At 40.9% G+C, this 288,358-nt stretch overlaps 9 protein-coding genes across 16 annotated transcripts; 6 read left to right on the top strand and 3 right to left on the bottom strand.

Annotated features, from left to right (window-relative positions):
- Positions 1 to 23,422: 23,422 nt before the first annotated feature.
- LOC144462870 (uncharacterized) lies at positions 23,423 to 27,761 on the bottom strand. The gene is made up of 8 exons (XM_078167522.1): positions 27,722 to 27,761; positions 26,547 to 26,680; positions 25,950 to 26,288; positions 25,496 to 25,754; positions 25,020 to 25,243; positions 24,665 to 24,812; positions 24,455 to 24,564; positions 23,423 to 24,099 (listed from the first exon to the last, which is right to left on the bottom strand). The coding sequence occupies exons 1-8, from the start codon at positions 27,759 to 27,761 to the stop codon at positions 23,791 to 23,793; spliced, it is 1,563 nt and encodes a 520-aa protein (XP_078023648.1). The 3' UTR covers positions 23,423 to 23,790.
- A 58,387-nt stretch (positions 27,762 to 86,148) lies between these two features.
- On the top strand, positions 86,149 to 174,581 carry LOC117259949 (galactosylgalactosylxylosylprotein 3-beta-glucuronosyltransferase 1). 3 transcript variants are annotated; one of them, XM_033631763.2, is made up of 9 exons: positions 86,149 to 86,713; positions 124,189 to 124,416; positions 150,898 to 151,065; positions 156,530 to 156,672; positions 160,277 to 160,348; positions 160,454 to 160,965; positions 167,108 to 167,404; positions 170,906 to 171,004; positions 171,313 to 174,581. In XM_033631763.2, the coding sequence occupies exons 4-8, from the start codon at positions 156,561 to 156,563 to the stop codon at positions 170,990 to 170,992; spliced, it is 1,080 nt and encodes a 359-aa protein (XP_033487654.1). In that variant the 5' UTR covers positions 86,149 to 86,713; positions 124,189 to 124,416; positions 150,898 to 151,065; positions 156,530 to 156,560; the 3' UTR covers positions 170,993 to 171,004; positions 171,313 to 174,581. The 3 variants fall into 3 exon arrangements, with proteins under 3 accessions (XP_033487654.1, XP_033487656.1, XP_033487658.1); XM_033631765.2 differs by having other exon boundaries at positions 86,150 to 86,713; positions 150,898 to 151,061; XM_033631767.2 differs by lacking the exon at positions 160,277 to 160,348 and having other exon boundaries at positions 86,150 to 86,713.
- A 1,782-nt stretch (positions 174,582 to 176,363) lies between these two features.
- On the bottom strand, positions 176,364 to 205,159 carry LOC117260100 (beta-galactosidase-1-like protein 2). The gene is made up of 19 exons (XM_033631982.2): positions 204,688 to 205,159; positions 203,015 to 203,200; positions 202,650 to 202,718; positions 202,083 to 202,178; positions 200,690 to 200,798; positions 198,270 to 198,362; positions 196,486 to 196,567; positions 195,629 to 195,693; positions 195,317 to 195,401; positions 189,719 to 189,862; positions 188,913 to 188,993; positions 186,821 to 186,927; positions 184,242 to 184,388; positions 183,648 to 183,719; positions 183,156 to 183,234; positions 182,925 to 183,012; positions 180,691 to 180,805; positions 178,991 to 179,107; positions 176,364 to 178,405 (listed from the first exon to the last, which is right to left on the bottom strand). The coding sequence occupies exons 1-19, from the start codon at positions 204,786 to 204,788 to the stop codon at positions 178,319 to 178,321; spliced, it is 1,923 nt and encodes a 640-aa protein (XP_033487873.2). The 5' UTR covers positions 204,789 to 205,159; the 3' UTR covers positions 176,364 to 178,318.
- On the top strand, positions 203,183 to 213,225 carry LOC117260101 (beta-galactosidase-1-like protein 2). Of its 3 annotated transcripts, none has more exons than XM_033631983.2 (20): positions 203,183 to 203,313; positions 206,730 to 206,861; positions 207,082 to 207,267; positions 207,502 to 207,570; positions 207,679 to 207,774; positions 207,855 to 207,963; positions 208,036 to 208,128; positions 208,218 to 208,299; positions 208,468 to 208,532; positions 208,725 to 208,809; positions 209,074 to 209,211; positions 209,333 to 209,413; positions 209,590 to 209,696; positions 210,173 to 210,319; positions 210,435 to 210,506; positions 211,207 to 211,285; positions 211,682 to 211,769; positions 212,246 to 212,357; positions 212,682 to 212,798; positions 212,945 to 213,225. In XM_033631983.2, the coding sequence occupies exons 3-20, from the start codon at positions 207,104 to 207,106 to the stop codon at positions 213,053 to 213,055; spliced, it is 1,815 nt and encodes a 604-aa protein (XP_033487874.2). In that variant the 5' UTR covers positions 203,183 to 203,313; positions 206,730 to 206,861; positions 207,082 to 207,103; the 3' UTR covers positions 213,056 to 213,225. The 3 variants fall into 3 exon arrangements, with proteins under 3 accessions (XP_033487874.2, XP_033487875.2, XP_078023369.1); XM_033631984.2 differs by having other exon boundaries at positions 207,067 to 207,267; XM_078167243.1 differs by lacking the exon at positions 203,183 to 203,313 and having other exon boundaries at positions 206,714 to 206,861.
- A 496-nt stretch (positions 213,226 to 213,721) lies between these two features.
- Positions 213,722 to 222,137, top strand: ilvbl (ilvB (bacterial acetolactate synthase)-like). The gene is made up of 14 exons (XM_033630400.2): positions 213,722 to 214,149; positions 214,663 to 214,864; positions 215,199 to 215,326; positions 215,504 to 215,754; positions 216,140 to 216,239; positions 216,362 to 216,459; positions 216,674 to 216,810; positions 217,076 to 217,210; positions 218,498 to 218,612; positions 218,816 to 218,985; positions 219,326 to 219,396; positions 219,489 to 219,560; positions 220,697 to 220,802; positions 220,917 to 222,137. Exons 1-14 carry the CDS (start codon positions 214,036 to 214,038, stop codon positions 221,093 to 221,095), a joined length of 1,878 nt encoding a protein of 625 aa, XP_033486291.1. The 5' UTR covers positions 213,722 to 214,035; the 3' UTR covers positions 221,096 to 222,137.
- A 2,619-nt stretch (positions 222,138 to 224,756) lies between these two features.
- fam118b (family with sequence similarity 118 member B) lies at positions 224,757 to 235,296 on the top strand. Its single transcript, XM_033631329.2, has 8 exons — positions 224,757 to 225,282; positions 225,872 to 225,961; positions 226,187 to 226,439; positions 231,587 to 231,814; positions 232,592 to 232,720; positions 233,140 to 233,437; positions 234,032 to 234,097; positions 234,400 to 235,296. The coding sequence occupies exons 2-8, from the start codon at positions 225,879 to 225,881 to the stop codon at positions 234,411 to 234,413; spliced, it is 1,071 nt and encodes a 356-aa protein (XP_033487220.1). The 5' UTR covers positions 224,757 to 225,282; positions 225,872 to 225,878; the 3' UTR covers positions 234,414 to 235,296.
- A 105-nt stretch (positions 235,297 to 235,401) lies between these two features.
- On the bottom strand, positions 235,402 to 242,649 carry srpra (SRP receptor subunit alpha). The gene is made up of 15 exons (XM_033631328.2): positions 242,525 to 242,649; positions 242,270 to 242,407; positions 241,863 to 241,946; positions 241,578 to 241,741; positions 241,247 to 241,407; positions 241,001 to 241,163; positions 240,479 to 240,629; positions 240,243 to 240,367; positions 239,707 to 239,828; positions 239,518 to 239,604; positions 238,960 to 239,132; positions 237,589 to 237,802; positions 237,282 to 237,445; positions 236,804 to 236,902; positions 235,402 to 236,648 (listed from the first exon to the last, which is right to left on the bottom strand). The coding sequence occupies exons 2-15, from the start codon at positions 242,390 to 242,392 to the stop codon at positions 236,520 to 236,522; spliced, it is 1,959 nt and encodes a 652-aa protein (XP_033487219.1). The 5' UTR covers positions 242,393 to 242,407; positions 242,525 to 242,649; the 3' UTR covers positions 235,402 to 236,519.
- A 1,691-nt stretch (positions 242,650 to 244,340) lies between these two features.
- Positions 244,341 to 248,311, top strand: tirap (toll-interleukin 1 receptor (TIR) domain containing adaptor protein). The gene is made up of 3 exons (XM_033632040.2): positions 244,341 to 244,846; positions 245,070 to 245,696; positions 245,942 to 248,311. The coding sequence occupies exons 1-3, from the start codon at positions 244,840 to 244,842 to the stop codon at positions 246,067 to 246,069; spliced, it is 762 nt and encodes a 253-aa protein (XP_033487931.1). The 5' UTR covers positions 244,341 to 244,839; the 3' UTR covers positions 246,070 to 248,311.
- A 7,583-nt stretch (positions 248,312 to 255,894) lies between these two features.
- On the top strand, positions 255,895 to 287,970 carry st3gal4 (ST3 beta-galactoside alpha-2,3-sialyltransferase 4). Of its 4 annotated transcripts, XM_078167241.1 has the most exons (13): positions 255,900 to 256,387; positions 256,810 to 256,888; positions 265,537 to 265,605; positions 267,266 to 267,337; positions 272,069 to 272,150; positions 272,461 to 272,550; positions 273,918 to 274,015; positions 274,367 to 274,430; positions 275,577 to 275,672; positions 278,585 to 278,774; positions 279,261 to 279,398; positions 286,724 to 286,876; positions 286,976 to 287,970. In XM_078167241.1, the coding sequence occupies exons 4-13, from the start codon at positions 267,316 to 267,318 to the stop codon at positions 287,063 to 287,065; spliced, it is 1,023 nt and encodes a 340-aa protein (XP_078023367.1). In that variant the 5' UTR covers positions 255,900 to 256,387; positions 256,810 to 256,888; positions 265,537 to 265,605; positions 267,266 to 267,315; the 3' UTR covers positions 287,066 to 287,970. The 4 variants fall into 4 exon arrangements, with proteins under 4 accessions (XP_078023368.1, XP_078023367.1, XP_078023366.1 ...); XM_078167240.1 differs by lacking the exon at positions 256,810 to 256,888 and having other exon boundaries at positions 255,901 to 256,387; XM_033631768.2 differs by lacking the exon at positions 256,810 to 256,888 and having other exon boundaries at positions 255,916 to 256,387; positions 286,727 to 286,876.
- The last annotated feature ends 388 nt before the right edge of the window (positions 287,971 to 288,358 follow it).

The raw sequence follows: 288,358 nt of genomic DNA, 5'->3' as shown, positions 1-288,358 counted from the left end.
TTGTTTTTGGGTAGGACAGCTTTTCACTACTACAACCAAGCAACATTCATATCATTCAACCATTTTCCACGGAAAAGTGCAACATGCCTCTTAATTTCTGCTTCAGCTGAATGGATCCTTGAGGCCTCCTCCAGCATACTGAGCGCTGTCCTTGCTGCCTCCTTCTGTAAAAGCCAAATTAAAAATAAACCAAAACAGCTCGTCAGTGGGATGACACTATTATAAATTGCCTAATTTCCTCCCTCCAATCCAATCTCTTTGGGTATTTTGCGGCAATTGCTCAGTGATCCTTCACGCAGAGAGCAATATAATCTGTGCTGTCAGTCAGGCAATGTGACACTCAAGGGAGCTCCACAGTCAGGTGATTGACTCTGAACAAACTACATTACTGGGGAACTAAACAGCGTGTTGTCAAACGGCGCATGCTTTCAGGTGGTGGAGACACAGATATAAACCTAATCTCATCATCAACCAGTCCCTTGGCTTGTCCATGATAAAATTAGTACAGGGACATTGAATGTAATGTGTTGATAGGCTTATTTGTCACTTTAATGAGGTTGGACGCAGGAAAATTGTGAACAGCTTTTGTTGCCCGCGAGCTCTCATGTAGCCGCTTGTGTCCTTTTTTTTCTCTCCTGTGTCTCTTTGTTGAAGATGATGCATGCGACTGACAGGTGTTGCTGTTTTAATCCATATCATTTTTTAAAGAAGTTAAGGTCAGGGATTCAGTCACACCATTGGTCAGCATATCCTCTTCATCCCGAGGGAATTAAATAAGAGACAGATCGGCCATCTTAAACAATAAATGAATAAATCACTCACTAATTTGATTTATATCGGATAAAAGCTATTTAACATGTTAAAGTCCTCTAATTGTCTGCCTCTTAAGCATCTGTGACTGATACCCAGAGGGCTAGCAAACACCTCCTATCTTCTAACAACACCATCTCATAATGGACTTTTAATGGTAGCATAATAGGTTTTATGGAGTAATGAATTTACTGTAATTGTTGCCTTGGGTGGCAAGAGAACAGCAGCACAGTACAGGAAACCATTTCAACTGGTCCCCAATCACGGTCACATTCATATTCCAACTTTTGCACAAGACATGCAGCAGTTTTTACAGAAAAGATTCTGTCTAGATACTGTAGAGTACATGCAGTACATGGACACACCAAAAAGTAAAGCAAGTAATAAGTGTGCTAAAAGTCATCTTTTACTAATATTATCCATGATTAATTTCAAACAACAAACTGGTGAAATGCTGCCTTGGGTACAGTTGGAAGAGAAACCTGAAAGTACACTTAAGTAAATTTTCTAATTTAACAGCACAGTTATGGCCCCACTGAGTTATATTAGTGGTAAATGATGTGTTGATCTTTTTAATTTTTTGTAAATTATAAATGAGTTTATAATTTTGCCCATCATTTTAATCAGGAACACTTAAGATGCTCTTATGAAACTAAATTTGTTTTCACATTCAATATGTAATGTGAACAGCATCAGGCACCCGCTCATGAGCACACACAGACACATGCACACACAGATACACACACAGACACACGCTTGCAAAGCAATAAACGGCAGATCAAGCTGTGAAGCTGTGATCATTTTTCAAATTGTGTTTTGGATCCAAGAGCTATAACAGTTCACAATCCGTGCTGTTAATCAAACTAATTGTAACTTGTCATCGTCAGTTAGCTGTTATATGTTATATATTATATAACTTATGTTGCCATGTTGTCAGATAAATTAGAGAATTCCAGTCAAGCTGAAAATATCAGCCTCTTTGCAGTATTTGCAGAGCACCATGGTGCCATATATTAGTGTCTCCTACCAGGTTGGCTGGTCCTGATTAGAGTGTTACTGCTTTCCACACTGACTCTGTTAATCCATGTGGTGAGACAGATGCTGTGAGAGCTGATTATGTCTCCCCAGTGGCAACATAATACAGTCAGTTGAGCCTAAAGGGGTTGAAGTGGTCACCTGCTTTGGCTTCAGTAGCAGGATTTGGCCACAGATAATTTCGAGAGAGATTAAACCCGTTTTTGGATTAGCTCTCTATAATGGACAAACTGATTTTTTTTTTCATTAAGTACTGCAGATGTATTTCAGTTGGTGTGTTGCATCACTCGAAATAAGTTGGTTAGTTACATTTTTTATGGGTCTGTGCGAATTAAGTGTGAAGTAGAACATGAAACTAAATGTTAAACATGCTGATTTGATTTGATTCAGAAGTTGCAGTTAAACGCATGAAGTTTGGGGTTTTCTAATTTAATCCAGAAGTGTTATTGTTTCCTTTACTGAGAACATATTGCAGTGATCAGAACATAATGCAGCGTGTACAGTGAACAAGAGAATTCCACTGGGGGAGTTATAAGTTTACCGCATGACAAAGCTGCACTGCTGTTTTATAAATTTGGAAAAAAAAATAGATGTGTAGGTAAGGAGGCTGGAGTGGGTGTGCTCTGAAACATAACTGAAAATTTAGGGTTTAATTCAGAGCTTCGACGACTGGCTGTGCACCCATCTGGTTAATAGGGAAAAGGGTTTTATTTTCTAGCTGGCTGCTTCGTTTTCACAAAACACATAAATGGAATCAGAAAACCTTATCGGGGGTGAAGGGCTCTGTTGCATAGGGAGGAGACGCCAATCTGGTCCATACTGTATACAGTACATTCAGGGAATACAATACTGTAAATTAGGGTTAGCGGCAACAACAGCTGGAACTGGCCTGTTGGGTATCCACCAGTCAGTGATGTGATACATATTCAAACACTTTTACTGTATGAATAATAAGGACTATACACAATATTCTCATTTATATATGTGCATATGTCAGAATATTGCTCTAAAACAAATGTGCAAAGCAAAAGATGATATTACACAGTATAGTCTGTAGACCATGGCGGGTGAAATATCTGCCATATTTCTAATTTACCTGATCAACATACTGAACCACCAACAGCAGGGACTTCATATTGTGAGTGGGGTGAATGAGGGGTGAGTTTTGCATCAGTGAATGATCTTGAAAACCCATCTTTAAAGTTAAGTAATAATACATCAGAGAGTCGTTCATACATTTATAGGTAGACTAAATAGCAAAAACAGCTTCTAGGCAGACAGGTTTGGTGATAGACCAAAAATGCAAATCATTTATATGTAGATTTTGAGTGTTAATACAGATTATACACACAAACATATTTATATTGCAGAGTTATACCATTTACAGGCATGTATATTTGGAATTAATTTTACACGAAATACCCTTTTTAATATTTTATGTTGATTTCTCATCACACTGTAGCCGCCTGCATGACCCAAAAAAGCTCATTATTTCACTGACACTTTTCATTTGCAGTCGGAGATTCACACAGATTGTCAGTAATTAATTTTATGTCAGTACCAACGCTGAACCTAAAAAAAAATTCTCAGGGTGAAATGTAACCTAAAAATAGAACCTTTAATGAAGAGCAGGACCATGAATTATTTTATTTGTTAAACGAGTCATTCATATTTTACAATGAGGGCTGGCCTAAAAAAGGAAATGCATGCTTTGAAGTTGTAGAGTGTGGCTTATTTAAATTAATACTCTTGGTAAGACAGAAGCTCCTGCGGCAGAAGAAGAGATTTCTTGTAATATTTGAGTTATGTGGTATTTTGGAAAATACTGAAGAGCATGGATGACTATTTAATTAGTTTACTAATTTACAAATTAGTGTGAGAACAAGGTGTAGCGAGGCAACTATCATTTCATAGAGACTCTAGACATAAGGCTGAATCACTTGTATGTGTAAAATCTCTTTCATTTCCAAAACAATATATCTCAACATTTGAATAGATCTTTTTATAAAAGGCTCATAACAGTCATAATATCCCAGCATCCCAAAGAAATTAGATAGGGGCCGTCTTTTGTGCTGCCTCCAGTGACTCTAGTGACAACATCTCATACTAATCAACCTTTCACCATGTAATTATGAGACAAAGTCAGGATGAAAAATGTGATTATACATGCTCCACTTTACAGGCTTCTGATGTCAGGGAAACAATCTTTCAATGACATGCCGTGTGTACAGTACTTTTACACATGCATGCTCTGTGTGACAAGATATTAGCTCTCAGGGAAAACATTGCAAACAAATTATGTTTAATCGTCATTAGATGTTAAAGGGAGAGTTCACCCCCAAATCAAAAATACATTTTCTTCTTTCCTCTAGAGATATTTATCAATCCAGATTATTTTGGTGAGAGTTGCCGAGCATTATCGAGCAGATATTGGCTGAAGAAATGTCTGCCTTCTTTGAGCACCACAAGCCAAGCTCCATCTAGTTCCATTGTATTGGCGAGAAGGCAGACATCTCTATGGCTGATATCTTCAACATTCGGCAACTCACACCAAACAATTTAGACTGATAAATAGCACTAGCCTGGTGAAACCATGCTAATCTCACAAGCTCATGTTCCATTTCGCTCCGCAGATAAGTCTGGCCATGCAATCATAAAGGCGCATGGCATCATTAAAGCTTACCGGGCCAATCACAACCGTTTATTACTTTGGGACGGGCACGACAAGGAGCGGAGTGAATGCATTTCGTAAACAACCAACATGGCTACTGATTTTGAAACTGTGATGGTAAATGTGTTGAACGAACTGGAATGTACATTTTCTTTAAAAGCAGAGCAAACGGCTGTACTGAAAGCTTTTATTGAAAAAAAGGATGTGTTTGCCGTCCTTCTTACGGGGTTTGGTAACAAAATTTACCAACTGGCTCCGTTGATCGAGAAAAAGATGGGAGTCAGTGAAAACCCAGTGGCTATTGTTGTTTCTCCACTAGTTGCTCCCATGGAGGAGCAGGTCAGGGACCAAGCTGGGAATCACAGCCATGCAACTTGGAGTCCACAGTGAGGAGGAAATCTGCAAAGGCAATACTCTTTCCCAGACATCATCACAGCTCATCTCCGCTGCGCGCTGCACTTGCTTGCTGGTCTGTTTACACTGGCGTTGTGCTAGCCTACGTCACACGTTTCGTTTACTCTAATTGGTTTTCCGTCTTACCAACTGCGTGAAGGGGCACTTTGAGTGACAGCCGTTGATATCACCCATCGGGAATAGAGGAAATGTACACTCCGTGTCAAGACCCATTCGCGTTTTGTCAATTGGGTCTGGCAATGCCAGGCTAAAATAGCACTACAGGTAAGAGGAAAAATACGTGTCTTTGATTTTGGGGTGAACTGTTGCTTTATCTGTTAATATACATGGAAATATGAAAAAAGAAAGTGTAGTAAGCACAGTCAGAGGTGCCAATATCTGTGTGTGTGTGTGTGTGCGTGTGTGTGTGTGTGTGTACATACAGTATACATCTATCTGTGAGTACATGTGCTAATGTGTATATGTAGTTCGCCCTGTATTCTCCCAATGGAAAGCATTAGAACCTGAAGTGGGTGGGACAGCTGGCTTTACAGTATCACACAACTGTACCCTGTGGTTTTACTACCCTTGCAACCGCTAGCGTAGTTTCCCTGACTGTTGCCCTACCTGAGCATCATCTGGGCTTACATTGTACAAACTAATGGAACTTCAGCGTCTGGTGATCATTGGTAATCTCTGTCAAGAGCAAGACAAAGTTTAGATTCTATTGTTTGTATTTTCAAACTGTACGTTTCACTTTTCCCATCACAGGAGAGAAGAGTTTTAGGATGAAAACTTAGCAGTGTGTTTGGCACCGTGACGTCACCCATTGCTTTGTGGATTGCTGTTTTGAAGCCATAAGTTCATCATTTTGCCATCTTGGTTTTTCTGGAGCCAAAAGTAAACATATTTGTACGTTCTCACTGTGGTAGCGACTTGTCAATCACAAGGTAACCACTCCCTGAAGCTTACTCAGCTTTATCATCTATTTTACTCTAAGTGGAACCATAATTTACCAAATGAACATCCTGCTATATCGAAAAAGACTTAAAATTAATGATTGAGACCATAAACTCATTAGGAAAATCTTTACTGAAGTAATAAATCAAGTGAGAAGTAGGGTTATTCTCTCCCAGACTTATACACAGTCAGATTTCTTTTTCATGTGTTCATACCTGTGTGCCAGTTCTAATCAAATCTCTCTCTCTCCACCTTCATATTAGCAGTATAGTCATACAACAAAGTCACAGCACAGCAACTGTCTCTAATTTAAAACTCATGTCACTGATTTCACTAGAGCGTTGCTGTGTGAGCAAAAGGTGAGCAGTGCATATTTTTGAGACTGGAGCTACTTATTTGGTGTATTTCTCCTCTAATATTATTAATAAAAGTTGGCACAAACAGCCAGCAGCTTTTTAAGAAATTGCTGCTCTGGAGTGGAGCTTGTTGATATTGATTGGATTGGATATTGACTGGCTCACCAATTTCTTGCTGTCCTTCATATAAAAACTTGATTACTACACAGGCAATCATCATCTGGTCTGATTGGATCGGCTCTTTCCACCCACCCAGTCTCTCTCCCCCTGTCCCTCCTCTCTGCTCTCTATCAGGCCAATTGATTTCTTTGTCTCTGCATCCTCTTGACCCGTCCGTGTGCCTCAGACCAGAAAGCAATGTATTAAGTGCTTGTTTGGATCAATCTAATGTGCAGTGATAGCACATTCACAAACTGCTGACTGGCCGGTAAAACTCATTAATTTACCATACTCTGTTTTCCAAAGATCCTGGCGCTTCATTATGTTCATGTAACATCCACAAACTGGACACCTGCAAAGTCTACAGATGCAGTTTCAATGCTTGGATAAAATATTAATTTAGAAAGTGTAATTAAGTTCCAGTTATCCAAACACTACATGCATAAAAATAGAATATAGAACAACACAGCGCTCGCACATACACGAGCACTGCTTCTGTAGCTTTTCGAAAGAGATAATCCGACAATGTGAACGTGTGAAAGTAAGGCAGGATTTGAACTTCTCTCAAGCTGTCTTTTTTTCATTCTCCACACATCTCACATGCAAAAAACACTTCCTGGCGAGAGATTGAGAAAGCAGTGAGATGCAGCCAGGGGGAAGCTTTCGAGTGTGGCCATTCAGAACGTGTGAACACTTTTGGATTTAGACGTGTTGGGACAACATACTACAAGCATACTGAATCCTTAACGTGGGAGGTTCACTCTAACATCCACCATCCCATCCAGACTGCCCAATCTGCAAGTCTCTATAGCGCAGTGGCAAGGACAAGAATCTCTGCTAGCTTTCTGCAAACATGGCAAATTGAGTAGACCTTGATTTACAACATATGTGGTACAGTTATGTAAAACTGAGCTGAAAATACATCGCTACTTGGAGGCACAGTCACACAAAAGTAATCCATCTTAATCATCACAGAGATGTCTGTATCTGCAGAGAATCTGCTACCTGTCTGTATGTTTTTACTATCTTCTTATTTTGGTTTGTTCATGATGTTTCTGGGTGTCAACCTGTGGTCAATAGCAGTCAATAGCAGCGCAGGGTCAGGACTCTATAAAAATGTAGCGACCCGCCATCTCTCTCCTTTGCTCTGTGGATGCGAGCTGCAGGTCTGTGTGTCTGTTTGACTGAGGGTGAGGTTGAGCCACACACACAAGCATGCGCTTCAGCTGAATTCACACAAAATCCAGCGATGCAGCACCTTCCTGCAGGGCTGCGGAGGTGTGGGTGTGTTTATTCGTGCTTTGGAATATAACTGCCATGACACAATAAGAAAACAACTTTTTATTTCTTTGATTCAGTGCTTTGATCTCGCTAATGTTGCTCCCTTTCTTCATTTACTCTCTAGCCTGCTTGACAACCGCTGCTCTCTCAGTCTGGTTGAGCCGAGGAGGAAGAGCAAAAGTTTGAGTTTTGTGTTCGCAAACAAGCAATGCGTGACAAATTCTGAATTGCACAGTATGCCTTTAAAATACCACATTATAGTTTGTCATTTGGAATATTGCTTTTAGATATTTATAAAGTAACTTATGATTTTGCTCTGTTGTATTTACAATCTGTGCGTCATGTCCAAAGTCTCTCCAGAAAGCAGAGAAGAGATTTGTCAGTCACAAGTCTGTGGCAGCCAAGCTGAACCGAGTAGGCAGAATATTGCTTACTGCTTGGTGTTACTGGCCTTTACTACCAGTTTAATGCCAAGAAACAAGAGACCATGCAAGGCAATAATCCACTAAGTAATCTGCCAAACGGCAGCAACATCAACACTTCAGTACCATGTCAAGAGCCATAATTAATCAATCTAACATTCTACTCTGAAAAACGAATGAATAACAGATTACAGTAGTGAGAGTAAAACAGTAAAGTTTAACACAAAATCTGACTTAAATTAGCTCATACCATTAGCCCATACATAATGAGCTAACAAGCCATTCATCCTCTGATTTCATCCTCTTAGTCTTTGTGCTGTCATTTGTTTTTTTACAAGATGAAATCAGTGGAGTGATACTGGGTCGGCCTCACTCAATATCCATCCATCAAGCACGATAACACTGACCCACTGATCAGATTGCGATAAGACTTGAGGGAGTTATACAGGTCATTGCTCTGTTGATGTGTTTTGGCCATTACAGTGATTGGACTAAAAGGGCAACTACACAATTGGTTTAATGTTCTGTACTTCACAGATGATATCCCAGACTTCACTGATTGGCTGCTCTCAAAATACCTAATGGATCAATGCATTATCACTCCCTCCCCAGGGATGACATGTTTACTGCTGATCTGTTCTTCAATGAACTGAAGAATTACATGGTCTGTAAAAATAAGCTTGATGACCACCTTCAAATGCTGTAGAGTATTTCCAAAAAAGCATAAATGAGAAACAGACAACAGATATGTTACAGATGGCCTCAGGGCAGCTACAACATAAGTCATGTCACGTTGATCTTTAGAGTTTCCACCAGCTGTGCAAGCATCTGCCACAACCTGACATCATCAATATCACCACTGTTGTGGGGAAAACTTTGTATATCCAAATTCTCAATGATTTTGATCTTTAACCCTGACATACACATTGATTTAAAGGTTAAGAAGTTTTTTTTAACCTTTTGTCCTGAAGCTTATCCAACATAATGCAACTTTTAAAAGCTGAATTGATTGAATAGATTCCACAGTTGTCAAACATGTTTCAATGTTACTTGCAGATGCTCTTCAAAAATAAATTCATTTAAGCTTTTTTTTTTTGGAGTCTGCATTTGAAGATGTGAAGAGTTCTGTTGCAACAGTGACAGCAGTGACCTTTGTGCTCTTCTATCTGCTGAAAGCATGTTGTACTGTATATACAAGCTGACAGATGGGATCCTTAGAGACTGTGCTAAGGGTAAAGGTTTTCTGTGACCCAGTGTTGCTTAAGCTCAATTAAATACTTTGATGAGACATACAAGGGAATGATTTTTCTTTACCATGGAAACCAAAGCAGCACATACAGCATTACCCAAGAGACCTTCCATTAAATAGCTGGCCCTGAATAGAGAACATATGAATATGTGAAAAGAGCACTATACATTTATGCAACTATCATCTTTCCCATGTATTATCTCTCCTGAAACATGGAAACTGTATTTCACTTCAAAATAAGAACATCTGCTAATGTTGAAGTTGAAAAAGTCTGTTGAAACCTTTTCATTCAAAGCTCAGTTACTACGGCTGCTACACCTGTCAAGCTTTCCCACACGGCACATATGCATTTTGAAATAATAACATAACATATCTCCCACTCAAAATTAGTAGTCATTTCTGAAACTGTGGCTCAGAAGCACACAAAAACAGGCTTTTCATTTCTAGTCTGGAACCATCAATTTCACTGGCTAAAATAAGTAAATGTCCCAATTTTATTAGCTGTAGGCATGGGCGCATTTTGAGACAATGGTCCCCTGGGCCCACACATACAAAAGGCCCCACCACCTCTCCTGCAGGGGAGGAGGAACAAGCAGACATTTATAGTTGTTTAGCCTCTTTTTGTTGTTATTTATCATGTCTTTGTAGTTGATACGCACCTCTTTGTGGTCATTTTGAGTCTCTCAGTGGTCTTTTTGTGTATCTTGGTAGTTACTTTGCATCTCTGTAGTCATTTCGCGTCTGTTTGTGGTCACTTTTTGTCTCTTAATGATTGTTTTGCCTCTTTCTGTGGTTACTGTGAGTTTCTTTGCAGCTGTTTTTGCATCTCTTTGCAGTAGTTTTGTGTCTTTTTGTGGTCATTTTGAGCCTCTTCTTTGTTGGTATGTATCTCTTTCAGGAATATTTTGCAGATGAAGGGAAAGGGGGGCCCTAACACTTAAGCCTAGGTTATGCTTGAAGCAGTCGCGAGTTCGCCACAAATGACGTAGCCTACCTGGCCACTGGCGCTTCACAAGGTCGCGCACCTCCAGGATTTTGAAACTTTTCGCAAGCCGCGTGTGTCACTCAAAAGGGATGAATGTGAATGTTCAAAATGGATGAATGTGAGGGAAGACTATCTGAAGTGCATCTCTTCATCTACAGCCTGCGTTGGCTTCACAAGCTGGCTGTGTTCCCCAGTCAGATATCTCGCTACATGTAACAGGCGGACAGACCATCTTTTTTTGCGACGCTTTTGTCTGGTCAAAAGCCATAAACGTAACAATTCCTCCACCTCTGCAATCCATACTTTTCGTGCCGCCATCATTGCTGTTTACATTGTTTTCCACTTGCTTCTACTTCTACTGTTTTTTGCCTGCTTCTACCACTTCCTATAGTATTTTTTCTCTACCGCCCCCTGTCTTTGCGGCAAATACTGCAACGGAGAATGTGCCAAGTATAAAAGCCTTCGAGCTCTGTTGAGGTGCGCCATTTCCAAGTCCATGATCCATGTGCAAAACATGGTTATTGTCCATAATTTCACTACATGAGTGAAAAAGGCTTTAAAGGTGTGGAAAAATGTTATGTTGGGTTCACACAACATCATGACCAGCTACGTTACTGCTGTGTCGCAGTCAAAGTGTTGCTTAAGTGCTTGTTGTAGTTACAGTACATCGTCACAAGCTTGTGTGTGTTTACAACTTGCAACAAAGCACCTCAAATTAATGTCCTCTGGTTTGTATTTGTCAAATCCACTGTTTGTGCCCTATGTTAACATCACATTTTGCCGCCCCATTATATCCCTGTGTGCACCACAATGCTCACAAAGTATATGTAGTAGTATGATGTCTAGGCTAAGTAATACAGCATTAAAGCCAATATGATTGGTGACGCTTCACCGCATCATTGGAGCACTGAAAAAGTTGAGGCCAGCTGAACTTTGATTTGCAGCGCATCACAGCTTTCAGCAGCAACAAGTGTTAGCTGTCAGTTTGTAGCTTCATGTCAGTGGCTTCCATTGAAAATGACCTGTAGCCTGTTGCTATGGTGCTTCTAATGTTAACACAGCATAAGGGTCTGGTAGTAGGAAGCAGGTTCTGTTACGATCGCTAGTTAGACATGCTAACATTTGCTGCTTACAAACCAAGTATCTTCAGCTCTGGGCACAGCGCTTCAGTGAAGAAATCCAAAGCTCAACACACCCATGCCTAGTTATAACTGCTAAACTATTAATAGACAGTGTCTGTTGAGAGGTGGTGAAAGGTCAATTGGCTTTGTTGTTTTAGTGTAGAATATGTTTCAACATAATCAAAGAGTCAGAGTGAGTCATTGAAGTCTAATAGCAGTAATGTGAAAGGCATCAGAGTCACATAAATGAAGATTTTGGATTGTTGTGATTAAATCAGGAAAGTGATGTCAGAATGACATTGTAAGTAGCTGATGAGTAGTTTTGCAGTCCCTCTTCTCAGTGACAGTTGTTCCATTTCCACAGAAATGACCTCCTTCAGTAGCTTTTAAATCATCTGTCCTTTCTGTTTTCTGTCTTTTGCCCTTCAGATGCAGGTAGATTGCCAATCCCCTTTTCACATCCTTTGTTGCTGTGCATTTCTCTGCACAGTACAGTACAGTCTGTCCACAGTATGATAGACTCAAGGCTGGAATCGCCGTGTTGTTTACAAATACTTTGGGTAGAAAACCAGCAGAGTTTAGCTATATCTCACATTTTTCACGTCACTATATATATATATATTGTTAAGTCTATAAACACAATGATTGAGCAAACGTTACTATTTCTGTGTGCACGTTTTGTAATTAATAGCATGGTTATCGTAGATTAGCTGGGCTAACCATTAGCTGTTAACGTTAGCCATTAGCGGTGTCTGTAATAACCACAGACTGTATAAAAATAAGGTAATAACTCAATAAACGGTCCTTGAATAAAATATTTTTGCCAGCGGATATCTTAGTTACAACATGATTGAGCTAGCAAAGCAGTTTTGTGTTGCTATGTGTGGTATTTATTCAGTTATGGGAAATCATGATGTCTAGAAAGCATCAGTGGCTGCAGCTGACAGGGACAGTTAGCAAAGGTAACATCAGGACGTCATCTGTTAAAAGCCTCCTGTTGTCGGATACGACATGAAACTACTCCAGTTAGCTCAATCATGTTGTAACAGACATCCGCTGGAATTTTTTTTTTTTTTCACGTTGACGAGACGGCGTTTTGGGTGGAGCGGTCGCTATGGACGCAGAGCTTGCTGTTTCTGTAGGTACACATTTCCTGGGGACACCTGCACGTCTCTGCCACGCCCCCTCCATTGTGGTTGGCTAAAGTGCAGCATCGTTCAAACTCAAAGCCCCACCCTCCCCCCTCTCTAGTCGTCTTTCACACAGGGCTGCCGACAGATTATACAATGTAAATTGCAGAATCTGTCTTGAGAGATTACTCCTGTAGTGGCTGGCCACAATGGGAGACACTGGTGTGCACTTTCATTAGACTTGAAGTACTGTAGGTGATTTTCACACAAAGGTCAAGTAGGACTGATACCTTATCTGAGCTGAGAGGTTTGTACTGGTGAGAGTTAAGGTCTCATCTGTACAACAGTTTTAGGCAGATGCTAAACAATGGGAATAACAGGATAATGACATTTAAATTTAGTTTAGTTAAGCTGCCTCTTCGTGCAACTTAAAGCCAGTAGTCTGAACATGCATCATATCAACACTGATAGAAATATATCTATTATTTCATGCGTAGATTAAAATCAGGATGGGACAAGAAGTTGAAACAGATCTGCATGATTTCCAAGCCGCAGTATTTTCTAGTATTCAGTGTGTAGTACTCTAACATCTTTATCACCACACACCAGGAGGGATTTCATTCCCTTAGCAGTCTGGTGTGAGATTTCTGTGATACAACATGTATCGCTCTGCCTACTGGATCTGATGTGATGAAAGTGTACTGTATTATATTATATTGCATTTACTGTAAAGCTTACAGTGCTAGGCTTTTGCTAAGATTTTGTAAGATGGGTGTTAATTCAACTCGCGTACCTTTCCAGGTTATACTATTGTGGTATGGGATTGCATTATTTCCCTGTTTCTGTTATTTCATCCTGGTACCCTGGACAGGATAAGCGGTTACAGATAATGAATAAATGAATGAATGCTTTTTTGTCCACAGGTATTTATTACATAGCTGTTGCATTGCATTTCATTTTATTCTACCTGTGTGCACCCTCTGTAGATATGACACACACACACACACACACACACACACACAAAAAAAAAAAACCCTAATAATTGATTTTAAAAAAAGCGATACTGTGGCCCCTTATTCATCATCTAATCCCTCACTGCCTTGCATATCTATAACAGAGACAGACTGTATTAACTCTGTAGTTTTTGGTTTGATAAAAATGAGTGCATGGCTACATTATTATTATGATAATTGTATGAATGGCAAATGCAGAAGATGTGTCTGGACAGAAATCAAAAGCTTTTGTATTGTATAGAAATGTTTTAACAGATGTAGCTCACAGGGAGGCGGTCAAACAAATCATTTAAATGGTTTATTTTACCCCGTCTCATACAGTATTGCGTGGAAACCTCTTTACATTTTAATGCAACACAAAAGCTTAACAGCTTTTATAAATTCTATAATGTTTAGTTGATTTGAATTTGTTAGAATTATAGACTGTGAAGAATAATGGGCATAGCTGCCTCAACATCACCCATTGGTTTGTGGACCCTTTTTTGGAAAAAGAAGTGACCATATTTGGATGACAGCTGTGGAGCTGTGGAGGGAGGAGTGGATCTGACTCATAGACTGTAGAGACATCCTGCAGACAACCTGTTACTCACAGTGTCCCCGCCCCTAATTATGCGTAACTTTAAGCCTTAATAAAATATAAACAGGTTAGTTATATGAAAATTAAGCCCCAGTGGTTGTCACCCAAAGGGAAATTAGCCATAGAGACCAGGGTGTGAAGATATATATTTCTGCTGTTAAGTTGGGCATGGGGAATGACTCACTTCTGGAACCAGCCTCTAGTGGCTATACAAGGAACTACAGTTTTTGACACGTCTGCACTGTCTTTATTTGCCAGGCCCGGATGTTGTCGCTTGGTTGTAATATCTAATATCTAATAATAATAATATCTGTTGTTGTTGTACCCATTGGCTGCTCATATGTGACAGGGTCAAAAATTTGTGTTATGTTTTGCTGTGTTCATTATTCATTTGCATGTTTTTATCACTGTGCTGGGCTTTTATTTGACCTTGTGTGTTTTTATATGAGCTTACCCGGGTTGCTGTGATTGTTTTATTTTTAATTGCTTAGCTTGTTTTAGTCTGTTTTGAGGTGTGGTTTTAAACAGCGGACTGTTGAACTGTCATGACCCTGAAAGACACACCCACACCCACACCCACACCCAAGGCATATGACCTAATTACCTGATGAGCGACAGGTGTAGAGGGACCCGATTGGATGGACATTTATTGAGGTATTCTCCTGCTTGGTTTTTTACTCTGGTCCCCTGATTTTTTTGTAGAACTGGTGAGCCCTTTGTTCAGGGTCCTATGCTTCCTTGGCTCTCAATTTCTAAATTAATTTTAAAGTATGCAGCACATAAGTTTCTGGGTCACACCATGCATACAATGACTTTTTGAGGTGTAAAGATATGCTGCAACTGACTCATCTGATGCTCCTGACAACACTGCACACATATTTTTGCAAAACACAAATCCATCTCAGTCCAACTGGAACTATGGATTTTAGCAGCTGAAAACACCAAAATTGATCAAATGAGGAGGTCTAATGTGTCACGTCATCCTGTGCAGAAAGACTCACACCCGTCAATATAACAGCGCATGTAATTTCTAGCCAGTCACATCTTGTCCAAACATAAAATGACTTTCAGAGATCACTGAAGTAATCTGACTAATCATATTCATGCTGATACAGACTGACCACCACTCCCTGATGAGGAGAAAATAGTCTTCAGCCGCTACCTTTTCCAACCCATGCCAATCAAAAGAAATTACAGGCGAGGTAAGCCTGCAAGACTGGAAATTGAATCGAAGTGTGTTTTGATTGAATATGCCCATCCCAATTACGTTGTACCTCTCAGGCATCCGAGTTCTCATTATTTCACCTTCCCATCAGAGTGTGTTTCTTCATCAAGGGAAGCAAGTCGAGTGCTGCAGTGAACCCTTGAATTTCATTAGGGGGCTTATTTTTTTGCTCATCCAATTTTCAAGCCTGTTGTGTAGTTTCGTAAATGGAAATGTAGTGGTCAGGTAGAGGGAGGTTTAGTTTCCCGGGCTCATTGATCCCTTTCAGTTTGTTCCCAGCTGTGAACCCAGTCACGCAAAATCAGCTTGTTGCTAGAGTTTCTACATGACGTGGGAGGGAAGAACTGAACTGAAAAGTCCGAGGAACTTTGAAAATGTAATAATGTACATATATCGTTTTTTGAAGTATTTATGTGTCTCACAATTTTTTGTTTTAAAAAAAAAAAAGTGAAAAAGTCCTGAACTCCTGCCCACTGTCTGACAAGGACTAAAATGTATAGCCCCAACAGTCTGTATGTACATACTTATCAACGTTTCTAAAGTGACACTGTTCTGATTAAATGTATATGAACTGATATTGTCACTGGAAGTTGGAAGGGATGGTCGATGGCATGTGACCTATGCAACTATGAGTGAGACCGCTGGAATTAAAATCTGCTCTGTGAGAGTCCAATTACCAACAAAACTCTTGCTTCCGTTTTTTGTGAAACATTGCAGCATTTCCAGCAGCAACTGTAGCACCAAACCAAACCTTTTTCTAACCACATTTATGAGCCTAAACATCACCGTACAATAACTGCAGCATTGTTGAAACTAAGAAACGTAAAGTTTCAGTCAGGGACATAAATATAGACATGGCAGGCAGTGCAGTTGCACAGGGGCCAATGGAGTAGGGGGGCCCTTGAAATAATTGAGATTGCCACCAGAGCATGTGAGCGGAGTGGAAGGATTTTGTGTTGAGCGAGGAGCGGCTATTTTTTTTTAAAAGGTGGAGCGGAGCCTTATCTCTTGCTCCAATTTCGCTCTGGTTGCTCACGCCCCACCCAGAATGCACATGCTCACATGCTCTGATTGCCACCAAACTACACCTGTGTTTGAAAAAGGACTCGCATTAAATTTAAAATGTCACAATTTGCTAAGGGCTGTATTCCCTCAAAAATGCAAACTCAACTTTGTCATGATTTTCTTTTCTTTTGTCTCTTTTTTTGTAAAATAGTCAGAAGCAATTTTTAACAAATTATATGCTTATATAAACTGAAAAACTATGAATACAGTTTAAAAAAAAAAAAAAAAAAGCTGTTCAATTAAATAAACAGTTTCTTATTTCTTGATAATTTTTGTCATGCAAGTATGCAATAATGATTGTTGGTCACATGTATGTTACTGTCAAGTCTCTATTTGATCATGTGACAATATGATACAATCTGGCAGCTAGTTTAGGTGCAAAATCTGTCAAGACTGACAAGCTGAGCACATCTACAAGTCCAGCAAGCAGTCATGCCTTATCAACATAAAAGCAGCAGTAAGAGAGGACAAGAGAGAAACGAACAGGATGAAAAAGTAGCAAAGCTTCCTTAATTGGATTCCTTTGGATTTTTTTTTATAAATAGTTGCCAGTGTTGCCCGTCACAATAGCATGCATTGGGGTCCGTGGCAACTACCTTTAGTCACTGGTTTCAACATGTCTGCTACATAATAATGTAAAAAGATTACATATACTTGGTTTGCAGACACATACAGTGCCAGCATTTATTCTGGCGACTGGATTGAAAGGTTCCATTGTTATTGCCCCGGGGTCTCTGCCAGGGCTGGTGTGTGTCGTGTTGTTGCTGTGTGTTGTGTATTAATTTCCAGTGTCCTGGTTCCTGGCCAACTGGAGCTGCAGGTTGTTAGGGAATTGGAGGCAGCTGGCCTCTGTCTCCAAGTTCCTTTAAAACTCGCCCCATCCTGGTCTTCTTTGGTTGACTTATTCTCCCTGGCACCACGCCATGTCACTTAGGAAGGTTTTTGTTTGTTTGTTTTGTTTTGGGTTTTTTTTCAGTCAGTATTCTTTGTTAGTTTCAAATTGTTACAGTAAAAGTTATATTAGAAGTTAAATATGCATGTGTGCTTCCTTAATATGGCACAGTTACATCACATCACGTGAACTAAACATTGACTTTGGTGTCACACATGACACAAATGTGTTTGACCTATCCACCACTGTGATGACCTCACTACATGGACCTCTCAGCATCACTCTTTGTACTACCTATGAGGTTGCAACATTAACCACCCGCCATTGTGTGACGTTGCTGAACCAGAGATAATGTGTGTATACCATGACAAAGATAGACAGGTGAGGCATGGAGAGAGAGAGAGGTGATGATATGCAGCAAAGGCCCCAGGCTGGACTCAAACCCTGCGGTAAGGCCTTAATGGTATGTGCTGTCACATACCATGGGCTCTTGCGTGTGGTGGCCAGTTACAGCTTGATGCACCAAAACAAGGCACTAGAAAACTTACTTGTGTGCAAAGATGAGATTTATCATAGGATTTTTTTTTTGGAAAAGGTTCCAAGGAAGAGAACTAACTGATTGTTTTGGTAAAAACATCTAATTAACCACCCCACCTCCATTTAAAAGCACAGCACAGTCGCTTCCCTGAGCTTTTTGTGTCTTCTTATTATGTAGAGCACCTTGAGTTTCCTCTGTGTATGAAATGTGCTATTTTAATAAACCTGCCTTCCCATGGCTACAAAACCATCCAGGAATGTCTCTCATGCAGTGGATGAGACAGTCCAGAATGGTGTTCACTGAAATGTAGCCTCTTTAAAACACATTTGTGTTCAGCGTCTGCAGATTTACAATTTTTATTAGATTTCAATTTCCCAGTCGTGCATTAATTTGCATTAATTACAACAGAAATAAAGTTATTCAGATTTGAATTGTAATTCAAATGTTTTCCAAAAGAAAGAAGGAAAGAAGGCCCAGACACACCAACCTGACTTATGAGAACTCGTGGCAACAAAGGGCCCTGCTGCCTTGCCCCATGTTGCCTGTGTCTCATCCAAACACTTATTTGACAGTTAAACAGAACATAAATTCTGCACTTGCATGAGAAGAAACAACTCTCCACACTAGCACATGGTGGTAGTCTGTAATCTTCATACAAAAAAGGAAACCAGAACACTGTCTTGATGCTAGTTAGCCACTTAGCACATTAACAACACAATCCAATGTGGAAAGAACTGAGTATATTTTTACCATACACAAGTGAACAATTACACAAACCATCACAAAGTGTTTTCGCTAAGGGGCTAATGGCTAAAGAAAAATAATTTACCTTATGTAACAAGTTTGTTTTGGTCTGGCTCCCTCTTGACTTTAACTGTTTCTTTACTTTCTTTACTTCCATTTCTCTTCTTTTGAGCTTCTGAACTGCCAATCAGAACGATTTCATTTACCGCTCTGCAGTCACTGACGGCGAATCAACATGCTGAATCAGTGGAAAAAAAGCTGACTGGCACCAATGAGGGCCAACGGTGCGGGACACACCGCAGCAACGAGGGCCACGGATGATTACTAGTGGCCCAACATTGACCGACAGCCAGCTGTCGGCTTGGTGTGTCATTGCCTTAAGGATGTGTTTCCTCACATTAAAGGGACACAGCCTCGGTGGAACAGCACCTGTAATGCCTCAGATTGTGAGTCCCTCCGGCACATAATGAGGAGAGCAAAAAGCATCATTTAGACCTCTCTGCCCTCCATTCAGGACATTTTTCACAAATGCTGCATGCGTGAAGTCTCTTGCATTATCAATGACCTTTCTCATTCTTCCCACCGCCTCTTTGTTTCACAGCCATCTGGTCGGAGAATTCACAGCCAGGATGAGCAACAGTTTCTTTTGCCGGCTGTCAACGTCCTAAACTCCCCAAATTTATGCTTCTATTTGTTAGTTTGTTTGTTCACTGTCTGAGTCGATGGATATAAAGATGTCAGCCCTATCTCCCAGAAATGTATTAATACACAGGTAATTTGCAAAAATAAATATGTTTTAATATTGTCAGTCAGTGTACAGTATCTGGGAAGTCACAAAATGTTGTTATTAAAGATTTTGCTAAATGTTCTGTGACAGTAGCTTCTTAACTCTTGCAGTACAATCATTCATTTGTATTCTAGGAATCTCAAAGCACTTCAGTTATGGTCTTGGTTAAAATAAATATCAGAAGTGACTTCAAGCACCAGCTACAACAAATTTACTTTATTAACATTCAACACATTCTCATTATACAACCATAAGTGCTTATGTTGCCAACACCAAACTACACATGGGACTCAGGATGCACAACCCATAATATCCAGAATTGAATTTAAAATTTCTCCTCGCTTATAAAGCTCTAAATGGTCTTGCTTTGTCATATCTTAGAGAGCTCATAGTGCCCTATTATCCCACCAGAACACTGCGCTCTGAGAATGCAGGGTTACTCGTGGTTCTTAAAGTCCACAAAAGTACATCAGGAGCCAGAGCCTTCAGCTATCAGGCTCCTCTCCTCTGGAACCCTCTTCCTGTTTCAGTCCAGGAGGCAGACACCGTCTCCACATTTAAGAGTAGACTTAAGACTTTCCTTTTTGATAAAGCTTATAGTTATGGCTGGCTCTATGATACACTGGGCCCCTTCTCTCGTTGATTATTATTGTCACATGCATATACTATCATATATTAATATAAACCAATACTAACAAAATACTGTTATTATAATATTAAATTAATGTTAGCATTACAACGTTTGTTTGTATTTTGCTGCACTGTTGCTAATGATGGAGGCCACTGGAGAGCCAGCTGCCGTGTGCACTGGCTTAACACGCAAAGCTGATGGCAATGATTCTCTAATTGTCTTTCACATTACATGTACACAAGCGCGTGAAATGACAACAACAGTGATTCAATTATACATAGTGAGCTGATGCAAGAAAGGGTTTCCCAGTATGGGTGATAGAACTAATGGAATGGAACCAGCAAATGAAGTACAGCTTCTACTTAGTGGCCACATTGGTCCGATATAGTTTCACATTTGCACATGTCATGCGACTAAAGCTGACACGCTGCGTGAGGAGTGTACAGTTACATGTACAGTTTTCAGGGTGTGAAGGGCATGTGAATAAGCATCAGACAGACAGTGGAAAGATGTCAGCTCTTCACTTTTTGTTTTCAATTACGCATCCTAACAGCTTTTTTTGTTTTAAAAGATGTGTGCAACCTACATCCTACATTCTCTTGTTTTCTGAAAATTATGTAATGAAGCCAAAAGACAAGAAATTCAAAAATATTGCATACAATATTTACAGCACACTAAAGTACAACTATTTAAAACAAAGTATACATTCACATTTAAGTGGCTAGCCCCTCTACAGTGTGGACTTGTCCATCAGGAGCATAGGGAGGAGGTCGGAGTGAATGAATGGGTCAGCAACAGTTGACGCTGGTTACTTTAAACTATGACCACAATCTCTTCTTGCTTAATGGCATTATTATAACAACCTAGATGACATATGCCACCCTAAACTTACCGAGGCAGCCCAGACCATGATGTTTCCCTAACCTTAACCTAACCAAACCTTAGCCATAGTATTGTTGTATTTTGGAAGCGCTTAATTTTGGAAAGCACAGACTAATGCTGTGTTCCCACCAAACGCGAATTTGCAAATTCGCGCGTCAAGATTACATACAAAGTCAATGCAAAGACGCGATTAGACGCGAAATCGCGCCGGGCGGCGCGATGGACGCGTCTAGCGCGACGCGATGAACGCGATAGAGGCATCTAGCGCGGTGCGATAGACGCGAAATTCGCGTCCAACGCCTCATCGCTCGAGTTGAAAATATTGAACTTTTGAGGCGAATTCGCATGACGCTGTGCCGCGAAAGCCAATCAACGTTGAGATTCTCCCGACGTCACTGGCGTAAACTGCTACTCACCGGAGACAGATGGACAGACGCTCCGCAGCTGAAACGGAGCGCCTGTAGTTGGTGTCCTGCCGGGAGATCCTGGCGCCAACCCTCGCCAACAGGTCCTCAAACTGGGCCCCAGTCAGCCTGAAGTACCGCTGAAAGCGGCTATCATCCAGACGGAGTTCCTGGAGGAGGTGGTGAAACTCGCCGAACTGGATGTGCTGCTGCAGGATAGGGTGAACCCAAAAACGACGGCGTTTGGCCCTCCGACGCATCTGGGACTTCCAGAGCAGGTACAAAGCAGCGATGGTGATTATCTCAGCCATGGTCGTCAGTGGCTACCCGGAGCTATATGATACTACGTGTCTACTCTACAGAGACCGCAACAAAAACGAGCAGGCTTGGGTGAAAGACGCCGAGGAAACTGGTCTACTTGGTAAGTTCTGTAAATATGTGTCTTTAATTAGTTTGCAGAATGGTTGTACTATGAACGTTAGCACTAGCTTAGCTCCAGTTAGCACAGCCAGCTTCCCCGCTACTCGCGCGAATGACGCGATAACGCGAATTAACAAAATGGTCAGGCGTCCAAACTCGGGCGTTACGGGCGGCGTGTTACTCTCGTTACGAGCGATTAAATCGCGTTCATCGCGTTTGGTGGGAACGCAGCATAATGATGGCATCCTGCCAAAAGGAGCATTGCATCAGAAAACACTTCTATGGACAAACCTCGGCTAAAGAAAGGAAAAGCTCCATAAATCCAGGTGAAGTAACCAGAAGTACTCCTTTTTTTAAGATAATTTTTTGGCTTTATTTGACAGGAGTTAAGCATGACGCAGTGTCAACATATAGAGTAGAGGCTCTGTAACTTTAATCACACTATAACTGCAGACTGGTCTCACTCCCAGGGAATTAAAATATGCCGCTTCAACAGTGTCTTCGGCGTCTTAGTGTGATGTTGGGGACACCATTTAGCATCTGTGCAAGACACACCAGTCTTTCCATCAACTGCATTGTAAACCCATCCACATCATTATAGTAACGGATGTATTTCTAAGAGTGTGAAAATTTGCTTAGAGTGGGTGGGATGGCAGGTGGATGGGTCCAACAGACTCTGAACTTTGACCCAGGATACCGGTATTTGAGACCAACATAAACGACACTGGTTGCGGCATTTGTACCACTAAAAGTTAGGTGTTCTGTAGTCCATCCATCCGTTTTCAACCACTTATCCGAAGTCGGGGTGCTGGGGCAGCAGGCTGAGCAAAGTATTCGGGATGTCCCTCTCCCCAGCAATGTTTTCCAGCTCCTCCTGGGGGACCCCGAGGTGTTCCCAGGCCTGACAAGATATGTAATCCCTTCAGTGTGTTCTGGTTCTGCCCCGGGGCCTCCTACCAGCTGGACATGCCAGGAACACCTCTGATGGGAAGCATCCCAATCCTGATCAGATACCCACACCACCTCAATTGACCTCTTTTAAACATGTTTTGTAGTGACATCCGCAGTTTTTTCCTAACAATCACCAAGTAGTTTTGTTACCACGGACCTCCTCTTTGAGATACAATGCAAATAGCTGCCTCCAGTGTCAGTTTAATTATGCCATACACTGCAAAAACTGACCTACTAGAAAGAAGCAAAATATTCTTAAATTCAATCAAATTATCTTGTATCAAGCAAAAAAATCTGCCAATGGGGTAAGATTTTTTTACTTGACAAGAATTCTTAAAATAAGCACAAAGTTCTTGCCTCTGAAAGACTAAAATGGGCCTTAAAACTAGACAGAAAATCTTAAATTTAAGTAAGTTCTTCTATAACAAGCAATGAAAACCCACTTATTTAAGATTAAGTTACTTAAAATTAGAATTTTGGTCTCTTGACTGAGTTAACTTTAAGAAATGACACCTTAATCTGGGATTAATAATAAGTATAAAAGTATTTAAAATAAGACAAAATTTCTTCAAACAGCATTATAAAAATAAGTGACTTTGTCTTAAATCAAGACACCAAAACATTCTCATTTTTAATATTTTTTATTAACTTTGCAATAAAATTGCTCAATTCAACATCCATCAAAGAACCACTTCCAGATTCCAGATCTATCACTGACAGATTGAAAAGCCAGTTTTGATTTGAGTTATAACCTCACTGTCAAAAAAAATCAGCTATTGTAGCAGCATACCATAACAAAGTGTCTAAAGTGTCTAATAAGCCCATGAGGGCTGGGCACCAAACATGGTGTTTGACACTTAAATAAACAAACAAACAATTAAATAACAACAATAACAATTAAAATAACTTTGCAGCAGCTGACACTGCACAATATCCCACAGGAAACGTTTTCAATTTCACCCACAAATGTGGCTAACTGTGATGAACCTTTTCTGAAACAGAACATTGACTTTCTCTGAAAGTCTTACATCAGATAGAGAGTGGGGCAGAGTAAAGAAACAAACACACAGAAGAAACAAAGAGACTCACTCACTCAATGAAGGACTTCCACTTGCCTATGGCTTTTTTGTAGGAAGGGGTCAAATCTTGCTCATGAATGGAGTCTTGGAGAATTTCTGTTTGCAGTACTGACAGAAGTGTGGAAATACACTTTGGGTAAGTGAGGTGCAGGGCATAGTAATATGCCATGAGGTAGAGCAGTCCCTCATTAAACCTCTCAATGTTGAAGGTGGTCACTGGCATGTTTCCAATGGCGATCATGCAGTTGCCCTCAGAAACAATGACAACTGGACAAGACAGTGGTCGTTGGCGCAGGAAACCATCAGGATCCTCTGAAGTCTAGATGACACAAATCAATGTAGAGGATTAGAAAAACATCACAAGTAATACGCAGTTTGACCTGAACTAGGACATTGGTGAAATCATAATTGTACTTAAAAACATATAGTCACAGTAACCCCTGAGAGGGAGAAGATGTCGTACTGTCATTGTTGAGCACTACAAATACTGAAAGCACCACAGCTAGTTCCAATGAAGTTAGTACTACAACAACTACACTATGGAGAACACTTCCCCTTTGGATATTTTGAAATGTTAAATGTTTATTTCAAAGTAACTAAAACGGACATAAAATGTATGTGTGAATAATTGGAACATATAGTATGAAATATTGCAGTAAGTCTGTAAATCTCACCGTAAGGACATGGAAAAGAGCCTCGCTGCTTAAGCCCAGCTTCTTAGGTGGCATGGTGCTGGACGAGAAGAGCAGTGGCAGGGCTCTGAACACAGCTGTGACATGCTCCACTGGTTTAATGAAAAAGGCACAATACAAGGTGGTACCATAAATAACTTATCATGACACATTATTATATAAAATGAACAAGTCAATGTATTGTGACTTCACCTTCATTCAAAGTTTTAGGAGGCTTCATGGCTTTCTTCATCACCCCATAAAACTGGACCTTTGAATAGAAGGTTTCCCATCTGCTCTTCATCTCAGAGATGTACTGGGAGTTGGTCGGTTGGATGACTCGCTGCAGCTCATCCAACACCTGAAAAATAGATTCAGATACAGAAAGAAAATTCCTGAAAAAAAATAATGTTCACTGCTAGTCCTTGTCAAACATTCTGATGACTAATGTTCTTCAAAAAAGATCTATAATGTCTAAGGTATATGAACATTATGCCAATTATGTCATGCTAAAACAAGTCCTTGGAAGAGCTGAAAATGTGGACTAAATAGGACCAACATTACTTACGTGATCCAGTTCTCGGAAACATGGGTAAGCCTCTAGAATCTTTGCTGGTCTGTCTTGCTCCCTTAAGACATCAGAGGTGATGAAGCATCTTCGAGACTCAAATTCTAGGTTCAGCAAATGAGTTATTGCAGCTTTGTTTGGCTTTTTGGACTTGTACATTTCTTGAAGGGTCTTGTAGTGTCTTGCTTGGGTTTTCTGGCTGTCCATGAAGTCAGCTGAACCAGCTGAAAACAGATGGAAGTTATGGTAGAAAGAGGATATGAGATTTCCAAACTAACAAGTTGTCAGTATAATGAAACTCAGGAAGTGGTAGGAATTAATTAATGTTCATGTTACTTGATATAAAAGCAAAACATTGGACAATAGAATACATATGCCTTTGGACAGACACTGAAAGATTCTAAAGCTGCTGAATGTCCAGTGTATGTCATGTGAATTAACTCAGCCAAAATGATGATGTTTAATATAATACATACATGTTTCATCACTGCTGTCCTGGCTCTGCAGTGGGGTGCTAGCTCTAGGTGACGGATCTAGCACTGGGATGCCCATGGGACTAATAGGTGACCGTTCCAGAATAATGGTGGAGGCACTGGAATCTCCATCATAGTCAGTGGTTGAAACGTCTGAACTGACTTCCATATCTTGTCGTGGTTTCTTCGAAGGAGGAACTTTGGCCTTCCATGGACTTCTGACATTTGAGAGTCTCTTCATGAGCTTTTTAGCAACATGCTCCTGCAACGCATACATAGTAAATATTAAAAAATGACAAGAGACCCAAGCTTTCTTATACTGTAATTATAGTTTTCAGCAAAGTCTAGCTTCATTTGAACCTTCTGTTATGGTTTAGCACTGTATGAATAGAATTTAGCAAAATCTTACAGTTAACATCATACCATCAACAAGCAAAAGTGACAAAACTCTACTCACCCAATCACTGTTTGATGACCTGTCTTTTATCATTGGATAGTACTCCACCAATCGCTTTGCCATGGCATTCACCTCATGTTTAGTGGGGTATCTGCAGTCCTCTGTAGCTCTTGCGATAGAAATCATATTAGTCATAGTGTTTCTTATGAGTCGGCAGAAGAGCTCCTTGGATAAGGCCACACTGTGCTCAGTCCCCAGCCGTTTCTGCTCAAAGTAGGAGCGTCGCACCTGCTCAAGCTCACTGTCTGTGAAGACTATGTATTCTGGGTTGGACAGAGTCACAAATTTAGAAGTACTGGCCTTGTCTTTTGAAAGGTCACTGCCTCCAGTGGGGGGTGACTGCTGAATTTCAGGAGCATTATCCACCTGCAATACATTTACACAAACATTTTACAGAATAACATTATCTTTTAGTGGATTAAAAAAACTTGAAAAAAGTACTTCTTTTCATTTTATATCCACTGTTGAAAGGGACTCAAAGCAGAAATGTCTAAAATAATGAAATATTATGTGGACCGGATTTGAAGTTACTTGACATTTCTATACTATTGGAAAATCTGTTGTGCTGTTAAACAGTTCTGTCATACTGTGAAAGACAGCCCTGACCTTTTCATCATTATTCACAACAAGCCATATAGCCCGGCGCCTCAAGAAATTTTCAGGACCAGGAAACAGATCTTTGATGTCATCACGGGAAAACGAAGGTAGTAAGTCCTCTCCAATATTAGCAGCTGCAATATAGACAAGTTACAGTCAGTGCCAAGAAAATTATGTTATCATTGAATTCCTTCAGATTTGAACATAGCAGGTGAGAATATTTTGCCAACTCAATACCCTGACACCTCTTGTACAATTAGCATTGTTTGGACAGTTTCCTCAGTCTTGCTACACACTACCATTCTACTTCAAGAGCAGTGAGTGAATTTGACAGCATTTATAAATGAGATATATCTATATGTGCAATATATCTATATGAGTGCGCTTGCGCCGACCGGCAGCGTGCAGCCTGTTACAGTTACTCCTGATTGTTTTTTGTCTATTTTCCTTACTTTAGCTATCCTCCTTTTTATGATTGTCTGACTTTTTGTAAGCAACTTTGTTAAGCTGTGCCCTCTTTAGACATGCTGGTAGAGAGAGTTTTGGTCTGTTTTTTCGCCGTGGAAGTACTTTTTTTTTTTAACAATTTCCCCCCTGGGGATCAATAAAGTATTTCTGATTCTGATTCTGATTCAAGCCATGCAAACTACAGTAAGAGTGAGAATAAATCCCTGCTAGATAAAATGCATTCACATTTCACATCAGTTAATATATTTTGTAATGCTTGATCGACAATGATTTTTTTTTAAAATTTTACTTTAATACATTACACATACAAGTATTTGCTATAGCACTTTTAAACAAACATGTTACAGATTTAATAAGTAACACTCAGGCCTTGGACTGATGTACTGATGTAACGTTACATATGAGACAAACAGTGATGTGCTTTAGGCCATCTTAACAGCTGACGTTTTACCAACGACCAGGTGTTACTGTAGCCTATTTTCAGCATTTACAGCCCTTAATAATAAGAAAATACAACGAAAGTCCCAAAGCCAAATTAGACTTTTTAGATGGGAATCATCATGCACGAAGCCCTACCAAGTACTTGTTCATTTTATGTCATTTAGCCCATTAGCCTCTCTGACACCGGGAATCCACAATTCGTTAAGCTAGGTTAGCTATGTAAAATATAAAATCAGCACAATATAAAAGTAATCCCTGTAGCATACCTCTGAGTGTGGCAATTGAAACATCGTCCAGTTTATCCATAATTCGACTCCACTGATATCCACATACGACACCGAAGTGTGCGCAGGCGGTTATTTTCAAAATGCAACGGACTTGACTTGGAAAAAAAAGAGCGCAAACTGGTGGATTGTACCATCTGCACAGAGGGAGCGGGGGTGGCCGCTTAGCCTAAATAAGTTTATTTTGCATTTATACAAAGTATATTTTTCTAAATAAGTTTATATTACTTTATAATTATTAAAATCGAGTCACATCTACATGATCATTAATAAATGGCAAGTCGTTCCTGTCCTTATAAGGCATGGAATTATGGTACGTACCCTTGGTATCACATGATGTATCATCAGGTCATCTTGGGTTCAGAGGCAAAAGCGGTACATGGCAGCTAGCTAATGTAGGCTGATACAGGGGGGAAAATGATTTGGCGCTGTGTTATTTGCTTTGTGTTTGTGGGACTCACTCTCAAATCTTTATTGAGTCATATAAATTCTGCTCATAGCCGTAGTCCAGATTTTCGCGTTGTTTGTGGAATCGATGGATGTTCCAAAGACTATCGAGTCTACAACTCACTATGGTATCACATTCGAAGAAACCACCGCGACCACCTGGAAGGTGGCAGCAGCACGTCACGGAGAGAGAGGACAGCAACAGCGACCTCAAACCGGGAAGCCTCATCGGATGTGAACAGAAACGTGTGGGCATACAGGCCAGCGACGGTGGAAAACAGAGAGCATCAAACGGATGAAGCAGTGGTGGAAAACGAAGTGCAAGCTGAAAATGTTTTGATTGAGGAAAACAGAGTGCATTCCTGTCCACACTCGGTGTCTCTACAACATTTTGGAGCATTTGACAGTACTGCATCCTTGTACTCTGGCTTTGATGATGGCACCTGTACCTCTCCAAGTCATCCTGCTTTGTCAAAGACTGTTGATGGTACCTTAAATAAAACTCTGAATATTCCGGATGTTCCATGTCCTGCTGAAGTTGACGCTTCTGCATCATGTCAATCAAAGGTAATCCTATTGTTTCCTTCAGTACACAACTACATTCACCTAAGCCCTATCATCAATCTTTATGATTATGTCTTAGCATATCAAAACAAATCTCAACTTGATTGTTACAAAATGCTGTTTTATTACAGCATATCTGTGTTTGGGACAATGTTTTACACACGGAATTTTCTTTTTTTAAAGGATGACACCGGGCGTGACACTTTGACCAGACAAGCTACTGCTATTATGTTGACTGCAAGAGAAAAACACCATCTTTCACAGGTTTGTCTACATACAACATTATTACAATTATTTCATCAGTGGCTTTGTTGATTATCTGCATGACAAGTCCAATCTTGGAAATTAGGTCAAAGGTAGTAGCCTTGAGTGCTCTTGCTGTGAACTGTACTAGGCATAGGCCTACCTCTCATTCTTAATCTTGTACATCTGTCTTACAATCAAAAACGTTTTTTTAAACATGCAGTTATCTTATTAGTCTCCCTTAGCTGCAACATAATTTGTCTATCCGACAGATGTGATATTTTATAATGCCTTATATTTGCTCTCTGCTATCGATAAATCCATATTTTGAATTTACTTTTAATGCCTTATCAATTAGCTAAAAAAGCATTGTTGTGTTGATGTTACTCTTATTAATCTTTATAAAAGGGGTTGTATGGTAATTTTCCCTACAGGGAGCATTACACAATAATTTTAAAAGGGGGTGAAACGATTCCTCCAGTAACTCGAGTAATTCGATTACTAAATTTCTAAAAATCTGAACAACTGTACAGCGCACTGTGTTTCGCATGTAGGGGTGGCTACTGAAATGCGGTATTAAACGGCTGAATTATTAAAAACCAGAGTACTGATAAGCTCCAACGTTTAGGTTTTGATTTAATTTATTATCACACAGCTGCAGCGACTCTCCTCTGTGTCAACGCAGCTCCTCCATACACACACATACAGTACGCACACAGCGAGGACATTGTGTTTCTCCTACCCCGTCTTTCTGATGTGTTGACTTTCTTCATCAGCAGGATGTTTTATAAAATCATCCTCGTTTAGTTTAACAGAGAGACACAGAGAGGGTCGTGTCTAGAAGGGAACCCTAGATCAACGAAAAATCGCTCGACTTTGATTATTTTAGTAGAAACAACGGACACACACCTCGCGAGGGTTTTGCAAAACAAGAGTTCCCTTCTAGGCACGACCGAGAAAGGTGCGCATCTCCAAAAATAGAAAAGCGTGTCCTGGTGCTGATGTTTTTAGTGTGGCAGGCCGCCGTAACTAAAACATTGTATTAACAGAGCCACAAAAAGTCACTGAAACACTGATCATTGACCTGCTGTGATGGAAAAAAATACTCAGATCCTTTTCAGTAAAAGCATTAATACCAGCATGTAAAAATATTTCTTTGCAAATAAAAATTTTGCATGTAAATATTTCCAATTTTGAAAAATCAAAATCAACTTTTTATTGTTTTTGTTGTACTTTAGTGGTTCTCTTATTGGTATTTTTTGATTACTAAATACAGACCTGCAAACTCATAAGAGGAGAAAAAGGTGGCATGTTGGTGATCTAGTCCCCTGTAGGGGGTCTGGGAGCATCCTGCTCCAGAAGAAACATGTTGTGATTTTAACATGTTAACAAACCATTCTGGTGACTGTTTCAGTTAAAAGAGTGAGTTACATCTTCTGTTTGTGGTTTCTGCAGACATTACTACCTTTACATTCACCTTTGTACTTCAGTAAAAAGTAAAGTAAAAACAGTAAAAGTAAAAGTACAGTAAAAGTAAAATTACTTTACTTAATACTTTTACATTAGCAATTTAAACTTGTTCATTTAAGAGACCTGTCTTATTTTCTCTTGTGTATATTACCATTGCTCTTAACTAAAGCAAAAGTAATGTAATAGAAAGAACGCGCAATATTTCTTATCCGATTACTCGATTAATCGCCAGAATAATCAATACATTACTCAATTACAAAAAGAATCGACAGCTGCAGCCCTAATTTTAAATAATTTTAAAACTGCACTGTTTTGATTTGATTTGCTCTCCTTTCTTGCCTGTTTTTCAGAGAGGTGTGAATGACGTTTTGGCAGCAATGCAGCAATACCAAGCTCTGTTGGTGACTAATCTAAGGAGTCAGCTACAAACTGTATTCCAGCAACATCAAGGAAGTGAACTTGAAAAGGAAGCGATGGCAGTATTTGACCGGATTGAGGATCCATTTGCCTCTGTTGCAACAACATACAGGCAGGACAATGTGATTAAGGAAAATTTCAATTTTGTGGAGTCAGAGGAGGTTTCTGTTGGGTACACTGCCTGTTTGCAGAAAAAAGGGACAAAAAGGGTCCTCTCTACAGTACCCAAATGTTTTCATTACATACCTCTGATCAAAAGTTTAGAACAGTTATTGTCCCATCCAAAAGTTTTGGAAATGATAGATCAGCCGCAGAAATACAGAAGTGGGTATTTGTATGACATCATAGATGGAGAGCTCATGAAATCACACCCTTTATTTTCAGCCCGGCCCTCTGCTTTACAGATAATCATTTACTCTGATGAAATTGAAATTTGCAACCCACTTGGATCTCATGCTTCCAAGAATAAGTTGCTAATGTTTTATTATACATTGGGAAACATTAATCCAAAATATAGATCAAAACTAGCTGCAATCCATCTACTTGCTATTGCAAAGAAGAGCGAGCTGTCTGAATGTGGAGTTGATGGAATTTTGGGCAGGTTGTGTGAGGACTTGGTAATGCTATATGGTGGTGTTAATATTCAAACTGGGAATGGTGAACGTGAAATATTTGGAGCATTGGTTTCGATATGTGGAGACACTTTAGCACAACATGAGCTTTGTGGATTTAAAGAGGGTGTAGGTTTTGCCTATAGTAAGTGCCAGCAGTGTGAATGTTCGTTTGAGGACATGCAAATGTATTTTGACGAGGACAACTTTGAGCTCAGAACACTAGAAAGACATGTTCGGCAGTGTGGTGACATTGAGAAGTCAAATACTGAGTATCTTAGAAACAGTTTAAAAACTACATTTGGCATCAACAGAAGGAGCAAGCTGGTAGAATTTCCGGCCTTTAACTTGATCCAACAAACACCCCAGGATATGATGCATGTAATTCTTGAAGGCATTGCTCCATTAGAAATAAAGTGTGTGATAAAACAGTTAGTTCTTTTAGGTCATCTAGACTTGGATGTCCTCAATACTGCATTAACTGGATTTCCCTACTCTCCACCTGATGTCAGAGACAAACCAAGCCCTATAGCTTACAGCACATTAGCTTCAAGTGATAATAAGTTGAAGCAGTCCTCAGGCCAAATGATTGTTCTACTAAAAATATTGCCATTTCTTATTGATACAGTTAAAGATAGTGAATACTACAAAATAATTCTTGAACTCATAGAGATTGTTCAAATTTTGTTTGCTCCTGTCATTGGTCTACAGACAGTTAGCAAGTTGAAAACACTAATTGAACAGCATTTAAAACATATGAAAAATCTTTTCCCTGACAACAACATTACCCCAAAACAGCATTACTTGATTCATGCTCCATCACAGATAAAATTCCTGGGACCAATGGTCCGTCACATGTGCATGAGATTCGAATCAAAACATTGTTTTTTCAAACAGTGGGCCTCAAAACTAAATTTTAGAAATGTTTGCAAGTCTTTAATAAGGCACAATCAAATGTATGAATGTTGTCAAAATGTAAGTCATTCTGAACACCCAATTTTTTCTAATGAGTGTGCATTGGGACCAACATCAGAAATACGCAACATGTCATATTTAAAAGAAAAAATGAGGGCTTTCCTTGGAAATGATGACATAAACAATGCAGTGTCTGTTAAATTGATTAATCTAAATGGTAATAAATATATACGGGAGAAGACATTACTTGTGACTGCTGTTAATTCCAACGATTTACCTGAATTTGGACTTGTGAGCAATATCTATGTAATTAACTCATCATTATATTGTTTTGAGTTCCAGCAGCATAATACTGTTTGTTACGATAGAAATTACATGGCATATACAATAGAGATTCCAAACATGGCACAAGCAACTGAACTGATAACGGCTGATAGTCTGGTAGATTTCACTCCATATTACAGTTATACTCACAAGGATGTGACATATGTTCCTACGAAATATTATCTGGGAGATGTGCTTGGGCTACACAGAGCCTCATCTGATGAACTGTAAAGGCACACTGTTTAATGTGTTGGCCTCTCATAGACAAACTTTCTGGACTGTTTTTTTTGTTGTTGTTGTTTCATGATTGTTTCTTCTTTTCATGTATCAAAATAACTTTAATCTGAATGATAAAACAGCAGATCAGCAATCAATTAATTAATAGCAGTCTTTATGCTGATGCTTGCAGGATCCTACTGCATAAACCACATTCATTGCTCCATTGTGATTCAAATGCAGTTGAGTCAAGAGTCATTTATTTTTGGTCATTTTGTTTTGTTTGTGAGCCATGCAGTTTTTGTCCAGCATGGTTATTTGTATTATGTTGTATGTTGTATAGACCAGCCTGTGTCATCTTAATTTGTTAGATATGAAGCTGCAGGTTCTGCCAGGTTCAGATGGCCTGAGAAGACATAACAAATGAAAATAAACAACCTTTAATTGTTCTTGTTTCTTGGCTTTCTTAAATTGAGAAGTTGTACAAGTGGTCTTACTCTTAAAATAAGGCAAATAATCTTGTTGCTCCACTGGGTTTTATTGTAAAACATTTTTATACCCTGTTACTGGTTCATTCTAGCTCAAAATTAGCTGGAATATCTTATTAAGAAAAAGTTAGCTGTACTTTGTTAAAATGAGATTATTTTTCTAGTGCAAAACTTGCTTGACAAGATTAATTTTCTTTTTGGACAAAAAATAAGACTTATTTCCTTGATACAAGGCTTTTTTACTTTCTTGAAATTCCTTTTTTGCAGTGCAGCGCTTCTGCCCAAGTGGTGAAAGATGACGTGTAGGGATGAGCTCATGTTGCTAGTTGCAATGTGCAGAAATTGTTGAAAGAAGCACTTGTAAAAAAATATATATATATAACTTTGGTAATGACGATATATAGTGTTTTGCAGAATCATCCTGTATGTAAATTCTTGCCCATCAACAGGATTAAATAACAATGAGCATCTGATTTTTTTTTTTGTCAACGTTATGGTGACCCAAAACACTCCTCAAATGGTTTCTTGTTAGAATGATAAAAGACATACAGAGATATTTTTCCCCCATGACCACTTTTTGATACACCCGAAGAGTATGTCACCTCAATAACAACTGAATCTCTTTTATTCATGCTGTTTCTCAAACACAGCGAGAAACGAGCAGAAATGTGGTAGGTAAAAAGTGGTAGAAACATTTCTATTTGTTTTCATTTTACTTTTATTGTCTTTGTTTAGTGTTTATTGTAACATCCAGGGCCATTCAACCAGCCCAACACCCTTAGACTTTCTGAGCTAAAACACCCCACTGGTTTTGATTGTGGTTCAGCGTGTGCCCAAATTACTGCTTATCTAAATTTAGACTCCTTGCTAAGGAAGACAATATGCTACGGTCGGTACTTGGATCTCTCCTAGCAGTGCCTCTAGCTTACTGAAATTGGACAGTGAATATTTATTTTGTAGTAACGCAGGAAAATTAATTGCAGGCAAATTGCTAATAAAATGATGATGTCTGGAGGGATAGGCAGGCAGACTGATGACCTTGATCCTGAGGATGAGAATCACTGATGCCTCACAGAGATAGTAAACACCATTGTGTTTGCTCTTAAAGCTTTATTTAACTTTTGTCATGCTTGTTCCCAGCTTTTTTTCGCAAAGGAATATATTGTGTTAAATTCACAGGAATATTTCAGGCTCAAAAGCCAATTCATCATAAAATGTCTTAATAAAATCTGCCAAAGAATAAAATGTGGTGCCAATTTCAGTGCTTCAAAGGTTCATTACGTTCTGGCTAAAGACATTCATTTATATAATCTGCTAAGTAACCTTTATTTTGCAGATTAGGGAGGCTCATTATTGATGCCGGGATGATGTTTAGCTGGTCATCAGGTCACACTGTTGTCGTTATAAGAATGAAAACTTTCTAGGTTTCGATTTTTACACTGCCCCATAAAAAAACTGAATATAAAGGAGCTGCTGCCTTCACTTTTTTGTTTATATCAGTGTGGGAATTTGAATATCTTCAATTTACTTCCCATGAAATGGTGAAAAACAAAGCCTGTAGCGCAGCCAAATAGCTTTTTTGAAACATTTTATTCATGACAACCTGCACCACAAGTGAGCTGACATCGCCCTGCAGTCTGTCTATTGCATCTTTTACCCAGTGAGGACAACAATGGAGCCTAATCTCAAATTGCTTATTGACTCATGTTCCATGAATTTAAACCATGATGCATTTCAGCCCACTGTGCTGGTTTGCTGTTGTCAGGAGGGGGTGAGGCTCATCGATTTGCAAGGTTGAAGTCTCATTTAGACGAGGAAAACCAGAGCACCTTCCACTCACCGGAGGAGGGGGACATTAGTATGGATGTTAGTCTCTCATGGCCAAAGCCAAACAAGTGTGGGCCTGTCTGGTTCCTTTAGGTTTGCTCAAAGTTGCAGTTTCATGATACCTAATTAATGGAGTGAGCGAACCACCTTGGTCTCCCATTAATTCCAATAAGACAAAGCAGTCAAGTGAGAAGAGACACACAGCTGGTTTCATAAACATGCTGAGGAAGGTGTTTGAGCGTTCTGCCCTGAGGGCTGTCAGTGTTTACCAAACACAGCAGTGGATTACACATACAGTAATGGATTTGCAATGGACTGATTATGAAAAATATGGTGTGCATAATATGTAAAATCAGACTTAAATTAGATTAAAATGACACTGATTAATTAAAGGGATTATAGAAGGTACATAATATTAAACTGAAAAATAAGTCACAAATATTTGCCACATTGTGCTTGATTATATGAGCAAAGTCACTGTACACCTGCTATTTCTATATCAACCTAATGTGAGATCAGGTTGTTCTATATATGATATGTAGGGCTTTTAGTTGCTGTATACCAGATACATGTTTTTGCAGTGTGAGCACAAATATTTCCCCTGAATCCATCCATCCATTTTCAACTGCTTCTCCGAAGTCAGGTCGTGGGGGTAGCATTCCAGTAATCCCTCCACCGTGTTCTGGGTCTGCTCTGGGGCCTCCTACTAACAGGAGGTGCCCAGGAGGATCCTGATCAGGTGCCCGAACTACCTCACAACTGACCCCTTTTGATGAGAGGGAGCAGCAGCTCTACTCCGAGCTCCCTCTGGATGTCCGATTTCCTCACCCTATCTCTAAGGCTGAGCCCAGCCACCCAACGGAGGAAACTTTGTATCTGCGACCTCATTCTTTCGGTCACTACCCAGAGCTCATGACCATAGGTGAAGGTTGGGACTTAGATGAACCAGTAAATCAAAAGTTTTGCCTTCCAGCTTAGCTCTCTTTTCACCCTGTGAGCCCACCACCTGCAGGGACTGGCATGTTGTGCGCCAGGTGGCAGGTAGGGGTGGGCACCTGGGCGTGCTGACCCTTGGTGTCACAGACCGGCTCTGGGGACATGTCACCTTTCCTCTGAATGAAACCACCAGATTCCATATGTTTTTTTTTTCGATATCGAGAAAGCCACAAAGTTTGTTCACCACATCAACTACATCATCACCACCATCATCATTAACTTTGGATAAAAATAAAAGGAACTGTGGTCATTTTGGAGATTGATAGGTTTAGTCAATGTAAAGGCTATTACTGAGGTAAGTGATGCCAACTGGCACAGGGGTTTACACACTTTTAGAGATATAATTGTGCGATGCACTGCCAGATTCATTCTCCTGCAGCTATGATGAAGAGGAAGCCAAAACCTCTGTGTGCTCCACCGCAGGCAGCCGGTGGTGTTTGGGGAACATGCGGGCTGACAGCTCATGTTTCATAGTAGTCTTTAATGAGGAAAATGTTTCATCCACCGGGAGTTGTCATCACTGTTTTATTTTCCATGCTGAATGAACAGTGCTGTAAAACTCATGATCTATACTACAACCTTCTAATATATTGATTGACACAGACTCTGAGAGGATCAGGAGCACATTTCTGTCAAAAAGCAGTTTCTTAGATGCCCTGCTGACTCATGTGGACCCAAGTCTGTAAATCTCTTTTTCCCTGGGAGCTGTTCAAGAAAACAAATATTGTGAAAATAGGTTTTTAAAAGGGCACATCCATGGAAATGCAACGGGGGTCCGAGCACACACCGACTCTCAGGGAGAAATCTTTAGAAAACGACTTTCACAACCTAATTTCTGGTGAGTTTAGTGCAGCAGGCAGTCAGTAGATTGCCTTTCAAGTGAGAAAATACAGTATCGCTGCATTCCTGATGCGCATTATCTAATATAAGATCTATTCTAAAAAAATAGAGCTATAAGGTAAAATGCTAATTTCTTTGTGTTCATACTTTCACATCAGACGAAAAAGCATTTAAAATAATATTCTCATCAGTAGCTAGACCCAAAAGGATGCACTGACCCACACCAAGATGAACTGTACTGCTGCACAAGCCAAGTATATTATATCATATTGTACTATCCCCTCACCACCTAGTGTGCAGTAACCAGAGCACAAGCCCAGAACTTTTATGTAGGGTACTTTTATGTGATTTATTTAGCTATACATGCTACTTTAATTGTTTGTATCTATTAATGGTTTTAACTGATGTTTATCTGCTGTTTTTTTAATTGTGTAATTGTGCTGTGCACTAGGAGGGTTCTGTAATTTGGTCTATCTATCTATCTATCTATCTATCTATCTAAGTTAACAGTTACAAAGCTCCTTCACAGTCGTAGTTCACTCTGAAGAGATCCATTATGAGTATGAGTAATGTGAATAGTCTTTGATGATGCGGCCCCATCATGATGTCAATTATATAATATTTCATAATATTTCAAGGGCAGTGGTGAAGCCATTGTAGTGGCGAAGCCCCGCTATGGAGTCTAGATGCTGGTGGTGGTGATGAGATGAAGAGGTAGCTGAGGATCTGTATGTGATGAGGAGTGGTATTTTAATGAGCTTGACCCAGGCTCTGGATATGATGGCTGGAGGTGAATGGGATGGAAAAGAGCACAATAACTCTGCTTAAAATTACAGCTGGTAGCAGCAGAGAGGAGGACAGAGTTAGAGTTTGACAACAGCAACATGAACGGCTGATAAAGATCGTGATCATGGCAAAATTTGATAGGTTTAACTGAAAGAGGAAGCATCCATAATCAGCTGATTGGAAGAAGAAGGAGGAGTGAGATTTCAAAGCATAAAGAAAGTCTTCCTGATTGGACTTGGGCTGAGCTTGAGCTTTGTGCTTTTTGATTTGCGTGATTCAGATTGAGATTTTAACATTGGCTTTGGTGAATTGTTTAAATCTACATAAAATGGGGTGGCTTGTACACAGCGCAGGAAATAATTTTCTTCAGAACACAGGTGTGACTTCTCACAACAATAGGTTTGCGACAGCCACACAGCTGAAAGCTGAAAGCTATGGGGGTAAAATCAAAATGGTTCAATGGCTCAGTTTATAGTGGAGCTAAAAGAAACACCTTTTTTCTAAAGTTTTTTTCTCTAATTTATGTTCTTATCATTTCACATCGCCCTTTCAGTCACAGCCACTCAATCACAGCCACAAGGCTTGCCTGAGTGGCTGATGTCCTTGGGAAGGGCAACAATATTTTTTTTTAACTTTCAAATTGACTGCTACAGGCCTGGAATTGATTAGAAGAACTATCTATCTGTCTGCACTCATATACGAGCTCCTTAGTTTGAGTCCGTAGTTAAGTCCTTGTACGTCTGTTGCTGCTCCTATACAGCTATCACATTCACTTCTGCAGATCTGTATCTGCTTTCATTATTTTCTTTTTTATTTTTGTATACTTTATTAATCCCCCTGAGGGGAAATTCAATTTTTTTCACTCTTTTTGTCATTAACACACAGGTCTGAAAGACACACACATGCACAAACATGACCTATACATGCACAAAGTGGAGCGATGTCAGAGTGAGGGGGCTGCCCTTGGTCAGGCGCCCCAAGCAGTTGGGGGGTTCGGTGCCTTGCTCAAGGGCACCTCGGCAGTGCCCAGGAGGTGAACTGGTACCTCTCCAGCCACCAGTCCAAGCTCCATATTTGGTCCGGACGGGGACTCGAACAGGTGACGCTATGTCCCTATGGACTGAGCTACTGCCACCCGACACTTCATAAGAATATGATGTTGTGTATGTAGGCACCATTGCTCCCTTTGCACTGTGCCAGACTGAAACATGCAGTCCTAAAAAATGCATCAAATAACTCACTAATACAACAAAATTAATTTCCACCCACACAGAGAATAATGCAAGAAACTCTGCCAAGATAATATAATAATATCAGCAGTGTGCCTGCATTCACATGACAAGATTATCAAAACATATTCAGTGAGTCTTCCAGGATATTTGTTTGTTTTCTATATTGCATTTTCTGACATTAAAAACAGGGGGTATATTGAAGCCTTAAGCTATCTACAGTGTATTATTTTAGCGCTGGTATTCATTATTTGCACTCTGCCTGGCAACATAACAAAGAAGCTTCTCACAGATGTAATGTGTTTCTTTAAACAGTGTGAGAAGAAATCAAGCACATGATGCTCTTGTACCGAGAGTGCCCCTTCGAACAACAGCAAATTGATTGTTTTATTTGTAGCATAAAAAGCAGTGAAGTGTGTATTGATGGTCTGCCAACACAGAGTTGAGGTCACCGCTGCGTGGCAAGATGCTCAATCAGCAACCAATCTAACCAGTGAGGTGTAAGTGTTCTTGCCTGTTTTTAATGCTTTTATAAAATTTAAGAATATTGTTTCAACTGCAAGGGTGTAGATTTCATCCAACATGAGGGCTGGACACATATTTAACAAGGGGGGCTGTGAAGATTCCCCACCAGGACATATTGAGTGTCAAACGCTTCATTTCCTGCATTGGGTGAAATTTTATGAACCAGTTTTTGGCAGAACTGTCTTGTTTTTTTTTCGAGGAAAACACAAAATTCATTCATTCATTCATAAACGCTTAGCCTGGGGGTTGCGGAGGGCTGAAGCTTATCCCAGGTGACACTGGGCGAGAGGCAGGGTACACCCTGGACAGGTCACCAGACTATCCCAGGGCTGACACATAGAGACAGACAACCATTCACACTCACTTTTATAACATGTGTTCCAAGTTCGAGTTCCCAATTAACCTAGCCTGCATGTCTTTGGACTGCTGGAGGAAGAGGAAGCCGGAGTACCCTGAGTAAACCCAGGCTGATATGGGGAGAACATCCCTTTGCACAGAACCGGGGTTCGAACCAGGAACCCTCTTGCTGTGAGGCAACAATGCTAACCACTGCACCACAATGCTGCCGAAATAGCATGTGACAATGTAAAATATACAAACATAATGGAATATAATACAGTAAGGCTTTCGGGCATCCTGCATTGCTTTCAAATATTTGTTCTCCTGTAGATCAACTTTTCTCATTTAATGTTACACCGGCAGAGTCAACACACATGGAGGCATGATTTACTCTCTGTCTTCTGTTGTTTGAAAGTAACCTCTTAAAATGTGCATGTGGCCCCTATTCATGTTAATGATATATTAATTCAATTTGATTCATTTATGATCCCCGGGACTTTAATAGCTCATATGTGTCTTATCAAGACTTCTACTCAGGTTCAAGACTTTCTGAACGTTCATAACACATGCCAGATATCTGTGTTCTCAGAGAAGTCAGAATATTTTGTTAAAAAATAAAAGTAATCGACTAATATTATGAGAATTAAGTTGTAACTGAATGAGAATTGTCTGTTGAAGCAAAGTCTCAACTTCGCTTCTTCTTCTTTCTGTGTTTTGGCAAATTGCAAATGTGCTTTTGAGGTTGCATACTGCCCCTCTACTGAGGGTGTTGTTCCATCTATGAGTCAGATTCTAGCGGTTTTGGACAATAAAAGTCCTCTGCTAATTTCATGTGGACAAATGCACATGTTCACACATTCTGCACATATGATGAATTGTTGAAAAATGCAGCAGCAGTCGATAACGAAAGAGAGAGCTCTGCAGCACGCCCATGCTTTTCTCCTCTGTTTTAAATGAAGTGAAAACTTTCCTTTTAGCCATGTTCATCGGCGCATAATAAAAACCATCCTCACCACACGGAACAAGAAGTTCAGTGGACTGAATATACAGCTTGTAATGCCAGTGCACAAGTGCAGCATATGAAATATGAATCAAGAAAGGACACATCTACATGTGTTCTGTCTTTTAAAAAAAGTCCACTTTGATAGATTTGAGTCCTCATAAATACAGAGGGAGCATGTACGGGCTTTTTCTCTGCCTCGCCCATTGTTGTGTCTTAATAAATTAAAGTAATCATGTTGAAGCTGAAGAAAGCTTCAGACATTCCAGCACAACACTGAATATTTCATTAAGGTTTCCAGTGTTAGCATGCAGCAGCTAATGATGAACCAAGCCTCCTCTATGCCTCTTCCATCCCCAAAAAGTACTCCCACTTCAGTTTCTCTGGGCGTCCAGGGAATAATGGGAGAGCATCATTATGAGCCAGTAAGCTAATTCACCAACAGCCTTTGCTGCTTGCTTATCAATGCAATGTATGTGAGCATGTTTGGATGTTTGTGCATCATTAGAGGCACCGTTGCATGTTTTTAACATTAAAAAATCCTTTTCACATTAATTCTGAAACACTAGAATAATTACATAAACTCCAATATTAAATATATAAAAATAATATGATCAGTGAAAAGCTCACAGACCAAAAAAAGGACTGACAGTTGGACAGATGGTTAAACATCTAGAGAGATAAAGGCAGGGAACTTAATACTCTTTCTGTGTGATAGTCAGGTTGAAAATACCTTAAAATTCTAAACTGCACAAGACTATACACAGGATTCACTCATTGTGGGTGGATAAAAGCTTGTAGTTTCATATCCTCGTGTTTTCTCAAGGTTGAAAATGCAGACAAAAGAGATAAAGGGGAACAATCTACAAATAACAGCCACCATCTGTCAAGTTTCCCAGCCTTGGGGCTTTCTTTCTACAAGAAGTGATGGGACCATAGTTTGTCCTCAGACACTTGGGTTTTGTCTTGTATGACTGTTTGGTCCCGAGGCTCTTGAGCATTCACATCCTCTCTGAATTTCTACATTCTCATTTGTCCTTTTATTCTTTTTCTCTCTGCAACCCTCAGGACTGTAATAATATTCAGGGCCTCATGGTCCTTGTCGCAAACAATAATCTTTCAGACTCCACTCCACAGTCCTGCAACAGAGTTCCTACTCATACTCCAGCAGTCACATGATAAGAGGCCTGGTGCCACACTGACAGGTCATAACCCCCTGCCTACATACTGTGGTTTGTAGGCGAGGGGATCTGAGCAGCGCAGGCAGTTTAGGGCCACGCACGCCACATTTCCATTCTGTGTCAGAAAGATTACCATCAATGAAGATGGTGTTGGTGCGAACCCCTTTTGTGGCAGACTTAGCATATAAATGGAAAAAAGATTTAATCGCCAACAACTAAATAGTTCATTATAATGGCTTGATAGGCTACGCTCCGCAGCATGCACTAGAGGAAAAATGGCTTTTGTTGGTAAAACTGGAAATATTATTCTGTTAGACAATTAAAACAGAACCCTTCTGAAGTCTGTCAATGGTGAAACAGACATCTGACAGACTGCTGCCAGTGTTTTCTCGGACGACCTTTCTATTTGTTGCGAGTTGCCAATTTGCAGTCTTCAAAAGCAAAGTTACTCTTGAAAGTAAAGTGCCTTACAGTCAAGTGTGAAATTTAAAAAGCGTAAGACCTTAGGAAGCACTCAGAGAGCACATACCTCCAACAAGGCTGCACAATCCTCTGAATAACAGAAAATATTCAAAAGTTTTAGATCTGTATCTGAATGGAGAAGTAGGATCTGCATCAAATGTGCGTAGCAATCAGTAAGTCCTGGGAACATAACAGCTTTGCACAAAGGTGCAAAGTTTCAAGTGAGTCATGACCACTGCATTATGACTCAGCCAAATGTATGAGATGCATCATAGTTTGCAGGATCTGCACCCCACATCTAAATGTACTGTAGATGAAATCACACACTGCATTTAGAGCTTCTTCAGTTTATATATCATGTAACAAATATAGGGAGATTGAAAATTTGAAAAAATCAAAATGGTGGAATCCTTCAGTCATTCTTATCCCTAACCACTTATCCTATTTAGGGGTTCCAGGGAGGCTGGAGCCTATCCCAGCTGACATCCACAGGGCTGACACATAGAGACAGACAACCAGTCACGCTCACATTCACACCTACGGACAATTTAAAGTCACCAACTAATCTAACCTGTGTGTCTTTGGACTGTCGGAGGAAGCCGGAGAACCCAGAGAAAACCTATGTTAAAACAGGGAGAACATGCAAACAGAAGGGCTCCAGCAGGAGGGTTCGAATCTGGAACCCAACTTCTGTGAGACAACAATGAACAAAAGGATTTAGAGCCACATGGATCAGGATTTATGAGCCATCCAATAGAAACTTATATAAGGCAACATCACCTTTCCTATTTTCTGATGTAGATTTGCAAAGATGTACAGAAACATAGACGGTACAAAACTCACAAGACCCTGATGCAAACACATTGATCACCACTCAAAAGCTGCGTACACCTTCTTTGTCACTGTCAAATCTACAAATTTACAGCCCAACATATATCAGAAGATGCACTGCTGGCAAGTGGTTTAATGCTTTTTAGTGTCTAAATGATTTGGGATATGATTACTGTGAGCCCCACGGCTGAGTAAGGGGCTGTTTGTGCTGTGAATTGGTGAAATGAGTTAAAAAATGAATGCTAAATTAGGGGATGTGTGGTGCTGTCCATAGCACTCAGACAGAGGTCAACAAAAGACAGATCTGCGTGATGTAAAAAGCGTTTTCTATGCATGTGATTCTTTGTTTGTACTGTTTTTATTTCACTGGTACAGCTAATGTAATTTTAATAAGCATTCCCCAGTGTTATTCTATTTTTAATATGTTGTTTATTTTTTTCGCAACCATCTGGTGACCTCCTTAGGGGTCAGGACCCCCAGGTTGAGAAACCCTGGTTCAGATAACTGGAAGGGTTAGTGTAATTTTGGGCCGTTTAATGTAAAGCATAACAATGTGGAACAAATGCCGAGCAAAGCCGTCACCTTTAGATGGCATATGATGGCACTTTCCAGGAATGCCATTCCAATCATGCATTGTGTGTTGTTGCTGCCAGAAAATGTCAAATAATGCAGGCCTCAGATTTTTTCACCTTTTGTTGCTTTGAGGAGGCATTTGAAGTCGCTCCCTTTTTCCCCCACCTGTAGACAGAGATCAGTGGGAAATTTATTGGAGCTTTAAAACAGCAGTAGGCAGGTCAGTATGGCTCGCTTTGATGTGCAGATATTTCACCTGCTCGTGCTCCAGCCCTCCCTATCTCTGTGTGTATGGTGTGTGTGTGTGTGTGTGTGTGTGTGTGTGTGTGCACGCCTGCATGTGTGTGCGTGCTTGCGTACATGTGTGCAGGGACTGGCTAGAGGCTGTCACCAGAGGCTGTGCCTGAGACCCTGTTGCTATGGTAACACATTTTCCAATTTGATGACAGGCATGAAAGGCATGTTAAGAGATTGAATGTTTCTGTAAGGGCAGACACACACACAAAACTTTGGCACAAGAGAGAGTCACCAAGAGCAATGTGTGTGTGTGTTTTCAAATGCAGTGTACGGTAGCATTCTTTATTTTTTTTTTTTAAACTTCGTATTTATAAGGTAACCTATACACAATTTTTGTTCAGAGTTATAATATTTAGCCCCCCCTTGAGAGTTTAACAGTCCTCACTAGTAAGTTACATCATAATATCAAATACAATACACCATCTCTTTACAGTGTGCATTGTAGTGCTATCACTTTATAATAATGATAATAACATTGGACATAATGTATGTCCAATGTGCATCACTTCTCAGCCAAAAAATGTGGGCACGTCTACACTGAAATCAGATCAATGAATTGTGACAGCACATGGATAATTATTCGCTTTGATTAAGGCTGAGTCGCTAAGAATTTACATTTCAGAGTGCCTTTGTGCGGCTCACCAAGCTGAACCGATTACATTTTCATAACAATGGAAGAATAAGCACCAGAAAATAGAAAAAAAGACAATAAGATGTATCTTGCACTCCTGTAGAGAGCATGTATGCAATATTTTTTCTTTAACTTTCTCCCATGTCTTAACAACTTCATGTACATTCCTGTTTTCTTGCTGATAGTACAAACAACTTGGCAGAGTTTTTTCTCTTCCAGCACACATATTTTGCTGATGTCTACTTTTGGTTTGGCTCATTCATATCCAATATAAAAACAATTTCAGATATCTGACACCTTGATAATGAAAACCCCCTTTATTTCCTGTGATGTTTACGAAGACTTCATGAGGGCAGGGATAAAGTAAGAAGAATTTAGCCCCTCAGTGCACATCTTAATTCATACTTAAGGAGGTGGAAGTTGCTTTGAAAAAGTAATAAAATATAAAAAGTTCACACCTACAGGAAAAGATATGAAATTGCAAACAGCCTGAGAAGAGGAAGCCAGGAAGAGGGAGCTTATTGCCATCTCAGGTGAGCTGCATGACTGACATGGGAATTTAAATCACTCTGGATATGAACATGAATATGCAAGCAGATATGTAAATTTGGGATGCTAATTTGAGACGTATGAAGCTGCCGTTTGTACTTTGGAGAAAGCCAAGGTTCAACTGGGTTTTAAAAGCTCAGCTTAGGCCCCGGCCTGTTTATTTCCCACTTATTCATGTCATAAAGCTGCATCGCACGTCACTGCTTTTCACAGGGAGCTGCTAAATCACAGGCAATGACACAAACACTGTGAGTGTGTGTGTGTGTGTGTGTGCATACAGTGCACATACGTAGGGCTGGCTGAGCTTGTGAATTCAAATTCTGACAAGAGCACTGCAGAGAATAAGACAGCAGTGGGAATCTGAGACAGCCTTCTTTACGTATCAGGGTTAATTCGAGGCATAATAAGTGCAGTGTTGAATAAAGTTGCACGCAAATCAAACCCAGTGTGTTGAAACGAGTGTTCTTTGAAGGCACGCAGCTACGCCTCGTGTCAAACTTAACTAAAAGGAGGTCATTTTGGAGCTATGATTACTCCACTCTGCTCAGAGCCTCTGCATGACGAATTTTATTTATATTATTTTTATTATTTATTATTTGAAAATCATGCTCGACAGCTCAAGGACATTTATGTCTACATAATGTATATAACAAGGAAAATACCTGGTGTAAAATATTATACAGTGCATTAGAGGATAACATGGTAAGGACAAAATTCAATGAATGGGTTCAGTAAGTGGTTTTATGCAGCTGACAACAGCAGGAGCTGAAGACTTCTGGGAGGAAAAACAAACTTGTTGGATTTAGATTTTTCAAGGGTATTAATGGAGCTAGAGATTATGATCACTGTACATCCTTTAAGGAATGTACTTATAATTAGGTTTGAGTTAAGCTCCTTTATTGATCTGTTCTGTGCCTCAGTAGCAGACACTCGAGAACTGTGTTTGTACCCAACTGCTCTGCAAATATGTCGTGGACAAATACAAATGCCTGGAGACTGTTAGACTATACAACAAGGTAAGTGAATATGACAAGATTGATTATTTATGTTATTTATCAACAGAAAGTGACACAACATTTGCTGGTTCCAGATTCTCAGATGTGAAAATGTTCCGCTTTTCTTATTTTATTCAATTACAAATGATATGTCCTTTGGTTTTCAACCAAACTTGGGATGCATTGTCAGTGATGTATCCAGTGGTCATCAGCTGTTTCCGGTCTTTTCAAACTCTCTGTGGCACTGATGATATTCTCGATGGCCCTCCTCTTAGCCAGCCCCACTATCCCCAGCTTTGTGGGGACCCTGCAGAGTGAACGACCTGCAAAGCCCTGACATCCCACCTCGACAGAGTCACAGCAGGTATTCCAGCCCTGCCTCTTGCGCTGCTCCGTCAGCTCCTGGTACTTGGCACGTTTCCGCTCTTGGGCTTCATCCTTGCGCTCTTCCCAGGGTACAGTGAGTTCTACCATGATCAGAAAAGATGACCATTAATTAATCATTAATAATTAATAATGAAAATAAATCCCTAGAAAATGCCTCCTTCCAATTTTTTATACTTTGACTTGTATATGTATGATCATTCCCTCTGATTACATTCATGAACAGTGTTTTGTTAATCAGACTATCTCCCATAAGCTGTTCTACATGTCACTATTATCATAATCCTGTGCTATGTGGGCCGCTATTTATACTTTTTCAGGAAGATCTGCCATTCATCATGTTCTCAAGGGGCATCACTTCTGGCCAAGAAAAATGACTTTTATGGTATCTTATAGTAATACATTTACATCACCAAACAGCAGTATTACCCAGCGAACACGAACAATACCTTGGTATTATCATATCAAAGTGGGATGTGAGAAGTAGGATGGATCAAGGATGGATGACAGATTTAGCGCTCCATCTATCACACACGACATGCAAGTCTCCTCTTGGGGTTCATTCCCTGAAGGACATCATGGACGGCACACACATTTGATGTGCATGTAGGGCTTCTCCACCACCGGATCCCATTTCTCAAAGTTTTTTTTTTTTTTCTCCAAACATTGAAATTTTTTCAATCATAATTTAAGAATTAGTTCTCAGCTTTTCCTCTAATACTCTTCTGTAAATCTCGAAATCTCTTATTTTTATTGTCCTAACAGTGACATCAACACTCTTTTATAGAGTAGAGAAAAACAATATAGTTTAAAGAAATGAGGTCAAACATAAGGCCCGTGGGCCAGAACTGCCCCACCAAAAAGTCCAGTCCGGCCGACTGGATGGATGACTTAAGAAAGTGTGAAAATTTTAGAGAAGTCATTGTTTCCAGTTTTTCAGTAAAATACACTGCTATTCCTACTTGTCCACCGGGGGTCACGCTGTCCATATAGCAGTAGCGGGCCCTATGTTGTATCAGTATAGATGGCACATGCTAACGTACAGGCTGCGTGACAAAATAGTGTCAGACACAGGCTTTACTGTTCATGCAGGAGCTGCTGGTGGAAAATGTTAAGCCAGTGTGCTTGTTGTATTCAGGGCACCTCTAAGTGCTTATGGAATATAATATCTGACACCACTACCTGACTCATCATTAGCCTGGAAATCCAGACCCAAATCTAGAAAGATTTAGGGTCTGGCCATGAGTAATGAAAATGGCCCAACTCGAGGGGCGGCACCAAGCATGCATTTGTAAATATCACTGCACACAACTAGATAACACTACGACCAATCAGAACACTACACGGGGTGACGTATATGCTTAGCTACCAGCGGAGCTAACTGGTAGATTAGACTCTTGCCGTATCCGGTCGGCAAAACAGCAAAAATGTCCTTCTTGCAAAAGGAAGACTCGAGCACCGTCTTCTGTTCCTCTTTTAGAGAAAAAGCGAAGTCTAACTCATTCATTGTAACGGCCAAAGCCGTTTAAAACAACTGGTGTTCATCCATAGCCATCTTGCAATGTTTACTGACTGATTCCGGACTTTGTCGTCGCAGCGCTGTCGTCATCTGTTTAGCTCGCCTCTGGCCCGCCTATAAGATACACCGATGTGATTGGTGCAGCTCGGTTTCATGGGCATAGGAAATGAGTATCATTGCTGATTGCCAGAGTGACTCGCTGAGCATCAGGATCAAAGTCAGAGTCTGAGGGTTAGTTTGTGAGAACACGTGTGCTGAAGTGCTAAACTGACATATTCACTGCAAGGACCACACCACAACAATATGTCATTTAAAGAGGCAACAGATAGCATCTTTTCCTAAACATATCATTATGAAAATAATGTGGGTTGCACAGGGTAGTGGCCACAGTAAAATCAGACTATCAGCATTTACATAGGTTACTTAGTGGCTGTGCAATACGCTTCTGCCACTGGTGCCGAAATTTCGCGGGAAAAATCTGCTTTACGGAAGGAAACGCTCCATGTATTGCAAAATTGGTTGGTCAGCCAATCAGGGACTGGAGCAGGTCCTTATGAGGAGTTGGGCATGAGATAGTTGAGTCACGAGCACAATGGCAGACGGACAAAGTTTGGAGACAAGTGAAAAACGGCCCAGCAAAAGAAAACAAGCTCCTCTGTCTAAGAGGGAAAGAAGAGCAAAAAGGAGAGTGATAAAAGAAGAGGAAAAACAAGAGTAAACCTCAGTCAGGCATTCAAGAGATGGAGGGAGCTCCGTGACCAAAGAGGCTTCAAAACCATGTCCAGCTAGCTTTCTTTCTAATGTATCAGTAAGTAACACGGCTAAATGTTAGCTAGATGAGAGAGGACTGTACTGTACTGGCTGCTAGTTCATTCCTAGCTGGCCAGCATTGCAAATCGCCGCAACCAGGGACCGGGTAGCGAGTGTTGGTCGGCTGACATCCTCGTTGCTATTCTATGGCAGCCCTCAGACAGTGATACCCCCCTCCCTTCCTTCTGTTCTCTTCTCACGGAGGCAGCTATCGACGGACATCGCCCAGCTAAGTTACGTCCAGCTAAGTGAACACTGAACTTTGTTTCCCATTCAATTTGAGCTCCAACCGTCCGCATCGTTTCCACTGACGCTAAGTGGCGCCAAGCTAAAAAAAAAATAACGAATCCTATCTGTTGCCTCTTTAATTGTTTAATTGTAATTCAGGAGGTGTTGGTTGTTGAGGACTGATGAGTGGATGTAAGTTGGAGGTGAAGGTGTCTTCTGTTGATTTGGGACGATGTTGTGGAGATCGGGCACAGGGAGACTCAGTGTGGGGGGGTTCTCTCTCACCCTAGCTGATAATAGGCCCCCAAGACGGTACCTAGAATGAGACATGGGAAAGGTATGCACCAGACTGAATAAGAAGAGATGAGAGAAAAGGGAAGGTAGGTATGAGGTAGGGAGGGTGATGGATGAAGGGAAGGGAAATGCTGGGTGGGTCAAAAAATCAGAGACAAACAGAGCAGGATGGGTTGGCAGGTTTTTAGACGTGTGGTTGAGGCGTGGCCCTGCTCCTGAACTTAAGTTAACAAACTGACTTAATTTCTTGAATCTGCACTTATTTTTCTTCTGTCATTTCAGGCTGGTTATCATCTGTTTGCAAATGTTTTTATAGTTTAGACAAGTTGTACTCCTTAGTTTATTATGCAATGGTTTTACATGAGACTAAATTGGGTAGTATCTTGCCCATGAACTAAAGTGAGTTTGACACCCCTGATCTGAAGCATCTTATTCCTATTTTTATGTTTAGTAATTGGTTTGTGATGAAACATTTTGGCTCCATAGAATGATGTAATCAACAGATATCATTTTGGCAGTAGAATAAAATACATACCGACAGCATTCACAAATTCATTTTAAGGAACATGGAAAGATTTCAACTGATTAACATTTGTAGTGCAACTTAAATTCAGCACTGCTTCTGGCAAAATATGTTGCCATTCAGTATTGAGTTAAGTTTTAATTATTCAATGCAGTGAGAACTAAAACAAATGCCCATTCATCCCATTACCACATATCCATTTATACTGGAGTGGCGGTAGAAAGAAATCCATACCATCTGTATTCTACTTAGCTCTATCACTAGATGAAGATGTCAATATTAGAGTTAGTCTGGAACCTGTCAGTTCATTTTTAATATCCAACAGCAGTAGATCAAACTGCCTCTGGACACAGTTGGATAGATAGAGCATCGAAACATGTGACATGGTGCTGCACGACTGACAGAGTGCAGAGATGAGCTGTTATGGTGTGGCATTAATATCTCTGTGAACAAGTGTTGCCATTTTTGCCAGCAGAATTTGAAAATAGTATATCAACAGGAGGTTCAACATCAACTCTGCCATCTTGGCTATTTTCGAGGATGCACATACCGAAGGTGACATTATCACATATTTTACACTGAGCACATACAGTAGGCTCTGTGAGTCATCAGTCATTGTATCAAACAATCCCAGTATTAGATATTAATACTGTCTGAACAGGATGGAGAGCAGAGCAAATAAAACACCAGCTTGCAGATTATTCTGGTTCCAGGTCAAAATATGTTTAGTTTTAGTAATTTAGGTGGAATGTCCTTTAATCTTGGCTGCTATAGTGTTGTATGAGTTTTAACTATTACTATTACAGCTTGGTGCATGCACTAATATACTGACCTAAGGCTGTAGGTTTTGAAACAGAGAGTCATTCTTCAGTGTCTGACCTCAGCGGGTTTGGACCCAGTCTGACACAGTGATGTATGGAGCCCATCTGATGTTCCTCCCCTTTCAGATTTAAAAGTTTATAACATTTAGCTGTGTTGTATCTCACTTTTCTCCTTTCATATGCGTCTGTTTTGTTGCCGTCATATAGGTCATGATTGCTGGCTTTTTCTGAAAGGCTTTTTTAGCATTTAATGCCTAATATAGTTCTAGCAAATGTGGCATCTAATTAACTGTCAGGACTTTGCCAGAGAGAAATGATGGATAATGTGGAAGGGTTGCATTAATAAAACCCAGCCAAGCAGAGTAAAGTGTAGACTTGGGAATAGGGACGCGTGGGCTCTGGGGTACTATTGCTTGCAGTGGGGCTTTGCAGATGGAGGCGTGTGTGTTTCAAGTTTAAATCGAGTCAATCGTTGTGTGAAAGGATACTCACTCACTGCTGGGGTGCGGTGATTGGGGAAGAGTTTAACAGCGGTGTGCAGTCACTGTCATGCTGCAGAGTCATCTGTGATTTACAGTGTAATTGGTGCATAATTTGCCAGCTGGTACATGTTTAATTTGATAAATTATGTTTCCAACACAAGAAATGAGAGCTGAATCAAATGTTCCTTTGTCATCAATATATCTGCATCTCTCTGTCGCCATGTATTGTTGGTGTGATAAAAGATCTGATTGGATATTAAAGCAGCCACATCAAGAGGGTGACTGATAAGAATATGCACCTTCGTCATGCACCTTTGAGTTTAATATTGCACCCTTTCTGAGAACACTGCACCTCTTGTTTGAACTCTGAGCTTGTAAGGAGTCTACACAGGCCACTGATAACAGCTAAGTAATAAATCAGTTTTAAATGTGGTGATTTATCTGTATATGACGCTACATAATGCCAAAACAACAATATGAGCATGCCATGCTGCTGCAAGGTTACCTGTGGAGCTGTTTTTGAGCACCGAGCTTGGCTGTAAACACCAGAGTACAAAGTCAAATCACAATACAGTAGCAAAACATTTCACCGCCTGGGCTGGAGACAAAGTTTACAGCCACAAACAGGAAAATAACTCTTTGTCAACAAGCTCACAACTTCTGAAAGCACCAGAGAGGGGGTGCACTGCTCGTTCATACATGGATGTGTGTGTGTGTGTGTGTGTGTGTGTGTTGCCTTTGAGGAGAGATGGGTGCAGCTGGGTTTGATAAGAGTGCAATCCATGCCCCCGGAGCTGTCACAGACCCGGCTTTCATTTAACATGCCCTTTCCCGTGTGAATCAGTCTGTCTCATGTCGCCGCGCTTGACGCCTACATATCTTCTTCTCACCCTTTTCCGTTTCTCATGTTTCTCATCTTTTTCCTCTACTCCACGTCCTCTCTGTGTCCCTCTGTGTGATGGTGCGCCCACCCTCCTCCTCTCCACCGCCATCGTCAGTCCCACCACCAGGTCTGATTCACTGTCAGATCCATCTGTCGCTTCCACACCAGCCTTTCTGAGTATTTCAGCTCACAGAATCCTTTCACTTTCCAACACATGTAGGATGAGGGGCTCAGTTGCTGGGGAGGCTAAAGAGAGGGAGGGTTGACTGCTGGGGTAAATTGCTTGAAAGATCCGCAGCTGACAACTGAACAGCTGTTCACGTTTTAGAGCTGATTTTTGCAGCAGGTCAATGCCGCAGTCTGAAAGTTAAGCTGTCAAACAGCAAATATGTTATTAAACTGTTAATGTATACGCTAAGTATGACAAAGATGCTGTAATGCAGGATGTCTCATTGCTGTACAGTATTGAAAGGAGAGATGGATAGGATAAGTCATGGTACAATGATTCAGCATTAAAAGTCATGTCATCAGTCCTCGGGGTAATGAATAGTGAAATCCATTTCCATGATAGAGCTATAAATGTCTTCTCCTTTCCAGCTATGGAGCCTCCTTCCCATAATTCACCTCTCATCTGGGGATGTTTCCTGGTGAGTTACATGCTTCTATAGGACCGTCACCTCTGACATGTACATGCATGCACTACATCATGGTCAGTTTGGATGAGTGTCATGGACCTCACTATCCGTTGTGACTCCAGATGGTACTCAGTGACCCCTTTCCTCCTGCACTTTATGCTGTCTTTGCAGGAACATGGGCCAAAAACATGAGCACAAACAGAGAACTGTGAACTCTAGAATCCTTTACGTGCAAGCAAAAATGTTGATTTATGGTATTGTTGGCAGAATTATGACATGATTCTGCACAAGGACATAGCTGAGCTGTAAAAGTATTCATACCGATAATGTATAATGTGCAAATCCCCACATCCCCCGTTACATATGCTATTATGGTGTTAAAATCATGGTAAACTCATCATCATTTACTTTATTACAGCACCATTTCCATCAGTAACAAAGGGGTTATACTGTCCTTCAATCATGAGCATGCATTCGCCCAATGTAATCTGCATAAACATAGCCAGCCAATCAGAACATGCCTACCAAAATAAGTCCACAGTATATATAGGAGCCATATGATGACATCAGCATCCTACACCTTCTTCAGTGAGCATCATAGAAGCTACAGGGTCCCTAAGTAGAGGGCTGCGCTTATGCTAACAGAGCTAGAGTTACGATATTGTAACTTTCAATCTATCTCACACAGGCTCCGCCCTCTACCCGATTCTGTGGGTACAGTGAGCCTGATGGATGAATGCTCTGTCACGACATAACATCAGCCCAACTACGCTGATCCTTATTGGCTGAGGGTCGATCACCGCAGCCCGCCTACATCTTTATAACCTAGGCTGCCACAGCAGAGAAGTAGGGGGCAGTAATGTATTACATTTTAGCAGTAACGAAGCAATGTAACATGTTACCAATAGAATTTTTTTCATTTTTCATTCATCCACACTGATCTACAGTGCTCTGCCTCCACCAGTGCACCAACAGAAAAAAATATCCCCTGAAGGTTGCCGTGTGTGTCACATCATTATACGTTACATTATAGAAGGGCACCCGTGATCAGCACATCTGGGTCATGTCACAATGTGTGCTATCATGTTCAGTGTGTTTCCAATAATATACCTATAACATCTGCAACGTATCCCGCTATGTTTTGCGTTCTAAGGCTGCCAGAAATCAGTGGGGATAAGGAGCTGGCCTCCGGTTTGTGTTTTTCCTTGTCCCGATAATCAGCGTATTTGGGTGTTGTTAATATATGTTGGATGTGTTTGATCCTCCTGTGTTGATCCTCTACCTGACCCTCTCTGTGTCCAAGGCTATTCATTTATTTTAAAAGATCTAGGCTATTTAATTGTTCTATATCATCATGCAATTATTAATTAAGCAGGGGGTTTTATTACAAAGTGGTAACCACTGTATGTGAATGTAATATTTCCATTCATTATTTGTTTATATTCATTTCTCTTTTGTGTTTTTTGCGATCACTGTTAAAGGAATACTTCCCCCATGATACCGCCATTTGTATAATTCATTAATGTATCAATTACTCACCGTGTGCTACCTTGAACTCATATATATGGAGGCATGCTACATCCATACTCTAGTAAGTAAAACTTCCTTGTAACTGAGATATTGTTGAACAGGAGACTGTTGGAGCTTGCGTGGGAGCTGTAGCCACAATGCACAGCACAAAGCAATATACGTGGCATGCAAACACAATACCTATTGCTGATTTTAACTGAGTATACTTGACCTGTTTGTAATAGCACAAATAAAGCTATAAGGCTTAAGAAACCCAGAAAGTGTGGTTGTGCACTTTGGTAAACAACACACAAATATTGGTTTTAATATGTTTTATAACTTCTCCTTATAAATAACCTCAAATTATGTGATAAACTTTTAATTTCAGTCAAACTGAGATTTTTTAAAATAGTTTTTTTTCCAGTTGTCCTAATTTGGATTTGTTGAAACCACTGGCAAGAATGTGTGTCATGTAACCCTTATGCATGTACAGGACAAACTGAATAGGGACACACTCCACCACGCTAGATGTGTTGTAGCTGGCACCTATAGCTGGCACTCAAAAAGTTTTACGTCGTACAGAGATGCCACATTGAGACCGTAAGAAGTGTGATTGATTGGTTTGGGCTGCTTGTGTTTGCTCCTGTAAGTTTCTGATGCCAGTGGGGATTGTTGAGAGTAAAAAAAAGACTCAGAAATCAATTTTTCTCTCAGAAAGACGAGTCTAGCAAAGCTATTTCCGCTCTAAACCTTCTGCTCACCATGACCCAAGCAAATGAAACAACATGATTAAAGCAATTGCTCAGATTAGTCTCATTACAAAGGCGGATCTGTCCACGTGTCAGTCTTTATCACACATTGATTGAAACATAAACACACTTACTGTGGGGAATATAATTAAAGCAGAATATGCTGCAGGTACAATACATGCATCTCGTGCTGTTGTGGCGCTATCATTGGATCCAACACTCCAACACTAAGTGATCACTACAGGGTAATGTTGGCGAACTTTGGGGAGGGATGGAGTGGTAATTTAGTTATTCCCCAGTGGAAATAATACTATGTATGTGCAGTCTACTGTAGCTTCAAAGACCAGTTTTGGGCCTTTGATCTCCCATGAGGTAATGCCCATCTTTAAAGTGATACTTATCAACGCATCCACTACAGCAGAATGGCATGAGAATGATTCCTCCTCCTCCTCTTTATTATTATTATTATTATTATTATTATTATTAACTGTAGTTATATTGATGTTACCTAAATTGTCAAATGATGTCTGGCTGGCCGCTGTTCACCCCCTCCCCCCAGATGCGGAGCCATATGTGCGTTATCACCAGAGCAAGGGATAAAACCTCAGGATTTTACAGTATTAAACTTGTTTTATCTCGGCTTTGCTGGGAGATTATGCTTCCCAGAAGAAACCTCACCATCTGCCTGCTGTTGCCAGAAAATAGAGGATGTTCCCCTACCTCTTTATGGACGAAAGGATATGTGTTGCACAACAACTGCAGAGCTGACACTAGCTACGCTTCACGGGTCAGAAGGTGCGGCATGGTCAGAAATAGCTTCTCTAGACTTTTATGTGCATGGGCAATTTAGACATATTGAAGCTATGTAATGCACAATCTGTTTTTCATAACTGGTTTAAAGCATAACACGGGGTGAGACTTGTGGTTTTTTGAACAAATTCACATAAGTTGTTTTTAGATCCGCTGACTTTAAAGCAACACGGAGAAGTTCACTGATCAAACAGAAAAAAATTCAAAGATATATTAGAGATTAGATATTATTTAAATACAAAATTAAATAATTGTTTTCTCTGGAATATTTTAATGCTTTATCTTCTTTCTTTTTGCAGTGATTTCCCGTGTAGCTTCAGTAAGAGATTACAGAAGTCCTGACAGACAAGTGAAAAAAAGGAGTGTTATTTTAACCTTTACAGTTAGTCTTCTGACTCACGTTGTTTCGAGAACAGTGACATTTTAAGATGTGTTCTGCACAACACCCCAAAATGACAAGCAATATTAAATAAAATCCACACAAACGGATCAACTTTCATTCTGCTTTGCAAGTGGAAATAAAATCCCAACTCGCAACTTTGCAAAAAGATGGCATAGCGGTTGCCAACGAGGTAACGCTGATTAAATATTCATCCTGTTCCCTCAGATCCCCTGTCTGGTACTACTCCAGCAGAAACAATGCTTGTGAGCCCGAAAAAAAGGTCCTTGATATGTCCTTCACAGCGCTGAACACAGAGCTGTGACATTTTGATTTCTCAACTTATTTTCAGACAGTGCAAAAGTCAGCATTTAAGTTATTTTTGCATTTACTGATTAAAACTGAATCTTGTCCTTGTATGTGTGGAGCATGTGGCACAGTCCTGTGTGAAACTGTAAAAATAAATAAATAAACTACAATAGAGCATGGCTGCTACGGCCTCACAGAAAGTTCATTCACTGAAGGTTTTTCCATTCATCACACACCAGTGATACGCCTGTAAACAGCAGACACATTTGCAAAGCCTATTCCATCAGTTGCTGAATGACGAGTCTTCTTGTCTCTTTTCTATCTGCTGAACTTTGATGGAAGAGTGCAGCTCCTCCGCATTCAGCCCTCCCTTTTTCAGCGTAGTGGCCCAGAAAACATTCATTCTCCGTGGATACGAGAGTGAAGAGGCGAGTGAGCAGCAAATGAGTTGGATTTTTCTCATTTTTTTGTATCCCTTCAATATACAGGATGAAGTAATCTCACTCATTACCTGGTGAGAGCAAGGAGAGCTGGGAAGTCATGGATGGGGTGAAGTGAAGGGCCAGAGATATTTGTGTCATCCATCTTTGTAGGTGGATCACATGCAACTGATCAGTCACTAATGACTCCATTCAATGATGTGTAGCAGAGGTTGCATTCTTGAATATGATGACTGTCCAAGTGTCCTTGGGCAAGTCGTGTGTGTGTGTGTGTGCCTGAATGGGTGAATGAGAGGCAAATTGCAAAGTGCTTTGTCATTTAAGGTAGGAAAGCACTATATACCACAGGTGGTGCAGTCCATTTAACTGAAGACTTTCATCCTTAAAGATCAATGGTTTCATTGAGGTTGAGGCTTTTTCTTACTCCGTGATACTGATAATGCATATCTGAAAACATTTTTAAAAGACCAATGTCTAAAATGTTAACTCGGTAAAATTCACCTTTCTGTTTTGAATTGAAAACACTATTTAGCCCTTTTACTGGGTGGAACTATCTCACATTTTGAAAACATGATTTTTACTTCCTGTTGCATTGACTGTCATGGTGCAAACTGACATGGTGCCCAGAAGATGAATCCTACTGATTTTGATAGGCCCCTGACTTTTCCTCTAGTGACACCATGAGGATCACGTTTGTGGCTTTCAGTGAAAAATCTCAACAACTATTGCATTGATTATCATGAAACTGCACATTCATGTTCCCTTCAGGATAACCTGTAATACCTGTAGTAGTTCTCCAACTTTCTATCTATCACCATCATCATCAAGTCAACATGTAAATGTGTCAAAACTGCTGCAAAACTAATGTTTACAAGTCATTGGTGGAGGCTAACATGCTAAACTAAGATGGTAAACATTACACCTGCTAAGTCTTAGCATGGTAGCATGCTGATGTTAGCATTGATCTTTGAATTCATGGAAAATCTCTCAACTTCTGAAACACATGTATTTCCACTAACAGTTTTTCACATGGGCGAGCAGTGCACTTGCGAAGGTGTGTGCATTTGAACTCAAGCAGAGCTCATACTCACACTAGTGCCCAGGCACGCTCAGGGCAAGCTACTCGGAGCTGCAAGTGTTTTATATTGTAACATTTTAGCTACAATGTATGTGATTGGGAAGTACTGAGCATACGACTGGGTAAATGAGACTTGGATTATACTGCACGAGTTGTGTGAGAGTTTGTGAATGGATTTTGATATGATTGCTGTTGTTAATCGCAGACCCTGAATACTTCAATTCATGAAGAATGTTCACCTTTTTGGATTCTCCATTCACCTAAGAGACATGAGAGAAAAACAAAGTTTCCTTCAGGATTTCAAGGTAACATGCAGTACTTGTATAAACATCTACTTTGTGGAGGAAGTATTCGCCTTGCGTCATTCATGCGAAGGCAAAAATTTGCATTCCGTCTAAATGCACATTATTTTGCCCGTAATGTTGTCATAATGTCTGTCGTGCTTATTTTAATCATCCCTCTGCAGCTGTGTTGTAACTGAAGGTGTCCAGTCCAGTAACAGCAGCCATCTGGGATCCTCAGAGCGCTCATACAGAAGTGAGTCACTCCATCTTTAAGAGCAGACGGCGACGCGTGAAGCAAAGCTCCCTTAACATCAACTCCCTGTGATAATTTTGTCTTTATAAAATTACATGACCATGGTATACTTGAGTGGAAAATAGGAAACAAACCAAAAAAAAAGAAAAAGAAAAGGAAGATAAACATGACACAAAGGCACCAGAGGGGATGCAACACTTTGCTTTCTACTGATTACATCTCTGTCAGCTCAGTGCTGAGCTGTGGTTCTGGCACATGACCTCTGCTGCAATTAGGAAAAAGCTTGGAGGAGGGAAACAAAGAGATGGTAAAGAAGGAGGTAAGAGGAGCTCAATCCCTTTTGAGTCACACTCACCTTGGTTCAGGGGCATAATGCCGACATCTTTTCACAACAGAAGCTTTCAGTTCCTGCATAATATGGTCCTGTTTTTATTACGGCCACATGCTGTATACCTGAGCAACCGAGTCAGTCAGAAGGACTATTTTTAAATCACTTTTATTATTATAGAGTACTTTTATTATATAACAACCTGTTCTACTAAAGTAGACAAAATGCCCCCAAGCTTGTTTCTACTGTTTTGTTTCACAGAATACTGATGAGCAGTTGGGGAAGAGGAGGGAGCAGCCCTGCGCTCTATTAGTGCTATCTCGATGTCTTTTTGTGGGATGTGTGTAAATCTCATTTGCACTAGGGGCATATCTGATGGGATGCAGAAATTAAACATCTTGAACTCAGGCTCGTCTGAATGGGATGCTCTGAGAGCTCAAAGACAAAATCAAATCTTTGCCTGCTCTTTCCTGCTTTCAAATGCGGGCACTGAAGTCATGACGCTAGCCCCTCAGAAACATGCAAATTAGACTGCACAGGCTCATATAATCTGATAAACATCCTCTATTGAATACCAAGTGCCTAAACGCAATTTCTGCAGGAAATTATAGTGCTGATGAGCAGGAGATACGTCGTTATAAATGGAGGTATAAAAGCCCATCGGGGATCTGCAGTCACAGTCTTATTGTCTTTGAAAAATATGCTCAGTGTGGCACATCCCCTTGTTGAGGAATTACGAAAAACTGTTTTGCCCTCTAATTAGCCAAATATTCTGACCCAGATATGATCGACTGGATTTGGAAATGGAAGACAATACGCTTGAAGGCAGCATGTCTCCGAGGGCTATCTTATCTGTGAAAGCAGAATCCCAATAGAGGCGACCCACAATCAGCTCTCTCCCCTCCCCAGGCGGATCATAACCAAACTGTGCTGTCTGCTGAAATCCAACCACCAAAGTCCTTGAAAGCACAGCGAGGACCAGGAAAAGGAATTAAAGCCTAAAATTAGCTTTAGCTAATCGCGCCACTTGATATAGCAGTAAATTAAAAATGAAGAATGTTGTTTCAAAAGCAGTTTAATAATGCTGCATGTGACTTTTTTTCTCTTTTCATGTAACCTACATTCACCCACACTTTTATCTTTATTTAGAATTTTATACGCGCTACAGCAAGGATCAGCATTTTGCATCTAGAGTAACACACTCTACTTTTAACTCTGTTTTTCACCTTGAAAGTGATGATGAGGATTTGTTCTTGCCGTATTGATCTGGTCAGAGATGCAGATCACATTTCGAAGGAGTGGCTGTTTGGATAAGGGCTGCGGGGCTGATAAGTGTGACTGTCGGCTGACATTGGCTGCGCGGACGGTAGCTGAACTCATTAGACTAATGAATGTGGGGGGGCAGTGAGGGATGCTTTGGGAGGAGAGGAGAGGGCAGGACGGACTGACCTCTTTGAAGATTGGGGAAAGTGAGATATGAGAGGCTGTGTCAGCGCTTTTGCGGCATTATCTGGAAAGCTGGACCGCAGTGTTGGGCCTGAAGGCAGATGTGTGTGAAATTATCAAGCTGTAAGAACACTTTAAAATGCTTTTTAGGACGGAGTTCTGAAACAAGATGTGCATTAATAATGGGCAGCTGTGTGCATATATACATTTTTAAAGATTCCGCATTTACTGAAAGCACCACCATGCAACTTTTTATGGAGACTTTGTGTATACACAACTAAATTCCTTGTTTGTATGAAATTGCCTTTTCAGCAAGATTTGAAATGTTTCAAGACTTATCCCTTATGCTTTGGATGAGTGGAGGACTTTGTTTTGTAGTTATGAAACTGAAGTCACAGTACCAGAAGGTATATGCAGAGATGAAAGAAAAGATATTGTCTGCATGTTTACTGCAGCAGATAAAACCCATTGAAAAAACCCAGACGAACATCTGCACCTCTCTTGATAATGAACAATTCTGTTAGTCAGTGTGCTCCTTATGGTGCTGAAAAGGACTTTACAGATGCTACTTTCTAAAGTTTCAGAAGCTGTTCAGAGCTAATGAAGATGAGTAGCAAGTGCTGTGATGAGAGTTTGACCAACTGAGGTTCAGGAGGGTGAGACTAACACTCTGCCTAAAACATGTTGAAGTCTGAAGTTAAATTAAAAAGTTAATTATTTGGGGAATTATGTGTATTTGCTTTGTGTTGTGTCTTGTCAAGTATGTTAATTTTATTCATGTTCATGTTCAGTGCTTCATGTTTTATGTCATGCCTTAGTTTAGTTTCATGTTTAGTCCTTTGTTGTCATGATGTTTAGTTAAAGTCACTCATGTTTAGTGTCGTCGTGCACTTCCTGTTTTATTTTGTACTCACCTTTTCCCTCTTGTTTCAGACCCTGACTTCCTCCCTTTGTGTGAATTTCCCACCATTGTGATTGTCTACCCCGCCCCTGATTGGTTTCACCTGTTTTCCCCTACCTCATGTATAAACAGTCCTTGTCTCCCTTTGTCTTGTTGCCAGTTCGTCTTGTTCAGTCTGTGTGATAGTCTCGTCAAACGTCCCAGCCAGGTTTTCATGTTATCAGGTTTTATTTAAGTTTGTGATATTTTTGGATCCTCCAAGTGAGCATTTGTCTTTGTTGTACTTTGATCCTCTTTGTGAGTGGTTTTGTTTTGATTGAATTTTTGCCAAGTAAAATACTTTTGTCATACCTACCACTGCTTGAGTCGTGCATTTGAGTCCACCAGTTTCATGTCCGAGGTCATTACACTTTGTTGCAGAGAGTTAGATGACAAGATATGTTAACATTTAATTTTCCTTATTTTCCAAAAATGTTGACTTGTCTCTTTAGACATAAAAAATATATATATATATATCATCATGTATATGTAAGCATGTAAACACCCAAAGTAACAGCAGTATAAAGTCAGGTAATGCCAATTTAAAAAGGTAAGCAGAAAAAAAAACAACTGAGGTGCCAACATCCTTCTCATCCCGACTTCAAATATCACCACTTTGGACCTACACATCAAAATATCATTCAAGTACCATCCTGCACCAGTTCTGGATGTTCAGGGGCACTGTGACAATGTACGCTCGTTACATGCACTATGTCTTTTCACAATACACTCCAGATTTCAGAGGAAATGTACAGTTTCTGCTTGTTGAATGCATACAATCTTTTTCAAAATAAACTTCATAGGTTATTATTGAAACTCAGAGGTCACACGTGACCTCACCGATTCTGTAAGGGTTCACACCCACACAGAGTTTAAAGCCTGTAACTCCACACCAGTTCATTAGAACTGAAGAAGCCTCTTGGATGAGAGGTGAAACATCTTCTAGAAACTCCAACAGTTGCCTATGATGTAGCACTTAAGATAACCATGACCTGGATGACTGAGAATCTTCACCGACATGCTCCTTAGGTTTAGGCAACAAAAGCAAGAGGTTAGCGTAAGAAAAAAAACATCATGGTTTTGCTTAAGATAGGTATGATTGTTCTTAACAATATGTGACATATATCACTAGCATATTGTGCTATACATCTTAGCACACTATGTTCTTATTAGAATAACTCTATTAACTTTTGATTTTACATGAGAAAGGAGCATTGGGCTCCTGGGTGAAAGTCCCACCCCTCCAACCACCCTATACAGACTGTATGGGTCTTTATACTACAGTTGTTGCCAGCTGCATCAGAAACAGCTGCCACAAAGGGTGCCTCTGTGCGTCACTGTTTGACACCAAGGGTCACTGACAAAGCCATGGTATTTGATGAATAGGGAGTGAGAACGGGCTGGAGATGCACAGCAGAATGTACTGTCTGGAAAAGGAACAGGCCTTCTTTTCAGTCAGACACATCCACTGTATGTACAGAATGATATCTGCACATACAAGCTCATAAATGCATAGGCACGTATTGTATACTCACAAATTGTATAAAGGCACTTTGAGGCCTTGAACAGAGGTGGACTAAAGGGGTTCCTGGGGTGTTTAACCGGCTGTCCTTCCAAAGGCCTGCATGGGAAATTGCTTCCATGGGGGGAAAATGACAGTGGAAAGGCATACACTGCTGGGGAGAAATGCAGCAGAGCCCAAAGGAGAAATGAGAGTCAACGGACACATCCCCTGGGCTGATATTTTCTGGTTCAGCAGCAAAACTGCACTTCACCAGTAATTTCACTAAAAGAGCTGATAGCAAAAGTAGTTCTCATCTTTGTTATAGTGTTGGTTTAGTCATCTTTAGAGACGTAATTTTTCACTTTTTGGCTACAATGAAAAACCACTTGGATTTCAAGGCAGATTATGACTACACGGTGTGGACTGCAAAGGGCGCACAGGCAGTCACTCAAACTAATGCCTCAGTGCATTGGTTTGGTATCTTCCACTTATTCCATTAAATACATTTGTTCTCTCTTTGTATGCTAACCAGCACATTTTCAGCGCACAAAGACAATCAGTCGGTAACAGCTGCAGGGAACAAATGTCCATAAACAATTCATAGAGTGGGGCTTAAAGGTAAAGGGTAAAGTAAACAAGAGTGAAGTGCAAAAACAACAGTTGTATTCTCTGTTCAAAAATACATAGAACAAGAAAGGAGAGTTTCATAGGGAGAGACTCTCCTCCTAAAGCAAAATCTATGACCTCTCTGCAGACTGTGACTGAAACATGTGACCGCATGCTGAAATCACTTGATCAACAAATCTTACCCTCCCTTTGTCTCCTCTGCCAATCCAGCAATGCCCCTCAAGCCCTGCAAAAATAAGTATCCTGCAGTGTTCTCTACACAGCATGTCTTTATCCAGTACTTTAGTATCTCCTGAGTGCAGCAGGCCAGTACAGTGTGAGATTACAGAACACGTATGGTACATTTGACTTTATTGCACTATTTCCCCAAATACAATGGAATGCTTTACTTAGTAGTGTGGTAGAGTATACAGTATATGGTGGTAAAAAGAAACCACCAACCATAAAAGGGATGGCAAAGTGAAACACTGGAAAAACAAAAGCCAGTTTCGAACATTGTATTCCAATCAGAAAAGACTAATTAAAATAAGGGCTTAAATAGTTATTGAATTAATTTCTTTGGTGCACAACAGGTAAGTTGAAAAGGTATTGCATGTGAGGAGTCCCATCGCCACGTCTTCATTTTAGGTGGCAGGAGTCTGGCCAACAGATCTGAACATAGCATAACAGAACATATAAGATATGTTTATAAGAAAAAAGTCCATGAAAAATTAAATTATTTGTATCATCTGTCCATGATGATGATAAATTGCTACACAGTGCTACAGCTATGTGAAACATACATGTAAAAATTTTGCATTCCCTTTCTCTTTTAAACTTTGGATGCCCAGTCTCACTCTAAGGTCATCAAATACTGGCTTTGTCACGCCCCCTTCGTGTCTGATACTAATGCACAAGGCTGCCTTTAGCATCACACCTGGCTTTTACCTAACTTCAATGTAAACCCATCCGCAGCAGGAGGTCAGGGTGGATGAATGGGTCAAATAAACACACAGGAGAATTTTGTGTGAAATCAGAAGTTAACGTACTATTACCATTACCATTACTGGACTGTTGCTTCTACCAGGTTCAAGCCTGGAGGGATAATGTGTTTGGTTATGTGTATCTGCCTGACAACAGCTGATCTTGAATACTACTGGACCAATCAGCCTAACATTACGTGTGCACATTTATGATTTTATGCGTAAGGACTTCTCGTGGTTGCAGTGCCGTCATTACCTGCTGACTCCTCACTCCGCTCAAACAGCCACAAGTGGCCACAAGTGATTGACAAATCACGTGTCAAAGCATAAAGCAAAAGACGTCTCCACAAACTGGCTCAGCTAAAAATAAGACGCCTTACGCCAGATTTCCAGTGGATGCGTGTCCGTTGCGGAACAGCAGCGCTGGTTATCCGCTGCGTGCTCCACCGTCCGTCAATACTCACCGGCTGTATTTGCTGTGCCGAGCGGTGCAGCTCTGCCGGAAGACATCTCGGTGCACTGCCATGATTAATATCTCCTCGTCCATGTTGTCAACGGGGTGAAATGACGTCTGAAAACCTCTGACCTGTTGACTTCAGGCCTGCCTCTGCCCATTATGTAGTTTTCAAGGTGTAGTGCAGGGAAATATGATCTGCCGTGAACACTGTGTATTTTATTTTGAAAATTAACCGGATGTTTTATTTTGTTTCTGTGCACAACTTCCTGCCCAGCACGATCTGCTCTGTGCTAAATTGCTGCGTTGTGCTCCAGTGTCCGGCAAAAAAAGAAGTCCTGCGTATCTGTTGCAGAGAGCTCCAGAGTGCCAGAGCTGAGACAGAGCCTAAACGCAGCACAGCCGCAGCCGGTGGAAACACACACATTGACTAGAATTGAATCCTATCGGCTCCGCTGCCGTGCCGGACCGGAGACGCAACCGACATGCATCTGGTGGAAATAGGCCGTTACCTTGTCTGTTGGAGGTCACATTTTGGCCTTCGTCATAGCTCAAAAACTGCTTACTATAGAAAAGTTTGTTTTTATTTTGAAGTGGAGCATCTGCAGAATTCTATACCTGATATGGTATGAAGTTAAAGGCACGATATGAGAGTTGTCTTCAATCACCATGTTGGCTGTCAGGGAACTGGAAGGCGATTTCTAAATGTTCTGTCATATAACTGGCAAAACTGTCTGTTTACAAATGTAGTGATCAGTTGGCGCAGCATCCAAGAGCAGCAAATATTTATCAGCATTTATCTTAAAAGGTGGAAGAGTCCCTGCAATGTAGCTGGTCACTTGAGAAATGAAGCTGCCAGAATAATCTGGATGCTAAATCTGGCGATAAACTAGCTAAGCAGCTAAAAACAGTGTTGCAAAACAATTGGTGGGAAATGCAGCACAACTCAAAGCACATGTTGCTAAGAAAATAAAAAATACGCCTATATTTATCACAATAATTACCACAGTAATTGGTGGCAATTTTTAGTCTAGATGTGTATCTGAGTCACTTGTGCTACAGACCATGCTGCCATCTTGACAGAAACTGTACTTTTACTTTTGTACTTGAACCATCCTAAAACTGTGAAAACTACAACTTCCAACAGGGAGACACCTCGGGGCAAACCCAGAGCACACTGGAGGGATTATCTGTCACATCTGGCCCTGAAGTGCCTCGAGGTCACCCACGAGGAGTTGGAGGAAATGGCTAGGAAGAGGGATGTCTGAGCCACTTACTTATCCTGCTACCACATTGGCCTGAACACAGATAAGGGTCAAAAGATGGATGGACAGATGAGTGGAATTATTTTGTGCTGTGGCTGTGTACTTTCTTGTACCTAACAACAGGTCCTTCAGGTGACTGTAAAAGCTTTGACACTTTCCACCTTCAAGGCAAGGCCCGTGCTTAGGACTTGATCAGTGGAAAACAAAGAAGCAGAGAAATCAATGCAACAACAACACCTGCTTCATTCCTTGACCAAATCAATGTTAGTCTGAGATGGTTTTTCTTTGCACGATTTATTGAAGCAATTCACCCCCTTACGAGCGAGGAAATGTGGTTTGTCCTTAATCTCTGTGGTGTGCCCTTGAAGGCCCTCTTCATTGCTCCATACCTCTCCGTCTGTATGTCAACCCCACTGAATCCCCAATGCACTCATTTATTGTAGGGTTTTTTCCTTTTTTCCTTTATCAAGAATATGATGAGCTTGCCCCACTGGAGCAACTATTACCTTCACAGTAGTTTTGAGGCATGGAGAGCAACACTCATTCTTTTTTTGATGATTTCATAGCTGGTTTGACAATTTAAAGTGGTGATCACTTCATCAAAAGTCAGTTTTTCTAATCTGCAGAGCAAAGCATACGCTGTACCTCATACTGGGAGCATTATTGTGTTTGTCGCATCCTGTTTGCTGTTCTCTCCTCATTTCTCCTGCGTCTGTCACTGAACTCCCGTGTATTATATTGTAAACACAAAGACTGCCGCAAACATCTGTGAAGTATGAATAAATAAAAAGTTGGGCACAGCTGCATGTTGATTTGTTTTCCTGGACAGCGCAGCATTTCAGTGCTGACTTGGCACCGCTGAGGTTTTGGCTATACGCTCTCACAAACACACAAACACATATAAGTATATTTTGCCTCGGTGACAGAATCACATCGGTCACAATAAAAAGGGCACATTCATACACGCTTGAAGTGTATGCCAACAAATATAATGTGGATATAAAACAGCTGAACCTTATTTTTTGCCTAGAGTACCTATTACTGAGTGTGTTGCAGACAGCTACACTTTTCCCAGCCTAAATAAACATGATCATACATGACACTGTGTGATGGCATATTTCTGCGGAGCCCCTTAAGTCCTGAAAGGTGATTTATTTTTTTATCTTGTGCCCACAAGATAAAAAAATAAATCACCTTTCAGGACTTCAGGGGCTCCGTACTTCTCACAGACATCTGTAGCATTTAGAGGTAGAAGAATTACTCTGATATTTTATTTCAAATACATCAATGTAAAAATACTCTCAGTACAGGAGTATCATCATCACTAGCAAAATGTACTTAAAACATGAAAAGCAAAAGTATTCATTCTGCTGATAAAAGTCCCGTGTGACTGATATGTCTGACATTAATCAACTGTTAATACTGATTCATTAGTGTGTAAGCAGCATTTTACTGTTGTAGCTGGTTGAGGTGCAGCTTGTTTTAACTACTTTATATGTAATGTAGTCCTCCCAACCGAGTCAGAAGATATGTGAGATGCGGGTTATGAGATGATTAATAAGGCAGGAAGAAAGAAAACAAAAGAAACAAAGTTCTGATGGATAAAATTGTCATTTTTTTGTACTTGTCACAGATCTTTGCATTTTTGTGGAATATTGGACACTTTTACCATTTTGGGCCTTAAACACTTATTTAAATGATAGTATGTGAAAAGTCTTTTTAGGGGAAATGAAATAGGACAAGAGGTCCCAACTACACACTGCTTCTTTGTAAAGGGTCCCAAGCCAAAAAGGCTTTAGGCTATAATAGCTGCTAACAGCATAACATACCATACCCCTGATTTCAGATCCAACTGCTTGAGTTGCATTGTGGGTAATTTAGACACTAGGTTTTGACAAGGGAGAAGAATACATGGAACAGAAAAGATGATATCTCTGGTTCTGTTTCATCAAATTTGTTTTTTGTTTTTTTTAAGGAAAAATGCAAAAGTGTCAGTGCTGGGATAGGCTCCAGCACACCTGCAACCCCTTACAGGAAAAGCAGTAACGGAATGTCAATGAATGAACGGACATGAGGCAACACGGTGGTGCAGTGGTTAGCATTGTTTCCGTACAGCAAGAGGGTTCCTGGTTTAAACCAAGCATGGGGGAGCCCCTCTGTGCAGAGTTTGCATATTCTCCCTATGTCAGTGTGTGGGCTTTCTCCAGGTGCTCCAGCTTCCTCCCACAGTCCAAAGACATGCAGGTTAATTGGTGACTTTAAATAAGCTCTAGCTGTGCGCATGAATGGTTGTTTGTCTCTTTGAGTCAGCACTGTGATAGTGTGGCAACCTGTCCGGGGTTTGCCTGGCCTCTCACTCAGTGTCAACTGGGATAGGCTCCACCCCACTCACGACGGAAAATGAATGAAAGAATGGACATGGTTCTCAACATGGAGGTGGCTGAGCCAGCTCCTAGCAGCTAACGGTGCTAATTCCATAAACATCACTTAATCAATTTCAGTCAATCAATTTTATTTATAAAGCCCAATATCACAAATCACAATTTGCCTCACAGGGCTTTACAGCATACGACATCCCTCTGTCCTTAGGACCCTCACAGCGGATAAGGAAAAACTCCTCAAAAAAAACCCTTTAATGGGGGAAAAAAATGGCAGAAACCTCAGGAAGAGCAACTGAGGAGGGATCCCTCTTCCAGGACGGACAGACGTGCAATAGATGTCATACAGAACAGATCAGCATAATAAATTAACAGTAATCCGCATGACACAGTGAGACAGAAAGAGAGAGAGAGACAGAGAGAGAGACAGAGAGAGATACAGGACAGACGGTAATGACAGTAGCTTACAGCAACATTAACGAAAGTAATAATATTATAATTATAGTTCTGGCTACTGTGGTACAATATGTTGAAAGTATATATTAATATCTGATAGTATACATATGTGACAATAATCATATGTGTATAATAACAGTAGAAGTATGACTAATGATGGCAGCAGCAGCAGGAGGCATGTGGCAGGACTACGGCAGCAGCACAACCACACACGTCACACTGTCCAGGCACCGCTGCAATATGAGTTAACCTGAGAGACAGTGGAGCACAAAGGCTCAGGCGAACAAGCTGAGTTAGTGACATCCAGAATGGCCGAGTTAGCTAGATGCAGTAATAGGACACGAGAGAGAGAGAGAGCGAGAGAAGGAGAGAAGGTGCCCAGTGTATTATAGGGGGTCTTCCTGCAGACTAACTATTGTAACAGTACCAACTGAGCTAACAGTGTTTACCAGGGTGGAAACGGAGGGTGGGTGTTACACTTGTGCTGCGACCATCCCGATATCAGTGTTAACCACCATATGAGCACAGTGCGAAGTGGTGAGATGAGCTAGTCAATGAGATACGTGCATGCACTGACATGCATGTGAGGCTGGACCGATTTACCACAACAAACCACGGAGAAGCTTGGATTACAACACAAACATACACACTTGTACCTACCATACTCCTGTTGTTATTCCATTAGGCACTGGATTTTGCGTCACCCCCCACTCTCTCCCTTACCCCACTTCACTCTGTCCTGTTCGTTAAAGGCAAAAGCCCCAAAAAATAATCTTTAAAAAGGACACTTAACAATAAATGGTATGATAACTTTCAGTCCAAAAGCACCCCAACCATAAACTTATCGCGCTGTGATTCTTCACAATAAAAACATCTGCCATTGAGAGTTTAATGTGTCAGTGAACATAATGGTATTGCAACAAGTGGCGTTAGCATGTCTCCAAAACACAAGATGTTGTGTAGAAATCATACTCATAGTGGCAGCATTACAAACAGTTTGTGCATCCAGCGCGCATGTTTGCAGCATTCTGGCACAAAAGACACAGTATCCTGTACAGTACAATTACCAATAAGCAGCTTGTTGTTCAACACTATATTAATAAAAGAAAATGTAAGAGGCTTTGTGTACATCGTGGCCTCTCGGGGGATGGTGCAGCTTAAGTGTTTACCCTAAGTGCCATTGACATCAAACTGCAAGTGTAAATGTGGAATTGATTTGTGCCGCAAAACTAACTCATCTAAAAGCAGAGAGAAACAGGCATTACATTACATTATAGTTAGAGGTCATACTGGAAAACTGGGTTTGTTATCAGAGGGTAACAGATTTAAATTCCTGGACTACCTCAGGAAACAAGACTTTAAAAAGATGAATACAGCTTCCCTTAATGTACTGCTGAGGTGCCCTTGATCTAGACAGGAAACAACCCTCCACTCCAGTGGAGCTGCTGAGTGGCCGACTGTGGAGGACAGTGGTTGCACTGGGCATCCCCCCGACATATTGTTACCTTGACTACATGTAACGCTGTGAATATGAAGCAGGAAATTGCAGGGAAGAGCATGCATGATCACATGACTTAGATAGAGGTCAAAATGGAGGTGAACAAAGAATTAATTTATTTATGACTGCTATGTGTGTTAAGTCATGATTTTCAAATTGTCCTTGTACAGCATACTATATATTGTACAGTCTTTTAAGCGCAAGCTGGCTCTGTCTTGAGTGAGACTACTTTATGTGAAACTTGGCTTGATGTCAATAGTGTATCGTATTTAATGTTCAGTCAGACACATCATTTATTTAAGTGCTGAAACATGAATATCTCCCTCTGAACAATTGATCTTCACGTCAATAAAGTGGATTGAATTACCTCTTTAACCTTGTCATCCTTGCCATCAGAATAAGCCTACAGAAAATAGAAGCTCAGCAACACACTTGTACGCATTTGCAGCTAACAAACATTCACATCTGTACATCTGGAAGCTGTATTCACCCAACCACAATCTTACAGTGCTGTCACTCAGCAGACGCTGGGGGTTAAAAGCCTTGAACCAGTGCTTCACAGTGTATGCTGAGGAAGTGTTCCTCACAATTATATCCCCAGTTAGCCCAGGCATTCAACCCAGCAACCCAAAAGATACAGTAGGCTCTCAATTGGCTACTGCCTGCTTCTGTTCATACTGAAAACCCTACAAACACAGTTCCACCCATTTTGAAAGTAGGTCTAACTTCCAATGTCATTATGCAATATTACTGCACAAATCCCAAACTATTCAGGGACAGTGGGGGATTAGTGTTGAGATTTTGGAGGGGAATAACATATGTCAGATAGAGTCCTTTAATCAGACACTGGCACGCACATACTTCCTCATCTGTCCATACATTTATTAAAATGAGTTGAGCTTTGATCTCTGGATGAAACAAAAACGTGCTGGCCACATTCAATACTTCAGATTTTGTTTGTGTGTGTGCATGAGTTGGCGGAAAGTGAGAGTGCTAAATAGAGTGTCTTTGTTTGTTTGAAGCCGGTGCTTCATTGATTACCTCACTGGTTTCAAGGTAGCTGAGGATTTTCCTCTTCCTGCATTTTCTCACAGTGCTTTCTTCAGGTCTCTGAGTGCACTCCAGTAACCTCATCCATAAATTTGAAACAAACCTGCCTTGCAAGCAAATCGTGGGCTCACGAGGCAAAACTGCAAGCTCGATTCAAATGCACAGGCTGAATGTTGTTTCTATGCTGCTGTTGCTCTTAGCAATAATGAATATGATAAACATTCATGCACAGTAATACACATGGTATGGTATATAGGATATGCTGTCTAGTTTAATCTGACATAAAGTTGTGCAACTAAACTAAAGTGTCTTAAATTGAAGATCTTAATTAGGCAATCACACTTTTATCTCTCAAGCAACAACTAAAAGCTATTTACATCATCCAACAATTAAATGAACAGGAAATCTATCTTATACTGACACCGATTCCCTGAAGCATACTGTATACCGCACTGTATAAATTTATAATGGCAAAACAAGAAAACCTTGGTATATCTTAATAGAAAATACCTTCCACAATAATTATGAAAAATGATTAAAATCAAGCTTAAATTATTTCCATAATACTATCAGCTGTCAGAAACAGTAACATAAGGACACAACTCTTCACATGCTGTAACTTCCATCATTTGTTGGACAGATAGGGAGGATTAATTTCAGCCCATCTGTTTTCTCCACACCTACAAAAATCCTACAGCTCTCCAACAGGAGTCGAGCCCATCACACTTATGTAGGAAAAAAAAAAAATCAAAGCATGGCTTTGCTGACAAACTCAGATGGAAATGTGCTGCCTGTGGACTTCATCTATTAGAGAGGGAGGTTTTTATGCTGTGAACGACACTAAAGAGATATTGCTTTCTCAAAACAGAGTGGTGTGTGTTGGATTTTTCAGATATGGAAAGCAGAGCTGGGGTCACTGAATAGATCATCTATATTTATGCAGCAAATGCGTTGTTGGGTTCAGTTTTGAGTCATTTTGCTTGTTTGCAGCTCCACTTCCAAACTACCGGCCAACATGATCCCATTTTTCTTGGACTCTAACTATTTGCCAATGCATACTGATGAAACAGCATCTGCTATTCAGTGGATAGCAAACAATGTGATCATGTCCCATATACCCCCACCTGACACCGCACCTTCTGAGCCCTTATACATAAATTGGTATTTTCTCAGCAAAATGAACACAGACTGCAGCATTAAAATACACGCACAGTTACAGGTAAAGATGTATTTGTGTAGTGACGCAAAGTGCAGTGTGTTCTGTTCCAATCATATCCACGAACATAAATGCATACAGATGTGTAAAATATTTTTTTTTTTTAGCTTTCTATTTATTCAACTCATTGTCCTGTCATGCACACGAAACAAAACCCATAGAAAATATTGTTGCATAAATTAGATGATCTATCTGGGACCTCAAAATGTTTGCAACACAGTCTGTGCTGAAGCAGTATTGACCTACTACCGCTAACACTAGGTAGCTTTTCCAGGGAGACCCTCCCTTACACAGAGTTGGACTAATGCAAGGAGAGTCTGATCAAACGTTTTGTTTAAAGGTCCATAGTGCAGGATTCAGGGGCATCTACTGGCAGACGTGGTGTATAATATTCATAACTATGTTTTCATTAGATTACAATCACCTGAAAATAGGAATCATTGTTTTTCTGTTACCTTCGAATGAGCCATTTATATCTGCAGAGTGTGTCCTCTTCCACAGAGTCAGCGCAACCATTTGGTACCAGCCTATATTTAAAAAAACAATGGGATCTGTTATAAATGAATAATTGAATAAATAAATATATATTTTTGTTGTTTCTTGTGTCTAGTGCAAAGAAAAAATGTCCAATGCTTTTTTTCTTCGTGTGTATATGGTTGAGTTAATATTTTTGTTTAAATAGTGGTAGTTCATTGCTTCACCAATGCAGCAGTGAAGCCAGCGGCGGTCTGTCAATATGACCATTTAATAAGGTTTTCCAGTCAGAACAAAAAGGACATCCTCATTACTAAGTTAGAGTTGTCTGCTCCACCAAATGCATTCTTTAGGAAGGACATGAGGTTACACACAAACAGTGAATGATTCATAGGGTCTGATTTATCAAAGGGGGTATTAAAGCAGTGCAAGCACCTGCACAGAAACCTGTCAGAGAGAGGGGAGGGGTTAAGTCAGCTGTCAATGTAAGATGTCAGCGGGGTTAGAAATGCCGTGTTTGGTTTGTTGTGATTTCAGCTTACAGTATGGAACATCCAGTCACTTAAAAAATCAAAGACTACCCTTGTCTGCTTCTGGACTGAATGCTGGAGATTGAAAACACTTAAAGGGGTACTTTGTTTTTTTGTTTGGTCTTCTTTGCCGACCAGTGCCCAGATCTCTCTGCTCATCATTCAGTTCAAATCTGTCTAACAATATTCTGCATTTTCATATGTCACACAACAGGCTGTTCTCATGCACTGTTCCTACATTTTCCTGCAAAAAGTAATGCAAAAAATTCGTACATCCCACGTAATGATGAGCCAGTAACTTGTGCATAACCCATTTATTTTGGATGGCTGCAACTGTATGACCGATGCAAAAACAGGAGTAAAGAAGGAAGTGGTCCTGAGTGGTATGGTAAGGAGGCATGCTGGGGGGCGGTGGATGGGTCACAAAACACAAAATTTCCCCCTGGGACTTTCCCCCAGGAGACGGGTGTTCAGAACAGTCAAAAGCCTAACCTCTGTAACTTTATATTATTACGTAACTTTACTGTAAGGATGTAACTTGAGACAAGAGAGAGAGACCTGCCCCTTTCTCTTCCAAAAACTCTGTAAAACTATGCTGTGCTGATAAAATAGAAACCAAAATTCTCTTACAGCATTGCTTATTTCCTGCCTAAAATGTCTTCAGCAACATGTGTTAGTGCACTCTTTGGCTTTAAGACAAGACTTTGGTAATAAGAAGTGGCCACTATGACTTCCTGTATTGTAAAAACAGAGGCAGATTCAAAGCCATCTCTTGTATATTTTGAAACAACTGAGATCAAACTGTAAAACTACGCAGTGCTGATTAAATTCTGTTACTGCATTGCTTAGTTCTCATATAAACTGTTTTCAGAAACATATTAAGCTTACGGTTTAAATGTAATTCAAGACTGATTGCTACCAGCTGGCTGCCATGTTGTTTCCTGTGTCGAAATGGACAAGCTTGCTTTACTTCACCCGCCAGCGGGACAATTTATTTGTCCAGTGCAGCGCAATGCATTCTGGTAGTTGTAGGTTTTCTACCCTTTTGAACAAAAGCAAATGTCACAACACATCCTTGGTTTTCTGGTCTTGTAGCACTTATTTCAAAAGAATCTGCATCATTCTACTGCACATTCACTTTTATGAAAAGACCATCTTTACGGCAGTGAAAGAGGCTATTTCTTTAAAGGGCGTAAAATGTGTAAAATGGGTTGAAAACAGTGACATCAGTGGCCAAATTCTAGATTGCAGGGCTCACTCGCTCACCCCTCCCGTCGAGTAAATGACGGTGGCCTTGTAGGGACAAAAAGCCTTGCGCACAAGTTTTTCAGGAGTAGGTCTATCTAGCGACGAGGTGAATGTTTATTTAGAAATCTAAGCCATGTTACGATATTGTAATGAATCCCTCACGAGCAGGAGACCAGAGGAGCGTTCGGGAAAAAGGCCTGTTTATTTGAGCACTCCAGAAACTCCGGTAACACTCCAGGGGGTAAAAGACTCCGTCCCAAACTCTGACTCTTCTAGTGTAACAGACACACTTCATAACTTTACACACATACTCGTTTACAATACCGAGTTGGACCCTCCTCCCCTCTCTGCTCAATCTCCAGCCCGCACACTGACTGACAGCGTAGCCGGTAAACAGAGCTCAGATGATTATTTAGCCTAGCGATATCTCCGGACTATAGTAGCTGCAATGGACGACTTTGAACGCGATTTTGAAGAGTTTCTTGTAGCGGACACAGACCCAGAGCCATACCTGTTTGAGCCGGAGCACACAGATGAGGAACTCCATGTGTTTGATGCTGAGCGGGTGAGAAGAGAGGCTGAATGCACAGAATGGGATTTGGTGCTACTGCTACCATCGTTGGGGAGATATATCATCAGGAGGAAAAGCACCGCAGAGAGTGCATCACAAGGAGTGAAGTTGCGTCTTCTTTTCCTCTCAGATGACGGTTTGGGTTCATTCTCTCCTGTTGCGTGGTAAGTGTAGTCCATTCTCAAACTTTATAACTAAAAAAACTTTTCACTACTCTCTATCAACAAACTACTAACACTCTCTGCTGTTTCCTCCTCCTTCTTCCTTCCTTCCACTGTCTTCGTTGGTTCATTTATACACGCGAAACGCGTTCTCTGGCTGGCTGGATTGTCCGCTCGGTCTGCCGTACATACATGGCGGCGCAAGATGGTGACCTCTCTAAAGCAAGGCCCTTGATATATATATATATATATATATATATATATATATATATATATATATATATATATATAAGCATAATTATAAGGCTACGAAAACCAAACAAATTTTATTTTATAGCGATCATACACTTGTATAAACATATTAATGGGTAGAATATTCAGATTCAGATTCAGATTGACCATGCCAACCAACCATGCCAAATATTACACACTGGCCCTTTAACACAGAGACAAACGCAAGTATATAACAAATGCAGCTCCTAAAAAACCTATTGAGAGGCTGTTGTAGCTAAATATTAAAGTCTAACCTCGAGATTCCATTACTACCAATAACACAATCTTTATGCTAAATGGCAGCTTTCATCCCTAAATCTGAATGCAGTGCACCATTCAACAAGTGTGACTAAACACCCTCAAACTATGGGTCTCATTCACAAACAGTACTTATGCACAAATCTGTGCTTAAACTGTGTGTACGATCGTTTGACGCAGAAATCCGGGATTCATCACTATTTTCTTACCCGAATTTGTTCTTACTCTGCGAACAAATTTAGAACTGCCTCAGACCATGCGTACGCACAAATGAGGAAGGCCGAACTGACTTACAAAATGCAAACATACCTTTTAAGTACATGCAGAGTCTATAAAACCACATTCATGAAAAAGAGATTTAATTAACATTTTTTAAAATAATTAATTTACTAATATATTGGCCAAATGGATTAAATTACCATGAAATTGACACACGTTCACCCTCATCATTGTGACAATTAAAATATTAACAATAACATGAACAGAAAAACTATCACTCCATCAGTGTGCAGATGATCTGTAATGCCGACTGCCATATCCTTAAGGCTGTGGCCCGCTGGCCAGGAGGCACCCACGACTCATTTATTTTGCAAAACAGTACAGTGGGAATGCGTTTGGAGGCACGGGCTGTGAGAAGTGGATGGCTTGTTGGTGAGCATCTTTTGTTCTAGTCTTTTATTTCAATTGTTTTAAGTTAGTATTTTCAGTAAGTCTCTATTCCGTTAATGTTAAAATGTTATACTGTTTGGGTGACCGGGCATATGGCCTTAAAACATGGCTGATGACACCATACACAAACCCTGAAACCTATAATATAATAGCGCTATAATAACATACATGCCCACCCACGCGCCGTAGAGCGCACTTTTGGCGTGCTTAAGGGCCGTTGGATGTGTTTGGATCAGAGACGGCCGGTGGCAAACTACTTTATACCCCTGAGAAGGTGTGCAAGATCATCCTGGCATGCTGTGTCCTCCACAATCTTACAATGACCCATGGCATTCCTGTAAGACCCGGCGCCATCGCTTCTAACAAACTGTGAAATTTACTTCTCTCCTCGCGTAACCGCTTCCTTCATTCATGAATCAACTCTAGGCAAGCGGTTTCCTTATATGGAGAAATGGGGGCGTGGTAGTATGCTGATTGCAGATCGCGGACACGCGCCTGTCAATTTAGAATGGTTCTGATTTACTAACATACACACGGTGGCGAGAACAAAATTGGCCGGTACGCATGTGTCATGAATCCGACGGTGATTTTGCGCAAGTACTTATTTTTTGCCGAGAGTAAGAACATTTCTGCGCAGATATTAGTGAATGAGGCCCAATGTTCCCATGGCCACTAGAAAACATGTAAAGTGGTGACATGTGACATAGGATAAATGCTACTTTACAGGGAAATCCCGTTTTTCCCCAGGTGAGAGAGGAGAAGTGGCATATTTTCTAAAACACATAACAGTGATCTATTTACAGTAATTAACACTGAGCAATTTGAAGCTACGCTGCACCTAATATTACCCCAGTCACTGGCAGTTAGTTTGCTAAACAACGATTTATTTGTTGGTCAAGAAAACGTTTTCACAGCTGAGCTTTTCATCAGTCATTACTTGCTTTCTTTTTCCCTACTGATTCCATTTTGTCCAATTGAAATACTTTCGCTCAAAATATGCTAGTGGTGGCTTTGAATCATTCAAAGGCTTGACTTGTTTAAAGTAAAAAAAGGAAAATAGATAAAATGTAAGTTATAAAGATAGACTTATTTTCCTGATATGCTCAACTGACATTTACAAAGACACAAATCTTTATGTGCTAAAACCTTTGTTTGTTTGCATGGATAGAAGGTTTTGCATTGAGAACAAAAGTAGTATCCACATTACTTAGATGTTGGCGACACTAAAATAAATGTTCTCTTTATTTAAGAAGAGTATCACCCACCCTAAATGATCATTCAGTTCTGCTTTTTCAAAGTTAATATCAAAACCATTGCTGCTGTCAGATTAAGAGGAAAAGTTAAGAGATGTAATTGCAAAATCCAGTCAGTAGAAAAATCTACAATCTATATTTTCTACTACAAAGATTTAAACCACTACTGCTACAACCTACTGTTAACAAAGTCACTGAACATTTGATGGATTCCCACAGAGACAACATAAATACTCACATTTGCTGGTGAGGAAATTGGCGACAGCTTATTAACTTGTCATCAGCCATCATGAGCTGAGATTTTCCAGCTTCTCTGATGTCATTTTGTCCAATAAAAAATAGCTACAACCGCCTAAAACATGATTTTTTGAAGTCTTGGTGCCTGGTAACTTGGCTTGATGATGGCTTGAAATAGTCTTCTGCAGGTATGTAAGGGCATATCTAGTCTACTGTAAGAATAACAGACATACAGTATTTTTATTTGGATAGTGTGTCAGGAATTCAGTCTTCTTAAAGATGCAGGAGTGTCAATCTGTGATTTGTAGGTGTCTAAGGATTTGCCCTTGAATCACGGGCATCAGACAGCTGTTTGCTGATCCGTCTGAGTCCCTTGTATGCTGAGGACCCTGTCCAACTGATGGCCTAATTCAATGTAAATACAGTCCCTCCTCAGCCTCCCTGCTGTTGCCAAAGACAGCTGTTCATCGGGCAGACTTGGCCTCCCGCCACTCCCCTCTGAGCTTTTGAAAACACTGTAAAGTACATTTCTCCCATGAATAAAACCATTAAAGGATGATTCGGGTTATTTTAGTCCTATTTTCTAATTGTCTCCATTCATTTCAGTCTGGTTAAACAATTATGACTTGCTTTAGGGTGGATCTTCATGAACCTCCAGTTTGGCACATCCAGCTTCAGTTGTAAAAACTACTCAGCAAATGGATTGTTTATAAATCTGCTCAAGTCATCATATTTAGTTTAATATGAACTGCAAGGTTTGGAAAGATCATTTATAAATAAGTGTGTTGGAGGATATGTTTTAGTCTTTTTTGGAACCAGATGTTCTTGTTGCTTGTAACCACTGAATTTGACAGAACTAGGCTCATTTCTAACCAGGGACTGCACAGGTACATATTGTTGGCTGAGAAGACAACTGTCACTATCAGGTTTTGTCTGCTAGCTAGGTAGTTAAGCTAGCATTAGCTCCATCAACCTTGGATAACAAGTTTAGCTGGACTTGCTAAAGAGTAAACCACGTCCCCAGGAGCAGAGCTTTGAAGCCAAATTGTTGCCAAACCACGTCTGGGTCCATCACATGATGTCACTAGGCCCAAAAAGACTTGATCCCATGAACTTACATTGTGAAAGAGATGACTGTAAATCAGTGGATGCTATTAGCAAATCTATTAAATCAATTTATCTCCATTCAAGATACAGAGGAGTTAGCCTCTTTTCTGGAAGTCTGGAAGTGGAAGTCTCCGGTACATCTGCTCTATGGACCCAGAAGATTTGGGTAAATTTACATGCAGAAGTTGAACTTATTTGGGTTTATGTGCTACCAAGCAACTTTCAAAGGAATGAACAGGGCCCCGTCTCCGATGCCAAAACCAGGTCTGTTCATGGTGTATACTTCCCCAAATCCAGTCAAGGGCAGAACATAACTGCTAATCATGCCCGTGTCTGTGTGTCCAGAGTAGATATTGGTGTAACAATAAAACAAACATATATTTCAATTCTGTTTTCTTTGTTAGAGCTTATTTTAGGCTTAGCTACGTCACCGTCAGCTACGTGAGCTAAGCTCACGTAGCTCACTTGGGTTAGCGGCGGGGGGGCCTCACGTGTTTCCGTTATGGCACTGCCACTTATGTTAGCATAAATTATGATAAAGGCTCAGTAGTATCCAGGATCTGCTCCTACACAGTAAAGAAACACTATAAAGATATAGATGCCCTAGTCTTGAATGGGGCCTTTTTCAGTGTTACCTGAAATCCCACAAAAATACTGTAATAGTATGAATGGCTCCTGGCCTTCAAAGTAATGCTGGGTAATGCAGCACCCAGTTAGCCTGACAGGCTATCGTTTGCAGCTTACACAACCATTCTGTCCACTTCTGCTCTTGTATCTTTGAATGTAAAAAAGGAAAACACCATCCAAAGAGATAGCCAATACATGATACTCATGCTATGTGGGATGTTCTGTTTGTTGTAATTCTGTTTTAATAGATAATCAATTTAATATAAAAATGAAAACATATTGCTTTCGGCCATGGATATCTCCGGCACGGAGGCATAAAAATGTCTCTACTTTTTGTTTTGTTTGTCTTATTTTCTTGACCTGCAATCTGACTCTTCAGCTGCAGTGCTGATGTTGCATTTGTTTTTCAGTGATGCTGGTAGCCTAATCGCTATCTTGATCTGAAATTAACTTCCATCTTGACTGGAGCATGTAACAAAAGCCTGACATATAAATGTTTATACATGAAGTGTAAAATGTATCCATGTTGCAAAATTTTGTATAAAACGCCTGTTGTTTTCTTGTTTCAGTGACACACTGTGTTTAGGGAATTTGTCAGCACTCAAAGTATAAGGTGTACACCCAAGGCTAATGCTGCCAAGAGCCATTCTCAGAACCACACACCCATTTGACATAATTTCCTGCGTAACGGTGAAGTAAACATGACGAAAATCATCCAGCTGCCCAAAGATGCACTACACCCGTCTGGACAAACACTGTGAGGAAGACTCAGCCCAGGACAAAAGTCTAAAAGTTTAACTTTTAAGACTTTGCTTTCACGCTGATACTTATAACCCTTTTCACAATATAGAGGTCAAAGCAACTATTTTCTTTAATATTTTAGTCAAATGATAAGGTTTACTGTCATATCCACAGCTGCTCTCTACTACTGGCTCCAGGAAGGCCACTCATTTGTTATCAGGAAAACGGGGCCAGTGCACCTTCACTATCTATCAGTCTTGGAGACTGTCTGATGGGGTCACCTGGCAACACACTCACCTCCAAGTAATGATACAGCCCAAGGCCATAGACGCAGGGAAGCTATAACACAGGCTGTTATTGGGCCGGCCACCTGCCCATGTATCAGTTTAATGTTCTTTATAACCATCACATACAAGCGAGTGTCATTCATCCACACCAGGGAGAGTTTATTGTAGAGGTGTCTGGTTCAGAGACACATATGAGTCAGACATTTTGGAAAACAGTGACAAGCTGCCACAGTCTGAGTATACTCACTGTTTTATTGGTCATATTTGCACTCTCTTGTGTGCAGCTCGGAGAAATAGCATAACTGTGTCTGACACAGCCCTGACACTACCCCTTTCCGTTCTCACTCCATCGTTCCTCTTCCCTGGTAAGTGTGTGCCTCTAGGCCATCCTGCAAGACATGAAAAACATAATGGTGCGAAAGTGTTCAGACTGAATTCAGAGAGCTTTTGACAACAAAATTTTTCACCAAAAGGGAACAATGATGGCTGTAATTGTTTAGACACTGCAGGGAGTATTTATTTTCCTCACACCGAGACGTGGGACACTTGAAAGATGGTTCCTTCCAAACCAACATGCATGTTTTCAGTTTCTTTAAAGCAGAAGAAAAAAGCAGGGCATTGTTGTAAACAAAAGCTTGTTTTTGAGCATTTAGTGACTGATTGCTTGTAGAATGTTGCTGCATGTGAATAGATAGCTGTGCTTTACATGCAATGTGAGGACCAACCTTAAAACCTGATGGTGGTTTGGTTTGGTCAGCACAAGAAAATTGATTGAATGAAGACGTTATGTACAAATAACGATACAATAGCAGACCAAAGTAGCCTTTAAATAAATAATTCAGAGCACATTCCTTAAATAAATAGTTTTCGCTAAACTGGTAGGTAAATCCAACCTGTGTCTGGCACGTTGATAACATTTTTTAGTTGTGTATTTCAGAGGGAATCACCAATTAATACTTTTATTTCAAAATTGAATTTTAGTGGTTTGGAAAAGATGATAACTACACTTATCATCCAACAAAGAAATGCATATTTGTAACAATCCCAAAAGTGCGTCTAGTTTGCCAGGAGAAGAAAAATTACATTCTCTGGAAGCAACTTCCCACTTCAAAGTCTGTCAGAACATTAGATATCAATGGACCCCCAGTGAGGCCAGTGGGGCCTGCCCACCGGGCCCCGCTCCAGCACCGGCAGCATATCGGGGCCCCTTCCATCTGTTGCCCTTGTCCTGTGTGTGTGTGTGTGTGTGTGTGTATATGTGTGTTTGCTGGCCTACTCAGTTCCCATCTCTATCATCTGCTGAACTCCAATGCCTTTCTGTTTCCCTCTTATTAGGCCTGAAAAGACGCGCCAGATGGCTTGTGGGGAAAAAAAAAAAATCATACTACCCCAAACGAGAAAGAGGCACCACCCACAGCCATGGTGAAAGATTTAAGGCATGCATGGCATACTTTAAACACACACACACACATATATAAGGACCTCATTGGTTCACGCTTGAGCTGTACAAACAGCATCATGTGCCAAGAAAAGATTGACGGCTGCACGTAAATCAGACGATCAAGAAGGATTCTTGATATACTGACCCAACACATATGACCATGACTCTGGGGCTGCACAGTGGGTCAAAACAGGCACTGTGTGTGTAATCGTGCTCTGTTGCCAAATGAATAGTCATGTCAAGTTTATTTATAGTCCTTTACACAAGCATGTTTCAAAGGATTCATATATCAAACAAACTGGAGCACACTCACTCTGATGGGTCATTCGGAGTCTCCAGCACACCTGACCTGCTTTAAAGAGCATGGAAAATCCACACAGCATGGAGTGAGGCTGAAATTAAATTTCTGCACCTTTTTTTCTGTTATGAGGCAACAGTCTGAAAGGAGATTTTGGGAAATACGCTGTTTACCTTCTGGCACAGATATTTACTTGTAGATGGTCAAAGACTGTGTGAAATAATCAGTTTAGCTACCATAACATCATCCTCGAATTTGGCTTTTCGGCGTGGCCATCTTGGAGCCAGAAGTGTATATATTTGGACAAGAGGGTAGAGCTGTGGAAGAGCAAGGTTGGATCTGACTGAGAAGCTGTTTATGCGTAATTTTAGGCTTTGATAAAATGTAAACGGGTGAGTTATATAAAAATTCGCCCCCCGTACAGTTATCATGAATGTTGAAATTTGCTATGGAGACCAAAATTGTTTTTTGTACCAGGCTGTAAACATGTTTATTTCTGCTGTAGTTGGGCCTTCTGTCATGGGGGTCTATGGAGATTGATTTGCATCTGGATCCTGCCTCTAGTCACTCACTCAAAGAGCTGCAGTTTGTGGCACTTCCATGTTGGCGTAACTTTTCAGTCCTGGAGGTTGCTGCTTGTAGATGACGCAATTAATATGACTCCCATACGTGTTTGTAAGGTATGAATCCCTAGCCAGCTGCTACTTAGCTTAGCTTAGCACAAAGACAGGGGAAAAGAGCTAGCCTGGCTCTAGTCTCGCTCACCAGACCTTTCTCAAGAAAAGAAAGGTCTGGCTGGGCCGACTCTCACTGTAAGATTGGAGAAAAAAACACCCCGGCTGCTTGTATTTCTTTCAACCAATCACAATCGTTCTGGGCAGTGCCACAGCAACGGTGCGCTTGCAAAAATATTGTCAGGGGGAAAAAGGTTTTGGTGTAACACGCCCACAAAAATATCGCCTACAGGACGCGAACCATGGCAGAAAAATGGCTACATCCCCGGAAGATCAAACACCGCAAAAGTTAGTAAAGGACGTGTTGAAAACGGTTGAAAACTGCTACACAACCGGAGGTGGTAGGGCGGGACTTCAGCGGGTGGCTCGTTCCGCCCAATGAGAGGCTGATCTATGCAGCGAACTTCCGCCCACTCAGACTAGCTTGGCTCTGTAGGAAGGTTAAAAAATAAATAAATAAATTCCATCTACCAGCATCTCTAAAGCTCACAAGCTTTTTGGGTGGTTGGTTGCTCTTTGCTGATGAGGCTTTTTACATTTAGAAATAAGAACACAGTGCCGCTTTGATATGCTGAGGCCAAATTTAAAAAGCGTAAAATCAAAACTGAGACCCCTTTAGATGCTTCACTACAGCTTCAAAATAATAACACTAGCAATGCCTTTCCTTTATGCATTGATTTTAGCTTCAAAACAAACATACATAATATTCTCCTTTTCAAATACAACATCCTGAACAGATGGAATTTTAAACACTCCCTGAACCCTCAAACAACCCCTTCTTCCTTTTACTCATCATAAAGAAGCCACCCTGGGACACTCCTCCTTTCCAGTAAATTGTTCTGTCGAACGCCCTTGTCACACTCTCATGATTTTTGATCCAGCAACTCAAGTCATGAGAGTCCAAGAAGCTCAAAATACCACATGGCACTTTGCAGCGAAATGTAGCACGCAATCGCAAGAACATCTGACGGCTTTTCTTCAGGTTATCTGGGCTAACAGGCACACCAGCACATTAGTGGCTGCGCTCTTAACAGCAATTTAGTGATTTCAATTCCCTCTTGGCTGCTGCCTGTTTTTTTTTTTTTCATCCGACTGTAGGGGCAAAATGAAAAATAGCCCGTGAGGTTTCATATATCAGATGTAATTAAAAGCACAAATGTGTAGAGATGTCTGTGGGTGAGTTTGTTCATCTTTATGCATGGGAAACACTCAGGGAAATTATGTCTTTTTCTGTGTCCCTCTCCTCAAGGTCTTTTTTCATGGTGTAACGTCCAGGACTGTGGTCCCCTGGAGCCGGGCCACCTCTGTGTTTCGGCCCTCCTCTCATCTCTGTGGCCTGGCTGAGCTCCTCGGAGAGCTGGGTCTGGTCTCTAGGCTCAGAGGAGGTGAGCTGGCTGAGGTGATGTTTTTTTTTTTTTTTTTGTCCTAACACCAGACGCTGTCTCACCTCCACAGCAGACAGGCTCTTTATTCAGTGACGCCTGAAATTAGATGGTGCACTTTTAAGAGGGATGGAAATGTTGTGGTTGGAATTGGCACTGAGGTAGTCCCTGCCAATCACTGAAACTAGCATCAGGAGATATATATGCTGTGGACTTTTTATCATCCAGAACAAAATGACTGTCTTTATGTGCATGCAACATTTTGCTCATTGCACCCAATTTCCGCAATATGTTTTCTGCATGTGTGCTATTGTGCAGCCAGTCATGCATGAGGGAATGCTTTATCTGTGACACAATTGCAGCTCTTCTAGAAATAATTCACCGCTGCCAAAACCAACATATGCTCTCGTCTTATACAGTGATTCTGCACATGTCCAAGCTGTCGTCTTTAAATGTCTTTATCAGGGATGAAGGATCTATACAGTGAGGTCTGCAAACTGCAAAGGAAACTGACACAGATGGGTAGATCTTGTAGAGTTTGTCATTTACTTATGCATATTAATCATTATTACACAATAAAAAACAAGCATCACAGGACTCTCTCTCTCTGTCTCCCTGTCTTTGGCCACATCTTCTTCTTCAGCACCTCTTCTCCATCTCCCTCCTCTCTTATTTCTCTGCTCCACCACTCCTTCACTCTCTGCCCCCCTCTCTCCTTTCAGTGCTGCAGCCTAGCCCACCCTGCTCTGAGCGTTAATGGTACATGCCATTAGAAAGCCCATCTCTGGAAGGGAGGAGGGGAGGGTGGTCTCAATCTCTGCTAAGAGGCTACTTTAGTCCCCCAACATAAGCACATTCACAGATGTCTCCGCACGCGTAGAGCCGTGTCACCCGTCACGACAGAGCAGCCTGCTTCTGTGTGAACCAACGAGGCGCGGACAGAGAGAAACAGAGAGGGACAGAGAGATACGAGAGGAGGTAGTGAGGATAAGGGAGGGAGGCTGAGCTGAGAGAAAGAAGAGGTGAAGAGCCACGGAGCAAAAAACACATACAATCGCTGCCACTCTGACGTCTCTCCCTTCATGCGCCTGTTTCGGCTTGTGAGAGCGCAAGAAGAGGAGAGAGATAGGGAGACGGGGAAGGGAAGAAAATAAATCCTGGGAGCTTGTGTCCTCTCTTTGCTTTTTTTCCCCCCCATCTCCATCATCCAAGGCATGAAGGCGGGTGTCAGCTGGCACGGCAGAATAAAAGAAAGGGATGCTTTGACTGCTGCCTCTCTTTCGACAAGGGACAAGGAAGAGGAAGGGGGGGACAGCACACAGCAGGGACAAAAACAGGATTTCTAGAATGAATGGGAGTCCTTCTGCCGCATGCGCTGGGAATAGCAGTCTCACACTGAAGTCTCTGAATGAGGTAAAAATGAAACGACTTTACATTCCTCTTTTTTATTCCTATGTGCCTGATTGGTCGGCAGAGTCAGACATGCATCTGACAGGCACTTGTAAGCATGCACATAAGCTTGATAGAGATGAACCAATTTCCATGCTGATCAGGTCTGGAACAGCAGCGGAGAGATTGCCATCTTTGTCCCTGGGTCGCTGTGTGCAGCAGCACGGTGCAAGTGAGGGGGAAAATCTATGCATGTTGCATGCCGCAGAGAGGCAGTGTGAGCTGGGGGGAGAAAGAAGAATCAGTGTCGGCCTGATGAAAAGAATTGCTGATTATCCTCATGATGAGCATTTGGGCGCTGAGATAGCAGAGGAGGATGGAGAGATTTTCTTTAAACTGACCAGCAGAGCTGCTGCCGCACCAGGTCCAATTAGAGTTTGGATTCAGTGAGCTCAGCTGAGAAATGCTAATTAGATTCACTTTTTAAAAAAAACATAAAATATGAATTTCATCCCCTATGGTACATATTAAAAATCATGTGAAGGAAAAAAATATATGAAGAAAAAGGAGGGGTTGAGGGATAGTACAAAATACAGTACGTGTTTTCTAAAGCAAAGTCTGACAGAGCACTTTCACTGGTGACCCTGGGGAGCCATACACTACCTTCCAGTCAGAAAATAACAACTTGTCCACAGAAGCGAACCAAAAAGGGGCATTGGCTTGAGAAAAGGAAAGCTTGAGTCGAAGTTAAGTGGGCTGTACGCTCTCATTTCTGACACCTAGCTAGGAAACCCTGGCTGTTTGTGAAAAGATGCAGTGTAGTGTAGAGGTGGTTATCCTGTAAGGCACAGGTGCGTGAGCAACTCCCTGATCCTGGACAGGGGAAACAACAGTACACTGTGTCAACCCATTTTCCTTTTCTGTCCACTAATAAGACTATGATGCCATACTTTGGCTGTTGTGATCATGAACTAGAAAAAGCAGGATATATTGCTCCAGTGTAGTGATGTGGGCAACAGAGGAAAGCAGGCTAGGGTGCATGTACAATATGCATTGGCGATATAAATATTGCAGGGTTCAGTGCTTAATTACATGTATGTTTGCAGTGATCATTGCTGTTAGTCGTCTTGGTGGAAAATCTTGCATGGTGCGGTTGCAGTGCCAAAGGTCTGGGCTCCTGTCCTAAGTCTTTACTCATGTGTCAGGAAACATCAACCTGACTCTTCCTGGAAGCTTTGACTGGTCCAGTCACACAACGCTGACACCCACCATGACATCAGGCACATTGGGCGAATATGCTGTCTCTCAAGCTCATATTTTCACAAACAAGACACTGTGTCCGAGAGAAGGGATTTCAAAAATTAAAAAAACAGAACAGTGGCAATATTGTTGCTATCATTATGGTGAGAATTGTTAATATTTGATTGGCATTTAATTGCTATTTGATATATCTACGCAGTGAGCCTTAGTGCTTGGAGTGTAGTTGTGACATTGTATAGGGGTTTGAACATGTGTATCAATTAATCCACACTGGGAAATACAATAAAACACACACAAAATCATTAGAATTAACCATTTGTGCTCCCACCTTTCCAAACTTCTCCTCATGGTGAATGCACTTTCACACTACAGAGTCACATTCACCCATTTACTTCATGGTGGCCGAGGCTACTATACAAGGTGCCACCTGCTACTCAGTAACCACTTGCATGCACTCACAACCACAGGGAGAAAGTTCAGTATCTTGCCCATCTTGCACACACTTTGACATGCCTACTGGAGCCGGGGATCGAGCCACCAATCTTCCGATCAGTGAACAACCCGCTCTATCTCCTGAGCCACATCTATTCCACAGTCCACATACACAGCAACACCTGGCGCCCGTTTCTCAACCATGTACAGTACACTCACATGCAGTGAAGCTGTGCATGCTCCCAGCTGTTCCTCGTACGGCTATTAGCATGCTTCTATAGCACTGTGCTCTCTGACTGACTTTGTGTATATTTAGGTTCTGCTCAGTCTGGCAATGTCAGCAAATAGCATCCAGATCTCATTTATGGGAGCAGACGGCTTGTCATTTCATTCTGTGTTCATGGGTGCCCCCTCTCCTTGGCTGTACAATATACAAAGTGCTGAGGGGGCCAGAAATATACACACATGATGTGGCTGCAGTTCTGACACTGCATCTGATGATTTACAGGGTGGACCAGAATAGAGGCATGCTTATAGGATAACATATGCATAAATTATAATTTATTTCTTGTTTGATGGTTAACAAATCTTGTATTAACGCTTTACTCATGAGTTATAACCGTTATAATTCATAAATGGAAATAACGTTTGGTTGGCCTGTCTGTCAATCCACAATTGTGGTTAGTTTATATGCTTTACCAGCATAAATAGAGCTATTAGAGTACTTTACCTCTTTAGTAAATTAGGAGAAGCCCTATCAAACCCTCTACTTACTGGAAGGTCAAAATAATATTTTAACTGGAGAGCTGAATGGTTATTGTCAAGTGGAATAACTCACAACTCTTTATTAATGAAGCTTGTCAGTTTATATTAAGCAATGAAATGTGAAGCAATAAATGTTAGGAACGCATGAACACAAGGGCAGAGCAAGTTACGCGGCCACACATGAACATTTATTGACTAAAATTCAAAAAACGGCATTGTGATTGTACAATGCAGGTATATGTATGCATCATGATGTAGAGACACAGGTGTTGCATGTCCATATGTGGAGGACACGTGTTCATCAGTGATAGCTCAGCAGCATTTCACACATCATTGCACAGTTTAATAATGTGCATGACGCCTGACAAGACGGAGGGATTAGACTTTGCACAAATGTTTTGAAAGCTATTGACAAGGCTGCGCAGGTTTTGAAACAGAGGGCAGCGTGTGGGTGCGTGTAAAGCATGTCTAACTACACTGAGGACCCACAGATACAGGTTTTTGAACCCCACTCCACATGGGCAAAATTCATTAATGTTTGATGTCTGTGCTGTGGGTTTCTCTTTGAAGGTAGCTGAACTTCTCTGCAGATTCAGTCATGGGAACTGTCCAGCCTTAGGCAAAAGAGGGGCGAAGCAGCCAACATGAGAATAAAACATCGCCTCTATCACATACAATAGATACACTATAAGGCTCAACAAGGGCCAGTATTGAGTGTGTACAGCACAATATGTGCTTAGGTTTGTATAGAACTGGAGAGGTTCATGCATATATTCACACAAACGGCTACATGGGCTCTCACAGCGTACTGTGGTAAATATAACGCATTCAAACAAGTGCAATGATTAGGGGGTGAACGTATCTTTATGATCATGCATTTGAACCACGGTGACTGTTTCCAAGGGTGACGATGCCACAGCAGCAGCCGGATCTTTTAGAGGCTACGTCAATAAGTCTGAGTCTTGGGTTGCATGTTATAATCAAGTGTAGGATGCTGCTGTTATATAGTTTGCATGTATTACACACTTCCTGCTGCAAACATAAACAAAATATCTTTTCTTTAATTAGCATTTTTTGGACCTTGAGGCAAACCAGCATTTTGAAGTACGGTTCAGCAAGCAATGATTGTTACTTATGCATGGTCAAGAGCAGATTGGCTGACTCATACCAAAAGTATCAGGATGCATTCAATGTGCTTGATCCAAGTTAATAACAGTAGGAGTAAAGTTTCAGTTTTACCCATTTTATACAGAAAAATAACACCATTTTTGGGGTTAGAATTAAGGGGCTAGACTAGTTAAAATAATTTTCACACAGATTTTATGACCTGCATCCAAACATTGTTGCATTTCCTACAGCATCAATATAAAAATCATAGTTTAAAGCAAAAGGTCCTCTTGTAACAAGACTTAGAGAATTCCTCCTGGTTACAGAAAGAAAAGAGAGACTTTGTTTTGAAAAGGCAAAAGCAAGAATAATTGGCCCTTAAAGTACTAAAAATTTATGAAGTTAATAGTCCTCCACCACTGCTTGCAAATTCCCTTGCAAGGCCCGGCTGTTCGTAATGAACTATTATCTTTTTTCACTTATTTGATTCTATTCAGATGGTAAAAATCCAAATGAGAGGGAAGCGAGATCTACATTATTAAGTAAAGGTTGCTTTCAAAGATGGTGTTTGCTCAGTGATATAAGTCAGTCTAGATAACGGTGTCAAAAACTGAGGTCTAAATTGTATAAAAATATGTGATGGCATGGCTTGACTATGGCCCATGGTTGTCCCAAAGGTAGGGGCTTAAAACACATGCCCTTTTAAATGAACAGCTTAGAAGCCAAGTTATAGCAAAATGAAACTAAGATCAATCTGTTGGGCCTTGCAGCAGTGCCGTTCTGTACCTCTGTGGATTACACTCCATGGGGCACTTAAAATCTGTCTGGCTGCCCATTAAGACAGCCACTATCCTGGCTCATTAAAGTCCTGCAGAGGAATTAGAATAAACTGTGCTCTACAGACTTGTGCTGGCAGAGTGTCTCTGCCTCCTCTCCAGCAGCTTTTCTCCTTCCAGGGACAGCAGTTGTTTGCCCGAGGTACATCAGAGCAGCTTGGAGTGACCAGCAGTACAGAATAATTAGATGTTCAATTCCTCCGAACTGCTGTAGCTGTTGAATTCATCCTGACTTGTTTCAGCAATTTCAGCAAAGGTTGCCAAAGATAATCACTATGTAGGACATCACCACTCACTTAAATGGGAAATCGGGTTTGAAAACCAGGGATTATAAGTGGAGGATGGGATGCTATCCTGGAAGTAGTGAAGCAGTACGAGTTGCAATCAAGTGCATTAAAATCACAGGAATGGAGTGGTTGAAGTATGACACAAGCTGGATTCTAATAGAGTATTTGTTTGCCATTTTTTCCTACATTGTGCTGTGTTTCAGAAAGGACTGGATATTGTTCTGTTTGGCTGTTCCTCTTTTTTTTCAGCAAGATATGTAGATTTTGAGAATATAAGGGCTGTTTATTGATGTGTCTGCTGGTGTCTCCAAGAGGGAGCTATTTTTGATTGCTTATGACACTCAGCGATGTACCTTTTGTAATACTAATGAAAATATAGGCCAGTGATACACAACTTGCGGCCCACAGGTGATAGGGTGCCAGGTGGTCCGCTGACCATTATCTAATTTACAATAAAATTTAAATTAATTCACACTGGGATTTTTTTTTTGTTATGAATAGAAAAGGGTGCCAGCATGCATTAAAATCATCAATACAGAGCTTGTTTACCCCAAAAAAGTGCCAAGGGAAGATCACCTGAACCCCCCACCTGAATTATTTATATATTAATTATTAAAGTTTGTTAACTGGCCCCTGGCTTCCTGGCATTTTGCAAAAGTGGCCCATTGGGCAAAGCAGGTCAAGTATTCCTGATTTAGGCACTGTCTATAAATACAGAGGTATAATAAATTCAGGTTACCTTTTGAACATCTCTTCATGGTTGATTCCCCTGCGTTGTAAGGACGAAGGAGCTTAGTCAAAGGTAAAAGTGATGATCTGGACATGCAAAAGTTTTCCCTCCACTCCTCAATCAACAACAATCTTGGTCGCAAAATTGTTCCACCATCTGCTGGTGGTCTTCTGGTGGACTTTAACCTGCAGATTCTGAGGTGGAACAAATAACACTGGGCATAGCAGACAGCTCCATTCATCAATTAACAGCGGTGCAACAAGATTAAGTTTAAGTGTGATGTCATCATTACAGTGCTAAAAAAGCATAAACATAACTGGCAATCTTGTTGTTATTGTTCTGTTTTTTTCTTGGCCTAAAACCCATATGGACAAGGAGCCAAAATAAGACAAGTACCCATTTTAAAAAATATCTGTGTACATGTTGACAGGGCCTGACTCTGGAGATCACAATTAATTCAATGGAAGACCAGACTAAAAAACACGGCGTCCTCTTAAATATTACATTAAAGCTCATGCCAAGACTGGAGACCCTTGGGTCTGATTGCTCTTTTGTTGATGCTGTTTTCAGTTCACTTCACTCAGCAGACCTTCACTCGCCATTGTCAAACAAAACCTAATTTTTTTCTTTCTTTTTTTTAGCAACAAAGAAACCATCGTGCTAGAACAGCTACGCTACTTCAGCTCTTGGGGAGAATTTTATTGCAAACAAAAACCCGTTACATGTTAGAGTATGACTGTTGTTGCATCTGCTGAACAAGTTTTTTTTTTTTGATTGTCAATAAAATGAACAGCATAATTTCTGTTTCACAGGGATTTGCTGCTAAGGCTTGTAATGCTGTTTACTGGTTCAATCAGTAATGCTGCACGATTCACACAAGTTTCCCTTTTTTCTTAATGAATTTTTTTAGTATAATCTCATTATGTGTATTTGTGGTTACCCATGGTCCCCGAGGGCAGTACTGCTGTATTAGAAAAAAAGAAGGTATTAGGGACAGCTGGCAGTGTGATATCAGTTGTGTTCACATTCATCAGGCCTGCTGGAGATTAGAAGACGGAGCAAAGATGCTACTGGAGGCATATAGTATGTGTAGTCAAACAACGTATATACACACACACACAAAGACGCACACAGTCTGCACTAACGCACAAACACTAAGAGAAGCCCCTGACCCAGCCCTCGAGCTTCACCTCCCCCACTGTCAAACCATATTCTACCTCACACAGTGACCGAGAATAGACAGACAAACACTTATTTCCTACTCTCCTATCTTCAGATTTATTCTTTGAGTGTTACAATTATATAACATAAGAGAGAGAACAGGAAGAGCCTCGCTCTTACCTCTATGGCAAAATGAGCTTAACCTATAATCAGCGTGGTGGAGATGGCACAGCTTGTGTCAACAGAGTGCTCAGCTCGGAGGGAGGGTGGGTTGCATGGCGCTGAATGTGATGCTATAGTATACTATATGTTGTGCTTAACAGCAGGTGTCTGAGGTCAGGAGGCTGGATGATCATTTCACATAATGACAGAGGTCTTCCCTTCTCATCACCTGTCAGTGCAATGATGATATGACCTGACAGTGGCGGGGAATGCTGTAGGTGAACTCTGTATTAGTTAAACAGCCATATTGAACACATACAGGTGTTTAATATACGCTGACCACAAAAATCAAACAATGTGACTGAATTATTCTCAATGTTTAACACTATTTATCCAGGCTAGAATCAGATGTGAGGAAAAATGTGTTACCAAACTAGTTATTTTCAACCTCAAGTCCATCATTAATGTATCATCCTTACCAAAGTAAAGTCTATTCACAGCTAAGACCATTGAATATAAGTCATGTTGGCAGTGAATCTTCTTTTTTTTTTGTCTGTTTGATAAACATCCTGTTCCTTCCAGGGATAGCTGCTGTAATTACTCACAGATTAGACAACGGCGATGGCAAACACACAGCACAACAAAAAGTCCTGGTTTTGAGGCACAAACAAGCTCTCTCAATTACCCTCTTGAGAAAATCCTAAAGGCTTTGTCGTAAATCCTTCAGCTTTGACAAGAACTAAGTGTCCCTCCACCTCTGTAGGGGGAAAGGATCACCTTATGAACACGCTGGGAGATTATTTCCGTAACGTCTCAAAGACAACACTGGCCAGTGATCACCAATACTGGTGTTGGTCAGTATACAGATGTGTAATCGTCACCTAGTTTACACCTAGTGAGGAATCTGAGAGTAAATCCTCAAATTACAGGAGAAACCCCACCTCTGAATTAAGAGATCATATTCCAAAGAGGCTGTCTTGTTGCAGTAGGTAAGTAACACAAAAAATAAACACAAAGTGAATGGCATTTATGGATTAACATCTCTCTAGCACCTAATAAACCCTAAACTGATTGACAAAATGGATCTGTAAAAGCAGTAATAGGAGTAAAGTGGGCAGCAGCAGCACAAGGGAAGACAAGTATTTGTTTCTTGCTTTAGTGTGCGGTCGACATTGCTCCCTGCAAAAATATCCATCTTTACAATCTTTTCACCTTGCTCCATACTGTGCATACTGTACATACTGTACATTCAAGCTGTGTTGGATTGCGTTTTTGAATGTAAGTGGTGGACATGTTATAGTAAGTTAGTAATTTGTCATTTATTTTGGTCCTTTTAAACAGTTTTCTAAGAGGAATGCACATAACAAAGAATAAAAAAACATCGGGGCTTTCAGTTAAAATGAACTGAGAACTTGTGCAGATGTTTTCTATGTGTAAGATGTCAACTTTGATATTCGATATACCTTACAGCAGCGCCAACTTGTCAGCCATGTATAGAGTATTATGCAAATGTAGATGCAATCTATGAAAGACACATTTCTTGTTAATTAATTAAGTGGGGCCTTGATGTGTATTGAGGATCCATTGTGAGCGCTAATGATGCTACCAAGGTATGAGAATTCATCAACAGGCTCATTTCTGTTGATCTTGATAAGAGGAACTGCTCTGGTGTTACTAACAAATAGGTCAGTCAGACATGAACTACATCTCTAGGCTGGATGGGGATGCTTAGATGACTTCTCTTGTTATTTTGAAGTTCAGTGAGATGTTTAAATGGAGCCCACCATATTTGCTACAAACCCAGTAATTTGTAAGAGCAACAAGTGAGGTAATACAGCACATCCTTGACTTACACCCAATTTCTCAGTGGGAGGAAGTTGGATCTGTCGTTTCAATATGTATCATTTCATCAAAATGGGTGTTAGCGCAATGTCAGTGAAAACTCGAGGCACAAGCGCATATGGGTGTGACCAAAATGATCCTCTCCATTGGCATCCTTTTATACTTTATGTCATGATCATAACCTCTAATGAATTGATGAGTGTCGTGATGAGGGTGTTGGTGGGATGTTTGCCTGGGTCCAGACCTTTGAATCCGCCCACTTCACAGTGTTGTGTCATCTGACATTATGAAATGAACAGCGGTTTCTCGGTTTAAAAAGCAATTGTTCCAGCTACGCTGGGACTCTGGGCTCATTTATATTCCCCTTCCGTGTGAAAATATATCTGTTCATTCCAAACGTTGTAACCTTCACTGCCTACATATGTCCATGCGTTCTTTATATCGGCATAGACACGTCCACTAGATGGCACTAGAGAGTAGGGTCAAAAGTTTCTGACATAATGTAACTTTTAACGGAGGGCCATTAAAAACTCGCCACATGTGGAAAGAGTATTCTTTTCACTTCAATACCAATTTATTCTGTTCTGCCATTTTTGCTTTGTCCTACTGTCATGTCTCACTTTAAGTATGCTACACTGCCCACTGATTTTTGGTAGTGCTGCTGCCTTTCAACCATATCCATAAGCTTTCAGAAAATGTGCATTAATATGGATTAAATAAACACAGAGTACAGATAGAGGGCTCAGTGCGTGTCAGTATACAGATCATGTTGATCACAAATGAGCCTTAAGAATTAACTAATCAACACCATGGGCGTGACAAATGCCGTTTTCAAGCATTGTTGGCATGTCTTCTGAATATTGCCTGACACTGTAGTTTGTTTTTACTTCACGCCGCTCCACTTTTAAAACCGCTGCAAAACCAGTGTTGACATGGTGGACTTAAAATGACAGGTCTTCATTGGTGATTGGTTAGCAAACTCAAATCCCCCTTCCCCTTGGAAATCAGTTTGAATGGACGTAGTGTCAGACTGAAGATGGAAGAGTGTAACAAGCTGAAAATTCTGTCTGATAGGAGGCAAATGTTAAGTAGTTTAGATTAGCTTGACAGATCCAAATGCAGCTGCACACCCTCCGCCCCTGCAGCTCAGTCCAGCAGTGATGTGTAAGCTGCTGTTCTGGACCTGCAGACTGCTGATGAGTGCAAAATAAGAAATGCCAGGGTTAGTGCATTATGGCTTCCATTTTCTAAATGATTTTCTAGATCTGAGACCAATCTGATTCACTAATCTACCCCATGAAAACACTATTAAAACCGTGACAGTTTTTTTTTCTTTTCTTTTTTTTTTTTTATTTTATATCCATCGATGCTGAATGTGCTGAACTCATTTTCTGCTATGGTGCAATCATCCTTGTTACACAGTATGAAATAGGATTGGCACAGAGAGGGCTGTCTGGTTTTGCCATTCGGAGTTACTAGAGGTAATGTAGGCAGCAGTTGTGACTGTTTTGACTGAGTGAGATGGATAAACACTCATTTGCAGCAGGGAATTACCCTAGATTAAATATTGATGATTGTTTTTCCTTGTGTGGTATATTTACATTTCCAGCCCAACAATACCAACACAGCAGAAAAGCTCAAGTAAGAGTAAATACAGACGGAAATGTGTCAGTGCAGGGAGATGAATTTATTTTTATTCCCCGTCCCTATTATGTTAGGTTTAGTATTTCCAAGCATTCAACTTCTGTCAAGGCCGGAAATTAGTGAAATTAATTGTGTGAAAGTTGAAACACTTTGAGGTGTTTGAGAGGTAGAAGGAGTCAGCGTTTCCGCAGCTCAGAGCTGCCAAGGTGTCATGCGTCATGCTGAGAAGTAAGAGATGACAGGCCTTAGCTAGCCTGTTTTTATTGTTCTTGTCATTGCTCCATGACATTTCATGTGCAGTAGGCACCAATTACCTCTCACTCACAGTGTTGCATCTCTGAATCACGCTGGCACATGGGTAATGAAGGCAAAGTGTCCCTGTTTCCCTCATGAATTTTAAGACATTGTTGCTGACATTCCATTAAAATGTGGGTTTAAACCATTCTGATGTATTCTGATTTTTTTTTTTTTTACTTCTATTTAGATTAACTTTTCCCTTTCGATCCTTCCAGCACCTGAGGAGGGAAATCCTCTCTGATGTAGCCTGATGCGTGTGGCTGTCAGAAATTTCCAAATATGGATTTAATTTTAAAAGTTCTAAAGAACATGATGGGGCGGCACGGTGGTATGGTGGTTAGCACTGTCGCCTCACAGCAAGAGGGTTGCTGGTTCGATCCCGGGTCTGTGCAGAGTTTGCATGTTCTCCCTGTGTCAGCGTGGGTTCTCTCCGGGCACTCCGGCTTCCTCCCACAGTCCAAAAACATGCAGATTGGGGACTAGGTTAACTGATGACTCTAAATTGTCCGTAGGTGTGAATGTGAGTGTGAATGGTTGTTTGTCTCTATGTGTCAGCCCTGCGATAGTCTGGCGACCTGACCAGGGTGTACCCTGTCTCTCGCCCGATGTCAGCTGGGATAGGCTCCAGCCCCCCTGCGACCCTCAAGAGGATGAAGCGGTTAGAAGATGAATGAATGAATAAAGAACATGATGACCTGTCGGAGCATCTACCGTGTGCATTTGTCGCCTCTCTGCTTTGGACTTTAATTAATAGTTTTATAAAAGCAATGAGCAGCAAGTCTGACCTGCGTTGCACCAGCGTTAATTTGTTGAGCTTCTTGGCCATAAGAATTAATTGCCGTGAACAAGCTGTAAAATACAGATTCAAAATAAAGAGCTTAAACCGTTCATGCTCATAATCACTTTCATAATCATTTCATAAGTGATGTCTCTGTGTGCCAGAGAAGATTGGCGTGTTATGAATAAGGTGGACTTTAATGATAGGGATTTAAGGCTTATTAGTATATATTTTCATTTTACAACATGGGAAAACACTGAAAGATGCCCACCTCCATTCCTCTATGCTTATTGCCAACCAGCAGGTTTGATATGTACTTTACATATGCAGTACTGAGGGCTGCATCTTGGTGCCCCTCAGGCAACATCTACTGAGCCTGCCCGCACCATCTGACTACAGTTATGACGGCTCTGAATGTGATCATTTAGGGAATATGTGGGAATTATTAGAGCAGAAGTTGAGCAATCACTTGTGCAGCTGTAGTTTGTATCAACTGGGGTTTATCACCCTCACACAACACGTCCTTCGTGTCCATATCAAGGAAAATCATTTAAATGCCCAGTACTATATTGTCATACTGCTTCTGGACTACCATTAAATTTTGTCCCGTCACCAGCTCTCGACAAAACTGGCAGGTGTCTTAATGGAAAACACTGCACTTGTCATTTGTAACTGCAATTGTGGCAGAAAGCCGGTGTGGTGGCACTGTATTGTATTTAGCACAGTGCAAAACTGAAGTGTTGCGTGAGTCAGTTTAGGCCACAGTACAATTTTGTTTGCGCACATGATCAGGATGGTACCACCGCCACCTTATTTTGAGTCAGGAAAAACACTTCATAGTTATCAGCCATTGTCGCTGAGTGTTCCGGTGATTTCTGAATGGCTCTGTCTAGTTTTGTTTTTAACAGATCAACAGATTTTTGCACTGAGGGACCGATTACACTGTCTCCTCTCAAAACTGTAGTATAGTTTGAGAGGATTTCAATGAGAATGAATCAGCGTTGTAGTCATTTTGTTCCCACGAGAGACTCAAGTGAATATCTTGTTTATGTCTGCCTCTTCGCTGCTGAGCAGACAAAGTGGTAGTTCCATTAAATGCCATCTAGGTATCTCCGACAGCGTAATAATTGTTTGTCCTCCTGGTGACGCTTGTATGTGATGGGATGGATTTTCAAAAAATATGGTATGGTGATCAACATGGTTCAGTGAAACAGGCAAAGGCAGCATTTGCTGCTTGGCCTGAGGTGGAGCCCCCGCTATAGCCTGCCACATTTAGATGGTGTCCAGTGCTCTCACATCTGTCGTTCTCATATTACTGATATACACAAAAAACTCCAGTCAAGTCTGGAAGGACATTTGACATCAGCTTGAATGGCAGTGATTCATTTTCCTGTTTTTACCTCATTGTTACATTATTTTGCTTCCAGTTTAAATCAAGTGATCAAGTGCAGGATGATAGTACCTCATAATACGTGAGGAAATGGATGTAATCGTGTGATTTGATGAAAAGAATAAACGATGAAATGGAAGCACATCATTGTACCAGTAGTGCAAACACACACACTGAGCATCTAATTACTCTTCTCAGAATCGTGAGCAGATTTCAGAATACCTCATAATCATGAGTGTAGGTGTGTGTGCACATGTTTCATGCATATGTGTCTTTGTCCTTCGCCTGCATGGACACCACATCACTTAGCATTATTAAAACAGGATCATTTGAATGAATGCCAAGAGGCTGTGCTCATACATGCAGCTAGTGTCGCATCATCGCCAAAGATAACTGTAGATAGAACAATGTTCACAACAAGGAAAAGGAGTTGAGTTGTAATATGCAGTGGGTTGGAGGCCCGAAACAAATGCCCTTGTGTGATTGATTACACGCTACAAGCTAATGAGATAAACAGAGCTTGAATCGATTCAGTCGGGGAGGAATCATGCCAGAGGGGCATATGCAGCCGTGTGCAATGGCTGTATTGACACGCTCATATTCAAACAGTGGAGGAGACCAAGCTGCGCTTTTGGCTGAGAACAGACCTGTGTCCTCTTCCGCTGCATGGAGCTGCTTTGCCCACCACTGCAATCAGGGTCAATGCTGCTCAAATCAAATGCTAGCAATGGGATCTGACAAGTTAGGTACTTACCGCTTAACAATCAGTGCTAAGAAAACCTTTTCCCAGTCAAAGACAAACAAGACATGGGCTGTGTAGCAGGCACTCTTGCATTAACAGATGAGAGAGCAGCTTTAACTGTAGTTAGTGACAAAGCAAATTACAGTATGAGCATGGATGACCATCAGCCCAATTTAGGGACTAACTGCTGAAGCTGCTAGAGTCCTTGGCTCATTGGCTAATGACAGACTCGCTGATATTCCAAGTGCGGTGGTTAACCAATTAAAGCCTTCATGCTTCACCAAGATGACTCCAAGAGGATAAGCAGGGCTGGACACTGCGTGTGATGTTGAGCATGTCTGAGGTGCATGCGGTGACTCAGAATAAATGGAGGGCAGAAAAAGCTCAGGGCTTTGGAGGAGTGAATTTCTGGTCTTCCTCTAAGATTACTGTTTTGCTACTTCATCGCAATATAACATGCAATTTAGTCCTGTCGAGTGTTACACAAGAATTTTGTGCTCAGGTTCCTCATAATATTTGTGTTGGTATGTGTTAGGCTCACCTTGCTGTACGGTCTCTAGCCACTTACACCTTCAACTGAAATGCTTGTTTCAGGAATTGGTTTTAACTCCTAGTGTGAGACCTTATTACACTTTAACAAACGACTTGAAAAATGCAACAAAATACAAAAGGGTTGGGGTTTTATGTATCATGTTGTGGCTTTATTTTTACCTACACTGACATTTTCCTGAACCAGGATTCACCACGGAGTATTTTAAGCCTTTTGATGCTCCTTTGATGACCAGGCTCCTAGAAGGACACTCAGAGGAGGTGTGTTTAATTGATTGCTTTATGATTATGTCACTCATGTCTTGTCTGCATACTAAAAGACACGGGGGGGGGGTCAGTCATGGGAGAGAGAAAAGGGAGAGGGGAATCTGGCAGCATTGACTGTTTTTCACACAGAGGACAAAGGGACGAGTCTGTGTTGTTTATGTGCTACCAGAGACTTAGAGGGAAAATACAAAATTTCATCAATGTCCAGTTGCATAAAAATTAATTTGCGGTAGTGTTTGATTATAAGCCTTTGGGCAGTGAAGCAACAAGGGAGCGGGGCTGGGTCGTCGCAATTCCTCCACAGCTGAGCATTTCAAAGAAAGAGGCTGGCCTCCTTTTCATGTGATTCCAGATTCTCCCCATGAGGGTGACATTTCCTTTTGCTGCAAAGGATTTAGCGTGGTGGTAGTGGTGTGTGTGTGTGTGTGTGTGTGTGTGTGTGTGTGTGTGCGCATGTGTCGCATGTGCCTATCAGTCTTAATATTTTTACACCGCTTTTTACACTGCTTGTGAAATTAACTCGAGAGGGTCTTATTAATATGCAAGCTGGATCCCTGACTGTAAATGAGGCTTAATCAGTTAAATATGTAAAATAGTTAATAGTAAAAACAATTTTCCCCTCGCTGCTGTTCATTTTTCAGCCTTACATTTAACAGTGCACACATGGAGTCCAGTTGAGCAGAGTCCCACAGCACTCCTCCAAGTTATTCATTTGCAAATGAACAAAACCGAAATAGTGAGTTCGTAATTTAGTGATAGTGACACAGTTAATAACATAATCCTCTACTGCTCTCATCATTCAAATTCAAATGAGGGACTTTATAAGAAATTATAAGTTTGTGTAAGTAGGGGACATTTTAAATCTACAGTCTGAATAAGAAACCATTTTAAGAAACAAAGCAATAATACTCTCTATGCTCATTTTTCTGCCAAAATTATGAGCATGTTGTCAGTGGTGAGTTAAACAAACAGCCTTTAGTGAAAATGACTTTCAAATAAAACAGAAGTTGCCAAATCTACGGCTCACTGGCTGTACACAGAGTTCACCGCACCACTAACGCTGGTGATAATCACCTATGATCGATAGTTACTGTCCAAATGTGGTTTCTAACATGCTAAATTCAAATACACAGAGGGGAAACAAGCTTTTACACCACGTACAAAGCAGGGAGAAGGGACGAAAATCAATATGGCTCCAGCCACGCCATACTGCAAATGAAAAGCATGCACACCACGATAATGGATATGGATTTCTGGGTGTGTGGCTCATGTTTTATTCCCATGCAGCGCTGAAGTCTTTATATACAGTGCTGCAAAAAATTGATTGATGAGTGCACGGGACAGAGAGCGTATTTCTACATATTGTGACTTCCACTGCAAGGTGTTCAATCACTGTGTAAAAGGCAGGGGAATAGCCACTTTGTATGGTTTGGGTGTAGTTTTTTTTTTTTTTTTTTGAGTGGACCATTCTTTTAACCTTCTACAGAAACATGTCACATTTAAAAGACCGTTGCCAGAGCTGTCTGCTGCGACTCTTGTATAATTAGTAGCTGTCAGAGGTTTAGGTAAAGACAGAATATATATGAACTCCAGACTTGTGTTTAAACGGCGGGAGAGATGCAGTGAGAGAGCCAAACACTGTGTGGAAAAAACGCATCGAGGATTGAAGAGAGAAAGAGCAACATTTCAATATTTACCATGCTGAGAGAAGCAGGATAGCAGCCTTGAGATGTCTTACATTGTTTGCAATCAGCAAGACACTTGCACTGCATCGGGCTTCCTGGTGTGCCTTTGTGTGTGTGTGAGCCTTTCGTAGCAGTGTGTTTGTATGTGCGGGGGTCACACTGTTTTATTCTTGATATATTTGTTTTTGAGAGTCGGTTTTGTGATATTTGTGGCTGTCTAGGATGTTGTTACCAAGGTGATAGCCAATGGCTGTTATACAAGCTATTATACAATGACGATAAATCTGGTCAGCTATATTAGCAGGCAAGTCGGCCTGCTATGAAAAATTCTCATTTTTATATTTTACAGTGGACACTTAAATAATCTCAATACATTCTGTCATTGTTTTAGTGCACTGTCAAATTAATTTCAAGTTTACAATAACTTTTAACTATTTGTAAGTGAGCCTCATATTTATTGGGTCATTTGGCCTCCACTGTCGCTATTATCTCATAGTGAGACTGACGCATTAGACAGCAAGGATACAGTACGTAACTAACTGATCGGAGATTCTGATCGGAGAATATTTATTGGCTAAGTGATATTTATGGGACCTGGCTGGCTATAAATATAGGTCACACCTGCTCTTATTTATGTGGCTGCAACATGAGTGTTGTCATTGCTCCTGTAAGAGCACACTTTTTCATATAGCTTCATGAGCTGACACATAAAGTAATATAGTTTGAATTTTAAAGTTGAACTTACAGTCAGTAGTGTTTATATGTTGTGTCCGCATTGACTTGTATGGTCAAAATTCATTACCAAAAATAATAAATGTAAGTTTTATTTTAGTATTTTTCCTGACTTAAATCAAATCGGCATGATACGAGCCATGAACCATCTTTGTGAAGTTTTTAGTTTGGCCCATGTCCCATCCACTACCATGGAGGGGGCAGGCTTTATGATCTGTACTGCAGCCAGCCATCATTGGGGTGATAAATATGTCTTGGCTTCAATTTGGGGAGCTGTCAGAGTGTCCATCTTTTTTATACTATCTATGGTACAGTCTAGTCAAAGCTGGGTTTACTGAGAATTCTCTTCTATCATTCATAAGCTATAGAGAATGTGAAGACAGCTATGTCTAGTAGTACCTAGTAGTAGTAGATAGTATGTGCTCTGTTAGCTCTGTTAACAATCTGCACTCAATCCAAAAATAAGATTTACAATTTCCAGATAGTGCAGGAAGTGCATCAGGGTCTGTAATCCAGCTTTGGACTTGGAAGTCATATGGATTTTTTCTTTTTTATATAATGATTTCTTTGTCCAAATACTGTTGCTTGACCATCTCAGCAGATGCAGATAACGCAGGGCAATCCTCAAGATGAAGCCACTGTGATGTTAACTTCACATCCTCCAGGCTATACTGGGCTACGACATGCTCCAGTCATTTGCGCACCACAGAAGTTGACAGTGTGTCTCCTAGCCAGCAATACCAAAATCAAGTGTTAGTCAACTGCTGCGATGGGAAACGCTCACCCAGATGCCTGTAGCTTAGATGCTGTCTCCACAAATATGATAATAAGAAATGATTTTAAACTCCTTTGAAATCTTTGAAAATATTCACAACTGCAGTGTTTTTATAGTTAATGTTTCCTTATACAGAAAAAAAAGGTTTTATACCTGTTCTCTTCCTTTTCAACTTCATTCAGGACAAAATTACACAGTCTGTGGCCACTACACCTGGTTGAAAATGGCCCATCACCTGCTTTCCAAATCCTCACCTCTGTGATGAGAGATAAAAATGTGGCGTTGGTTGTGTTGTGCCAAACCAAACAGGTTGAAACATCGTCCCACAGCGGTTTCAAAAGTCAAATTGCGTTCAGTCTCCTTTCCATAGAGACATTTAAAACCTTAATTTTTAAGAGGATGGCATCACAAAGAAGTGTAGAGTACTTTTTTTCACACCACATTTCTCCCATAGTTCTTCAGAAATGTAAGCCTGAGCTGAGAAGTTCCACTTTCAAAACCTCATCAACTTTCCCTTCAGTGAGAGTAGGCTACATTTCTCTCCCCTTTCTATGGCTCTCTAGAAATATGAACTACATGGATTGAGCTTTGTCCCCACTTTGGTTACAGTGGAAAGACTCGGGATGACTTGCATATTGAAAATGAGCCGTCATCGTCACTCTCTGACTGTAAGGTACAATTTCACAACCCATCACTTCATTCATTTCCATTTTGAATTTGTTTAAACAGGCTAAAATGCTTCCAGTCCAAAAATCAACCCTTAAAACTCTATGTGCTACAGACAAATGAGGGAGTATATAAGCAGATTTAAGGTATACATCATGAGACTGCAGCTGCTTTAATGAAGCAGTGTTAATGTTTTGGTTAAGTCTTGTGCTTTGGTTGCTTCCTGAAAGCGGTGTAATGAGAGGTTAGCGAGGCTGCACCCAGCGATAGTGGCGCATTACGTCAGACAAAGGGCTAAATCTAAGAAGGCTTAAGCCATTTAAATAAAGAGGAAAGGCCTTTAAAGTGTGGCCGGTGTTAAGCTTCACACCAATCTGATAAGTGCACTGTGCCCAAAGTAGCTCCACATAAACTGATCTCATAGCAGCAGGCAGGCATGATGTAAAATACCTCTATATGTTAGGATTTTCTCAAGCAAGAACATATAGACATTCAAATTTGAACACAGTACTGATCAATAAGTCAGTACAACATTACAGAGCTCATTGTAAAGACACCCCGTCATCACTGGAGACATGCAACAGCAGCTTTGCTAACCACCCAATCAATAGAATCCCATTCACACTGTCCCTCATTGGCAACAGGCAGAGATGAATTAGTATTCTTGAGATCTCACTGGGATCCAACTAATATAATATATTTCAGAAAGATTGTCTCCAAAATGTCATTTGTCTAAATCATAAAATATGATGCACTTTGTTCACACGTGTAGAGTTATGTGTGCGACCCTTATGTCAAATACATTCTGTCAAAAGGACTCTGTAAAAAACATGTTTTATGTCCAGGAGCAAAAAAGACACCAGACTTTTAAATATTAGAAATTCAAATCACTGAACCGTTAGTTTTAAGTGTCCCATCCTGAGCCTATAGTTGTTTATGTTTTGTGCGATAAAGTTTGTTTAATCGCTTTATTTCGTGATTGTGCAATCATGAGTGACTAACACTTACATAAAAGTGATCAAAAATAAGACAATAAAAACTAAAGTAAGCTGTGAAATGTGCGCCAACATCATAATCAAGACAATAAAATCTAATAAACCCTGAAAAGTATTTATTCTGCCAGCAGTGACTGTATCCAAACATATTGTGCAAGCATGGCAGGAGAGGATATCCCTTTATCAAAAATCCCTGATGGTACCCGGGAAGAAGAAAAGACAAAGACTGAACATTTTCCTCCGGCTCGGATTAGCACACACGGCACGTAGCCTGCAGAGATACAAACACTGAGTTTTCTTACAGCTGAATTATGACAGGAAATGTTAACTCGAATCTATTTGCCCAAGGTAATATCTCAAGGTTAAGAGAAGCCATGCATGATGTCTTTATTCTGAGAAAAGAAACCTGCTCCTTAAGGGCACCTCTCTACATCTCCATCTGGCCTTCTATTGAAACCAGCAACCTGGACCTGCCTGTATGGGCCTCCGTTCTGCCTGAAGGCACTGAGGTCGATTCGGTGTCAGCTGTAGACCCGCTCGCACCGCAACCGGTTGGAGGTCATTGTGAGCACGCAGGTGTTTTCTCACATGGTATCACCTTGACACAGGCCCCCCCTGATACCACTGGACCGTAATGTAATTGCAACACAACCTGGTGTTAGGAAGACGGAGCTAAAGGAGGGGGGTGGGCTGTCTGGATGAATGGACAAGAGGCAATACGCCCAGACTCTATTACTGTTAATTGAAGTGGAGAAAGAAAGAAGGATGAGGACGACAGAGAAGGAAGAGGGGGAGACAGATAGAGATAGGGGTAGAGGCAGGAAGGTAGAGAACCTGCCGTAATAGCAACCTTATCTCCAGATGAACCTTTGCAGGCATGTGAGAGGTTAATTCAAAGTCATGTCAGGGAGATGTACGGGGTCCATTCTACTGTCTCATTTGGGAGTTAAGAGGAGAAATGGTATCTCACCTCATCTGGGAAAAAAGGACAGCTTGTTTAAGGATTTATTGCTAATTGAAGATGCATGAAATCCCAAAGAAAGCTTATGCATTTCAACTTGAAAATGAAGTGCCATCCACAGTAATCCTCTGTTTCAGAAGTTTTAGAATAACAAGCTCACGAAAATTAATATATATTTTTTTACAGCTTTATTTATTATTAAGGGATTGCCAAGCTGTCTATAGATTATGATGCATTAATCCAAATTGCATTCACAGCACGGGCATTAATTTCCCAAAGGTGTGAGATGCAAGCAAGAAGGAGGGAGCGAAGATGAGAGCCTCATTTGTGCTCCTCTTGTTCCTGAGAGAATAGCCTTATGATGTATTAGGATTTTTTGCAACTGCTGCAGACACAAACACACATCTTGGCTCCGTTTTTTATTGAAAGGGCCTCTGTCAAAAGGTGTGCACCTACAGAGTGAAGTGTTGGCTCATCTGTGACACATGAGGAGAGGTTGAATGAGCAGAACCACTGTGTCCAAAGACCAAGAGACTGGAAGTTCGAACAGGCTTGAAATACCAGAGTCTGAGCTGTCACAAAGTTTCCATCCAAGGACATGAGACTGACAGATTCTGTACACGAGAAACAAGCTTGTGTTGCCTTTGTAGTTATTTTGAGCGACATTTCCCTGAGAAAATCAATTCCACTCAACACCTAGTATACATTTAGAGCTGCTACAGGGGGAGCAAAGATAGAAAATACTTCCACAGTTCATTTACAAGTGACATGCTTACAAAACCTGTTATACTGTATCTGAAAAAACGCTAAGCTTCCTGCAACAGTATCTGAGAGGATTCAAAACTGCCCATGTCATGATTTACATTTCACATGATATTAATCCTAATTCATTGGCTTTCATTGGATCCCACTGCTTTTCTGAGAAGTGCCTGTCCCATAAATAGCACCAGAGGATGAGTCATGGGTGATATAAGGAAGTGCAACCTGTAATTTGCATTTTTTTTTCAGACGGATGTGTGTGGAAATTTGGAAATTTAAACAGGCAAGCACTGATGAATGCATCACATGGGCTCACATGTTCTCTTAGTGGAAATGCATGAAATAAAACAATGGGAAAGTAGCTTATGAGAACACTGCGGATGTATGCAGTTGTGGGGGGGAAAAATACAATATCCTAAAGTTTAATCGACCAAAAATGCAAGCCCTACTCCAGCCAGAACCTGAATCTTTGAAGAATCATGTCTCAACGATCTCGGACTAGATGCCCAGCAAGAGTTGTTTGTCTTCCATGCTGTACGTCCACAGAAGTTGATGGATGGCAGAGTAAGGATAGAAGCCCTCGCTCCATTCATCAAAACCAGACAGCCCTCTTTGGGCCTGGTGGCACAGGTGACAAATGAGGACTGAGGCCCCTGCTGGGGGTTGAGAAGGGTAGGAGCTTTGGAGGAAATCCCAGCTTGGTCAAAAAGGACAGAGACCACTGATATTTTGATCCCCTAGCCGCTTATTATGCCAAGAGTTCATAAAATGCCTCTGAACTTTTTTGTCTCGAGCAATGAATTGCATGACAAATTGCTCTTTGCACTGTAAGCCGGGTTCAGAAAGGCCCCAAATTGGTACTTAAAAGTGTGCAGTGAGAATGAGACAGATGCGGCTGAAGGAGGCTGTGGAGACTTGTGTCGACGTAAATCACATTTTGCATTTGGAACTGCGAGAAGGCAGGCAGCGGGGAGAAGTGATTCTATTTGAAGCCCCGTATCAACTGGAGGCTTCAATGCATATTGTTAGAAGTCTGTTGAAATGGGAGGAGAGTGCGCTGGTTGAAGAGGAGAAAAGACGCATTAGCTTGAATGTCTCGGCCAAGAAACAGGAATAATGCACATTCCTTTCAAAGCCCCGAAAGGTCCTCTGAAAAATGACTGTGCTTTAACACATCCTAATTCACCCATTATGCGCACATATACTGAGCAGTTACAGATTTAAAGTGTAGTGAAGCCACTTTAAAGCTTTCACTCAAAAATAGTAATTTACTGTTTATAGATATTTTTTTATGTGTCCTCACAAGACAGTTTACTGTATTAAATTAGCTGTTAAACCTTGTAAAACAGTCTGTTATTAACATTTATGTAACAGCTTCACAGAGCCCATAAATACCTTTTGGAAAACAATGATCATTCAGGAGACTTTATGGCTTTCTTTCACAGTGTAGTGTATATTGTGAAACAGAAGCAGAGCCGTCGAGGTGTTAAGCTCTGTGTAACCACAACACCACCTCAGTGCTCCAATCTGCAGAGGTCTTTCCGGCACATTACTGGTCGACACATGCAGAATGAGACCATGAAGACTGAATTGTGTGATGTTCAATTCAGCTGTCTTTTATGTGGGGACAAGCTTAGAGACAGAGGGAGACGGGCTCTGTGTTGCTGTCAGAGATACTACCTCATGTTCACCAAACGCTACGTAGTTTGAATCATGTTGGTCTGTCAGTGTTTGGATTATAACAGAATAGCGCAGCAATAGGGTAACACACGTCATTATCACTTTGGGTTCCATATCGTATTCAAGGGCACCTTGGCTGTGATTGATGAGGGAGCTGAGTCTGTTTACTTGTCTTCCTCCTCATCATAACTATTACAGCTACTGTAAGGATTCTCATCAGTCATGTTTCAGTCACATTTTTTATTCTTCACACCTTGGACATCAAAACATTTAATGTTTCCATTACGGAGACATTTTATGGAATATTTGATGTGCTGTTTGTTGCTTGGCAGTCTTCCCTTTTAGCAGTATCTTGTGATGGCATCTCTACGATGCCTCTGACAGCTAATTGCACATCTTACTCCTTGTGGGATTAATAAAATATACATTATAAAACTCAAGGTGGTGTTTGTTGACCTTAGCTGGGGTTAGTTATCTTTAAGCTGCATTAATCAATCTGTGGCTCGAATTTCAAGGGGCATAAAAACGTCAAAACAAGCTAACAGGTACACAACCACCAAGGTAGTGCAAGCTAGATGTTGTAAGGCAAACATTGCCTTCACAAGATATGTAGTTTCTTTTCCTCATTAGCTGAAGAATGTAAGTCTGATCATCACTTTATTTTTAGCTGTGTTATGTTCTCCACCAGCTCCTGAGAAACGTTTCTGGTTACTTAAATGTCCACCTGCCAGTTGCTAATTTTGTCAGAAACATTGTTAACACCTTGTCATATTGTCAGACAGGCTTGGCAGTTATTGTACATAGGTTGACCTGATTTCTTTTTCTGGAAAAGGTTTCCAACAGTTTGAGAACACACAACACAATGGGTTTAAAACTTAAACGCTGTGATAAAAGAGACTAAGTCGGTCCAAAGAGCCGCTAGCTTATAATTCCCAGCTATTTTGGCACCATGAGCGACCATTTAACAATGTCAGTATTAAAACCACTGATTAATGCAGGTTGGAATTTAAATGTGAGGGTTAAAACTTGTCACTTTCTCCATTCATATGTCAAGAGAGAGGAACCCTGCATGGATAACACACACACACACATACAAGGACATACACAAGCACGCACACTTTGTGTTGGCTTAATTGTGAACTGACTTTGACTCTGACTTTCATTTTGCAGCTTAAACCATCCATGTCCCAAATGCAAAGAAATCCATAAAACTCTTACCCAGGATAATTCTTATCACCAGTGGCTCTGTGATGTGTCTCAGTGTGATTTAGAGGATTGTTTTTTTATTTAGTTTTCTACCCTCTGCATTTGTTTTATGAAGACAGATTTGCAAATCTTGTTTGGTTTGATGTTTGCACATGTTATTGATTTTTGCTGAGTGCTCAGGGTGGTAAATAATCACAGTGGATATATTGCCTTCGATGCAAGTTTCGCTTTGTTTACCAACGAGTGGCCGTTTAATTGCACTTTGTGCTTAGTGCTCAAAGCGGTGCAGCTTCATATGGAAATCTATTGGATTTGAGAAATTTGTTCCATTTAATTGGATTGAATGCCCGGCTTTTGTTTGCAAAAAGTTTATTAAGAAACTGCAGTATCATTAACAATGCATTCCACTTCATTTACATTATATAATCTGTCTGACCACAGTGATACATAACCAGTTATCATGATTCCCCTTGAAGTCAACCGCAAGGCCACATGACTGTACAGATTTTCAAGTTACAAAACACTTTCTGGAATGCTGTATCGGTGTAACCAAACCATACCACTAAGAGCAATAATCTTTCTCCACCTCATACTTTAAAAATTTTTTGATAGAACAGCTAAAGAGACATCCCTGGTGGAACTTTGTTCTTCTTTTAAAGTCTGTTCAAACTGAATACGAAGCAAATTGTGATCCTGGTTTATTTGCTTAATTTTGTTTGCTGGAGCGCAGCCACAAACTGCCTATGGATGGGACTGTAAATTTGCTGTAGTTAGCTAACAGCATTCACTGTGGAGCTGGACTGTGGAGCGTGTGTGTGTGTGTGTGTGTGTGTGTGTGTGTGTATGTGTGTACGTGCATGCTACAGCTCAGATTCAGAGGGATTTTAAACTTGCCTAAACTCCAGTAGTTCTGCTTATTTTCCTGCAGATCTTCTCATTTTTATTCTTGTCTTGCGTCTTTACAAAAAGTCAGTATGCTTTCGTGTTGCTTCTAATTTTCTCTTCCATTCCGTCTGAAGACACTTTGCAGAGACAGGTTTGAAATCAAAACTAATAACTACACTCCCCTGCAACCACAGCCTGTCAGTTGTTTTCCAAAAATTTCAAGACAAAGTATTCAAAGTTAAGCATTATCTCGAACTCTGAGGTGTGAATTTGTGCTTCCATGGCAAGAGATTTAAAGTACACGTGCTTGCCTTTAAGTGTGTGTGTATTAAGAGAGGCGGTACTGAGAGAATGCACTTTTTACCTGCTGATAATGTTTCAGCTGTGTACTGCAGGCACAAAAATGTCGAAAATGCAGGCCGCACACTACAGTTGCTCCTTCGAGATCAGATAGAAGAATAAGCTTTAGACCTCCCTGCCCTCCAATTCAATGTCAGTCACTCACACTGAAGCCAGTTTTTCTGTGGTAACACTGTGGAGAATTCTAGGTCTCATACCCGCCGCTGCAGTACATCCTATCAGTCACTTCATAAAGCCGCTTTTTTTTTTTTTCCTTTTGCCTTGAGCAAGTGTTACGCATGGTTGAGTGTCCACAGGGAGCCTCAGTGAACATGCAGTCTCAGTGTGACAGGTCAGTTCCCAAATAGAGGTTACTCCTACAACACTTAACCACTGAAGACATACCTGTATATACCTACGTTAACACAACAGACTTAGTAATGTATTCTGCATGCACACACAGGTACTGTATGCCCAAAAAAATAGCTATTTAGATGAAGGTAAAAGTGGGAACATGCATTTGAAGAGCACAGTGGATAGGTAATTGGATCCATCAAGATAATCAAAATTGGAATCTCTCCTGCCATTAATCTCTTCAGTGAAATATGCAGATCAGAGGATTTATCTTTTCTAACATCGACAGTTTGCAAATAGACTCTATACGTCTGAAATACATCCAACAAGCGCCGTTTTTTTTTAATCCCTCTCAGTAATTAGACCACATGTCTACCTCTGATGTTTGTAATGTGATCTGCTATGTTGGCATATCCCTCCCTTCATTAGAGCGGCTGTCTCACAAAATACTTGCAATTAGACTGAGGATCCTCTTAATGGCAGCAAAACTCATCCTGCAAGTGAGACAGAGGCGGTTTCTTCTGGAGGACCGAGCTGACATATTGCAGCTCTGCAGCAATTAAGTGGAAGGAACAAAGAAACCGATACGGAGTCGTTTTTCCGTGCAGTCTGTCCAGGAAACTGGCAAAGGAGAGGCATCTTTAGGCCCAAATGATGGTGTGTCTCCTGGGTTTGATCGCTTTGAGCCTGGCTGTAATGGCTCGCACTCCAGAGATCTCCTGTCTGACAAAAACCTTTATGTTAAAGCCAAGAGCAAAGGTCTGTGCTGGCAGCCCCTGGAGTGTATCAAATCAATTAAGGGATCTTTCAACAATCACCACAGAGTGTATTTTTTGTGATTTGTTTAAAGATTATATAGAGTAGGAGCCTCATTATGAAATGATAAAATCCATTTGAGAGGTTTGCAGAAGACATTTTAAAAGACTCTCAGCAAATAGAGCCTGAGGGGAGCATAAAATGTGCTGGACTAGCCACTGTCGCTTCTCCCAGTCCCGTCAAATCAGCTATCAGATAAATGAACTCATACTGTGCCTTCAAAATCTGTATGGGCTCAACCAAATCCTTTCTGCAGAGTATTTTTCTATGCTTTTCAGTCAATGGATAGAAAGTGTGCCCTCCGCTGGGTGTCCATACTGCTGTATCAAATCAAGATGAAATGCCTCTGTAACTCTCAGCAACTTTTTCGCCAGACACCAGTGATGGCACTGTGTTGTTGTGACTATGGAGGAAGCATCATGTAATAGAAAACGCAGAGGTCAAAATCCCCTGATCGAATGTGAAGTAGTGCCTGAAAGAGCACTGAGTGAACCAGACAGTGCTCTGTCAGGCCTGCTGACGGCAGATGGGGGCGGATGCCTCGTCATTTGTCTCTCTTCTGATCGGAGCTGTCAGTAGAAATTCGTCTCATGAGAATTACGCTGTCTGCTCGTGCAGCTTCTGTCACAAGTACTCCTTCTGTCTCGAAAATTTGACTAAATAATAATAATAATTATAATAAAAATAATGATATTAACAGATGAGTGGATGGATGACTGGAACAAAAGATAGACACATAGACAGACAGACATGTAGATATGTTTACATCTGAAGCTTGTACTTGTATGTAATTGCAGCAGAGCATTACATAAAGCCCATTGTTATATTTAAACCTGGTGTAGGAGTCATGATGCTGCCTGTCAGACGATGCCGTGTGGGAACTGTTAACCACGTCTTCATCCAAACGTGGCAGGTTGTCCAAGCTATGCAGTAGCAGTGATCCAACAAGGACATCCATGTTCTCCTTAATGCCTCTCCTCTCACTAAGATTACTTAAGCCCCCGGTTTAACGGGTAGCGGAGCCCTTCAATTTCCCCAAGCCCCTGTAATTATGCAGACTAGAGTATGAACCATGTGATTGTATTCTACAGCAGAAGGTATATTACCTTTTTAGGGTGTCAAGGAGAGTACCTCCGGGAGCAACTTATAATTGCAGCTGGCACAGGATTCCATTGTTAGAGCATGTTAGAGGGATTTTCTTATTGTTTGCTTGACTGCACCGGCAGCCACGGTCATACTCAGTCTGAGTATGACCGTGGCTGCCAGCATATGGCTGTGGAGTTAGACCTGTAGGTAACACGATATATGATTAGAGGTCAGCTCTAATACAGAGACATTCAGTACAGCACAGTAACACACTTCACTGACCCAGCAGTTGCCAGTATCCTGTACTTAGGCACTTCAAATGTTTGCCAAAATACAGGCATTCATGCACCTCATTAAATGGGCAGACTTTAAACTGCCATTTACAGAAATCCATGGAAACTATTACTGGTGGAATGGTAATAGAGAATAGAGAATGCTTTATAAAATCCGAAGAAAGGTTTTTAGCCACACTGGAGGCATGGCTCTATGGATGGCGATGCTGATCAGACTGATATACATCTGAAACTATGGGATTGATTCCCATGAAATTTTGTACTGACATTCATGGTCACCAGAAGATGAATCCTACTAGCATTTTTACCCCCAGTTTGTCAAATACAATGCTTGGTCAGTGGTCTAACATGTCAAAATATGATGGCTAGGTAAGCCTCCTGTGTTTGCTTTGGACGCACATGGATGGTATGTCAATTTATGTTTGTTACATGTACAGTTTATTTTCAAAATAAACTTTGAACTGAGGAGTAATAGTTTGTTTTTAGGGTTACTTTGTTGGGTTTGGGCAACAAAAGCATGTAGTTAGGTTTAGAAAAAACACATTATGGTTTGGCTTAAAATAAGTTGTTACTAACATAATGTAATGTCATGTACCATACATCACTACCATAGCACTATGTTGTTATTAAAATAACTCAACCGAATTTTGGTTTCACATGGGACGTGCAGCAAAAGTGCAGAGTTTGTTTGACCCATCCACTTAAACCTATGCAGACTTTATTGCTCTTTATGCTACTGTAGTTGCTTGGAGCATCAAAACCAAAAGAGTGCCAAAGGATGCCTTGGTGTGACAGTGTCTGATGTTGAGGGCCATTTGAAGAGTTGGGATTGAGAGCGGGTTGTGACAACTATTGGATGGATTGCCAAGAAATTTGGCACAGATATTTAAGTGGATAATGACTATTGAGATCCCCTGACTTCCTCTGGAAGTCAATCAGTTGCAGCTCTAATCTTTGCTAAGTGCAAATTAGCCTGGTTTACTACCTGGTAAAAATTATACCTGCTTAAAGTCAGCATGTTAGGACATACCAAGCTCATAGGGATTGGCATTGGATGGGCCAATGTGGGCATATTGTAATGGATTGGTCATATCAGCCATCTCTAATTAGCATAAATTCTGTAAGTAATTCATAAAATTAATTCTTGTCCTATCAAAACTTGTGAATTTAATAGTTTTGAACCAGGTCCTCCAAAATTTAGATCAGTTAGCTCATGAGAAGAAAGGTGTGTCAGATTTAGTGGGCTACAGTTCTCTCTTCTGTCTCATCTCATAGGTTGTAGCTTGCATATGTGCTGAGCAGCAGTATCATAAATATAAGTATCAGATCAGACTCACCATCGACAGCTACCCCTTACTGAAGGACTCCGATTGGGCCAAAGGAACTTGATTGCAAGTATGTGAGAATGTTTATGTTAGCATTTAGCTCAAAGCACCGCTGTGCCTGAGTACAGCCTCACAGAGCTGTAGACTCTCAGTGTCATTTCAACCATGTTGCAAGCCGTTTTAAAATTAAATATGACATATCATCCATAATATCTTACTCAAGTGTAACCTCGAGTGCTTTAGTCAAGAGTGTTGATAGAAAGTGCTGAATTTATAATGGCTGCCTTCTTTTTGATGCATCATTAACAACATGGCTCCTTCATGCCGCTAAGTGACTTGCAGTCATACGGTTACAGTCCCCATGTCGCTCACTAAAGCGCTGAGGTCAGCAGAGGTGTTGTGAACAACAGTCACATGAAGTATGATTCTGTGAAAAGACAAACCAGGTGAGAGTAACTGATAAATATTCCAAGCAGCATGGGCTTGTTGTCTTTCCTCAGCAACTTCCATAGCTGTGATAAAAGCAGCTCATAAACATTCACCACAGGAACGGCGACTAAACTAAAAGCCTGGAGCATGTCATCACCTCCAAAGTTTTCCAAAGTGTCTGGTGGCCCCTTTTACCATTCTGTCGATGTAATGCCTCGAACCAAACATGAGAGGGGAAGCTGCCAAGTGCAAACAACAGCAGTTACCTCCAGTGTTAGCCAAGAGTCAAAATGACCCCCCCTTGATTGTCTCTCAGGGATCAATTCAACTCCTGGAGAAGCTGAAAACGACCCTGCAGCTTGAGCGACAGCTGTGAAGATGAAAGGCATAAAGGTTGTGGTTGCTTCTTCACTTTGGAAGTGAGTGCGCTATTTATGTAATGGTACTCGAAACATCAACACCGGCCAGTCATATCGGCCTTTCCAAGGGTAAAGGTACCGTAGGGATGCACAGAAGCACACAGCAGCAGTGAGCCAGCAGTGTTGATTCAGCCAGGTGGTCTAAATGTTTCCTTTTGATTAATAGCAAGAGATATTTATTTTAAAAATGTACATAAATGCATGGAGTAGCTCTTGATAGTATTGGAGATTATAATTCAGAGTAATGCTGCATTCTAACAGGACACAACCTGGAGCTATGATCTATTTATACCCCAGAAACCAACTGAGATTCTGGCACTTTCACCCAGCAGCACCTTCAGGCTGCTGATGTTATTCCTGTACAGCTCTGCAGCTCTGGCTGAGGCTGGAAATTCTTCACAGGGATCAGTGTATTCCAGAGATGGGGTGGGTGGTATTGTATGTGTATGTGCGTGTGCGTGTGTGTGTGTGTGTGTGTGTGTGTGTGGCAGGGGGAAGAGAGGTAATATTATAGGGGGATTGCCTATAAAGCCACAACCTTCTCCTGTCCTCCGTCTCTGTCAGAAGTTCTCCCTGAGGGGGATCAGCAGGTAGCGTCAAGGGAAGGCTGTTCAAAAGTATTTGCCAAACTCCTGGAGGATGAGTGTTGCTCTTGACTCCCTCTGCAATGAAGAGAAAAAAAAGGCAATTTGAATAAGTAATTTAATCCTTAAGTCAATATTATAAAAATGAAGCTGCCGATGGGGGTAAGAAAATGATGTTTTTATGAATTTAAAACATATTACTGTGCATTTACAGCTGAAATATGTTTAGGTTATGGATGACAATAGAGGAAAGTTAAAGTGACTTCTATCAGTGTTTCATTTATTTAAAGAGAAATATTTCTTTTCATTCTGGTTTATTCATATAGCTGGATGTCACAGTGGGCTCTACAATCTGCACAACATACATCCTCATCCTCAGGGCTGTGAGAACACTAAGACTATGTCCTCTGAATTCTTTCTGTGAATGCGACGGTTGTAATCACAGAATATTACATGCATATTTTAAAGCAAAAACATGGTGGGTTATTGATAGGCTGATTTCTCAATATCACAAAAAAGACAGAGCTATAACAACTTTTATATCAATCAGAAAGAGATAAATTAAAGAATCTTATTCCTTGCATAATAGGAAAGGCTTTGAAACAGCATTTAGACTATTTAAGAATGTAACTAAAAGAATATAAAAACTACAGTATAGTTAAGTACCAAACTATATAAAGTATGACAAATTCTAATAATTAAAACATTTTAGGGATTATATAATAACATTTTCTGAAGCTCAGGTAGTGGTTGCAGTTTAGCATGTAGCCATAGCTCAGGGTAAATTTAATAGCTCTGGCTCTGAGCCAGATTATGGAGAAGTTTTCGTGTGGTCAGAGTCACATGAATCAATGCAGCTACAAAATTACAGGGCTGAAACCTTGCAGCAAGGCGTTATATTGTCAAAGAAATGGCAGCAGCTGGAACAGTTCATTGATATCTGTTGTGCATTTATGTGTATTATCAGTGGAACTATCTCTGCTTGGAGTCTGCACTGCACTTTGCTGAGAGTAAGAATTGAGGCCGCAACACGAGCAAAATGTAGAACACACGGTATCGTGGCCAATTTTATGTAGGACATTTCCTCATTTATTCATCAGTGTCAATGAAATGCAATTGGATGACAAGATGTTTTAAAGCCACAGTGACTGGCCTTCTTATTGTTTGGTGTTGTTGCAGTCACCAGCAGGTTCCAAACAGAGTCACACAAACACAGAAGGTAGCATGAGGTGTGACAGTGGTAAGGATAAAGACAACAGTGCAAGTTAAATAAACAGTCAATTGGAGTTAACCTGTGCTAAGCTTTTCTAGCACGCCATCAGTCCCAGCTGCCGTGCGTCGCCATGGCAACCGGTGGTCAGGCTGAGCTCAGCACAACACAGTTTTGGTCATGAGGAGGGAAAAAAAAAAAAAAAACATAAACAGGAAGACAAACAAAGGCTGCACTCCAAAGCTGTGATGAGAAAACGCAGCGCGGTATTGACACCAGCCTGTGTATGCAAATTATCTTGCTCGTGTGAAGTCTCCGCTGCATCCATCATCCACATCCTGTGCTATTTCATTGTGTCATCGCACACAGTGTGCAATTAAATTGTATACCTCACAGAATGTATGAGGGCGTCGGGAGATTATCGCTGTAAAATCTTTCAAATAAATCACCTTAGAGATAATTACATCACATCATTGCTATTAGGCCTCTGACATTTCCTTTATTCTTTAATGTGGGTATAATGACAGGCTAACATTAAATTCAGTGTGCTTCTACCCAGCTGATAATCGACTAAATGGGTAATTATGATTTAACTGGATGGCTGTGAGTTGTAGGGGCTCGAGGGTGACCTGCACATGATGATTGTTCTTGTAAAAGGACATCCTGTGCTCTGCGGCTTGGCCTTCATTGAGCTGTCAGGAGCTGTGGGGGATGCTGCGCTGTCAGACTGCCTGCCCACCTCCACCATCCATGGGATCGATCATGCTGCCGCCTCCTAGAGAAACCCAACCACCACAGCTCCTCCAATTACTGCTGATGGGCCACATCTTTCTATCGGAATAGGCATCAGAGCCATACGGCGCCTTTCAGCGCCAGGGACAGAAAGGGAGAGAAAAGGATGGAGTGGCGAGCTTGCAGTGGAAAAGAAAGAGGCAGAGAGAGAAAGAAAGAGCAAGGATGTGGTGACAAGCGTGCGCAGCTGGCGAAACCTCCCATGCTAAACTTTGCCAAGACGGATGCTGAACTTAGACCCGCGTGTGCATTATTAATATTGACCACTTACACGAGAATAAAGAAGCATTTACTCACCAACTGACATGCCTGAATTAATCATAGAGCCATACTCAAAGGCACGATGAATTCTCTTTCATGACAAACCTGGCAATTTTCACTTAAATGACAGATGTCTTCAGAATGAAAAAAGGCCACCAGGTCTGTCATTATCTCTGGTATTATCTGACGCACCATCAAAGATTCAGCAGAGGACAGGCTTTGTTTTTTTCTCAGCGGGGCATTTTCCCCCCACTGATATTATTCCTCAATGGCAATCTTTACAAGATTACTATCACACACAGAGGGAAAGTGATGTATGAGAAGAGATCATCAGTGATGGGGTTATTGTATGTCTGGCAAATTTCTGTAGTGGAATGCAGCAAAGGTCTGACCCTCCAAGAATGCAAAGATACATGAAAGCATTTGGATTCTGCAGAAATAAGCATTCGCTATTCCCTTGATATAGTGCAGTGGTTGCCTTTTTTGCCTTGGGCAAGTGAGTCTGTGTGTATACTGCACTGTATATTGTTGTAGGTCTATATATTTTAGTGTGTGTGTGTGTGTGTGTGTGTGTGTGTTTTACACTGATGTCCTGCACATGGCTCCCCTTGGGTCCATCAGGTGGAAGCAGAATTAGAAAGGATGATCTTAACAAGACTCTTGCAGCTTCTCCACCAGAGTCTGTGTTAGATATGTATTATTTAAAAATATATACTGCATGCAGCAGCCAGTACATACAGAAATATACACCATAATCAATACTGCATAAAGAAAGAGAAGTGTCACATTTTTGCACTTTTTTTAAATTGTATTCTGTGAGTTGGATTTCTTTCTGCAAGACAACCTCCGCATGAGAAATCATCGATTCCTGATGATACATTTGTGTATATATACAGTACATCGGTCCATTCTGATAGGTTACATGAGCAGGTTTGAAGCTGATCAATACTAACACCACGCTGTCTGGTCCCTCTCTCTCTCTGCTCCCTCCGTCCAGTCCTCTGTCTTCATGTTTCGTCCTCCACCCGTCACTGTCAGATGCACAGACTGATCGTGGTCGCAGTGGTCAGCCCACGTTAAAGCCACAGCTCGCCGAACAGTACGAGCTTTTCTGGAAGTGTGTGCATGCGTGTCTGGGGACTCCCACGCACATACACTTCTGTGTGTGTGTGTGTGTGTGTTCTGTTTTGTGTCTGGTCACACAGCAGAACATGATAGAATGGAGCTGCCTGCTGCAGTCCACACACTCCGAGGTCCGGGGTTTTGGCCACAACTCTATCAAGTCCTGAAGGAGTTTCTGAGTGAACTGCAGATGTTAATAACACATGAATTGCATAATCCTGTTGCTGGGTATAAAACACAGAAGCACAGAGACTATCTATATTTAAAATATTGTATTGGAACATAAAAAGAAAATTAGTTGCAAGTATTTTAAGTCACATTTCAGTCTTTATATAAGCAAAACAATTCATCCAGTTCTTCCCTGTCAGGGTATGTATTAGGTATGTAAAGAGATTCCAGTATTAAGCAGCCATTGTCTTTGTAAATAGAGGGGGCCACTCCCAGTTGCAGCTCAGGAATAATGATGTTATTATATAAATGAGCCCCCATACAGCCCGAGGCAGATAGGCAGATGTGGATGTTTCGGGAGCGACAGAGCAAATGTATCAGCCTGCATGAAGCATTTAAATGACTTAATATCAGTCCTCATTTTAAAAATGACATTATCTTGAAAACTATCAGTATCCTTTGCTCTCACCGTATCACACCACCCATCAGCAGCCGATTTATATTCAGTGTAGTAACCATAGCTACGCATGGCACAAAAGATACATTTTGGGTTAGTGCCTGGTTTTATCTCTGAGCTTTTAACCCCCGATGAGCAGAGGCGCAGCTTGAGATCCTTGGCCTCCTTTGGTCGCTCCACAGTCTAAGCTGGCAATTATTGCTGTTTGAGCTTTTTCCATCAGAGTCCCTCTGCACTGAAATAACATGCTGGGCATCTCACTGTCCTCTAAAATATCTGTCTGTTTATACTGTTTTTGATTTGTTTTACGTTGATTCTCATTCACTGCCCACAGTAGAACACATCTATGATTTATTTATTTTTATTTTACCTGACATTTGCTGCAGTTGCCGGCTTTGAGCCTCTAACAGGGATGCAGTGATGTACGGTTCCCTGCCGTGCAGGTGCAGGTTTGAACACCTCTTTAAATCTCCATCATGTCAAACCAGTATACAGCATGTTGTGATGGAGGAGGAGGGTGTATGTGTCTGCCTGTGATGGTGTGGAGGCCCAGAATAAAATGTGTAGGTAGGCCTATAAGTAATGTTACTCAAAAATCTTTTAAAATACACTATGTTTGAAGTCAGAACTTTACTTAAATGCAAATTACATCAATTTAAGATGCATTAAACCTAAATTATTATTGCTGTAATTAACATTACTAAGTGTGTTCCTGTACCCAATGACTCTTCTCGTGCTACTATTAAACTATGTGCTGGTATTTACCATATATATACTGTACTCACATTGTTATTATTGATGATGTGTGTGGCAACGGCTCTGTGCAGATGTCTCCAGTGCGCCTTGCTGAGCGGGGGTGTGCCGAAAGTTCAAATTTGTTGAACTTTGACCCGGGCTGCATTGACCTTTGGGGGTGCAGTCAATAGCTATCGACCACTGCATGAACTGAAACATACTTTATAAAACTGTACAATAATAAATTATTCTAATACTGAGACCACAAAGGAAAAAGATATTTGCTTTGCAAAATATCAGCATGTAAATACAGCTACCAGGTTTCTTACAGAAATACTGTTTGAGCTGATCTCTGTGTCTGAGATGAACTGTTAGCAGCATTAGCACTGTAGCTAATACTGCGCTGATTAATGCCAAACCTGCAGTGCAAGTTCACTGTAATATAAATGTGCATTTACATGGTTTCGAAATGAATTATTACAGCTTGTAAAAAGCATTCAATTACATTATACTCCACCAGACCCTGCATGCTTGGACTAAAGCAATACTTCTAATGTTTTGGTGGCATCTCAGCACACTGACTGCCATCTTCATCAAATACATAGTTCAACTTCACCACAGCACAGACTGTATGGGCTTTAGCTGCTGCAGTAATGGGAAAGTCACACTTCACAATAAATAGAAGAATGCTTGCAGTGATTGGCTGTGAGCAAAACCATACAAATAGTAATTTTTCCAGATCTGTGTACCAAAACATTCAAAGGCAGGTATCGTTTGACTGGAGAAGTTTTGATACAACTTGGTACTGGGTTATTTCAGCTGACGACTTAAAGGTTGTTGAGTACTAATACCCAGCCCTACACGCCAGGGACAATTGTCACATATGGTCTCTCTTTATACTTTACAGAGAATTCTGACTCTAGGTTCAAAGTCTTACAGGAGCAGTTGCAGTGAAAAGCATGATACAAATTGCTAAGACATACAAACAAAAATGGGGATCATAGAATTGACCCTGGTACTTTAGCTTGGTTTTCTTGCTCAGCTCTGCCTCTGTGTTTCTGCTTGGTTCTTTTGTAGGAATAATCTGTAGCGATGTTACACTCAAAAGCAGACTAGTATTGACCTTTCAAATTCTAGCATGATATTTCAGTGCCTTGCTTCACCCAACCAAACATCACATGACCACCCTTAACAAAGCCTTGTTATGTCACACTCGTGTCAGAGAGCTGGTTGTGAATACAGGATGTTCTTGTCAATCTGTATCTTAACACAGAGCAGTAGACTGTTTAAAAGTGATGCGTTGTTAATGTGAAAAGACTTATGAGCAGCAGTTTCATCATGTTCTCAGAATGACATACAAGCACAACACTAAGGGTTTGGCCAGCAGATGTTTGTGACTGCATCAGATGCTCTGAAACAGTGAACCATCTTCACCACAGTTGCTTTATAATGATTCAGTGCTTCAGAAAGTGTCATTCCTCCATCACCAGTAATGTGGCTCCACAGAGTGTGTTTTAAATCCTCTGGCTCATGTTGAGTATGTGCGAGTCAGCTGGATCTACAGAGGGGGTATTCCCCATGGTTTTGAGATAATTACTTTCTTCCCGTATGACAACCCTATTGAATTTAGATTAGGCCAATAGCAAACCTGCGACACTGCGTGCCCTCTGCATCGCATCCTGTCAATGGGCTGTTAATGTGCCCGACCTTTGTCTCATTTCTCCTCGCGTGGCATCAGCTGGTCCCCCTCTGCAACCACAGCGGCTGCCCACAGGCGGGTACAACCGACATAGTGGCAGATGAGGCCGACAGAGGAAGTCTCATCAATAATGGAGAGTGGTAGCTGTGGGAGAGGTATTGTGGTGAAGTCAGGGAGAATTGCAGCTGGTGTGTTTTTATTATTTTTTTCCAAATGGACATTTTGAAATGACACTCCCTAGAGGCAGTGTGTAAGAGGTAGGAGGCTATTAATAGCTGATAGGCTGAATAAGTTGTCAAATGTATGTTTAGATAAGGCCATATTCCAGCACATTTCTACTGTGCTGTTCTGTCATTATTTCCCCAGGGTGCAGAAAAATAATTAATAACATAGGAAAGTATAGAAATGCATACTTTTTTAAGCTGATTTCTTTAAAGGCCATGCAGATGGTTTTCATACTGTATAATAAAAACATGAAATAACTATGCAGCTGAAGTCAGCTACATGGGTGTGTAGTCCTAAAAGGCACACCCCATGAAAACGAAAACAAAAATGTCATCAGTTTCCTGCCAAGCAGCGTGTAACTGCACCTCTTCTGAGGAAAAGACTCACACAATGATCAACTCTCCTGACAGCTGTCCAGATGCAAACAGAAATCCCATCACTGAGGCACTGTGAATGACCCAGTGGCTGTTTTAGTATGGCAGCGTCTCCTCCCAGCTGCCATCCTGCTCATTCCCTTTCTTCAATGCCCCTCATTGTATCGGGCAGAGGAGGCCCACTCTTACTCACATCTCTCGTGCTCTTGTTTCTCCAGGGGCCAGCCCTGAGGACGTGAAACTGTTGGGAGAGTTTGGATGTCACCGGTGACACAGCTTCCCACTGCGTTTGACCACCTTGAACTGCACACATCTCTGCTGTCCAGGCGGCACCAATTAAGGCAGGCTTGAGACGAAGAGTTGTGGCAGTATCAGACGACACAAGGAGGAAAGGAATACACTGGAGGAGGGGCCTGTGCTTGCTGCAGACGGGCAGAGGACTGCTTGTGAGTATTCTATTGTTCTCATTGTTGTGAGGGAACACATTTCCATTCAACTGACCAGCACCGTGCCACCCATTCCCATGCTTTTATTGTTTTCAGTAGAGCAAATACGAAGTTCATAACCAGTGTTCCATCTGAGAATCAATGCAAGATATTGATTACTTCGTGATGAGCAGTGTATTTTGCTGGCTTGGTGATGTCTTTAAAATACATGAGGATATTTTTGTAAACTGTCTCACGCGCAGCGGCCGGGCTGACCTTGACAATCTTGCTTTGTTCTTTATTTCGCTCTCACTTACGCCCCGCATTAACAAACAGAGCTGCCTTATTTATTCTTTTTTTCTTTTCCCTTCTAAAATTAAAACTCTGTGAGCATCAACGGATGTTGTTCAAGGTAAAAGGAGGATGCAGGTGATAATACCTCCACCCACCATCTTTCTCACTCTCTGTCTCACTCCATCATGGCGGTCTTCCTACTTTCTGTCTCACCTCCTGTCCAATAGATGTTCCATTTTCACCGAGAAATCTAGCAGAGGAATTAGGTGGAGGACAGGGGCAAAATGATCTGACAGATCCACTTACCTCTGCTGCCTGCGATCTCCCCTGGCCCCTGATAATATTAGAGGTTGATATATACTGTATATGGGCATAGTGCACGCAAGCATGGAGGAGAAGAACGGGAGGGGGAAGGTGTGAAAGCTTAAGAGCCGATGCTGCTGATGACAAAGCCGAAGAAATAATCTCAAGGTGTGGAAGCAGCAAATGATGAGATAGTGAGGAGGGGGGAGAGAGAAGGAGTGAGAAAGGCTTGGCTGTTAAATCGCTTGTAGGCTCTGTTGTCTCCTCACAACCAAAGAAAATATCATGATTTCTTATTGGCAAGCCCAGGGTAAGATGAATCAAAACCTCATACTCTCATATTGCCTTTTGCCCGGTGCAAACAAACATGGCTGAAATGAGACAGGTTAGCACACAGATCTATATGACTTACTTAAACCACAGTGCCCTGGGATCACACCACCGGTCAATAGCAATGCTTCATACTGCACCAGCTATTTAACTTTTGTATATTAACACCAACTTCTCTCAGACAATGAAAAAAAGCATTACGGTGAAATAAGAACAGAACTTTTGTTAAAAAGAAGGTCTTGGGTGTGCTGTGACACATAGTAATCAGTTGGTAGCTATGTTATTTTTCTACAGACATTCATAGTGTCCAGAGGATGAATCCTCCTCACTCTGATGATCCTAGACTTTCCCTCTAACACCACCACATTTTTGGCCTCTTGCAGAATGTCTCCACAACAAGTGAATTAATTGCCATGACATTTTGCACAGTATTGATGATTCACAGAGGACCAGTCCTCATCTTAGTTCTGAGTCACTGTGAAATACCTCAACATCTACATGATGGCTTGGCACAAACATTTGTAAGACATTTATGGTTCCCTGAGGATGTGGGAACTGCCCATTGGTCCAACAGCCCATTGGTCCGACATCCCATTGTTCCGACCATATTAAACCCATTGTTCAGAAGTCCCGTTGTTCTGAAATCACCATGATGCCCTGTGGTTAAGGTCTGGTTAGGTTTAGGCACAAAAACCACTTGGTTAGGGTTAGGAAAAGATCATGGTGTGGGTTAAAATGAAAAAGAAAGTGACAAACACATAAGCTGTGAGCCTGCTTCGACTCAAGCCTTTCCCAGCTGACCCAGAGATGGTCGCAGCGCACCATCAAGGTAGAAATATGCCCGCCGGGAGCGGTTCAGCACCGCGGACTGTCAGACTAATGGGATGTCGGACCAATGGGCTGTCGGAACAATGACATGGACTCGAGGATGTAACCTGACAACTTTAGGGATCCTCTGACTGTTCATGCAGTGCTATCATTGAACTGTGAAATAATGGATGTAGCCACAGTAATATTACGCACTGGTTTGTGGACTCCCAAGTTTGGCATTTTGGCCTCCACCATCTTGGATTTTGGGAGCTACAAGTGACCATATTTGGAGAAGAGGGACAAACTAGCTCTAAGGCTAGCTTCTAGCTTGGTTAGCATGGTGCATTTACAACTATGATTAACTGTGATATTGCTAATGCTAATCACCAAAGAAAAACAAACAAAATGTAGCGTACTTACTAGAAAAGCCCAACATCTGCATCCTTAGACGGTCTTTTAATACAACCAACTGCTGAACAAGTTTTTTTTTAGGAGGCCAAAACATTACAATTAACTTTCATGATCTGGAAACACACTGAAATAGCTTCAGCTATAGCTACACCTTTAATCTGTGGCCATTAGCTGACCTGCATAAGCATCATTTTTCAGCCCTAGAGGTTGCCGCTTGGGGCCGTCATCAGGTTGAATTTTAACCTGTCCAATAATTTGATTTTCGACTAAATACCTGCAACGCTAATGACATTCTATCAGCCTCAGCTGCACTTTGTGTTAAGTGCTAATTAGTAAACTAAACAGAGATGATGCAAACATTATAGCTGTTTAGCATAAACATAGTCACATTGTCAATACGAGCATATTGACTAATTAATAGCAAAGTCTCAGAGGGTAATGCAATCCAATACAACAGCCCTGTAATTAATTATTTTTTTATTTGTTCACTTGTTTAAATGTGTAGTTAAATTTCAGTAAAGCCTATTTATATAATTTTTTTTATGATTTTATTTTATTTTATTTTGAGATTGTGGCATTATGGCAAAAATCATAATCACAATTATTTTGGTTAACATGATTACTCTTTGACTGTAGTTACATCATGTGTTTATTCAACTTAAAAATAAACTTTGTCTTTTACCTTTGTTTTTTTTTACTTTAAATATATTTTAACTGAAAAACAAAAATAAATGTAAAAATTAGTTATATAAATAACATACAAATGAGAGGGAGAGACTTCGTGCTTTTGTCAGAAGAGTTGTCCACTGCAATTACTTTTAGCAGCATGCATATGAATTACAGTATGATGTGTTTGAATATGTTCCTTGCTTTGTCCTTGATGTTCTATTGAAGTCACTAAATTTGTTGTTAGTTTTTTTTCCCAAAAAAGCACTTAAGAAGGTCTAAAAAGTCGCTTAATCTTCCAAAAGAAAGTTCTCGAGTTGCCTAATTGGCAACACTGAGTGCACCACTGTAAAGTTAAGGATTGCGCTGGATTTATAACACAGAGAATGCAGCACAATAATCATTATATCTCAGTTTTCTTGTTTTTATAATTGCTGTAAGCCAACTATTGATCCAAATAAAATCTGATTAGTCACCCAGCCCGGGCTGTGGCAGAGAAGTATTGATTTTCCTCTAATGTCACGTTTGAAGCTGCAGCTTGTGATCTTGTTTTATTGGGCTTCGTTATATTGGAACCATATTGCATTACATTAAATGTTCATACATGCAATATTCCCACCGGCAGCCTCGCTTTCGGCGAACTGTTTCTTTGAGCATGCGAGAAAAGGCACGATTCCATAACGTCTTCATGATCATAGTTTTATTTACAGTTTCTCCAACAAGCTTAGAGCAAATAGCATATGTTATGTAATAATTTAGATAGCACTCTCAACCTCTTTAATTGGTCTGAGCTGAATTAGCACTGACTAATCAACGTAGCAGCCTCTCATCATAGATTTATAGACAACCATGATTGCTGCCAGGGTGAAATTAACTCTTTCGCTCTGCAGGGAAATGTTGGAGGATGCCTGGCTGAAACACACACTGTCCCTCCCTCTCACACACACATACTCACACTCACACGTATATGCAGATGAGACTTGTCTGTTCCTTCTGGCTGTCTCTGTAGAGCTGTCACACATGCTGCGTCTTGGAGCACCAGGAGACCGGGGTTGACTTGAATTAAACTGAGAGGATGTCCTTTCCAGATCTGCAGAGGGCCACGAGACACATCCGCCCCCAGAGAGAGCCAGTCAAAAAGACAGAGGGAGAGGGAGAGAGAAGGAGATGAATAGAGGAAGAGAGGAAAAAGAAGGGAGGTTGGAGATGGGGTGGAGAGGGGGAGGAAGTTAATAAGAAAGAGGCAGGGAGAAATTGTCTGTGAGAGAGAGGGATGGAAGATGAGGTGGAGAAAGAGGAGGACACTAGAATAAGAAGAAGGGAGGGAAGATAAAACTGTGTGTGTGGGTGTGTGCATGTGACAGAGTTTGACAGAAAAAAGGAAGAGGAGCTCAGAAGAGCTAAGGCCACCAGACGCACCTACAATATAAATCCTCTTTTCCCTCTGCTCTGGCCAACACTGGCTAAAAATCATACAGATACGGTTAAATACATGTATTCAAAATTATCACTGCACGTTAAAGATGAAACTTGAATGTCGGCTTTATGTTATCAGATGTGTGGGCGTTCAAATACAATCCAAAATCTGCAGTGTTGAATATGGAGACCACAAATGTTCAAAAAGTAATCAATTAATTAGATTTTATGAAATAAATAATCATACAAATGTATGCAGACCGAAATTAGTGTGCTCATAAAAGTGTGATATAATCCAATATATTAAAAAAAAGTTATCCACTGGAATTTAAATTTTATTCTATTTTATTTAAAAAATAATATATATTTCATTTTATTTAAATTTAATTTTGATCAGCAAAAAATTAACAAACAACTGCTTTGATAATCAATGCAGACTGAAATAAATGGTGTGCTCATAAAAGAGTGAAATAATCCAATATATTAAAAAAAAGTTATTCACTGGAATTTAAATTTTATTTTATTCTATTAAAGATTATTTTATTTTATTTCATTTAAATTTAATTTTGATCAACAGAAAATTAACAAACAACTACTTTGATAATCAATGCAGACTGATATAAATGGTGTGCTCATAAAAGCGTGAAATAATCCAATAATTAAAAAAATGTATTTCACTGGAATTTAAATTTGATTTAATTTAACTGAAAATTTTAAATATTTACTCTTTTTATTTTTTAGGTTTTGGCAACAAACCACATGATTAGGTTTAGAAAACACATCACATACATCACGTAACATAGCCTATGTCACTAGCCAGTAGCGGATCCTGATGTGGGCCGAATGGGCGTTTGCCCAGGGTGGCACTTTGACACAACGTGTGGGGCGGCAGGAGTGGCAAGTGCTGGAATTTGTCATTTATGTGACGCAACACAGGCTCCACTCCAACTGACTGTGTGTTCAGTGCTGTGCTGCGCTGCTGTGCTGCTCTGCTGTGTGAGCTGCGTGTTACACACTGTCCGTAACTAGCATAGTATGCTACTCAAACTAGCACAGCATGTTGTTATTAAAATAATTCAACTGACTCTTCGTTTTACACAGGACAAGAACAGCAGGCTCCTGGGTGAAAGTCCACTTTACCCATTCACCAGCTCTCCCACCCACCCTTTGTTGACTTTCTCACTCTTTATAGTGTAGTGTGTCTCATACCCTGGCTAAAGATTGCGTCAGTGTTTCAGTGTCGGGCCACTGACCAAGCATCAGTATTTGACAAGCTGGGAGTGAGACCAGGTTGACCAAACATGACTTTATTAATCAAGAAAATAATCTGCAATCATAATGAGCCCTAACAGAATTAGATAAAAAAATAAATCCCTGTAATAAACACTGTTGTTACAACAAAGAAGCAGGGTGAAAGATAATTTTGTAATGTTGAGTTAAGTTCTTAAAAAATCATTGTAATATTTCACAATTTTTCGGTATATGCTTTGTATTTGTACTCCTTCATTCTTTTTTCATTGTGTCATATTTTCATTTTATTTCTCTACTGAACACTTTGTGTCCAAGGACTGTAGCCTCCAAAGCCTGACCCTTTTTAAGATCCATGTGATTTAAGTGTTTCTATACGATTGCTAACACATGGCTCATATGGCTATGGGCTGTGTCTGGCAGTTTGAAAGCAGGAAGTATCAGGATTCTGGTAATAAACATTATAGCAGAGATATTGGATGAAGCGAGATACCCCACCGTAGGCGTATCCAATGTTAAGAAAACGGTTACTCTTCCTGTCTCCTAAGTGGGCGTGGTTAGCTCTCCCTCCAATCAGAGCCTGTTCTCCCTCAACCCCCCCCCCCCCCCCCCCCCCTTTTATGCGGATCGAGAAGCAGGTGGAATGAAAATACATTCTTCCTATTATTTACTAGTGGTAAATAACTGTTTGTAAGCTAACTGTGATTTTACCGCCTGTTTATCAAGATCATAAGATCTCACGAGAACTTGTTTTCTGAGACGGACAGGGCTCAAACAAAGTTAATTTTCTCTTGATCTGTGCAGATGAAAAATGCAGCTTTAGAGTCAGAATGTTGGTAAGATGTGTGGCTTGTGGAAAACGAACCCAATATTTACTTTAGTGACTATAAGGCGAAAGAATTGACCATAAATTGTGATCACGTTCATTTTCCTCATTGACGACAATACATTCAGAGCTGCCATAAGTCTCCTACGGGGGCGTGGCGCTGACGTCACTGAATCAGGAAGTGAGCTAAGTGGGGTATCTCGCTTCATCCAATATTTCTGATTATAATCAGCAAACATAGGTAATACAGCACCATCTGTATATTGAAGAGTGAAAATTCAGATGTTGTATCCTATGTTAGAAAAAACAAAAAACACTGGATGTACTTTATGTGTTAATCTGCCTCCGTCTTTATCGCAGCTGCAGCATTCAGACTAATCTCCCAAACAGAGGTACATTGTACCAGTGTCTAAAGAGCTAAGCATATACTGAAAAGTGCAGTGTATGTTTAGAATAGATTACAGTAATGCATGTCCTGACCTAAGGCTGCAGAACAGATTTAGAATAGACCATCATTTTCTATATCCCACCTCGAGGCATTGTTATCAACAGAAAGTGCATTTCCCATTCTGTTCTAGCGTCCTGTGTCTCTCCCTTGCCCTGGATGATAAACACGCTAGAGACCAAGGTTTTTGTAGAACAAGAAATTGGAACATAAATTATTAAGTGGGAATGTGCCTTCCCAAAAAAGCATCCATTGTATTTCCTCCTCATGCCTGCAAACTAGGCAATCCTTGAACTTCCTGCCTAGATTTCAGCTCCGTGATAGGGCGAGTGTGTTAGTCTTAATACCGGGAAGAGACTACTCGTCATTGACGCTTCACCAAATCTACTGTGAGCTCTTTGCAGTTTGTCTTCTGCCCTTTGTTGCACAAGCTCTTTGTTCTGTAATGACATAAACCTGCTATGCAGACGTCCCACAGGCGACGTTTTCTCATTTCAATTTCAAAACATTAGCTGCTGAATTATTCCAAGATTAATGATGAAATTCCAAGCATGACGCACAATCATTGTATGTGATTACTGACACAGAGGGGAAATGAGCAGTTCAAAGATAATAACACACACATTTGGTGGTTTTAGAGAGTGCTTAAATGCATCACTGTTTACTTGGTTTTTCCACCTACACTACAATTACATTCGTCTCCTTGGCAGTTTTTCTGTAGCATTAATTCTCACAAGCCAAGCGGGTATACAAATGGCTGACCTAAAAAAATTGTAGTGAAAAAGCAGCTGTCATGAAAATGCTTTGTGAGTTAGTTTTTGTGCTTTTTAGTTTATCTTGTGTTCCACCAGTCATTTATAAGTGCCTTATTAAACCAAGGCAGACCTTTGAACTTCAAATTAAACCACCCACTAATTGCTAACTTCTGAATAAATCATCACTTCTTCTGACGCATTCAGAACAGAAAATGTGCACAAAAAAGTTAGTGATTTAAAATACTTAGAACTACTGCAAGAACAGATGAAAGCATTGCATTCAACAGCAGCTCGCATGCTCTGAACTGCAAAATGCGCAGCACGTGTGCAAGGACACAGATTTCTCAAACATGGATAATGTTGTATTGTAAGGTTAGGAGTAAGAAAGTGTTGTGCCATGATGCAACTGTTTGCAATTTCATTGTTATCATGAGAAACGTCTCTTAACGTTTCCCTCTTGAACATTGAATTATTCAGTGCACAGCAACCTGGTTTTGGAGTGTAAACCATGCGCAGAGCAGTTGTATGGCACAGATACTGTAACAAACACCACATGCAGGAGGCGTGCAAACAGAATCCCAAATACTGGTGAAAAACAAGTATTTTTTAGCACACAAAAGGCTAAACTGAATACAGTAGATCATTGAAAGTTCAGCATTTGAACAACTCCATTCCACCCAAACCAACATGACCCAAATAAGGAGTTCAGTCTCCCAGACATTTTGGGATTTATCCACGAGCCAGCTGGCTGCAGCGCAGTATGGTACCTGCACACAGTGAGCTCCTGCAAGTCTAGATAACTAGGACTGCTCTAAGACTCAGCAAGGTCCTGGGGAATTGTGAAAGTTGGCGTAGAGTTGTCTGATGAAACCCACACACATACAGACAACATGCAGCCATATGTGCACACACAAAAACACATGCGTAGACACAAATGCATCCACTTGCACGCACACACAAGCCGGGAGATGCTGAAGGCTTTTAAAGAAGTTAAATCACCCCGAAGCCCATCAGACCACATCAGTATGTGTGTGTCATTAGTCAGCCCCAGGCCAGCTCAACTAGCAGCAGTTAACAGGACAACAGCCTTGACTAAAGCACAACCCCCCCAGACTTGCACCGTCTCCTTTGGGAAGCAAACAGGGATACACCAACATTGTCTCGCCCTGGAGCGATACAGCACCAACAACTCCCTCTGAGGCAATCTTATTGCTCTATTTTCTAGCCCAGCATATGGCCACTGTGTATAATGAGTAATGTCTGGGAGAAGAAGCATGGTATTTTTATCCATATCATCAGAGCTTTGCGCACTCAATTATATTTACTCTCACACAGCTTGTGCTAAAGTCTCACCAGGTTAGACTTTGGTCTGAAAAACACAGAACCTGGTAGGTGGAAAAAACAGACCAATCAGTGAACTGAAAGGCGCAGGGGTCATTTTAACTCGAAGCACCTCATCATAAGTAACTATTTACGTGAGGCATTGCTCATATACAAGGCCATCCTACCTCCCAAGCTACCTCAGGACTTAGATCTGTTTCCATAGTAACAATCAGTGACACCAGCTGAATAGTGGCACCGGATGACAAAAGAGCAAAACCTACCTTGTAATTTGTGGTTTGCTAACGTGCTGTGGAGCAAGCAAAAAGAGAGGAAAAAGTTTTTAGAGAGTGCAGCAACCTGTTGGAAAATCATCAGTCATTTTTCGTTTACACAGAGAAACCATCCTGATCCTGACTGACGAGACTGCAGAAATACTGAGCCCTGCCACATTAAGAAGGCACAGCATCTCAGCTCTGCTACCTGCCTTTTCTGCGCTGACATTACATGGTGCTGGTAGTTTATTGTACTGTTACACTAGTCGATTAATTTGACAGTAAAATGTCCCTGCAAGTGTTAAATCCTCCAGAAATCAAACATTTTCTGCAGGAGAAAAGGGAGAAGACGTGAGACACGGTTGCTCTAGTTAGAAAAAAAAATATTTTATTTACCCAGAATTCATGATAGCTAGACAGCTTTGTACAAGAGATGAATTTAGACGTTTGAATTCTAACTATTAGTGAAATCTAAGCCATAGTCTATCTTTGTTAAACCAGACCCTGGTCTCTTGAGTAAAAGTCAGATGCTAATGTCACCCCGTTGTTTATCTGGTGCGAACATCCTCTGTCAGGAGTGAGAAAGGTTCATGTGAATGTCTCAAGTGAGGGGAGAACTCTTCAATCATCCAACATAAAAGAGCACTGACTGGACAAGGACATTGTCTGTTGAGCAGCACCAGACAACAAGTGAAACAGTTCTCGTTTATTTAGTGCCGCTGCTGCGCGACGCTACTGCAGAACAACAAAACAAAGACCTGGAAAAGGAGTGCAATTTTGGTACCAGACCAGTATAGTTTCAGTAATAAGCTGACCGCTCCAATGCCATTCATGGAATATAAGGGTTTTTTTGTCAAGTATTCCAGACAAGAATGGGTGAGTATTAATATGGAAGCCCAACATATGTCACAGAAATATAATTTGACTGCATCAGTTGGTCGTTATTCCTGGGTAAGCAGCAAATGTCCTACTTTGAACAGAATCATTCATTCAGTGTTGCTCAGTAGGTCTAGCTGTGAGGCAGTCTGGACTCAAGTCTGATTTAGTCACTTCTCATTTACTCTTTGTAGCAGGCAGCGTGAGCAGTACCCTACGATAACAGCAAGTGAGTAAGCGCGAAAAGTCAGGGACTCATAAGCATTCAGGCGTTTGATACGTTGGCCCTGTACATACTGAACACCACAAAGATTATCCAAGAAGATTTGTTTGTTCATTTTTCGCCCATCACTAGTAACACCTGGAGCAAATTAAGTCTGAAAACGGTGTGCGCCATTTTGCTACGGTTCCTGAGTAAAAGGACATGTTTAATCAAAGTGGTGTAAAACAGTGTGCAATGAGCTTTGAGGTACTCTGTCTCATTTGGTGGGTGTGTCAGAGATGTTGCCCAGTCAGCAGCGACATGCATATAAACCAAATTCTAGTAAATCTTTACTTAATGTAAGTACAATTTTTGTTTTTATTTTTCACTTGCTTTGGCAGTGTAAACGTGTGTTTCCCATGCCAATAAAGCCCCTTTGAGTTGGATTAAAATGAACTGAATTAAACCCTGCCTTATTAAATAGCAGTGTGCACTTGCATAAGAAAACAGGATGTTCAATGCATCACCATTTTTCAAATAAACATTTTGCCGTGTTTGGTCAGGGCTGAACGCAGCCCTTTTTTGGTCTGGATTGTCTGAGGCTCTCCCGCTGTGACCAATCATTGTAATTTTGAAATTTGAGATGCATCATCAGAATCCAGAGTTGTCAAATTTGCATATTATGTGTGGATGCACATGCAAAGAAACAAACGAAAAGATTAATGGTTGTTTCCTGATTTTGTTGTAGAACACGATCAAAGCAGAGAGGGTGACATTAAACAGCAACCTCTGAATGTTCCGAGCTTGCTAACTGTGACAGAACAACGTCACATGCACACACTCATCTCAGCCATACACTGAGTGGTTATGATAGAGACACAGACAAACACACATGCAACTGAAGCAATGAGCAGAGGGAAGCTGTACGAAGCTGCTTCCTCATGTAGGATTATATCTGAGAGAAGGGATGTGCTTGATGTTCGAGTGTGCCCTGAGATCTCAGCTCTGTCTCGCCTCAGAGCTGCATAAAAACCAGAGTGTCAGTCTGAATTGGACAAAGAGGCTAATCAATAGTAAGCCGGTGAAAATCCTCTGCGATGCTCAACCAGAGGTTATTCCATAATGCAACAGCATTAGAGAAAGAAAGGGTCATTTCTCTGCCCACTGGCATCTCAAAATGCTCAAGACAAATTGAGCATGAGCCAGGAGAGGAAAGCACATCCTACTCAAAATCACATTAAAGGTCTGCAAAATGTTCAAAAGAGGATACGATGCTTTTTGGTGAAAAGCTGTCACCGCAATTCTGGCTCTGTTTTTAGAATGATTTATCACATTTTAGATCTTTATTCGTCCCTGCAAACAAATTGATTGACTGACTGACTGACTGACAGCACCTGAAAAGTACACGAGAGGTTTGTTCACATTTAGAAAGTCAGTAAAAAACAGTTTTTAAAAAAAGTTTTAAATATTTCATGAGATAGTGAGTGAGACAGAATAATTACTAATGAAAACTGTAAATCACACATATTGAAAATATAACCAAGCATTGTCGAACATTGCTAGGCAGTTATTCAAGTAAGCACCACAGCTACATAGATGAACAGCTGTGTTAAGCCAGTGACCTTTCCTCTTGCCTAATATCTAGACTCCATCCATCCAACTAGAAATCCTTGTGCTCCGTTGAAATGCCAAAGGGCCAGAGGGGTCAGTCAAACTTCAGGGATACATTCATCAAACTCACGATAATGTGTCCCCTCCAAGGGGTCATAGAAACACATCAGTTTGGTTAGTTACCAACCAAGAAATCTACTTATGATCTGTATTTCAGTGCAGTGGAAGTGATGTATGTTTGAAAGCTACAAGGCGTCACTTTAGGGCTGAAAACATGATAATTAGGATCACCTGCAGGCAGACTGAGATGTTTTTAAAATGCATTGCATGTGATGTCATGTTATGAAAGCCGGTAACTGTAAAAACATAATTAGTATTATTGTTTTAACATAAAGATCTGTTCGGAGTATTCACAGTGCAGTGTTACGGGTCTTTAAGCTGGTGGGAAAAAACAGCCTTTGATTTGTGCAATCAGCAGACCTTAAGCAGCACACATACTAAGAACAGTGATCGAATGCAGCTCTGATAACACCTGATTGTTGCTCAGTCCCATCCACAACCTCCACTCTAACTTTGTTATTGCCCAATCCTCCCTGGACTTTACAGCTGGATGGCCTAATTGGAGCCATTTCCACATATAATGTGTGAGCCCCGAGGGGGTTCATTATAGATACTGGGTCGACCCGCCTCAGCTATTCTTCAGCCCGACATCAGGGTCTTATGGTTCAGTCTACTGACAGAGACAGTAGGGTTTTCCTCAGCCTACAGGCTATTGATCACCATTAGGAGGGAGGAAAGTCATGCTGGCTTTAGTGTGTGACTGTGTTACTATGGGCACAGGACTGGGCACTGCGGAAATGACTCACCTTTTATGAGTCAAGACGAAACTAAAGGGAACATCATTATGGCTGTTGCAGTCGATGGAAAATAACAAAGTAGGCCATATGGTCGAGAAACACGGTAGCACAGAGCTGGCTCAAACAGACCTACTGTAAAAATGTAAAATTCTGCTTGCTACATGTTGCTAATATAACCTAAGTGATTGTAAAGGAATTGTTTGACATTTTGGGAAAATATTATACACTATTTGCTTTCTCACCAAGAGTATAATGAGAAGATTGATACCACCCTTTTGCTAGTCTGGTAAACTACAGCCAGCAGTCAGTTAGCTTAGCACGAACAAGAAACGGGAAACAGCTAACCTGGCTCAAAATCTGCCTACCAGCACGTCTAAAGCTCACTAATGGATACAGAAACCAAAATGTTAAAAAAAAAAAAAGACAAGCTACAATTTTACAAGGGTGGTTCGAAACTATTTCTTGGCAGGGTGCAATGACTTCCTGCAGTATTGGCTGCCAAGAAGAAACTGTGCATGCTCCAAGAAATAGTTCAGCAACTGCCTGTAAAACTACAACATGTCCTTTCTACATTTAAGTTCTTGCACAGGACATGTTTGTGCAATTTAGACGTGTTGTCAGGCAGAAACTGTAACCAGACTAGCTTTGCAGTCTTTGTGCTAGGGGACATCCCTAAGTCTCCTGATACTAACATAAGAGCTTTGCAGTTCAAAGTGCAGAAGAACAAAGGCATATGGACATTTCAAATGCAGTTTGAATAGGAAGAATCTTCTCAAATATTAATGTCTAAACTCAGGAAGACTGCCTCGTCTTGAAGACACAGGTTTCGAGGAGAGTACACCAGTAGGCTATAAGCTGTAGGTGGATAATTTCAACATTCTGACCCAAGGGAACAAGAACATTTTGACCTAGAAAAAAAATAAAACATTGCTGAGACATAAAGCCCCTTGAAAGTCTCCTTAATAAGTCATAATAAGAGGAGATTGAGCTGAGGACCATATACTTGGGCTAAACTAATCAGCTGCTGCCAGAAGCTTCATACATACCATATAGTCATGAGAGTGGTGTCAACCTTTACATCAGCATTCTGAGCATGTTGGCATTGTAACTGTGACCATGTTAACATGCTGCCCTTAGGATTTAACTCAAGTATACATCCTCACTGTACTCTTGTTAGATAAGAACATGTCTGCTTTGATCTGGTAGTGAAAGTATTTAAGGTTACATCAGATTGATAGCAAATAAGCAGATACTCTGTAGTGTCTGGCAATGGCACAGTCCATATTTCATGTTTTGGATAGCAGCTTTATGTTCTGCTATATGCAATGTAAGGTTGGTTTGTCCTACATTTATTGAACTACATGGATACTTAACATATACATTGCATGTGTGGACATACAGTTGTAAAACTCTTTGATTGACTGTATTGATTGATTGTATTTCAAACCTGTTTAAGGATGATAATGATGATGATATTTAAGGTTACGCTTGGGGTTGGGTGTATTTGAAGTCTTGTCCCTCATTATTATTATTATCGCTAATGACACAGCACTGTTGTTTTCACGGGTGCTTGCACAGCATTCATGAAGCTTAAAGTCAGTCGTGGATTTGGTGACAGCGTTGCCGTCAGTCACCACCGTGCTGTAATCTCAGCAAAGTCATTGCGGCGTTGACTCAGTGGCACCTCTTTAATGTAGCATCAGCAGACACACAGTCGCTGTGTCAACACTGTTCTGTCGGTGTCATCTTTCTGTGCCCCCGGGTGCTCTTTGAATATGCTTGTGCATAGCTGCATACAAGCAAAGGACAAATAATAATAGTAAGTGATAAGCAACGATTTGAAAGGCCAGCAAAGAGCGGATTATCAAGGCTTGGGTTGAAATGTCAAAGGTGCCTTGTTTTTACATTGAGCTGGAGAGTATGCTGACTTGCTACTTCGTTAGGCCTGCATACAACATCATCACTTATTTGACATTTTACCAGAGATCTTTAAATGTCAGTGCTTTTACGGTGGTATTCAAGAAATACCATTTGTGTGAAAGTGGTGCATATGTGCTAAACTGCTTTTGATATGGAATTATGAGGATGAGGAATGAGTTGAAAGTTAAGACTGCTGCCGAGAATTATTTCCATTGCATTAGTAAAACCAGGTCTTTTGCTAGCAGAACACATACTGACAGATAATTTTTAGTTGCCTTTGAGTGCTATTCACAGTGTTTGGACTACAGTCCTTGATGTGTCAACACATGAGTGCAAATACAACTGTGACACGAAAGGTATTGGGCTTTTAGGTAATCACTGTGTTCATGAAACACACCACATAAAGCATTAGCAAATGGAATGACTCACATGTGTAGTAAGCATGGGAAATAATAATAATGTTGCATCCACTAATTACCAAAGCTATTAAATGAGTCTCCACCACAAATTAGCTGTCTCCTGGGGCCCATGTTTTACTGGCAGGTTCAAAGCTAATGACAGCATGTCATAGAGGGAAATCACATATACCAACACTCTGACTAATTATGTAATTAAGAAAAACACCAGAGATGGACGTGAGCAAACTGGCAGCAGCGTTGAGTCCATAATTGTTATGTGCCAAGTTCATCTGCCTCTGCATCAGCCATATCCTTAAAAACCTCTACTTATCCTGGGGAAGGTCTTTCTGAGTTTGCATGCTATCCTCTAGGACCTCACTGATTTGAATCCACAAATGCAGCCACGCTACACTACTACACACTCTTGACACCGTAGAGCCACCCACTTTGCTCATGTTGGTCACGGAGCTCCACTCCATTATCCCCACTGGCTTGTTTGTCCAACCCGAGGCTACTGGTGTCCCCATATGTCAGTTTTCATACCATCAGTCTAAGTTTCACATCTCAGTTTTCCATTTTCATAACTAATGCAGTTTAGGACATGTATTAAATATTTCTTATTTAATAAAATTCAGTTTGATCGTGAAAAAAAATCCTTCAGATGCCCGACAATTCTAATCCATTGTCAAACAAACAGTGAATTTTCTTAACAAAGACTTCCCCTAAGGAAAGCTTTCGTGTCTCATTTTCTTCTGTATTTACACCAATTATGTCCCATCCGAAAACAAAAATCTCCTCTACACTGTCATTGCATTGAATCAAATCCCCTAGGTTTAATTAGCGATGATCAGTTTTATAATTATATATATTTTCCCACCACAAGGGCATATAATTGGGGGACTTCAACGCTAGGGAATTTTTCATCTGAGAAATCTATGGTCTAACCCTCATTAAGGAACTCAGAGCTCAGCAGAGCTAGCACGGTGAAGTCTGAGAGCGAGAAGGTGCAGCAGAGAGTCGAACACCAAAACTCCCTCTCAGGAAGCAGCCTTTAATTAGCTAATGAATCTGGGAGCTCCCTCTGCCAACCTTTGACCTTATACTGAGGCATAATAAGCCTGTTCACAGTGCAAGACATGTCACATGTGGTTGAAATCAATACCCGGTACGCTCAAAACCGCCTTTAATGAGATAAATGCTGCGCTTTCTCTTTTATTGTTAGGAACTGTTGAAGTCCACATTCATGAATCATTCTTTGAGACTCTCAAAAGGTTGTAATGTATTGATTTAGTGTCATTTCCAACAAAAGCCCCCGCTTCATGATTGATATTGTTTGTCATGTTGACGGCACACAAAGGATTTACACTATAACCAAAGCTCTCATGGCAGCAGTGGGAAAACATCTCTTCTAAACCATGAATATGTTTTTAATTTCCTCATTGCTACAGGGCATATTAGTCATTAAAAAAGGGGCTTTGGTGACTAGTCACAGTGTCAAAATAAGTCAGTATTAGCATAAAGTTCACCCTGCAAATTAAATTTTGGTCAGTGTTGCTTATGAGCAGCTTTTATTCTCATTTAGTAATTATAACTGCAGTGGTATCAACAGCCTGTTTTTATTTCCAAGGCATCAAATACTGTCACTTTGTTATGCCTCTCTGCTTGTTATATTGATGCCGAGGGAACACTTCAGCATCTTAAGCCTCATTTCCACCAAACACTTTCAGTATGGTACCTTCTGAACCAAAAGTAACCCTTCAGACATGGCACCTAAACCCTAGCGTTTCCGCCGCAACTGGTACTCTTAAATATGGGCAGGGTTGTTGTCGCTCACTGCTCCATCCATCACTCCCTGTATTTCCTCATAAATGGAAAGTCTGCACCTTGTTTATCATCCACAGAACGGGGCATGCATTCAGAACAAAATAGGTAAGGAGATAGGTGGATAAAACAAAACTGAAATTTCAGTCAGGAGACTGCAGTTTGTGTCCAGTGTGAAACCAAAAGTTAAGCAATCTATATAAGGTCGTCATGCGCTGACGTTATTCACTTATTTACGTCACATTATGTGGTTAAGTTAATTCAAAACCTAATCCTTTCTCTAAACCTAACCAAGTAGCTTTCTTGCTTAAACCTAGCTGTGAACATTTCACAGCATTAATCATTTGTTGCAATGTGTTTCAGCTCTGTGGCCTTCATGTCATGAGACATAGAGAGGGCGTGACAATTCATCAGTGTTTGAGAATGTGTTGGTATCAATCCTCTCATAACTCTTTGCAAAAATGTCAAAACTGGTTAAACCTATAGAGGTGCAAGTCTTAGATAGTCCTTCGATATAATGGAGTTGCATACTTTCGATGACGCAAATCTTTATGTGTTAGTTTGGTTGCCTACGCTAATGTTTGCATCCTTGACTCACAGATAAATACGCTTATAGCAATCACAATAAGGAGAAACCACGAGACTGTGTTATTTTGCCGTCTCTCTCTGTGGTCTCCCCAAGATGACATCTCCCTTGACTCCATTCTGATCAGAGCTGAGCTGCGCTGACCCGACATGGCAGGTCCAGGTCTCAGTGGCAGCCTGTGCAATCCTGGCGGGGCTCCTTCAGTCTGCTCAGCCAGCTGTGAGAGGCTGCATCGTGCTCCCAGGTCCAGCATTGGAAATGTGCCCTGGGTGAGCCACACTATAAATTAGTCAGGATAAGTTAAGGGCAGACTGCGCTGGGCTATCCCCCACGGTTATCAGCAGAGAAGAACCTGCCCGAAGGTTGGTGCTCTTAAATCTTTCATCATTGCTGAGGCAGCCTGATCCAGGCATGGACTGGAGCCATCAATCAGGGCCAATGCTCACAGCTAATGGGTTATTCAAGTTTTCCTGAAAATGAAACAGCCATCCTCATCATCTAAATCAAGCATGCATAACAGCACTTACTGCAACGCTCTCTGGCTAATTTTTTTTTATCAAACAGCATTTACAGTGATTGGGTCCTGTGCTCTGCAGATAGTGAAAATCTGGCAGATGAAAGGTTGATATGCTCTGTAATGGTTTGCATCTGCTAATCACACTTCAGACGCTCTTTGGTTACTAACTACTGCATAGATTATCACCATTGTCAATCCAGGATGTATGTTTTAATTCCAGTTAGCATGATTTAAGGTAAACGTGAGAATATGACATGATCATAAACAACATAGCTGTCTTTCCTCTCGCAGCCACACACAGTGTTCATACAGTAGCTGCCTTCTCTGCATTGCTATTATTAGCTTGACTCAAAGCAGCCAGTTGTTTCATGTGGAGAGGATCAAATTTTGAAGAGACTCGCTCCATGGCAGGTGTGAATTGGATTGATGGAACAAGTAACACAAAACTAGCGTGAAGGCGACCTTTCGCTGAACCCAAATCCAGAATATGACTAGTAGCATAGCAAACACAGGCACAGTAGACATAAAAGATCTAATTTAAACAGAGGAAACGCTTTCTCCGACATTTTTTTTTTTTTTGGGGGGGGGGGGGGGGGTTGCAGATCCTTGATATTCTCAGGCCCGTTTTAACTCCAAGAGCTTTAAACACTCGCGTTCACATTTCGAAAAGTGAAATAATTGCCAACTCTGCTTGAGATTTCAGATTAACACTGTACAGTATGTCATCAGTTCCCCCTCTGCCCACAAATGAGTTTAATTAGTTTGTGAGAAAAAGACTTCAAACTTGCCGCAGCGCACCCTGGTCTTTAAAACGCAAGATCAATCTCGACTCCACCAACGAGGCAGCTTTTTTTTAAGGTCATCAAGACATCCTAATTTTTGAGAATTAGAAGTATTACACTTGTGATACAAACACACACACTTACTAAGAAAAGTATGTAGGAAAGGGAAATCTCAACCATGTGGATTTTGGGTAATATTTATATTTATTGGCGGCACAGTGGTGCAGTGGTTAGCATTGTCGCCTCACAGCAAGAGGGATCCTGATTCTCACCCCGGGGTGGATGACCACACAATCAAATGTTAGACAGCTTTATAAATAGTTTCATTATGTTGAGAATATCAGGTTGCAGTTAGCCAGACATCTAGCTAAGTAGTATTAGGCAATACCATGCATGTAGTAGGTTGTCATTAGTGTAGCATTAAGCAATACAGGCAAATGAAGACAAATGTTTTGAATGAATTCATATACTTACTTGTAGCAAGCAAATGAAGACGCATTAGACAGATTCATTCTGCATAAAAGATGAAGTGCAGGCAGAGGTCAAGCTAATCTCCCAGACTCGACTAAGAAAGCATAGCTAAGCAAGACTTCATTTCCTACAGGCATTGTGGATGCAGCACAGGTTTAACAGGCTGACTTTGTAATGTTTCTTTGCAAATGTATCACAAATTATGCATGAGTGATACATATTTCATATACAGTTAGCTAGTTGCAGACTGAGAAAAAAAATTAGATCCACTCAACTGCTCACTGGGGAAAAAAAACAAATAAATAAGTAAAAAAAAAAAAAAAATCCCCTACCGGCTACCTTTAAGGTGGAATGTTTTCTTGCATGTTACTCAATGCGTAAGTTGACATGCATGCATGTTTTCTGAGGAGTGCCTATAGTTTGTGGTTCCACGTTTTATGTGTGTCCTGCATTGTGTATCCTCCACTGGTCAGATCTTGATTTTGACTTGGTCTTGCCCTGCTCTTGTCTTGGTCATGACTTGGGGTCCATCCCAATACTCACACTTCCCCTCAAAAGTCCCTAGCCCTTGTTTTTGCGTGAAGGGCTAGGGTGTCCCAAACTTTAGGGAAGTGCTTTTCAGCCCTTAAAATCCCCACTTAATTTGAAGGGCCGTGCGCTGCACACTTACGAACCCATCTCAACTGAGGGGAAGATTGAATTTCCCAGGATGCATTGCGAAACTATCCAGCCACTCGAGTTTTCCAGGAAGATGGCAGCCTCCATGAGAAAGCCATCCCACAGTTTTAAGTGCTATTTTCGCAAATAAGCATGCAAAAATTCCAAAATATGTCGGAATGTGTTATGTTTCTGCACATGCATTGTTATCTGTAAGTGTTGAGTTAGAATATGAATGCTTGAAAATTGCTAATTCATGATGTAGCTGACATGAATATCTACAGAGTTCTCCGTGCATGAAGCCTACGTTGATGATACGCGTGATGTAGGTGAACACGTCTGTTACGCTAATTTGCATGAAGTGGCGTCCCAATTCGTAGGTAAAATTCCCTACCCCTCAACACTACCCCTTCGTCATTGAGGGGAATCTATCTGGCGAGTGCGCTTGAAACCAAGGGGTAAGGTTAGGGGAAGGGAATTGGGATTGGCCCTTGGTCTCAACCCTTTAAAGTCTTGCCGTTGTCTTGATCTCGATACACTCTGGTCATGATTCACTCTCAGTTTCAGTGGTCTTGACTGCAACACTGCTTTGACGTTGTGTTAAACAGTTTGCTCGGTTTTAAAAATTTCTGTTTGTTTCTGTTTTAGATACACACACAGGTGCAGAATGTGTTTATATAAAGACATGTATAGTGTGCCACTTGTAGTGCATTTTATGAGGTATTTTTAACTGTAACATCATGAGCTGTCTGTTTCTTCACAATTCATCTGAGTAACCAAGCCAAATACCATGTACGTTATTAAACTTATGATAATTCTGTGCGTTGATATCCCAAACAGGCGTACTGTACTGTACTGTACCCCAAAAGCAATTAAGTCAGTTGGAATCAATGCCCACAGATTCAAAATTCACTGTTAATAACACCTCTCGGCAAAGCTTTTTGGGGGTGGCTGTGACAGTAACATCAATAATGATCTATTGCAGCGACTTGTCTTCCAAGGTTCCCCAGATATCCCTGCAAACTGTTCGGGGCTTCACCAAGCTGGTCGGAGTCTAATGAAATCATAAACGAAAGCGAACGATTGGACATACCAGGACACACCATCTCCAGAGAGCCTCTCTTCCCCGCCGACTAGAGAGTACATCAAAATGATGCCACAAAGCAAGCAAGGAAAAGACGATGTTATTATTGGGTCCTCGGGAAATAGGAGATGGTCAGGGCCGAGGGAGCACAGAAGTCAGAGGCAGACTCGATAACAAACTTGGACACATGCCCTCGCTTAGTCTTTGAAGACTCAACTTTATAAATCTTAGGGAGAGAGGAAAGAGGGAGAAGAAAGAGGGAGAATGTGTGAGCCTGCCAGTGCTGACCTGATGGCTCTGATATTCTCATCAATGTGAGGGACAGTGTAATAAATTATCAGCTCACTGTCCAGAGCCTATTAAAGTAATTTTATAGCCCAAACAATAGTGACACATTCAACATAATACAAATATGTATCTTTATAAAGAGAGCACTTTATTTTGTTAAATGTTCATTCAAATTTACATATAAATATGTTTCTCTGACTGATATGAAAATGAATACTGCCTCATCTTGGAGAGGCAGTCTTTTAAATGTTTCTAGTTAAAATAATTACTTACTATTTTGGAACAATTTGACAAAGCTAAGTGTGAATATTTTTTTGTTTTTGTTACCCCTTGGAAATCTTAATTCAGTATCCACTTACTAGTTTATTTCCCCATGCTTTTAATTACATCTTGTGGTCTTTGTCAGCAGTTTGAGTTTCTCAGTTTTCATCATGTAGCTGAGGTAACAGGTGATATTACATGAAGTTCCATACCTTACAACTGAGCTATTTCCATGACAAAAACGAAACTCCATCTGCCAAGGAAGACCATGAGGTGTTGTTGAAAGCTTTGGGGAGAAACTAGTTAGGGGATCTAGAGTTGAGATTTTATTGTGAAAGCTTCCCATTACAAATGAGGGTATTTTCAGTCACAGGATTTTGCGATGTTGCAGTCACAACAATTGAGTGATTCTCCTGAATTCTGCGCAACGTTGCAATTTTGTCCAATCACTGCAACTTTACCACAAATAGCAACGTTTATTATTTTCAAATCCTAATTCTGAGGGAGTCCCTGAATACTCGTAATAGTAAGCTCAGAATCAGAGACTGTATCGCAATTGGTCTTGCAATTTCCATTTCTTTCATTCATTTCCTTAACCCCTTATCCTGTTAGGGGTCATGGTGGGGCTGAAGCCTCTTCCAACTGACATTGAGCGAGGGGCAGGGTACACCTTGCACAGGCCACCAGACTATTTCAGGACTGACACATAGAAACACACAAACATTCACACCCACGACCAATTTAGAGTCACCGATTAACCTAACCTACATGTCGCTGGATTGTGAGAGGAAGCTGGAGAACCTGGAGAAAACCAACGCTGACACTGGGAGTACATGCAAACCCTGCTCCTGAAGGGCTCCCTCACCCCGGGTTTGAACCAGGAACCCTCTTGCTGTGAGGAGATAATGCTAACCACTGCACCAGCATGCAAAATAATCCCTATCCTGGATGGACTGTATTTTGTCTAAGATATCATTCAGTGGTACCAAATATGGCATAGATAAAAAAGACATCATCAAAATCAACGTAGTTAAACATAGCCCTTTAGAATTGCCGTTACCAACAAAGTACTTGATTATTTGCGATGAAAAACATTGCACATGCTAAAAGAATGCATCTTTACACATGAAATGGAATAAATTCGTCCTACTGCACCACAAAAAATCACTTGAAGCTTTTTGTTTGTTCCACTTGCTGCTTGATGAATCCTCAAATGGTTTGTTGTTACAGGATAAAAGATCCTTTTCAAAACAAATGAAGCTAGATTCAAAGGAAACTTTAATGATGAACCCTTTGCCCTCATCTAATAGCTTGGAGCTGCTACAAATATACAGAATAGTGTGTTTTTATTGTTTTAAAGTTGATGCTACTTGGGTCTGAATCGATCATATTTTGAAGAAGTTATGATTCACTGAAGGAGCTGTTTATTCTGTTAGAATACTATTTGGCACAAAAAAGTCATTGAGTTTCTTTTAAAAACATCCTTTCCATAAGTCCAGTCAGTTACAGGAAGGCAATGAGTTAAGTTTATTTAGAGATTTGAGGAAGTAAAAACATATAAGCCACATGCCACCCAAGCTGCTTTATAGCCAGAATAACAAAGTCCATGATCATAGAAAGGGACAGTGTGCAGTGAGTTGTCCTAAATAAGGTGAGAACGTCCGAGATGTACTGCTGTCCATGTCCTTTTCATTTCACACAGTACCTATTTCTCCGACACACTCAAACCCACTGAGGAAACATATTGTTTCACCCCTCCCGCCTCACCTTTTGGGGGTAATGGTGTTAGTTCAACAATCAGTACAACAATTTTCACACGTGGCATTGTTGCTGTGATTCTTTATTAATCAGTGGCAGGTGTTCCCTTCACAGCTGGTTAACTCATGCTGATGTGAAAGGCTGTCAAGCTTCATTGTCTGCCATTGGCTGCTGCAGTCTGTGGTGTGGGATCGACTCTGTATTCCTGCCACATCACACAATTCTGGTGCCACAGGCACAAACAGGCCACCTGGGTGCTTGTTTGGTACAGAGGCCTCGCTACCACTGCCTCTTTAGTCATCTGTTGGTGTTGCCTGTTTGTTACAGTTTTACCACCTGTTGGGCAGAGATGGAGGAAAGTTCTGCATTAGTGTTACAAAACAGATTAGACTAGAACATAGGCTGGGAAAACAAAGTGACGTAAGCCACAGTATTGGTGTATTTGCATGTGTGCACATCTATCATCCTCTTCAACTGACAGCAACGTGCACTTCAGTCAGTTTTGACTTTGGGCTCTTGTACCAGGCGCAAAATGGCGCACAGCACAACTGTCATTGCTTGTTTCAGACTGACACGGTTGTCATTTTCACAGCCAATGCCCACATTGAGCTGTGGTCAGGCACACTGTTGGGGCATGGCTTTTTTTGAGGCAGCAGAAAGTTGACCAACAAAAACCTAATCTAAAGTCAGAATGGCGCTGCATTTTCCTGCACGTTATTCAGACAGTAGGACGCACCTACAAAGGTGGTTTCACAACACGAGCACACTCTGCTTGTTACACACACAGGGACACACAGATGGTTTACTGGTAGGTGAAATAATACATCATTAAGAGAAAATATTAATTACGCTTTCTTAAATGTGAACATAGTGGAGAGCACAGCAGAGCTGCTGTCTGCTGCTGTGCCGCCGCAGACCCACCATTAAGAGAGACGCTGTGCACATTTATGCACAAGGATTATTTTAGAAACAAAAAGTTTAGTGTTGTTTCCTCTGTCAAGTTTTTAGTTTAGTTTTAGTTTTTAGTTTTGCCACTTATATTTGCTGCAGTCACATTACTGCTCTTACTGTATTACTCTCACCAGAAAACCACCTGCTTCTCCAATTTGCTGAATCCATCATCTAAATGGCAGTGTGCTAAGTGCAGTCACACCTAGCTTTTAAAGGGAATGAGAGATTATAATCTGACTGGCTCAATTTATGTTATCCCCAAAACATACCTATTTAATTAAGGGACTAAATACACCTTACTTCCATGCCTAACTTTGCAATCAAGCAAAAGCAGAGTTGGACACACCCCATGCACTTTTGACCATGGACCATTTGACCATTTGTAGATCGTTAAAATATGACCCTAAGAGTCTCCAGCCATAGCAGCTCTGTGAGGCTGTATCTACTTGGGAACAACAGCTCTTGAGCTTAATAACAAAACCATGCTTACATGCTCACTATGAGACAGCTAACATGCTGTTTACCACATTCACTGTCTCAGTTTGACGTGTTAACATGTTCAGTGGTGTAGCGGTAGTTGATAATGTGGGTGCACTAATAGGTAGATGGGTAGGTAACCAAGGAGGAAGTGGGAATACTGTCTATATATTCCACTGGCTTTTTGGTTAATAGGTGAGTGCACCAGAAGAAGAGGTGGGTATACTCCCTATACCTTCCACTACACCACTGACCGTGCTAGTATTTGCTAAGGCTGATGGGGATATCATTGTTCTGGCAGGTGTTTGGTTATAACCCAAAGTGCCAGACCTATTAAAAGTGTATTAATTCCTAGTTAAATTATCTTTCATGACCGTGGCTCAACTTAAATGTGTAAATTACTCTGTGCCAAAAAAAGAAATCAAGACTTTTAATGAATGCATTTGTTATATCACAGAAGGAGTATGTATAGCTCTGTATATTGGGTACATAACAGCAATATGAGTTCCAGCTCCCTTCAGCTGGCAGCGCTTGCCACATCGATTTTGTTTTCCAAACATTTTCTTTCAAAATGTTTAGCACCGAGATGCCGCAGTGGCCTGTTGGAGGGACTGAGATTTTGGCAGGTTGCTGTCCTATAATGTGTTTCTTCTGTTTAGCTCCATCACAATGCATAGAAGAGGGGAGTGTTGTACAGAAATCAGAGCGACAACACTGTCATTGCGACTTTGCATGCGTGACAGTACCTGGCAGCGATTGTAAAGCCTTTCCATCGCTGCTGTTTAGTTATATTTTTTTGCCACTATGGTACTTGCTTGTCGCTGTCATAAAAAGCAAATAGCCTGCTGCAAAAGCTGCACTAACCCATGAAGACCATTTCTCGTGTTCATCTTTTATTCCCTTTTTTTTCACACAACTGACGTCAATCCTCAGATGCATTATCTTTAGTTTGAGAAATTAGACAATGAGTCAGGGAAATCTGAAAATAGATTGTTTTGAAATTTTGTGCACATCAAGCAAACACCCCCTACTGCATTACTGGGTCACAGGCAATTTGCCTTTTTACACAACAGTGTGCATCAGTAAAATGAATCTGGGACTCCTGCTGTTCATTCCCCAAAACCTAAATATTTTCAGTTCGTATGATTCTCAAAGCCCCCCAAAAAAGTACAGTTTTCAAACATCCAGTTTTGGAGCTGATGCAGCATGCAGACATCACTAGCTGAGTGAAGCATATAAGCCTCCATAGAAGCAGCACTCCCTCTGATGTATTTGAATAAGACATGATGCCAGTTTATTTTTGTAACATCCCCCACCCCAGACTGTTGGCAAGCAATGGAGTTGTGACTAACCCTCTTCCATTTTCCACATTAGGCACAAAAAAAGAAAAATACTGAGTCTGTGTCTGTTCAGGTCAGAATCGAGTCAAATTACTTATCAATGTATACGGTATTAACCATTTCACACATGAGCGAAAATGCAGCATTGTAAACCACAGCAGTGGTATTTCCCTGGGGGAGGGATTCCTGCTGTGAATCTGAATGATGTGCATCCAAATTAGACTTCATTACTTGATACTGACACACTTTTCCTTCGCTGCATTTTCAGCCCAGGCTCTTTGATGTTAAATAATGATCAGACATCACCCAGCCCCTCTGCTCACAAAGGTGTCTTTAGCCAAGTATCTCTGTGAGGCATTTGACTCGCACTGCCTGTCCGTACTGCTGTGTCTAAACCAGGCTGACTGTCCTTGAATGTCTCATGCTGGTGTGAGTGAGAGAAGCAGGGCGGGCACATGAAGGTACACAGTGTGAAAACACAAAGAGGGAAGCACTGGCAATCTGTCATCACTGAATCATATTCACTGAGATGTTCTTCTTTTACAGGTCTGGACTCAGTGTTGCCCGTCTGCGTGAGTAGACACGGCCGAGGAAGAGGACATGATCGGTTGAGGTGTCATGGAGGACGTCACCACTACGTAGCTTGTCCGGTATGCAGTGTGGCCTTCCCAGCTACGCATCACCAGTGGTGCCATGATCCAGTTATAACTGTGGGTGAGCATCCAATTTCTTTTTTTTCATTCATGTATCTGTGCACATCAAGGTCACTTGAGACAGCAGTTTTAAAATGTTTTCTGTGGCTCGAGAGGAACTTTGTAAAGTCTGAGAAATAAAGCCTGATGATGTCATCATAGCTTTGGCTTGTAAGCACATTTCAGAGAGCCCACGTTACAAACGAGATTGAAAGATGTGGGCTTTCACCAGGCAGGGAGGGTCTAACAAAAGATGCTGTCAAAATTGCATCATAGGAAACACAGGAAAACTAGTAAGGGCAGTCTCTATGCTGAAACTGCTAAACTATAAAATAGTGGACGTAGCTACCATCGCTTTGTGGGCTGTCATTTTAAGTTCAGTATTTCAACCATTGCCAATTTGCTTCTGTTCTTTTTTTTTAAGTGACAATACTTAGACAAAGAGGGTGGAGCTGTGGTGGAGTGAGGGATGGATCTGACTCAGGGTGCCTTCAGACCTAAAGTCCGCTTGCTTTGGTCCGAATCAGGGACTACAAAGTTGCATAATTCCCTCAGGTTAGTTCATGTTCTCATGGCAGCATTTACAAGCGGACCAAATCAAATGCCTTACGCAAGAAAGCTGCTCTTGATTGGTCAGAATTTCCATGCAGGAAAAATCCAGGAAGTAAACAAAACGTTGAAGAAGAGTACACTTGCAGGATAAATGTGACACTTCCTAATGTCACAATAGCGCTAGTCTGAGTGGGCGGAAGTTCGCTGCATAAATCAGCCTCTCATTGGGCGGAACAAGCCACCCGCTGAAATCCCGCCCTACCACCTCCGGTTGTGTAGCAGTTTTCAACCGTTTTCAACACGTCCTTTACTAACTTTTGCGGTGTTCGATCTTGCGGGGATGTAGCCATTTTTCTGCCATGGTTCGCGTCCTGTAGGTGATATTTTTGTGGGCGTGTTACACCAAAACCTGTTTCCCCCCGGCAATATTTTTGCAAGCGCACCGTTGCTGGCACCGCCCAGAACGATTGTGATTGGCTGAAAGAAATACAAGCAGCCGGGGCGTTTTTTTCTCCAATCTTAAAGTGAGGGTCGGCCCAGCCAGACCTTTCTTTTCTTGAGAAAGGTCTGGTGAGCGAGACTACAATAGCGCTGCTCATCGTGGACTATATTGCTTGCATTTTCCTTTTTAATCAAACCATACAGTTTGAAAATGAGGCATGGCTCCAACTAGAAAACAATGTTTTGATGCATTGGATGTGCTGAATGTGCATATTAAGGCAGTACAGGAGGAGGTGCACATTAATAATCCTCCAGAACTGTAACATGCTCATGTTTAACCCAAACAATGTGTCATGTGACTGCAGTTGGTTCAGAGTTAGTTTGTAACTGTCCAACACCACCTTTTCAAGAAGGTCTCAGTCCGGTTGTTTTGGTGCGCACCCGAGTGTGATTGCTGTGTTCACACCTGCCCAAGCGAATTGCACTTAGGGGGCAAACAAACTTGAGTTCGATTAAACTGCACCAAACAGGGCAGGTGTGAAAGCCCCCTCACAGACTGTAGCAACGCCTCACTGATGGCCTGTCACTCAAGTATACTAAGTATACATAACTTTAAGAGTTAATAAAATGCAAACTGGTGAGTTATATAAAAATTCACTCCCCTGTACAGTTGTCATGAATGTTGAAATTAGCCAAAAAGACCAAAACCGGTTTTTGTACCAGCCTGTAAACATTATTTCTGCCGTAGAGCTTTAAAATGGGGGTCTATAGGGAGTCACTTTTGAGGCCGGCCTCAAGTGGCCATTTAAAGAACTGCAGTTTTCAGCACTTCTTCACTGGCTTCATTTTTTCAATCCCTGGAGGGCCAACAGAGACAAATATTTGCCAATACCAAGGGCATATTCACAAGGTCAGGGAATCCATTTCACATAAAATGTCAGCAAGATCAATAATGTGTGGTGGGTTGATGTACAGCACAGTTTTTGCTCTCCGAGTGCCATCCATATTGTTGACATTGACACATTCACAATGTGAATTACTGAAAAAAAGTGTTGTTTTCAACCATTGTGAATGACTTTATTCCTTTGTGATAGAGTAGTCATGGGTTTTTAAGTATTTAGGTTGTAAAATAATTGTTTGCAATTGTGAACTTTGTGATTAAGGCTTTCCCCCCAATCTGTAGCATTTACATTCTCACAGTATTCTCTTTAAAATATCATATGTATTTCATTTTTTATCAGTGAAATTCTCATATCATTCATTCATGACTTGGACTGTGGGTAATGTAATTTTCTGTACAACTTACTCTGCTTCTGTATAAGTATGCAGAACCATGCACAATAACATTTTCTACAGAGGACTTCCCTGTACATCGCCTTTACACTCAAGTGGAAAAAACTACAGCATTACAACTCTGCAGAACCTCTTTATCAGCAGAAAACACTTATACAGTGTATGGTGTCAGAACTATTCTCATGCCGTTCTTACCTGATGTTTTGGGCATTAACTGTGTATTTATTTGCAGAGCTCAATAAACATAATTGGCATGTACAATTATGGTAAGCCTCAACATACTGCCACCATCCCCAGCAGAGGGAACAGGATCACTGTGGGAAATGTGATGACTTGCATGGAAAGCTGTAATGAATACGCCAAACACCTGTGCTCACATTATGTCTGTTTTTCTCTTTTGTTTAATTGAGCAGATCAGGTAATAACTGCATTTTTCCAGTTAATGCCAGAAGCCTATTAGGGAGGAGGAGGACAGACAGTCCCTGAGAGGGACGGGGAGGTCTGCTGTCCTTAAATTCAATGTAAATGAGCTGTGTGGCAGTGAAGTACAGCTCAGGGAGTGGACACAACTGAAGGAACATCTGAAATACAATGATGCAATCCAAAACAAACCATTCGCATTTGTGAAACATGATGTAATGGTGTTGTGTAAGATGCACTAAGTCAACTCAGTGTTCATTTTTAAAGTCTGGGTGAAATTACTGTAGACTATTTGGTGTGAAAGGTGTTCATGGCATTGTGTGTTTTTTTAATTGAATATGACACAATGTAGAATCAGTGTATATAAACTGAATAATGATTGTCATTTTCACAGTGACTTTTGGAAGATAATGGAATTAAAATACAGCTGGAGGAAAATTAAAACAGGTCTCATTACTTGAAACCCATGCAATTTGTGCATTGAATATTAACAGAGTAGAGGTGTGTTTAAATAACAGTCCTCTTTCACTCCAGGTCTTGAAAGGCCTCGTGTTTAATTTTTATATGACCCTAAATTTGAGTGCATGAACAGTGATTGTCCAATCATAGTTTAGCAACTACAGGCATGGCAGTTGCATTTGTCTGCTCAAACTAAAGTTTGAACTTAACCCAGCATTACAAGGCCAAGGACAACCTGCGTGTTATGGTATCTCCTGGTCCTGGGGGTGGGTGAAGATGGAGACAGTATAGAAAAAAACAATAAATACAGTGACAATAATAAAAAAGACCTGCCATACATTTGAGAGAGACAGCTGGCACCTATTCTCTGTTTTGTGTTGAATTGCCCCAGTGTGTTGCCTCTCATGGATTAGCATATATTTAGCCCGAATAATACATGGGAGGCACAAATTGGGGCTACCCATGACCCATTGTTACACTTCTGTTCCAGCCAATAGCAGTGGCCCAAGGCATTACGTTTTCCTGTTGTTTGTCCGTCCTCTTCTAGTGAACACAATTAACACAATAACATCTGGAGGGAAAATTTTCAAATTTGGCACAAACATTCACTTGGACGTAACGATGAACTGATTAGACTTTGGTTGTTGACGGTCAAACACCAAGGTCGCCGTGACCTGACATCCGTCTCATTCTCAAGAGCGCAATAAGAAGGCCTCAGATTTGGCATACATGTCAACTTGGACTCAAGAACGAACTGCTGGTCAAAGGTCAAGGTCACTGTGACCTCACAAAGCATGTTTTTGACCATAACGCTAGAAACCATAGGCTTAATTTGACAAATCTGGGTGACCTCTAGCCCACCTGGCAGATTGTGCCCCCCATATAGGCTGAGTCTCCACAGTGGTCAGTTTCAATTCCAGGCTTCATCATCCCCCCTTTCTGTCCCATGTTTCTCTCTGAGCTGTCCTATCAATAAAGTCAAAAAAAATCCTCTTTAAAAAAATAAAATAAATATGACAAAATTTCACACATCTAATAGGATACAATGATGAAGTGATGACATTTTATATTCTAAAGGTCAAAGAGGTGAAAATTCTAGTTTGCATTTAAATCACAAATTGGACCTTCATTGGAGGAGGCAGTAACCACTTGTGGCAGTAATTTGCCTTTAAAAGTAGCATTAAATCCCTAAAACTATTGTTGGTAACGTTTATAAAGAAAATAACTTTTGTCATATCTGTTGTAACTGTCACTAAAGTCACACAGCACTAAATGAGAAAGATAATCTGTGGTTGGTGCTTACTTGTTGCTTTTGTTGACTATTTCTAACATGGTAGCCGCGTCACAAACGTTCACATTTCACAACTAAACAGTACACTAAAATATATTTCTGAAAACATTTGAGACAAGAAATAGGAAAAGTTACCAAATGTAGCCTTGAGAGAGGACAAGAAGAGTAGTGCAAGTTGGTATAAACTGTGCTGTTGTCAAGTGGGTTCACTTTAGTGGGACATGCATATTAACACACACACAACTTTAACCTTTTTTCACAACAGTGCGCATTACATCAGCTACTGAGAGAAACTTTCTTCCATTATTTAATCAAATTGTGACAAATCTTAAATGAATGACATTCATTTGTAAATGCTATGCAAATTAATTTCCAGTGAACATCTTTCATGCTGTAATTAGATCTTTCTAAGGGATACAAATTTGAACCAAACATTCTGTGCTTAGAGGGAAGGGCGCATTTCCAGAACAGTCAACCCGCAGTCTGGTGACATCGTTTCCTGCCATTTGGCTTATGAATAGTTTCAGTGCTGGGCATGAAGTCACTGCCCTGTCTCCAGTGACGGCACCAATGAGCTCACTGGGTTGGCAGAGGGCACAAGCTCCTGCCCCATGGCCTCGTCCAGTGGCTTTGACCCTCCTTTTTTGGGTGTGACACACTTAGATTCAGTTTTATTTTATGGCCTTTAGACTTTTAACTTCCTCCATGTTTCTGCACAGGTTGAGCAGCACCTACTCCATCATCTCACTCTTAATGTGTTTTAGTGAGGCTGTTTTAACAGCTCTGAGTATTACACAATGTCTGTCAACAACATTTTTGGTGTTAGATATGGGTGTTGTCAAGTGTCTCCCAATTCCTAAGTGTGTCGCAATAATTCAGCATCTCATGTTTTTGCTTGAATCTGCTGCAGAGTTGAACACGAAGAGACATTTCATGGATTTTTTTCAATGTTCTCAAAGTGACTTGAACTGAAATCCAGTGTGTTACAAAATGCAGAACGATAATACATCAATCTGTTTCTTGTCTCCAGGTAATGCCGAGCCAAATAACCAATCCTGGAGATGCCGAAGAGAAGAGATATTCTTGCCATCGTGTTGATTGTGTTACCCTGGACTCTGCTCATCACTGTTTGGCACCAAAGCGCTATAGCTCCACTCCTCGCCATCCGCAAGGGTACGCAGTGCACCGCACTCCACTAGCAATATCAAACCTGAAGTGGGTCCTTGAACCTAACACTGCACTTCAGGTTTAGACAACAGGCCGCTCATTTAGAGGCACTTACTAACCATGACCATCAGCTTCATCAGAGCTCAATAACACTTGTCCAGTCATTGTAAACCTCATCAGTGTGGATTGTTTAGTAAAGGATAAAGACAGGAGTTACCGTCACACATGCACTCTAATAGGAGTTATTGTTATATTTCATACTCAGTCGGTCAGCTGAATAGAAGTAAGTGTTTTGCTGTATCTTATCTGAATTCATTTTTCTTATGTCGACAGTAACTTTCCCAATACAGTAACAATGACCTTTCACAGCATTCACAGTCTTCAATTCACATGCCTGGCCCATAAATCCATATATTCCTCTTGGTATAACGCTCAACCTCACACAGCATGCAGTATACAGCAGCATGTCTATCATTCATTTTATCCATTTATGTTCAAACTCTTGCCCAATTTCACTCTTTCAAATTCAGGGAATATTAGTGTCAGAGTTTGTTTAATCAGCAGTTTGAAATGATAAATGTCTGCTCAATTAGCTTGGGGGGATATCTTGCATCCACGTGTACTATCACGTTTGCACACCAGTGTGAGTCATTAAAACACGCACTCATGAGCCCCCCAATCATACCCCAGAGACCACAAACCAACAGTGTGAAATGTCAAGTATGCTGCAGAGTAAACAAACCTAAATTACAGCCACAGTAAATCAATAGACCTGTTTGCCCTCTTCTTATAATGTCACGAATGCACATACAGGGGTTAACAAACACAACAAATTTACACAAAAGCCCCAAGGCTAAAAATAGTTGACACAGAAAAAAAAAGCCAAAAGAGTTGTACTAAGAAATTTTTTTTCCTCGCTAAATTCCTGCATTTTATGAAAAAGGTGTCGACAGTTAAATACAGTAAAGACATAATGAGGTATAAAGAATATTTGTTGCCAGTGCTATCTGACCCAGCTCTGCCCACAGGCTTCCTTTTTGTGCTCTTAAAAAGTGAAGCTAGAGGTTTTTTGGCAGCGTGCTCGCTGGCAGCCTTTGTGCAACATCTGGCCATCAGCAGATTGTGTTAATCTATGTGCTGCAGGAAAATCCTCCTTATGTTGGAGGTGCAACTGGAGCTTGGGCAGAACATTGACAAAGACTGCCATTAGCTGTGGCACAATAAAAAGAAATTAACAGCCGTAATGATTCTATAATCATATTCTATCAATCATGACTAAACTACTGGGGCCAGGTTATCACAGCCTTTACCTCAGGAGTCAACTTAGTATGTGTCAGTGGACTCATTTACCACTGTTTACATGCAAATCTGGACTAAGTGGTCACATTTTTCTCACTTATACTTTCAAAATTATATCTAACTTATTTGAGAGGCAAGAAAGTGGAAGGCAGTGGGTTGGTAGTGCATTCACTACCAGTGCTGCACCTAACACATTCATATATATATATATATATATATATATATATATATATATATATATATATATATATGTACTGCGCCCTGAATGGCTTTCTCCACATAAGCCCCATTTCCACCAAGCAATATGCTACGGTTCCATTCAGTTCAATACGCTTTCTTTCCGTTTCCACTGTGAATAGTTGTGGATGCTGCCAAATACTATTTTTGGTCACCCTTCTGTTGGGGTACCTAGCACACAGTTCCGGTACTAAAAGGTGGAGCTAGAAACACTGCAGTCGGTTGATTGGTCAATAGTGGATGGTCACTCTGCTCAGGGCTGAGTTGTGGCTGGTTTTGAGGCTCATGTAACCACTGTTCATACTGTGGAGAGTTTTATTAGTAGACTGGAACTATAAAATGAAAGGATGATTGGCTGCCTCTTGCAGCAGCTGTAGTCGGACAAAAAAAAAAAAAACTTAATTCACTGGGCCAGCTGAAAGTAACTTTTATGTTTATTTTATTTTGAAAGGGACAGTGCACATTAATTAACACGATCACTTCAGTCACGTGCCATATTTAGCCATACAGGCTAATTTTCATCTTCAGTCCCTGGCAGGTTGATGGTATATGTGTATATGTGTTTTAAGGTGGAAAGTTAACTTAATGTTACTCAATGCATGAGTTGACAACGTGAAACCATCAACACACCTTAAATTTCCCTGTGACAACTTTGACCATTACTTTAGTTTTTATATGACATACACTTTAAGAAATGAGTGGATCTCCAAGTGTTTATATATATTAAATTCCACCGGATTATGTGAATTGCATATATTCTTATCCTCATTCGGAGAAAAAAAGCATTGTGGAGCGTCGTTCCTGTGGGCTTCAGCAACACTAAACCCCAAGCTTGCCTTAGAGGGACTAGGTGCACAAACCCGCTATATTTAAATACCGCATGGAGAGAGACTCTCACTGCAGCCTGCTCAATATTGTTCTGAAAAAGTCAGCGTGCCACTCTGTTCTGTGGACAATAAACAAGGTGCAGACTTCCATCTGTGTCACAGGTAATGAGGATATACAGTGAGTGCTGGACGGAGCAATGAGTGACAACAACCCCACCCATATTTTAGGGTACTGTTTGCTGTGGAAACGCTAGGGTCTAGGCACCATGTCTGAAGGGTTACTTTTGGTTCCAAAGGTACCATACCTAAAGTGTTTAGTAGAAACGGGGCTATAGACTACTCCACTGTCCCCATCAATGCTCTAGCATGTTCTGACTGTAATGACCAATCACTGATAAACACATTAAAGTCATCTGCATTGCCAGAAATAGAGGTGTAGCATTAGATCTTTGGATAATTTTTTCCCTTATGTTAAATTTTTGGATTGTAACAAAAAATAAAAGAACTTGAGTGAGATGTTGACGCCCCCCTCTGGGTAGTGCCCTGGCAGCCACCTATGTTGTCTATAGAAAGACGCACCACTGATCACCACTGTAGTGCCGCAGCTGCTGGGAGCTCTGATTATTAATTCTGTGTGGTGACTGTCGAATGCCTAACATGACTTCAGAATTTATTTCCCAATCTCAGCTGAAATACTCAGAAAATATGCAGTTTTCTGCTTTTCAAATTGTGTTTGAGTAGAGCAGAATAATGCAATAATCACATGCATATTTTCCAACCCCTTTTCTATGGAGTCATTTATCAGCCAAAACATCTTGGTAGTGAAGCTCTAACCCATTTTTTGATTGTACTACAGTCCATGCTTACAGCCAAGTAACTGCGCCACAGTTAATCACAGTAATTTTAGTCATGCTTAGGGATCTGTGGGGCAAATAATAAATTTAAATGTGAACACAAGGACTGATTTCAGGTAATAATTCCATGTTTATTGCAGGAAGGCAACATAGTGTTAGTAAGCTGACATGGAGGGGCAGGAAGAAGATTAGAGAGTCTGTGGTGGAGTCAGAACATAAAGAGAGGGCATGTCTGCTGGATCCACATACCCACATATTTTTCTTTTGAAAGAAAGGCCCAAAGGCAACGCTAGGGGAATAGCAAGGCTCCTCTCTCCCCTCCCTTTCCTTGCGCTGTCTCTCTGTCCATCAGCTGTGTTATCCTCTCACGGTGCCTGCTTTCACTTTTTGCAGCCTGTCACCACCTAGTAAAAGAGATCTTTATCATTCCAGAGAGGCTTGCAGTCCGCCACCACCGGCTCTCAGGTACACTTTACCCCCATTGGGTTTAAGTCACCTGAGGCAAATATACAAAGGGCAGCCCAAGGTTGCACTAATGCCTTACATGTCTTCTTATCCCCAAATCTGCAGATGATGGTGTCGAGGGCAAGAGGGAGGCAGGTGGCCAGGCGCAGGACTCCAAGGAATACTGTGCCTCAGATAAGGACATTGTGGAGGTGGTGAGGACAGAGTATGTGTATACGCGGCCTCCGCCCTGGTCCGATGTGCTGCCCACCATCCACATTATCACCCCTACATATAGTCGACCGGTGCAGAAGGCGGAGCTGACACGGCTGGCAAACACCTTCCTCCATGTTCCCAACCTGCACTGGATCCTGGTAGAGGACTCCCAGAGGAGAACGCCTCTAGTCACGCGGCTCCTCAGAGAAACAGGGCTTAACTATACCCACCTCAATGTGGAGACGCCCAGGAACTATAAGCTGCGGGGGGACACTCGGGACCCCAGAATCCCCAGGGGGACCATGCAGAGGAACCTGGCCCTGCGGTGGCTGAGGGAGACCTTCAACGCCAACAGCAGCCAAGCTGGGATCGTCTACTTTGCGGACGACGACAACACGTACAGCCTGGAGTTGTTTGAGGAGGTAAGAGCTGCTGTGCTGGACGGCACTCATTTTATGTTATTTTTAAAAACTCTTACAAATTGGCTAAAAAGACCAGCAAGACAAGGCACAATGAGAGTATCGTTTGATCTTCACAAAATGCTTCTGAATACTGTGCTAGGGTGGATGTTTGCTCTGTGGCATCAACAGCAAACAATGGCTACCTTGTACATGCACAGCTGAATTAATTTCATCATAGTTGTGTTCTTAAAGATCTTCTAGATAGTCCTTAGCATAACACATCACCTCTAACCTTAAAGTGTGTGTAAGGGGTGAAGGGATCAGTGCTGTAACCTACATCACTGCTTTCTGATTACAGTTGAGTGGACGTTTCCATGTAAAAAACACAGAAAAGAACGCAGATGGACCCACCCTTTACCCTAACATCTGATTATTTCCACCTTTTCACTGTGAACCTAATCATCTAAAGCCTATACCCCAGCATAACCGTTTCCCGTTTGGTACTGACTTAATAATAACAACAACTCTGCACCACTACTGAGAATTCTCACACTCCATCCACCTTTCAAACGCTGCACAGCTGATGTCCACTTGAGTTTCAGGAAAACAACAGAGTACACTGTGGTAATTCAGGGGGTCTGGGAGATTGAACCTTTCCCAGCAAAAACACAGAGGCCAGCCGGTTGTGCCTGTTTAGAAAGCCCTACAGTTCAGCAGCCACTGGGCTAACAGAGGTGTAATTGGAATTGATCAGGAAAGCCAAAAATCAGTGAACCCTCAGCAATATATTATGTTCGTTTTGTGCAAAGACCCAGTAAAATAAAAGTGGCTGCACATTTAAATAGGCTCTATGAAAGCTTTAGGGGAATTAAATATTATATTGTGTCTTTGAATTTTTAGTGCATGGCATAAATATTTGTTTAAAGAGGGGATATTGGATATGTTGGGGATATATAGTTTCATATTAGAAAAACATGTCCACATGCACAAATGTAAATATTTTCTTTTTAAATTGCATGCTTTAAGGATCAATCCTAACAACTTCACTTTAATATAACCGCGGCACTTCCCAGCCATATACTGCAGGCATCTGTGGCATTTTATGTAAGAGGAGTTGGAGTGGTTGAACTATAAATTCTCAGTAACTTGAAGCATTTTTTTTAGGTCTTAACGAGCATAGTCAGGGATCTGGAGCTGGCGGAGAGAAGTTTGGGCGTGTAATCAGTACATCTCAGGCCATCCATCTCAACATCAGTCGAATTACCTGAGCGGACACGGTCTAGGTCCTCTGAGTATTAGCCTCAAGTCTTGTTAGTAGTGCAGACGGGGTCCGTAGTAAATGGAGCGCCGGGTATTGACGGGGCCTGTCATTACCTTTCTCTGGGAATCAGCCGAAGTGCTCCGTCTCCCTCAGAGGCCCTCCATCACCTCCAACGGGGCTATTTATGGGCCAGAGTAACGGCCCTGAGGGGGAACGAGGGAGAGAGAGAAGGGGACAGGGAGGGAGAGAAAAACAAAAAGAATGCAAGAAAAAAAGAAGGTGACAGCCACATCAGAAGAAAGCAGAGTTGACGGCAACTACAGTATAGGTTGCTGACACCATAGTAAAAATTCAGTAGTTTGCCGACACCATAGTAAATATTCAGTGTCTTAACAGCTTGAAAACAGATAGGCGTTTAAGTCCTCGGTGTGCAGACAAGGTTGAAAGATTGATGTGTGCTGCTCCGTGTATTACAAACAGGCTCAATTTTTTCTCCTGGTTTATCTAAAGTGAGTGAAACTTCCAATTTTTAGCAATAGCAATACATTTTCAAATCTAATTGAAAGAAAAATCCAAACAATTAGAGCTAGTTACACGCTAATGAGCTGTCTTCATTAAAACAAATGAAAATATACAGGAAAAATAGTCAAATCACCACCCAAATGTCACAGTCGTGGCACAATTTCATTTTAAAAATGTGCGCTTAGTAAAAACAAAGGAAATAAGGCCAATGCCACAACTAAACACACTGCAGCAGTTTAAATACATGCAGAAATGGAGGAGTAACATGTTTAAATTACACCAAATAAATTTATCCCAAAGTCAAAAAAATGAAAATCAGTGAGCATGTGATACTGCATATACACGCACTGGCCACTTCATTAGGTACACCGTGCAAGTACTGGGTTGGACCTCCTTTTGCCGTCAGAACTGCCTTACTTCTTGGTGTCATAGATTCAACAAGGTGCTGGAAACATTCCTCAGAGATTTTGGTCCATATTGACATGATGACATCGCACAGTTGCTGCAGATTTGTCGGCTGCACATCCATGATGTGAATCTCCCATTCCACCACATCCCAGAGGTGTTCTATTGGACTGAGATCTGGTGACTGTGGAGGCCGTTGGAGTACAGTGAACTCATTGTCATGTTCAAGAAACCAGTTTGAGATGATCTGAGCTTTGTGACATGGTGCGTTATCCTGCTGGAAGTAGCCATCAAAAGATGGGTACACTGTGCTCATAAAGGGATGGACACGGTTAGCAACAATACTCAGGTAGGCTGTGGTGTTTAAACCATGCTCAGTTGGTACTAAGGGGCCCAAAGTGTGCCAAGAAAATCTCCCCCACACCATTACACCACCACCAGCAGCCTGAACCGTTGATACAAGGCAGGATGGATCCATGCTTTCATGTTGTTTACACCAAATTCTGACCCTACCATCTGAATGTGGCAGCAGAAATCCAGACTCATCAGACCAGAAAACGTTTTTCCAATCTTCTATTGTCCAGTTTTGGTGAGCCCATGTGAACTGTAGCCTCAGTTTCCTGTTGTTAGCTGACAGGAGTGGCACCTGGTGTGGTCTTCTGCTGCTGTAGCCCATCTGCTTCAAGGTTCAGACGTGTTGTTGGTTTAGAAATGGTCTTCTGCAGACCTTGGTTGTAATGAGTGGTTATTTAAGTTACTATTGCCTTTCTGTCATCTTGAACCAGTCTGGCCATTCTCCTCTGACCTCTGGCATCAACAAGGCATTTTCACCCAGAGAACTGCTGCTCACTGGATATTTTCTCTTTTTGGAGCCATCCTCTGTAAACCCTAGAGATGGTTGTGTGTGAAAATCCCAGTAGATCAGCAGTTTGTGAAACACTCAGACCAGTCTGTCTGGCACCAACAACCATGCCACTTTCAAAGGCACTTAAATCACCTTTCTTACCCATTCTGATGCTCAGTTTGAACTTCAGCAGGTCGTCTGGTGTACCTAATAAAGTGGCCGGTGAGAGTATGTTGACAGTAATGAAGAGAGGTAGTGCAAAAAGTATTTTCTGAGAGAAAGCACCACTTTCATTTCAGTTACATAATCTTTCGGTGACGATAGACTACATAATGCCTGATGTTTGATGTTACTGGCATGTATAAAATCAGGGTTAGTTCCTCAGAAAATGGATGCTGAACTAATTAGGTGTTTTTCTTTCTTATTTGAGCCAAAGATACTGCAAGAACTACTCCTCAGTGCAATTCACATCACTTCACACAATAGCAGCAGAATATCCTGACTGGAATTGTAACTGAATTTACATCACATCTGCTGCCAGAGAGTTTGGTGCCACAGATTGCTGCCACGTATTTATACCCACAGTATGTCTTTCATTGCAGCCTATCAGTGGCTCTGGCACGTATATAGCTTTTTTTTTATTCAATGCATGCTTTTTAGGTCATCATGTCTTATATAAACTTAAAAAACAACTTTTTTAAAAACTGTATTTCTCACAGTCACAGTACATCACCCTGTGAAGAACTACATGAATTATTGAGGCTACATAAGACATGTTTACAGAAGTTTTTTTCCTGTTTAGCATACAGCATGCTATTTTTAGCCAACTCTCCCTGTTTTAAATTTCAGCCTTTAAGAATAAATGTCAACAACCTAAATCCAAGAGAACGGAGCAAACATATCATCAGAATGTCTGCAGTAGGTCTGGATAATAACAAAATCAAATATTAAAACGTGTCAACGTTGACATTATTACGATATTTTGTTGGTGCTTTCATATATTTATGCTCAAGAAATCTTCAAAATTATTAGTAATTAAAATGTCACGACTTTATCATTATCTAAGCTAACTGATGTTGATATCTTAACCTGCCCTACCTTATCCTATGTTCAAAAACCATTTGGGATTTTGATAGACAACTATGCATTGCCACAAGTCTGCATTTTACAATCTGTATTATTACATTTCTAATCAAGGAAATTTGAATAACTAAATGGAAATTTAACCAGGATTCTAAAACCTAAATAACTGTTGTAATTGTCTGTTGTTTGGACAAACACTTAAATCCAAAGATTCCTCCAATGGCAGCAATAGATGACAGTTCTGTTTTGTTTCTTCCCCTCTGCACCCTTAAGGACTGATTAATGTACCTGGATGCTTGCCTTCTTTTCTCTGTGAGAATTTGGGATTTCTTTTCTTTGTATTGCCTCTCTGAAACACGGACACTCCGTCTCTGAAGGCCCTTCTCTAAGTGGAGCAAAAAATAGAGCTTAAAAGCACACACAGGCATTCAAATACAAACTGTAGCAACAGCAGAAAAAAAACTGAAGGAAAAAAAAACCCTCTTTACAAACACATCATACCCACCAGAATGGGGCAAGAGGAACTTTGTTGTGCCTTCATTTACTTGGGTGCGAGCAGAACAGGGATTTGTGCTGTTATACTGGATGATATTCCCACCAGAGGCTGCAGGCAGAACACTCATTTTCACATTTTCAGTGTAGATGGGGAAGTGACGAGCCTCTTGACACTTCCTGCAGAGAGCCTGATTTATGCTTCCCTTTGGTTTAGGTTGTACATACTGTATATCTATGAGGGACGCAGGCAGGTGACATTTGGGCAAAATGGGCTGGTGGCTGGATTCAGCTGTGGCCTGACTACAAAAAACAATGGCAAAATAACCTTGAGGAAAGTGCTGCGGGGAGCTCCTCAGCATCTTACAGCAGTATATGTGAACAATACCCAGCTGATGATATAGGAAAGCACATGTAGGACATGTAACAGACAGAAAAATAATGAGGAGATGTTGTCAGCCAAAAGAACATTTGATCCTGTATATAAAATGATAGCAGCTGGACACATGCATCTAAGCACTCAATCTCTCTTCCACCATTAACACCCAGAGCTCATTAAGACCATACGTCCTGCCAAATCTTATCTGGGTGCCTGGCACGGTTTTTCGCCCTAGAGCTCAAATCCACAGATTCCCATAAGCCCACAGCCCACTTCATGCTGTTCACACTCTGCTGGTCTCTGATCCCCTGAACTGACCACACAGCAGCACATCAGATCACACACCAATCTAACGCGGCAGCTCAAATGCAAAGACTTATTTGCATATGATTTGCACAAACATGCATTTACAATACGCAATGCATGCTTTTACAAATACACACATGCAAACAAGTTGGCAGTAGATATCTCCTATATGCATGTATATGTGTGCAGGTACTGTGATGTATTGTATACTACCCACACACATACATAATAGATACTATACATGCACTTGCACCTTTATTTTAAATGGACTTCCCCCCCAGAGACACACCAGCATCATTATTTCTGCTGCATTGAGTTTGATTAAATGACTCTGCTGTTTCCTCTTCTCTCATTGTAAAAACGTACCTTTTATGACTGCGGTGGCTCCTGCTAGAATGGCAAAGACTAACTGAAAGGCAGACAAAGAAAAGGGCGGTAAGATCGTTTGATGCTGGAAGATGAAAGGACAAAAAAAAAAGAAGAGGATGGCGGTGCACCACCTTAAAGAATCTCCTCAGCCAACCAGCGACTAGCGCCACTTGCTCTAATGGCTTGGCTCCTTCAAACCCTCTTGGCACTGTACTCCCTTTAAAGATGGTTGTGTCTAATTATCTCATTGTGGGGCAGCTTCTGAACAATGTGTGTGATCTGCCTTCATCTAACAGTGTCGGCTGCATACACGGCACAATGGCTTGGTCAATATTCACCGTCTTTCAGAATGAATAATAGGAGCAGCTCTAAAAACCCTCCGTCCACGCTCTGTTGTAATGCTGGCAGATGATGCTCAAATACACCGTGTCTCACTGTCATGTACGCTTTTTCAGATGACTAATTTGCTCTCTTCCCTCCTCCATTTCTCTCCTCTCCCCAGATGAGATCGACACGGAAAGTTTCAGTGTGGCCTGTGGCCTTTGTGGGCGGATTGCGGTATGAATCCCCCAAGGTCAATGCAGCTGGAAAGGTCTATGGATGGAAGACAGTGTTCGACCCCCATCGGCCCTTTGCCATCGACATGGCTGGTTTTGCCATCAACCTGAGGCTCATCCTCTTCAAGCCGCAGGCGTATTTTAAGCTTCGCGGGGTGAAGGGAGGCTACCAGGAGAGTAGTTTGCTCCGGGAACTTGTCACACTCAACGACCTGGAGCCTAAAGCAGCCAATTGCACTAAGGTAATCCCCTTTTTTCAGTGTTTACTGCTGTTAAGCAGCTTGACTTGAGCAGTTAGAAGTCAAAGGATTTACTTAAGTGTTTGAGAATAGTAAAAAATTGTTTTCAAGGAATCAGACCTGCTGCAGACAGTGGTGGGAGAAGTATTTGGATCCTCTACTTATATAAAAGTACCAATACATCAATGCCAAAGTCCTGCATTAAAATTCCTACTCAAGTCAAAGAACAACAGTATCATCAACAAAATGTACCGTTAGTACCCAAGGTCCAGTGTGTGGGATTTAGGGGGATGTACTGGCAGAAATGGGACATAATATAATAAGTATGTTTTCTTCATTGTATAATCACCTAAAAATAAGAATCACTGTGTTTTCATTCCCTTAGAATGAGCCGTTTATATTTATATAGGGGGCGGGTCCTCGTCTACAAGATCACCATGTTGCACTGCCATATTTCTACAGTAGCCCAGAACAAACAAATCAAACACTAGCTTTACATAGGGCCATTCATGTTTTTGTGGTAGTCACTGTTTGCAGCCCCTCTGTGACAAGAGCGCTGAAAAACCGCAGATTTTTTTTTAACTTGTAACTGCATTATTCTGTGTTTTTTTACCGGTTAAAATCACAAGGTCTGTTTGTTTTGAAGAGAAATAGACCTCTGCGGACAACTTGGCTCTCGGTAAAAACCGCCTGAACAAAGACCACTGAAGAAGTTCTCACCTGGGAGAAGTGTCAGCTGGTTGCAATCTGCAATCCTCATTGCTAAATACCACTAAATCCAGCTAAATCTTACACACTGTTCCTTTAAAGTGTGGCGTCTAGTGTTGAGGTTGCAAAACTGAACATTCTCCCATGTGTCAAGCGTGTTTTACTCTATCTAGAGCCAGTGTTTGATTTGTTCGTCCTGGGCCACCGTAGAACAACATGGCGGACTCAGTGGAAGGGAACCCACTTCCTTCGTATGTAGATATAAACGACTCATTCTAAGGTGACAAAAACAACACTATTCTTAATTTCTGGTGATTATACACTAATTAAATCATAGTTGTGGATATTATATTCCATTTCTGCCAATAGATGCCGCTAAATCCTACACAGTGGACCTTTAAGTAAAAGTACTCATTCTGCATTTAAGTAACACAGATGTATCAGTGTGTTATCTACATTTGGCTTTTTGTTCCCAATTTAGGCATCGGGTCCCTCCGAAGGGTTACAAGATAAATCTGGGGGATCTGAGATGTTAAAGATGTAGGGAAGTAGGAACAGGAAAAAAAAGTCTGATTCAAAACTGTTTTCGATTTTTGAACTTTTCTCTGACCAGAATTTGACCCCTTTCAGCCTCAAACTGTTATTTCGATCAAACCATCTTAGAGGTTTTGAGAAAAAATTTATCTTTAATGGAAGTACTGACAACAACATCGACATCTGAAACATAACAAGGAGCTCCGGCTACACACTGCTTTCTGTAAGAGGTCACACACCAAACAGGTTGGGAACAAGTGGTCAATCTTTACAAATACAGCTTACTGTGTCTGTTTTGATTGTAAAATCTTAATCTGTGAAGTATCGAGTGACTACGGCTGTAAAATAAATGTAACGGAGTAAAAAGTACAAAGGAGAATGCATACTATCCACAACTGGCTATGGCATACTAATGATAAAATGTTGGAAAGCGGTTTCTAAATTTGTCTGCTGACCCATTTTGGTAAAGTCTATTTTACCAGTAATTCAGATTCTGATATAAGAAAATGGGACAAAACCACTGATGTGATAAAATTGTGACTTCCCACAAACAAACAAATCAAGACAGCAAAAGAAACTGAACAATTTTACACAATATGGCTCCCTTAAAAGCATAAGACTGTGAATTTTTAAATGAATAGTTTGACATTTCAGGAAGTATGCTTATTCGTTTTCTTGCCAAGAGTTATATTAAAAAGTGCTGGTAGGCAGATTTTGTTTAAGACTGTAGCTTTGTATTTACCACTTCTTATTTCAATCTTCTGATCTAACTTTCTGTAAAAAAGCAAATAAGCACTCTCCCAAAATGTCAGACCATTTCGTTACAAGAAAACTAAATGACATTGAACCACATCACTCTCCTTGTGATAAGGAGAAACTTATTCAAGATGTTCTTGAAACATAATTGGTGTTTGTTAGCAGCAAATGAGCTTCTTTCTCCTCAATGTGCCTCTTCAACATTTACAAAGCATGAAATTTCTTGACAAAAATTCCATGAAAACATGATTTCCTAATGGTCAGAGAGTAAATTAGCGCAAAGTTATTGCTGAAAATTTGGATATCACTGATTAGGTTTCTCACTCTGTCCACAAGCGCTCTTGCATACACACATTTCGGTAACAGGCTTCTGGATGGAGCATCAGCTGCAGCAGCAGGGGCGTTTTCCTCCATACCCGCTCCACCATCCCTGCTTATGGCCCTTGGTCTGGGTCACATCACTAAGCCTCTCTCTGGGCAAAGAGGAGTCAGCCAGAGGACTTTAGCCAGCCAGGATTCACACCGCAATCACCCTTACAGAAACACACACACACATACACACAAAGAGAGTGAGAGAGGGAAAGGAAGGGAGAGAAAGATACTTTCAGCCAGCTTTTTCTCCTGCTCTCCCCCAGCCATTCAGAGGGGTAAATGAAAAGAGGGGATTCAGGGAACGGCTGAGAGAGCGGAATTGGAGTTGGGAGGAACGGGGAGGTAGGGACGTCACACTGATTACAGATGAGCGCAGGGACGGACAGAAGGGCGGGAGGGAAAGAGGAAGAAAGAAATGGAAAGTCGTGCATGGGCATCTCTCTTCCTTATAATCTTCCACTTCAGATGCAAGCATGACTATTAACCTCCCCCTACACCTGAGCAAAGTGGGAGTGGGCTCCTGGCACATCTCAAACACACCCTATGCATAATTCATGGCCGCGCCATGGCGAGATGAAAGGCAGGAGGGTTCCAACACAGAGAAGAGCGGGGAAAATGAGCTTGACACTTTTTTCCCTCCCTCCCCTGCTCCCCTTGCCATCCTTTTCCTGGATGTTTGTCCGGTCTCTGGGGCCAAATGAACCCAGTCTGAAGGCTTGATGGCACAAAAGCATACCCAGAAGAACTGTGCAAAGAACTGTAGCTCTGCTGCAAAGGCAAAAAGCTCATACATACTGTGTCAAAACGTCGACAGTTGGCTGTCATTTGAAGGTAGCCATTATCCTATGGGCAGGAGAGGACTTTACACAGGCCAAGAAGAGGGGGCTGTGTTATATTTCCAAGGTAACACACTCGTGTGGTCCCTCTTCACTCCCTTCTAATGCAGGGTTCACGCTCAAGTAGCTCTTTACACACAGACAGGCCCTGTGGTGTTGTACTGCTGGAGCTCGAACCGGAATTGACTGTTTTGAAGAACATGAGGCAGAGTGGGAGCTGAAAGGGAGAGCAGACTGAATGAGTGCATTAAGGGAACAGCATGTTACTAATGGTCCCATTGTTTGGTTTTCTCACCAGATACTCGTTTGGCACACAAGAACGGAGAAACCTGTCCTTGTAAACGAGGGGAAAAAAGGATTCACAGACCCCAATGTGGAGATTTGACCTCAGACCATGGTAAATAATAGTTTTATACATTTTGAAACACTTTTAATTACAGACCTGAACCTTTCTTTATCAATCAGCACGTCCTTCAGACAGAAAAATGGAAATGCAATGATCACCTTGCTCGACTACAAAAAGAGCAGCTGTTTTTAATATTTCCCATTTAATTGTACATTCATTTTTAAATGTGCTCTTTGTTAGTGCACAATCACAGCAGCTGCTGTCCGTTATTAAATGTCACCACTGAAATAAACAGGTTCAATTAACTTAATTATGGCTTAGTGCTCTTTCTCAGCATATCTTAATCCTTTCTACGGCAGGTGTTTGGCCTTGGACCTGCAGAGGAAGAAAACGGCTGAGTCTCTTGATAAGTGCAACCAGCGTTCATGTCTTAATCATCAGAAAAAAAAGGAAAAAAAGGAAATGGGGGCCTTTGAAGGGGGATTTAATCCTCTTGACTGAATCTGACATTTTTAAAATATGGACTAAAACAGTACAAATGTACCATATTAAAGCACAGATTAGTAAGAGGCTGCAGTTATTTGTCAGGTCTACAACTGACGTGCAGAGGAGATGAAATAAAGGACGCCTCGCAGTGTGGATTGACATGTCCTGCACCTTTACGGTACGATGCCCTGCTGAGGACAGCCCAACAAAAGAGACAGCACAATATGACAAGCATACAGCCAGCGGAGTCAACCAAACAAGCAGGTTAAAGAATATTCTTCACCTCAAAAAAGAAAAAAAAAATGGAAACGTTTTAAAAGTGGATCTGCACATGGTACATGAGGGGAATTCCTCTTGGATTTAAGGACATCATCAGCCTGGATAAAACCACGACTCCAAGGGACAAATATGTCTTGTGTGGATTTTCCTTTGAGCAAACACAAACATAGCAAAGGAAGGAATGTTCTTTTGATAACTATGAAAATGTTTGCTTTAATTTAATTTAATCTGTTTGGGTGTTTCACAAGCACTTGACTTGTTAGTTCAATACTACTGACTCTTACCTGCATTTACTCTTGGGTTATCATTGTTCATTTTATGGTGTCATTATAACTCATGCATTTAAGCCACCCCCCCCCCCCCCATACACTTGAAGAGAGACTGCTGTTTGAAACATACCCCTTGTTGTGCTTGGGAGCTGATTATGTAAACATAAAAAAACCTTACACTTCTTAGCACTTCAGAAATACACAAGTGATGTTCCTTTCTGGCAACATGTGTAAATAGTAACTCAACATGAGAACAATCAGAGGATTGATGACAAATTTTGGCTAAATCATTGTAATTACTGTATTTATATGTAAAAAAAGAAAAAGTCTCTTCCCCCCTGGTGAGTTCCTCACGACACATGACAAGGCACAGGTTCACTCTAGGTTCAACACATGGAAAGAGTAATAGCACATCACCAATTTCATTTGGTAACAGAAACCCCAGTTTGTGACACATTCACAACGCCTAGACAAGAATTTCAAATCAGCCACACAGCAGACTCACAAAGTCCGACCTAATTGCCATGTAAGCTTTCATTTAAAGTGTCGTTTCTGACATTGTGGCGGAGGGGGTGCGTGTCATTTTAGAGAGCTAATATCGCCCCTTGTCTGTGCACGCTCACATGTCCACGAGCCACCCGTTAACAAGGGTCCGCTCGCTGTGTGCGAGCTAAAAAAAAAATAGCAGGATGAAACAGCATCAAAGCCAGAGAATTTGGTTTTCACTAGGCTTGTCAGTCCCTCTCCTCTTTAAAAAAAAACACTTTGAAGGAGACAGAATTCCCCAAAGTACAAATTTAGATACTCAGGCTACATCTGCTGGCTTTTAATACAGCTCACCTTCGAACAGCTGGTTATGAAGGATAGATTAACATAATTTATGCATGGCCCCAAATATTTAGTTTTTATGAACAAAAAAAAAAAAAAAATGGCTTCCATGTATGAAATGAGATAACAGAAGCTACTCAATTGACAGCAAGCTACAGAAAAGCACAACAAAAATATTATTTTTGCTAATGATTTGGTAGCAACACGCCACATCTTCAGTACTGTGGAATGATGTCATGGTTTTCTTTAGTATTAGTACCCATCTGTTGTACATTAACTGGATCACAGAGGGGGAGTCACCGCAGCTCTAACGATATACATCAGCAGCGATGATGCTGTACGGCTGAACACTGTAACAAAGTTATTCTACACCTCGTATAATAGAATCTCGCCTCTACTTGATAAATCATCCGTCTAGTGCAATACACAGTGGTGGCTCTTATCTAACATTGCCCGGCAGAAGTAGCTGGAGATAATTCAAACACTGAGCCTCTGTACTGTTGCCAGATTATCTCTGTGCACCCTCCCTCCTTTAACACACACAGCCCAAAATACACTGCTGCAGTATGAAAACTTACAAAGACATTACAGCCTCTCGGGCTCATCAGCCAGGGAAACCGTGTTATTACATATTTCACTTGGAATATGATAAGATTTTCAGACAATGGCTGTATTGTATCTCTCATCAGACTGGCTGTTTTCATTGACTGAATGATATTACACTGCACAGGGATCGGCCATGGAGATCACAGACTGTCTTTGGATTTGTTCTACTCTTCAACTTGCCTCCCATTATTTATTAAAAAAAAGTCAAATTTAATATATTTATTTATGTATTTATTTCAAGTGTGGATGTGCAATTGAATCATAGCAGTGTTTGCCCTTAAATCTGTATTTTCCGACTGCTCTCTAAAAAAGCATGCGCACATATGGTATAGTGTACACATGGATTACCATACAGGTCAGTAATAGGTTAGAGCTACCAACAGGCACATACACACACACACACACCATCTTCTTTATAGCATTGCTGTTAATCTAAATTTCATATAAGAGGTCATTACCAGCGTTTAATCTAAATGAACTGATCCACCTGAAAAGTTATTAACACTGAAACTAATGAAGAGTCCAAAATGTACAAATGCCAGCGACTAAATAACTTGAACACTACAAGTTTTCCTGAAATTGAGAATGTTGTATATGATTTACTATTTAAGTGAAACTAATTTCCTGCTTTCATCTTTGAAAATGTTCCTCTTGTCTAGATGCAGGCAAACACACGTCCTGTGGCGTACAGGTCAGCATGTGGTTGGATTGGTGAAACAAGACTGTGATGTTTCTCTCTGTGGTGTGTCCTGAAGCAGCAGAACAAGTCAAAAGGGCTTCACCTCGAAAGTGATGTAGTTACAAGTTTGTCCCACACCTGAAGTCATACTTCAGCAGACAATGTATCAAGCAATATCTGATACTCACAGACAATTAGTCTCCTAGAACCAACCTACCTAATCCATCAACTTTAGCAGTGCAGGTCATTCAGTATTTAATGTCAGTTAAAATGAGCATTACCCTCTGAGGGGCTTCTCTAAGGCACAATACACTCTTCACACAAGTCCTCTCTTTTCCTCATCTCCACTGTCATCCCCCAGCCTCATGTGATTCACATTTTATGCATGTGACTCTTAAGGTTGTTTATTTGCCACAGCAGTTCTGTCTCAGAGAAAGATGTTAGTCGAATCAAGAGAAATAAATAACTGAGAAGAACCTCACCTGTGCTGGAGTACTGTGTGTACACTGGATGTCTTTACACTGTGTGTTGTGCTACATATGTTTCGGACACATTTGACTTCTGTGACACTGAATGACGTACAAAGTGATGCATTTGTAAAAATCCTTGGTATTTCCTGAATTCACCAGTGTTTTTAATTAAAGTTATCAGTAACAGCTAGCTAGCTAGTTTCAAACTAGTGATTTATGTGCTATTTTAGGTTGCACAAATTTTTTTTTTTAAAGATTATTTTTGTGGGCTTTTTGCCTTTAACGGACAGGACAGTGTGTGAAATGCGGAGACAGAGAGAGGGGACCGACATGCAGCAAAGGGTCGCAGGCCAGATTTGAACCCACGACCGCTGCAGCGAGGCAATGCCTCTGTACATGGGGCGCCGGCACTATCCACTATACTACCAATGCCCCCAAGGTTGCACAATTAACACAAAAGGATCATCTTAGCCAGTAAAGACTTTAGTAATATGTAAATCAGTCATAAGCTAGCTGTGAATACTGTCTCGTTAAAACAATGTCTCAAGAATACTCTAAAGGAATTTCTTCAAATTTGGCACAAATGTCCACTTGGACTCAACGATGAACTGATTAGATTTTGGCGCGCATAGGTCAGCACTTAAGTGACCTTGCCTATCTAATAATGCGATATCTCATGAACACCCTAAGGGTTTTTTTTTTTTCAATTTGGCACAAATGTCCACTTGGACTCAACGATGAACTGATGAGAATTAGGTGGTCAAAGGTCAAGCTCACTGTGACCTCATAAAACATTCTTTGGCTGTTACTCAAGAATTCCTATGCTAATTACGACAGAATTTCACACAAATGTCTGATAGGATAAAATGATGAAGTGATGACATTTCATATTCAAAAGGTCAAAGGTCAGCTTCACTGTGAAATTACAATGATCTGTAGAAACGCTTTTCTGGACATTATTTAACACTGTATCTCAGGAACAGAAGGAGAGACATTTGGTTGGATACTGACTTGGTGACATTAATCCTGGGTCTTCTGTGCTGGTGGAGGAATGCTGTGTGAGATGCATCCGTGTTTTCACAGACATGGATGTAAACTGTAGTGGAACTTGACTGTTTCACAGAGACATACAACCACGAGGCAGCATTTCTAGATTATATATGCATACACAGACATTTCAGAATTGATAGTATTTATGCAGTCTACAATAAGTAAGAAACATTCAATTATGCTAATATAACCCAGCATTATTTAGTCTAACATTATTGGTGTTATGTTTTGTAATATTTAAATCTTACACCATTATTAGACAGCGTTTCATCAGGTGTCAAGTCAGACATGTCGATTACATACCATTGCTTCTTTTGTGCTTTAAACAGGACATATGCTAAGCTACCATTATTGGTTACTGTAGGCTTTGTAATATTTGGTTGCTCAGCTACATAGCAGGATCAGGATTCAGCACCACAGGAAACCTAACGATCAGCTTTTACATTACCTATTCATACTGGCTTGTACAATACCACTTAATTAAAATGCACTAAACGTGACAGCACGGCTTCACTGTGGCATCGCTCTTTAAAGAAAATAACCATGACAGTATCCAGGATGGTTAGCATAACAAACAACAGATGATTTTTAAAAAAAAAACTCTTCAAGCACAGCTTGTGCTCTTGACTTCTCTGCAGGGGCTCACAGCATATCATAAGAAGGTACATTTGAAACCAGTGTTGGCCTGCATCAAACAGGCTCCCAGTGTGCAGGATAAATAAAACAGTTCACAAGCTTCCTTGGCCTTGGCTACTGACACAGAGGTCAAACCCGCCTTTATTCACAGCTCTTTTCACACAGCCTGTAATTTATAAATTAAGTCGGATAGAGGGAGACATTTTATAACAATGTATTAAAATCAACCACAGCACTATGGTCTCCAGGAATGAAGCATATGAGTACAGGGTAATGTTAATGTCACTAATTTGAACAACAAGGATTTAACAGAATGTGAAAAATACAGTCATTAAATAAAAAAAAATGCTGTGTTGTTGTCTTCTGACAGGCCACAAAATGTCATATTCACTGATGGGCTGAGACTCCCTAACAGGTTGGTATTTCACCCAGATGAGTGTGGTTTTATAGGACGCAGCAGTGCATGCTTCGACAAGCTCTGTGTGGATATTTATACTTTATATGATAACCTACCTGCACCTTTGTAAAAACGATGAACAAAAACCCTAAATAATTTTGGTTGGACGGAGTGGCAAAGTATGGACAAGTTTTATCTCAAGAGCGTGGAAAATAAGGCACACTAGACTGAATAATACACACTATGAGTAAGAAGGCATACAGAACATACCGTTCATGTTTTCCTATAATTGTATATGTGGTCTCACACCTTTTTAAATAACATGGAAATTAATAGGTAGCCTTGTAAGCCAGTTTGGGGTACACTGACACAAGATATCAGAATACAGACTCCCCATCTGAGTAAATTTTTCTTGTTCAACATAATTTAGTCCATCTAAATTACAATGTATTTACGCACTATTTAGTTGTATGTATTTTCCAGTATAATGTTATGATGGTCAATTTGAGCATTTATCAGCAGTCAGGTAAAAGTCATTCAGGGAAGTCTAGTTGCAGTTGCAGCCGTGCCAGCATAAGAGTAAAATAAGCAGAAATCTAAGTGTGTCTTTATCAAAAAATGACCACAAAAACATAAATAACCATCTCTGTTTGCAGTTGCAGATAAGCATGAGGTCTCCTGAGGGTTTAATGTTCGGTATAAGACATAAGCACTATTCGGACAGGATTAGTTTTACATGGGCACGTGGGGTAATGTCACTTTACCTCAGGACGTTGGTAATATTAATGGCCAATTTGCACAGGATAAGAAATATCAGTAAAACTACCACAAGTGGGAGGTGTAAATCCATTCACGCACCGCCGCCCCCTCCTGTTGTCATGTGCGTATGACGTTGCTTCCTGTGCGTGAAAAAATAATATAGCCTACAACATCGAATTATTATGAACTGATTAGCCTACTGGTTGATTTTATTGTCATTTTTTATTAGCCACATAGCCCTGCTACATTGCATACTTAACTTACCTAAAGCAATCACAAGTCCCGTGCCTCGGACAAGTGCTTGCGACCTTCTTTTGGTTTTGAATCATGTTCGTCGTAGGCCCACAGTACCTGAGGTTTCACACGGACTTGTCCGACTGTGAAGTGCAAAACTGAGTGCTTCTTCAAGAGCCTCCATGCTTGAAAATCCGCAAAAAAACACTTGTGAACAGGATATGACGAAATATCTACACACATATTTACTGCTGGTCTATTCGCACGGGATTAGTATTACCTGAGGTAATTTTCCGGGACCCTTTACAGAAGGTAAAAGTCACGGTTATCTTTACTGACATCGTACGGTAAAGATTACAGACATGGCACATTCGGACAGGACTAAAATCTCTGGTAATTATTACTTTACCCCACGTACCTATGAGTTATTCAAAAAGTGACCAAATAACGCAATGTGGACCGACAAAAACGCGCATCAGGCACACAACACTGTGTGACCAAGGACATGAGTGAAATGCCAAGTTTTCAGGGAGTCCCCTTCACTGACATGTTAGCTTTGAGTGCTGCTGGTCCCGGATGTGCGAAGCTCACAACAACGATCTCCGTCATGTCTTCCCCAATTACTCCCTCATCATCCTCTTCTCCTCCAAACTCTCCTCTCACCTCCTGTCCTCACTGGACATCAACACTCATACCATAGTCCGGGCTGCTGGCGAACTGAATCTTGCCATCTGTTTCTTGCTCTTCAAAAACTATGACCTGTAATGAGGCAAAAAATACCAGCTTAACTGAGGTCATGAAAGGACAGTGAGAGTGGGTGGTTGGACACTAACGTCAATATATGCACAGAAATGAGAAGTTAGGGCGAGTAGGAGAAACACAGTATATGCAGTAGATGCAGCTAAGACATTTTTCCAGAAAGCGCTCCAGAGTTCAACAACATCAAAGCTACAGGGTGATGAAAATCAGTAACTGTATCCTGTAACTGTTGACCCGTGATGTGCTTTTAGTTCGGCACATTTGCGGAGGTGAGGGGCATGTGACCAGAGGAACTGGATAGCACTCAGAAAACATGTACATCTGCCATGTGTGTGCATCATATTGTTTCTAGAGTGCGCCTAAAACCTGTGAATATTTGTACATTAATGATAATGGATGGCAAAAAAAGCCAAACATTTACTTATCCAAGCTTCCCATTGTGATCGTTTGAATATTTTGGATTTTGGATTATTTATCAGACAAAACAAGACATTTGAAGATATCATCCTTGGGCTGTGGGACTCAGTGATGGCAAAAGCGTCTCCTGAATTGTAAGCACATAGAAATATAACAGAGGTTCTTTACCTGGTTATCCCCCCTGTGAAGCCAGGGCCCGGGGACATAGAGAGTTTGCTGGGGACCAATGGACCAGTAGCGTCCCAGATTCTTGCCGTTAATAAACACTACACCTTTGCTCCAGCCCTGTGAACACAACCACAATAAGCAGGCTTAGCCAATTAAATGCTTATGGGTAAAAACAAGACAGATGTTAAGGACACCAACAACACACTGCAAGCCTTCCTTTCTAATATGATTTGCATCTTTTGCTTAATACATCCTGAGTTGTTGTTAATTGTGCCTCTTAGCTCTTCTGCATCCAGCCATTTCAATTTGGGCTTCAGCAATGGAAAACTGTGAGAAAGTTACAAGCTAAAAAAAAAAAAACCCCAGAGAGATATACAGTCTAACAGGACGGTAAAGAGGCACTTATTCAATCAGTAACAGCATTACATGGAATTGCATAAAAATTGGATAATCATCAACAGAACCTTTTTCTGTAAGAGGCCTTTTAAGATGTTCTCTCTTCTCACTAATGAAATAATATTATTGTGAAACTACGTCCAATTAATTATAAGTGAGCCGGCACTCAATAAAGATTCTTACAGAGACATTTCTCTGGGGACAAAAAAAGTATTTGGGATGAGGTTAAGACTGATTCAATCAAAAATATTAATCAAACCAAAGTATACTGTAAAAGATTAATCCCTCTTAAGTGGGTAAGTAGGAAGAGATTCTCTATTGTCTTGATGAAGAAAGCTTACTGTGTGAATAAATATAAGTCATGCGCTACCAAAATAGTCTGGCCAAAGCTCAGGTATTAATAATTTACCAAAACAACATACAACACAGTGCTTGGAGGTATGTAAATTGTCTATAAAAGTGTAGACAGCTTGCTTTCTGTTAAATCTAGGGGAAGTAAAACTTGACATTCATATCTGATTTAATATATGTCTTCACTTGATCTTCTGTAACTTTCGTTTTTGTTGTGAATCTATGAGAGGTTAGACAAAATAACAATAAGTATACTCCATTTTTGGTTTAGCGTTTGTCGAAAGGCCCAGACACACCAAATCGACTTCAGAGAACGAGCAGCGATGAAGGCCCCCTGCTGTGTCATCTTATGTCGCCTTGTCTTGGCCTAAAATTTGCACATGAACACATCGCAAAGACAACAACCAATGGCCAATCAGCACGTACGTTCTGTGCCTGCATCAGAGGAAATAACTCTCCATGCCAGCAGACTCGAAGACCATCTTGATGCTAGCTAGTCAGTTCGCACGTGAACAACGCAATTTAATGGTGACAGAACAGAGCATTTTTACAGTGCGCCAGTGAACAATAACACAAACCGTCATACAACGTTTCTACAAAAGAGCTCTATGGCCAAAGAAAAATAATGTTAAATAGTGCTCATCTCCTCTTGACTTTAGCCCTTTATTGACTTTTCTCATTTCCGTTTCTCTCTTGTGCGCTGAGCTGAAGTGCCAATCACAGTGATTTGATGCACCAACAGGCTCTGCTGTCGCCAGCGCCTATTCAACATGTTGAATCAGCCAAAAAAAAGCCAATGGGGGCCAATGAGGAGCAACAGTGCGGGACACACCACACCAAAAAGGGCTACAGACGACCATCAGCTTGGTGTATCGGGGCCTTAAGAGATATTAAATACACCAAGTATCAGTTTTGTTATGCTGGATTGTTAGTCCTGTGGCTGTCCTACTCACAGGGAGCTTGATGAAGGTGTCTTTGGGAGAACTGTTCACATAGAGTTTCCCCTGGAAAAACCCTGGGAAGGTCTGCCGCTGACGCATCGACATCCAGTGGCCTGAACTCTCAAGTCTGTAAAAAGGAGAATACACTTCACTTTTCATTTTGCTGAGATAACAGATGACACTCTCCACAACACTTTGTGTGTCATGGTGTGAAAGCACAAACCTAGATTCTGAAAGGTTTTGTTTAGATGCAGTCTGCTGCTGTTTTTCCTCCAAAACTTGACTTTTAGGTGCTCGGGCTCAGTACACAGTGTATCATGTCATTCACTTTGGACATGAATTATGGGGGAAATATTCAGTATCACTTTTTCTTTTGGCTACAGGTTATAATTTGCCTTCAAGTAAATTCAAAAGGTCGCGATGATAGAAGAAAAATTTCCTTCCTTGGTTATGTTTTTTTTTTTAGTGTTCACTCATACAAAGCTTCAGGCCTTGACATTTTCAAGACGGTGCTGATGTGAAGAAACTCAATTTTTCAATACAAAAGGAGAAACACAAAATTAGCTTAAAATACATGCAGATAGTCTACTGAGAACAAATATAAGAAACTAGAAGGTCAGCTAATCTTCAGGCCTTTTTGTTTATTACCTGTGCGGCCCTCTGTATGAGTTGGGTCATCAATTTTGAATATCAGCATAGATTTTATGATTAGAAAGGGTTAAGGACACATGATTAGCAGCATAGAAAGGCACTATAATATTGTAATATGGAAACATAACGAGGGGAATGCATTTGCTCTGGGTCTTGCTAAAATGACCTTATAATGCTTGGCTGTTGTAGATAAATTACCAGATCTAATGACTGATTATGGGATGGGTGGCACATTAAAGGTCTCCCCCCCATGTTTGCATATTTGCAAATGACATTTTGCATCTAAAACAGCCTTTGGCACCCAGCAAACCTATCCAAATGTAAATCCTTATCACTACGCAGAAGGAAGTGTGCATCTCCTATTGATGCTCATGCTCATGACTGCACAAGATGTAAACATTAAAGGGGAACTAATATTTTATTCAACCTGGGCCCTATTACTCTGTCACAGTTACTCTGTTTGGAGTAGTCATGGCTGTATTTTTACCCGATTTTGACCAACTGGATCTGGATGAGCCATTTGAATTTGATGACACGGAGTAGACGGACGTACACGGATGCAGAGCTCATTGAAATTGAAGAGCGGACGAGGAGAGAGAGGGAGCAGCAACAGGCAGAGGAACATGTCCGAATCCAGCTAAAGGTAAACACAGACGTTCATTTCTCCTTTCCGTTATGTTGTCGGATAATTATACTAACAATCCGAGCCTATCTGTGTGAAAAAAATGCACTTTTAGTGGACGTATTTTGACGCTGTCTGAGTGCCCTATTATTTAATATAGCACGTGCTCATGGGCTGCAGGCAGGTCAGCCCGAGCTTCATACTGGAGAAATGACAAATATTGAACATCCTATCACTCATTTAGACAAAAGTAGATCGGAAAATAGTGCCCAGGTTGAAAAAACATTAGTTCCCCTTTAATAACCTCTTCCTTGTCTGAGCTCTAACGTTAGCTAGCTCACACGGTGCCAGGTGAGCTAGCAGTAGATGCACACTTCCTTCAGTTGTTGGGCATAGTTCAGTGCAGGTGACACTTACAAAAAGGTCTGCGGATTATCTTGAGTAGCCAGATCAAGACTTCTGGAAGGAGACAATGCTGTTGGGTATTTTTTCTGGCGCTTTAATACCACAAGCCAAGTGCCATCTAGTTCCATTATATACGATATCTCCAACACGCGGCAACTCACACCAAAACAATCTGTTCTGCTCGTACTGTGTGTTATGAACACCATGTGTTATCACCCTTTAATGTGAAAAAAGTAAACACCAAATTGATGTTCCCACTTTAATTTTAGCAACAAAAAAGTAAAGACTTCCTCATCATGTTGAGCCTCTTGAACACGGATAACAACAAAGATCTTAACTGACTCCAGCTGAGTAATCTACCTGCTGTAATGCTTATAAATTAACATGTTTAACATGAGACGCCAAATTGGAAGGCTGTGTTTTGATTTCTGCATTTTACCATCATGTTCCCATTCTAATTGTGTTAAGCAAGGAGATAATCAGCTGGATTGAATCAGGAGCAGGCAAGCGTACTGACAGAGAAACACAAACACGGAGGGAAACTGGGTAATAATTGAAAGACACAAACCTGTTTACAAAGCCTGGCTTCATATCCAGACTGCGCATAATGAAGTCGCGGAGGGGGCGCTTGTTAAGCTCGATATCTCCAACAAGACCTGAAGGTGAGTCAACACTGCTGTGATTTTTTTTTCTAATGAATCTTAAAACACTGTTAATCACTTTCCTTCAAGGTATATAATAAAAAAGGTCATGCGGAGAGATCATCTACAGAACCGTCAGTTAACAGAACAACGTGTACCTTTGTGCTGCTGGTCCAGCGTTTTCCCATAATTCACTCTTCCACAGTTCTCCACCAACAAACTTAGAGTTCTTTTTCCCTTCAGTTAAAAAATACAGAAAACACAAGAGGCATTAGTGAAATACAGCAGTATTCCTCAGTGGAAAGAATTTACAAAGTAACAAAGGAGGCAAAAATTGCTTTCAGCTGGTCTGGCTTTGGTAATTGATCAAGGCCGATGTGAGTCTGCACTTTTCTGCAAGGTTGAAGTTGACTTTTCAAATTTGTTAAGATAAACAGTCGTTTGAAGGTTTGCTGTTGGCTTAATACCGGGACCTTGCTGCCAAAAAACATCTATCAGCATTCCCCAAAGCTTTCACACGTTGTTAAATATTAACAACTATATGCTTTTGAAAGTAGCTAACAGCAGACGAGGTCTTAACTACATAAGGAAGGGGAAGGACACACACACACACACACACACACACACACACACACACACACACAAGGTACCTTCCCATCAGGGAGTGGAAGTTCTTGCGTCTTATAATCCAGAACACCCACAAAATGTTTGTCCACAAAAACCTAGGAAGGAAACATGAAATGGAAAGCAAATATTTTGAAAAATGAAAATACCCCACGTGAGAAACTGCTCTAACTTTCTGTGTTGCTGATGTGGCCATACGTCAAGATAAAAGGGTCACAAGGGCTCAGCCGGGGCACCAAACTTGTCCCTAGCACAACACACACTGCGTCAGAATGATGTAGAATGATGCAGTATATGTGTGGAGTAATCCATCATGAAATAAAGATACCACCTGCCCTCGGCATGAAGCATTCATGTATTTCACTTCACATTTCATTCAGTGTTTCACTGAAGTTTTTGGAAACCAACTTTTGAGAACTCCAGGCTCTTCTGACTGTCTGACATTAACACTAGAGCAACTGTTTGCAGCCTGAGCTTGTTAATTGTACTCCACAAGTACACTGATCAGGGGTGTGATTTCTAACAGATCACAGTTTTCTACATGCAAACATTCTCACAAAGGAAAGTGTAAATGTGTGATTGCGGGTGCTTTGTGTGCGCGTCTGTCTTCCTGTCTTTACCAGTGCTCTGTCTCTGACGTTGTTCTTCGAGTTGAGGGTTCCTTGGCTGGTGATGGCGGTCTCGTACAGCGTGTAGCCGTAAGACTGGCCGTTGTTATTGTTGACGTGGAGGTTCTCCATGTTCACCGGCCTCTCTGACTTCAGTGGCTAAACAAATATGCAATGGAGATACACACAAGGTTTGGTGTTCATATAATGTACCTTTGAAATCAGGTGTTAAAATGTGATGCAGGAATTCATATATTTAAAGACCCTTATCTGAAATGGCGACATGAAGCTTGCTGTATTTAAAGTGAACACACAATCTCAAAACCACTCTCAATGCAAATGGGTTTCTATGATTCGCAATGCACAATCTCCCACTCGCAAGATGGCTTCACCCAAAGTGATGATTTATCAAACCTAATGAAGCTTTCCTGTCTGGCGTTCAGAGCACTTCTTTTATTCAGCAGCATTCTTTTTGCATACCCTTGGGAGGTGCATTATGCACTCTTCACGAGACAATAAACACTTGCTGCTGTGACACGATTAACCACGTACCTCCAAACACACAGATACAATATCAAACTCAGACATCCCACTCAGTCTCTCTGAAGTCTCTGAAGAGCAAACGCTCTTTTTGAAATGAGGCCGTGTGGCTGGTCAGGGGCAAAGTAATTGTCGTCTCAGAGGGAAGCAAATTATTGCGACGGGGAGTGAATAATTAATGTTGTAAGCGACCGCCAGACATGCTACATCTGGTTTGAATATAAATGCCCCTGAAGAGCATGGTGTAAATGGCTAAACTACACTGCTGGACATAAAAGCAAACAGACATGATGACACCCTCCAAACCAGTTTTGAAACCCATCTCTTGGCAAGGAGAGGTTTTCGGTTGTGTTCATGTTTTATTTCCACAACAACAACCTGCTTTACAGTCATAAAGCTGCACACAGAGGGTTACTGCCAGTCCCTGAGCAGGCCACTAGTGCAGTTAGGAGAGACTGTCTTGCTCAGAGGAACCTCATCAGCAGTAGTTCATTAAGGGAGGAGTGTTACTCATTTACTTCCCTTCGCAGACCACTCTTGACAGGTGTATGAGCTTAAGCTGGTGGTGGAGCATGGCTGCAAGCTCACTTCACTCACTTTCAGATTACCACAGCCATATCTGTGCCCTAATTTGTGATTTTCACTGCTTCAAATTAGATTCTTGTATTTTCTTTATAATCAAGAAATAAAATACGTCTGTAGGAGGTTTGGTTTATGTATTAGAGGAACATATTCTACTGTATATCTTATGATTTGTCATAAATTGTATAGACCAAATGTCACCCTGGAAGATGTGCAGAGGGCGTCGTAGGTTACCTCACATATGGTAATGTTTTATCAGAGCATACAGTTCAAAACCAGCACAACTTCATAGAGATATGGTGCTAAAATAGAGATTTGCTTGAGGTTATGGACACAAAAGGCCTGTTCGAGGTCTGTTATTCCACCTCGCCTTCCTGTATGAAAGGTACTAACACGGAATGGGGGGACAGAGTTGCTCGACCTTTACACCAACAACGGAGGTAGTAAAAGAGCCAAATCAACTTCTGTGTAAAAAGTGTGAGCCGGCAGCACAAGCCAGGTGTGCCGTGTTTTACAAAGTGTAATTTATGCAACCAACCGCTGGCAGCAGTAAACAGCTGATTCAAAGAATTGGACAGACAATGAGTTGCAGCAACTCCTTACCCTTTGAGCAGAGAACGAGATCAGCCGCCACATAACAGGGATGGTACATGATTGTTATTGCCATGTTATGAAATTGTTATTGTTTGTAAAGCGCTGCCCGACACATGCGTTGTATGTCACACTACAGGTTGACATTGTCGTGTTACACATCATGCCTGACATGCCTCTTTTGCTTCCAGAGCGCCTGATGCTATCTGAAATCACACACGGGGGTGGCATTATGCCGGCGTTGTTTGGTTCTGTGTAACAAAGCAAAGCTAGCGTGATGACAGGTCTTCATTGTGGCAGTATTGCATGAGCTCTGTGTAAAAAAGGGCGACAGATAAAGCTGAAGAACAATGCCAACAGGTACAAGACTGCAGGAGATTACTGTGATTATCTGTGTTGTTATTATTGTCTACTGACTGTAAAATATGGCTAGCAAAGCTACCAAATTATAATAACTACTGGTAACAGGTAGTTGGCAAATGCAATATGTCATAATCAAGGCAAGCAGAAACTCTTGCAGATGTAATGGGAGCTACTGTAAGTGTTGGTACTGCATATACACCTGTCCTCAGGCAAGTACAGTCTTAGGGAATCACTCTTGAGAATCTCATGCGCTATGCACGGCTCTCTGAGCAGTGGGAATACATTTTTCAAGAAGAGCACACGGACCACAACAGGCTGCACACCCACATAATTAACAGCAAGTTCTCTTTGAGTTTATTTGATTGGCTTTTGTTTCTCACTAATGCATGAAATATTTAATATATTGCGGTTGTCTGTCAACAACCTTCAGACTCTGTTTTGAGCAGCGCTACACGGATGATGTTTATTATTTCCGTGCCTCCAATTTTGGCACTCACTGCGCTTCTGTAGCTTACCTTGTCAGTGAAATGCAGGCTGTCCCACAGAGACAGGTGCTGCTGGATGACAACAGGCTGGTACGCTCTCCTCTCCTGATGAGAGGGCAGTTCAGGGAGAGGCTGCGCTGGAAAACAAGGAGGAAAAATGAGGATGTGGTCTGTCTGTCTGTCTGTCTGTCTGTCTGTATATGAATTTATTTTCATTTCCTTTACTCTTTATTTACCTCAGAGGATGCAAACAAGTCCAAGCTAACCTTCTAAGGGAATTTGTAAATAATGTATAGACTGCCCACATGTATACATAGATACTGTACATTCCTTAACATATGTAAATTTGGTCAGAGAAGGGAGTTAAAGATGGATTTCCCTGATCTTTAAAGAAATCTCTTGCTGAAGTAAAAACTTGTACATCTACATATCATATCTATGAGAAAGGAAAAGGAAGACAGGAAGACAGAGGAGGGCTGCTTTGTAAATTTACATTGTAAACCATGTTAAGCCTATAAGCAAACTAAGACAATGATCTGCGTAAAGCTGATGCCAAGGCTGTGAAGATTAACCAGCAGCAAAACAATTCACTAAAACAAACAAAAAATAGGGACTGGACCTTTTTCTGGGCCACTTAAGACCTGTAGGCTTCCTTCAGTCTTCATACTCTGAAGCCTAAGAATCACTCAATACCAATCATAAAAGTGACCTGTCCCTTGGAAACAGCTTTAAATGCTCCTTGGGTGAGCCATTTTCCCTCCCCGGCGGCATCCAGTTTGTGCTCCCTGTTGCAAAACAGTCTCTTTACAACAATTAACAGTGGTCGCCCATGCCCTCTCACTGCTTTTAAAGGTGTTAAAGCATGCAGAGCCACCAGCACTCCCTCTGGAAAAGGCTTGACAGCGTTTCCTTATCACCAAGTGGTAACAGCTGGATCACTTAAGGAAGGCTTCAAGGATAACGGCCAACACTTCCTTCTAAATGGCTCTCTACAGCGCTTACAAAGCCAGTGCCTTTGTTAGTGTATATAGTGTGTCAAAACTAAGAGTGGAAGAGTGCACGTTGAAATTTTTTTGTGACAGATTGGAATTTTTTCCACAACAAAGCCTGTATTATCCCAAATTATTCATGTAATGTTGTGCAGAGGAGGCTGTGGCGATGTGTTGCTGGGGGGAGAAACTGGTAGGGTTCAAATATGTTTAAATTTGACATTTGACTTTCTCCTCAGGAGCATGAAAACTTTAAATAAACTGGAGCCATTAAGAGTGAACTGACTAATGCATGCGCACAGGCAGTAGTCTATCTTTTTCTAGATTATACACTGTATTTTTGCAATTTTTGACAGCTTGGTAATTATAAGACAAACCACAAAGCATGTATGTCACAGGTGTATCTTAAGAGCAATGTTGCTGTCAAAGATCAAATTAGACTTTTGACAGATGAGCCTGAATCCATACGAGGCTGTGCAAAAAACAAAACCACAGGGCAAAGAGTGACTGACACGATGACGTCTAAACAATAATAAAATATCAAAAGGAGCTAATTAAAGAACAAAGTCATGTGTTTGTAGTTGCAGAGCAGAACAAAAAGCCTTCTCAGACTCACTCCCATATCTAGGCCACTGCTCATTGTTCAGCAGACTACAGAACATAAGGATGAATCACGCACAGGCAGCCTTTCAAACTATCTTCAATCACCACAACTCTGGGCAAATTATTACTTAACTTGTTGTGCTGGATTTGGTCCCAGATTGCCAAAAGCTACATTTTCAGTCCTGGCCACAAAACACTTGAGACTTCTGCCCCCAACCACAGACGCTTGTTTTACAAATAGAGAAAGCTGCATAAGCAATAAACATGATACAAAGCCTGGTATGTAATTTTCACAACGGGCAGTAATTGGGGGTCTCTGACTTGGGCAGAGATCTCAAACACATCCACAAACACACACACAAAACCATATCTAATCCATGCTTGTAATCATATGCAAAGTTATCCTACTTTAGCCAACAGAGAGCAGGTTCTACAAGGAGAATTAACTTAAGTGGGGAGATGAAAGGAACGGGAGAGAAAGAGAGACAGAAGATGTGGGGCCCGACTCAGCAACAACACACGACACTCACTGTGGTAGTGGCTGAATAAATTCCTCAGAAGATGGTACTTGGTGGTGTAATCCCCAGCCTCGGATAATGGAGCATCGTAATCTGAAAGATAATGCGCTATCAGAACAGCAGGCTCGGGAGCCGGAGAGAGGCAGGGATGCCTCTTACCGTGGCAGATGCTTTCACTGTGCTCCCCTATCAAACATCTTGAGACAGCAGCGGGCCGAGACACATTTTGGGTTATCTTGACAGAAAACTGAGTCTTTTCTTGAGGCAAAAAAAAAGGTAAAAGGTATTCAGAGGAGTAAACACAGGTATAACGACGGCTCAAGGTCAGAGGTGGTCCTCCCTGCTGTGGAAAGGTTTTTCAGAATTCTCCTCTTTTTCTCAAGAACGGGGTCATTACAATGTTAAGTACCCTAGAGGAGGATATAAAACCCATTGTACCATCTTTCATTTACATTTCCCGTGCATTTTATTAGGTAATGAATTCATTAATGCGTACTGCATATTCAAATTTTCAAACAGTTGAAGGTCAGAGGCTCAGGAGTAGGGACAGCGCCATCTACAGATATTTTTAATACCCTAATCATGTTTTAATCTCCCTCCTGTTCACGTTTTTCAAGCAGATACTTACTGGCTGTATTTTAAGAAGGTTATGTTTGATGATTATGTGCACTCCTGAATCAAATATATTTTACAAGCTTTGTGGATACTAGTTCAACCCTGACTAATTAACCCTTTATGATATTTTTCCCAACTCAAGGGGAATTTTGATCATTTAAATGTCACATAATTCTGGTCAGAAACAGGTTCATTACACATACCGTAGCTTGTCACCATAGGTCTCGGTGCCGGCATTCCAACTGCAAACGCTCCGCTCATGAAGCCAAAATTTGTCCCTCCGTGGAACATGTAGAGGTTGATGGACATGTCCTGTTTAAGGATCTCTCTGACCACATGTATCATGTCTGTCAAAGAAAAAAAAAGTCTATAATGTATCTTAATTACACTCTTAATTACAGTAAATAAATCAGAGAATAATAAATGCCCATAAACATTAAAGGTCGAGTGTGTATGATTTAGGGGAATATATTGGCAAAAATGGAATATAATAAATTTGTTTTCTTTGGCGCATGATCACCTAATTAAAGAAGCATATTTTGGTTCACGATGAGACCATCAGAAAAACACAGATTTTTTTTTAGGGTGAAACTGCTTTATTCAGTGTTTTTACCGGTTTTAATTACCAGGCTCATTTGTTTGGAGAAGAACAGACCCCTGAGGATAATTCAACTCCCAGTAAAAACCTCCGTAACACCTAGATCAGAAATAGGGTGAGCACACATTAAGTTACCAGAGAAAATAACTAAGCACACATTAACAGGTGCTGGGTGAGCTGCCTGTCTGTGAGGTGCCAAAAAGCGTAGGAGAAACTCTGATTTGTAACATAACATTGCTTTATTCAGTGTTTTTACTGGTTTTAATCACCTGATTTATTTGTTTCGGAGAGGAGGAGACCTCCTGGTAAAAACCTCTTAAACAATGAATACTGAAGGAATTCTAACCTGGAGAAGTTTCAGTTGGTTGCAATCTGCAATCCTCACGATCACCTTGATGCCAATGTTGGGCTATCTGTCAGCGTCTGTCGCCCTAACAGTGCAGCACACATTGCACGGTTACCCCTTACGGTCCCTGTTGGCTTTTTAGTGGCAGATTCAGCATGTTGAATCAGTGTCAACACCGCCATTGGCGATGGCGAAGCCCATCAGTGCATGAAATCACTCTGATTGGCAGTTTAGCTCAGCGCATGAGAAGAAAAACAGAAGTGAGGAAAGTAAACAAAAAACTAAAGTCAAGAGGGTGTGAGATCAAAATAAACTTGTTACATACGGTAAGATTATTTTTCTTTAGAGACCGAGCTCTTTAGCAGAAACATTTGGTGATGGTTTGTTTTACTGTTCACTGGCTCACAGTAAAGATGCTCTGTTCTTTCAGCATTGGACTGTTTTGCTAATGTGCTAACTGGCTAACTAGTGTCAAGACGGTCTCCCTTTTTGAAAGACGATTTCAGACGAACGCCATCTGCTGTTGTGAAGAGTTATTTCCTCTCACGCAGGCCCAGATCATACGTGCTAGTTAGCTGTTGGCTAAAGTCTTTGCGGTGTGTTCATGTGAAATTTTTTGGCCAAGATACGGCAACGTCAGGTGACGCATCAGGGGGCCTCAGTCGCCACTAGTTCTCTGGTCAGTGTGGTGTTTCTGGGCCTGTAGACCCATTAGTTAAAAATGAAAAAAAAAAAAAAAAAAAAAAATCAATTTGACATCAGCTTTAACAAGCCACCATTTCAATAATCCTATTGCCCTCAATTCCACTTCAATTGAAACACAGACGGACCTCAGCCACACATCTTATTACAGGTTAGAATAATTCATTACAGGGCAATGCTCACACCCATAAAAAATTGCCTACCTCCCTGCACAAATTAGCTACCTACATTTTTGCAGGGAACATAGCAGAGAAAGTAATTAAGTATTCAAATTGGACTTTAGTAGTCAAATTGGACTGACTTTAATGATTTGAATCAAGGGCATGAGCCTTGATGAATAACAATTGAGCGGGGTGAGTAACAGAGCCGACTCAGTTGGTTTCATGGCGGTGGCACTAGCTGCGGCCAACTGCTGGGTGTGTTGCAGTGTGCAGAGCACTGAACTGTCAAGGACACGAATCCCCTCTGAATATCCCAATGTTCATTTCATAGCTGTGACACTTTCTGCGTGGTGAGGGTCTTTTTCTTTTCCTTTTTCTCACTGAGGAGAAAATATATAAGGAAGCCTTTCATTTTCAGGACATTTTTTGTTAAGATGTGGATGGCTGCTGGGAACGACAGAGAGTAAAAAGGAAGCTTGAGGCTCTGCACTGTGTGTTTGAAATAAGATGTTTCTGAGAGCACTCAAGTCGGTGATAGCAGAGTGTGTAGCTTCCATTAATCTTTACAATTGTGAAACAGGTGCTATAATGTATGCCAGGACTGTGCATTATACTAAAAATATAACCGCCCTGAAAGCAGCATGTGGACCATGTTATCTGGTGTGTGGGAGATATTGGAGAGTACATACTGAATGAATCTGTCGCTGGCTTTTTTACATTAATATTGTACTGGCACCCTTTATACTTCTAAGGCCCATAACAACAGCCAGGACAAGGTGATCCGACCTAAATATCTTATGGCATATGTGTTTTTGACACATAGCTCAAACAACTAGAGGATTAATTGATTATTCAATAAAGAGAATTAAATTCCATTAACTGATCATTATTAATTAAGCTTTTCTCTGTATTATATCACTCCAAATTAAATATGGATTACTGACTGATGATCACGTTGGGCTCTGGGATTACGAGTACATTTTCACTTTTGTTTAGACATTTTAAAGGGTAACTGATTGATAAAAAAAAAAAAAATCAACAGCTTAACTGAATATAGAAACAAGCACTACTTCTGCCTTACTGAAATGTCCCCACAAAGTAAGCTAAACTACATATTTGTAAGATATTTTAAATTAAAGCCCCTACAAGGAACTTTCATTTTGAGTTGATTTTGACGACCCCGTGGACAAAAGCGGTAGTGTTTTGCCGGAATGAAGCCTACATTTCCCACGAGCTCTAGCGCGTATTGTCGTAAAGACGCTTACCTGGCTCGTGCATGTGTTTGTTTTGGGGATGAATGAAACAACAAGACGGGAAAACCTTGCCCCCAGCTCCACCTCTCCAGCGTATAAGCGCCACTGCCGCCGGGGTAAACGCAGCGGTCGGGTGGTAAGGCTGAAGGCCTGTTTGGCGAGCACTTCCACGGCTTCTTGAACTGAGTATGGAGCGGTGCCTCGCCTCTTTATTTCTCAGCACTCGCTGGACCCTGTCAACGCCTGGCTGGTACCTGTCGTCGGCCCGGATGAGGTGTTCCAGTCCAGTGCTTTCACAGAACTTTTACCCAATGATTGCTGCTATTTTAACTCCCCGCGGACGTCGGGTTGAGGAGGAGGAATAGCGACTATTTATAAGAGTCACTAAATGTAAGCAGCTAGGTAAGATGACGTGTGCCGTCTGAGTGCCGTAAATCGCTTCGTCCTGGACGCGACCTGCGGTGGACCCGGACACAGTTTCCTAAAGGTATGGATATACACTATATAGAAATAGCTTATCTTCACACCGATGGTCTCATTTGCTGTTGTAGGTCACGCACAGACATCAGCAGAAACGAGAGACTTTTGCATATCCAGTTAAAAGTTCCTTGTAGTGGCTTTAAGGTTAAAAGTACTCTGTCAGGGTTTTGACCTCTAGTACCACTCTGTTATGCTAGCACATGCACAAGGATGCACATAAATGTGGGGAGTGGTAGAAAGCTATAAAGTACACTTTCTGTACTGAGCAATTTTGTGGTACTTGTACTTTACTTGAGTATTTCTATTCTATGCTGTTTTATACTTCTACTCCACAAAGTTAGATGGATTTTTTACTCCCCTACACTTATTTACCAGCAACTTTTACTTACTTTTACTTACTTTTATTATTTTTTGTAAAAAAATGAAGATATTTTATACATAGAGAATGGAACTGATAAGACTTCATTGATAGCAATGCCATCATTCATTCTACTTATCTGTCTGAACAGAGTGTAGGTGAAATAAGAGAATATTTGTAGTCTTAGTTTTTATTCAGGTTTTCTTAGTCAAAAGAAAAAAAATGTTATTTCTGCCTGCATGGCTCTAAAAGGATATTTACCATCTGTAAAAAAAAAAAAAGTGCACCTAATTAGGAAGCAGCGGCACGTGTGCATAGAGTATCTGATACATGACATTCCTGGAATTTAAGCCAGTGTAGCACAGAAAGATTTTTCAGTACATTAAAGTACATGATTTTGTCAATAATTGAGTCCTTGCCCCTTATTTTCACAAAACATGTGGTAAGAGTCCCCTAGGAAGAGCTTGTAAGCATTGCAGGGGAGAGGGATGTCTATGGTGCTCTGCTTGGCCTGCTGCCCCGACAACCTGGCCCCTGGATAAGCAGATGAAATGAGATGGATGGATGGATGGATGGATGGATGTGGAAAGAATATTCCAGCCTGTTTTTAATGCAGATCTATTTGTTTTAAATAAACTGTGAAATCAAGTTTCATATTTCTATTTCAATAAATGTATCACTATAAAATTGGCCTTCAGTGCTTCTACCTTTGACACATAAGTGCACTTTGCTGAAAATACATATGCATCATAAGTAAGATTTCTAGACTGTTGTTTTGTTCCTCTTACTCAAGTAAAGGATCTGAATCCTTCTTCCACCACGGCCCGTGGGTGACATGATTCACAGTCCTGCCAATGGTTTCACACTATTCCACTACTCAACAGTTGGTGCAATGAGGAGCCAAGAAATGAAGCAATGCACCAACAAGAAGAAGACGACTGATCACAAGTAATCACGAATGTAAACAGTGTAGATTTCAAATTGTTCCAAAAATCTGCTCTGCAAATGTTTTAAGAAGAAGAAGTCTCACATATTGTGTCATGTCTTATGTTCAGGTGCAGATGGTTAGATATTGTAGAAGACAGGCAGACAGTGAGTGTATCTGCGTGTGTCTTTGCAACCACAACATATGTGGATATAGAGAAAGTGCGAAGGTATGAGATGAATGTAACTCCTACAAAGAGTAACACCTCCACCTCGGTTCAGTACAGCAGTGAGAATCATCAGAGCACATCTTTGAACAATCCTGGACAAAGAAGTGTTTGAGAATCTGGCCTGTGAACATCAAATATATGGCCCAGAGACAAAGTCGAGAGGATGGGACACAGGCTCTGGTTTGTGATACCGGGCTCACAACTTACCATGCATGAAAAGTATATAAATCTCTGACAAAGCCCCAAAACAAGGAAGAAATGGCCATATGCTAAGCTGTACATCCCAGCTGCACTGAGTGGGCTCTGTGCCTTTTTGTGAAGGAACCACAGTGTTAGAGATACTGTCCTTACACTCAGTCTGAAGAATTTATCTTACACAACCTCCAAAGCAGGGAGCTTGTCCATACCCTGTCTTTCCCCTGGCACAGAGACTGTTTTATTCTCAGCAAAAGGGGTTTGTCTTAAACCTCTTACCCTAAGGCACTGAGACTCTGTCTTACCCTCACGACAGTCTGTTCCACTGTCAGAGGTTCTGAATTGGCTCGCAACAAAAAAACCTGTCTTATCCCGGTCTCAAATTAACCAGTATTATCGACCTCCTGTACAGAGAGAAACTGTTTCACCCTCAGCAAAGAATCCATCAGCAGAAATCCCGTCTTACTCTCAGTTGAACACCTGTCTTAGTTTTATCAGGGATCCTACAGCTCTCTCGAAAGAAAACCTGCCTACCTATATTGAGTCAGTCTTACCGTCAGCTGTGTACACATGATGAAGGTCCCCCCAAATGTCGAACCAGCCAGACCAGTACTCCATCACCATCTTTGGCTTGTGAGGCTAGTGGAAGAGAAAATGGTCAGTTAAACAAAAGATGCATCGAGATGACCTTTCAGGTTCTTTCAGTAACTACCTGACTGCACTTGCAAACACTGAAGAAAATCTTTTCGAGATTAAAGATATACTTAGGCCACTAACTTTTACTTTTAAGGTAGATAGGTAACCAAAAAGTTTCACATGGACAGTGTATATATTGGAAAGAGCAAGGACTGACAAATTAGACTCACTTGTATTGCATCCAGATACTTGATGTCATTTGGGTTCAGTTTCTGGAAATTGATGGTTTCTAGTGCTTCAGACACAAAAAGGTAGAACAATGTTAACACATGTAGAAAATAACAGTTCAAACTATACCAAACATGCTACAGAAAGAGCTTTATGGAATACAGTTTGTTGTGAGCTGTGCTTAAACCCTCACATGCCTCTTCTCTTGTCATTAGAGAACCATTAAGAGTTTCACGTCCTGCCTAGAACTTAATATAAAGCAACATTTTTCTTCAAATCACAAAGTTAAAAGGCATTAAAATGGTATAATGTAAGCTTCTGCATTAGGAATCAGCCAACGAGGCATCAAACTTCATCTGTTCACCTATAACGTGCAAATTAGGTTTAAGAAATATGTATTTATGTAAGTACCCTGAAGGGTTCATTATACTCTGGAGGATCCTGCTTTGTAATTATGATGATGATGACAATGCATGGTTTGCAGTGATAATGAATACAGAAATGCTCATTTCAATTAACAACAACCTTATTATGGCATTAAAACAATGTTTGCTTTTGTGTGTGCGTTAACTTTGGTTATTTGTCAAAGAAAATTATTTTTTTATTGGGGCTTCACAGTGTCTGTGTCAGTGTACATGCAAAAAGAACAACTATCTGCAGCAACACAGAATCCTTTGTGTGCAGGTCTGAACTGCAGCTGCCTGACACCAGGCCACCCTTTGGCTCAAACCTCTTGTCATTGTGTGAAAATACAACACACCAACCATCGTACTGTGCGTGTGTGTGTGTGTGTGTGTGTGTGTGTGTGTGTGTGTGTCTATGCACGGTCTTGTTTGTCTGTCAGCCCATTTGACAATACCTCCTTTCACTCCTCCACGCTTTAGTCCTTCCCTGTTGTCTGAGGCCAGCAGCAGCTCGGTGATGCCCCTTGACAGTAACGCCTGGAAAAATAATTGTTGATATTTTTATATTTTTTTGGAAGGGAGTGAAAAGAAGAGTGAGTGGAGAATAGCAGGGGTAACAAAGTAAATTATAGCTGCTGCGCAGCAATGGTCGGGGCCGGGCAATTTTAGGCAAAATTAGGCAATTCTGAGCAACAAGCACACTAAAACAAAGCATATCACAACATAGAAGTTACATCATATAATTATGGCACGCCCTTCAAATTGTGGATGAATGGCTGAAATGATCAGACTCATAATATACAAAGGAAAGAAAAAACTCAAGAACAAGAAAGTAAGAATAACATAAACTGCTAGCAATTATGAACAAACTGGCCTGATCTAGCTTAAAGCTAAACATTATCCATGGTGACAAAGATGAAAACATTTTTTAAAATGTAAAAGTAGCTATTGGATAGACTCTGCATATTGACTGATAGCTAAGCCAAATAAACAGGGAAAAGAGACAAGGGATAACAGGGAAAAGTGTTGATAAAGAGCATTTGTCTCTCTGCAAAACTGCCTGGATCATAATTATTTTAACCTTGGTAGTCTCTAATCCACATCCACACTTCTATCTCACTGAGCTAATTGGCAAGTGACAGTTCATGTGTGGCTTCACAAATTGACTAAGCCAAGCATCAGGGTGCCAGACAGTAGCCATCCATGCCATGGAAAAGCAAATTCAAAGTTAAAGTTCCAAAGCTGTAACACATATGGTTGATGGTTGAAATGTCACATGTAGCTTCACAAATTGACTAAGCCAGTCACCTGTGTGCAAGACAGCAGCTGTTAGTGTGTAAAGGCAGATTTCAAACGGCTGTCAAAAATTCACCTATTAAGACAAAAATCCGAAAATACACAAATTACATCTAGACAGCATGGAGATGTTGGTAATTTGTTTTTAACAATGATTTATTGGCTCCATAAGTGAAAAACTGATGTTTTTGCATTGACTCCAATTGTTCGCATGACAGCGAAATTCAAAATGCTGTAAAAAAATCAGTTTTTGAGATAAAATTCTGATATTTTCCAAACGTCATCTACCATGACTCCAAAATTTTGTCATTTTTTTAATGAACATTGAAAATGTATTTAGCAAGAATTTGCATGTATATGTTTACAATACCGTTTACAGTCAAACATTCTGATGCACTGTAGGCTCAATTTTCAATAAATCAAAAATCTGTGTGGATCGTTTGTGTAGGACAGTCTGAAGATGCTCTGTAGCAAGTTTGGTGTCAATTGAGCAAAAATTGTGGGAAGAGATAGATTTAAGAAGTTTTACAGTTTCTGAAAAAAACAGAGTGATGGACTTCATAATTTGCAATAGGTTTAAATGTACAAAAGTTTCTTCAGTATTGGGGCTACATTTTGGTTAAAGTTGCAAATCTGTAGCACATATGGTTGATTTGTTGTGAATTTTCAAAATTTTGAACTTTAGATGCTTGCTGTAGCACCACCATCAGGACTATTGGCCTGTTTTTGCAGCTGAGGCAATCTGGCATGGGACTGGACCTTTGTGCAAAGTTTGGTGATTTTTCGCGCATAGGAAGTATGATTTCCTCGAAAGAAGAATAAGAAGAACATGTAGCAAAACAATAGGGTCCTGGCAGCTTTGGCTGCCCGGCCCCTAATAAGTGCACTCTCATCTATGAGCTACCAATTACCGTTGAAATAATATCCAAGTTCTGTTTCTTACCTCCTTGATGAAGGGCATGTACGAGTCATCTTCAGCGTAGGAGCCATATTCATTTTCCACTTGAACCGCGATAATTGGGCCACCCTTGGAGTACTGGACATTAATTATCCAATGAAAGGACACATATTAGGGCCTGCCACCAGCTCTTGACCATTCGTTCCCTCAATACAGATACGTTTTAAAAACACTGTGAAATGGAGCAGAGTTTGTTCAATGATGCATGGAGCTGATAAAAAGGAAAACTGGCTGCTGAACTAATAAAAGGACACTTAACCCCAAAACATTTTTTTCTTCTTGCCTGTAGTGTGATTTATCAGTCTTGATTGTTTTGGTGTGAATTATTGAGTGTTGGAGATATCAGCCGTAGACACGTCTGCCTTCTCTCCAATATAATGGAACTAGATGGCACTCAGCTTGTGGTGCTTAACGTGCCAAATATACATTTGAAAAACTCAACAGCAATGTCTCCTTCCAGAAATCACAATGCGGTTACTCAAGATAACCCATAGACCTTGTTGTGAGCAGTTTCATGTGGGAACTATTTCCCTTCTACTGAACTACACCTGCCAACTGTATCACTGCGCGGAAGGAAGAGTGCATCTACTCATGGACGAGAGGCTTGTGACTGTGACAGCGCGAGATGTAAACATCAACGGTGTCCTCCTCTGCTGAGCTGTAACATTAGCTAGCTCAGTGGTGCTAAGTGAGCTAGCAGTAGATACACGCTTCCTTCTGTGCAGTGATGTTGTTGGTGGGTGAAGCTGGTAGAAAGAAAATAGTTCCTATGTGAAACTGCTCACAGCAAGGTGTGTGGTAGGAGTGGGCGATATGGCCTTAAAATAATATCACAACATTTCAGGGTATTTTAGCAATAATGATATTTTTGACAATGACAAAATAGTAAATAGAAATTGTATTATTAATTTAAGAAAACAGAGTTGCAACAAAATCAGTGATATAGTTTTACAGGTCAACAGAACAGCTTGCCATCAAATATTAAGTAAAAACTAAACAAAAATGATCTGTAATTTCTTTAGTTTGTGAACAACAACAGTAAGTCAGCAGCTCCCAAATACATAAAATATACCCTGGGATCTATATTTATAGATAAACAGACAATTTCCTTCTCTTTTAGCAAAATCTTTAATTTGTTTTTTCCACCTGGACCTTTATGCTCTGCCATTTCTCCTCTAATCATCACACTGTAACCTGTGACACACTGTTATGATACCCCAACTATCGCACATACACATATATGTAGTTTTTTGTCGAGCTGCGAGCGTCATGTAGGTTTACATTACCAAAGGTTTATGACAAAATCACTTGATGACACCAACTCCCATGTGAGCATGGCGAGAGAGGAGAGGGAGAGACGCTGTGCTGCTGCCGGAGGAGCCGCTGAATGAGTTCCCTCTGAGCAGCAACTTGTTAAAAGAGTCTAAGAAGTCCGGGACTGTTCATAAAACATTCAGGACGCCACAGTTTGTTCCACACTACTGAAGCTGTTCCTCTTTTTGGAACCACCGTGGAGTTGGTAATAGTTTTGCTTTCAGCCATGTTTGTTGTTGCCTTGGGTAATTGTACGGCTATTTCAGCAAGTCGAAATATTACAATATATATTTTTCATATGATATTAAAAATTATACTGGTATTATCATGAATGAGATGATGTGGCACACCCCTAGTCTGTGGATTATCTTGAGTAACCGGGTCATGATTTCTGAAAAGTAACACTGCTGTTGAGTCTTTCAAATGTCTTCTTTTATTTTTTTGATGCTTTGAGCATCACAATCTGAGTGCTATTTAGTTCCATTATATTTGAGAGAAGGCAGACGTCTCTCTGGCCGATATCTCCAACCCTTGGCAACTCACACCAAAACATCCAGATTGGTAAACAGCACTACAGGTAAGAGGAAATATTTTTTATTTTTTATTTTGAGGTGAACTGTCCCTTTGAGCTCCAGGTGGATACAATAATGAAAACACCACAAGACACCAGTTCATACATTCTAGATGTGCTGGTCTCAAAAGCTGAAAATGTCTTCGCTGTAGCAGTCATGAAAGTCATTACACTGTGTATGGGGCACTGTACTGCAAACAATGGTCAACATAATGATCACCAGCAGCTGCACTTACTGAGGAGGTAATGACAGAAATGCTGCATGCAGGGATAATATATAACCGTGAATACAATGACTCTATTGTGAAAATATTTATATATATTTTGTACAGAATACTTTTTGATTGCATGCATGCTGACCTGTTTTTATAGATGTCACTGAAAAAGTGTTTGCGTCTTTGAGAAAATATGTATTTTAGTCATATTCTTTTTATCCATTTGGCCTCTGGAAAATATTGTAGTGCGTGTGTACATCAGTTAAATTAATGTTTACATTTGTTTGTGATAAAATGGAAAGTACCTGATGTGGAACAACTCTCTTAATGAGCTGATTAAAGAAGGAGTTGACTGCATCAGTGAATCCCAGGTAGGTTGTTCTCAGTTTCATGTTTCGGTCCCGTAGAAGCCAACTGCAAAGAAACCAAAACCTTTAAAATGCAAAGAAAGTAACATTTCACCAGAGTTCTTCAAAGTGCTCTTCTGTGAACTCTCTTTAGGTTTTTTTTTAAAGCTATCGAAGATAATCGCACCGACCTAAGCATGACTATCATAAAGTGCAATGCAGGGGAAGTCATGCTTCACTGCGTGCCCCCAGAAACACTCTGTTTTGATGATTATCAAATAAATATTACCTCAACGTCACATTCCCTGGAGGCAAAACCACTCCAAAAATACCTACTTCCAGTCTTTTCCCCCTCCAACATACACCCCATTATCTGTCCAAATCTATTTTGATTACAGAAATAAATGAACTCATCCTTTCAGGGAGCTGTGCCTGTCAGATTTAATTATTGTTCTTTCTACTACCTCACCAAAAGCCTGGGAAATCATCTGTGACTTTCATCTGAGTAACATAAGAGGTGTAGTTATATGATGCATAATGTCCTGTCTTAAAGTCACGCCATCTTTGTATCATACACATACAGCACTGTGAGATGGACCAATCTCACCAAGACAAACTCTTTGTTGTACAGTACGCAGCAACGCGTCTGGTGAAACTGGCCAAATAGATGACAGAGACGGCACACTTGAATTCACATAACTAAATTATTTCCACGAGTTTAATGGATTTAGCCTGCAGCAAAGATACCGCTAACAAACAGATTACTTGACTGAACAATTCATTTCCGAGCCAATTTAAAGGATTCATTTAGCACCCCACTGGCTATTCTAATAAATGATTTAAAATGTTACTATGACTGTAACAGGGTGTGTACAGGTACCAGACACTTAAATTTAATGATTTTTAGGACCTTTTCAAGATCATGTTTCATCAGATTAGAGACTCATTTTTGGACAAACAACTGGAGCATTGCAGGTAAGTATAAAGGTACGTATACATGTGGTCCTGTGCACAGGTAGGCTTCATGGTTACTAGAGTGAGTCAGGTGAATCTACATCTTGCCAGCAGGTAAATGCATGTATTAAGTAAAAGGACGGCATTAATTTCAGAGCTAGGTTTAAAGGTGTGTAACATCAGGTATATTGACTTTCACACAGGGAAGCCTGACACATTTGACAAAAAAAAAAATTAAAACATGTATAAAAGAAACTACACAATTAGGATATCACAAATTTAAATTTAACTGAATCAAATTTAAGACATTTTTCAACTTGTTAAGGACCTGCAGACAGTCTGTGTAAGGCAAATACAAAAAAAATCTGCAGAGCTAACACTTAATTGTGATTATTACCTTGGAAGTCCCCCTAAATCCCACTCAGCACAGATGTACGGCCCTGGACGCAGAATCACCAAGAGGCCCAAGCTGGCTGCAAGGCGCAGGTAGGCTCTAAGAGAAAGGTACAAAATGTGGAGAAGGTGCTGTCAGTGAGGTCTATTACTTTCAGTGCAGTCCATTTAAAATGTTTACTGCAGCAGATAAAAAGTGGGGACAGACAATTATTCTGAATTAAAGCAGATGTTCAGCTGCAAATGATATCTCATTATCATTAATTCTAAATTGTTTCACTCCATTATTATTATTTTTTGCCATTTTCAGATTGTTTTATTTGTGACTGAGGCAACCTCTGCTTTCAGCACCAGACTTGACAGCAAGCGGCACATTTGATGGATTGATGCCGTCTTATCAATAAATCAAGAATCAGTGATACTGACTGAGTGCACAGCTAATTAATCAAAAGCATTTCTTGAGGGTAAATGTACACCCTCTCAGTGGTATCGAATTATAAGACTGTGGAAAGCTGAGCCGTGCTGTGATGCAACAGTGCCATCTGCAGGAATGCCTTTTGTCGTTCCTCACTCTAAATCCAGCTGATCCTCAAAGTTGAACACCCCTCGCTCAGGCTCGTGCAGGTTCCACGGCACATATCTGAAAAAAAAAAGTGGAAGTTAAATACATTTTTATGTGTGTGTGCTTTGAGTATTTTGGTGGTAGTGAACTCCATGGTTTTTAAGACTGCATTAGTTTCTTGTAAAAATATATATATCACAACATCCTTGTGTTTTCTCATGCCTCATTAATTTTGTCTGCTCTGTTCTGCTTTACTCAAGTGCTATTTGATCTGTGTATAATCTTCTCCAGTAAAACAACTCTCTGACACAGTTCATCCTGCTGCTTTGAGGTACACTGTATCCAACCAGCCATGAGTTGCAGTGGGAGCCTACGTCGTGAGAGTATTCAGGCCACAGGCCTTCATCTTCAGCAGCCGGTCCTCCCAGTAGGCTCTGGGGACACGGAAGTAATGGATGGAGCCTCCCAGGATGCGGAGGGGCTTTCCCTCCAGAGTGAACTGAGACGAGTTGGCCCTCAGACCTTCCGCACGGCTCATTCTTCCTACTTCAAGGCGATTCCTAAGGGGGCAAAACACAGTTTGCAACTGAAAAAGACTTTGTTGAGCAAGTGCAACTGGACTGGAGTCCATGAAGACACTGGAGACATATTTCTATGGGAAGCGAGCTTGTGGGTGAGCTAAATATACAGTGTAAAGGTCCAGTGTGTAAAATTCAGGGGGCGTACTGGTAGAAATGGAATGTAATATAAAGAGTATATTTTCTTCAGTGTATAATCACCTGAAAATAAGAACCAGGTTTTTGTTATCTTAGAATGAGCCGTTTATATCTACATAAGGAGCGGATCCTTGTTTATGGAGATCGCCATGCTGCACCGCCATTTTTCTACAGTAGCTCAGGACTAACAAACCAAACACTGGCTCCAGATAGGGCCATTGATGCTTTTGAAATGGACACCGTAGTTAGAAGCCCCTCTACAATGAGCAGTAGGGCTGCAACGATTAGTCGACTACTCGATGACGAATTGACTATAAAAATAATCGGTGACTATTTTAGTAGTCGCATAATCGGTTTGAGTCATTTTTAGAAAAGTACTATAAAAGTACCGCAAAATACCCTTATTGCAGCTTCTTACGTTCAAATAGTGGCAGCTTTACACACTCTCCCATGACGGTGAACTAAAACCCTTAGATGACATAATTTTGTGGTTTGGAAAAAAGACAGACAGACTTTTTCCATCTTTTAACACATTTTTCGCTAAAATGATTACTCGGCTAATCGAAGACATAATCGACAGATTAGTCAACAATGAAAATAATCGTTAGTTGAAGCCCTAATGAGCAGCGAAAAACTCTGATTTGTAACATGAAACTGCTTTATTCAGTGTTTATAACGGTTTTAATCACCTGGTCTGTTTGGTTTAGAGAGGAAAAGACCTCTGCAGATAATTCGGCTCCTGATATAAACATCCTGGAACATGAACACTGAAGGAATTGTAGCCGTGAGAAGTTTCAGCTGGTGGCAATCTGCAATCCTCACCGCTAGATGCCACTAAATCCCCCTAAATCATACACACTGAACCTTTAAACCTCATGCACCTGTTCAGAAATCATGGTGGCAGAAGTTGCGTGCCACTCCTGTGTGTTATCACTGCATATGAATGTAATCATAACACAAGAGGCACAACCTCTTCTTTGTCATCATGCAAGGCTCAGTTATAGCTCCCTGTCCTAAAGGCATTTGATTTTGAAAATGATTTAAATTAATATAAGAGGAAGCTAATTATCTCCCTGATTCAATAGGGGAAAATGCACTTACATGGTGTCATGAGCTCAAAACAGCACAAACTAAAGTCTAACACAGTGACAGGTGACTTTATGTGCAACCCTAGTCATGTCCAATGTCCACAGGTCAGCAGGTGAGTGAGGTCAGAGTTCACATACAGCTTGGCTGGTTTCATAGCTGAGTCCACACTTCTGCACACAGGCAGTGACATAACAAGTCAAACAAACTAATGCACAGGGGAATAGATAGATGTCTCAGCATACCTTGTGAGCTCATAAGCGATTAACAGTCCGACAGCAAAGCACAGCAGAAGACAGTATCTCCTCTTTAATGACAGACGACGCCCCACCATTGATATTTCCATGTGTGGCCATAAAACAGGACTTCAGTAGGAGTTGCTCCCTGCACGCTTCTTCACTTTATGCGCATTTGAGTACATATCTTGTTGTACGACTTTATCATGTAGACAACACCAGTTTTGCAAAACCTGTCTGACATGAGGGTATGTTAGGATAACGCCAAAGTTGATCTACCCCATATCTAGGCGACGCAGCGCCAGGTTATATGTAACGTTTCTTCCGGGATTAAAAGTTGAAAGAAAACGAAACTTGGTCTGAAAAAATTCAACTGTAGTTTTCCATAGTTGCAGGTAGTGTGACCAGTACTTGTTATCAGAGGAAGTTGGCGTTAGAAGTTGTCCCGAAGTGACGTTACACGTAAACACCCGAGTGTGCCGCTGCCCCTGTCTAGGGACCGTCGCACAATTACGCTGCTGAATAAACGCGGAAAATTGAAATTATCTTTACCCTCCCTTGCTTTGTATTCTTTTTTAGTTAAAAAAAAAAAAAGTTTGTGTACGAGAATATAATGTATGTAAGAATATCTGTTTATATTAATGGTTGTGAATGAGTTTGGGATAGACAATTTTCAAGGGGGTCGGATTAAATAAGTGTACAGTTCTTCCTACTTTTTTGTCTGTTGATGTCTTGTTTTTATTTTTTCGTTTTGCTCAAAACAAAGTCATTCATTCACTCAAGAATATATATTTTTTTCTATTACATCCCAAAGTTAAGAGGGAATATCGTTTTTACGTCCACCCATTTAATATCATTATTCTCCAGCTACTTTTTAATGACTGTCTTTTTGGGCAAATAAAAGTAATAGCCTGCCCCACAGCCTCCTTCAGCCTGAGTTCCTACGATCCGTTTTTAATGAGGGGTGAAATTAAATTTCGTCTTGCATGTGGGTTGTTGATGTCGTACCTTTTGATCAGTCAGTTCTTTTCATTATTATTATTATTACAATTATACATTTATTTTCCAGAGGTTCCTATCCTGCTGGGGGTCATGGGACCTTGGAACCTATCCCACCTGACATTGGGTGAGAGGCGGGGTACACCCTGAACAGGGTGACAGACTATCACAGGGCTGACACATAGAAACAGACAACCATTGATGCTCACAGTCACACCTACAGGCAATTTAGAGTCACCAGTCAATCTGCATGTCTTTGGACTGTGGGAGGAAGCTGGAGTACCTGGAGGAAACCCACACTGACACAGGGACATGCAAACTTATAATTGACTATTATATTTTGACTGCCCATTCCAATATCTCTGCCATACAATCTGCTTAATTTTGTGACATATAATGGGAGAACAGAACATTTTCAACAACAGTGTCAAGAATGTGGTACTTAGGCAAAGACCAAGGGTCTGTTCAGCTGTAATCTGTATTTGCAAATTGCATTTTTGTGTCAGCAGTGACACTATCGAATATTTCTCTCTGATAAAACATATATATTATGTAGATCTAAGATGTATTATAATCTGTGAAGTTGTTTGACAACTCTTGTTGACAAAATTATATGCAATAGTTTGTCTTCTGTTGTCAGACAAAAACATATTATTGTTTGCTTTTTTGTGGTTTTGACTTTTTATCTTATCGGTAGTCATAAAAAGTTGATGTGCTCTAAGGAGCAAGAAAAAAAACAATCACATTGGGGCAGAGAGGAAAAACAACATGACACACACAACACACACACACACACACACACTCACTCGTGCTATTACACACTAACTTGTGACCACAGTCACACATAGTGCCTTATTTTAAAGCTGTGCCTGCATTTAGAACCATGTACGGGGTATCAGCGTACATGCTTTGTGTAAACTATATCATGAGGGCAACATTGCTGTATACAAAGTAATGCCTCCCTTCTCTGTCTGAGAGAGGGAGAGAGAGAAAGAGACAGAGCACTATTATATTTTTTGTTCTAGAACAACAATAGTTTCCCTTATCCACAGTGTTTGAGGCCTCCCAGCACCATCCTCCCTTCAAATGCTCCCTGGCAAGCTCAGCTTCAAGGTACAACAATGTTTTTGATGTAGCTGGGATTTTAAATCATCCTGCATTTGGGACTTTCATGTCAAGTCTTGGTGAGTTTTTATTTTTATTTTGCTCATAGAAAAATAACATTTATTTTGTGCCAGTCATAGTCATACTATATGCATATGCATCATTTGTAATCGCTGTTTGTAAGGTTTTATTACAGTAACACATGTACACCTTTGAATTCTATTATCCAGCATGTATGACCTGCTGCAGATGCTGAGCCTTTCACAATATTTTCTTATCTAACAGTTATTTCCCCACCAGGCATCACCCTGAAGTGAGAAGAATGAGCCGTGTGGAGGGTCTGCGAGCCGACTCATCTCAGTTCACTCTGGAGGGAGAGCCTTTCCTCATCCTGGGGGGCTCCATCCATTATTTCCGTGTCCCCAGAGCCTACTGGGAGGACCGACTGCTGAAGATGAAGGCCTGTGGCCTGAATACTCTCACGACGTAGGCTCCCACTGCAACTTGACAATGTCTCACATCACAGGATTGTCACTATTGTGTTACTGGAGAGGGTCAAACACAAATCAGATTAAATCAAATGCCTGTCTGTATGAAATGGCGTATTAGTTCACCTTGAAATGAAATAGAAAGAAAGCAAATATGGATTTTTTTACCAGCTGCTGGACCACACTGTTGTGTATAAGCTACAAAGAATTGTTTTCTGCTTTGCTCTTTCAGGTATGTGCCATGGAATCTGCATGAGCCTGAGAGAGGAACATTCAACTTTCAAGATCAGCTGGACCTCAAGTAAATCTTTAATGTTCAGTTTCTTCTTTGTAGACAGTAAATATTCCCCGAACACATGCAGTGTGGTTATTTTTGAACTGAAGCAGAAGGTCTCTCTGCCTTTCTCAGGGCCTACGTCACTCTAGCAGCAGAGATGGGTCTGTGGGTGATCCTGCGTCCTGGACCTTACATCTGCGCTGAATGGGACCTGGGCGGGTTGCCTAGGTAACACCATCTGGCCATTGCTTTAAAACATTGCCATATATAAGCAGTATGCCAGGAAACTGTTCTTGTGTTTCTTTCAGCTGGTTGTTACAAGATAAAAACATGCAGCTGAGGACCACTTATCCTGGATTTGTAGATGCTGTCAACCTCTACTTTGACAAGCTTGTCTCAGTTATCAAACCTCTCATGGTAAGTCAGACTCAAAGTTGTGTTATGATATTTCCTGAAACACACATTTATTTTCCATGTTTGCTTTCTCAGTTTGAGGAGGGAGGCCCGATCATTGCAGTCCAAGTTGAAAATGAGTATGGATCATATGCCAAAGATGAGGACTACATGCCATTTATAAAGAACGTGAGTTTACTGATGTATTGTAATATTTCTTTTTTACTGAGTTTTACATTAAGATATCATGCAAAACATATTTTTGTCTTCTCCTGAAGTATCTCGAGTCCAGAGGGATCAAGGAGCTCCTGCTGACTTCAGACAACTGGGAGGGTCTGAGATGTGGAGGGATGGAGGGAGGTAATGAAGATAACAAAAAGGAAAACGAGGACTGCCTAAAATATTTATTTTTACTGTATTGTAACTTAGTTTTATTGTGCTTGAATTTATTCTCCCTATATGAATATTTTCTATTCATGATGTAGTTTGACTTTGTCCTTCCTTTGATCTAAATCTCGCTCATTTCAGTTCTTCAAACGATAAACCTGCAGAGACTGTCGTTCGGAGCAATCCAGCACTTAGCTGATATACAGGTAAAAGATCATGGGTAGCTTTGTAGCTTATTACTTCGGGGGAAAAAATCTTTGTTGTTTATATTAGCATAATGTTTAGTATTTTGCAAGAGCACTGGCTAAAAGTTTAAAGAGAAAATGTTGGATGATTTTGTCATTAAAGCCTTGCTATGACTTAAATTACAGTGCAGGCATGTGTTCTGTTTTGTGTAGCCCCAGAAACCTCTAATGGTGATGGAGTACTGGTCCGGCTGGTTTGACGTCTGGGGAGAACATCACCATGTGTTCCATGCTGAGGGTATGGACACAAATTTTTTAACTGTCTTTATTTTCCACTGAACAGTTTTGCTCATTTTCAGCATCACTCTGCATCCCATTTATCCTGTTACACACTTACAAGCTTCACAACGGTCAACGTCTGATTTCAGACATCCAGAATGTCGCTCAGGTATTACTCAAGGACACTTCAACTGACGGAAGAGAGCCTTACTTAACCACTCATTCATTGCTGCATATTGCTCTTTGGCTCACTCTCTGTATTGTGTCATCACTCGATTTGTAGATATGCTTGCCGTTGTGTCAGAGATCCTGGCGAGAGGTGTCTCTATTAATCTGTACATGTTCCATGGGGGAACCAGCTTTGGCTTCATGAATGGAGCGATGGACTTTGGCACCTACAGGCCTCAGGTCACCAGTTACGGTTGGTAGGAATTACCCCAGGGCTCAGAGACCAAAGAACAAAGGATGTGTCAAGATTTTTAATGAATATGATTCCCCTTAACAAATGCATTGCTTCTTATATGTAAATGTTTTCATTGCAGATTACGATGCTCCGCTCACTGAGGCCGGAGATTGCACCCCAAAATATCACCTCTTGAGGACTTTATTCAGCCAGTACCACTGTAATGCCTGTTTAAGCTTCCATATGCAATGATTGGATGAGTTATTATCATAAATGTTATGATAATATGTACATCTAGCACGTAATTTGATGAGTTTTGATTGCTTTTATTGTCCAGAGTAATTGAGTCTGTCATAATTAGCATCAATTAAATGTTCTTGCCAATTTCTGCTCCAGCTGAGCCTCTTCCTGAAGTACCCTCTCCTCAGGAGAGGAGCGCATACCACCCTGTTGCCATCCAGCAGCACCTGTCACTGTGGGACAGCCTGCACTTCACTGACAAGGTGGGGTACTGACAGGAAACATATAACAGTTGATCATATAGTGGAAAATGAAAATGTTTTATCCATACCATCGGATATATAAAGGGACCTGCTGGGGTGAGAGCAAGCTGTAAGCTGTGGTGAGCTTCAGACAGACAGAACATCTCTGTTATCAGCCTATGTGTCTGTGTCGGTGTTTCCACTTGTGTAGAGATGTAGCAAAATGCTGCTCATGCTTAAGACAGATGTCTCACACCTGGCAGCTCGGGTTTGGTCATGCATCATGGTGTCAACACACCTGCTATTTTTTAAAGAAGTATCTGTCATATGCTGATATGTTATTCCAAGTGTGTTGCAGTGTCATGTATGCACACGTATATGATGGTATCTTGCCCTGCCTGTAAAACCACACTAATACAAAATTAATTTCATTGTTTTCAGAGATCTCTGTCAGACTCCTGTATCTAATACCCGTAGGTGTTTGATTATTCATCCAGCCATACAGGTCAGAGAGACCAGTGAACATGGAGAATCTACCTGTCAACAATAACAATGGGCAGTCGTATGGTTACACACTGTACGAAACCACCATCACCAGTGGAGGAACCCTCAACTCCAGGAACAACATCAGAGACAGAGCACTGGTGAGGATATACACACTGACCCACACACAGAAACAGTGCACGCAAAAATAGTTTTAAAAATGTATCTTCTGAGGTTATACATAATCCTACCATTGTGACTTTACATGTTGTTTAGGTTTTCGTCGACAGACAATGTGTTGGCAGTTTGGACTACAAGACCCATGAGCTGGCACTCCCTGATGTAAAGGTACTGACTGCTTTTTATGTCCGTTCTTAGCTGTGCATGCCATGAAACATGCATTTTAAATTTTATAGAATATAACTTTGACTCAGATCTTTGGCTAGGGTTAGTCACCAAAGTGCAAGTGTCCCTGTGTCTAAATCATCCCAGGAATATTTTCTGAGGAGCTTGAAACCTGTCTGCAAATTGACGTGTTCCTGAGCTAGACACTGAACCCCAAGTTGCTCTCAATGGGTAGGCCAGCACCCTCATAGTGTGTGGATGAGTGAATGACAGGCAAATTGAAGTGGAGTGAATTGCCAAAGCGCTGAATGCATCCATTTAGCATTGTCTTTGGAGTAAAGGAATTTTCGACATAATAAAGATGGTTTTGGTCTCTGTTCATGTCTGTTACACACAGTGAAAGGTGCTCATCTTACAAGCAAGTAATTTAGTCCAGTATCAGCTTGCAAAGCAAAAAAAATATATAAAAGAAAAGAAGAGAAACGATAATGACAGTGCATGTTTCCATCCATTGAGGATAGCAGGACAGAACAGTATCCACTTCATGCACAATTATTGCCAGATTTATTCCTCTTAATCAATGTCTTTATCTGCAGGATCATGATTAATCCATCCAATGCATCAACAGATGGGTCATTGTCTCATTGTGGTAACTTTTCTTTTTTTTTTACTAAATAACTTCCAAATGTTTTGTGAATTGAAGGGAGAGAAGACATTGAGTTTGCTTGTGGAGAACTGTGGAAGAGTGAATTACGGGAAAGCTCTGGATGAACAGCGCAAAGGTATTCTGCCTTCAAACATCAATGTCTCGTGCTGTGCCATACATCGGTTCTTTTGCTTTTTTCAGTCATCTAAAATCAGGAATATCGTTCCTGTGAATTGCTATTGAATATGTCAGACCTGGACTGTTCATATTGGAACAGATTTCCAGACCTGAGTCATTAATTTTAACATTGTGCAAGCCAAAGAAAGTATCGTAATAGTTTGGATCATTTTGCTTGGACACTGAAAACTAATATCAAGTTCACTTAAACAAGTTAAATCACTGCTACTATGTAAACCTGACATTGCTATGCTTTGTGGCCTCATGCATCACCCTCTGACTGTAGAAGAAAGCACACAAAAACCACATGCTAGTAAGGCTGCATTATGTATTTTCGCCTCATACTGTGTTACAGGTATTGTGGGAGACATTGTGTTGAATCACACCCCTCTGAGAGGATTTACCATCTTCTGTCTAGATATGAAGCCAGGCTTCATGAAAAGGTTGGTTAACTGAATTTCATTTTTAATTCTGTTAAATGGGCAGTAATAGACATTTGCTGACTGTAACTTAAAGGGCAGATTCATCCTGAGTTTTATATGCTAATAGGTCGCTGGTCATACTTATAAAACAGCATTGCTTATTTACTGTGCAAATTTAACTTTATTTTAGTGTTAAGTGGTGTGGGTATATGACTACCTGCCTTTATCTACAGTTTATGCACACGCACAAATAGAATAGTTCAAATGTTTACTCTGTATGTGGAGTGAAAAGCACCCTGGAAATTGTGAGAAATCCCAAGTCCGATGAAGCAGATCAGTGAACCAAAGCCCAGCACAACTATCCAAAAACAAAAATCCCTTTATTGCAGAATTCAGTTACTACATTTGCCACATCCTTCTTGCCTCATAGCGTCCTGATTGTTTTTAGTTTCACGTGATTACAGTGAGTGTTTCATGGATGTTTGATCTTGTTTCAGGTTAATGAGTTCAGGTCAGTGGAAGTCTGACTTCAAGTTGTCCATTCCTGGATTTTTCCAGGCCAGGCTGAATGTGGATGGCCCTCCCAGAGACACCTTCATCAGACTCCCTGTTAGTTATCTTTTATGATAAACTGCATCTTTAACTGCTGATAAATTTTTATTAGCTCTACTATTACTTATATTTCAAAATGATCTATTATTTATAACACAGTACTTTGTATGCATGCTTAGTGAAATCAAATGCAATATTAATCAGCGCCTTAGTCTTTCTGTTACATCTGTATTTGCGTTCTAATTGAGACATTTTGAAACAGACTGAATATATTTAAAACATTCTGATGCCTCAGTGTTTTACTGCAGTTAAGTGGAATTTAATTACAGTCTGAAAACACACTGTCCACACTGTTGATCATACCAGTGCATCCATCCACAGGGTTGGGGTAAAGGAGCGGTGTTTGTCAATGGGCAGAACCTTGGACGCCACTGGTTTATTGGCCCCCAGCATTTCCTTTATCTCCCAGGACCTTGGCTCAGAAGTGGAGAGAATCTGGTAAACCCATAATAAAATGAAACATTATGGTTTTGTTTGACTTTTAGTGAGGTGAAGTTCACCTCTGCTTGCTATTTCTGCTTGGATGATTTGTGGCAGATTGTGTGTGGGTACAATATGTCATAATTTTTTATGTTCTCTTTCAGATTATTGTTTTCGAGGAACAAAAAGCGGATGACAAAATACTGTTTGCTGAGAATCCTAATCATGGAAAGACAATTGATGTTTACAAAATGCCATTTTGCACTCTGCTGTGAAAATACAGTAACACAACATGCACTTTTACACACACACATAAGGGGACAGTTTATTGATACCTGCAGCTATTGTCAATTATGTGAACCATTAATTTACTAACCATAACTGCTACTGTACAACTGTATGTTTTTTTGCCTGAAAGGTTAAATAAATGTCACATGTTGCCATTGATTCTGTTGTCTTAAATCCAATAATACAACATTGCCTGACTTGTCATGTTTCCTCATTTCAGTATGAACTTCGCTCTGATTAGAAATAGCTATGTTTGACCCGTTGACAGCGTGACACGCCCTCACGCGCTTCTCATTGGACCACAGGCTTGTCCCTCACATTAGTGACGCTCTCTTATTCACAAAAGACACCTATCACACACAACCATATCAACTACAGTAGAAACAAAGCCTAGTAACCGGAACAGATGACACATGTCTCTTCAAAATAAAATGCACAGAGTAAAAATGTAGATTAAATGTGAGGAAATAACATCAAAATATTCATTTTAATGTCTATATTAACTTAACTTGTACATATAGTTGCGAATATATACAGTGAAAGCAAACTATTATCCAGAAGGCGTTCATGTAATATGCGCACGTTGTATCTATGCTTTTATTTTGAAATCAATAACCGGAAGTTCCCGTGTATTTCCACAGTTCTGGCTATCTTGACTTGTAAATATATCCGTTGGTGCTCCTATGTCGGCACAGCAATATCAGGAAGCGCACTCGGTTATTTCAACTTACGGAAGAGCCGAATACATGCCCTGAACAGCCTTTTATTAGTAACTTAATATTATTTAATTTCTCAGTGAATGTCGTGGTAAAATTACTACTTTCGAAATGAGAGTATAGTGGCTGTAGGGGCAGCTCCACATTACCTAGCCTAGCCGAGCTGAGCTGAGCCAGTTACGAGTAGGTTTGGATATTAAGTTTAGGTAAGTTGAGTTTTTATTAACAACGGTTTTCTTCCGTGTCCCGACATGGAGACATTTGGAGCCGTTGGCACAGCTCTCGGATGCTCTGCGGGCATTGCGCTAGCGGGGCTGGTCCTTGCAGCCTACAAACTTGGCTTACTCTACCGGTTGTTTCATAAGGTAGGTTGTCACAATACAACATGGTTATTATAAACTCCATGCCTTTCTTTTCCTTTCTCCACGTGTTTTTTCCTTATCTTAAAGCATCACTGCACAGATAGCAATACACGAGCATTATCTGCCTGCAGAAAATCACCTGTATTCTTGCAGGCTGTCACAGGTGAAAGGTAAGATGGCCCCTCTCCATGTAAACTTTGACCAGCCTTGTGGTTTTCTAGCACAAAGGCTATCACAACACCCAGGCTGTTAGTGGGATGGCTTAAGCCTGGAGGCACTTCACCTCTGCAAGCCAGAACAATGTGTGGTTGTGAAATATGAAAGATGATGGAGTAAAGAGATAGTGTGACAGATGACCTTTGGAGGGGTCATCATCTCCCACTGACAGTTGTTTATCTCTGGGCAGAGCCTTTTTCCTACTTCAACAAACATACTTTCCTATTTTAAATGAGTGAAATAACAGGAGTAACACAAATATTCTCTTTTTATTTTATTTTGTTCTCTGACTCACTCCAGACTGAGACAAAGAGCCCACGACATGGTGGCGAGAGTGTGGCAGAAGTGCTCCGCGCCCACGGGGTCAAGTACGTTTTCACCCTTGTCGGTGGACACATCTCGCCCATCCTGGTGGCTTGCGAGAAGGTGGGCATCCGCATAGTGGACACCAGACACGAGGCCACTGCTGTGTTCGCTGCAGATGCTGTGGCAAGACTCTCAGGTGCAGATTTGTGTTACGAGAATGACCCTCAGTCTCATATGAGCTCATTTCATGTCACTGGCAGTTACGCAGAATAAAGGAATTAGGTGTGCTGCTGCCTTGTTAAGGTGTGTCCTGGTTTTGCTGCGTTCCCGCTGTGGTCGTTCTTGAGTGTCAAAAACAGGTGTAACTGACAGCAGCAATAGTGGCTGGATTGCATTTAGGTGTGCCAGGGTTTTGGCCCTGGTACAGCAAATAATCTAGTGCAGCAGTAAGTTTAGACAGGGCTGTCTCAGTTGCTTGTATGCTAAGCTCTGGCTGTAGTTGATAGCTGTTTTGATTGTTTCCCCACCAGGCACTGTTGGTGTGGCAGTAGTGACTGCTGGCCCAGGCCTCACTAACACAGTGACAGCAGTGAAGAATGCTCAGATGGCTGAATCTCCATTGCTGCTTATGGGGGGAGCTGCTGGTACACTACTTCAGGTGAACTCAAATACTGGTGCATATATGATGTTAACGTGCAGGTAGAATAAAATAAGAAAACCAGATAGTCTTGCAGTGGGTTCTGCTGCTGCCAGAAGCAGTGTATGTGGTATACTTCATCTTACCTTTAATCAGCCTCAGTATCTAACCTCTTCATCAACTGTGTTTGTGGGACAGGGCAGAGGAGCGCTGCAAGATATCGACCAGATGTCTCTCTTCAAGCCACTGTGTAAGTTCTGTGCCTCAATCAGGACTGTCAGGGAGATCGTGCCTACCGTCAGGAAAGCCCTGGCCATCGCCCAGTCAGGAACTCCTGGTCCCGTTTTCATAGAGTTTCCCATCGACACGCTCTATCCCTTCCATCTTGTGTCCAAAGAGTTTGGAGTCAAGAACCCTCCCAAAGGCCTGATGGGAAAAATTGTCACATGGTATGTCATCAGCATGTCTTGTAAACACTCCACATTACTATTTAGTGTATATAAAATACAAAAAAAAGACTGGTTGCCAACAAAGAAATACAAAATTGTACTTACATGGAAATAGAGTTTGAAGAGTGCTGTATAGACGACTGAAATCAGCAATTTTATAAGTGAATTGATATGAAAATTGTTATATTGTTTGACATATGTGGGGTGTCTGAGGAGCCCCAGGTCTTGAAAATGTACCTTGTAAATTTAACATCTTTGGCTCGATTCTGAACTCAGTGTTTTTTACAAGGTGGACCTTTTGTGCTTTTCATTCCTCCCAAGATTCATGTCACTCTCAACTGTCACATACATGATGATTTCATGTGATGGTCTGTTTTCTCGTAAGGTACCTCAATAATCACCTCATGCACCTATTTGCTGGAGCCTGGGAGACGAGAGATGCGTCTCCACTTCCCGTTGACATCCCTCAAGCCACAGCCGATCAGGTAACACTGCTCTTAGGATTAAATATTCAATGTTACTTAAACATTCTTCCATTTCACTGTGTACAGTGTTGAGATGACTACACCAGGGTTTTATTTGTTGTTGCTTTTTCATTGTAAATCAGGTACAAAAGTGCATAGAGCTGGTGAGTCGAGCCAAGAAACCCGTTATTCTGCTCGGTAGTCAAGCAACACTTCCTCCGACACCAGCTGATGACATCAGGTACAGGGCATTGTGTTATGCCGCCCTCTGTCTGTACTTTTCTATCCTGCGTCTTACTGATTTTCAGGCGCTGTTTACTATTTGTTTACTGTTAATAATAAAAATTGTAGTGTTTTAAAATGTGTTAAAACTGGCTTACATTAGTTTTCTTGTCAGTGTTTGTGATTTTACTTAGCAATGCTCATCGGATTAAAAATGTTCTTCTGTTTTATAGGAAGGCACTGGAGGACCTGGGCATCCCCTGCTTCCTTGGGGGCATGTCCCGTGGCATGCTGGGTAAAGACAGTCCCATCCACATTAGACAGAACAGACGAGATGCTCTGAAGGAGGCCGACTTGGTGCTCTTAGCAGGTCAGACACACAGTCTTACAGTTTTAATCCTTAATATTAACATAGCAGTAACACAACCGTTAATAATGTATTAATTCATTTATTTATGGTTTCATAAAATGACAGCTGTTCCTTGTTAAAATTCATTTAAACTGACTCTTGAAGGTGCTTTATGTTTGTTAAAATACTGAGTTTGAACTGTATTCGTAGCCAGTATAGCTACAGGCTATCCAGAATTCCTAGAAGGAATGTGGACAATGTTGAATATTGTGTTCTGTGTTTGCAGGCACTGTGTGTGACTTTCGGCTGAGCTACGGCAGAGTTCTTAACAGACGCAGTAAGATCATCGCTGTCAACAGAGATAAGACGCAACTGCTAAAAAACTCAGATATGTTTTGGAAACCAACTATAGCAATTCAGGGTATGTTCATAAGCTCCCATCGTGATGCATGGTCATAATTAAACTAATATGTCATTTTAGATTTTTTCTGATTAGTGGTAAATGTGCCATTTTATAAAAAATGAATTGGTCACTGGCCCCAATAGAGTGCTGCAGGAATGAGTCCTAAAACCCAGAGAGGAGTTTGGGTTTTTGCACTTCTACTTCTCTCATCTCAAAGTTAATGTGGGTTTTTGGTTAGATGTCTGAAATATAGTCTGTAGTTAACACACGCTTTAGAGATTTTCATGTTTTGCTCTACAATATAAAATAAGTCAGTAAATACCCCGCACATGAATTTCAAAGCTTTTATGTGTCTTAAAAAAGGCGGTTGCCTGCAACTGGCTGAATTAGACTACAGAGGTTGTTGGGGACATTAAACGTCATCATGCCAAAAAACATCTTTATAGCAGAACAGAAGGAATTTATTCACTGTGGGTCACGGGGGTGCTGGAGCCTATCCTTGCTGACAATGGGTGAGAGGCGGGCTACACCCTGGACAGGTCACCAGACTATCACAGGGCTGACACACAGAGACAGACAGCCATTCATGCTCACATTCACACCTACGGGCAATTTAGAGTCACCAGTTAAACAAGCCTGCATGTCTTTGGACTGTGGGAGGAAGCTGCAGTACTCGGAGAAAACCCACAGTGACACGGGGAGAACATGCAAACTCCACACTGCTACCGGGCATTTATTGTCATTGTTCTGCATACAACGAAAATAGGAGCGCTGCTTCACTTTGGTGCAAAAGCAATCAAAATACACACGGACGCTCGATTATAGATAAGACAAAGATGTTTAAGTCATGTGACTGCGGTGTAGATCGGTCATAGCCTGCTGTTAACTTCTGCTGATTGCATTTATGCTTCAAAAATCATAAAAATGGTGTTCATTCATAAAGGTTATCTTGCTAAGCAAACTGTGTAGGTATCATAAATAGTTGTTTGCCAGAGATCTTATTTCCTGCAATAATCCAAAATCCAATGGAAAAATCCAGTTGGCTCTTTGTTGAGGGAACCAAGACGATGCTAAATTCCGGGAAAAAAAGATCATCCTCGCACCACTCTATTCCTACAGAGAACAACCTTTACCATTTGTGATTACAGAATGACCAAAATACATTGTGTGTGATATATATTATTCAGGTGATGTGACTTTAAACATAACAGTTACTACTGATTCATACTGTAGGGTTGGACCATATGGCAGATACCTCAGTTAAACAGTTTAAAGTCTAAAAATGTAAACATTGCTCTATTTTAGGTGATGCTGGCTCACTCTTAGTGCAGCTTTCCAAAGGCCTTAAAGGCCATCGCTGTGCAGAGGAATGGACTCAGAGCCTCAAAGCAGGAGATATAACCAAAGAAAATGCGAACAGGTGAGGAGACCTGATGATCCCTGGTCCCTGGTCTTTCTAGGTGTGTCAGCATGTACTGTAAAACCATCTGTTAAACCTCTTTGATTAAAAAACGACAAGAAAGCAAACACAATTTTATCAATTGATGTAATGTTATGCAACCACAACCCTGTAACTATAAAACCATGTCTCCATCACCTAAACGAGAGTATTTTCTATTCCAGGCGTAAAGCTGATGAGAAGACTGAACACCACTTAAATCCCTTGAAAGTCCTCCACTGTGTGGATGAGCTAATGGCAGAGGACAGCATCATTGTTGCTGATGGGGGTGATTTTGTTGGAAGTGCTGCTTACATAATGAGGCCAAGAGGACCTCTACGTTGGCTCGATCCAGGTTAGATCTCGCAGACCAAAGCACAATTAGTTCGTGAAAAAGTGGATGTTTGTGTATGTGAATGTGAGAGGAGAGGGCTTGTAATTTCAGTAATATTATTTCAAGTCAATTGATTTTTGATTTCAGTTGTTTGTTGATTTGTGGCTTTTTTGACAGCATGTGAGGCAGTTAAAGAAATGCACAAAACAGAATTCTGTCACTGTCAGGTTAATTTATGAACAGTAAAATTACAAGAGTGAGCTACAGATGTCAAGTCATGTTTCATCCCTATTATAGCAATGCATTCAGAGGTTTCTTTGCAGTCATAGTGACATACCTTTACTCTTCCTTGTTTCTACAGGAGCCTTTGGGACCCTGGGAGTTGGAGGAGGATTTGCCCTGGGGGCAAAACTGTGTCGGCCTGAATCTGAGGTATAGTATTGATTCAGGCTTTTCTGAGAGTGATCATCTGATGATCGGTGTTCAGCTTGTATGAATGAAATGCTACTTTATGTGCTTTTCAGGTGTGGATAGTGTATGGTGACGGCTCCCTAGGATACAGTGTTGCAGAGATTGACACATTCACCAGACACAAGGTAAAATTCTTGGATATTCTTTGATATTAAAAAGGTAAATTTATGAGAAAACTCACAAATGTAGTGCCAGAAAGTCAGGTGATGCAGTATAAAGAGTGACACAGTCCATCTAGGGAGTAAGATGGTGGATGAATGGGTTAAACACAGGATTTTTAGGGGGCACCCAGTAGCTCAGTGGGTAGAGCAGGCATCCCATGTACAAAAAGGCAATGTCGTTGCTGCAGCTGACGTGGATTAAGCACAGGATTGTCACACAGGAGACTCGGGTACAAGGCCTGGTGAGTCCATCTTGGCCTGTTATTGTTAGATTTAGTTGACTTATTATTTTCAATTTTTAGGATGTATAAAGCTGCTGAATCATACATAAACTTTAAAGAATAAATGAATAGAAACACTATCAAGCATATTATAGGCCACTTGCGCCTGTGCCTGTGATGCAAGGGGGCCCACATCCTTAGGGTAAATATTTAATGTACTAATTATTAATACTCAATTACAAAAATCTTATTTGTGAGATCCATAAAAAAATCTACACCTGGATTTTTATGTTGTAGCTCTGCTTGGCTTATATGTTGTAACTTGTGTGCCATCTCCACATTAGTTATAACTTGACACAAGAGCAGTAATATATTTATATGTAGTTATTTTATGTAACATTTGAAAAAAAAAAAACCCACACTGGTTTATATCAGACAAAAAGATCAAGCCTTTGTTTTGTTGAGGAGCTGTGACTTTCGCCCTTCATGCTTTAAACATGCAGTTCTTATTTTAACCAGTAGATGGCAGCCTTGTAGTAGTTTTTTGTTTTTTTTGTCTGTACTGACGTGTTCCTGTTAAGCACACGTTCAGTTATGGGAGAGGGAGAAAAACATGTTCTCTGGTAAAATAGGCCAACAACTGTGATTCATTTTTAGTGCTTTAAAATCAAATTATTGTATCATTCTCAAATATAAAATGTCTTGCTTGTAGACACAGGAGTAAAAATCAGTGTGTGCTAGACTTTGCATCTAATCATAAGGCACATATTGAATACATATTGCAGATATGAAGGATTGTCTGCAGATATGAATTAGAGACTGTTACAGTTTTTCTTTTTGGATTCATCTGCTTATTCACGTTTTGCTCTTTTCCCCCAGACACCAGTTATAGCTGTGGTGGGAAATGACGCATGTTGGAGTCAGATATCCAGAGAGCAGGTTCCTATACTCGGCAGTAACGTGGCATGTGGCCTTGCATTTACAGGTAAGTTTTCTGTGTTGGATGTAGGAATATGTGCTCCGTTTATACATAAATGTTTGTGTATGATGACTGAGCAGCTACTTACTGACAAGTTATAATTTCTTCTCCTTTTTGCAGATTATCATATAGTTGCAGACGGTTACGGCGGTAAGGGCTACCTTGTAGGGCGCGAGGACGAGGACAGGCTAAGCGACATCATCAAACAGGCTCAGAAGGAGACCCGGGAGGGCAAGGCTACACTTCTCAACGTTCTCATAGGGAAGACCAACTTTAGAGAGGGCTCTATCTCCGTATAGAGCAGCTGTGAATCCTAAAGCAGTGCATTCTTCTTCCTGTAACTTTGGCTCTTCGTAGACTTTATTGTCAGGCTCTATGAGAGGTTTCAGAGAGTAAGAAGAAGCTGCTGGATCCAGACCTATGCTAATCCTTTGTGCCCTTAAAGCCATAAATTACTTTACAGTACGTTCATCTCGTGTGAGACTTCATGTCAGCTACAACACACATCTGCAAACACCAGTCATGACTGATTTCACTATCAAACGGTGACTGTTTATACACCTGTAATCTTTGTTATTTACTATGTTATTTACTACTACAGCTCCAGATCTGCCAGCCTAGCAACTAAAGCTTTTGTTATGCGTCATGCAACTTTCAGGTTCATGTGCTATTTAAGATAACTGCTGCATTTAAAGAAGGGAAAGACTGAAAAGTAAGAAGCTCTTGCTTTATGAAGGGATTTTACCTCTTTCAGAGCTCTGGGTTATATTTTTGACCTTTAAACAGCCTATTATTATAACCTTCTTGCAAATAAACCAGTGACTAAAAAATCATTTGTAAGAGAGAGTGTTGATTTAAGTCATCAAACGTGACCAGTATGCCTTTCCTCCTGTTATCAAATGAACACGGAGACACAAATCTTTACAGCTTTCATTTTCTTTAACAGTTCATGATTTGGGATAAAAATGTGTAAAATGAAAAAAATATTTTTTTGAATGTTGAAGACTGACAAATGTTATGCCTTTAAATGTTTGATTGTGTCTTGGAATACATCGATACGTGTAGATTGACAATGTGTCTGCTGATTCAGTTATGTATTTGAATGATATCTAATACTGACTTGTATGCATTGATGTGGGCTATGATTTCATATATGCCTATACACAATATGTATTGCACTATAATTATAACTTATATACTCACCAGGTGAACATGTGTGGATCATCTCACTCCAACATATATATATTGTTGTTTTATTTGGTACTTTGAGGGAGGTATGTCAAATTTTTGATCATGACGATGTTAATTTGGGTTTATTGACAAATAAAAGAAAGATCATGAGTGGGCCTTTGAATGTTCTCAGCACAGACTGTTCTAGTCACCGACTTTACAGATTACTGTCTAGCTATTTTTTGTGACTGCAACCATATAATCTAACCTTCTATGTCCCTCATACAGTATTTATACGTCACTATATACCAGCTTGTTTTCACACAGTCGCCCCAATGCCTGCAGAAGTGGAATTTAAGCTGTAGACTGTATGTGAAGGAAACTCATTGTGCATTTTGGGAATTTGACAGCTGCTTTTGTTGAATTTGGCTGTGGAGTCTGAAATACTTTTGTCACAGAGTCATCTGTGTTTAATTTTAGGAAAATCAGACCTTCACATCGCTCTGATTCTGTGCAGAATAAGCATTACAGCTTTATTAATGTTGCAACTTTATCTGCAAATCTGGCAAGAGCTGTAACATCGAGGTCTGTGTATATTTTATTAAGTTTGGTCCTTCTATTAATGTCAGCAGCTCCACTTGTATGTAGTAATGAAGTAGGACTGCTTTAAGGCCTGTACTTTGGGAAACACTACCACGCATATAGAGTATACTAAGGCCACCTGGGTGCACATTTTCACGGTAAATATTTACGTACTAATTATAAGGAATCAATTATAAAAATCTAATTTGTAGGGTACATAAAAGATCTACACCTGGATTTTTATGGTGTAGCTCTGCTTGGTGTACAGTGCTGCACCATGTGTGATATGTTGCATAACTTTGTGCCATCTCCACATCAGTTATAACTTGACACAAGAGCAGTAATATATTTATATGTAGTTATTTTATGTAACATTTGGTTTATGTCAGACAAATCACGAAAAGTTTTAGCTTTTGTTTTGTTAAGGGGCTGTGACTTTTGCCCTTCATGCTTTAAACATGCAGTTCTTATTTTAACCAGTAGATGGCAGCCTTGTAGCAGTTTTCTGTCTTTACTGACGTGTTCCTGTTAAGCACACGTTCAGTTATGGGAGAAGGAGAAAAACATGCTCTCTGGTAAAATAGGCCATCTGGGAAAATGCCTGCTGCAGGGTGTATCAATAAGTGACAGCTTTACTATAACTGCGATTCATTTTTGGTGATTTAAAATCAAATTATTGTATCATTCTCAAATATGAAATCTCTTGCTTTTGAATACAGGGGTAAAATCATGTGTACTAGAACTGGCAGAAAGTTTTGACTATTTTTCTAATCATAAGGCACTGAACACAAAGACTGATGGGCAGTTTTATGAATGATATTTCATATTTGATTACACTGATTTCTGTATAATGCTGTCATAGCCTGTATTAGAAAGTGACAAGTGCTGTATGCAAAAGGCTGCAATCTGGACAATAACTTTATAGAATAAGCAACAGTTTAAGGTGTGAACAACAGTTTATATACATTAGATTGTACTGTGTAGGTCTTTTTTCAACATTTTATTGATAGACAGCATGAACATAATACAATAGTTAGATAATGCCAGGGGATCAGACCACCAAAAGTATTCTTACATCAGCTCATTAAATGTTATACAGGGTTTTTGGTAAATTTTGATTTCTGAATATGACATTTTGCAAGTAATACAATCAGATTTATGATGTTGTATTGATTTGCTTTGGTAGAAGGGTAAGTAAAAACGCCAAACAATACATTCTCACGAGAAAGGGGAAATTCAAAATCAATATACTGGGAAATAAAAGAACAGTCATCTTGCCAAAAACACAGGAGTGGGGACAAGGCCAAAATGGATGGCGTAAATCTTCTAGAGTCAGTTGACAAATGAGCAGTGCACAACAATGTCATTTATATCTGAGGAAATGTCATGGTGTGATAAAAACTGTGAGTCACCTTAAAGGTCACTTCCTTCACCTTATTTGTAACAAGAATTTAGAAGGTAGGCACCAGATTTTCTTCCAGTCCAGGTCTGAAGTGAGAAACTTTTACTTTCTGAAATAAAGCACATACAGCACAGTTATTATGTCTTTCTACATGAGAAACAAGTCTGACCAACATAATAAACAACAAGATCCAGAGGTAGAAAAGTCAATTTAAATACAGCAGAGTTGTTGTAGGAGCCAGGAGGGGTTGCATAAAAAACTAAAGCATATTCCGTTGGTGGTATATGAACACCAGACTTGTCCAAAAGTTGAGAATATGACATTAAAGCACCCTGGGACTGGTAATGTAGGTCGTTGTCTGGCTTCATGCTCATTTTGACGTCACACAGTCAGAAAGAGTACCGCTTTTGCTGCATTCAGGAGCTCTTTGTAAATATAGGTACTTTGCTTTTAAATTGTAAATAAGTGTTGTTTTGTAGTACAAAATGAGTGGTATTAATAGGTTATGTATTGTGAAGTGGTGGAAGGCTAAAACGATAGTGTGTGCATGAATATTTGGATGTAAATTACACAGAATAATACATTATGTATATGTCATGTCACGGTTTCCATGGGAATGCCAGGGCGTCTACGTTATTATTCTGGGAGTTTAATTTTGACATCTAAAGATTTTTTAGTTTTACTAATGGACGAGTCTGCTTTAGTGTGTGTTTCGCCGTGCACTGATACAAGTTTCCTTCCCGGGACAACAAAGCCAAGTTCAGTTATACGTACAGCACCTGAATGCATCATAAGACCGGGTGCACATCACCGCCGGCGGTGACTTCGGCAGCTCCGCAAAACTTAAACACAGACAGTCATAGTCAAGAGTAGCAACCAGCAACGCTGAGAGCATTTCTGTTGTGTGACGGTACTCTGGGGAAATTACCTGACATCATTTGTAGCTGAAGAGATAAGTTAACAACATATTTATGCTGCTTTAATTACTCTATCTTCAGAATGAAAAGTAAAACAGAGGCAGCTTCGGGCTCCTGACAACTTCGGAGAAAGCTAACTTAGCTTAAAGCTGAAAAGAAACTGAAGTTAGCTTAGCGCTAGTTGTTAGAAGTTAGTTGGGGATTCTTTGTCGGTTACTCTTGTGATTCAGTAGGTGTTTACCGCACCGACGCTGACGTTAACTTAGCATTAACACCATCGAGAGCTCAAAGCTCTGAACTCAAGTCGATATCCAAAGTATTTAGCGTGGCTTTCAGTCGACTTTAGCTGAATCAAAAGGATTTCTATTGAACGGAAATAAACACTGGGCATTAACTCAACGTCACCTATATCAAGGTAAGTAAACTGTACGTTTATGTTAACGTTAGCTTCCGGTGTAACCGTGTATCTATTGTTTGGACTGTAAGTTAACTGGCAATTAAGTTATCTCCTCAGAAATCAATGTTGGTGTGAAACGTGCACTGGGTTAAATAATAACTTTCATTTGCATATGCTTGTTGTTGTATTGGCGATACACTGGCTTTAGAAAACATAAATGAGGAAACACTCATTAACACAAACTTGCTAACGTCACCTTGTCTGCTACAGATTCCAGGAACAATAGGTTGTATTTATGGAGTGGTTAAGAGCTTATCAGGGAAGGTGTGTTGACGGGTGGAAACACATCACTTATTTCCTCTTTGCAGAATGATAAAGACAAGTAGGGCAAGTAAAACCACTGTTTTTATTTTCCAGGGAACTTTTACCCACATTATAATTTCTTATATGACATGTAAGGTTGCAAAGATGAAAGCCTATCAAATGACAGTCAGGCACCATGTGCATGTGACATCCTTTTGTATCCAGAGTTGTTGTATTGTGTTTCTTTTTGTCAGCTTAAGTAGTCATCATAGTTAGCATGTGGTTAATCCTGTTTCTGCCACAGGACCTGAATGGCCTCCGTTGTTGCAGTGAAAACTGAGAAGCGACCTGCAGCTGATTCTCAGGATGCAGACTCCAATGCGAAAAAGCCCAGGTAAGCAAAGGTGCTGCGTAATCTGCCCGTGACTCATGCGTCAGTTTTGTCTACAGGGCTGGTTTAAATTTTCTTGAGATCCTATTTTTTTCCAGTCCTAAGGTAGGTTTTAGTTTCACACTGCATGTTATTCTGCTTGAAAACGGTGTGTTTAATGCTGTGTGGAAGGATTTGGGAAGCACCACGTTTGGAACCATCATCACTCAATCTCTGCCTGCCCCAAAGGAAACTGCTGCCCAGCCTGAAGACCAAGCGAGCCCCCGAGCTTGTCCTGGTGATTGGCACGGGGGTGAGCTCTGCAGTGGCCCCTCAGGTCCCTGCGCTCCGCTCCTGGAAGGGCCTCATCCAGGCATTGCTTGATGCAGCCAATGACTTTGATCTGCTGGAGGAGGAGGAGAGTCGGCGTTTCCAGAAGCACATGCAGGAAGATAAGAATTTGGTGCATGTGGCCCATGACCTCATTCAGAAACTTTCCCCGGTAAGTCTGCCTGAGCCTTTTTCCTTTCCTTGCCTTTCTGCACCACCCTGTCGCACAAGGACAAACACATGGCAGACAGACTGCCAGCTCACTGTCCTTTCCTCAGCCAGGGACATTTTGTTTCAGCTTCTATGGATTGAGATAAGATACCTTAGCCCTATCTCATTAAAAGACCCATAGCTAATGACTAATGACAAGGCTTGTTTGTTGGACTTGTTCTTAGAAATTGTGATCAATGCAAACACTGGATGTGGAATCAATCGCATATGTGAAGAGCGACTTGTTTTTGGTTTCTCACGCACTGGTGTGTAGAAAACCACATCTGCTTTCTTCAAGACTTTCTGAAAAAAAAAAAACCACACACACACACACACACTAATGAAGACACGCGAGCTGAACCACAGTTGTGTTTATTTTTTAAACCCTTTCTTGCTGTCCTTAATCAAGGCATACAGCATATTTACAGCTCATATACAGCATACAAACTTGCATTGAACTAGTTTTCCATGTGAAAAACACATCTTTGTCCCTTTCTATAAACATGATTTTTAAATCATTATTTTTAAACTAGGGCTGCCTGATTGTGGCAAAAATCACAATGACTATTATTTTGGTCAATATTGAGATCACAGCAGGATTACTCATTCACCAAAGGCTCTTCTTCTGTCATCTCGGCTTGAGGTGAACTAAACATGCCACAGCCTGGGGTTTTAGGGCGGAGCAAAAGCATACCACTGTATAGGAAAGGAGTGCGCTGGATTTATAACAAAAGACAAAAGGAGAGCATCGTTCATCAAAACAGAATGCAGTGCAGTAATCGATTTATCTTGATTATCTTGTTTTCGTAATAATTGGAAGCCAAACTCAAATCGAGCGTAACATTTGATCAATTGCCAAGCTCTACTTTAAACTGAAAAATCTTACAGGTTAATGTTTCGCTGGGTACAAAATGCACAAAGCTACGATGGTAGTTTGGGTAGTCAGGCCACTGAAATTTCCATTTCATCACCAAACAGACATACACAATAGTTTGCATTGGAAATAACTTCCCCAAACTGTGTTTAGTGAAGCAGTGCAAAGCCTTTAAATGTTCCTGTTATTCAGTCAGGTGTTCACTTTGTTTCTCTCATATTCTTCCAAATTCAGATGATAATTGTTTGTTTTTCCGAAGAGAAATAAAATTTATATAAAAACAAGCTTGACATCATATACAAGACCTCCGGTTTAATACAAGAAACTGAGCCACCCACCTTGTGGTGTGGACATTCTGTAAGACTGCATGATTGATCATATTAAATTGTAATTCAAGTATCTCTGCGCATTCACATTCTTAGAATTTACACATATTTGTTTTAAAAATTATTTCCATCAAACCACACCAAAATGTCTTAATTTTTCCTGAAGTTGCATCAACATCAAACAAGAATCTATTAGGAATAGAAGGCAAGGAATAGAAAATGCATTTTCTTATCACCAGTTCTGATCAAATTAATGTGCTATACACTTAAAATGGGTTACATTCTGTAGTGTGGAACTTTTTCGATTTTAAGACAGTTATGACAGCAAAAAACACAATGTTTTGTCACAGTTGTGGCACCAAGGGGAAACATTACAGTTTAATACACCAAAGTAGCCCACTGAAACTACCAGAAAATCTGTGCTATAAATATGACCATAAGAATACAACAAGATCCTCACACAAGGCATCACCATCCCTGACAGAGCTTTCACAGGCTCAGGAAGGTTACAGTCACGGCATTTTTTTATAGTCTCCTAATAAATCAAATCATAAACTGTGAGTTCTTTTTTACAGGACCTTGCAGCTCCAGATCAATTGGATTGTTACAGATGAATTGTGAAAACTGAAATGTACGTAAAACATTTTTGTATTTCCATATAACTCCGGTCTCTACCTATTGGACCGGTCTGGTCTGGAGCAGGGCTGGCAGATGGGAGCCTTAATACAGTTTGCCTCCTGTGTTAGTCATGTCTCATCGCACCTTTGACATTGATAAAACACGCTTTGTTTCAGCCCTCAGCCTGTTGTTACAAAGGGAACAAACAGCGCTTTTATGGCTTTATCTATCGTGTTTATTCCAATCCACAGTCGTGCAGACACCAGCCCACTGCTGTTGGCTACGGGCACAGAAGGCTCTAGCATGCTGATGAAAAAAACAAGCGCGAATAATGTGAACCAGCAGCCCCCGAGCCCAAATTTTTTCATTCAGACAGAGTTAAAGAACCACCCAAACAGAAAGCATACAGTAAGTTATCATAGAGGACATGTCGGTGTAGTGATTTCATTCACAAAACCCATCTGCAGTTTTCACATGTTAGCACTGGACCTGAGTTGAAGGCCTCTGACCCAAGAAAACAGATTTCTTCAAGTGTTTGAAACAGTCTTTCCCAGGGGCGTACGATACTAGACAATATGTCCTACTGTCAATAAACCGTTAGAAACCGAAGCATACGAGGGAGTGAGAGACCTGCCTTAAGTCCAGTTAATTCCAGTTACAGCTGCGAGAGTTTAACCCACTTTTCATGGCATTGTGTATCAGATGGATTATGGTGGTGTGCAGGCGCACAGTTTCAGGTAATTAGGGTAATCTTAAGTTAAAACTGAAAGAGAATGTTTTTGTTGTAAATCCTCTCACACCTTTGACCTTGACAAAAACAAGGCTAATAACAACTTTGCTGACAAGTTTATCTGCTAATGTCGGGCAAGAAACGTAAACAATATTTTCCACGGGGTCAGTGGAGGAAACTTATGATCATCTGTTGATTGTGATGGTGGTTATCTGAGATTTCAGATGATAAAGCAAAGCCCTTGCTGCAAAAGGAAGCTGTTGTGGTCTATTTTTTCCATGTCAGCTATCATTTTGAAATTAACCATAGCTGTCAGTGGAGAAAGATCAAATGTTCTGGTTAATTTGGGAATTTTCCAGTGGCAAGAGACTCATGAAAAGTCAGTCTCTGTCACTGCTGCTGCACACATATTTCTATATTTTACTAACTGCATGTCCACAGTCAGGTCCACAGCTTAATCTGTTAGTTTAGGATGAATATTTAGAAACCAGAGTTGTTTACTTGCACTTTATTTGGTCATTACATAAGTCCTGAGACAGTCCAAGGACACAGTGATCAGGATGGGTGCTGTAGACACTAGATGCGGATAATGAGCTTCTTCCTGTGGAAAGGACTCCCGCTGTTTAGCCCATTAGAGCTGTAATCTGTGGAAGTCAGCGGAGCATTTCCCTGTGCTGGGATCACCTTGGTCACTGCATCTCTGCGCTACTCTTTGCTATTCTTAGCTGCCCAACTCTTGATGCCTCTCACTCTCTTTTATTTTTTTTTTTTTTTTACAACAGACTCCTTCAGGTAAGGCTGTGATTTAGACTGTGTAGTCACAGCCCTGTAATCTCTTAGTAGACTACTCGGGTAGTGTGTGAGATGCTGCTTGAAGGGCAGTGGACAGGATCAGAGAGGGTGATGGAGAGTTTGATTCAGAACAAAGTTGCTCATGAGAAGATATTTTGAAAACTGGCAGACACTTGACACACTACTTAGGTTTCACTTGAGGGTAAGTTGGGACACATGGGATGGCAGTTTGGATTCTTGTAGAGGGCAGCGCCAAGGAGAAGTCTTCTTAAAAGCACATTTAAACGAAATCAGAAAGGCCTGGTGGCGTACATGACTATTTATGAGTTAGTTAGTGCTCAAGTTTGGGTCTAAGCTCCCGATTTAGTATAGTAACTATGCTGGGGCCTTTGCACCTCATGTGTGTAGGAGTAGGAGCGCTGACTAGGCAAAATAACTGTGCATACTCTAATATTAGGTTGTAAACAAAACCAAAAACAGATATATACCTACTGTTCTGTCTCTTCTGAGAAATTACCCTGCAGTGTTACTTTATTTTGTCCTCTTCTGTGGTGTTAGTGGTCGCAATTATTCTGTGGTTCCACCTTGTTCCTAAGCTCAGACAAAGAAACATTAACATACAACTGTTGCTCAACCTGGGCTCAAATGCACACATTTATTTTAAGACACACATGGTCAGGTCACATGGTCTGATAAGTAAAACTGTGTACTTAAGAGTTCAATCCCATTAAAAGGCTGCTTGTTGTGGGTTTGTGAAAGCGTCCTTGATATCAGAGTTGTGGCGAGTTAACAATGGATGACTGGTATTTAAATAATCTTGACAAGAAATACTTCCCTTAAACTAATGCAGCGATTCTGCTCGTGTTCAAACAAGTGTAACATGCCATTTCCAGTGAATGTAGGGATGTCAAACACTGACTGAGGCAGGGGTTAAATTCCCAAAGGGGCCACTCACGCTAGAAAGACAGTATACAAAGAGTACAGTAAAGTTTTATTAAATGAGGAACGTACAGATTTATACCTCACAATAGGGCTGTGTTCTCTTTTGTTTCCTGCCAGAGGTTATTTTATGAGTCAGTTTTCAGTGGGTACACACAGCAGTTATAGGGTGGAAACACTGTAAATTTTTACTTAGGCACTCTCCCAAGTATAAATACATGGTCATGTGCTGCTTTTGTTTTACTACAGTTTGGTCATTCTTGTGTTAAAACAAATCAAAGCATATTTAGGGACAGTCAGCACATGTTTTCTGTCATGAGAACGCATGGAGTGAGGTAGCAAATCTGTCTTACGTTGCAGCAACAATGAATAGAACTTAGACATGATACTTGTCAGCCTCGGGATCTGTGCTACAATGTTCGTTGTTAATTTATTTTTTATTGTGCCAGCTAAACTTCCTCTTCGTGCACTAGATCACAGTGCTGCTTATTGTTTGCTGTACTTCCCTTTCCAGCTGTTATCACTCTGCATTCAGTGTTGTTTAAAGTGCTCAGCTGACTATTTTTAAGTAAAAGTAGGTTGACACAGTCCATATGGCCTTGTGTTTTTGTGCAGTGTAGGACATTTTGTTGTGTGTTGCATGTCAGAAAGTCATTTATTTTTCTTTAGTAATACCACCAAATCTTGTCCTTGTTCAGTGTACTTTGTTATTAAAAGATTCTTGATGTTTTAACTTAAAAACCTACAAAATAGTTGCATGAAAGGTCTGCCACCTGGACAGTTTCTTACTTGTACAGTTTGTCTAGCATTCACCGTCTTTTTCTTTACAGAGAACTGGCAATGTGCGATCCACATTCTTTAAGGACTGTCTATACGAGGTGTTTGACGATTTGGAGTGCAAGATGGAGCACGCAGGGAAACATTTACTGCGCTCAGTGCTGCAGCTGATGGAGAGCGGCGCGCTGGTGCTCACTACTAACTTTGACAACCTACTTGAGATCTATGCAGCTCACCAGGGCACCAAGCTGGAGTCCTTGGACCTGACAGATGAGAAGAAGGTAAACAGTGTTTGGAGTATGTTACGGCACGGATTGACATTTCCTGCCAGTCAGCTTTGTTAGAGGAGTGCAAAGGTCACTAAAGAAATGTGTTATGTTGGGCCAGGCTCAGATTGTAGGAGTTTTACAAGTCTGACAGATTTGAAAATCCAAGTCACATTTTGTAGATTATTTCACCTCCAAACACACTGAAGCATGGCCACTAGCACTCTTTTTATTTTCTTCTCTATGCAACTCAATCACTGCAGTTTCACAGTTAGATTTACAACATTACCTTTCAGTGTAGTTCCTCATTGACCACTGTTTTAGAAAAATAGATAAAGCTTTGACCTGAAAGACCCCTTTGTCTATGACAGGTGGAGTAAGGTTAAAGTTCTGGTCATTACTCATCTGCGGTCGAATTTTATAGATTGAACAATATTTGCTTTTGGTTTAAGACTTGGCTGAAGAAGAAGCGTGTGTTTTCCCAGTAAACAAAAGGTTTTTTTTTCTCCTCTAATTTCCCTGCAAAAAACGCAGTTGTTCAATCGTGTAACTTATGTACCAGTTCATTTAAACTTAGTTTGGCTATTTGTTAAATGGAACACAGATTTGCAAGAAATTGGTCAGAGTTTTCTGAGCGACCCGTCGCCTTGCCTCTCAGTCCTGGTATTTATGCCTCATCTCCATCAGGGCTAATATCCTCTAACTGCTGTTCAGTGATTTTACTCCCAGCCCAGCCAGAACAGGATTGAGTGCAATGGACTGTAAAGTGTGTGCTAATGTGTGTGTGTCTAGGTGTTAGAGTGGGCTCAGGAGAAACGGAGGTTAAGTGTTCTGCATATCCACGGCGTTTACACCAACCCCAGCGGTATCGTGCTGCACCCTGCAGGCTACCAGAATGTACTGAGGAACACTGAAGTTATGGTGAGCATCTGGTTATGGTTCTGATCAAAAGGACTGTAGTCTGCACGATTCTTTACTAAACGGCTTAAAAGTATACTGTGCAGGAACTGTCGGGTACTGTTTGTTAACACCATCACAAATGAATGTGAACCTCGGAGTCAACCTCAGATTCACTCTTGTTCGCCATATTTGCATTTATGTGGTGCTGTGTCCACCATTTTCATAACTTCCTCTTGGATTCATAATGCTTGCGGTCTGGCACCTGAATGCTTTGTTTATGTAAAGTCCTGAACTCACCTGCCCACTGTACCCAGGAGCGTCCTAACCACTGCAAAATAATCCTGTGAAGGATACCTTTAAGTGTAAATGTACCCCCTACACTCCCTCTACCTACGCTTTTATGCAAGTGTAATGACATATCTTCCCACTGGTTTCAACAGCGTGAGATCCAGAAGCTCTACGAGACCAAATCTTTCGTGTTTCTCGGCTGCGGGCGCACAGTAGACGACACGACCTTCCAGGCTCTGTTCCTGGAGGCAGTCAAACACAAGTCCGACCTGGAACACTTCATGCTCGTGCGGCGAGAGGATGTGGGGGAGTTCAAGAAGCTGCGCGACAACATGCTGGACAAGGGCATCAAGGTCATCTCCTATGGAGACGAGTACGCTGACCTGCCTGAGTACTTTGAGAGGCTGGCCAACGAGATCTGCAACCGCGACGTGTCTACCAACGGCTGGGGTAAGGAGGATTAAAGTCAATCAGAATTAATTTGTCTGCCAGTTTGTAGGAGGAGGGGTGTTCCTGCGCTGCTTGCGATTACATTTGTAGGAAGGTGTTAAAGGGGCACCCCATCAGTTTGACATATGAACTTGGCTTGGGGAGTACTGTGCTGATGAAGGCATCAGTGTTATCTCAGCTGGAGCTTGAGAATTTTCAACATAAAGCCTGCATTTCAATCTAGAGGTGTGAGTATCTTAGAGGCTGGGAGATGCTTATGTTGGATTGTATTTTGGAAAATATGTGAGCCAGTGTTTTTGGAGCTCGATGTATACAAGGAATTAAAAGGCAGGATATCTGTTTCTGCTGCTTCCATCTTGACCAGCTGATTTTTGAATTGAAGCATTAAAATTTGCCCTGCTGATTTGATTGAGGGCGTAAATTGTGGTCAGTCGTCCTGGTTTCACACCAAAAGTTTCCTTTCAGTGATCAGAAAATGTGGGATTTATTACATTTCAGTTCAACATATCTGTTTAACCTTGTTGCTTTTCTTTCTGAGAGGAGTTCAGGATGTGAGTTGCCCTCATTTTGTAAAATTTTTGTCTTTATCTCCAGGATCGCCTTCTCAGAATGGGGAAGAACAGCAGAACGGCTTTAACACACAGAAAAGCCTCCTTCAAGGTTAGGACTGAATACTTCTCTTTGACTTCAGGCAGGGGCCACTTGACAGAGACATTTTCCAGAATAATACAATGAAGCACTGTCTAAGCTTCTTGTTTTTGTACTGCATGCTGGTAGATAGAAAATTCAAGTCTCTTCTTGATTTTCAGTATCAAAAAGACCTGCTGGTATTCCTTTACACAAAGATAAGATACAACTGACTTTGCAGTATTGCTTGCATGGCAGTCAGCGGCAACATTTCAGTTGATGCTCTTTGTTTCTCAGCTGTTCACTCAAGTCCCTTCCTTCTCTTTCTGCCCCAGACCATCATTCTTGACAGGCACACAGTCGGGATCAGTATCAGTCATTTTCCTCCACAGCTCCGTCGAGAGATCAGTCTACTCTGAGTAGTACTCGAGTCTGATTTCAATCAGTGGATTTAGGAATCCAGGAAAACTATGGGCCATGGGAGACCTTAAAGCCGTTGTCAGTATTTCACAGGTTTCTGTGATTTTCCTTCATTAATTCTTTTTTTAAAAGGGAAATGAGAAGTTTAAAGTAACCGTCAACGCTGATACCCAACCTCACAGTTCCACTGCACTGTATTTAAATGATGCTCAACATTTGGGAAGCTGCATTAAAAGGAAGTTTTAAATATACAGGTGATGGAATGGTTTGTTCTCATTTCAACTTTACAAAAATTACAGACATGTGTCCACTGACAGAAGTTGATTGTGCTGCATTGATTCATTGCTTAGATTTGGATTACAACGATGCAATCAAACAGACTGCATCACCTTGACCTACCTGCCCTGTAAGAAAAGTCTTAGGTGCAGGCTGTAACGCACACCACATCCTCTTAACTCAAAGCAATCTTGTGTTGATATGTAAGGACTGTATCTGTCATGCTCGACCCTGAAACCAGTAAAACTTGATTTGCACACTACTGGACGGGGGAATGGGTGGAAATATTTCTCTCAGTTATGGATGGTTACTTGGTTTGCAAATACATTGTTCAAGTTATTGTTATGATTCTGTCCTCTAATGTTCAGAAGATTATGTTTTCATAGCAGAGCGGTTCCCAGCCAGTAGCAATCACTTTGCCACTCCTTTGCTGAAAATGTTCTTTGTAAGCCTTTTTTGTATTTTTAATACCTGCATGTGTTTTCTGACATAGTATTTATAAGTACTATTTTCAAAATAAAGCTTTTGGTATCCCATTTGTCCTGTCGTGTTTACATGTCTTATTGACAATCATACCGGAGCGATCTGTAATGGGACTAGAAAGCATGTGCCCCTGCAACATATGACAGAGCGAGTTCCACTTTACAGGCTGTCATAGCATATAGCAGCTTTATTTAGAAATGTTTACATTCTCATAAATTAGCTCAAATCATCTTTATAACTTTTGATTCTCTCATATTGCACTACCACAAATTAAAGGGGGCTAGATATATTTAAGACATATTTCCTCTTCCAAATGAGGAGTGTATCGGGGGGGGGGGGGGGGGGGGGAGACACAACATAAATAAAAAGGCCCGTAGAGCTTAACCGACCTGAAAATATAAGGAAAGCCTGTAGGAACTAAAACATTAATTTACAAAATATCTTTCCACTTTTCTTTGAAGATAAACTGAGGAATCAAAGTCTCCATGTTATAACAAATGTGTTAACTGTGTGTTGGGTTGGCAAAGAGCTCTGGGATATTCACAGCAATCACTCCAGGAATGGTGTACCATTTTTGACAGGGGAGTTTACTAACTTCGTAAGTGCTAATAATTATGCCCAGTTTTTGACTGTATGTTGTAAACAGATTCAGACTCTTTCTGACCTGAACTGCCATGGCACTCTTGACTGGTAACCACCTGTGTAGTGAAAGGGTTAACTAAGAAGACAGGAGACAGATAGGCACTATGGTCACTAAGCTTTCCTCAGGCACAGGCAGCTGCTGAAATGTCACATCCAGCAAGCCTTCACGACCTGACCTCATTTACATGAAGAGGGGAAAACTGACTGACAAAATGCCAGGTAGGGAGGTTTTTTTTTTAAGTCTTTACTGTGTAAACCAGTAAGCTGATGACATTTACAGCCTAGGTCCATTTAGTCAGCTAAAATGTCATTGGGATGGGACTTATTGTTTCAAAACTCTGGCTGGTCTGAGGTACGTTTCAATGTAGGCCCAAAAGTTTAGACATGATTCAAAGGGAGGCCCCTCTGGCTTTGCTGCAAAATGTTCTGTCTTTCAAAGTGCACACTTGTCCTTTACTGGAAGAATAAAGTCCTGTGCGTGACACCAGTTCTTTGTTTGATGCAAAGTAGAGTGGGCAACGACAGGAGGATGTGAAACGCAGGTTAGCGGGGCTGGGACATCTCACGGCAGCGTGGCAAAAACGCATTGTTGGCTTTGTTGCGACGATGAATAAACAGCAGAACATGCAGCCGCTTAGGCCTTCATCAGGGCGCTGACCACGGCGCGGGCGTTGAGGCTGCGCAGGTCGTTGTAGGTCTGCCCTGTGCCCACAAACACAATGGGCTGGCCTGTAATGTAGGTCATCGAGATGGCAGCACCAACCTGTGAAGGAGGAAGGATGACGCATGAGTGCTACCAACTTCCCATCTGTGAATTATTCATAAATCATAAAACAGCCACAGACAACAATTAACTATATTAGAGGCCACATGATGTGATTAATCAGATAGGAATGTAGAGGAAAAAGAATTAAATACCTTGTCGTCGATGGTGTCAAACTTAGTGAGAACGATTCCATCAATGAGGCGAGGCTTGTCAGACATGGAGTGGTCTGCCAGAGCCTGATTGAACTTTACCTGAGCACACATAGAAAGAAAGCTGAGTCATGCACTGGAAAATTGACTACAGGGTTATTACTTATGGCACCATCTTCCCATCTCACATCTGTCCACAAGCATGACAAAAGATCACTGAAGAAACACTGACCCCTGCTGGAGAGTTTAAGAACAACAAATTCAGTTTGTCCTACAGCATTTTCCTACTCAGTCAGTACTGTGTCAGTTCTCACAGCTGACAACCTAAGTATTACGTAAATTAAAGGATTTGAAGTGCTCCTGTAAAACATGCATTTTCATTCTAGTTACAAAGATAACGACTTCAGTCATCACCTACATTTCCTCTGAGTACACGATGTGTCTGAGCAAAAAAAAAGTGTGAATTTGTCAGTGGTCTCACCAGCTGGTCAACTGCCTCATTGCCAACCAGAGCCTCTCCAACAAACAGTACCAGGTCGGGCATGTTGACCGCGATAAGTTTGGCCAGGGCTGTCATTAGGGGGGCGTTGTCCTGCATACGCCCAGCAGTGTCCACCAGCACCACGTCAAAGGCCTGGTTGCGGGCTGGAGGGGATGAAACACAGAAGGGGCACATGTGAATTCACCATATGGGTGATTTTAATCATTAATGGAAGTGGCAGGTGGAATAAACAAAGAACCACAGCTTAACAGTTAATAATTACACAAAAAGAAAGAATGTATTTTACCATAGGCAATGGCCTCCATGGCGATTCCAGCAGCGTCCTTGCCGTAGCCCTTCTCATAGAGCTGGACTACCGGACGCCCCCCGTGCTGCTCTGGAGGATGCAGAGAGTTCAGGCGGCGCTGATGAGTGCGGAGCTGCTCCACTGCTCCAGCACGGAACGTGTCACAGGCTGCGATCAGCACAGTGAAACCGTTCTCTATCAGCCAAAAAGAGATCTAAAGCAAGAGAGAGAGACATTTCGTTCACATGAATATCCAAAGGACACAATCTGTACATGTTGACTGGGAGAGTGTAACAACTGAACACGAGCATTTAAAAAGTAACATTCTGAAGCAATGTATGCTACAACTAGAGCTACTTCAATGTTAGGGTCTGGGTATCATCACACTGGCTCACTGCCACGGGGCACTTGAATAAACAGGGCCCTGTTTCCTGTTAATGACTGACCTCAGAAGTAAGAGTGTTTTCTCAGAATGTTTCTGTGGAAGCTCTCAAATTAGTGTTTTCCAAACACTTCCAAAAGCAGCTCTTAAGAGTGAGTGTATGTGCATGCTGCTAAGAGCTTCTTAATATTGGCTGTTCATGGTGCTGTAGGTGACGCTGAATACACTTGAAAGTAACCATCGTGAAACTGGCATTTAAGCCAGAAGAGTTAATTAATTCATTTATAATATGGGTATAGACTTAAAGAAAAACAAAATCAATAAAAACATGTGACAAGTCAGAATGTCTGCTGTGAAAAAGTAAAAGCATTTGACTGCACATGACGTGATTAACAATACTTTAGTATCATAACGTTATTACCCTGGCATAACGCTGATACTATTTCAATTATTCATATTGTCAGTGACCCATCCATAACACCAACTCAAATATGTCAGCTACAGAAAATCTGTAATCGAGTTTGATCAATTATGGAACGCTGCACTTCTTTACCAAGGTGCACAGCAGACTGAGGTGGTCCATTTCAGTAGGATGTGGTGAGTCTTGGCTCCCTCTTTACCAAAATGTAGGTCATGTGCTAAACTGAAGAGCCCATCTAAATAAAGCTGTATCGGTGCACTAGTTTAGCTATATGGGCTTAAAGAGTCAAATACAGAAGTTTAAAATATGAAGTTCCTGAAGAATGAGAATGTAATTTGAAGGACACTTTACTCCAAAAAGCCCCTAGTGCCCTCTGTAGAGCATTTTACCCCCAGGGTGAATTCCAGGCTCTACTAATAGAGCTATAAATGACAACAAACTGTCCCAAACCCACACAGTAAAGCCCACACGGCTAGAATTGGCAGCCTGTGTGGGTAAATGTAACCTAGGCTGGTCACTTTCAGGAAAATATTGGGTATTTCAAACCCGTTTAAAATTGACATCTCACCTTGGCCAGGTTGGTGGACTTTCCAACCCCATTGACACCACAAAATGTGATGACAAAAGGCCTCCGCTGGCTCTGCGCCTCCATGACATCTCTCAGAATATCCACCCTGCGCTTGGGCTGCAGGATCTGCACCAGTGAGTCTTGCAGGGCCTGCTTTACAGTTGAGGCCACAGCTACACACACACACACACACACACACACACACACACACACAAAGTTCTGTTAGGGTCTCCTTGCATCATGCATTCATACTGCTATTCACTGACACAGACTATCTGTAGTGGTCTGAGCAACATTTTAAATCGCATCTTGTGTAGATGAAACTGAGGGGGCGATCTCTTTTAATTAATTTACTGTGGCAATCCTACAGACAGTGTTGGGGAAAATGCATTACTGTAATCACATTCATTTTCCCAGGATGTAGACTGGTGATCTCTGAGGAGAATGGAAGTGTTGGGAAGATGCACATTGCACTTCTACACAAACTCATTTCTGCACCAAATAAAAACAAATTTAAGAAAGTGGGTGAGGATTGTGAGCATGAGAAAGTTAACTTACTGGTGAATGTGCCCATGACTTTGCCTTCCAGTTTTTTGGCTACAGAGTCACAGAGCTGGGAGGCGATGTCGGCTGCTACATTCTTTGCTGTGGGATCACAAAAGGACGGAGAATGAATAGCAGACAGTGCACGTTTAAAAGCAGAAAATCAATATGGTGAGAAAGAGAAAGAGATACGTGATGTCATACCAATGAGGTGGTCCTTCATCTTGTCCAGTACTGACTCCATGTCATCCCGAGTCAGGCTCTTGGAGCCCACCAGGCCCTTCAGCATCCCAAACATGCCCCCAAAACCGCCAGCTTTTTTAGAGCTGAAATCAACAAACGAGATGTTCACAGTGCAAACTTAAATTTGGTAGCTAAAGATAGGATAGGATAAACTGAGCTAAAACTTAATTAATCCTGAAGTAAATTCTTGTGCTAGTGATTGCTCAAAACTTTCAACTTAAGGATGGAAACAGCGGAGTAATTAATGTAATGTGTACAAGTAGTGAAGCTAACACAGGTGCCTAATAGAATAACAATTCAAGTGGAATAAATTAGTAAAATAAGTAAGCTAAAAAAGAACAGAAAAGCAATATTGACAACTATAGTTTTACAAGGTGATATAGCAGGGTATTGAAAGGTAATATTGCGCAGAAACATTGGCTATACTTTGAAGAAATTGGAATAAAAATCCAACAATATCCCCTAAACAGTAATCCTACAATAAAACACTCTCTTACCTTGCCTTGCTTGTTTCACTGACAACCACTCTCTCCTCCTCCTCCTCCTCCTCCATCTCCTCTTCATCACTGGACTCACACTCCACAGACAGCAGGTCTCCCTTCATGGAGCTCAGCTGCATCCCCTGAAACACGTCCGGGAAATGGAGAACTTGGAATTTATCTTAACATAATTAATGTGACTAATACAGATGTCTCCTAAACTGGGAGTGGAGGGGACGGGAGGGGGTGCATACCAGATCAATTTGTGCTTCCTCATTCTGTTTGTCACCATTTTGGGAACTGCCTCCATCATTGTTGCTGTAGTCCAGGTCCTTGGTGCTGCTACCACCCATGTCCCAAACACGCCTCTGTTTCTCCTTAGGCTTCTGAGGCTTTGGGGACTTACTGTGATTGGGATGACAGGATGTCAGAAAAAAGCAATCAGACATGCTTTACACTGAGAGACTGACAAAACCTTTTAGCTATTCTCAAAAAGGGGGATATCGTTTCAAAGCATATTGCTAGTATTTTTGATGAATATTAAAAAACACATAATTATTAGAACTATGTTTCTGACTCTAATGTATCCTGCATTTTTTTTAGCACATCAGAACATGACTTCAATGCTGAGACTTGATAAAAATCACCCTGCACATGCCCTTTCTATACTGCTCTTACTGAGTCAACTATGTCAATCAAAATGCACCTATATGAACGGCATTTATTTCAACTAATTACATATCTTGCTTGTCATTCATGAATGATGTTTCCCTTACGTGGCTTTTTCAACAGGTACCACTGTGCGCTTGCGAAAGAATTCCTCTCTCTTCTTCAGCATGATCTCCTCGGGAGTCAAGCCCTGGTTACCGTTCTCGACCACCTTCTGCCCAGAGGATGAGGCCTTGCCTTGATCCATTTTGACAGGCTCAGCTGCAGGAGCTGGAGAAAAAAGTAAGAATTGAAATTAAAAGTATGTCACACCAGCTATTTACAATGAGCAATTTCAGAACAACAGCACTCACCCTCCTTTTTGGTATTTTTATTTTTCTTGCCACCCTGCTCCTTGATTTTTTCCCCACCCTTGGTCTCAATCATTGACTTCACAGTTTTTTGGGATTTCTCAGACTCCTTAAAGGACCGCATGTTGGTGGGGCCTTTAACTCTGCTGCTCTCCTCCGCCTCTCTTGTAGTCAACATTGGATGTACGTCACAGGACAGGGGGCAGGACAAAAAAAAGATTTTGGTTAATGAAGCATCTTGAATAGAAGGCTGTTGGATGTACTTTGTGACAATATTACAATGACTTTCCTCTTTACAAAAAACCCCTCCATGGGTGAAACTGTCTGTCTTTACCTGAGAAGCATCTTGAAGTTTTCCTCAAATTCAAAGTTGTTATTTAATAGCTTCAGAGCTCCCCTTTGCTCCAGCTCATTCTTATAACGATCCCTGAAGTGGAGCTGAACGTCATCTATGAACTTGTCCACATATGTCAGCGTCAGGATATTTTGAAAACCCACCTGGGCAGAGAGAGACAAGGAAAAGAGTTAAGTGATTTTCAACATATAAAACTAACAACAACGTGAACAACAGTAACAGATTTGTTAAGCTGTAATCTATTCAGTGTGAGCTGAGACTTACCACAAAAATCAACTCAAACTCATTGTCGAGTTTGTATTTCAGCCTCAGTTTGTCATGAGTGTATGAATTGTTCCCACTTCGCTCCTGAAACATCACAAACAGTGTTGACATGTAAATAGTAGCTGAACACACGTTGTTGCTGCCACAGCAGGTAACGTTAGCCTTGCGTGTCTTCTTAACTGTAAAATAAGTCACTGTAATACAAACTATGTTAAAAATCAGTTTACAATTCGAGATAAGGTGTTTTCTAGGCTACTCACACCTCAAACGTCACGACCGTTAACCAACGTTAACTAGCGGCTAACGTTTGCTACCTACTGGCGTTAGCATTAGCTGCTCGAGCCATACTGAGATTTAGAAAAACACAGACAACTGTCACAGGATTTGGACTTGTCGTTATGTCCCACCTGGAGGATTACGGAGCGGATCAGAGCGTTGACAGGGCCGGTGAAGGATTCAGTGACCCCGGCTCCCTGAAAACACCACAACACTATCCCCCCTTTGCTGAAGATGGTGAAGAAATCTAGCATCTTGCCACGACGTTTCTGGATTAAAGACACATACAGGGAGAAAAGAAGGTAAAACAGGAGTCCTGCGGTGAATGAATGAGTCTGTAAATATCTACAGAGCTAGCAGCTACTTTTCAAACAAATAAATCTTACTAGATATTAGTCCAATAGCTGATAAATCCCCCACGAGTGCGATCCCACCACCAGAGCAAAACTGTTTTAGACACGTCAGATGCAGAACCAGGAAGTGACGCAATCTCGTTTTCCGGCAATTTCTAGTTCTCAATTTCGCGCATGCGCAATTTCACAACGATATTTTTTTGTCTTCGCTCTTAAAATATAGGCCCGATGTAAATTAAAATAAATAAATACATAACTAACTTAATAAATAAATACCTCATTTTAAAGTACAAATTGGATTACCTTCTCTTGACATTAGTATTTATATTTTCTCTACGTTACACTCTATGGTTACACCTCTTCTCCACTGCGCAATATTTCAGAGGTAAATGGGTCTTTTGGCCATAAATGCCAGGGCCTACATTTATCTGACAACTGTGACTAGTAGCCTAGAAATTAAGATTTAACATGGCCTACAAAAAATTTATACAAATTTATACAATCTGGTGCATAGATTAAAGTACATAACAGTGGGTTAAAGTATATTAAAAAATGATTTTGTGCACACTTAGTCCTCATAATATAAATAATTTTTCCCCGACCCTGAGTACTACACTTAGCTTATGTCAGGGATCAGCAAGCTTTATAATCAAATAAGCCAAAACGAAATAAACTGTCTGGAGCCACAGAACATATTTGAGCCTTATAATGTAAGTAAAACTGCCTATTAAGTCTTAATTAGTCTATAAACATTACTAATAGGTCTAAATGAGCATTCATTAATATGTTTTACTACAGGGTGGCTACTCTGCAGTGGCCTGTTCATAATAACTTGGTACTTCAACTTTGCAGCATTAGCGGTGAAAGCAAACAAATCTGTCCACACAATTAAATTCTCTATTTTCCTCCTATTTGGAATCCATAGCTAGTTTAGCTTGGAAAATGAAGCTGTGTAGGTTCAGCAAATTTTATAGGAAAAGATACCAGGCCATAGAATGTGAAAAAAAAAGAAAGCCAAAGAGCCGCATGCAACTCAGGAGCCTCAGGCTGCCTACCCCTGGCTCATGCTGGCTTATGTTAAGGTACTTACAGGACTTCTACTTTTAATTAAGTACTTTTACAGTGTGATATTGCTACTTTATCCTGCTTTTAAGCACCCAGTAGACTACAAGATCTGATAATTCCCTTCACCAGAGGAATACATTGCCATTAGTATACTGCTCGGTTGTTCTCTTCTCTGATTTTTTTATTTGTTTCATGTCTTTGAGATATCTTTGTAGACAGGATCATGGTGCCACCAACTGGTTAAACAGCCCAACAAGCCACTCCATAAAATAACATGCACTAACTACTAACTACTCCCACTAATGTAAGAATGTTAGAGTGCTTTTAATTTAAGACCTGTCAGTCACTCTACGCTGCACTGGGACTAAACTGTCATCAGGACATCTGCTTTTTAACTCAAAGTGATGAATAGGTGATGTGCGTGCAGGAAGGAGCTTTTCTAGATGCAAGTATAAAATTTTTCCAGCTTGCCCTCATAGTTTCCCCTTAATTTTATCTGCATGTGATCAATCACTTAGCTTACAAATATTATTTATAAAAGCAGAAAAACCTTCAGATGTGCAAGTGTGCACATTTGATGAATCTCAATTGTCTTGTACTTTCCAGTGTCTTAAGTTATGTTTGTATGCTGTCATTTGTATCATTTTTACACAATAGAAAGGAATAAGTTGGACCAGATAATGACAAGCCATAAATGACGCACATGAAATAAATGTGTGTGAAACACACACATTGATTGGCAGAGAGATTTGACATTGGCTTCTGGCATATTCGTGGCTTGGGTTACATCAGTTGATGTGGTCCTTCCTCTTATGTCTTCCTAATAATAGTATACTAACACCAGATTAGGAAGTGGTCTTACTCTGACCTATGAAACATTCTTGTTTGTTGAAAATCAGCAAGACTCAGCTATGCCCAGTTTCTCTCTCCTGTTCTTTTTTTTTTTTTTTTGTCTATGCCTCTAAGAAACTAGCTGCTCGTTCATGTATAAAGTTAGAGGCACTTTGCATTTGAAATTCGACTCTTCTGTCAGCAGTTACCAACTTCCTCTTTTATCCAGTTGCTGTAAGTGACACTCGACAAGTTTTCACTTTGTCTTTTTTACAACCTGCCGCCGTCATTGGATTATATTACATTTTTGTAGCACTTATTTGTTCAGCTGCCATCTCTGAGAAATGTGTGTATGTGGCAGAGGAGATCCTTTTAAGAGATGAGATCATTAAACTGATATTGACTGGAAGGATTCTGGTGAGACGTTGAACAGACATCATGATGTTAACAACATGCATGGTAAGTTAAGTCATTTCATTTTGGATGTAAACCATATCCTTCTGTTTGAATACCATTGTTGTATTTTATCAGTAACTGTGCTTTGTGTAGCTGTTAATGCCTCTATAAACTTTATGATTTATAAGTGGACAAGGACGGACTCATAGATATCAAAATGTATAAAGTATCAAGTCAGAAATATGTACAGTTTGATTTGATTTTGATTTAGTCTCTCTAATATTAGGTTGGTTCCAGAAACTATTGAAATCAAGAGCATCTGTACCAGCACAACGTGAACAAGACACAAAAGTGGCAAAAAAGTCAGTGTCCTCTATGAGCAGTGCATCAACTTCATCTCCATCTACGTCGACAAGCTCTTCTTTGTCATCATCATCATCACTGGGGACAGCCCCTTTTAAAAAAACATCACAGCCACAGTCTGCTCTGAGCTCACTGCTGCGATGGAGCCGAAAGTATGACGTGTTTGTGTGTCACAGCTCTGTGCACAGTGACACTGAAGAGGCAATACGCCTGGTGTCTTTCCTGGAGGCCTCACCACAAAGTCTGAGGTGCTTTCTGTGGCAGAGGGACACCTGTCCAGGGGGGGCAATGTCTACAGAGTTATGCCAGGCTGTGGAGGAGAGCCATTTAAGAGCCCTGCTTATCACTCCTAACTTCCTGCAGGATGACTGGTGCATATACATGATGCACCAGGCTCTGGCAGAGGGGCCTATGTCCAATCGGCTTATCCCCTTGGTTCAGAACCTTTCCCGCTCTCAGTATCCACAGGAACTGAGGTTCTTCTTCTACATTGACCTGAGCAGGAACCCTGACCGAGGTTACACCCTCGTCAACAAGACTGTGCTCAAGTGTGAGTAATGGAAAAAAATTATCTTCTCTGGGACAGATTCATAAGCATAACTCGAGCTTGGCCTTAACCCCAAGTTTAAAATGATCTATCTTTAAGTTTGTTTCCAACCAGCTGTTTTATTCCTCTCCAGAATACATTAAATTAACATTAAGGTTCTTGTAAACTCTAAAAATGAAGACGGCCTGCAGATAATTCCACAGTTCTTGGAGAGATCCTTAATAATCTCTTCCTCTTGTCTTCTCCAGACCTGCAAGACCTGGCTATAAAAGAGAAAGAACTTGAATGCAACACAGACAGCTCTGACGGACCAAGTGGAGAAAGCAGCCCTAAAAAAGACAATCTGATGTCAAGTAATGACCCCACTGAGACGTAAATACCGCTGGAAGTGATAGAGAAGAGAGATAAAGGCTCAGTGATGTTTGTGAACATCATCAACAGTAATTAGGCTGTGATGAGGGTGAGAGGGCTCCGGGGGGAGAAGGCTGCTGTTATTGAACAAACTAAAATTTAGAGACCAGTTTATCACATCATGTTGGGATTTTTAAGGAAAGTTATGCTACGACTTTTGCACCTTTTATGTGCACGACCAACACTGGGTGTCTCTGTGCGTGTGGTAAGGATGTTCAGCACTGGGGCTTATTTCCTGTATCAGATCTAGAGAAGTACACCATGCTCTGACCTAGTTAAATGAGTTTACAATAATGATGTTGATGAGTGTGTATCATGAGAACCTGTGGTCACAGTCTCAGCTTGTTACACTTAATTCAGTTCAATTGCAGCCCATAATTCATCTTCACAGCAAAGGGCTCTAAAGTGTCACAAACGCATGTGATCACCTCTTTACTGTATTAGAGTAAAACCTGTCAGATTGCTGTGAAAGGATAATATTGTGGTGCACACAGTGTTTACCACTAGGTGGTGTATTTTGCTCTACTATCAAATTGAGAGTGCTAGTGAGGATATTATTCAGTCTATGGAGTGGATGCCAGTCATGAAGGTGTGATCTCTGTGGTATAATCTTCAAGCTTTAACCATGACCTATAATGATGACAGTAGCATTATGTCTCTTCTATGTGTGTGTTTATGTCTGTAAAAGAGAGCGCGAGAGTAAAAGGAAAAGACCCACCCACAATAAACTGACAGCGACATGACCTTTCCACTGACCTGGAACTTAAAGTAAAAACAGAGGAAATGACTCCTATTGACACATGACACATCTTTATGTTTCGCAACAAAAGCCTCACACATGGCTCTGGTGTGCTGGTATTAATATTCTAAGTCACAATATTCCTGACTGAGTGGTTGGTTGGAACAAAGTCCGAACATGTTGAAGAATTGGAAGGAACACCCTTTCTCTTCTCCATCCAAACAAAAACTTTCAGTCCGCTGTTAGGTATGATTAAATGTCCTTGGCAGAACCTTCCTTTGTTAATCAAGAATACTGGCAGTGCTTCCTTTCAGATAGTTGGCATTTGAACCACTCAATGTGGAATATCAGGTATTCATTGAATCAAGTGGTGCGTGACATTTGTGATCCTTGATCGTAATTTTTTTGACACAGGCAAGGGTTGTTTTTTCTCTTCTTACAGGAGACACCATCTGCCTCCAAGAAGTGCTACATGTTCTCTCCCTCTTTTTTTTTTTATTAATGCTGTATCATCCTCCCATTTACCCATCCCCCTAAACTACAACAGACACTGAGCACCACAATAAAAGACCCTCGATAATTGTCTCTTTAGTGGCAAGCCAACATTGTAACATGAAAAATTAGACTAATCTCTGAGAGGCACAGATGTTCTACGAAGCTTTTGTTGTTGCCATAACAAATCCTCTTCCAGATGACATACACACAAACACACAACTTTCATACCATTAATATAAAAGACATATGTATCAACATCAAAATACACATTTATCTGTCTTTCATTTTCAATGTTGAAGTTACAAACTGTTATTTATTGAAATGATTATATGTGGGCATGATGGGGCGGAGTTTCTGTACAGTGGTGTCAATTTTGTTGCAAAATATATCTGCCAACAATCTTTTTTTCTCGACCAAGCCAAGACAAGACTAAACTGACTTCAGCAACAACTGACTATATCTCCATATAACGTTTACGACAAAGGAGGAAACTAAAAATGGAATAAAAAAGTCTTAATTCAAATCTCCCTTTGTCACTTGATTGCTGTACATTTCTCTTAATCTTCCTGGTAACATTTGGACGCCAGCAACACTCTGCCAGCGGTGTGCTTAAGTGTTGAGCTAGCTACATTATGCACCTACAGCTATAGGAGTTGGACATGTGTACAGTAAGATGGTGGCATTTCCATTTTCTACTGCTTTATAATCCCACTCCACTACATCTTAGAGGGAAATACTATACTTTTACTCCACTAAATGTATTCTATAACTGTAGTTACTTATTACTTTGCATAGTCAGATCATTAATAAAAAATATGAATCAACAAATAAATAATGATGTATTAATACAAGGTAAACTACCCAGTAGTATATGAGGTAATTAAAATGAGCTCCACATTTACCAGCTGCAACTTTAAAGTGATGAACAAAATAAAGCATCAATAATTATGGCCTTATCTTATATTGGGCCATTCTGTATTATGAGAACTTTTACTTATCACAGATTACAGATTATCTAAGTATATTTTGATGCTGATATTTATTTACTTTTACTGAAGTCCAATTTGAATGCAGGGCTTTTACTTGTAACAGAGTATAACTACACTGGGTACTGCTACTTTTACTCAACTAGAACATCCACCGCTGATCCTCATACAACAGTATCTTCCGAAACATTATGCGCACAGAACGCTTTGTATAATATTATACTAATTAGCGCCCTGAATAAGTTAGGTCTGGGAAAAAGATCATGGAAGGACGTTACGTATGCATGTAACTTAAACTAACTCAACAATGATTTTTGGTTTCACACGAGGATGTCACTATTCAATTCATTTGTTAGATTTGTTCAGGTCCTATCCCCTAACCAGTGGACCATCCTGACCCTAATCATTCAAGGTAATTGCCTGATCGCGACCACCTTTGCACATGCATATAACAAAATAAGTTGCTGGTATGGATTGGGAAGCAACAGGGGCACAAACTGTGGTCTCCTGGATCAAAGTCCTGTGTTTGTTTGACCCGTCCACCACCCAAACCACGTCCCTATGCAGACTAAATCGCTCTCTATGCTATGTGACCTGACTTCCTCCTTTGCTTCTGTCATGATGGAGAACAGCCTGCAGCATACAGGTCACATGATCACAGCCTCCTGGTTTATGGTTTAAGGTATAAGAGTGTGCGTAATGAACAGCAGGACTTGGTCAAATAAAACTTCACATTGACATTTGGACCCTCTGAAATGGCATGTAAAGAATAGTGAGTATTGTCGGGAGAGAAAACTACTGATTGAAAATTAGCTGAAAAGACTACAAAAATGAAGAGACACCTGGTTTGTTTGGTTCATGACACTCTGCAAAGTGATGATTTGTCATCTCTAGACTGCATTTTTAGTGCGTATTAAACAGCTGACATATAACATGTTAATTAGTGAGCTTCAGAGGTACTGGGCAGATTTTGTTATTGCTAGAAAGAGCCAGGCCAGCTGTTTCTCCCTGTGTCCAGTCCTTACGCCGAGCAAAGCTAACCGGCTGCTGCAGTCTCATATTTATCAACTCTCAATGAACTCTCTGCAAGAAAACAAAGCATACTTCCTAAAATGTAAACTTATTCATTTAAAGTTGTATTAAGCCATCTCCAAAAGGCACTGGTGTAACATTAGCCTCTAACAGTGCTTGCATGTGGAGGTTTATCCAAATTTAAAAGTCATCCCAGCCAGACAGCTATCAGTTTTCTTAAAATGAGTTTATTAAATTTGGATTGTTTAACTTTCTATCCTCACTAAAGCATAATATAAACACACATTTGAAAGTCAGGTCCTAATGATTTAAAATGGCTCTGTACCATTTAAATGTCTATTTGTAATGTTTGCTTGCTGTTTAGGTAAATGCTCAGCATTTTGTATTTACAATCTCATGTCTAAGTCGCCTGGGCACTGGTTGGCTGTCTTCTCTTGCGTTGCGTGCAAAGATGTTGCAAATATTTTCTTTTCAAATTCATGTAAATGTTGGACTTAAATCAATATAAACTCTAACCTGAAGGCAGTCTGTTGAAGTTTGATTAAAATGCTCATTTGTGGTCTAAAACCAGACTGACTCGTTAGGTGTGGTCTTTGACTATTTAAAAACTGACTAAAACTGGGACAAAGGTTACTAAATATGACTAATACCCACAGAGACTCTTGATCTCAGGACTAAGAATTAAACAATATCTAAAAATGGCTGGCAAAATGAACACTAGGTAGGTTTTGGAAATCCCCTGAGCAGGCATGTTATGTGTCAGCATCCCAGCACTTTCAGCATGAAGCAAGAAATGAGAGGGAGGAGAGAGTTCAGGCCACAGGATGGCATGCTGGTGTGCTTTGGACCACCAACAGTATGGAAAAGCACTCGGCTGTTCGTCAGCATGGTGGTCCGTGCTGGGTGCGGCAGCACTGACCTGGACGCTTCTATCTGTGGTGAGTAAATCCAGCTTTCTCGTGCTTCAGTGAAGCGTCAGCTGGGTTAATTAAAGGAGAGAAGCAGATCCAAAGCTTTTACTGGGTTTTAAGTGAATGTACAGTGCAATGAGACATGAGACGGCTGCAAGCCAAATGCAGCAGCACAGTGGTATACACACAAAATCAAAGATGAGTGTTACATAATGTTTTCTGTGAACTTACCCTCAGCTGCACTATCTGTTAGATGCAGACAGGTGATCACTGTTAGCATCCACTCTCTCAGGAAACAAATACCTTTCATAAATATCAGTTTTGGGTCGACTGTGATATCCTCTGCCAGCCACCTGTGTATGGGGTCAACAAAGTCAGCTATTAACTAATATTTGGTTCATTGTTCATGCTGCATCAGAAAACAACACTGTAGAAAGACCTGAAGACTACATCCTGAAACTGTTAGTGAAGATTCTCAGTCATCTAGGTCATGGTACCCTTAAGTGCTATATTGTAGGCAACTGGACTTGCTTGAGTTTCTTGAGGACACTTCACCTCTCATTTAAGAGGCTTCTTCAGGTCAGAACTGAAGAAGCCTCTTAGATGAGAGGTGAAATGTCTTCAAGAAACTCAAGCAAGTCCAGTTGCCTATGATATAGCACTTAAGATTATCCTGAAACTGGCTTTGTGCCTTGACCTAACATTTTCTAGCATGTATGTCATCAATTGCCTAATGTTTCATTGGGTTTTTCAATGTTTGCTTTTGTTTAAATGCTTTTTTATGTTGTCAAGCTGGGAGAAAGTAAACATTTAGCGGTACAAACAAAACATGATCTAATCTAAACTGAACAGGAACTTGCATGAAATATAAAAGACTCAAGATGTCCATGTTCACCACAGAGGAGCTGCATACAATTATTTGGCAAATTATGTGACAATTAAAATTGCACACTATGCACACAAACCATGTCATCTGTAAAACAACAACAACATCAACAACAAAAAAGTCCCTCTCGCATGTCTGCACGAGAAGCATTTGGTGCAGACAGAACAAACAGCACTTATTGTATGCTGAGTCAAACATGAATTATGGACACCATAACTTGATAATGAAATGCTGCAGTGGAATTAGTAGGCTTGTAAACGAGTGATGCACGCAGGCTCTCTCAGAATATTTACAGAACCCCGACATTGTCCCTGGTGTGGAGCCAGCAAACATTTGCTCAATGTGTAATCTTCAGGTTTACTTTGGTGCAAAACAATTTTGCTGCCAGCAGATAGAGTGGAGACGATATGCAGACAGTGGGTATTCACGTTCTGATAGGAGATCTGTGTTCCACAACAAAACATCATCAGTTTGCAAAATATTTTTCTTATAATATCTGAAAAGAAATCAACACAAACATATTTATTAACCCCTTTGAGATATGGTAAGTGAACTGGATTTCTCTAGTAAATGTATCCTCCCTATAGAAGCTCAAATTATCCCTTAAGTCTTTTATCTCTGTTACAAACAGACATTTACAAAATCACAGCCAACAACAACAAGCCTCTCCAGATGCTGGTGTCTCCGGAACAAACATACAGCTTGACTGAGAAGAGATAGAGCAAATCATCATAATTAGCAGGAACTCACTGACATGGAAAAGTTCATTAACCTGTGCACTTTCGTCTCAGCCCCACAGGCTGCAGCCCACGTTCATGCAGCCGTGGTATGTGGATGTGTCTGGATCTGCCTGCATCAATCATTAGAGATGAACTTTGATGCTCACATCACATTACTGCTTCCCTGTGGGCATCTTTAAAAAAAGAAAGACAGAAAAAAAGACACATATTTATCTTTTTACCAAGCAGTCTTGTAAATATGCAGCTTAAGGCTCTGTCTGTATTTACAATGCCTTAATGCTACATGTGTACTCGAATCGGTGCAGGTTCTTTGGCATGACAAAGGGCCAAGATGCTCCGAAATAATTGTGTAACATGAGACTTCCCCCTTCCTAATAGACACAGATGTTGCCTTATATAGACAAAACAAAACGGCAGGAGCTGAGGATAAAGTTTGAAAACAATGAGCAACAGATTTTCAGGGTGGGAGTACGACTTCTCAACTGACTGGAGAAATTTGAATAATTTGATTTAACAAAGCATGAAAGGTTTTGTTCAAAGTTCACTGTTGCTCAACATGAGCAAAAAGTATCCCTATGTGCATAGGTGAGTAATCAAAATCAATTCTGAGTTAATATTTAACAGAGGTTTCCAAAAACAGAACCTCGGCTGACGAGAAGTAATTTTGAAGTTTTTTACTTGAGTGATTCCTTTTGATGCTTCCGTTATATCTCTACTCCTCTGTGTTTCAAAGGCAAATGTTACACTTTTTTACACTGTTTGTTTGGCAGCTTTAGTTGCTAGCTGCTTTTTGCAGATTCAGATCATGAATACAGAATGTAATCAACAAAAAAATGATGCTTTTAAAAAACAAATTTAGCCACCCAACAGTATAGATTCAAGATTCGAGAACTTAATTGTTATTATGCAAGCATAAGTTGAGCTGAAAGTATGTAATAATATATCCAAACTGAAGAGACTGTACAAAATGAAGATACTGCAAGCATATGAGATGGAACAGTAATGGCTTATGTCTTGTTTTTGTTTTGTCTTGTTGTTTTTTTTTTGTAGGCTTCTTGGTAGGTATGGGCTGTAGTTGGTAGGCCTACAGGAAAATGATCTTGGTTATTGCACTCATGTCTAAATGGACTTGCATGAGGAAAAGCATTTCTTAGGTAAACTTTATTAGTTTTTTTGTTTGTTTGTTTGTTTGTTTTTTGCACTAAATACTAAAGCAGATGGACAAGGGGGTAGGACTAGAAAAGTTTCTTATAACTTCTTCCTATCCCTTTTGGACATGATGTTTGGGTGATAAATTGAATATAGGCAGATGTACTGTTTTCCAAACTGATAAGGCTTTGTTGCCTGTTGATTACAGGTTTGTTTGTTTTTTTGGTTGTTGTTGTTGTTGTTGTTTGTATTTATGTGTAGGCTTTATTCCTTATTCTGCCTTGATTTTGTTTTTATTTTGTTTTAACATGTTCAATAAAGATTGATTGATTGATTGATAACAAAGTAGCAAATGTGTCATCCTCAAACAGCACATACTATTAAAAAGAAGAAAAAAACCCCAATGTAACTACAAAATATAAGCAATTTTAATTATGAAAAAAATTAGAAAAGTGAAACTAACACGTGTGCAAACATCCACAGCAGCAAAGTCCAGTAAAGGTGCAGCATGACAGATGTGGAGTGACGTCAGTGGACTAACGTGAAGTGAATGTTACATGTGCCCAATGATGGCAGCTCCTCAGTCTCGTCAGACTGAGATGTCTGAGTTCAGCAACGCCTTACCTTACCCATGAATAGTCCAATAATACACAGTAGACCCGAATTATTCTGCTCAACTGTTGGTACATTAAAGGGGAACTATGCTCATTTTTTAAATTCGTACATGTTAATCTCATGGTTTAAAGGATAACTTCGGTATTTTCCAACCTGGGCCCTATTTCCCCATGTGTATGTGTGCGTATGATTCCAAGGTACAACTCGTTCTAAAACTGGTTCAGTATTGAGGGAGGCGGATGCAACCAGCAGCCGCGAAATGAGCTAAAATGGTAACGGAGGCAAATGTGTCCCATATAAGTTCGCTTTTTTTCACCACTGACCGGTTCAGATCGCCAGTGCTATCTCTGTAGATAGCATACTAAGCGTTTCCCTTACTTCTGGGCTGTGTGACGTCATCTCGCGAGAGCTTTGCTCCACTGTGTCTGTAGCTCTCTCCACTCGTGGGACTTCGTCTTCTCTTCTTCAGCTGGCAGTAGTCATCTTGGGAGAAGTGAGCACCGCAGACCCTGTGGTCTGCAAGGCACAGTGTCTGGACAGGATTGTTAGCATCCATTTGTAGCACAACTAGCCACAACCTCAACATCTCACCATCCAACAAAGGCAGCCTATGAAAGCTGTACCGGGTGTTGCATGACATCCTTTTCTTGCAATTCGGATAAGCACAAACACGAACCATTGTTTTCAATCAATGCAGTAAAACTCTCAACTGTACTCTGGGACAACCAGCGCCACTCTGAGCGGCGCTCAGCATGGCTCCTCTGTTTTCTTCTGGCAACAAGCAAAGCTCTCACGAGATGACGTCACACACAGCCCAGAGGAAGTGAAGGGTAAGGGAAACGCTTAGTATGCTATCTACAGAGATAGCACTGGCGATCTGAACCAGTCAGTGGCGAAAAAAAGCACTTTTAATGTGCAAACTTATACGGGACGCATTTGCCCCCATTACCGTTTTAGCTCGTTTCACGGCTCCCGGTTGCATCCACCTCCCTCAATACTGAACCAATTTTAAAACGAGTTGTACCTATGAATCATACGCACACATACACATGGGGAAGTAGGGCCCAGGTTGCAAAATACCGAAGTTATCCTTTAAGACAGTGGTTACCAACTGGTTCAGCCACAAGGTCCAGATTTCTCAATCTCAGTCATCAGTTCAAGGTCCACACAGTTTAATTCAGTGTCATACTTGTGTTTGCCATGCTGTCTCATAGAGCTTCTCAAAGTCAAGGACACTTCCTTGGTGGGACAGGTCCTGTCAAGTTGCGTTGGCACAAAGAACTGTGAATACTTCATGCCCAGTGAGGATACACACAGGCATCCTTGAAAATTCTCTGAAATAAGGAGTCGGTGTTCAGCAGAATTTGAAGGATCCTTGACATTGGATTCAATGGCGTAGCCTCCTTGAAATTCAGCCATTTAAGGATCCTTCCTTAACTTTGAGAATCACTGTCTATCAAGTCGCTGCTCACTCTACAGCAGATAACGCCACTTAAAAATAAAAGCTCTGTGCTTGAAATTTACCATACCTTAAAATAAAATGTGTGTTTGCAAGTCACTTGTGGTCCATACAGAATGGATCCGCGATCCACTTTTGGACTGTGACCCACTAGTTGGGAACCCTCCAAAAATTATGAGTAAATATGAACAACTCTCTCTCACATCCAAAAACTAGAGCGCTAAAAAGCTCAAGTTTGTCATGTCATCAAGAAGAAAGTCTGAGGCTGCTTCATAGACAATGAATAGGAGAGCACTCAGGTGAATGTTCTGAGTATATGGGTGCATTTTTTGTTTCGGTAATGACAACCTACGATAACATAAAGCTCATTTGGGTATAAAAAAAGAACTCAAACATTCTGTGACCTCACAAAATCAAACTTCTGTTCATTGTCTTTCGAGCAGCTCCAGACTTTACACTTGATGACATCACAAGTTTAAGACTTTTCTGGTTTTTGTCTTTCAGAGAGAGTAGCTCCTGTTTGCAAATATTGATTCATCTTTTCTAGGTCATGGAAATGACATGACATTACATATTGGAATTCTTAATTTAGATGGTGTTCCTCTTTAAGTATATTTTGATGCTGTTATGGACTTTTACATGTAACAGAAGTGAGTCCTCATTGCACCACTGCTTGTCCTTGTTTCACTTTGCTATCTGTTGAAGTCAGAGGTTTAAAAACATGACAGCCAACAGCAAAGTCTTTCCAGATGTTATTCCCTCTGGGATAAAAGTCCAGTTTGAGGCGGCTCGAGGAGCCATGGAGCAAACAGTTACGATGAAGCAGAGATCACATGGAAGATTTCGATAGCCTGTGCTCTTCAACTTCAGCGCCAGCACCGTCAGGTTTCGGCTTGTACATTTTTCACAGGCATGGTATTTGGATCTGTCCTCTCCAGTGTGCGTACCCACATGCGCATGCGTCCCGACGTTGAAAGAAAAAGGGAACGCGCTGTAACAGAGAGAGAAAGCGTTTCAGTAAACCGCTATATGTGCCTGCAGACTTCATGCCACTCTTGTTTCCGCTACATTGTTCCGAGGGATGAACTTTGATGCTCACATCACATCCCTGCTTCTACCCGGGTGTGTGTGCGCTGCAGGCAGACGCATATTTCTCGTTTTCCCACGCAGTGTGTGTCACCAAAAGCAACGTGAACTTGGTTGCAACATCATTGTACTGTACAACAGGCTCGCTCCGCGGATTGAAGCTCATCTGTCGGGCGGCACTGCTTGTAAGTAAAAGACCCTTTCGAGCTAACGTGGAGAGAAGCCTATGTGAGTGTGTGTGTGTGTTAGGAGTTTTGTACATGCCTGTAGGGAGGCATGGAACAAGACTGATGTGCTGTAACTGGCCTCATTGGATCACAAGATATCAAATTTAATTTGCCTGGCACGAGCCTTGATTTGTACATTTGTGTCAGTGAATTTAGATTTTCTTTCTCCTTTGACTCGGTTGAAGACTGCTCTGGAAAATACTTGGCTGCATCATGTTTGTGAAGGATAATGACATGTATTCCTGAATTTATTCAACCACAGACAGTTATTATGTTCCCTGTGATCAGGGGCATTGAATCTGACTTGAAGTGGGGTTTAAGTTGCAGTCTAAACCATGAGACTCCTGGCTTAATTTCTCTGCTCTCACTCTAATTATCAGGCACAGATACAGTGGGAAATATTTTTGCCCAAAGCTGTTGGTTCAGAGGCCAAGGAGCTGCACTGGCATTGCTGCATTAGTAAGATAGTAACACATCTAAATTGTTTTGGATGCATCAGCCCTGTGTGTTGCTTACTGCTACAAAACCTAGATGTGTTTTTACACTACATAGCCTACATCTAAATACAACATTTGAAAAGTACACATTGAGTTTGTTTCAGATCTGTTACACTGGAGTTTTACATTATAATATTTTGTTGCATTTAATGGGGCTTTCCAATCTTTGTTCACATGGCAACTTGACTACTGTCTAACAGACCATGCCCTCTGCTGGGAAGCACTCCTCCTTGGATCACTCTGTTGCTTACAGTCTGCCTTTAGTTGAAAACATATCTGCCCTCGAAATATTCATTTAATGCAATTGAACTCTTACATGCAAGTTACTGAAGAAAAGTAAGCAAAGCACCACTTGTGTCATTTAGTTTAGCAGCAACAAGAACGATATATGACAGCAACTAAGAATGGGTATTATGAAAAGGGGATTCATTTTTCCAGTTATATCTCTTAACCTTTTATGTAACGATGTCCTCAGGTGAGGCACCTGAGACAAAACAGAGCTCGTAAAGAGCTCTTAACCTGCAGAAGAGCTACATTAAAGTATAAGACAAAGTTAGATGAAAAGTCATACAGCCTGGTGGCTTTGTACTGCGCCTCACCCTTCAGATAAGGTCCTCTTGTGTGATGAGATCTCTGTTCCTGTCTGGCCCTGTGCCACTGATCGTCACAGCTGGATCAAGACAGCGTATGTCACGCCATAAACCACAATCTCTCAAAGTTGCACGGTAGAAATGTTGATTAGACTTGTTTGTGGGTGGCAGGACATTTGGGAAATATTGCCACGATAAGGTTTTACGTCATGGCATAAGGTCGAGAAATGTGACTGTACCCATACTGCCCTGACTGGGTACAGATATTTCAACATTTGTTAAAAAAATAAAGGTTACTATGCAGTCATTTGTTTCTTGTTGGGTTCTGTTCAATTTAAGTTTGGTTGGTACAACTCTAGCTTGCAAATGAATGTCAGGGTGATTGTATGGTTGGTACCATCTATCTGAAAGAAATCGATAGGCCCGATACCTAGATATCAAAATATGATTGTATGAGTGAAATATTAACAGACAGAAATGTTTAATCTACATCAGTGCCTGACGCTGAAACCAAATAAAAAGTGCTTGTTATGTTTAATGTTGAATAAATATCAGATGTTCAGTTGTTAGTCACATTCAGCGTGGCTGATATTGATATACTGAAAATGTTACATTAATTAGCTAAAAGAAACCAGATCTTTTCATGACATTTTCTTTATTGATATAACCTTTATTATACTGTTCTCTATGTGTAATTAACGTTCAAGAAAACCTTTGCTTTCATTAAAACATAGCGAGCATTTCCAAAAAGTAAATGATAACACGGGTTAACAAACGATTGCATAATGCTAAAACAAAAATACATGCCTTAAGTTATTTCTGAAACATATCTAATCAAATATTTGTTATCATTTCATGTGATTTCACACTTCTAATATCAAGCTGATACCTACTCCGCTAGTCTTTGCTCTGTGGCTCAGCCTGTCTCTCCAGCACACCTCTCGCTGAAGGTCAGCTGCCATCTCCGTTGCAGTGCAGAAATACAAGAAAGACAGATGTGAGGAAAAAGAAACTAATATATAAAACGCAAAAAATGCAAACTTTTTCATCCTTATCATATGAACTAAGATGATCTTGCGATGCACATTATTCGTTTCCATGCTTCTTTTTTTGTTTTTTAGACTTTAAAAACATGAAAGGCCTGCATCTCTGCTCAGGTGTTCACGTGTCCTAAAATATCAAACAAAAGAAATCAAACGTTTATATTATTCATGCTAACAAATCTGAGACCATGTATCTTAATGGGGCTAAAAGGAGCGGATTAAATCCATTTTACACATGTTACTGTGATGCATATTCACATAACATGCAGTCTTTCATTACTGTGTCCTTGAAGGGCCTCTCGTCTGCCTTGTAATCCCACCTGAAGCTGGCAGTCAACCCTTTGTAGGGATAGAATACAGTTTTCTGCAGATCACCTTGGAAGTCCAACCTTGACAGATTACAGAGGGAGAGAGGAGGGCTGGAGTGAGAAAGGGGGTGGATAGAAAGTAACATCTGTCCAGTATGTAATACACCTAGGTTACAGTTGCTGTTTTGGACTGAATTTGAATGTAGAGTATGTGCTTGTGGACAGCATAACAACTTATGCATATTGATTAAATGTATCTCATTGTAGAAAACACGACAGGTATAAAACGTTTCAGTGACATTTTCCCAATATATAAACTGCGACTGCTGTGGAAATGTAATTTAAAGTAGATCTTTAAATGACAGCCTTTTTTGCCGTCACTCAGTTTTCAATAAACAGCTTTTGCTATCTTGGTAGGTAAATGAACAGACATTGAATTTGTTCCTTTTACAAATTACTACTCTATTTTTAGGCTGTTGTATTTGCTCACTGAAGCAGCAGCTACAGGAGAGAGATTTTTTTCTTTTGCACAGATGTTGCATTTAATGGGGCTTAGAGATATGAAGCACATGGCAACTTGTAGCAAATCAGATGAAACCCCATCATATCCCCTTCGCAGTGATGACTCAACCTCGCTTGGAACAATCAATCCGGCCTTTAAAATCTGATGAACACACATGTGCCCTGAAAACATCCGCCAAATGTAATCATGCTCTGGTGAACTGGTCACTGCTGTGTCTCATGGATGTAACAAATTAAAAACGTCTTATTGTTATCGAGATTTGTATTTAGGACAATAAGAGACAAGAAATATGAAAAGCTAGTTGCAACTTCTAAAAATCTGGGGCCTATGGTTCACTGTATGTATTGTCATTTCAATGATTGCAAGGGCCTTTAACCCAATCCTGCGTCATCACCCTTTCTTGTTGGAGGATCCGGCTCTAATGCCTTTATTATTTAAGTGTAGTCATGTGTCAAATCTTCTGATTTTTTTACTTGAAGGGCACAAGAGGCACACACAATGCGTACAGTTGGTGATGGGAGCTTTCAATAGGACGCACAGCCCTTTTCTGCCCTAAGGCCCTTAAATGGGTTAATCTGGCCTTAAAGGTCCAGTGTTCAGGACTTAAGGGCAAAAAATGACACATAATATTGTTACTATGCTTTCATTGGTTTATAATCACCCGAAACTAAGAACTGTTGTGTTTTTGTTACCTTAGAATGAGCAGTTTATATCTTAATACTGAGTCCACCATGTTGTTTGACAGTGGCCCCAAACAGACAAATCGCACACAAGCTCTAGACAGGCCATTCGCGTGTTTAAGTTGGCCACTGCAGTCTTCCCACACGCTTGGCACATGGGTGAAGCTTCAGTTCTGCAGCATCAAGTGTTTGCTATATATAGAATATTTTCACCCCTTTACGTTACCACCAGGCAGCCTTCTCAGACGGTAAAGGCCTGTCCCTTAAAATATCTGACATAAATGGCTATCCTATTAGAAGTTTCTCTTTCTTCACTTGTACCTCTGCTGTAAGTCATTATCTGAATGGAAAGGTCATTACAGTCATTAGGGAAATAAAAGCATCGTTATGACGTTTTACTGTCCTACACCCAGGTTAGACCTCCCGGATCATCCTCCCAAACACTGCACACCATCCTAAGGTCAATGCTATAAAAGAAATGAGGCTTTCTGATAAAGCCTTCCAGAGTTTAGTCACTGACTTCCAAGTTAAAAGATGAAGTTATATTCAGATGTTTTTTATTGATAAGACAGTTCCTTGGTTTTGGAATCCTTGTTCCAGATAATACATGCAAACAATTAGCATCAGATGCGACACAATCAGCGGTCGATTGCGGAGGGGAAGGACCATGGAGCCCAGAGATGTGTAACCTTGGTTCAGTATGTCAGTGTGGGAACAATCTGCGATGACCAACTGGAAACGGTCAGCTGCTGCCAAAATGCAACAGAGCAACCCTCCCTTCCATAGAGCTAATTAAGACCAGACTGATTTCCAAAGTAGTGGGCGGATGAACATGCTGAGTCACCAAGGAGCGTGTTTGCCTGGAAGTGTGCGGGCACACACACACACAGTATACTATTAGATTTACAGCTATACAGCTAAGGCACTGACTATAATACCAAAATAATATCATGTCTGTTTCTATTTCAGAGACTACTTATTTCACCTAATTTCTTCAGTGCCATATAAAAATAGGAAGACCCATAATTCATTTCATTCTAACATCAGGAAGAGTGCCCTGTTGTCATCATTAAGACGATTTAAAAAGTATGAATCATTTGCTGCTGGCAAAGAAAGCTTGACTATGGAAGATGTCTTCTAACATGTAGTCTTGCAGTAGTAAGCAGAAATATTTCTCTATAGCTTTGGTGGAGTTACGATTATGAAATATTACCCTTTAACTGTTTCCATATGTTGTGAGGCAATCATATTGAGCAATAGAGGAATCCAAATATTATAATGCTGTGTAATCACATTTCAGTTGACGTTTTGTTTCTGTATGGCAATGTATCGTGGTTGTAAGTCAAACAAATTGCACATTTGTTTGAAATTTAAAACTTAAAAACCTCTGAAACACATTTAATTTTGATACAAACAAGAATGGAAGAATAAAAACAAAGACTTACCTAAATTGCCACAAGTCGGTTAATGCAAAAGTGAGGCAACAAAATGAAACCACAGGTTAACGGTGAATATGGAAGTCAGTGTTTATCGACCTCAGTGCGTTGGTGCTGCGGTTCTCAACCTTTTTTGTCTGATGTATGCACAGCCCTGTGAGGCTCAAGTACCACTTCATCCACACCAGCGCTCAGGTTCCAAATGTGTTCATTTAATTTGATTACAAACTGGATGTTACCCAACACTATTAATTATATGAAAGCTGACATTGTGACAGTATTTTTCACACAAGTGGGCTGTCAGTGTTTGGTTTGGTTCGGTCAAGGTTGCATTCGTGCTGCGTGGCAGAAGCTGCTTTTTATTGGAGCTGTTTACTCATTACATTTAACTAACTACTTCACCCATTATTGTTCTTGTAGCCAACTGTTTAGACAGCTGAGACTGCTCGCTTGCTAACTAGTTCCACAAAGTCTTTCCATGTACCGCTTGGCAGCTGCACAAGTAACACCTGGGGTACAACTACTGCCTGGTTATGATCACTGAAGGCCTGTGCATGTTCAGGATAGCAGGAATGGTGTTGCCAGATATCAGACAGAATATTCAACTCATTACACTCCATTTCCATCTTTAGTCTGCATCCAATAATTTCCATGGAGTAGGTGGATTCAGTTTTCCCCAACCAATTACTAAAGACCTATGCATCCATTTTAATCCAGCATCATTTTAAATCCACACTGATGTGTAGCCATGCCAGTATACTAGTTTTGGCAAGGTTTTAAGAGTGGTCTGGAGCAAAGTTAAACAAACTGCGATGTCAGGCAACACTGAGAAGACATGTTGAGTAATTAAGAGTAATAAAGGGGTCCTTTAGCTTTAGCAAATTCTTTGTCTGTATATGGAATTGGTCAGAGATGTAGATTCATGACAAAATCCTTCAGTATGGATAACGAATAATACTCGTCTGAAATCTGGGAATGTTGAAGTTGACAAAGAGGATCAGGATATTGGAGAAAAGCCACATCCCAGGATCAAAATTGCCCTCACCATGACTGCCTGCAGTGTCTTTGAAAGCTTTTCTTCATAAAAGCGGCCAAAGTGTTACAAAATGGGCACCAGATTTAGCTCTTCTGACTGGATTAAATTCTGGGATTATGCGTTTAAGAGGTGATTTTCTATTGTGAGCGAAACGCACATGTGATTTTCTTCGGAGAGTGTGTGTCTGTGGTGGAGAGGAATGAGCCGGTAGGTGAAAGGGGTTTAGAGAAGAAGGTCATTTTGAGTCAGCATTTATGCCTGTGCTGACTGCGTTTGCAAGGACTGTACCCATTTAGAATTGACCCATTAAATCTCACTATCAATCTGTCAGGTCTTGTAATGTTTGTTCAGCTATTAGTCATGGTCAAAGGACATGCTGTCATGGTGATGCCTGACAATAACTCAGAATGTATACATCAATTTGAACGGTAATATTGATTAATGTGAATATAATAATGATGGTTTGTTACCATTGCATAATGCTGCCTCATATTAATGCCACTATCTCTAAATTAATGGTGATCTGTATTAATTAGCTTGATAATGCGAACATTAGCATATGTTTCTACTAATGCAAAGTACCTATAGTATTAGCCTTGTGAGCCCTCACCTTCCTTAGGACTTTGGGAGGAAGGAGCTGTAACCAGTAAATCCCTGACAACATTTTCCCAGGCAGTGCTTTTGCCGGAATTACTTCCTGACTCATCTTTAATCATTCCAGTGTGTGACTAAGCTCTTTAAGTGGTCCGTCTGCATTTCTTTGGTGACCCACGGTTAGACTTATAGCAGTGCTTTAAGTACGTCTGTGGTGAGGGGCATTTCTGACAGGACTCTGTTGGTTTCTCACATCTTGAGGACTGTTGCCAGTGTCAGTCAGCCAGCCAGCGTGCCTTACGGCATCGCACAGCGCGCCGCTTGACCCCCTCCGCTCTCCCAGCCAGCCCTCCATCCGCCCCTCTTCCTCCATGCATCATATCACACACAGCCAGGTATTGTGCTGCTCCGCTCTTGTGTTGCCTGTGGTGTCTGTGAGGAGGTACTGTGCCTCCTGTGCGTCACGCTCGTGAGAGCTACAGTATGTCCAGCTGTTGTAACTCACATTATGCTCAGGAGGGTGGGGGTGAGGAGCCTGGACGTGATAGTATTTTATATTGAATGTTGATGCAAGTGTCGGGCCTTATATGTTGGGCTGCAACAAATTATTCAGCATTCGTTATTAATCTGTCAGTTATTTTTGCGTTAAATAATCTTAATAGTCCCAGTGAAGTGGAAGTCGGAGCGTCTTTAGCTTCTCTACTAAAAAATGGGTGGGTTTAGAGTTTAGCACAATACAGAGCTAGCACAGTCTACTGCTGAGCTGACTGTTGGCTTCACATCACACACACCTCTCTTGGCGTCTGATCAGGAGGAGACTGAGGGAGAAATGAATAAATTAGACCTTAGCCACATTGTTATGGAAGTTAAAAAAAATCTCACAAAGGTTCCGCCCTCTATTGAACTCTATGGGTAATACTCTCCTACAATCATGAGCATACAGTCGCCCGCTGAAGTCTGCATAAATATAGCTGGCCATTGAGGACATGCCTACCTATATATAAAGAGCCCACAGTGTATTGGGCAGTATGATGGACTGAGCATCCTTTTTCTCATCAGCGACGGCGCTCACTGTCTTTCAACCTCTGCAAGAGGTTAGGCCATGGCTTCACCCAGTTTGGTGGCATACAGTGGGTTGGCTGGGGCTTCCTAGGCCACTGCAGCTGAGAAAGACATTGGTGGACTATAGCGACCAGCCTTTAGCTGGTCAGGATCAATGTGGCTGGGTTGATGTTGTATCATGACAGAGTGTTCATCCATTGGGCTCCAACCACTGTACTCATAGAGTCCAATAGTGGGCATCTGTTAGCACAGATGGGGCCCTCTGCCTATGGGCCCCATAGCTCCTGTACCGCACTGCCGAGGGTGTAGGATGCTGATGCAGTGAGTGGGATGCTGATGTAATGTGTCTCCTATATATTCAGGACTCTGCACATATTTGGTTAGAGACGTCCTGATTGGCCACTATGTTAATGCAAATTTCAGTGGGTGAATGTGTGCTCTTGATTGGAGAGAGTTACCCATAGAATCCAGTAGAGGGCTCCACTTGCACCAGTAGAACAAGGGTTACAATATTGTTACCTTCGTTTTTTCCACCAATATTCAAACACATCTCCTTATCTCTCACTGTATTGCTCTGTCGCGTAGCTGTTACAACCCACGAGCAGTGAAGTGTGGTTTGATATGACTGGTGCGGCTAGCTAGTCGCACAAAGTCTCATCTGATTGGTTGAACTTTTGTAAATGCCCCTGAGTGTTGGATGAGTCATCAAACATTTGGAACTGTTTTAACTGGTTTTACAGAAAGATAATGTAGAAATACTCGGATACTATTTTTGTAATACATATATTTAGCATTTAAATTATCAATTTAAACTTTAAATTTTCGTTTTACTTGCTACAGTGTCAGAAAATCCCAAAAATGTCTATCACAATTTCCCAGAGCCCAGTCAGGCATCTTTAAAGTACTTGTTTTGTCCGACTAAATGTGCAAGTCCCAGCAAATGCTTACATTTTATTCTCAAAGTATCAAAATTGTAGATGTTTATTCTCTTTTAATCAATTGATTAATCCATAGTAATCATTCCAGCAGTAGCTGTGTGCTCTAAAATGAAGATAATTAAATACTAGCCCATATCCAAGACCAAGAATGACATTTCTGTATTTTTGCATGTATCTGTATTCCTACTGCATCCATCCCAGAACCCTCGTTACAAACCGGAGTTCCTTTATACAAATATCTCGGCCATGCATGCGCGGAGTTTCCTCTATTGGAGCTACTTTCAGCTGACAGGTGCTATTTTAGTACAAAGACAAGTAGAAAACAATACATTTTAAGATGGTTGTGCAGATATTCTCCTGTAGTTTTCATTTGTGATATTATTTTGTGCTTTCACTTCAGGGGAGAAGCCCAGACTCATTACATCTGTACCACTGAGGAGATAATCATCGGAAATGAAAGAGGGAAAAGGTAAGATGTCCTGTAATATTGTTGGGGTTTTTTTTGTTGTTGTTGTTGTTGTTGTTATGTAACTTGTGACTGCATAGTTCCCCAAGATGCTCATTTATGTTTTATTTGGAAACTTAGGCATCTGTTTGCAATATTTAGGCACTTGATTATCATGAAGTGCATTGAAGAATATGTACTGATTGGAGCTGCTCCATCAGCTGCCGTAGCGTAGGTTGTTTCATGACTTTTTCTTTAAATGATGCATATAGTCTGTAAAAAAACAACCGTGAAATATGACCATTTTAGACTGGGAGGAGCAGCATATTCTCACATTTGAGATGCTGGGACCAGCAGTTTTAGCATTTTTGCTCAATAAATGGCTCAAAAAGACAATCACTTATCAGATTTCTTGATTAAATGTCAACAAATTGACTTATGGTTTAATCAACTAATGAGCTTAATTTAGGCACTACTGTTCAGCTCTACATTGAACACAGGCAGAGAACAGTTGGATCCTGTGCCACCTCATTAAAGCACAACAGAGCTGAGGGGGAAAAAAAAAACTCATCTTGCTTGTTTCTTAAAAGAAAAAGATTCGTTTGAAGTTTGGTCCTCGAGACATTCTTTGGTGTTTTCATCATTTCCTAAACAATAACTTAGGAAACACACACGGCCCAGCCTAATATCCTGCACAGGATGGAAACACAGCCACTTCACTGCAACTCAGACACTGCCCTCTGATTCAGGAGGCAGCAGTATCATATCATGTTTTATGTTGTGAAATGACAGTTTGGGTTTACAGGGAGGGGCTTGTGTTAAAATCTGCAGAGTGCCCCTGTGGTGGTGTTAATCGATCATGTGGTTTCCGCTCCCTCGCTGTCTCCAAGTTGGGGTGTGCATGATTTACTGGTAGATTTACAGCAGTATTACATTACTGTTGTTGCAATGTAGCCAGTGCATGTGCACTCATGCACATCTCAAAATAGATATTCAGCTGTGCACTCCTTGACTTTGCTATTGATTTTCAGCAATGAGCTAGCCCTGAAGCAGTGCCAGGCGTGTTTAGTACAACCATTTGGTAGTGTGGACGGCTCTGGCCCTCCTGTGTAGACCATGAATCAGGATGATTGCGGATAAAATGTGCATTGTGCATTAAATAGTCAGATATGTGTAACACAACATGCCTTTTAAATCTGGTTTTAGCTGTAATCTGAGCTCTCCGAAGCAACCAAGCACACAGTGCTGATGTGATGCATTGGGATTTCATATATCCCTCAGTGCAGGGAGCGAGTGTCTATCAGTTCAGCATGATCCTCTTAAAGTGATCGGCCTGCATCTGCTGCCCTTCTCGCCCTCAGCTTTTCTGTCTCTCTCTTGTTCTATCCTCCTCATGTCTGTACGTGCTCTTGTTGTGTTAATGCTTCCTTGCATTGATTTGTTTCTCTGCCACTCCCATATACTCCAACCCTTTCTTAGCTTTAGCCTAGGCAGTACAGCTCATTTGTATGTGTGTGCATGAGGTTGTGGGTGTGGGATGCCCGCTATGACTCAATCAGCCGCTTTGAAATTCATTTTACGGTGGTTCCTGTTTTACACCATCCTCTCAGAAAGTGAGAATGCTCTTCAGTTGAAGGAGGTGCTAATACATTTGGTCCTTCCGCTTCTTATACCCATCACCCAGGATAACCTCATGCACTGTGTAGACATGAGAGGACCAAGGAGCACGTGAAGATGTCCCAGAAGGCAACTAAAAGTAAGTTCTTTTGCTTTGGGTGTTTTGTGTTTTTTTTACCAGATGTTGTTGTTTTGGTCAGATTACTTGAATGGGACTTTTCCCTCTTTGGATATTTAGTAAAGCACTGTGTGTTATTTTAACATGCAATGAGAGGGTTTATGGACCAGAATACACTTTGTCACACATTAATGACTACATTTTTTACCATTATAACCACTGCTAGTTTATTTCATTGGGTTATTTGTTAAGACTTGAGGTAACACGTTGAAATAATCCACAACCGTCAGTGTATAATGACACTGCATGTTCCACAGTGATAACTATTGACAGTTTGCAACAGCAGTCTTGTTGCTGTGCCTCTCGCCACACAACATTTAGTGTTGTTTACTCCAGATGTTGGGAGAAAACACTAAGCTCTGTAGATTTTCTTCCCTTTAAATTAAAGGAGGGATATTGCCCGTCAACAATGAGCCTCTGCCAAGATTTATTTACAACAAAAGAGCTGCAGTTGCATTTGAAAGTTGTTGCATTTTGTCATGCCATTGAGTGCTTGCAGTGTGGTTTGTCACTGGATGCCAGTCTTAATTACAGTGCATTCTTGGTACTTGGTACGCTATAGGCTGTAAAAGCACTTTGAGTGGTCAGAAGACTGGAGAGGCCCTATACAAGTGCAAGTCCATGTTCTAGCATTCTAAGCTACGTTTTTATTAAAACAAGTCAGTGTTGACTTTGGGTGTGACACCGGCATCCGGGGTAAAAGTCAGATGTGTGATTAATCCACCCACCCTTTAGGGGCTTCTTTAATATTTGTACAAAATTATGCGGACTTATGCTACATTACCTCACTTGTTCCACTGCTTCTGTAATTACTACAACCACTAGAGGGTGCTGCCTAACAATCAACATAATAATAAGCTGGTTTTCAAGTCAGCCTATGTCAGAGCTTTTTGAATTGGGGCCAGATTAGAAAATGTGAAAATACCTGTGTCGCCAGCTGCTTCTGGCATCATATGGGTTATTAAAACAGTCACATACAAATGAGATAATGTAACTGTTATATCTTTCAATGCAAAATTATACAACTCACCACTCCTGAAAGTTGCGGCCCGTGCTGTCGACTTGCCGTGGCCATGCCCACTACCTAGCAGTTAATCTTTGTTGTATGCTTGTTTTCCATCTGTTTATAAAATCATGTTAATTTCACCTGTAAAGTTCCTATTTGGTACATGTCTGAAAACTGTATGATAGCCCTGCAATCATGAGGTGAACAGAAAATATGCAAAGTGATCTTGCTTGATTAACCCAATTTGTGTGGCCGTCCACATATAGTATATTTTGAATGACAAGCCACGGACCATTTAAAACAGGTCCAGGGGCCACAATTGCTCCCTGGGCCAGACTTTGGACATGCCTAACCTATGTGGTTGTTATGTCAGTGAGAGCAGCATAAGCTTGCAACCAGTAGAGACTCCAGGAAGTCAATTTACCCGGCCAAGACAAAGCTCAAGAACCTCCTGTAATACTGCAACTTTTGTTTCTTTTTTGTTTTTGGTTGGATTAAACTATTGTTACCTTGGGTTGGCTCTAGGCCAGCTGTTTCCCCCGTCTTCCAGTCTTGGCTAACCAGGCTAACCAGCAAATGGCTGTAGCTTCCTATGCAGCGTGCACATATGAAAGTGGTATCAGTCTTCTCATCTAACTCTTGGAAAGAAAGCCAATATGCATATTTCCAAAAAGGTTAAATTGTGTATGTATCCTCCCTAAAAAACTGTGATATCTCTCTTGCTGTCCTGTTGTCGATGGGAAGAATGGAACATTAATTCATTGCACATACAGTACAGGCCAAAAGTTTGGACACACCTTCTCATTCAATGCGTTTTCTTTATTTTCATGACTATTTACATTGTAGATTCTCACTGAAGGCATCAAAACTATGAATGAACACATGTGGAGTTATGTACTTAACAAAAAAAGGTGAAATAACTGAAAACATGTTTTATATTCTAGTTTCTTCAAAATAGCCACCCTTTGCTCTGATTACTGCTTTGCACACTCTTGGCATTCTCTCCATGAGCTTCAAGAGGTAGTCACCTGAAATGGTTTTCCAACAGTCTTGAAGGAGTTCCCAGAGGTGTTTAGCACTTGTTGGCCCCTTTGCCTTCACTCTGCGGTCCAGCTCACCCCAAACCATCTCGATTGGGTTCAGGTCCGGTGACTGTGGAGGCCAGGTCATCTGCCGCAGCACTCCATCACTCTCCTTCTTGGTCAAATAGCGCTTACACAGCCTGGAGGTGTGTTTGGGGTCATTGTCCTGTTGAAAAATAAATGATCGTCCAACTAAACGCAAACCGGATGGGATGGCATGTCGCTGCAGGATGCTGTGGTAGCTATGCTGGTTCAGTGTGCCTTCAATTTTGAATAAATCCCCAACAGTGTCACCAGCAAAACACCCCCACACCATCACACCTCCTCCTCCATGCTTCACAGTGGGAACCAGGCATGTGGAATCCATCCGTTCACCTTTTCTGCGTCTCACAAAGACACGGCGGTTGGAACCAAAGATCTCAAATTTGGACTCATCAGACCAAAGCACAGATTTCCACTGGTCTAATGTCCATTCCTTGTGTTTCTTGGCCCAAACAAATCTCTTCTGCTTGTTGCCTCTCCTTAGCAGTGGTTTCCTAGCAGCTATTTGACCATGAAGGCCTGATTGGCGCAGTCTCCTCTTAACAGTTGTTCTAGAGATGGGTCTGCTGCTAGAACTCTGTGTGGCATTCATCTGGTCTCTGATCTGAGCTGCTGTTAACTTGCAATTTCTGAGGCTGGTGACTCGGATGAACTTATCCTCAGAAGCAGAGGTGACTCTTGGTCTTCCTTTCCTGGGTCGGTCCTCATGTGTGCCAGTTTCGTTGTAGCGCTTGATGGTTTTTGCGACTCCACTTGGGGAAACATTTAAAGTTTTTGCAATTTTCCGGACTGACTGACCTTCATTTCTTAAAGTAATGATGGCCACTCGTTTTTCTTTAGTTAGCTGATTGGTTCTTGCCATAATATGAATTTTAACAGTTGTCCAATAGGGCTGTCGGCTGTGTATTAACCTGACTTCTGCACAACACAACTGATGGTCCCAACCCCACTGATAAAGCAAGAAATTCCACTAATTAACCCTGATAAGGCACACCTGTGAAGTGGAAACCATTTCAGGTGACTACCTCTTGAAGCTCATGGAGAGAATGCCAAGAGTGTGCAGAGCAGTAATCAGAGCAAAGGGTGGCTATTTTGAAGAAACTAGAATATAAAACATGTTTTCAGTTATTTCACCTTTTTTTGTTAAGTACATAACTCCACATGTGTTCATTCATAGTTTTGATGCCTTCAGTGAGAATCTACAATGTAAATAGTCATGAAAATAAAGAAAACGCATTGAATGAGAAGGTGTGTCCAAACTTTTGGCCTGTACTGTAGATATGAATTCATGGAGGACTCCTTACCTCATGCACTCACGCACTCACTTGCAACCCACTAAATCCGCTCCTGGTTAGAATTCTGTCAGTATTCATTGTTCAGGAGGTTTTTACCGGGAGCCCAAATTATCCACAGAGGTCTCTTCCTCTCCAAAACAAACGAACCTCCTGATTAAAACTGGTAAAAACACTTAATAAAGCAGTTTCATATTACAAATCTGTGTTTATTCTATGCTGTTTGGCACGTCATAGACAGGCAGCTCGCCCATCAGCTGCTATGTGCTTGACTGTTTTCTCTAATAAGTTAAGAGCCAGATGTTGAATGATCCGCAGAAGTTTCCAAAACAAAATAAACCAGTAAAAACTCTAAATAAAGCAGTTTCATGTTAAAAAAAATCTGTAGTTTCTGGACGCTGCTTGTCATAGAGGGACTTCTTACTCTGGTGGCCAACTCGAAAATGTTAAAATGCGAATGGCCCTATCTAGAGCCAGTGTTTGTCAGTTTGTCTACTGCAGAAACGTGGCGGTGCAACATGGTGATCTCGGCAGACGAGGGCCTGCTCCCTGTGTAGATATAAATGCTCATTCTAAGGAAACAAAAACACAGCTATTCTTATTTCCAGACAATTACACACTAAAGAAAACACATTTATTATATTATTCCATCTCTGCCAGTATATCCCCCTAAAACCTAAACACTGGACCTTTAAATCAAGCTCACCAATTTTTCCAAATTTCACTCGAGTATGTGACACTTAATGTGTACATGTTCTTTAAATGTGACCGGGATTTTAAGAAGAACACTTTTAGGTCTTACTGAATAAGTAATACGTTTGGATACAGACAGTTTCTCCCACATTTGTGAGTTTCAGTCTCTGCTAATAAATAAGAGACTGAAATAGATAGAGTGTTTCGCATGGACCTCTGCAGTTATCTCTAAATAGCAAGTGGCACTTGCTAGAAATTCATTAGTATTCATTTCAGTGTCATTTTTCAGTATCCATTCTAGTACCGATACAACACCTGTGTTAAGGGGGAAGCCAACTGTTGAACACTGCCTTTTTTTAAAAGCTTTTATTTGTCGTTGGCTAAAAGTACACTTCATCATTCAATGGAGTCAGTTATTTTCTGTCATGGGGTCATTCACTGCAGCACCTTGTACATCAGTCGCCACAACATAGATGAAATATCTCTTTTAATGTGAAGATTGAAGCCAGCATGTATTATGTGTGTGTATTTTAAATTCTTGTTCCTCTGCCTTTGTTTTTGTCATCTTTGACTCCAGCATGGTGCCTTAGGCTTCTCCCAATCCTCCTCTTCTTCATCTCCTTTGTCACATACTACTGCTCCTATGCCATACTTCAGAGGTAATTACACACACGCTAACACAACCATTTCTTCCTCTCTCGGTTGCTCTCGGTATTGAGGTCACACAATTACAGAAATTTCTGGTAAGAAATAAACTTGTGAGGTTTGTGCAGTGCTGAGTCACTAAAAGTCGAGAGGACAAACCCAGATTCTGATCATCCGGCGGTCTGAGCTGCTGGTCAATTTAGGCCTGCGCACATGCCCATTCTTGCACTTTCTGAGTGTTCTGGATCCAGTTACTGGCACGCTGTGTTTTTATGGATTCAGCAGTAACTCTCATGCCAGTTGTGCTGATTGTCTGTCTTTCAGCTACGGAGGCACCAGCAAGTCTCCGAACAGTAGCAAGTCGCTGTGTGGTGGTTGGCTAACCCAGAAGAAGTGGGAGAGTCTTAACTTTAAGTGAGTAATGGCATGCCTGTTTTTTTTTGTTTATATATATATATATATATATATATATATGAACTTGAGGGAGTGGATGGTTTATTAAGGGAGGAAGGTATGCCAGCTTTTTTATTTGAACATAAGGTGCCAGGCTCTGTTAAGACTGGTCTTTACCAGTCATGGAGGAAAAGCATGTTTCAGTGAGAAAGAACAGGACTTATTACGAAAACTGATTTTCCATCTAAATCATGTAAGTTTCAGTAACTCATGTGGAATGTGCTGATGAAATGGGTGAGAGGGAGAGTTAATATAAAACCCAATGTCGGCTAAGAATGAGCTCTTGATAAAGTTGGATTTTTGGAGGCCAGACGACAGCTTGTTTGTCCTCCTCAGGTTCTGCCTTGTTAAGTAATCAATGTTCCACAGCCCTGAGCCCCCTCTCATTTATTTTCTCTCGCTCTATTATCAGTTTATTCAGCTGTATATTTACTGTTAGTCCTTTTGTGGGATCTGTTCTGTTACAAAATAGCGATATGGTATCCATCTGTGGTTTGTCCCAGCCTCCTCCAAGGTCACTGTTTATTTCTTCAACTCAGTGGACCGTCCACTGCCCGCCCTTTGACCTTTTAAGATTCATAATGCCTGCGCTTAACCCTTGTTAAACAACATGATTTGCATTCTCACATAAAGCTGCCGGCTGGTTGTTCTTGGGCTTTCCCATCAGTCATTACAGTCACAGGGAGGCCTTCCAGGCAATCAGAGTGACATTTCTCTAATTAGACCCCTCCCTGGAGATTTATCCTGATCTCCTGCGACGAGCTAGCTGGCACACGAGGGTAATAAATGCCTGAGAGACTCACTGTCAAAGACAGTAGGTCATAAACAGCTGGAGTCTGAAGCCAGCGAACACAGAAAAGCAACTGTTTCACATATTACAACCTGCCACATTTGTCTCACTCCACAGGCTCTGTGAATGTTATTGTTTCTTTCCTCTCTCCTTAGCAGAGAGATGCCAACAGGGGCTTTTAATGAGGGAAATTGCTATTGGATGACATCATGAAAAGGGCTGGTTTACTTATAATGAGTCTAGTTTACCTGCTTAATAGATACCAGAACATTTGGGAAAGCTAAGGCAGGCCTCTCCATGTGCCAATATGAACACTGCGCTGTTTGGCAGCACTGTCAGTGTTGTCCATTGTGTGGTTTGATAGTTGTTATAGCCAGATTTTTTTTAGTTTTCCTCCATCCTCGCTGTCTTACGCCTCATTCATATCCTCCCTTCTCTCCCAGCCGCAAACCCTCCTGTAATATAACTCATCTATACAGTGAAAGCCTGTGCACTGCAGTATTGTGTTGTAATTCCTGCTCTGACATTTTTCACGCAGCATTAGCCGACAGACGCAGCTCTTCCTGAAACTGGAGGATTTCTTCTGGCGGGAGCATCTGTCAAAGCTGGCATTACCTTATGGCATTAAGGGCAGTGGTATGTTGACTTTACAATTATCCCCGGCTTATTCTGCTCAGTTTACTCAGCACATGCTGGTATTACTGGTTATTTTATAAAGGTGTCTACTTTTTATGCATATATTCACTTATCTTAACATGTCACGTTCACAGAACTTAAAAATAAATCTATATATGGTGTGACTGAATTAAAGACCAGACCTGACAGTGATGCTTTACTGCCATAAACACAAAGTTCTTCTGTGACTTCAACCGTGTATCTGTTGTAATTAGATTTAGGATTTATGATCTTTAGCTCTGAAGAACAAAACAACAGACTTTTATGTGAGTTGCACTTCTCTATTCAAACCTTTCTCTCTTTCCCTTCCAGAGCTGCTGCTACTAAAAGTTCTTGCTGTAATTGCAAATTACCAGGTGCCAGCCAGCATTGAAAAGTAAGTGTCAGCACACTTCAGCCAACCTGGTTTATGATGCTAAAGCTCAACATTTTATTGAAGGGATACTTCAGTTTTTTAACCAGATTGGTGTCATAACAATGTGGGGGGTATGTGTGAATGAACTGTGGTAAACCACCCGTCTTGTAACCAGAGCCCAGATCTCCCTACTTCCCTCATTGCGAAACTTGGAACATGACACTGATGACGCAAAACGCGTAATCCGGCAAAACGAGCTTAAATATGAATCAACATTATGTCACTGCGCTTCCTATTTCTCACCAAAAATGTCATTGGAAACATATTTTAGTGCCCTGTTAAGGTGTAATGAGAGAGTCTGTGAACAGGAAGTGGATGCCATACTGTTTCCTGTATTGTGAAACGAGGGATAAAAAAAAAAGGGCGGTAAAACTAAACAGTGCTGATCAAATACAAACCAAAATTCTGTTACTGTGTTGCCTATTTCTCACTTGTTTTCAAAAACATGAGACTGTTTATAACCAGCCGGTTGCCATTGTGTCAAATTCACAAATTCGCCTCATGTCACTTACCTGCAGGACCGTTTATTGGTCTGGTGCGGCACAATGCTTTCTGGTAGTTGCAGATTTTCTACCTCTTGTGCAAAACCAAATACCACAGTCCCTTTTCTCTGTTTTCTTTGATCATATAGCATCAATCTCAAAAGCATTTGCATATTTCTACTGCGAAGGCACCCTAGTGTTATGAAAAGACCACCTACCCAGTAGTAAAATACTTCTTTAACCTAGGACCTCTCTACTGATTTAAGTCCGTAGTGCAGTACAGTGATAATTATGACTACTATACTATAAGTCCAGAATTGGCACCAACACATATTTAATAATTGATGCTATACAACTGGAATATTTTCAACATTGATTGGTTGAAGATGTTTTCCAGCTGTGGTACACATCCTGTAATACGCTTTCAGTTCTGCATGACTTCATCACTGATTATGGGTACTTATGGTAGCTGTTAGTGCTTAGCCACATAACTGTCCCTCATTATGGTCAAGCGAAGACCCTCGGGTGCTTTTGCATTGATGAATATGTTTTCAGTTAGGGTGACATTTTTTTTCTCCTCATTGTACAAAACACTCATGTTTGTCTGTGGTGTTCTTCTCCGCAGCCTGGAATGCAGAACCTGTGTAGTCATAGGCAACGGCTTTGCCATTAAAAACAGCTCGTTGGGAGGCATCATCAACAAATATGATGTGGTCATTCGGTAAGTACAATGGAGGAAACCTCAGAGAAGTATTGTTGCTAGTACTGTCATATTCAGTTATTGTTGTTACTTGGCATGCTGATCACGGAGAAGAAGATGAATTAGGGTAAAACATACAATTTTTGTAAACTTGCTGTTTTGCCTTTTGTTTCCACTCCAAGCTGCATTTTTAGGAGGTGACTGTACTATAATTTCATGTCTTACAAATACAACAATTTCTTAACCTAAGGCCTCTTCATAACTACCATCATGTTTCAGGATGGTTAGGACTGATAAATTAGGAACAGAAGGATCCTTGCTAGATGACCTTAAAAAGGGAATGCGGTGATTTTCCCTGCCACTGAAAGCGGGATATAAATTTGCTTGGCTGTTGACTAATGACGGACAGTATCCGACTGTGTGACCGTCTGACCCTGACATCGAGCCGCCCTCTCGGCAATTAGCAAAACTTTTCCTCAGTTCTTTCAAAGGAGAAAAGAATGCGTTTAGTTTACTTAAGGACAAAGGCACTCTGCAAATCTGACTTTACAGCCTTGGAATGAACACATGCATTCTGAGTTTTTATAAGCCTCTTTCAAACAGCCAGAATTTGGCCTGGCCACAATGCATTTTTCTCCCCCATCAGTCCCTCCTCCCCCCTGACTCACATCTCGCCCTTTCCTAATCGTTCCCTGGCCAAGTGGAGTAAGGTTATTGACATTCAGAATTCAATGCATGCCTGAGAGTTTGACGTCATCAGGCCTATTCTGTCATAGAAACACGGCTAGATTCTGTTAAAGCCTGTTGAGAGTTAAGTTCCCAAGTGCAAACTAATCATTTAACCAAACAAGGTGTCAGTCTGTGTTAATTATTGGATCAAAGAATGAGTTTTGATGTGTGTTTTTAGAAGATGTGTTACAACGCTCTAATGTGAGTTAGTTATCCTATTTGCAGGTAACTCTCCCTTTTTTAGAGAGTCAGCTCTGGAAAGTGACAGGACATATCTAGAGGGAAAAGAAGAACCTGAATATAAAAGTATCCTGGTTGTTAATCAAGTATAAACCCTAGATCAAGAGGCCACCTTAACAATATTTAATTTGGATTAACATGATTCCTTAGAACAAACATTAACTGAAGAGACTGTATGAATCATCTGGCTGGGGAATCAGGTCACAGTGACAAGGATGTTTTTATACCTCTTACAGTGTTAGAGGAATCATGTGAAAGCACAATAAATGTCTGTCATTAAAAGTAATGAATACAGAAAACTGGATACAGCATTGGAGGTGGGGCCCTGTTCATTCCTTTGAAAGTTGCTCAGTTGTGGTGAAGCCAAAAAAGTTTGACTTCAATGGTGTAAAATTACCTGTATCTTTCACATTGTTGAACCCATAGAACAAGCACACTGGAGACTTTTTCGCCGGCCAGGCTGGCCACTTCCGTTTAAAAAAAAAAAATAATAATAATTTATTTAACCTTTATTTAACCAGGAAGTCCCATTGAGATTGAAAATCTTTTGTAAGAGAAACCTGGCCAAGGTAGCAGCCAATCAAAACACATTTAACATGCAACAAATACAACATATAATACAAGAATCCACAATAAAACAAAAACTATTCAAACATAGTGGCCTCTCAAGAGCCCACTTTAGCCCCTTAGTATAATAATATATATATAATATATTTAATTGTGTGGCTCTTCTAATCTTTAGAAATATTATCCGAACAAATGGATCAAATCTCTATGGTGAAGGAATACTTCGCACATCTATTTTCAAACAAGTGCGTAGGAGAGGGACGAGAAGAATAAACTTGTAGAAAAGACTCCCGCACACTGTCTAACTTGCAAAAATAATGATTTTAATGCTCTTGCAAGGTATTAGTGACTAAACTTTCATCAGACAGGCGTTTGCCTGGTCAGACCGTGTGGGAGTCCATCACCTGATGGATCCAGAAGTTGTAGTTACACAGTTTGTCCACTATGTCAAATTGGCTTCAAAGTTCACTGTGCTTCCTGGGGGGCCTGGTTATTACTTCAGATAGACAGCATGCTAATTGGCTAACCAAACTGCTAGGTTGGTTAGGCGATAGAACTCCTTGTAGCTTGGAGTCGAAGTCCTGACGTCATGGTCTTGCCTCTGTTTTACTAGCTTCTGTAACTCCTCTGCAGTCTCTCATGGAGTATTTCTTTCATCAGCATCTCGGAAGCATGCTCCTGGAATTTTAATCTCAATATCCTACGGCAACAGTTACTTTGTTAGCATGTAAAACCTACAGCTCCATGAAAATGGCTACATCGTTGTAACTTTGTATTCCATCCATATCTATAATATTTAGTCTCCGCCAGCTATACACTTCTTCACCTTCTGACTTGCCTCTTTTGTCAAACTGTTGACTTCAGCCTGTGGTAGTTTGTGGGCTTATGGGAATCAGTGTCCTTTAAAGACCACTAAAAACAGGAGTGTTGAGTAAACAACTATATATCTGTATTGTATTGAGCGTACAACACAATATACTGCGTAGGGTTTATTCCAAAGTTGTATTTTTAGCAATGTGTGTTATTTCAAATGTTAGTGGGATTTTGAATTAGGTTTTCTGAAACTTCCGAAACAAAACCCGAAAGTTGCGGTTTCACTTCGGCCCTCTATTTCTTTGTATATTTTTGGTTGGACTCAGTGACAAATGTGTGAGCCAGAGTTGCGTTTCCCAACTCTCTGAGAGAGGTGGCGAATGCAAGGTGAGAAAGAGTAGACACAAATATGAGCATCCAGGTTGAAAATGTTGCCTTTCATGCTCAAAAGCATTTCAAAGATCACGATGAAATAATACTGATTTAAAAATAAATCCCAATTTCTGGATGAATGATTGCAAAAATGAAAATAACAGTGAAAATTAAACAAACCTGAAAAGTCTTGTGTCCTCTCCCTGCCTCAGGTTGAATGATGCCCCAGTGAGAGGCTATGAGGAGGATGTGGGGAACAAGACCACCATGAGGTTCTTCTACCCCGAGTCAGCCTCTTACAACCCTGCACTGCACAACGAGCCCGGCACGCTTATGGTCCTGGTGCCTTTTAAGCAGCAAGACCTCCGCTGGCTCAAAGAGATCCTCTATAACGAGAAGAGGGTACAGGATATGTGTGAGAATGCACTCTCTCTCACACAAACACACACTCTTTCCATCTCACTCTCTCTAACTTTCTTTCTCTCCCACTAAGCCTCACATAAACACTCTCCATTTAGCTTCTTTTCCAGCCCTTGCCAGCCATCCATATCAGGAACAAATACTTAAAAGGTTCGACTTCAGTGATGCTGGTGCCCTTCAGACTTAAATGCAGTTTCCATCGCAGGCATCCTTCACTCTGCTGCTCCCGGCACCTCCGGCCTTCTTGTGCTAATAGTTGCAGGGTCATTACCTTCTAATTTGCACATCGATTCGGTCGCCTCCAGACATGGGGGAGTCATAGGCTCAATTGCATCTCTGTTTGTGCAAATGAACTCTGTGTGCTAACTAAAAATAGCAATCTTTTACTACCCTTTCTGTCCTTTTGTTCATTTCAGTTTCACAACATCCTGTGTCTTATCTTTCTTAATGTTTTTGTGTACTTCCCAGGTCAGGAAAGGCTTCTGGAAGCCCCCTCCCCAAATCTGGTTGGGTGACGTTAATAATATCAGAGTGCTGGACCCCCACTTTCTGCACCACACTGCAGACAGACTGCTTCAGATCCCTTTGCACCCCAGGAGTAAACAGGTGAGAGATCGCGTCCACGTCACTGAACTGTCACTGTGATGGTAGTGCCTCCTCCTTAGCTCGTTGATAGTGACCATTCTGTCAGCCTCAAAGGAACTGTCCCACCACAACCTTCTCTCTTGTTTGTTCCCTTTCTCCCATACCTCCCCTTTCCCCCTTTTGCCCTTCAGTACTCCCCACATGAATGTTAACAAGGCTGGATGGAGCATCCACCGATTAGCCACAGCTCCTCGAATGATATGTTTTGAGCGCAGTGATAAACAGTTTACTGGAAGAGGCGTTTCTCTTGAATTGTAGCCGGGTCAATAGCAATTTTGTCGATCCAATTACTGCAAAACATGTTGAAGATTAGCTTCTGCTTGGCATTCTGGCATCTCATTACAAGATAAGCTTCTCGTGTCTTCCAGGCTGCACAGTGAATCCTTCGGCAAATAATTGGCTTTTGAAGGAAAGCCAAAATATTGTATAAATTTCAAACAGATGCTCTGTTTAAAAGAGGGACAATTCCCAGTGTTCCTTCTCTGCAAAGCTGATTATCGCTGATTAATCGGGAAAAATTACTATCACTTTTTTCCCAGGATTTCAAGGTTTAGTCAGTCTTCACTGAGCATGTTTTGTGACTTTTGGCTCAATGAAACAAATATGATAGTAAAGGAAAGACACGTTAGCTTCATCAGATTACAACAAACAAATGTAGAAACATAATCATAAATTAACTTATGAAACAATGACTGATATACTGGAACTCGCCTCTTTGGCTGAGGGGGCTGGGTTTTGAAACACCCTGGGATTTGACTTGGACCATTACTCACATAGAAGTTTTTATTGGCCCATTGTATCCCATCTGCCAAGTGGGGCTTGTTGTGTGTTTGGTGGGGATCGTCTCTGACCTGGGCCTGAGCCAAGTTTTGTTTTGGTCCTGCTTGTTCCCCTCTCCTGAGCCCTTTTTGTGAAAGAGTCGGGGGGGGGGGGGGGCTGTTACCCTTTTGGACTGCAGTACAAACACAACTGGCTGGTGCATGAGAAGAGTGAGCAGTGGGAAGGCAGCGATCCTACAGGCGATCAGCGGGCTCGCCCGACAGGAGCTCTGCACCATCTGCACACACTGTATGGAAAGGGTCAGGGGGAGAGAATGGTGGGCAGAAAGAGGAGGAGAAAGATGGAGGGATACAGCAATAGGAAGATCTGTGCTTGCTTTAGCAGCATTAAAACATCAGAAACTGGTTTCGTTTTATTCAGGGCTGCAAATATGTATGCTTTGTTTTTATACGATAATAATTTAACATGCTTAACACACGCTAAAACCTAGATTTCTCTCACTAGCTTCATTCTGTCTTGTCTTTTTCTGTCTCTCCCCTCTTTTCTGTCCTTGGGTATTCCTCATCTGCCAAATACCAGCAGGAGTTCTGACTGTAGCAGACCTCCTCTTTGCAGAAACTTCCCTCAGCTAATGACCCTGCCAGATAGACCAGGACCCCCTCAACACACACACGCAAGCACAAACTCACTCTCACACATGCAGCCACTTCTCTCCTCTTTCCTCCCTTTCTTTTTTGCATTGCACACACACACACACACACATAACTCTTATGTTCACACCCGTCTCCCCAAACACAGGCCTGTGTTGAGCTCTTGTAGGTCTGGCTCGCAGTGGTGACACTATGCAGCTCCACCCCCCCCCCTTCTCTCACCAAGGCTCCATGGGCCTGCGTCCAAACTATGCGCCGAGCCACTGCAGAGCTCTGGTGTCCGCCCGTGTGCTGGCGACCACATGAAGCTAATACACACAGAATGTCAGCTGTGTCCCATTGCGGGTGCTCATCAGTCAGGCTCAGTGCAATAGCAAATTGATACGGTGTAATGTTTGAGAGAGGAAAGAAGAGAACAGGAAGGAGGCTGTGTTTTGGATTCTTATCGAGCCTGTCATGGTCAGATCGCCTTCTGTGTCAGTGCAGCAGAGCTCATAGTTGTTTAGATTGGGTAAAAAACAAACCACAAGTGCACTTAAGCCCAGCAACATGTACACAAAGGAAAACACACTGCTACGTGCGTGTGTGTGCTCTTCCTTTAGCTTGTTTTGCATCATTATGCAAACTAGAAGTAGAGAGCCTATCTCTTAGCCATCTGAGAGCCGTGTCTCAAGAGCTGAACACTTGCGAAAACTTCTTTTTGCGCTGTTACATCTGAACTGTTTACACCTCTATGGCCAATTATTAGGCAGTGTGCTTTGCATAAATCCAACACTGAATATTTTATTCCCGTGAATTCTCAAGTAGGATGTTGTAAATTTCTTTTCAAATGCAGCTTTAGTTCTGACAGATGCACATATGTGAAAAATGCACACACATGCAGAAAAAACACACGCTTAGTTCATAGGCTTGTCTAAATAAATACATTTCAAAAAGCGTCTTGTCAACGATGTTTGAAGCAATAGTTAAAAAAAAAATGCTTATTTGCTTGCTTGCCAAGATAAAAGGATCTACACAACTCTCATATCTGTCCGCTAAACATGAAGATAAAGCCAGCAGCCAGTTAGCTTAGCATAAAGACTGGGGATGGGGAAACAGCCTCCTCTGTCCAAGGTTAAAAACCTGCCTTGCAACAGTGTCCTTGGGGTTGTCAGAAAAATCACAAGAGATTCGAGAAAGTTCGACTTGTCATTCTTGTCTTTGTATGAATTAAACTAATGAGATACGAGTTAGTAAGTGAGCTTTTGAGGTGCAGGTAGGAGGGTTTGGTTTTACTTTGGACAGAACCAGGCTTGGTGGCACGATGGTGCAGTGGTGAGCATTGTTGCCTCACAGCATGAAGGTTCCTGGTTCAAACTCAAAGTGGGGGAGCCTGGATGCTCTCCCCATGTTAGCATGGGCCCTCTCTGGGTACTCCAGCTTCCTCCCACAGTCCAAAGACATGCAGGTTAGTTGGTGACTCTAAATTGTCCGTAGGTGTGAATGTGAGTGTGAATGGTTGTCTGTCTCTATGTGTCAGCCTTGTGATAGTCTGGTGACCTGTCCAGGGTGTACCCCGCCTCTTGGCTCCACCCCCCCCCCCCAGCGACCCCCAACAGGATAAGCAGCTATGGAAAATGAATGAATAAATAAAAGAGGTCCCCCCTTGTTTTCAGTGTTAATGCTAAGCTAAGATAACTGGCCGATAGCTGTAGCTACATATTGGAGGGACAGATAAAAGATCTAACTCGCAGCAAGAGACAGGTACATTGGAAATCACTTATACTGATCAATGTTACAGTGATAAAATGCTAATATGGATCAAAAGCTTCAAAAAGAATCATTTTTTACAAATACCGTTTAAGTGATTCACTTCTAGTAATCGACCAGTCTGTGTACAGTGTTTAGTATGGGTCTTTGCAGACATGATAACATATGGAAAACAATTTTAAAACCACAGTAATTGTATTTTTATTTCTCTTTACTCCCATGATACCTTGCCTCACAGTCACCTGTCTGCTCCCGACTGGCTACTTGAGGCTGGTGTTTTGTGCACATTAAAATCATGACGCAAAAAGAAAGTTGTTTTCTCTCAGTGATAAATGTCTCCTCAAAGCTTATGGCTGCTGGCTGCTAGTGATGGAGACAGCAAATAAATGCACATGGGTAAAGCACCTGTGGTTGTGGCCAGTTAGACGATAATCTGCATGAGAAATAAAGAAAAGATTAATATAATTTTCTGCTTATGGTGATCAATTTGACCCGCACAGACCTGATCACGATTAGCGGTTTCATCTGTATGTATTTACTAAAATGTTGAACTACTCCTTTAAAGAGAAAAAGCATGGCAAGCCCACTGGTGTGTGTACACTTCTTTGCAGCTGGATTTTTCCATCGGCTCTTGCAAAGAAAATACTGTTGATAACACGGAAAGGCTTAGAGGGGAGAGATGTGTAAGGCCATTGGGGAAAGTGAGCACATTTTGGAGAGAGACGGGAAAGAGAAAGTTTCTTGTATCTCGCGGTCATGTGGAAGTGATTCTCCTTCTTGCCCCTGCGAACATGGATAATCACTGACAGTCATATGGGAAATGGCAAACAACACAGGGAAATCTCTGAGCACAGTAAGAGCCTGGTAGAGACAGCACAACAAACATGTCTCAACTCATTAAATCTCACATTAGTTTTTTTTCTTTTTTTTCTAAAATGATGTCAGTGGGGTCCCTTCATTTTTTGTGTTTTTATCAGAGGCGAATCACAAGTGACAAGCAAGAAAACAGAAGTATTTTAGTACAATTTTTGGGACCAAGATTACTTTTGTATAGGGCCACACAGGATATTGCCATTTTCTTTACAAAATAGAAAATAGACATGAAACATTGGAAACAGGCAGATATGGCAGACATGCGACAAAAGGTCCCCAGCTGGATTGAAAGCAGGGTAATTACTTGGTACACTCAGTCCACCAAGATGCCCTGTGATTTGTATCTTTGAGACTTTGAGTCAGCCAGAGGGCTGAATGTCATCAGGGCTGGAATTTGTTGTCTCTTCATCTGCTTTCTTTTATCTCTTTATACCTCTATTTCCGACCAGCTCCTTTGGAAGATAGCAGGGATAAAGTTGTGTGTCTGTGGTAACAGTTTATGTTTACAGTTACAATTGTTAACATTCAAGCCTCCTCTTGGAGTTTAGCATGCTAATGTTTTTCACAACTCTGAATTCATCCCTTCACCATGACACGCCAGAAGTCGTCATCGAATAGGGATCCCCTGTGTGTGTGAATGTGGACAACATCACTGTCCAGATGTGCAGACCTCTCCACATCAAATCGAGGCAGGAGTTGGGGCCCACATTGCTTCGACTATACTGACTTGCTTCTACTATACTGTCTCAACTATAACTCCGTCGACTGCTTAAAAAGTTTTTCCTTATTCACTGTGAGACTCCCAAGAAAAAGTTATGTTGTATGCTGTAAAGCCCTCTGAGGCAAATTGTGACTCGTGATATTGGGCTTTATAAATGAAATTGAATTGAAGTTGAATTGAATTAAGTGCGTCAATAGTTATTTTTGCTTTCACTTTGTCATAAAGAGATTTTCCTTTAGTCATTATAATAATTATTGGTCATATGTAGCAGTTGTAACATCACTGTGGGCTCTGAGTTAGCTGAACATAGTGATGTGTCTGGGATATTAAACTCTCAGCAGCAGGACTGTGCTCTGATTTGAAAACAATAGCAAAGGCCCTAAAACTGTTTTGTCGCCTACAGGCAAAATTGGTTTGTGCACTTAGTTCATTTGGTTTTGTAGAGTGTCCGGACTGCAGCTTTTTCAAACAGACATGTCAGATAAGGAAGTATAGGAAATCCTGTAAGAAGTGCTTTCAAGTAAAGATGACTTTCAGTATTTTTGGAGGCTTTTTGCATTTGTTAGATGTTGGTGCAGAGGGGTGACAGGAAACAAGAGGGGAGAGAGCTAGGGAACAACATGCAACAAAGGTCCCTAGCTGGATTTGGACTATAGGGATGCTGTGGTAAATGGTTGGTGTCTTAAACCCCTAGGTCTAGGACATGGAGAGCCCTGATTGCTTATGTGTGTTTTTAATGTGATTATATTCATTGTTTTGTTGTCTTTTAGAATTTCAATTTATTTATTGATATTTTTTATATCATCTTTCATTAGTCATGTTTTTGTGTGACAACCCCCTCAGAGTTGAGATGAAATATTTCATCCTTGGCTCATCCTCAGATTTAAATAGTGTAAACAAACAGTTTTCCTCTGTTGTGCCACGATCAAAGTATGTGACCATTATTGTTGGGGAGGCCATTGTTTTAGATGATTAAAATTGCTGTCAAATGTTCTGATTAACATAATTTCAGTTATTTCCCTTGCAGTCACTGACAAGGTTGTCAGCGGGTCTACGAGTTTGTACAGCCTCATGCTATCCAAATGGCAGCCACACGCAGAATTAAAATACTCTAACCGAACAAACAGCCCAGGGTCTCTGATGAGTCAACGACTTATGTTTTTAACCTTTAAATAAGGACACATTAATCTAATGTAAAAAGACAACATTCCCGAATTTCTGGTATCCAAGTCTGTTCTCATCATTTTTACAACTTTGAACAAAACTGTCAGCGAGCACTTTGGGTCTGAGCCAAGTGCCCTCTCATGTTCTCAAAAATAGAGTTTGCATACATTTTTTAGCTGAAGGTGAACAAGTTTCTCAAGTATTTGTTCAAACACAAAGTGGGAAATTAGCCTGAAGTTGTGACTTGTTACTGGCATCAAGAGTGCTTTTCTTGAGAAGAGGCCGGACTAAGGGAGTGAGTAAGCTGCTGGAAAAAACCCAGTTTGTGGGATGAGACTTGCTAATGTGAAGTAACTCGTCCGTCACACAACCAAGACCTTTGGGAAGCTGCTAGGAGGAGGGGTCAAGGGTTCAAGCAGTGTTGTGTAAAAGATGATACCATTGTGTTGAACAAATTAGCACTGCATCAAAACAGTGAAGTGCACACAAGTATGTCCTGCTTTGGCTGTATACTTCACCCGATGATAAGTCACTCGGTCTCTGAAAAAAGCTCAAAGGTCTGCTTTGCAAGTTTGCAAATTTCAGAGTGCTCTGTTAACATGTCGGGCTTGTTTTGTTTTGCAAAAAGCTCACATGATATCTAACATTATGCAACAGTCATGCAACTTATAATAAGTGCTTTCAACCTCTGTTGAAACGAGAGCTAGATGTCATCAAAAAATGTTTGCATACTGCTGTAAGTTTTGCATGCGGGCCCAATGATTAATGCTGAGGTCACTGGATAGTACTGTGCACATGGAGAAGACTTGTGTTGAACTGCAAGTGAAGGTCAGCGGCAGCAGTTTCTGTTGCCCTCTGTTTCCATCTAGTGGCGAAATGAGAGGCTGCAGTTGCGTTATAGTTTCCCTGCCTGTTTAAAACACTTCAGCTTTCACGACACAACAGATGTGCAATTAGCATTTAGCTTTTTTTTTTTTTTACATGAATGCTCATTTCATCACTTCTTTCACTTGTCTGCAGATGTAGATTGTAGCACCTCTTATATTTAACTAACAATTTCATGCAAGCTGCTTCATCTGTCTGCGGTTTCATTAAGCTAGAGCCCTTACTGTATGAGTAGAATGTTTATGTGCTTCAGATGGCATATGTTTTTGTTTGTAGCAAAAGCCGAAATCCCAGTGACATTTGGTGCAGTCTTTGTGTTACTTTTTGTGCTGTTTTGTTTGATACCACCACCAGGAGTCACCAGTGTCAGAAATGTTTAAATCCTGCACATAGGGGCTTTAATATGTTTGTCACAAGACACAGAATCACTGCAGTGTACTGTCAATAACTTGTCTTTGTTTCAGCAGCCAGTGCATCCTACGACGGGTATCCTCGCTGTGTTTGTTGCTCTCAACTACTGTGATGTGGTCCACATTGCTGGTTTTGGATACCCTAACACAAAGAGCCAAAGGCAGCCTATCCATTACTATGGATATGACACCATGAAGTCTATGAAGGTGGGTAGCGGTCATCTGCAGTACTTCAAATGTAAAGTGGTTGCTGTTTTAGCAGGCTGTGCTATGACATACCCATGCTCCTCTTTCTCTCTGTTGCAGAATTCTTACCATGACCTCAATCACGAAGCAGAAGCCTTAAAAAGACTGGAGGATTTGGGAGCCATTTTGTACCTGCACCCACATTTATGATACACACACTTTTACAGTTTGATTTAATCCAAAAAACGATTGAACACCAAATCATGACTGAATTTGGTTTGGGTCATCCTGTCCAAATCAGATCTCAATGTGCCTTCTGTGGTGAGATACAAGACCTTTCGCGCCATCATCTGGTGATACAAGTGTCACAGGTTGAACTCTGAGGAATGTTTTTCTCCCCGGCGCCTTATATTCTGTTAAACAGAAAAAAAAAGAAAAGTGATTTAACTGCTTTTTTAAAATGGCGTTCCTTCAGTTTGTCAAATACAGTGACACGGCCCAGTGTTTTGCAAATTGCTTAAAGAGGTTTGTAACTTTTATGGGTTTTAAACCATGACTTTCAAAGTGACTTTGCAGGACACTAACTATGTAATAGCAAAATTATGTCTGATTATGTCTGCATTTTGGGTAATTCCAGTGCTTTGATGTTTTTAGGGCCATGTGATTAATGTGGGCTGTTATTTTTGTGCAGAGATTTCATGCATATCATTGAGCTGCGAAACTAATCAGACCAGATCATTTCTCACTGTATACACTCACCACGGTTTGAGATTCATTTTTCAGATTTATCAAGTCAGAATCTGTTTTATGGTAAAGAGGTGTTTTAGAATCTGTGGGGACTTTATGTGAACTTCACTTTCAATGTACATGTTAGTGTAAATGAAATCAAAATGAGCTGACTGCAGACCTGATTCACACAGGATTAGATCCACCTTACTTTTAGATTTCTTGGACTGGAAATACAACTTGTATTTTGCCTATTTTTTAGAGTTTTGATTACAGTTTTCTGAGGGGTTTAATTTATTCAATCTTTTTTGAGAAATATTACCTGTAAAATGGTACCACTGGATATTTTTTATTGTACAGAATTAAATAAATTTTAAATTGAAATGAAATCAGAATGAATGTACTTTGATTCTCATTCAACATAAACTCATTTATTTTCACATGGGCTATCGAACAGGCTCATATATCAACTGGATGCAAATCACTACACTGGCATCAATTGCCCTGAGTGAACTTGAATTGAGCTGCTGAAGTTTGCCATTAATTTCAATATTGCTGTACACCACTAGATGGCAGAGAGCCTCTATTGCATGCATATTATACAGTAGGTAATCTACTGCACTGCACATGGTGCAGTCATGCAGCAGCCCATCTTAAAGTGCCTGGGGTGATAGTAACAACAAAACTAGCAGCAGCACATGTGCTAGGGAACACATGTACAGTATGAACATCTGGAAGACCAGGAAATTGCACAATGCTAATAATTGAGAATGACTA

Source organism: Epinephelus lanceolatus, chromosome 4 (assembly GCF_041903045.1).
Source record: "Epinephelus lanceolatus isolate andai-2023 chromosome 4, ASM4190304v1, whole genome shotgun sequence".
Taxonomy (NCBI): Eukaryota; Metazoa; Chordata; class Actinopteri; order Perciformes; family Serranidae; genus Epinephelus; species Epinephelus lanceolatus.
Note: the sequence above shows the minus strand (reverse complement) of the source record. Positions and strands in the feature narration are given on the sequence as shown.

Excerpts from the sequence above, each read along its gene's own strand:
- LOC144462870 (XM_078167522.1), bottom strand. The coding sequence starts at position 27,761 with ATGGATAAACTGGACGATGTTTCAATTGCCACACTCAGAG. Across the intron at positions 24,565-24,664 it reads TCCTAAAACTTTGAATGAAG|TGGAGCATGTCACAGCTGTG; the intron begins GTGAAGTCACAA and ends TCATTAAACCAG. Across the intron at positions 24,100-24,454 it reads CTCTTTTCCATGTCCTTACG|ACTTCAGAGGATCCTGATGG; the intron begins GTGAGATTTACA and ends TGTGTCATCTAG.
- LOC117259949 (XM_033631763.2), top strand. The coding sequence starts at position 156,561 with ATGCCGAAGAGAAGAGATATTCTTGCCATCGTGTTGATTGTGTTACCC. Across the intron at positions 160,349-160,453 it reads CCGCCACCACCGGCTCTCAG|ATGATGGTGTCGAGGGCAAG; the intron begins GTACACTTTACC and ends CCAAATCTGCAG. Across the intron at positions 167,405-170,905 it reads AAGCAGCCAATTGCACTAAG|ATACTCGTTTGGCACACAAG; the intron begins GTAATCCCCTTT and ends TTTTCTCACCAG.
- LOC117260100 (XM_033631982.2), bottom strand. The coding sequence starts at position 204,788 with ATGGAAATATCAATGGTGGGGCGTCGTCTGTCATTAAAGAGGAGATAC. Across the intron at positions 188,994-189,718 it reads ACCTATGGTGACAAGCTACG|ATTACGATGCTCCATTATCC; the intron begins GTATGTGTAATG and ends ATTATCTTTCAG. Across the intron at positions 184,389-186,820 it reads GCCTGCATTTCACTGACAAG|CCACTGAAGTCAGAGAGGCC; the intron begins GTAAGCTACAGA and ends ATATTTGTTTAG.
- LOC117260101 (XM_033631983.2), top strand. The coding sequence starts at position 207,104 with ATGAGCCGTGTGGAGGGTCTGCGAGCCGACTCATCTCAGTTCACTCTG. Across the intron at positions 207,964-208,035 it reads CAGTTATCAAACCTCTCATG|TTTGAGGAGGGAGGCCCGAT; the intron begins GTAAGTCAGACT and ends TTGCTTTCTCAG. Across the intron at positions 211,770-212,245 it reads AAGCCAGGCTTCATGAAAAG|GTTAATGAGTTCAGGTCAGT; the intron begins GTTGGTTAACTG and ends ATCTTGTTTCAG.
- ilvbl (XM_033630400.2), top strand. The coding sequence starts at position 214,036 with ATGGAGACATTTGGAGCCGTTGGCACAGCTCTCGGATGCTCTGCGGGC. Across the intron at positions 214,150-214,662 it reads TCTACCGGTTGTTTCATAAG|ACTGAGACAAAGAGCCCACG; the intron begins GTAGGTTGTCAC and ends GACTCACTCCAG. Across the intron at positions 216,460-216,673 it reads ACACCAGCTGATGACATCAG|GAAGGCACTGGAGGACCTGG; the intron begins GTACAGGGCATT and ends TCTGTTTTATAG.
- fam118b (XM_033631329.2), top strand. The coding sequence starts at position 225,879 with ATGGCCTCCGTTGTTGCAGTGAAAACTGAGAAGCGACCTGCAGCTGAT. Across the intron at positions 225,962-226,186 it reads TCCAATGCGAAAAAGCCCAG|GAAACTGCTGCCCAGCCTGA; the intron begins GTAAGCAAAGGT and ends CCTGCCCCAAAG. Across the intron at positions 232,721-233,139 it reads TGAGGAACACTGAAGTTATG|CGTGAGATCCAGAAGCTCTA; the intron begins GTGAGCATCTGG and ends TGGTTTCAACAG.
- srpra (XM_033631328.2), bottom strand. The coding sequence starts at position 242,392 with ATGCTAGATTTCTTCACCATCTTCAGCAAAGGGGGGATAGTGTTGTGG. Across the intron at positions 241,742-241,862 it reads AGTTTGAGTTGATTTTTGTG|GTGGGTTTTCAAAATATCCT; the intron begins GTAAGTCTCAGC and ends CTCTCTGCCCAG. Across the intron at positions 237,803-238,959 it reads AGTCCACCAACCTGGCCAAG|ATCTCTTTTTGGCTGATAGA; the intron begins GTGAGATGTCAA and ends CTCTTGCTTTAG.
- tirap (XM_033632040.2), top strand. Across the intron at positions 245,697-245,941 it reads CAACAAGACTGTGCTCAAGT|ACCTGCAAGACCTGGCTATA; the intron begins GTGAGTAATGGA and ends TGTCTTCTCCAG.
- st3gal4 (XM_078167241.1), top strand. The coding sequence starts at position 267,316 with ATGTCCCAGAAGGCAACTAAAA. Across the intron at positions 272,151-272,460 it reads TCCTATGCCATACTTCAGAG|CTACGGAGGCACCAGCAAGT; the intron begins GTAATTACACAC and ends TCTGTCTTTCAG. Across the intron at positions 274,431-275,576 it reads GTGCCAGCCAGCATTGAAAA|CCTGGAATGCAGAACCTGTG; the intron begins GTAAGTGTCAGC and ends TCTTCTCCGCAG.